The sequence below is a fragment of the Falco rusticolus genome, chromosome 2 (genome assembly GCF_015220075.1).
Source record: "Falco rusticolus isolate bFalRus1 chromosome 2, bFalRus1.pri, whole genome shotgun sequence".
Lineage (NCBI taxonomy): Eukaryota > Metazoa > Chordata > Aves > Falconiformes > Falconidae > Falco > Falco rusticolus.
This window is the reverse complement of record NC_051188.1, coordinates 8,760,788-9,049,145: the sequence shown is the minus strand read 5'-3', so window position 1 is coordinate 9,049,145 and position 288,358 is coordinate 8,760,788. Positions and strand designations below refer to the sequence as shown.

At 41.6% G+C, this 288,358-nt stretch overlaps 2 protein-coding genes and 3 long non-coding RNA genes across 5 annotated transcripts; 2 read left to right on the top strand and 3 right to left on the bottom strand.

Annotated features, from left to right (window-relative positions):
- Positions 1-62,645: 62,645 nt before the first annotated feature.
- On the bottom strand, positions 62,646-251,298 carry TMEM135 (transmembrane protein 135). The gene is made up of 15 exons (XM_037376696.1): positions 251,040-251,298; positions 236,443-236,570; positions 230,628-230,720; positions 210,852-210,885; positions 175,262-175,327; positions 130,400-130,446; positions 82,775-82,816; positions 81,125-81,271; positions 78,862-78,931; positions 72,957-73,124; positions 69,542-69,605; positions 68,770-68,846; positions 67,016-67,114; positions 65,710-65,777; positions 62,646-64,100 (listed from the first exon to the last, which is right to left on the bottom strand). Exons 1-15 carry the CDS (start codon positions 251,178-251,180, stop codon positions 63,968-63,970), a joined length of 1,377 nt encoding a protein of 458 aa, XP_037232593.1. The 5' UTR covers positions 251,181-251,298; the 3' UTR covers positions 62,646-63,967.
- Positions 251,299-253,702: 2,404 nt separating this feature from the next.
- LOC119143890 lies at positions 253,703-257,910 on the bottom strand. Its single transcript, XR_005102863.1, has 2 exons — positions 257,814-257,910; positions 253,703-257,695 (listed from the first exon to the last, which is right to left on the bottom strand). It is a non-coding gene; the product is annotated as an uncharacterized LOC119143890 (long non-coding RNA).
- Positions 257,911-261,363: 3,453 nt separating this feature from the next.
- LOC119143144 lies at positions 261,364-270,884 on the bottom strand. Its single transcript, XR_005102592.1, has 3 exons — positions 270,805-270,884; positions 264,141-264,247; positions 261,364-261,711 (listed from the first exon to the last, which is right to left on the bottom strand). It is a non-coding gene; the product is annotated as an uncharacterized LOC119143144 (long non-coding RNA).
- Positions 264,581-268,910, top strand: LOC119143145. The gene is made up of 2 exons (XR_005102593.1): positions 264,581-264,883; positions 266,330-268,910. It is a non-coding gene; the product is annotated as an uncharacterized LOC119143145 (long non-coding RNA).
- On the top strand, positions 269,580-273,144 carry FZD4 (frizzled class receptor 4). The gene is made up of 2 exons (XM_037377090.1): positions 269,580-269,827; positions 270,831-273,144. The coding sequence occupies exons 1-2, from the start codon at positions 269,696-269,698 to the stop codon at positions 272,157-272,159; spliced, it is 1,461 nt and encodes a 486-aa protein (XP_037232987.1). The 5' UTR covers positions 269,580-269,695; the 3' UTR covers positions 272,160-273,144.
- Positions 273,145-288,358: the final 15,214 nt, after the last annotated feature.

Below are 288,358 nucleotides of genomic sequence, written 5' to 3'. Positions count from 1 at the left end.
TTAGAGCATGCAACTCCAGAATGCCCAGAGGTTATAACTGTACAAAGTAAAAAACCGTGGAAAATAGATTTTTCAAATTAAAAAAAAATAATCAACAAACAATACATAACACTCCCTCCCCACTGTCTGTGCCCTCACAGGTGTGTGGCCTCCTCCTACACTTGGTTGCAGCCAGGTAAGTGACTCTGGCAGCAAACTCTGCACAGTCCCCTTTGGCACCAAGAAAAATCCTGTGATCAATTCTGTGTCCTGGTTGCTTACTCTTCATGGTTGGCCATGATCTCACTGCATCTATATGATCTCCATGCTGTTATCCTCTTCCCAGGCTCATTCCATGCCCTCTGGAACCTGTTCAAACTCAGTAGCTCCCTAAGGGATGACACAGTCACCCCTTCAAAGGGTTCCCCTTGGCCCAAACACCTAAAGGAAGATACACATTTTTGGCAGGATAGAAGAACAATCTGTTACGGACACGTGCCTATGTTTTACCTTTCCAAAACAGCAAGCAGGCATTCTTGCGCTATTTCATCTCCATCCACATCAGCACTACAAATAAGTTTCTGCAACTGACCCAGAAATCAGCTAACGTGGGATGGTTTGTGCAGGGATTTCAGCAAAGAACATGATTGCCCCACATTCCAAAATATTTCTTCAGCGTGCTGAAATTCCAAGTTCCTCATCTGACTGATTTTGTAAGTAAAGAAGGGCTGCACCACACTCCTGACACATCCTCGAAGCTGCCATGTGATGCTACCCCAGCCCTTGCCAAAGGCTTGTGTCCAGCCTCTCCCAGCTGCCCACAAAGCTATGGGCTGTGGTGACAGACAGCCCCAGCACTCCACTGAAGAGCAGAAGGGAAGAAATTCCTCCCGAGGACAATTTGCAGAAAGAACATGACTTAGTGCTCAAATGGCCCATTGGAGGATCTTTTCTCTCTCCATTGACTATATGAGGAGCCCAGGGAGATTAGCCTTCTGACTGAAATGCTGCATTTAGACACTTGAAGTACAGTAATAAAATTCCTAAAATTACTGAGCATATATAACTTCCTACATTTTGAACAGATAAGAGATGTAACTACATTCTGTTGCCTGTGATAAAAAGGTAGAGGGAGGCCCTAATCAGTCATCAAGTACATCCATTGCCAAAAATGGATTTTCATTTAATTGGCAAATTTTATTACATTTTCCAGTTGAGGTTTGAACAACCCATCTCTGCTCTTCCACTGATAAAGAAAGCAGTGCAGGCAGTGGCTCTGTCTCCGCTACAGATCACCAGGACAGTTTCTGGAACTGTATATACACACAGTCACAACAAAGTATTTGTATAGGTCTGTACAAGAAGCCACATTGTCCCAAGGCCCTTGGGGAAAGGCTTTAGGGAGGCCGAAGGGACAGACAGCTCCCAAATGCCCCCAGTACTTTCTTGGTTAGTGCAGTCATGAAGCACTGAACTCAGAGAGGAACATGAAAATCTCTTCAGGAAAAGGAGGCAATCGAGTCCTCCTACACCCAAATGAAAATTCTCACCTCTCAGTCAGATCAAACACCCTTCTTTTTTTCAGCTCTGGAAAAGGCTTCGGATGCCTGTGAAATCCCATCGCCGGTTTGCTGAACCACCTTGCTGCCCAGTGCAGCAGTGCCCAAAGCTTTCCGTGCCCCAGACTGGCAGCACTCTGGGCAACAGAGTGGGTTCAGCTCTTCAAACTAATTCCCACCTGACAGGAGTATAAGTCAAAGAGAAAAGGCTCTGGCAGCTCCCAGTCAAGTACAAACCCTCAAAGAATTTCGCTGCAGACTGAATTCTTCCTAGGTTTGCTAATAAAGGTGGTGAGTATCCTGTTGTCAGCAAAAGCAATGATTTTCAGCTACTCCAAATGGAAAAAAAGCATATATTTCTGCTCAGACACAAAAGTCTTTTAACGTGAGGATGGCTTGTTTTCAAATTCTTTTTTCTTCCCACCTTAACAGTAAAATTCCACAAGGACCTTACGACGATTGCGGTGTGTTTTGCAGCCACTCGAGTCATTGCGTAATTGTGAACAAAACAGCACATAGGTTTTTTTTCTTCATTTTCTTAATTTAAGTAGAGCAAGTGAGTCACAGAGACAAAAATACACGCTAAAATCCTAAAAAAAAGAAAAAAAAAAAAAGATAATTTTAGATATGACAGAAAACAAATGGATGACTCTGAGTGTTATATAACATGATCTTTTATATCCTCCTGTGCCCCAGATACAGGCAGGTACAGACCCGCACTATGACAAATCCCTCAACAACAGACTGAGTTAAAGAGGCTGCCACCCTCCATCCCAGGCACATGACCCACCCACGCCCCCCACAAAAAAAACCAAAACAAACCACATACAATGATGCTGGGGAATTCTAGTATATGCACAGGCTCTCAGTGGAACAAATAACTAGCAGGGGGGAGAAAACAGTAAATTCAATGAATACTTCGTTACCCATTTCAATTCTTTTATTCCCTAAGGGAGTTAGCAGAGCAAAAGCACTCCTACACTTTCTAATCCAGTCCTCAAATTTTATAACCGCTTTGAGATAAGAAAGGCAATTTGCAAGGAGTTCACGGTAACAAATTCTTTTCTCCCGATGACTTAATGCACTTGGCCAATGTACTTCTGGTGAAGCTGGGAAAGCTGTGTGGATTTATATGGCACAGGATCTACCTCCATGAGCTTCATATCTCCGAGTGGTCTCAGTCACCTGGAACCGCACCAGGCATTTGAAACAGCCACGTTACGGAACCGAAGCCCAGTAATTAGCACTAGAACAGGGGAAAAAATGGCCCAGCTTCCTTCTCCTTGCAGAAGTGAAGGAGTGGGAAGTAACTTCACCAAGACCTGTATTTCTGTCCTACGTGGGGACCTTTGATTCCCTGCAGACTCTTCTCTGTGCCAGCCCATGGCTGCTTTTGTCCTGGAAAGCTGCTCTAAGCATTTTGGCAACTCAAGGGAGCTAACAAGCACAAATTGCCAGCAGAATAACTGATGCTCTGCTGCTATATTCTGTGGTTACTCAAGAAGCAAGGTAACACATTCTGCAGCCATCAGCCACCCTCAGGGGATGGTAGTGTGCAGAGACTGATGCTGTGCCTCCCCTTCCCATCCCTGAGGGAACCACTGGAGAGATGAAAACGGCAGCTGTATCCTATCCCAGAGCAAAACAGATGTTCTCCACTCTTCTCCAACCAGTCCTTCTTCAGCCTGGGGGCTGCTCAGCAGGAGATGGTATTCATGGTTTTCTACATCAAATAAGCAGGAACCCCCAGATGCAACTGGTTCCTACCAGTGGGTCAGCTCCTACAAGAGTGAATCCAACACTCAAAAGGTTGGGCCAGAAGATGAAGTAGGGATGCCAGCTGGGTAGGAATAGGCCTCATTGGCAGAAGATGAGCAAGTTGGAACCAAGACATGTGGGAGCTGATTCATGGGCTTTTCCTAAAAAGATTTTGTGGGGAAAAAAATTGTGTTGTTGAGGAAGAGAAAGAAATAAGACTAACAGAAAGAAATGAGGGAAATGTGAGAAAGGTGCCCTACAAACATCCAAGGTATTGGGCAGGCTATCAAGAGTCTAGAGAAAAACACACAAGAGGTTTGGTGGGAGGGTGGGGACTCAAAGTCTCTGAGGACATCTGCAACCCTAGCTAAGCAGCTGGGACAGCCTTTTGAGACTGAGAGAGAAACAGTGATGCCAGGCCTTTCCTGGTCACCAAACAAGGAGAGAAGGAACTCAAACTACATTTTGGGCATCAAAACGAGTATGTGCAGGCTAGCTGTACCGCAGAGAAATGTCAGTGATACACCAAATGTTTGACCAGCATTATTCCACTTTAAAACAGAGCTCCATTCCCTAACTTTAGGTTTCATCAAGAGATGCCCTTTGATGGGGTATAGATGTTCCTTTTTCTTGGTTTTATTGCCTATTATTTTGCCTTATTTTAAATAAGAAGGAAACATAGGCAGTGAAAGTTTATGAACCCTCTAGGGGATGTCCTTGTCAGAACAGAATTTACTGCAAGCATTCTTAGTTTCCACAAGCCAGAAATACTTATTAGATCAGTATGGATGAGAGGGTTTTCAAATCTAACACCAGGGTATAAACATTTTGTCCATAAAAAAAGGCAAATTGGGTTTTTACTCTGGAGAGAAACATCCATAAATCAATCAGTGGATGGTGTAATGCAGAATGCAGGGTGAAGCAAAAGTCTCAAGAAACAGGAGAAATGAAGAGAATTATGTCAGAATATTGAAATATAGATGGTAATTGTGATTACAAAGTTTAAAATTCACTAAGTCATTCACCATCAGAAGTGGTGGGGGGCAAGATTTTAAGACTTACAAGAGGCCACTGGTTTTCATGAGAAGCAGCAGCTGTTTCAAATACCCAACTGTAACCAACTGGGAGAACAGAAAGTTCAGCATCACTCCTGGAGCTCTGCTTGCTTGATATTAATATGGAGTATAAACAAATGTCATAATAGGCTGTTTTTCTGCAAAATTCTATTATTCCTTATAATTTAAAAGCAAGTTAAATGGTATTTCTTTAAAGAAGTTTGTTTTGGGTTGACATTTAAACATAGGATTTATTATTTATGTGGTTCTTCAGACAGTTTGTCCTTTAGCTGTACTTGGGGGATATGGCTTCAAAAATCGAGTCATGGCTAAATAAGATTGCTGTGGAAAAGAAAGCGATAGCACAGGAGATAATTCAGGTATGTCTCTTCAAGGGCAACTCTTGGTCATGGTACAAGATTGAAAACAACATGACTTTGAAATATCAACAGCCAGGGGCTCCATCCCTTTCAGTACTGACCAGCTTTTACACCCACTACCACTGCCTTTAACTGGTACCAAGGATAGCAAGACAAGGCCCGTAAATTAGTATCTACCTATAATATATGAACATGTCAAGCCATAATTTAATACTTATCATGAGCCAGGAATTTTCTGTGAGTTTATTTCAAGGTGGATTTCAATTTTCTGTTTCAATCCTGTAAAAATGTATCACGCTTCCTCAGAAAAGCAAGCATAATGAATCTTGCCCAGTTTGGGTTTAGCTGGCAAAGCTACGGGATTTCATTTCCAGGCAGCCTCACACAAGACATTACAGCGAAGGCAGGGTTATATTGGAATCAGTGGAAATGCTGTTTGAACAAGGACTACGGCAGTAGGCTGTACATTGGCGTTTATGTTTTTAAAGATTCTCATTCCAAGAAGACAGGCTGATAGACACTGTGAGTACCAGCATTAGTTTTTCAGACCATTTTAAAACTAGTGAATTAGCTCAGGCCAATTAAACAATGTGCATAACTAGAATGCGTGATTGTCAGCAATGTTATCTCCATGCTCCATTACCTCCAGACTAGTGTGTGGTACCTTAAAAGAAAGGAATTGGAGATTTAGGTCAGTTAGGTCTTAAAAAAAAAAAAACACAAAAGGGCTCCGTACCTCCTCATAGCCTAGCTAATTCGCAACCCACTTTTTCCCAATCTATTGAAGTGCCAACTAAAATCACTTCTTCAGACCATGCTTTCCGTTCTTGAAGACAAAGTGCTGCTGATAGAAGTATCTATGAAGTATGGCTGGAGAAAGACAGGAAGGAAAGGCTTTGCAGAAATGGGCACGAGCACACATACATAGATACGATGAAGGCCAGGATGAGTAGCACCGCACACTTCTTTTACACACAGGCTACACATTTGTCCCACAGATTCCTCATTTCCCATGTCCTGGTTTTGGCTGGGATGGAGTTAACTTTCTTCTTGGTAGTTACTACAGTGCTGTGTTTTGGCTCTGGTGTGAGAGCAATGCTGACAGCACACTGATGGTTTCAGTTGTTGCTGGGTGATGTTTATACTAAGTCAAGGACTTTTCAGTTCCTTGGGCCCTGCCAGCCAGAGGGCTGGGGGGGGGCACGGGAAACTGGGAGGAGACATGGCCAGGACAGGTGACCCAAACTAGCCAAAGAGGTATTCCATACCATGGGACATCATGCTGAGTATATAAACTGGGAGGGTTGGCTGAGGGGGATCGTTGCTTGGGGACTGGCTGGGCATCAGTCAGTGGGTGATGCACAGTACAATTGCTCACCACTTGTTTTCCTTTCTCCCCTTTCCTTTGGATTTTATCCTTTTCCCCACCTTTCCATTATAATTGTTATTATTGTTGTTTTTACCTTTTTATTCTGTTTAAATTATTAAATTGTTTTTACCTCAACCCTCAAGTTTTACATTTGTTTCCAGTTCTCCTCTCCATCCCTCTGGGTTGAGGGGAGTAAGCGAGCAGCTGCGTGGTACTTGGTTGCTGGCCAGGGTTAAACCACGACACCTTTTAAAGGCTGTGATAGGATTTACATTAGGACATGGCTCACACGTGGTCATTTACTGCATTTCATTTGTGGATCATTAATAAGAACATATGGTATCTCTGCTGCTTGGAATTGAGCGCAACCTAAGAAAAGAAGGAACAATTCCACAAGATTTGTCTTCTGGTAACATGTTCACACAGTCTTAATCTTCATTTGCAGAAGTGGGATCAATGTTCAAAGAATCATGTGCTCCAAGAACGAATCCATTCCAAGACTTCATAATCTGCTCCGGTGTATTCCCAAAGGAGAAAAACTGGCTGAAAGATTATTCTTGCTGCTTTTCCCAAGGATTTAGGACCAATTGCTTACGAGTACCAAATCACTCAGCACTGTTGTACCTCTCTTGCTCTGCAAGGTATCTGTGGCTGGTCTCACTCTACCACGAAAGCCACACGTCGCTTTGTTCTGAGATCCACAGGGAACACTTAACATGGTCAAATAAAAGACAGTACATTTATAACGAATGCTGTTAGAAGGATATCACTTTGAAAAGCTGCAGACTGCTTTCATTCTCCAAAGGGGTAGCCGAGTGCCCTGCTCTCAGAGGCACTTGAAAACATGAATAAGGGGATCTGGTTTTCAGGCATCAGTGCTCATGTGCATTTTTATGAACGACCTTTGCAACTTCAGTGAGAGTTTTCCTTGCTGCTTTTTAGCGGTGTCACTGTCTGGCCTTTGGAAACTGAGCTTTACAGCAGGGACCAGAGCCCACTCAAGCTCTTTGCCCAGCCAAGAGGGCTACGTGAGCCAGTTGCTTTCTGCTGCTCCACATGGCACTGGGCATGTGGAGCACCCTTGTAGCTGTCTTCTATCCCCTTAGCCCCAACTGCTTACTCTGACTCCTGATGCTGGAGTTCCTAGGGCCTCACTCCAGTTCAACTGTTCAATAACCAAGATTTACTTTTTAACAGAAAACACCTGGCTTTGGCCTGGACCCACTGTCCCCTCCTGTCTTGTATGGTACCCTGACTGCCTGAACTTCAACCACTGGTCTTTCCCACACCACCAGCTTAAAAAAAGCATTAATTTTTCTGGCTTCTGGCCCTGGCTTGTCCTTCGTACAATACCTGGCTGCCATCCTTATCCCAGAGTCTAGCCTGGCATTAGCCACTGTGTGAGAATTCCCATGTCTCTGTTGCATTCCTAGTGGTCACAGCTACAGAAAGTCTTCCGTTTCCCCTGCTCTTACGGATTTTGTTTTCTTAAAACATGTCAAGGTACCATGCAAGCAAACTTTTAGGTATTGTAAGTATTAAGAATGAGAGCCCAGGCATGACTATTCTGACAGCTTTTCTGATTAGTGATAGCATTACATTCTTGCTCAATGATTCTTCTCATTCTACCACCAGCACTTTTCCTTTTGGCTGTCTTTAAAGACCAGGCAGACTGAGAAACAGCAGGTGCCAATGCTCCCTAAGCGCTCCCCAGCATGTGCTTCTGGGCCAACTTCAAGTTATCAACACTTCAACCAACCCATGAACGCAGCATTACCCTCAGTCCTCTTCCTTTGCGTGATTTACCAATAAGCAACATGTCCTTTCAAGTCAGTCTTTCCTCTGTTATAACATATTTTCTTATATTCACCATGTCTCTAAGCAAAGAGGGTAGGTCTCTTCTCACCCAGTTGTGTCTGCAAAGTAGATGTGTCATATACACTTTCTCCACATTCTGAAAAACAGATTCTTCCAAACCTTGTTATCTACCTAAGGATTAAACCTCTGGAACTTAAACTACACTCATGCCTATACTATAGTATCTAACACTATGAGGGATGAATATTGCCTTAAGCCCACCCCAAAAAAATAGTGAAGTAATGGCAGATACCTGACAGGCATTATAGAAAACCTCACTTTTGAAAATACAGAATGCCACCTCCACCAAGGTAACACTTGTAAGTTACTGGTCACTGTCTCAGGGCTTTCATGCTATCTGTTGCTAGAAATGTCTGGGGATCTTAATATGGTCCACATTTTCCACAACTAATATCCTGACATTCTCCTGTTGGTTGGGCGTAGGTGGCTTCATACTCAAGGTCTTTTTTTGATCCACTGCATAACTTCTCAGAAGTATTCTGAGAAGTCATATTTTCTTCATTTACTGGATACAGACTTCCATGGTATTTAGGCCAATTAATATGGCCTAGATTATGCATTAAATTAATAGCAACACATCTTATGAGTAGTTGAGACCACAGGTGCAATGAGTGCAGAGGGATTTTCCTATAAATGCCACAGCATAGATGCAGAGGGTGACATCAGGACACGATGTGAACTGGGGAGACAATACGCAGTTTCATGGATCTACTGGGTCTACTGTTAGCCATACAGGCAGGCCAATGGAACGTAGCCTTTCTTATCCAAGATAAAGAGAGCAGCCGTCATTAGTTTTAGAAAGCTGTATGATGCCTAAATACCTGCTATTTATTTATAAAAACAGAATTTTGTCTTCTAAGAGCAAGTGTCCACTTCCTTCTGGTGGTCAAGTGCATGAATGCACTTCTTTTGCAGCGTATTGGCAGTGTGATCAAAGACGCCAGAGAAAGTAAGGAAAGATGGGAAACAAGGCGATATAAACCACCCCTGGGGTATGGGGTTTGCCAGCCTACTATCTGTGAAAGCTGTCATCTGTGCAGAATGAGGGTAAAAGACAACAGACATTTATTTTGTGAACAGAGTATGAGTGCCTATCTATCAGAGAGTGGGATCAGAGACCAGGTGGGGGAGAACGTCTTTCACAAAATTTTCTGTTTACACTCTTAAATCCCCTGCTGAAAGTCTCTTCTGTCACCCTCTTCCTCTGTATTGAACATAATATGCATTCACTACAGGTATCCTACTTTGCCATTTTAAATTATTTCTTATCTTTAACTGTAGAAGGTTGATTCTATTAATCAGAACAAAGGAGAGTGTGACAGCTAGAAGGGGAACTAGGGAAAAGTTGGGAATATTTATTACAGCCATCTGGGGCTCAAGGTATCCCAGTCTTATTTAATATGTTGACATGTTGAACACTAAGCGATTTTTTTATCACCATCACTCAGCTCTGATATATAAATATAGGCATCTATTAATTATACCAGCAGATGAGATATATGAAAACGCCTACATTGCCTTCAGTTATGAGAAAATATATTATACTCATCAGGGCTGCCCCAAGAGCATCAGCGATTTGTCCTTGTGAAGACACGTTTGGCCCCCCAATTAAAATACTGAGCAAAAACCATCCAGCTTTCTCTTGAGACAGCTACTTCTGAGACAGCAAAAAATACCTTCCCTTAGCCTGAGGGTATAGAAAACAGAACAATTTAAGAGCTAGAACATTGTAATGGGAGTGGATTTTTACTGTTTATGAAGACATTTTCTGCACAGGAAACACAGATGCTATTTGGTATGCAGCAGTCAGAGCTGGGATTGTCCATTAAGAGGGAATGCCAAAATGATGTAGAGACAGCACAGCAGGAGGTACCCCCTTTCCAAGCCCAGGGGTCTGGTACACCAGGAATAGAAAGGGAGACATACTTGAATTACAACATGCTTCTGCGATGCCTAGCTACAACATAGTGCCCTGGAGCTGGCGGGGAATCAGGAGAACTTCCCTAAACTGTACCAGGGACCATAACCAACCTCAGGTGTGTGAGGGTGTCTTTGTTTTGGTTTTTTCTGACCTCCTGCTAGGTGCAGATTTGTCAGATTGGGGCCATGAGATGAGTCTTGCTCGTGGTCACATTCTCCAGATTGTCTGAATTAAAGGTTCTGCTTAATTACTGCTACAATAGCTAGGAAGTTAGACTAACGTAACAAGCTGAACCGTAACAACAGCTATCCGTAAATGCTTTCTACGTTGTCACAGTTACGATTTAATCTAATTGCATGATATTGGACTGCAGAGAGCTACCTGGCATATTCCTATGTGAAGCAGTCATACATAAGCCATTACTGCAGTTTACGTGATATATAGCAACTTTTTATGTAACAGTGGGTTAAGCATAAATCTGAGCCTGAAGAGCAGGTCAGGTCCCTTGGTGGTATAAATCAGTGCATGTCGACTGGCTTCACCTGAGCTTGGCCAGTTTCTGCTTGTATGCTCTCCTTTCTTTGAGGCCTCTTCTAAGGCTTCCTAGACTGAATTTCAGCTTAAAGTAGAACACAATTTCTTTTTGGAAAAAAGCCTTCAAAGTCCCTGAAAAAAAAACTGTGCAGTGAAAAGAAGCTCATCCATGTCTTACCGTTCCTGTGGTTAATATAGCCTTACTATTAATTTTTAATGCAATTTCTCATGAGTCAAAATTGAAATTCAGTTTCTGGATCTCCAGGTAGCATAATCTGCTAGGCTGGGAGTTGTCTGTTACCAAATTTTGTTCCCCAAGCAACTACTTTTCGTAGTATGGCATTCACAGTTTGTTCATACTCTGTCCTTAATGTGATTTTCAAAGTGATACAATGTGAAATGTAAAAGGATGGAATCTGTTTCTCAAACATTCACAAATAGATTTTGAGAGGGAATGCTTTCTGCAAGGCTCACAAACAGTCTGGGTATCAAATAAAAAAAAATATAAATCCATCAACAGGTGAGCTTAGTTGATCTATTCTGCTGTGTACTAAGGTTTTTTTCTGTAGCAAGTAAAACTTTTGAATTGGTGGTTCAACTTGAAATAGATTTTTCAAAGTTAAATGCTACCTGGCTTTACTGTCTTAATAACAGAAAAGCTGATAAGTAGCAATGACATTAATAATAAATATTCTCAAAAGTGAGATGCAGGAAGTGAGTGCAGAATGAGATACAGCTTGCTTCAATACACATATCTGTAGGAATCTAATCAAGATTGATCTTATCATATTTAAAGGCTGAAAGTGCCTCAGGTGGACTGGAGGCAGGAAAATGGCAAAAAGCTGATACTTCTTGTAATCCTGAGCAAGGGTAAGAGAATGAATCATTAAAGTACCATTGCTCAAGAAGGAACCAAAGAAAATATCAAAATAGCAATACAGAAGACTTGCTTGAAAAAGAAGAAAACTCTGCCTCCTAACTGTCCCTGAAGTCAGCATCATTTTGCATTCACTGTGAAATATTTAGATGCTGAAGAACTAAAAACTAAATTCTGATGGAGTGTATTGTTGACTCACTTGCTCCAAGAAATTCATCGTCATACTTTCCACACGTACCTGCCTACAACCAGGATAATGCTTGCTGCAGATATCATCTCTTTTTTTATCCATGTTTTGTATGGCCACAGAATAGGAGCCATGCCTGTGCCTCCCTGACTCTACAGCACAAGATATAGAACACCATGAGAATCCCTACGTGTGATTTATAGAAGTTCACTCAAATTTTAAGGAGAGGAATAAAGATGAAGATATTATCTTCTTGCACTACTAAAGATTCCCAGAAGTTAGAACAATAAATTTTACTCTATACACCTCTGAATCGGTTTTCCCCATTTGATCACTGAATATGGAAGGTTGTGTGACCCACGGTGATTTAGTGGCTTATCTTCAGAGTTTGGCTTCTGTAGAAATTACCCGTGTTCTGTTTTGCTAAGAACTCCGTTTGGCACCAGAATGCTTACTCAGGTTTCCGTGGTTCAGGCAGGCTGGCGACCAGAGCAGCAGCCCAATGCCGGTCAACAGCAGCCAGTTGAAGCAGGAGCCCCACAGCCAGATTTACCAAACCAGCTTTCTTTCTGCATGCTTCATGTTCTAATATGTCTTGTTACGTATTTGTTACATGGTCACAAACAATTTGTACATGGGTGGGTGGGTGTGCAGATGTATATACACACACGTTTTCTCCCTCCTCTCTCCCCTTTGGACACATACACCAGTTGCCATCCAGACCACGCAGATGCCTGACCAGTACATTCTTGCTGTTGGGGACTCCCTAGTGTATTCGTAGTTATGACGAAGTCCAGCTTGGTTCAGGTGAATTACAGGTTTCTTTCAGCTGCTGTCATCTCCTCTGTATTTGATGTATTCAGAATTATTTATCAGTCCCCACCCTAGGTTAGGTCTACCAAAACAGCTGACAGCATCTTTCACTAGTTATCACTCACAAATCTGCTGAACCAGACCCAGGCCTACCTCATTACCTGTGTTTTCAAGAAATAACATCTCATGCAGAATGCAAAGAACTAATCTCACAGCTGAAGGTGTTCAGCTTTCAGTCACCATTTGCTATGTTTGCAGGCAAATGCCTTTCCACCAACTCCCACATCACCTTTCACCTGCGAGAAAAGCTCCCCAGAAAAAAACCTGCATCCCAACTCAGAGATGGTTAGACATTTCGGACTCTGTGCTTGTCCAAGCCATGGTGCTACCTTGCTGCTACTTTGGTCCGCACCCAGCCTCTGGGCTTACAGTGAGCCTCAGAAAGGGGTCACAGCACCAGCTGGAGCCTCACAAAATGCAAGAAGGGGACACCCTCAAGCTCTGTTTGCAACTTCTTTCTATTGAACTTGGCTTTTTTGACCTATAATAATGAATAGCTCAAAGCAGATTCTAAGTAATGATACGTACCAACAACAATTTTGTTAAATCGTGTGGGACTTTGTCAGACTCAGGAAAATCTGCAGCATCTGGCAGCAGACTGAAATAAATAACTGCAACCAGGGAAATACTGTGAATTTACTATCCTGGAAAAGTTTACTGTCCTGGAAAATTGTTACTGTATGAAACAGATGCCAAGTTAATATTGTAATGAATTTTACGGCTTGGAACTGCAGTTAGCTAGTGCTTGTAGCCAAAGGACTATATCCTCAGATGGTGTAAAATAAGTGAATGTGGAGGAAAGCACAGACTTAGCAGGAACAGACTTCTAAACGTGGAACAACTGGCCTGAGACTAAGCTTGCTGTTGTAAACCTTCTCTTACAAAAATGGTCTCGGTGATTTTGTGAGATTGGGAACACAAGAAATGCATAACATCTAATGCATTTAGAGGAAGAGATGCATGAAGTCCTGAAGACAGGCATATGAAAACTAATAAAGCAGTCTAAGAAAATTTCTTAATAACGTAGGAGACAATTATTCCTTGTGGATGCATATCCCCAGCACATGGAACTATTGTACCTACATTTGGGACCACCTGAGCCCACTCAGAGAAACTTTTGTAGTTCTTACCTGCTTCTTGCAGAGGTGTTGAAGTAAAGAAGATAGCTGGAGTGTCGGGAGAAGGGCAGGCACAAAGATATTGCAGAGTGCCTGTACCTGAGTAGCACTGAGGTCCTGTCCTTTGCAGTCCTGTAGTCTTGTCTTCCAGTTGCAGGTCTTTCACCAAAGCCACTGTCACAGTGTTTTCTGCTGTTTTCACACTGTTATTCTCGTGGCAGCACACCTGCAAATCCTGATATTATTCTTATTGCTGATTTCTCACAGGAAGTAATTGCACCAGAGTAAGAATGACTCCTTCCTTCCCCCTGCCCTTTCCTATCCCTTCTTTTAGAGCTTTTATTTTCCCTCAGAGGAAAACCAAAAGCTAGCCAATAACATAGTAGATGTCAGTGATTTAAATCTCCAGTTAGAATTGTCCAATAATATATAAGATCAGTGTGAAACCCTTGTGCTCCATTCAGAGCAAATAGTGTTTTAAACAGAAGTATCCAGGAGGGAGTTTGAGCAGATGCAGGTGAAAGCTATATGGTTGCTATGGACAAGCATGGTGGAAAATTATCATTCTCATTAGCATCACCTGGGGAGGATCCCCAGAAGCAGATGCTAGCAGTGGAGATGCTGTTGCACCTCTTCATGCCAGCTATGGGTGAAATGTTTGCTTTCTCTCTCTTACTCTCTATTGTATTTTTCCCAAGGGTAATTTTTGAGTAGATATGTGCCATCAGCTACAGACTCAATGAATAAATCTTTAAGCATTTAAATCTGTCTCAGCACCTTCTGTTCAACAACGCTGTGTGGCCAATGTTACCTCTTGCCTAGGGCAGAGAAAACTACCTTCAGTTCCAGGCTTGAGGCTGACTTAGCGTGTAACTTTCTGCAAGTTATTTCAGCCTAGGTGCAGTCCCCCAGCAGTAGTGACGTGGCTGTAGTGGTTAAACTGGGAGTAACGTGCCTTCTCATCGACAGAGAAACTCATGGTGCAGCACAGCCACAGCCTGGGTGGACTTCAGTCTCCCTCCACAAACGTCTCTACCTCTGCACGTATAAACTCTCGCAATATACACACTGCCTTCTTCTGTAGCCATATCTAATACAGAGGCAATCTATGATAATTGCTTCCTCAGTTAATGCTTAAAGTAGCAGTGTGGAAGAGTCTGTGCTTTATTTCCCCTGTATCTCAGTTCCTCAGCTGTGAAGCACCCTGTGGTGTGGAGTCTTTGCCTCACCACGTAGGTGGACAGCTTTTTCCAGAGGCTTACATGCAATTATGGCACAAATTGCATCAATAAAGTCACTGATGACATGTCTGGACATTACAGCTATGTCTATACTTGTAAGTTAAGCAGTTACAAGGAAGACTCCCAAGCCAGGGAAATGAATTGTCTGCACTGTAAATTTGCACTATTAAATTATCCCAGTGCAGTCTGGGCCATGTCAGATGGCTTTGGCACTTTCCAAAATATTCTCTGGGAGAGCTCAGGAGTTAGCACAGGCTAGGGTCACAGCAGGCAGCTCACATGCAACCTCTGTTTTGGGGGTTCAGAGAGTTCAACGCTACATTTTTGGATAGCTCTGTAACAGCCAGTCTCACTGGTACTGGATGGAAAAAAAAAAAAAAAGACAGAGAATCAAGTGGCAATATGCAGTCTAATTAACTGTACTTATACAACACATTTAATTCCCAGAGATCCCATTCCCTGTTCCAAAGGGTAAGACTTTACTTTCAGAAAGATCAATAATGCATAAAAAGTCTTCCCGGTATTATTAGTTTGAAATGTCAAAGCTTTGCTGCTTACAGTGAGGTTTCAAAATCCATATTTAGTCTCTTTAGCAGATGTGGTTTGAGCTTGCATTGCTGTTAAACCAGCTGTAGCCCTCACACACTGAACTTTGGGAGAGCTCAGCACTTCTGAAAACCAGGCCATTTTAGTCAGCTCCTGAAAAATGGAGCTGGAAGAGGAAAAGACCAAGTCCCTTTGATTTTTTTAAGAGTCAGAATGAAGGAAACTCTTCTTCTAAGCAATGATGTAACTTGAAGGCAAACTCATCCCCTCTGTATTCAAAATGGGTGCTCATCCACTAAGGTTTATTATCATTTTGCATTGAAATATGAAAATGAAACGTTTCATTCTCATTACTGAAGGGATAAAGAACAAGTAGTGAAAAGAAGCAAAGATTTTGTGTAATTGATTCTTCCTGCTGGCTTTGAAATAATCTGAAATCACTTGAAGTGATACACTTGTGTGACTGCAATACCATGCAAGGCTGATTAAACAAATGATTAAATAAATATTCATCAAATAGAATCACAGAATCACAGAACTGTTTAAGTTGGAAAAGACCCTTAGGATCATCGAGCCCAACCATTAACCTAACACTGCCAAGCCCACCACTGAACCATGTCCTTAAGCACCACATCTACACGTCTTTCAAACACCTCTAGGGATGGGGGCTTAACCGCTTCCCTGGGCAGCCTGTTCCAATGCTTGACCACCCTTTTGGTGAAGAAAATTTTCCTAATATCCAATTTACACCTCCTCTGGTGCAACTGAGACTGTTTCCTTTTGTCCTGTCGCTTGTTACTTGGGAGAAGAGACCGACCCCCACCTCGCTACAGCCTCCTGTCAGGCAGCTGTAGAGAGTGAGACCAAATCATCGCAGACCCAACAGAAATTTTTGTAAATAAGCTTGAAAATTTACAAATTAACGTGCCTGCAAAGAAATAAAATGGATCAGTGAGAAAGTTCATTCTTTAAAGCAAACAGGGCTTTCACGATGCCAGAAAAGTCACACAACACTGAAGGGAAAAGCAGAGCAGAAGCTGTTCAAAGGCTGTACAGCAGGGCATGTTCTGGGGCAGCTGAAAACATCTGCATACACCAGTAATCATATAGGTAAATTACAGGCTGTGGACTTGAACTTGACTTGATTTTCCTGTTTTGCATTACATTTATTTACTCAGTCTGTATAGCATCATAACCATCTCTAGCTTCCTCTTCAACAACAATTCGCTGAAGTTATATTTAGAATAACTGACTACGCTTGTCCCATTCAGATTTCAGTTCCCGTAGCTAAGCACCAGAATGCATGCAATCTGTGAAAGGGACCAGCAAAGGAAATACAAATAAGTAACACCGGTTTTCTACTGTGTCTTCTTTAATATTCTCCAAGAGATTCTTTTATTCGTATTCACACAGACTAGTGCCTTTTCCTTCAAACAGCCTAACTGATTTTGAGGTACTTTGAAGGAAGGTCAAACTTTATACCACCTATGTAGGAGACCCTCGTGGGCATAGTGGAAGAGCGGAGCTTTCACAAGAGATGTGAAGGAGGAAGATGTTTAATGCAAGAAGCTTAGTGCCAGCTCTCATATGAAATGCGAAGAGCATTTTAATAAATTGTTTAGCAATAGCCTTCGCCCTTCTCTCATATCTATTAAAATGAGAATCCAGGCTCAATAAATATATCCAAAGGAGAATTAGAAGACATAAAGAAAACTGGTTTCTTTTTCTGAGAGGTTGCTGTGTAGGGGGTTTAAATCGTTAAATCCAGTAAAGATTTTTAGAAATATATATAAATTTATTGTAACTGTTTATTTTTTGTGAGCAAAGGATTTGATTCTGTGCAAGTTTCTATTGCAGCTGCTATTATAAAATCTCACTAATAGATATATTTTAACAACATTTCTTGCTTTGTTTTCGTGCCTTCCTGCTTCAGTATAAAGTTTTATAATAAACTGAATTTTATCTGTGATAATATTAGCATTGTAACTTGGTATCAGGGATGTTAAAGACTAGTAGATTGTGAAATGAGCCATGTTTTGTTAATGTTCAACCGAAATCCTAATGATGTCTTAAAAATTTTACTAATTCTCTGTTTTGTATTGGGCATCCTTGGTTTATGGGCTTGATCTTTGTGCTTTTACAGCAACCTGCAAGAATTATTCCATTGAACTAAATAATGTTGTAAAGCCCTGGGTGAATCTTTGCCTTTTTGAAACATCTTGCAGTAAGAATTGTTTCCCTCTGTTGTTCACTGACGTGTCAGAGTTATGCTGCTCCACAGTGGCAAATCAACAATAGTGCTTTCTTCTGGTTTACTTCATAGGGCTGAGCATTATCAAAGAAGGGCTGAGGGCAAAGAAAGCAAGGGTGGAGAACTGAACACGCTGCACCAGCACACCGACAGGAAAACGGAGGCCCTTGGTACAGACTTTTTTCCTTTTTTAATTTGATGCAACGGACATTGCTGGCAATTCTGCAGTGGCTGTGAGTAGGACTCTTCTGATCAACAGATGTGGCTATCGAACAATTAAAAGATGAGACCAGCCAAATAAAATATGCATTTGATCCCTGTAGCGTGTTTTTATTCTACAGTAGAAAAATGCTTTTTCTGCAGCGAATTTGCCCAGGCTCAGTTTCTCTTTAATTAGACATTTCTGCAGTTTTCCAGGGTCTTAGAGGTTTTCTTTGTTTTCTGTTTTAAAAGGTCTTTGTTATTCCCCGCAGCGTTCACAACTTGGTAACGTTCATCTGAGCTAGAACAAAAGTTTACAAAGTGGCTGCATAAAACGAGCCTGGGAAGTGCATGTTGCTGGACTTCATGGGAGTGGCAGGTGCCAGATGCTCCGCACTTTGTCATCACAGTGCCACCATCAGCTCGGCGTCCTGAACGTGTGCTCTGCAATCTGCTTCTAAGTTTCCTATAGCCTACTTCAAGTCCTCTCTTCTTACTCCCATAAAGATATGTAATAATTCTGCAGAAAGTAAAGCCCTAAGGATTCAAATATACTACTTTACCAAAAAGTAAGTTAGATAGTTTAGGCAAAGTGGTGATTTCATTTTAGCTAGAGAGAAGTTTCTTATAAGACAGCTGGAAAAGTTATGTGCTATTATTTTTCCATCTATAAAATCTAACTCTAAAAACTTCAGTTAGAGCAAAAACCCACAGAGCTCAGTGCCTTCTCTAACACAAAACCCAAACCTACTGAACAGAAGAAATTTTTGTGTGTGGTCCAGTTTTCATGTTCTAGATTATCATTTGTCCAGCCCTGCAACAGCCTTATCCAGCCACAGATGCAAAGGTAGAGGAACCAGAGGCAGTTTCTCTGCACTAACCTTCCAAAAGACTGAATTGCTAGAGATGGGAAAAGTATGAAGAGGAAGGGAATTACTCCTGTTGTTCTGGGACTAGTTGAGCAAATGGACTCTTGGCTACTACACTTGGCTACAAGGAGCGGTTACTGAGCCAGGCGGTTATTTCTAGGGAAGAGCACTGGCTTTGTTCAGTCACCTTCTGAAACAGTTAACTGGCAGATGCTCATATCCTAACAGCAGGGAGGCTTCCCTCCATGTTTTCATTGCTCTGCGCCAGCCCTGACTGCAGTATGTTCTGGAGAATGCCTCCAGCTCTGTGGTTCAGTGCTGAATGCAGCAGGATGAGTTGAAGGGCTTATTTGTAGAGAGTCCAGTACTGCACGTATGGGAGGGAAAGCCTCCTCACCACCCCTGGGTTCAAGAAACAACCATGACCTCTGAAGTGGCGATGATTGTTTCTCTCCACGCTGTGGGATGAAAGGCAGATGGTTCCTCACAATTCCCTCGTCATGAGCATCCTCCTACCTTGGATAGAAAAGTGTGGTAGGAACCTTCTTACTTCCCTCTTCTATGTGTCAGTATTCAAATGAAAAGCCAAAGAGCACTGCTTAAAAAGCACACCATGTCCATTCTGTGTTCTTGTTGTGCCAGGAAAGGATACACAGTCTGTCTCTACGGTGGTCTGATTTATTCAGTCCCCAAACCACCGTTTACATAAGGAGTCAACACTGTTTAGTGTAGGCTTCAGCCTTATTGACATTCATTGGTTCCACATCGGACTCAGTCGATCTCAAGATTTCAGAATTATCTGGAAGCTTCGGTGTCTTGCCAATAAGTAGTGCTCATGTGAAGCCAAGCAACAGCACGTTAATATTTACATTGACATATAGATTCATTCCACAAAGCATTTTTTTTTTCTGTTAGATCATATGACGCCCACTTGAGAATGGTGTATAGCATCCTCATGGGGAAACTCCTTGTCCTGTACTGGAGTAAAAGCTCCACAGGCGATTCCAAGCTGCAAATTGTCTTTGTGTCACTACAATAATTTAATTTTTTTTAAATCTCATTTCACCAGTGTATTTGACTTTTTTTTATCAGATATGAGGCAGACCTTTTATTCTAAAAACAAAGACCCCACCAGTGAAGCTTCTTGCAAAGCACAGATGCTATTCCCAGGCACTGTGTACTGTCCTTTGCATCGCAGAGTTACACTCCAGTATCCATCCATGAGCGGATGCTGAAACACTCTTATTTTCATTCTTCCAATACCCTTTAGTTTGCTTGTAACTCAGCCCTTGATGAAAAGTGATATAATGTCAGCAGGCAGTTTTGGCAACCATTAAGAACACCCAGGAGGAACAAAGCTTGTTGTTGAAGCTTTAATGAAACTGCACAAATCCGCAACAGCCTGAACGTAACCTATCTCCTGTATTTCATTTTATTCTCTTCAGCTATCAGACATAGGTCCTTCAATACGCAGGTGTAAATGAAGTGTTCAATCATCCAGGCAAGCCTCTTGTAAATCCCTGGTCTATTTAGTTTACCTGGTTGTATCTGCTGCTGGGATGAATAACTTGTATTTAACAAAAATTATTTATGTTTGGCTAAACTAGGCTTCCTGGCAAGGCAGTGGAAGATATATTAAGTGCTGGTTAACCTACCACTGCTGGGAGAAGTTTTCTCCCTCTGTTCCTTTGTTTTGTCACTTGAATTATCTTACTTCCAGTTATGATCCTTCCATTCTTCTTTTACCCCTGAAGAGCTTTTAGTGCCTCTTGTCTCCTTCCCGTGATAGCAGTTGCCCACTGTAACGAAGCCACCCTTCAGCCTTTCTTCTCAAACAGACTGGAAGTGTAATCCACTCACCCTGTGGTACTTCCCTCAGCTTTCGTGTCATTCCACAGAATTACAGGCTAGCTGAAGTGGGGAGGCATCTCTGGAGACCATCTAGTCCAACCCCCAGCTCAAAGCAGGATTACCTCGAGAGGGCTGCTCAGGACTGCGTCTAATCAGGTTTTGAATAAATCTCAAATTATAAATTAATGAATAGTTTGCACAGTTGTGTTGTTTATTTTTTTCTCCAGAAACTTTGAATGGTTCTACAGAGTTAACCTTCATGCTCCTCTTGAGGGGACAATCAGTTATGGGAGGGATGGTTTTGCTAGTGTTATTCTGACAAGAAAATACAGCATAAAAAATTCAGTATCATCAACACATCATGTGGTAATTACAGCACTTAAACACACACCCAGACAATGAAAAGCCAGGGATTTATTTTCCTTGTGTAAGAGAGAACCGCCACATATACTGTGTCTTGACTGGTGACAAATGATTTGATTAAAAAAACTGAAATATTGTATCAGCCAAGTCTGAGGGCACTGTGAAGGGCACATATAGAAGCATTGGGTACGTATATTTCTGTTTTCAGAGGGAAAATGACAAAATTATACTGCCTTTGAAATGGATATGAATTTCAAAGCTAAAACACAAACAGCAGATTTCTCATATTCAGAGGAGGGAAGGGGAAAAACCCACCTCTGTGAGACAAGAGGGAGTTTAAGGTAGGATCTACCTGAAGCCAACTAACCTTAGGTGTCTCAGAGTGAGATTTCTCATCATAGGTGGCCGTTTAGTCCACCTCTACTGTCACTGGAGAGAGACCGACTAGTTCAGAGGTAGCTTCTTTCCATTTGCCTTAGGCATCAGCTGAGTCAGGCTCTGCAGATTCCTGCCTTCCTTTTAATTGTCTAAAAACAGTCTAAAAGGACTAGTTCTGCACTGAACGTTAATTTAGACATACATTATACTGAGATTAACTGTACCCTCAGGTTACAAACCTGTAAAATGACTTTACAATGTTATGCCATGAAATGCCCATGGCACTGTGCTTGGCACAGATCAAAAATCATGACTCTTCATTCAAATCAGGGAAAAATGTGCCCCAAGATCAAGTGGCAGCAAGCTTCATGTTTATTCTTGAAGAGTTTTCTAAAGCTCAGCCACTTGTGTCACAGGAAAAAGAAAACTGTTAGAGCATCAGTTTCTTTTTCCATTGTCTTAATTTCAATTCCATTTGGCAAAAATTAGTTTATAAGATGATGAATTGCTAAGTTGGGATACTGGCTTTAAATCAGTCATTTTAGTTGTCTTCTGAACATTTTATGACTTTGAATTTTCTTTAACAACTACGGTGTTTATCAAGAGCTGGGAATTAAAGTCTGATCATTAATAGAACATTCATCCCAAATTTGGCACTTTTTTGCTAACGAGGAAGAGTGTACTAAGACATGTTCATGTAAGAAGTTATATGTAACTAAACCTGGTTCAGAATCTCAACAGTTTACATTTTGAACCACACTTTCTATGAAAATGAAGCCTAAATGGTCAGATTTCATATGTATATCCATCTTCCTCTCTGTGACACTCACTAATAACTTTTGAACCCTCTAATTTCAACCAAATCTGACAGAGATTCAAGCTCATTCTAGTCCTGCAGGTTTCACTACACCCATAAGAGATAAAGCTCCTATCAGTGCCCTCATTAAAGGAAAGGTGGCAGCAAGAATGCAAACCTCTGTAAAGACACTAGAAGTCTACGTAGGATAAAAATACCACAAGTGCTCCGAGCACAGAGAAATGGTTCATTTACATTCACGTCTTTCCAAGAAACAGAGAATCTAATCAATTCTGCTGCTCATGGAACAACTTGTTAGTGCATTAGAAAATAATTTCCTTCACATTGATATGGGACTATTCTTTTTTTTTTTTTTGTCTGTGATATATGATAACTTGAAAATGAAAAAATTAGAATTTAATTTTATATGCATAAAAGCAGTGTTTTCCATCTTGCTGTCTCAACTAGCTTGTACCCCATTATATTTGAGCACAGATCTGTGATTATCCAGGGAAAAGAGCATCTGCTGTCACAGAGGTATAATATATCCAGTATTATACCTCCACATATAAACACTGTGCCTCACTATGTGGAATTCATGTTCCATGAACAAAATAATTTACATTATTAAAGGCCAATTAAGAAGTGGGGAAGTTGCTAACTGACAGTATTTGATTTTGCATAAGCACAAAAATGATCCCAATTTTTTTTTTTTAATTCCTTCTAAAAATGCCTAAAATGTAGTATTGGTTGATTACCAGAATTTCTGAAGTTGCCTGGGTCATATATTCAGCATTCCAGTCAGAGGCTGCAATGGTAAAACAGTGCCAGTTGGAAGAGATCAGAGATCTGCTCTGACCCCCCACACTCAAAGCAAGCGCAGCATCCAAGCAGGGTCATATTGCTTCAGTCAGGTTTTGAAAACATCTAAGAACATCCCCACAAACTCGCTGGGACCAGGTGGAATTTCCCCTGCTCTGATGCCTCCCTCTTGCTCGCTGTCCTTGCAGTGTGCGCTGCTGCATTCAACTACGCCTTCTCCATCACCTCCCGCTAGGCAGCTGTAGACAGCAGTAAGGCTCCTGTCCCCCTCTCCTCTCCAGGCTGAACAAGTTGCCATCTGGAAGCCTCTCCTCAGCTGGCAAGTACACCAGCCCTGACTGTCTTGGGGGCCCTCTGCCTAACTTGCTCATTTATTGATGCCTGCCTTATGCTAGGGACCCAGAAGTGGAGACAGTCCTCCAGCTGCATCTCACAGTGCTGGGTTGGGAGGAAGATCCCCTGGATCTGCTGGCTCCACTGTTGCTGCCGCAGCCCCATGCATAGTTAGCCTTCATTACTGCTACCTCTGCTTCCAGAAAACTGGTCCAGTGAAGGATGATTAATATTTACCCACCCAGACTATCACACCCTAAGGCATTATAATACAGTAACGTTAACATCCAAGGGTGCAGTATTAGAACAACATTTTTTAGTCCACTATAGTCATATGAGCATTTGCTTTTTAAAGAAAAGGAAGAAATATGACAAACCACTGTTTGATTTATGCATTCATCCAAGCTCGCCATAATTACCTAGGAGACAAATAAATAAACAGAGCTTTCATACTTGGATGGTCTAGACTAGAAACCACAGACCTCACACCAAAGTGTGAGACAAGAGTCTCATAAATAACAGTAAAATGTGACTCTCTTAGGTTTTTTATATTGTATTTTAATCGGCTTTCAACAGCAACAAAAGTTTCCAACACAAAATAGAGTGGAATAAAAACTTGGGCCAACAAAAATTGATTAATACATTTTTATATAGAACCCAAATTCTATAGAATTCTATAGTAAGAATATTATAAAAACAAGAATATAGAATTTGAGATTAAAATTGATGAAATGCTTCCATTTCACCCTATTTTGCTATTTTGCTGCTGTTTCACAGTACTTGGACTGGAAACAATCTGGTGCAGTGGCTCCATGAGGTGGTAATTAAACACTGAGAAGCAAGATTTTTTTTTTTCCACCATGTGGGTATGGCACGCACTTTCTGACTGACCCTTCAAGTACCACAGCAAATGCTGAACATTTACCACCTGTTTAAATAAAAGCCAGAAATATTTAATTTCATCATCTTGCTTAGGTCTTGTTGCATGAAGTACCACTGCCATGTTATACTTAGCCCTGTTGAATGCAGGAGTCAAGATTTCAGTCTGAATGTCCAGGTAACTTTTCAAGCCACCCAAACAGCGGTTTTTCCTAAGGATGTACCCACGATTTAAAATCAGATGTCTAAACAGACTTTGCACATAAGATAGTATGTAGTATTTTGCTAATACTACCTATTGAGGCCAATAGATCAAAGGACAGCCAAGAAGTTGGTCTCACACATCAGACAAGCCCTTTCAGTCACCCCAGTCTAGTCAGAGAAAGCTTTCTGACCTATAGCAGTGTACTGAGTAGGACCAGAATTAACAGTAAAGGGGATGAGACAGCTTGCTCTAAGGTGAATCAGGGTCAAATTATTCGGGCTGAACTTGGGAAGAGCCTCTGGGGTTTGGCTGGGCTGGAGGCTGTGGGCATGCTTGAAAGTTTTTGCCAGATTGAGTGAAAGTGCTCAAATCCTGGGAAGATAAACACTTCCCACTCAAATTGCACCTATTTCTGATCTACACCTTGGTCACACTGTGCATTAACTGGCTGTCAAACTTCTGACGTCTGTCAGAGTCAAATCCTCTTCTCCCATGTTTTGGTACCACACCAAAAGTGACCTGAACTTCTCAATGTTTCAAGACAATCCCTCTTTGTCTTTCACACCATTTGCCACTGAAGCGTCAAAGTCACACCTTTAGGAGATATCCCCGGAGATTTCATGAGCAACCTGAGACACCCTTACGTAGCGCTAGAGTGAAAATTACCCTCTTCAGATTTTCTTTCAAACTTCATTACAATAGAAATCATGCGGGAAAAGAAGGTGAAACTGAATTAGACTTTTGCAGATGGTAAGAGATGAGCAGTGTTATGTTTTGAATCCTGTCAGTAGCTGCCTTGCTTTTCATTAGTTAAGTCTAAATTTGGTGGCCTCTAAATTTTAGAAAGGGATTTATTTGGTTTAACTTGGGCATAGGAGAAAGAACTAAGCCTGCATCTCAGGAGCAAGGACAGCTTTTGTTTTCCCCGCCTATTTGACAGCCATAGAAACCTCAGCTGCACACACTGTAGATGTGTTTCAGATCATTCTCTTTCTAACTACATCTCGGCAGGCTGCAGGCGAGTGCCGGGCAGTGCCGGGGGTGGGCAGGAGGCTGATGCCCTGTCCCAGGCGGAGCTGCCCCTGCACAACCCTGCTGCAGGCTCGATTCCTCCTGCTCACGACGCAGCAGCCTTTCAATTTATCCAATTCCGTATCAGCCTGGTGTTATTTTGCTGTTGAAACAACACTGCATGATCTTCATGAAACGTCTGGTTATGTGTGAGGGTGGGGTATGTTTTGCTATTCTGTCTATTCAAAGGAACAACAGAAATAACACAAAATTCAGTAGCCCTGCACTTTTGCTTTCCCAAGCCAAACAATGTTGTTCTCTTACTCGTAATACTATTTGTGGCTTCTCTTCACCCTGTCCTTTCTCCGAGCAACAGACAAGAGGGTGCCTGTATCCATTCTGCGGGCTGGAAAGCTGAGGAAAAGCTTTGCCTGAGACGAAACAGCAGAGACCTGGTTGGCACCAGAGGCAGCCCTGCTCTGCTCACCCCACCAGCCCTGCTTTGCCCCACTGTGTGCTACAGCTAAATTCTTACCCCTTTGGCTAAAACAACACACAAACAGTGCCCCAGCATCCAGTACCGAGTCCGCTTACGCTTTAATAAAAGAGCATATGTGGTTTTCTTTTTCTTTCTTTCTTTCTTTTAATCTTCATTTTGAATTTTTGAACCTTTAAAATACGTTGACAATACTCAAGAGCAGAGAGGTCCATGTGGTTGTGTGAATCCAAGAGCAAGAAGCACCATAACTCTGGTCCTTCAAGTTTGTGAGCAGCAGAGGTAAACATCAGGCAATGACGACATTAATCTCCGATATTAACGGGCAAACAATGAATCTGAGAGTGTGCAAGCTGTCCAAAAGATTTACATATGTACCTACATATAATTTGTTAATTTAAGGCCTCTAAAATGGATTTGGAAAGGATATTTTAGAAAGCATTTTCTCCACCAGCAATATTTACAGAGTGAAGCGTTGCAACATTTTCCTACAGCTTACAAATCGCTGTGCAGGGGGAATTTCAGTATCTGGCATCGGTTAGGAACGTGTAAAATACTTTGAGTAACAAAGCTGATCCCTGGATAGCTCATTTATTTAATAAGTAAAGACAAAGACTCTACTGAGCTCCTCCTGCTGTAGCACTGAGATGGCAGCCCCACTACTCAGCTATCCCGGCAACGCTTTTAACCCTTAGCCCCGAGGCTGGCATGCAGACCTTGAATTTTCTGCTCAGCTGGCTCTGTAATAGTTCAGCCATGCTGTGGAGCGTACTCCTCTGTATTGTGCCAGGTTATCTCAACGCCGGGCTTGTGCTCAGAGAACAATCTCATTAATAATATGTTCTATTATTCAGAAGCCACCCTTATATATCTTACCATTCATCGTGCCTTTCAGCAATTATAAAACAGCCCATCTGAAGATGCAGTAGTTGTTCTTGAAATGGAGGAGAATGTATAATACTGGCACACCTCACTCCAGAAGCGCAGAATTAAGTACTGAAGCTTGGTTATTAAACAGAAGAGTTTACTGGCCTGCTTTGGAAGCAATCCCATTTGTCTGAATTGCTGCACTTACCCATTAGCCACTCCAGCCCACCGCTGAGCAGTATGCCCTGGAAAATCAATTGCCCGGTCCTTACATGTTGTGTGCACCCCTGGTAGAAGGAACAGTTTTTAAAATTAGAGCAAAATCTCCCCCAGAATTGACTCGAATCCAGCAACAAAATTATATGCATGCTCAACTTTAAAATTACAAACTGTACTACAGCTACTTATTAATTACTTCTGCAGAGCTACCAGTAAGCCATGAATGTTTTGGTCTCTGGGTAATTTAGCTATGTAAGACACATCCATACTCTATTAAACAAATCAAGAAAGCATATTGGGAAAGCTGGTTGAGGGTATGAATAAACAGATGCCAGAGTCTGAACTGTTGCAACTTTACTGCTGAACAACTTGGAGGCGACCGCTGTTAGGCAGGCACTTATATCTTCCTAGCATGTTGCAAATATAAAATAAAATGAGTTAATTTATTTCAGGGAAGTCAAGTAACTCAGTTCCTCAGCAGTAAGCCGTGGGGCCACATGAACTCATTTTCTTGCTTGTCACATATAGGTACATGCTTTTAAACTGCAAATCTTTGAGAGTTATAAGAATATCACACTATCTCCAGGGAAAGAAAACAACAAAATATATTGAAAAATAAAACTCCAGGATATGCCATCAGTAATAGAGAATAAATAAAAAGACATTTGGGAATTAAAAAAAATAAATTAAAAAACCAACCCAAGCAACCCCAGAATGAAAAAAACAAAGACGAAATTTTGACCAAAATCACTAGGTAAGAAGGGAATTACTTTGTTTTGGTAGAAATTAGTACATGATGAAAGAGCTTCATGTTACTGAAGAACTGACTTAAAAAAAAAAAGAAGTGTTTTCTGGCTTTTCTCATCCCAGGAACAGAAGACTGACACTCCTGTCGCAAACGCTCTGGTGAGATTTCCTACGGAGGTGGGTGGAGAGGAGGTAAGGTAAACACTGTAAGGATGAAGTGTTGTCCCATAGTGCACAGCTGGACATTGCAAACTAAGGAAGGCTGACAAGCATTGGATCAGATAAACTATATCCCAGAGCTCTGCAGGACGCCACAAGGGACAACAGAAAGCCTTAGGAGGAGTCTTTTTGACATAATGTTTTGCGTGCATGGAGGAGGAGGAACTAAGTAATGGAGCCAAGGACATAATTCATTTGGATTATGTTAAATGCTCTCAGCAGAAGGTTGGAAAAGCAGCTACACACGGAGGGGGTGGAACAAGTGCCACGGTAAAGAGGTTCACCTTGAACTTACTTTTGTTTCTTAGCCCTGAGTGAGGCATTCATACCTTGAGTTTCCTGAGCAAAAACTGCCTCTGAAGTACAGGCTGCCTAGTTATAAATAAAACAGTTGCAATTACCAAAAGGACTGTCCCTGCTAAAGACACGCATTTCAGTTCTCTGGTCGGTAACACACAGATGGGCACCAAGCAGTCAGGGAAGCAGAAGCAGCACATCCATCACGGCAACAGTGACAAGCAGTTGCAACATCAAACTTCAAGTGCTGCTCTGTCTGGAAAGTTCCTAACCGAGAAAGAGTTTTGCAGAAGATCCTGAATTAGACCACCATGGCATGGTGGACTAGGCTGGAGGAAGAGACAAGCACCCGTTCTTTTGTCAGCCCCATCCATGCATCATCCACAGGTATTTTGGATTCTAAGACACAATGGGTGAAGAAAAACAGGGCTTTGACAAAAGAAGGCAATTTTTGGCAAGGTGGAAAAGATGCCAACACCTGTAAGGACATCATCGGGGTCTGTAATGATGTTAAGAGGCAGCCAAGCACTCCATGAGATGAGACTTAGATGTTTGGGGAATAATGCACCATTGATAACCCCAGTGTTCATACAGTCTTATATGGGACCTGTCTTCTGCAATCTACATGGGAAAAGTATGCTCTACACTTGGCATAAATCAAGGCCTCAGAGAATCTACTGCTCCAGTCTCCGTATGTCCTCTGGCTGCCCCCGGCATGACGCACAGCAAATCTGACAGAAAAACAATGACAAACGTTGATGACTTTGAGGATAAATACCCTGTGCCTCATGTGGACACTGTGAGAGTTCCCAAGCAATGCAACCCAGCCCAGACTGAGCTAATTATTTATTGGTCACCCATTGCTTTGTCTGGAATAATTTGGTGAGCAAAAAAGAGGACATTAGCTTAAAACACAGCAATGGGAGGGGGGGTTAATTTTCCATTTCTTCCCTATTTTTAGCTAGACGTGCATCTAGTTTATCTGAGTGATGTCCAAATCTCTTCTAAAGAAACTTGCTAAGTGCAGGCCACAAGCCGGGTTTCAGTACTGTCTGTAATCAGAATTCAAGCTGATTAAATGCATACTGAGGGGCAGCCAGCATGGAAATAGTCTTAATATCCTCAGTTTCAATTGAATTAAGAGTGCATAGACCTTACTTTATCAGAACAGATACTAATTTCTCCTGAGAAAACCTATATACATTATTTTTGTAAGGCTAAAGCTCTTTCTGGCTCTGCTATAAGAAGGTAAGTGAAAACAGTTGGACTGAAAGAAAAGAAAATATCTGCAGGATCTTGGAGAACTCTGGTGTTTATGCCTCTGAGCTCTCATCTTCTAACACATACATGTGCCTTGTCAATCACTCTTAGTGCACTGGATGCAAAACTTTACCAGATAAGGCCAGTTTTGCCCCAGTAGATTTTAAGTTTCAATACTTGAAATTTTCACAAAGGGTAAAACAAGAAACAAGCACTCTTAAGTGGCCTGCTTAATGGACATTCTGCCTGCTACTCTTAAAATCTAGCTATCTAGATTTTATCTATATAGATACTCTTAAAATCTAAACTGTCCTTAGAAGCTAGAAAAAGCGCTCAGCAGCCATCTACTCTGCTCAGGCCAGCAGCAGTGTAATCCCAGCTCCCTTCAAATATCATCTTTCATCTTGTTTATAAAGTCTGCCAAGTTCTTCAAAGAATTAATGTCTTACTCAGCTTTGCCCTGATTGCAAACAGATAGGGAAGAACATCAGCAGCAAGGAGGCCGTATCTGTTTGCATCAAATGATTTTGTGTGGGCACAGAATACCAAAAGGCTCCTTCACTCATCCGTGCAATCACTTAGGTCTGAAAGACAAACTCTGCCCATGCTGCAAAGGCAGAGAAGGTGAATTTTTTAGCAGTGACAGTCCCTGTTGACAGTTCCACTAGCATGATGCAGGAACAACATCCTTTGGTGAGTGCATTAAATAAATCTAAGTAGCTACCAGGAAGGCTAAAAAGATTGGCTACTTTGGGATACATATATTTATATATTTATATATATACACACACACAGACATACATATATATATATACATATATATAAACAGCATGTCATTTGGCTTTTGATTTCTTGAGGCAAAATTGTCAGGTAACCATCAACTGCCCTGAGCCACAGGAGAGTGAGTTACAGTAATAGATTGGTCTCTGTTAGGATAAAGCTCTTTTTAAACTCTATCTTACCAGACAGTGTGGCAGATTACTAGGGGACTCCTTATCTGTGAAATCTCCCTTCACACACAGCAGCCTGACAGAAACAGAAAAACGGAGTTTAGTAGGTTCATCCAACTTCTTCTGTCATTTTAGGCTGCATTTATCAAAAGGAACAGTGTTTCTGCCAAAGGTAATATTAACATAAGTTAGCATGCATTCCTGCAATTAAATCTCCCTGAGAAACATTGTGAAGAAACATCTTTCTTCAGTGGTTTTAACCCAAAAGCACAGCCATCTGAAAGCAAATCTGACTGGAAAAAAAGGTGACAAACCACTTGGTTTCCATTCTCCGAACAGGGAGAATAGCATTAAAATAATTATGAAACTGGTCCAGCCCAAGGGAATGGAAATGAAAAAAATTAAATACTTAATGATGGTACACTGAGGGGAGGGAGGGGTTTATATCTGCTGAAGGCCAGGACAGGTCACACATGGATGTGCAGGTGGAGGCTAAGGCTCACTCACAGACAGCCAACCTACGCCAGCTTCGCAGAGGATGTATTTTTTTATTTTGGAAGAAGGCAATTCAGACCCCATCTCCCAGCCAAGAAGGCTGTTTTCACTTGTATTAAAATCACATTATAAAAGAAAGCCCCAGCCAAAACTACATAACTCCCCTGGTGTTGTGTTACAACTGGATGAAGCCACCACTCAGCTTTACGTGGCTTCCACACAAAAATATAAATTATATTCAGGTTTAGCAATAGGAAGAAGAGCATATCCCCTGTTCAGGGTTAAAAGTGAATGAAAGCTGTGTGTCTATGGGCTTCCTCACAAAGCTATTCCACAGCTGTCACTGGTTTTATTTATAAAATATCTGTATTTATTTATAAATAGAACAAGTCAAATTAGTTGTAGAGTAATATCCATTACAAAAGTGTCCCCTCTGCATTTTACCACCAATTCATACTAATTGTTGTTCATAAAAATTGACTTTTCGTTTGACATTTTTTTGCCAATATCTTGTTTGAGCACTTGTACAGTAAAAGCCAGGACTCTTTCCAAACGGCCAATGGGATTATTCTTTTTTTAATGTGTCAGTAACTACAAAATCATAAAGTATTATCTCCACTCTGTGAGTGATAACTGAAACACAGAAGCTAAAGAATACTATGAACAGTTTTCTGAGGGGACTTGGATAAACATGGATGAATTGTTCATGCAAAAATCCACAAAACTTTCAAGATTTTAAACCTTTTCAAATATGCAAAGAAGCTTTCCCAGTATTCGCAAATAACAAATAATTTTATTAAGCCAATCTTGGCATTATTATTTGGAAAATATTAAGTCCTTCTTTCTACTATCAAATTAATCCTATATGCAAGAGTGTTTATCCCTTAAGTCTTAAAAAATATTGTACTATATCCTCTGACCATTATGGTATTATAAACAATGAAAAAGTTCTTTCAAAGTATTTATTAGACTCTTTCAAATTGTAAATGTAAATAAAGAAAATGAGGGAACAGGGGGATAAGGGCTTTTTAGCCAAAAATAGCAAGACAGCAAGAATAGCAAAATAGCAAGATATTCAGCAAGCTGACCTAGAAACCAAGCAACTACACTGCGTTCAAGTCGAATAACATAATCTACTACACACAGCTGAGGTTTGAGGTGGGGACTTCAGCACTGCCTTAGCCTTGCACTCACCCATCACTCTCTTTGAGCGACAAGAAAGCTGGAGAAAAATGCTCCTACTCAAAGGGGGCCAGCCAAAAGGCCAGATGGATGCCTCCAGATCTCACAATGTTTGCCAGAACAAGGATCTTCCTGCTCACTTCAGGTGGGATATCAGGCCCTGAGATCCCTTGGCCCCAGACCATCTGAGAAATGTATCACCATAAGGGAGGGAAACCAGTATTTACTGAGGATATATACAGACCTAAGTCAGAGCACAACCCATCCTGACAGACGGTGTTTTTCTTTCTTTACAAGAAATAGCTGTAAATTAGCCTCCAGGCGTAAAGACCAAAGGAGCTGCCCAAATGAAGCAATTGGGGAAGGACGTTAGAAGTGAGCCCAAAGCACCTCGGTCACTTGTGAATGGTGAGACAAGGAAAAGATCACTGTTGGGAAAAAAAAAAAGAAAAAGAGCAGAAGAGAGCAGTCCCTTCTGCTTACTGTAATAAAAAGGCTTGCAGAGCCATGATTTGATTTGATCTCTGTATAGCCACAGCTATTTAATAACCTAGGCTGCCACACCACAAATGCAACAGATGCAGAGTGGTGGAGCATTCACATCACACGGCTGATTAAATGCTCGAGGAATTAATAATGGCTGAGAACCAGCTGAAAGATCTACTGTAAACTTCCAGAGCAGCAATAGCTGTGAAAACGGCATTTGTGTATACATGCTCCCCATAAAACTATTTGATGGAAAAGTGAAGATGTTCCCATAGAGTTGTTTGATTTGGGGTATTTTATCCCCAAAAAAGATTCTCTGAGCTCTAAGCTCCAACACAAAAGCCAGATAACCTCAAAGGTCAGTGCAACAGGTCTGTGTTACAAACAGAAAAAGGAGCATTTCTTTTCTCTCTGGGTCATGTTCTATACGTAGCGTTGCCTGCAAAGTCTCCTGCAGGAGAAAACCCCACCATAGATCAGTCCTCATGAACACCAAGGAGAGTTGGTTCCTGGCAGGAACAGCTCCCCATCAGTAAAGCATTGTGGGGGCTCCCACGGTGACATGAAGGATCACCAAGCCAACAGAGCAGAGATGGCCATACAAGAGGCGAGCCACCCTGGAGGGTAAGTACACAGGTTAGAGCAGCAGGCAAGGGCCACAGCTGAGTCCCCTCAGGGTGAGGGAACAGCAAGGACCAAAGAGAAACTGGAGAAATCACAGTGTGAGGCAAGGGTTTAGCCACACAGGAAAACTAGAGCCTTTGTGGATGGAAGGGGGAAGCTGGGATCCACATAAGCCCAAGTGCCCAAGCCTAAAGGAAGAAAAGGATGTTCCTGACATCAGAAAGGAGAGCAGACCCTGAAAAGAATGTGATTGTATTTCTTTTGGTATTAATTAACCCAGTTTCTATGCAAACAGCAAACACCTTGCCAAAACAACCAAGAGCACCCTTGTTTCTTGGCAGTGCTCAGATTTCACAGGCAATATGGGAAGACTGAAGGAAAGCATCTCCCAGCAGTGGTTCTTTTCCAGGTTTTACACGATACAATGGTGTGTTATCACGAGTTAAAGGATCAGCCCATTTCCTCAGGACAGATAATATCTGTTCACCAACTACATCAAGAGCACCAAATATGAGGAAAGAGCCTGATGAGAGACCACCACCTCAAGTCAGACCCTGCCTGGGTGAAAAAGGACACCCACTGGTGGGTAGTACTTCTCACACATGTTAAGTGCACACAAAGGACACAGCAGAGCAGTTGTTCATAATGGCCTATGACTAATTATTTTTATTCACCAGCACATTTGGGACCATGACTCTTAAACAGTAAGTTCTCAAATGGTAACGAGACCCGAGTGTACTTACCACACCACTTACCTCTTATTAGAGCACACTACTAATGTGTCTGTGGGAAGATGAATATTAATTGAGGGGACGGAATAAAAGGTCATTCAAATGCCAACAAAAATGAAATTAATTGCATAAAGGCATAAAACAGTGCTGGATCAATCAAACACCAGCACACGAATAGAGACATGATAGGCAGGTCAGCTGCAGCGGGCATCTGCTCTTCAGGGAAAGTCTGGATCCAGAATTAAGCTCTTGCTCCCTGAGGTCCTCGACATCTGGATCCTCTCATTTGCACAATGCAATGGTATGGCCAGCCACACTGTGCTGCCTTGGCTTAAGAGATTACAGCCCCCAGCCTGTCCCTGGCTGCTTGCCCCCACCTTTCCCTCCCGCTACATCTGATGCCAGTTACTACCCTTCCACAGCCACTAGCAAAAATGGGCTCATGTCCAGGTTTAGCTATAACTTTTTAGTGCATTTTGTTCGTTCAGATCTTTAAAGAAGACATTTTGGCAGGCTGAGGCTAGGAAAAACTACACCAGCAGAACTCAGGAGGAGGTGAAGAAGACTGGTCACCAGGATGGTGGGCTAAGCCCTTTTACACCAGCTCAGCTACAGCCGGATGAGCTCCATGGATTGCACATGAGAACAGGAGCAATTCTTCAGAGAGTGACTTTGCAGCATCAACGAAGGGAGGTAACGCAACCATCTTTTTTCAAAGATTTGGGCTGAATTCTGTCCAACCAGGGACTTGGTTTCACCACTCTCTATTTCACAATCCAGAATGTCAGCACTGTGCTTGCTTCCATTTCTCCCACCGAAAGGAAAGCCCAGAGTTTTTGGGTTTTTGAGGGGACCTACAAGCAATGAGATAGCTGCCTTAGAAATCCAGGTGAAGAGGAAGGTTTAATATAAGAATACTGTAGATTCACGAGTTGTACTTGTGACATGGAGACTGAGCAGTACAGAAAGGGATCTCCTCTAGAACCATGAATGTCCTTCACTGCTCAAAATTACCCATAAAGGATCTCAGCCGGGAAGCACCATGCCAACGCCAGGACAGCGTGACAGTACTGTCAAAGCTGCTGCCGCTATACAGGATGGGGCAGTCCTTGAGCTACAGCTGAATGGCATTCAGGCACTCTTGGATTCCACTCCAGCACATGAGAAATAAATCCAGAAACAGAACTAGCTGAGAGCAGAATGCATACAGCATCAGAAATGACTGCGATCTACCATGCTGATCCTGTGGGAGAGGAAACTGTTTCTGTGCCACCCTGCTGGGAGGACAAGTATCACTCAGGAATCAGGACAAATGTGCTGGCAGAACCCAAGCAGAACCTGAAGCTGCTGCAATGCACCACCCGGCTGGCACTGCTGCTCTTCAGCCGTGGGGAGCTCAGCACCACACAGATTTCTGTGAGGACTTGCATATCATACAGCACACAGAGGGTCCTGCAAAGTCTCTTGTGTGGTTAAAGTGTCAAACCTGCTCCCCATTATAGCTCGCACTGCATGTGAAATACAGCTTGCAATTGGATTTGAAGAATGGTACCTTAAGTGCTGAAAATATTTACTACTCTTAATTTAATCACACACACACAAAAAAAAGCTGGCCCTGCTGACAATTGGTGATTTGGTCCAAAGCCCAAAATGTCAAAATGAAAATATCCCTCAGATCATCAGCGACTTTGGCTTTATCTGACGAACTAGAAACTCACTGCAGGAAAGATTAAAGATGTATCTCTGGGTTTGCAGGGCTTCATGACACCCAATAGAGCTTGCCAGCCATAACACTAGTGCTCTGCCATGGGCAATTCCCATTTCTCATCTTGTGTCATGCTCTCTGAGTATTCACGCACGCCTGTTTTCTTAACTGATCTTCACAGAAAGCAGATTTCAGTGCTGTATGCATGAAGGCAAGCTGCAAAAGCATGCGCCAATCCAAAACATAGCCCCATACAAACTACTATGAAGAAAATTAACTTTATCCCACACAAAACCAGCACAAAACTAAGTAAGAGTTATAGCATTTTTAGAACAATCTTTCCAGAAAGTGATTTGTGATGCGTTCATGGGAAGTGTCATTGCCTGCATTTTAAAGCCAGGAGGAAAATGACACTGAGATATCTGGGATCATGAGGGCTACTTGAAAGGCCCAGATTCCCTTTTTAAGAAATAGTGTGAAAAATTCCAACAACAATCCTGAAAACAAGGCTGCTAAGTTTGTCTTCTGTGTACCAAAGGCAATTCATTTGAAATAAGCGGCTTAAAAATGTAGTAGTGGCACTCTCTGCTTCCCTTGCTGGAGTTTCTACCCCTTGGAGAAGTCACAGCTTCAGTGTTTGGCTTAGCTGAGGGGTAAGATATTTCCTGGGGAGCAGATATTGAATAAATGACTGATGGTAGGAAGAAGGGGGAGAAGGCTGGGAGGTCTGCAGGTTTGTGCAAGGGCCCTGTTCCTCAAGTGGTAGCTGTGGGGTTTGCCCTGCACCTTCCCTTTGCTGCTCTTCAGTCGTACCAGGGGCCAGATAAGGTGTTTCTGTGCCCGTGCAGCAATGTGTCAGCTGCAGGAGAAAGAGCAACCTCTTAAAACATTAACAACAAGCTAATACAGCTATTACTTCTGAAAGCAAACAAAAAAAAAGCACCAAGCTTGTTACCGTTTAACAGCCTTATCCTAAAGTAAACTGGGGAAAAGGAAAATCTATCCATGGGCATGCACGAATTATTATTTTGCCTGATGTGCAGACATGAATCCCAAAGACATGGCCAGAGGAGAGCCCTGGACCCCTCATTTCTGCTCAAAGCACCCCAGTGGTTTCCGTATCCTTCTGTAAGAAAGTAATCAGTTATAGCAGTTAAGGGTAGCAGTGCAAGACCCTTGAAAAGATAGAATATCCCACAGGCAGAAAGGAATCCAAATTCGTCACATAAATGATTTACTGTGAATTTTTGGCTCATCTCTGCAACTCAGATTGAAATTCACCCCAACAGGCACCTTCCATATGTCTGAAATCATGTGACACTCATTCTTGCCAGTGCAATGAAATAATTGCTAACTTGCAGATTGACCAAATACTTTCCACAGTCACAAAGAACAGATGTTGCCCCATTCCCTCTGGCTATTAAAGATAGAAATAATCGGTCTTTGTGCTGATATATTGACTTCTATTGCCCCATGACCTCAACACTCTTTCATATCCCTACCGTCTCCTATGAAATAGGAACAATAATCCATTAACACAGTAAAACAGGCTGCACTGGCTAAAAATGCGTTAGGAGAGGGCAGGCAAACACAGGAAACTTTCCCTTGGCCAGTTCAAGTATGAGGGTCTGTTAATCCTTGCAGCATTCAGTTCTCCACCAGCAAGCTCAAGTCTGAATTAGGCTTTTAAAATAAAACAATTTAAAAAGTAGACTGTGTTTTACAGGGCTCAGCTTGACTAGAATTTTGTTTATTTTTTGGTTTATCTTCATCTTGTGAAAAACATACTGTAAATCACCATCTATCAAAGCCATTGTTCTACAACCATTGAATTGCTTTAAAGAGTTTGCTTTGTTTTAAACAAAACTAAATAATCTCACACAACTATGAGTTAGAATGCTGGCACAGATCATCATTTCTTTTGTTAAAATTTATTTCTGAAATTTTGAAACATGTATTTAAAAGATAATAGAATTGACCAAGAGAAAAATATTCCTTATTTAAAAAAAAAAAATAACTTTGATCAGTTCTATTTCATAAAAATTTCCAAAGATTGTTTTTTGCATTGCCCACGTAAACCTCCTCCCATCTGAGCAACGCCATCAAGGAAGCTTGGTCTGCCTCTGTAGGTCCCTCAGGGTAAACAAGGATGGCTTTCCCCTAACACCCGTGCAAGTTTCTAGCTGCAATCCACATGCTTATTTGTTTATGTTGCATGGATCTACAGTACATTAGGATGAGTCCCAGACCGCCTGCTGCTTCAAGCATCTAAAGACAAATAAATTTCCCATGTTTAACAGCAGTACTACTATCATGGCACAGCACTTCAATTTTCAGACATACTGTTTGGTAGGCCATCAAACCTTAAAATATTTCTTGTGTGAAATCACCCCAGCATAAGAAGTTTCAGTCTAAGTATCAGCAGCATAATAAAGACCTAAAGACAATTTCTCCTCTTACACACTCCAGCATGACTGAGTATTTATATACCAGCCTACAGCCACAAACACAGCTCTGGTCATAACCAGCTTTCCCAAAAATGAGTCTGCACACGCGTGCCACTTCTCCCCCTGAGCAGCAGCACACCAGTTTGGAAGCAGCCCTGCAGGGCACGGATCACTCTGCCCTGCCTAAAATAGTTACAGATGCTTATGAAATTGGAGACTTGAGCTATAGGCTCAACCCCAAGTGAGACCTGCAGAGAAGCTACTGTTCACAAAAGCACAGAATATTTGAGGTAGGAGGGGATTTCTGGAAGTGGTCTAGTCCAAGCCCCTGCTCAAAGCAGGGTCAGCAATACCAGATTTCCAAGGCTCGTGTACAGCTGGATTTTTAATACCTCCATGGACTTCACGCTGACTCTCACAACCCTTTTAACCCAGCAGTTCAGGCACTTTTCAGTCCACCTCCCTGTTTATTTACCTACTCTATACTTCATCAGTTTGCCTATGAAGATGTTCCAGAAGACTGTGTCAAAAGCCTTAAGGTCAAGATAAACAACATCCACTGGTCTCCCCTCATCCGCCAAGCTCATCATTTCATTGCAGAGGGCTTTTAGGGTTGGTCTGGCATAACTCCCCCTTCTTTAATCCATGCTGACTACTTCCAACCACCTTCTTAAATTTGAGATGTTTGGAAATGGTTTACAGGATTATTGCCTTCACTGCCTTCTCAAGGTGAGGCTGACCAGCTTGTAGTAGCCCTGATCCAACGCCTTGGCCATCTGGAGACAGGAGTGGCACTGGGTGAGAGAAATACCAAAAATTAAAGAGAGCAAGACTAGCCAAGGCATCATACCTGTTTTCCTCATCACCAAGGTTTGCTGCTGAGCTGTCTCATTACTGTAAAAATCGGAGCTGTCCCAGATAAGCAAGGTAAAGTTTATTCCTCCTCTTTGCCCTGCACTGGACAGTTAGACACAGCTGTGCATCGATGTCTGCTTAGGAAACACACAGCTCGCTCTGTTTGCTGATTGTCCTTCCAGGACATTGGGATGGTTAAAATCCCCCATGAAGGTCAGGACTTCTCCCAGCTGTCTGAGAAAGATCTCAACTACTTTTTCCTGATCAAGTGGTCTGTGGCAGACATCTGCAACAACAGCACCTTCTAATCCTGATCCAAGCTCTCAGTTTATGGCTTATCACCCATCCCAAGGCAGAGCTGCATGTGTTCCCCATGCTCTCTCACATAAAGGGCAACTCCCCCTCTTTGCCTTCCCAGTCTGTCCTTCCTAAAGAGCCGGTATCCAACCTTTAGAGCTCCCCAGTTGTGTGAACTACCCCACCGTGTCACCATGATCTGGAAGAGATCTTACCCCTGCAGGTGCACACAGACCTCTAATTCCTCCTGTTTTGTTCCCTGTGCTGCACGTGGTGGAGTGCCAGCACTTCAGACAGGTGTCCACTCATACTGATTTCCCAGAAAAGGCGTGAGAACTTTCCAACCTTAAAGGTCTTCATCAGGCTGGTGAAGACTCCAGTGTGTTGATTCCAATCAGTTTTACACTAGCTCCTCAGAACCCATGTCCCCATAGCAGTCAAGCTGATGTCAGGATGTGCATGGGAAGATGTTCCCCAAGACCTGGATCTGCCTAGAAGGAATACGCAATGAAGAGGATTTGTTCTCCTGCACTGACAACTTCATTAAGCCCTTGTCTCCCTCAATGTTCAGAACAGGTCTATGAATTTTTGCCATTTCCAAGGAAAAGTTTCATCTTGTGCCTTTAAAGCATTGCATCTTTCTGCACACTCCTGTTTTGCCAAGGTAGACGTGATCCTACTGAGGAATTTTACACTTCAGACACCCCAGAATCTCCCACTATTGACAAACAAGCAAACAAGCAAAATTATTTCCCCCCATTATATGCATGATGTATCAACATCCTCTTGTTTGTTTTTATCAGTATTTCAATCCCATTTACAAGAAATGGGCCCATCACACGGCCCTGATGGGATCCTTCAGAGTCACAACCTACCTGAAAAGTGTTGTTGAAAAAAAGGAGGTAAAATTTACTTCAGAAAAGGAATGCTCAGTGGGTTGTGGTGATTCACAGAAACTCACTAGCCACCTTGGGACAGAACCAGTCAGACTGTAAGCCACTCACAAAAGATAAGAAGCCATGAGGCTTGAATCTATTTATATTTTAGGAAATACTGTTGTTCAAGAGTAAATATCATATGTAAATAAAAGAAAGACTGCAAGCTGTACATTCCCAGCAGTAAAATGAAACCACAAAATGTAGCTTATCACTGGACTACTCCATGCATTTCAATAATGCTAAATCCCAGACTACAATGAACAGAGAACAAAAATCAGTGAAGAAATATCACACATTTCAATGATATTTTCATAGCTGATCATTCCTTTGAAACACAAAGATAAAAGCACAAGGCTTTACATGTATTTATACAATGCCACCTAGTGTCATATTGATCAACGTTTTCTCATCCAAAGATCACCCAATGTTTTTAAAAAAATCAGTGTCTGCTAGGATATTGTCACCAAAATGCTTTCCAGCTAATGAAAACCAGCAGTAAGATTATATGTTCAGAGTTCATTCATTACCTCCATTTTCCCCACACTGTTTTGTCAGAATGCATGTAGGAATGTGCCTATGAATGTAAAGAAGGCATTTCATTCTTATTGTTCTTAATTTGCAGCTATTTTATAAGCCACTTTCTGATGTCACACACCAAGAAATATGATTTGTATGGCACCCCTGTGTCTAGAACACCTTTGCGGTTATTGGAGAAAAGCAGGCACTTCTAGGGACCACGTCAACTCACCCTAAAACAGATATATAAGGCAGGACAGATGAATCACAGGTCCCAAATGCCTCTTTCTCTTTACTGACTCCCTCCACTACCCTGCAGTAGAGAAGCAGACAGTGTCTGCCCCCAGCATCAAGGTAAGCAAACCCTCGGGAAAGGGGGAAGAGTGGCAGCTAGGCACCAGGGTGAAAGCTCCTGCCCCACCTAAGGACTTGCAGATGCAAAATGGATTCACCACCATCAAGACCAAAGGGCAGTCAGATGTGACTACCAGCAAAAGTCCTGGTCCACGTAGCCTTAAATCATGTAAGACTACCAGGAAGAAACAGCAAGTCATTGTAACGGGTCGGGTCGCTCCCTGCTGGGGGCGGGGGGGGGCAGAGGCACTTGTCTGTCAGCCTGACCAAATGCCTGGAGAGGTCTGCAGCTTGCCACGGGCCAGGATCCAGGATGTCGTGGAGAGACTGCCAAAGCCTGTCTGGACCTCTGACTACTACCCCCTGCTGTTACTCCATGTGAGCATAAATGATACTGCCAGGGGAAATCTGGACAAAATCAAAAGTGACTACAGAGCTCTGGGGGCAGTTAGTCAAGGACATGGGGACCCAGACGGTGTTGTCCCCAGCCCTGCCGGCGAGGGGACAGGATGTGAGGAGAAGGGCACTAACAGGACAAGTCAGTAATTGGTTACAGAACTGGTGCTGGTGGCAGAGGCTTGGATTCTATAACCATGGGACCCTGTCTGCAGAATAGCTTCTGCTTGGAAGAGATGGGATCCACCTCACTAAGCAGGGTGAAGCTATTTTCACCAACAGGACGGTGGACCTCATAAGGAGGGCTTTAAACTAAGGATAGCAGGGGAAAGAGAACGTAACCAGCAGTCCTGTGAAGAAGTGATGGACAGAATCACTGTGCAAAGGGCACGGGGTGATGTGATGGAAAGGATCACAAAGTCAACAAAATGAGTCTTAAGCAGGATCACCTTTAGCATATAAGCAAGGAAGTACCTATAAAGCACCATTATGGACAAATCCCCCAAACCCTCTCCAGGAGCTCAGCGTGCTGGGGCACCTCTCTAAAGTGCCTGTATACTAATGCTACAGTATGGGGAATAAACATCAAGAGTTAGAGCTGTGGGGCTACAGTCTTGTTGGACTCACGGAGATATGGTAGGATGGCTCCTGTGCCTGGAGCATTGCAACGGAGAGATACAGGATCTTTAGGAAGGAGAGGAGGGGAAGACAAAGAGGAGAAGCTGCCATTTATGTGGGAGAGCAGCTGGATTGCATGGAGCTCTGCCTGGGAATGGATGAGGAGTCAACAAGGAACTTATGCTTTAGAGTTAAAGAGAGGACAGATAAAGATGACATTCTAGTGCATGGCTGCTATATGTCACCTGACCAGGAAGAACAAGTGGAAGAGGCCCTTTACAGACAGACAGGAGCAGCCTCACATTTGCAAGCCCTGATCCTCACAGGAGATTTCAACCACCACAATACATGTCGAAGGTGCAACGCTGCAGAACATAAGCAATCCAGGAGGTTCCTTGAGCGCACTGGTGATAACTGCCTTCTCCAAGTGACACAGGAGCCAAGGAAGAAAGGTTCTCTGCTACACCTTATACTCACCAAAAGGGCTCATTGGAGGTGTGAAGATCACAGGCAGCCTTGGCTGCAGTGATCATGAGGGCAGGGAGGAGGGTAAAAATCAAACTCACAACCCTAGACTTCAGGAGAGCATACTTTGGCCTCCTCAAATATCTGCTTGGAAATGTCCTGCGGAATAAGGCCCTGGAGGGAAAGGGTGCCTAAAAAGCTGATTAACATTCAAGGATCATATCCTTCAAGGTCAAGATTGTTCCATCCCAAGAAATATGAAGTCAGGTAAAAATGCCAGGAGTCTGCATGGTTGAAGGAGAAGGTCCTGGCCAAACTCCAAAAAAAAAAAAAAAAAAAAAAAAGGAAGCATACAGAGTGCAGATGCAAGAATAGGTAACCTGGGAGTAATACAGACATATTGTCCACCCAGGGATGAAGTTAGGAAAGCCAAAAGCCTAGCTGGAATTGAATCTGTCCAGGGATGCGAAAGACAACGAGAAGGGCTTCAGTAAGTACTTAGGAGACAAAAGCAAGAGTAGGGAAAATAGGGGGCTCATTGTTCACCAGGACGGCAATGTGCATTTGCAGCCCAGAAAGCCAGCTGTGTTCTGGGATGCATCAAAAGCAGCGTGACCAGCAGGTCAAGGGAGGGGATTGTCCCCCTCCACTCCGCTCTGGTGAGACCCCACCTGCAGTGCTGCATCCAGCTCTGGGCCCCCCAACAGGAGAAGGACATGGGCCTGTTGGAGCGAGTCCAGAGGAGGCTGTGAAGATGATCAGAGGCTGGAGCCCCTCTGCTGTGGAGACAGGCTGGGAGAGCTGGGGTTGTTCAGCCTGGAGCAGAGAAGGCTCCGGGGAGACCTTAGAGCAGCTGCCAGTGCCTAAAGGGGCCGACAAGGACGCTGGAGAGGGGCTTTCTACAAGGGCAGACAGTGACAGGACAACGGGGAATGGCTTTAAACTGAAAGAGGGGAGATTTAGATTAGCTATTAGGAGGAAATTCTTCCCCGTGAGGGTGACAAGACACTGGCCCAGGCTGCCCAGAGCAGCTGTGGGTGCCCCATCCCTGGCAGGGCTCAAGGCCAGGCTGGACGGGGCTGGGAGCAGCCTGGGCTGGTGGAAGGTCCCTGCCCATGGCAGGGGGTTGAGACTAGATGATCTTTAATGCCCCGTCCAACCCAAACCAGTCTATGATCTATCATTCTAAATGGAGGGCCTGGTTACACAGGACATAGAAAAGTCGGAAGTACTGAATGTCTTCTTTTCTTCAGCCTTTACTAGCAAGATTAGCATTCCTGAAGGTCTCAGACACTAAGGGGAAAGTCTGCGGCAAGGAAAGTGTACCCCTTGTGGAACAGGATCAAGTCAGGGAATACTTAAGCAATCTGGATGTACATAAGTCCATGGGCCCTGGTGGGGTGCACACACAAGTGCTGAGGGAGCTGGTAGACGTCATTGTGAAGCCACTCAATAATCATTGATCGTTCATGGCAACTGGGGGAAAAGCAAATATCACTCCTATTTTCAGGTAAACCAAGAGGGAGGAGCCAGGGAACTACAGGTCAGTCAGTCTCTGGGAAGGTGGTGGAGCAGACAATCCTGGAAACCATTTCCAGGCACATTAAGGACAAGAAAATCATCAGGAGTATGTAATGCTTGAAAAACTTGATAAACTTCTATGACAGAGTGACTGCCATGGCAGAGGAGCAGGGGATATGTGAATATTGTGTACCTGGACTTCAGGAAGGCTTTTGACACTGTCTCACGTAAGATCTTCATACAAGGGCCGGTAAGTATGGACTAGATGAACAGCCAGTGAAGTGGGTTGGAAACGGGCTGAACAGCCAGGCCACAAAAAGAAAAAATCACAGAAGAATGAGTGTGGTATGGGATTTCACTGTCTCATGCACTGCAAGAGGTGTCTTGCAGAACAAGTGCTATCTTGTCTCAAGATAATGCAGTCAAGAACACCAGTTCAACAAGGGGAAGTGCAAAGTCCTGCACCTGGGGAGGAACAACCACAGGCACCAGTGTACACTGGGGAACACGCAGCTGGAAAGCAGTTTCTCAGAAAGGGAGCAGGGTGTTCTGGTGGACACCAGGTTGAACATGAGCCAGAAACATTCCCTTGCTGCAAAGGTGTCTAATGGTCTCCCAGAGTGCATTAGACAAAGTGTTGCCAGCAAGTCAAGGCAGGTGATTCATCCCCTTTATTCAGCACTGGTGAGGTTACACCTAGAGTACCATGTCCAGTTCTGCGCTCCCCAGTACAAGAGAGATGTGGACATACTGAAGAGACTCCAAGGGCCACAAGGATGATGAAGGGACTGAAGCATCTTTCCTATGAGGAGAGGCTAAGAGAGCTGGGACTGTTCAGCCTGGAGAAGAGCAGGATCAGAGGGGGGAACTCATCAATGTCTATAAATACCTGAAGGGAGCGTGCAAAGATGATGGAGCCAGGCTCTTTCCAGTGGCGCCCAGTGCCAGGACCAGAGGCCATGGGCACAAACTGAAACACAGGAGGTGCTGCCTGAACATCAGGAAACACTTTTTTCCTGTGAGGGTAAGCAAGCACTGGCACAGCTTGCCTGGAGAGGTTGTGGAGTCTCCGTCCTCAGAGATACTTCAAAGCCATCTGACCATGGTCCTGGTCAACTGGCTTTAGGTGGCCCTGCTTGAGCAGAGTGGTTGGATGAGATGACCTTCAGAGGTCCTTTCCAATCTCTTTTTGTGATTCTGTAAAGGGAGCCTGCAATGCCTTGGTCAGACTTCCACACTGCAGCCCTCCAAAGTTAGGTGAGAGGAATCCGATTTTCTGTATATGAAAGAAAAATATTGGCAAAAAAAGTATTATATTTTGAACGGGGGGATAATAGATCTTCTTGCCAGCCAGCTCACTGTTTAGACCTCTGTACTTAATATTTTGGTACAGACTTGGAAGGAAAGGGTAATCAAGGTCAAGAGCTAAAGCTGTCTTATCTAAGGTACATAGTGTTCAATTAATTGGACATAGTTCAGGAGATAATGGGCTTCTTACATAAGTATAACGCAGAGTAACTATTCTGTCTCGTTTTAAGCAAATATCTGATACAGTGCTTCACGTCCTAAAATAAGGTCTCCTGAAAGAGGAATTATCAGGCTAACAAGAGGTTACTAGTGCTGTTTCTCAGTAGTCAATCTGGGCACTAAGTTTATTTAAACGCTTTCATTTTGCTCTTGCCCTATATCCCACTAAATCCAGGATTGCCATTGCTAGTAAAAGACCACAGGCTTTGTTCTATTTCTGCAAGGCCTCAGGACTTGCCAGGCTTCATTTAAACGTGTCTTGGCTTGCCTGAAGTTTTGCTTTAGCTTGTTCAGTTGTGACAGCAGTTTTTCTAGTCCCAGTGATAGCTATTGCCTGATTCTTTTATTTGCAATAAAATTGTGGTAAAACCGTAACTTTTTATATAGACAATACTTATTCTGTACAAAATGAAATATTTATGACCTCAGGATAATGATGTATTGTACAAGAAAACAAGGCTGGTATGATGGCAGAGGCCTTGAGAATGGGGATGTGGGTTGTGGTGTGGATTGGCAGAGGGTGATTGGAGAAGGGACACAAGTTGGCACTGGAGACCCCAAGGCTATAAACAACTCATAAATCGTCTGTTAAAGAAATGCACACCTGGAGCTAAGCAAAACAGGTTTAGAGGTAACAAGAAGACCACAGAAGTAGTCTTTTCACTTAAGTCTCATTGATAGCTGGAATCGTCATCTGCAACCTGGGCATTGATCTAGTAAAGCTGTTAAGCCTACGCTTAACTTGAAAGAGCACCAATGGAAATCAAAGCTTGAAGCAAACAGGATTTAAGCAGGAGTTTAAGAAGCTTGCTGAACTGAATGGGTTGTTTATATAAAAAAATTGCAGCTTTGTGAAGCTGGACAAAGTTTTCCAGTTTCCTCATGGTGAAGTAATATTCCAAATACAAGAAGAATTATATTCTCCAAATGTATGTATAGTTGTGAACACAAGCTTATAAATACTTTCTTATTTACTGGGAGAATTATCTGTCTTCACAGTTACACCATATGCTATATACCTACTTAAAATGTTACGGCCTCAATCTAAATGTTTGTGATTTACAAAAATCACATGCTTAAAACATATGCCAAGGACAAGCTAGCATCTTAGAGAAACTCAGTCTAAAACCAGCTTTTTTTCTGAGGATTTATTGATTTATATAGATTGGGGGGTTCTTCTTTTGAAAATGGGCTGTTCTCTCCCCCCAGCCTCTGAATCATGCTTTTGCACCAGGCACAGCCCCGGTGAAATGCTGCTAAAGGTAACATCTAGTGGGGTGAACTGCATTTAAATTAGGTTACAAAATGATTTCAGCAGCCCTGGTTTACTGAAAACTGAAGGGAAATGAGGCTGCAGATTTCGAAGCCTTCTCGTGAAGATAACCACCATCAACCCCTGTGCTCAGACAGAGAGTTCAGTGCAAAAAATCCTCAGCTGGCATGAACTAGTGCAACTAGGCAGGCAGAGTGCTCCCAGTTTCTACCTGCTGGTAGCTGGATCTGGAAGCCCTAATGTCCTGGAATGACAAATGAGACCTCAGGTCCATTAGGCCGTCTCATTGCTGGTTGTTTTAGCTGTAAATTCAGCCGTTACGGGATTGAAATGGCGGTGGGTGGAGAAGGAACTGGGCAAAATGACATCCTCTGGGGCTTCTTCCTGGCTGCTGAAGTACTGCCATTTCCCATGTGGGTGTAATTATGCAGTACTAACCTTTGAGCTGTTTCTGGTAATCCTCTACCAATATTAGAAGAAATTTCCATTTTGGGTACATCTCGGTCTTCTGGCATCCTGGATGATGCAGTTTCAATGCACCAGTCACCAGTGGCCTGGCAATGAACAGAAAACAGGAGAACTCATCTATTTCAGGCCAAGCAGTAAGAAGTGGATGATTTCTATATAGTCCGTATCAAAGACAGGTCATCTCTTCTTAACCGTGTTTGGCTTTGACTATACCATTGCTTGCACTGTAATTCCTCTCCCACCCTCAGAGGTGAGACATATCTATTTCTACCTGCATCTATCAGCTGCGTAAGGAGAATGAAGCACGGAAAAGTCTAACCAGAAGCAAACCAGAACATTTATTATCACTGGCAAAATCTCACAGCCATCAAATGACTGAATCTGGGCAGGGAGCTGGGCCAGACGACCTCCCACTAGTCCCTTCCAACCTACTTTACTCCATGATTTCCTGACAGCAGAACCTCCTTCTGTTGTACAATTGCATAATGAAAGATCATCTTTAATCAAAACCAACTCTCATTGTCTGATCCAAAACCCACATGCTTATATTAAAATAAACTACCCTTACGAATGAACAGTGTCCGACAGGACGTGATGGACGCTGACTGTCAGAGGAAACAAAAGACACATTGGAAAGCTTTACCCAGTGTCATAGAAGAGGCTGAAAGCAGAAATGGAAATAAACCACCATGCACAAGTCAGAATGAAGAAGGAAATGTGAGTTCTGAATCACTATATCAAGGGAAATTGAGGAACAAGATTACTGAGGAGGGAAGGTTTCCAGAAGCAGCATTCTGCACATGACAATTATTCCCTAACGTCGCCTTCCAGATGGGCCCAAAATCCCCATCTCCTCTGGAACAAGAGCTGTGTCCATGACCAGTGGCTCAAGACTTGGCCACACGTTACAGAAACTCACAGACAGTCCTGACTGTGGGGAAAACGACCCGACTGCTCACCAAGCCGTGAGGGGAGAAAGAAGCCCATGTTTTGCTCATTTGAAGATCCCTTTTCAGGAATTTGTCTTTCTTTAAACCAGGAGAGGTGGCCGGGGGACCACATCCACACTGGTAAACAGAGGAGGAGCCACGTGTGGTCCCAGGGGCTCCTCTTCCAGCAGCACAGACAGGGCCAGGAAGGCCAGACCGCCCCAGGGTTACCACCCTCTGGCCCCCACAGAGCTGCGTTTCCATAATATCCCAGAGCCCCAGCAGCCTCCTCAAAGACACTTGTCCCCAGCACTGCCCTGGGGAAGCCGTGTCCCTCCCAGCACCGAGGAGCAGGCTGGATTTTAAGTCAACACGCAGGATGAATGTTTCAAAGCTACTCAGGGCACTGGCAGGCCTGCGTCTCGTCTCCAAGGGCGCTACGCTGTGGGTGACCAGTGGCCCCTGTGTGGGCTTCCAGAGCAGAAGGTGACGGGCGGTGGGTGGTGTGTGGTGGGGTGACCCCGGCTGGGGGCCAGGTGCCCACCAAAGCTGCTCTGTCACTGCCCTCAGCCGGGCGAGGGGAACAAACAGTGAAAGGCTTGTCAGTTGAGGTAAGGCCAGGGGGCTCACTCACGTCACAAATCAGAGGAGGGCAGTAAGAAATAAAACCAAATCTTAAACCCCCCTCCCTCCTTCCCGGGCCCGGTTCTGCTCCCGGTCTCTCTCCCCTGCGCCCAGCCGGGCCGGGGCTGTCCCGGGGCCGCGGCCGGTGCCGCCCCCGCTGTCCCGGCCGCTGCTGCCCCGCCGGGGGAGGGTCCTCACCCCCTGCCCGGCCCCAGCGCGGGGCCCCCCGCGGGGCGCAGCCCCTCAGGCCCAGCCGGCTCCAGCCCCCCCGGGGGCACCGGCCCTGCCCGCAGCCCGGCCCCGGCCCGGGCTCCTCCCCGCGGGGCCACGGGCCCTGCCCGGAGCCGGCTCCAGCGCGGCCCCCGCGGGTCACAGCCCCCCGCGGGCACCCCCTGCCCCGGGCTGCGGGGGGGAGCTGCTCCCCCGCGGGCTCCGTGGGCTGAGGGGCACAGCCTGCCCCGCCGGGGGCTGCCCTGCCCTGCCCGGCCCTTCCCCGCGGGCTGCCGGGGAGCCTCTGCTGCGGCGCCCGGAGCCCCCCCGGCCTCCTCCGGCCCGGCCCGGCCCGGCCCTGCCCCGGGGGGCTGCGGGGCTGCTGCTCGCCCCTCCCGGCCCCCCTCGCTGCCGCCGCTGTTCCCCCCCGCGGGGGTTTTTCCCCTTCTCAGCCCCTTCTCCCCGCGGCGCTGCCCCCGCGGCTGCGGGGCTCGGCCTCGGCCAGCGGCGGGCCCGGCCTGGAGCCGGGGGGCAGCGGCTCTGCCGGCCGGGGGGAGCTGCCCGCGGCACCGGCACCCGCGCACGCAGACCCGCACATGACCTATCGTGAACGGTCTCTCTCTCGGGGATGCCAGGACTGTTAAGCAGCAGACCAGGGTGGGCCAAGCTTGGCAGCAGCATTGCCTGGGAGAAGCCCACCACGGGACAAGAGGGTACCTGCTGTCCTGCTTTTCCCACTGCCATAGTTTACCTGAGGTGACACCACCACCCCTTCAGTGTGCCACCTCCCCTGCCTTCCGTCTCCTCTCCCCAGGTCCCACCACCACCCAGGATGCAGAAATACAGCAGAAGCCAAGAAGGACAGGGAGAACGAAGAGCCAAGACCTCACATGGAGAGCTGTCAGGTCTCTTCCTGCATGATGTGAATACGTTTTACTGCTTGCCCAGGGACCTATAGTAAATATCTCATTTAACCTGAAGTTTTTAAAAATGTCATTGACCAAAAATGTTTCAATTTCCAGTTTTCTGATGAAAACTTCTGAAAAAAATGCAAAACATGGCTTTAAAAAAACTGTTTCAGCACACACACACAAAAAAAAGGACAGCAGAAGCCCTTTCAAAGAGCAAGAGGAGGCAGGACAGGTCAGGGAGCCTTGTGCAGTCCCCCATGGCCCTGTGACTCTGCAGGACTGCTGTCCCCAGTAGCCCGGGGGTGCTCTCCTCCCATGCCACCCATTACCTTCCCACCTGCTGCAGAGGAAGAACATCCATTCACATCAAGCTTTCCAGAGAGAAATACATCAAACACTTCAAAACAAAGCCAATGTGACAAACAGCAATGCCCATGCAGGAAAAAAAAAAAACGATCCATCAATTCCACAAGTCAAAGGTGTTCTGCTTTCTGGCAGGGCACAGCATTTCACAGGTGCTGCAAGGTGCAACTCAGGTTTCATCTTTTTCACCTGCATCCTAAGAAAGAAAGTGAGGGTGCTTGTAAGAGGCTGACTTGGACAAGTGGGCTCAGCTGCTCTGTGAGCCCACGTGCTCCCAGCCTGGGTTGCTGTAACCTGGTACTCTTCTCAGAATAGATGCTGCTGACAGCAACTGGCACAGAGTATCCCAGCTCACATTCCCACGGGAACCAGGAAATAATATCTTTCCAATTATTTCCAGACCATGTTGGCTTTTAATCTGGATATTCAGTGATTTAAAAAAAAAAAAAAAAAAAAAAAAGCTGCTCCTAAACGGGTTCGATTTGTCTCAGTGTCAGGGCTGCTGAACATTTGTCCAAATGGCACCTATATAAATGCAATTTACTTCTCCTGTCTCTCCCCTCCCTGTCACCAGTAAGCTTGCTCACTTCTGGCCTGTCTGGTCTTGCCCTCCAAACACAAAGAGCAAAGGGCTGCTCTACTTCTATTTAATTTCTGTCAGCTATTTCCACTTCCTTCTTCTTTTCCTTCCTCCTTTATGATATTATGAAGATTCTTATTATCATTTCCAATTATGTGTGATGGTTCAGGGTATTTCACTGGGCAGCTGCTTGAGCTGGGACACTAATTGCTCCATCAGTTTTATAAGAGGTCACCCTCAGTTTTTGCAGGAATCCATACAGGAAACCTTCCAGAGGTTTGGGGAGGGAGGTCTTGCCTTTTGCTCATTGTTTTTTTCCCTAATGTAAGCCCAGCTCTATGAAAGACATTCGCTCATTAGCCGCCTAATCATGAAGAAGGCAGAGGCAGCGTGGATTGCCAAAGACTCTTTCCAGTGACTTCTCCCACTTTAGCTTCTAGGTATACTCTGACTTTTGAGGGTTCAGATAGTTCTCCAAGACATGTACAATCTCTGATGCTCCTTGCAAAAGCTGCAAAAGGTCCTCCACCCCCTGCGTCATTATGACAGCACCCAGCTGTGTCCCCATTAGGCTCTGTGCACCCAGGGCCATACACCCGCAGCTGCTCAGCAAATCGGGTTACTTGGGCCAGCTGTGTCTGGTACCTGGAGGGATGGACCAGACCACAGCTGGGTCCTGCAAAGGGCCCAGCTTATGCAGAGGTGGGAGGTGGGAACCTCAGGCTTGGCAGGTAGTATCAGCAGGTCCGTGCTGGTGGGTCCGAGCCCATGCTTCCACCCTTTGTTGGAGCAGTCCCCAAGCAAGACATGGATGTGGCTTAGCACTCTGTTATGATGAAGTAAGAGGAGGTTTTCTTGTACCAAAACCTCAAAAATAAAGTGCAATGTAGCAGACCCAGACCCCAGAAATATTTCCTGGGTACTTTTGTTCTCATGTGAATTCCAGCTGGGATTCAGCCTGCAAAAGTAAAGACAACTCCTTTCCCTCCTCCCATGATGATGCTATATGCTATGCCCTTTGGCTCAGTGCATCCCTGCTGTGGGCAACCCAGGGCTTGCAGACCCACATGGTGGGGGCTCACCTCCATCTAGGGTGTTCAGGGACCCAAAACGTGGCACTCACTGCACAGAAAAGTACCCCAAGATCAAACCTGCCAGCACTCTCCAGCACCCTGGTACCTACCACGTGGGGAAACCATGCATGGGAGCCTCTATCCGTCTCTCCAACTGACAAACTGCATCTAGGCAAGTCATTTGAAAATGAACACAGACATCAAACTAGATCACTGCTTTTCTGGGTGTGTTATCAACAGCTGCAGATCATGAGGTTTTTATGGTCATCACAGAGTAAGCATGAAGGTTTCTAAAGAGATGGATGGGCTTTGGTTCTGGCTCCCTCTCTGGATGTAATCCAGCTCCTGTTGGAGTGAGATCTTTGCAGCTGCACTGGGGGAAGCTGCATCCAGAGCAAAACCTATGTCATACCTCTTTGCTCAGCTAAAGGCAACCCAAAAATCAGGAGGTAAAACTTTGGCCTCAGTGAATTCAAAGACTTTGATAGGGCAGGGTTTCATACAAAAAATCCTTACCAAAGATAGCTTGCAGAGAAGGCACAAGGAAGCATATATTGGTGTAAGAAAAGAGTTTGACCACCATTTCTTTGACAGAGATAATTTTTTTATTATAATTAATATTAACTTTTATTTTCCATGGTTCATTTTTAATAAAAGTTTGTATCTTTACCAGAAAAAGATTGGTATCAACACTCAACAGTACAGACTTTTATAAAGCATTGATGGGAGAGGAATACATACACACTTCATGTCTATTAAAAATGTGCTTCCTTTGTATTCTCCTTTGATTAAAAAAGAAAAGCAAATGTCCCTTCTCACTGTAGCATCACATTAAATGATATGAAGCAAAACTAAGCAAAGTCAAGAAAGTCCCAAACCTTTTGTACCCCACACTGTGGCCATCTGTATGTGTGTACGTGACTATGGGTGTATTTTTACATATGCCTCAGCCATCTCATGCTGTCAGGGCAATTAGGGATATGAAGGATTCCTTAGTGAGGAGTTTTGGAAACACGTTTGTTGACAGGGAGGTATTTCTCACCTTGGCATCTATGCATTCCATGCAGTAAAGAGTCTTCACCTTCTATGGGGGAAGCCCAAGCAGAAAGAAGGGCTGGATCGGAGTGTTTGTAACAATCACGTAAGTAATGGGCTGTGTGCTTGGAGAGTATGAGCAACTGAATCTGTAACAAGAAACTATTTTCTCCAGTTCCTTCAAGGAGAACAGATGCCAAACCCCATGGTATGTTGCAGGCGTGTTGCACGTTTGAAAGGTGACCTTCTCCCACAGTGTCTGGATGAGAGATGGGTGATTTCCCACAGAAAGGGGGGATCCCCTGACCTGCTCAAAAGACAATGCTGCATTCATGTGCTGACATACCCATCTCTCCTACAGGAGCAAAGCTGCTCGGGTCTGCTCACTGCCTTCCCCTTAATGCTGATCCACTTTTTCATGAATTATCTGAGAGTCTCGTGCACAAACTAAAATTAAACCTAAAGAGCAGCATTTCCTTTGCTTCATGTGTCCCCACGCAAGGAGGAACCCCAGCCAGTTGACAAGAGACATTAGAAATGCCAAATGCCTACAAGCAACTTGCAGTCAGAGCCCTTCCTCTCCTCTCGAGTCCCTGTCTCTGATGAGGCTGTGCAAGTTTTACTGCCTCCTGGTTTTGTTAGCACAAAATGTATTCTCTTCGCTGTGGAGTTTGACTTAGGCCCACCCAGCCCACCATCAGCTTTTTGGAAATCTTACAGATATGGCAGGAGGCGATGTTTTCCTTTATACAGTAGTGACCTGTTTTCCTCCTTCATTTCTTGAGCTTAAAGGCAAAAAAGGTATTTTTGTTTAAAGAAGAAGCAGTGAAAGGACACTGATGAGAGCAGAGAGGGCTGCTTGGAAGTCAAAATACTACCAGACCTAAGTGGTCAGCCATTGCAGTATGTCTTCTCAGCAGGCTGAAGTTCACCTCTGGAAAATGAAATTGGTCTTTCTGTGCTGCAGGAGGCACCTCTACCTTCGGTATCACCTCTAGGAAGGTCTTCTCTGGCTGAGGAGGGAGGGCAGAGATGCATCTCCTGCCCAGAACACCCGCCGCAGCAGCCCCTGTGGGTGACCCTACCTGGGACATGCTGGCTGCTATTCCCTGCAGCCTGTGTGCAGCAGGGACTGAGGTTAGCAGGGCTCCGTTAGCAAAATAAATGTAAGCCCCTGCACTTCCTAGTGGATTCGCAGTGATTTCCAGAGAGCGGACCAAGAGGTGACCGAGAGGAAATGGGCACATCCATCTTCGCTCCGCACGCATCCGGTTTCCTCCCCTGCTTTGTCCATGTAGTAAATTATGGAGGTTAAAGCTATAAAATGCATATCACCCTGTCTAATCCTGGCAACTTGACAAAGCGGCACTGCTCCCTCCTAGAACGATTGCCCACGAGAGAAACACATTGATGTTCGTTACTGGTTCAGGCAATTAATTTGCACCCATGCTAATGAATCTGAGAGCTCTTTGCAAGAATTCTCCCTCACTGCCAGCCTCTCAGCTGTCTGGGCCGAGTCCCTCGCAAGTCATTTCTCTGCGTATCTCCTCAGGCCAATAGGAAACTCCATGACTCACTTTCCTCCCTTGCAACAGCAATAAGCAATGGCTGGGAATCAGAAACTTCCTGTGAAAACAAAGGGACAAAGCCTTGCCTTGACAAGTCCCATCAGGACTTCACCTTCTAAATCACAACAAAATCTTTGCCGGTCTGCCAGCTAGGTTGCCATGCCTCTCTGCTGAGCCCCTCTCACTGCTTTCTGCTCTGCAGTGAGCACAGCCAGATGGGGGTGCGGGAAGCCCTGTCCCTCCCCATGCATGGATGCTGCATCCATACCCCTAAACTGAAGCGTGTCAGGGGATGTTGCTGGGCCAGGAGCGGGTGGGCTCTCAGTGCTGATTTGTTAGCAAACTCCTTGGCATTTGTTGGCCAGGACCAACCAGTACACAGCCTGCAGGTCCAGGGACACGTCCAGGCGTTTGCATGGGCCAGACATGCCAGACCTCGTTCCCTCTGGGCAGTTTTCTGGGTGCCTCGGAGGTTTGGCCTCAGCAAAGGGACCCCCACATCCCCGTGGGCATGTGGGAGGCAGGAGGCTGCTGGGCACTAGCACAGCTGAGGAAATCTGTGCAGGAGCAGTGGCAGCACAGGTGGTCCTCAGAGATCTTCACATCTGAAAACAGCACACAAATGGCAAGTTAGGCTGCAGCTGGGGTGGATATTGAGAATCAAGATTTGGGGCGGAAGCTCCAAAAATGGAGAATAAGTCATCTGGGAGTCTAGTCTATGTTCTCACCTATTGCAGGGGAGAGAGCGCAGGAGCGGAGGGACATCTTTCTTCTACATGACAGCATAAAGTGATTAAATTATCAAGTCTTGGGCAACGTTTCCCAACACAGCAAGCAAAAGGTCACTCTTTCCATATAGCATGGAAAACTCTTAAGGATCAAGAGCTCAAAACAAGATTTGGTCTGGGGATCTGAGCTGAGTTAAGGGCTGAAATTCTGGTGCCAACTCCCCTAGGCTCCCAGGAAAATTACTTTGCATTGCTACACACACTGTTTTATTTGGACTCATTCTCATCTCTGTGAGACTAGTCTCCTCCCACGACAATTTATTAAAGCAAAATAATATAAAAGTAATTCATGGAATAAAAAATTAATCCCATGCTGAGTGGTATTATGATTGCTGGAGCAAGCAGTAATTCCTGTCCAGCATCCCTGTCTATGTACAGATCAAAGCCAGCATTACGGTCAAACACATTTTCATCTAAGAACGGCAGCCCCGCTGCTGCTGTTCCCAGCTGAGCAAAAAGGTTGAGTTCACCCTGTTGGATCATCTTTGGATTTTACATGCCCTAGAGCAGGGATGCAGATAATCTCCAGCAGCTGTAGGTTACTGCAGGGTTGAAGAAGAACCCTGGGGGTGAAGAGGGACAGACAGGTGAGCAGAAACTGCATGTGGGGTGAGCACGACTTCAGCATATGGCTTCCTGTGCCGCAAATGCTGCTTTACAACCTCCTTCTGTTTCCTGGAGCTGCAAAGCAGCAAACATGAAGCCCAAGGTTGCGCTCACAAAGCAGCTGATCATCGGAGACTGCATGGAGCCAAGTTTCCAGGCAGGCCAACATGTGAAGAGCACTGTCAAACAGAAGGTTTTTCATCAGTGCAGCTTTGTTCTACATATTACAAATTGCTGGAGGCTCTTGGGCATGTCTGATGGCAGGGGTGAGTCTGGCCCAGTCCAGTTTGCTAGGACTGATCTAATTGGCCCAGTCCCTCGTTGACTCCTGTAGCTTCATGAGAAGAAAACTCCAAGACATCAGAGGAAGCCTGTGGTGGTGAGTGTCCTTGGGCTTCACAATCCAGAGATTTTTTTCTTGCATGCCACTGGTTTCCTGCCCTGATTTCAGCAGGCTATGAGTGGGCAGATGAAGGTGTTCTGCTGCTGGTCCCATCCAGAAAAAATAAGAATCATAGACTGGTTTGGGTTGGGAAGGGGCCTTAAAGATCATCCAATCCCACCCCCCTGCCATGGGCAGGGACCTTCCACCAGCCCAGGCTGCTCCCAGCCCCGTCCAGCCTGGCCTTGAGCCCTGCCAGGGATGGGGCACCCACAGCTGCTCTGGGCAGCCTGGGCCAGCGCCTCGCCGCCCTCACTTCACATGTGTGAACGTTGTGACTTTTGCTCCTTGTAAGCCTGCAAGCATGAAGTAGAACTACCAAGTCACATACCGGCTTTTTAACTTTCCCCGATATCCCCTGCATGAGCGACACTGCTTCGCTTTTAGGACCAGCAACAGAGACAGAACTTACGCTTCGCTGAAGGTTGTGGCTGTGGGACAGAGCCACGTGCCTACAGTGGGCTGATTTCCAGGGCACCCCCTTGCTGTCAGTGTGACCCTGCAGAGGATTCAGCTGAACCACTGTAGAAAGCCAACTGGATTTCTGCATCACCCCTGCTATGCTGGCTGGGAAATTAAAGCCATGTGTCTTCAAAGATGCAATCAAGCCAAAATTTGATAACCCATCGCAGAAGAACATTTGGGTTGGCAGACTCAACAGCAGCTGTGACAGAGTTTAATGGTCTCCTCCCAGACATGACCAAGCAAAGTCCCATTCCAAGCCACACTGGATATAGACTCACCTTGGCTGATAGTGGGGAAAAGTGCATTCGTAATAAATTTGGGGCTGCAGCCCAGAGGCCTAGATCAGCTCCACATAGAGGACCAGCGCACTCCATAGGAGACCTCCATCCAGGATGCCTGAGTTTCTTTTACCCCTGGGGAAATAATGTGCCCAACATGATGGTGGGGCTGACACAGAGCGCTGGGTAACAGAAACACATGGAGGGACTAGGTAGAGGTGCAGGGACAAGGATCAACCACCTTTTTGGAAGGCACTACTGGGGCTGCTGGAAATGCACCTGGTTTCCCTCTGTGACTCCATAAGCCAGGAGCACTGTGGGCATCAGCCAGGCCACCTTCTAGGAGTGGGGAAACATACCCACCTGGTGGATATCTCACCAAGTAGGTGAGAAACAGTAAATTTTACTGCTTGCTGACCATACCCTCCAGGGACAAGGGCTGGTACCTCTGGTGCCTGAGGAATTGTGGTGGGCTGATGGTGTCTCACCAGTCCTGCTGAGTGGGGCTGATGGCCAGGCTGTTCTGGGAGGTGAGTTGTGTCCAAGTGCCCGTTCCTTCTTATACAGTACCCAAAGCTCCTCTAGATGAACGATATGCAATGGTAATATGGTCTCAAATCCATGTGGCGGTGATGACAACGGGGTGAGAATTGCACCATGTGAGCCGCTGTCTTTTTTAAGCCTTTGGGTGTAGTTAGAGCTGATCTGTCACTTTTTCAACTCCTGTAAGGGGTCACAGGCAAGGAGTTATCCAGTTGAGTTATATGTTGTGGTGGGGAGGAGGGGGGACGACCACTTTTTTTTTTTTTCCTAATTGATTTTGAAACTGCTTAAACTTAAGCTTCATTTGGTACTGGCAGGTCTTACAGTGAGGGAGATGGTGGGCGCCTGCCCCACGTTGCTGTAGATGAGGCCAGACCCCGCCTCTGTACAGCCAGCCCAGAGTTGACCCATCCCATCAGGCTGCCGGCACCACCCAGAAGATGTCATGAGTGAACCAGGGTGTCACGTTCTGCCTTGATTTCAAATTGTTTACAGGATATTATTTTTTTGTGTCCAACGAGACATAAGAGCATCTTGTTGCAAGACAGTTTCAGACGTTATATCCACTTGAGAATATAATCAACAAATGACCTGGGCTAGACATGTCTGCATTGTTTGCGGTTTTTTTACAGCCAATTGACAATGAGCAAAACATCATTTCTGGGTTGCTCAGAAACTTTTTGACATTTGTATCAAAACGGTGCAAGCAGCAGTGTTGTAACACGGGACTCTCACACCAGTTCTGTTCACAGCCCAATCTGCCCCTTCTTGCAAGCTTTTACTGCCTGCGGTGGGAAAGCAGGCCTTCAATCTTTAAACTAATACAAAAACACAGAAAAAAGGTCTTGCTTTTGTCCCTGACCCTGTGTGATCTGGTCTTCTATCACCTTCAAGCAGCCCTGGGAACAGTCCAGTGAGCCCCTGCTCTGACAGCCACGGCAGTGTTTTTTATGTCTCCGTCGTGGCAGCTGAGGGGAAAAAACACTGATTGGATTCCACCAGCGTGAGAAGATTAATCGTCCGCCTGGATTTCCAACCAGCCTCTTCCACCCTGGGTAAAGCCTTGGTATTAATATTTAAAATTCTTCTGACCGCTCTCTGTTTTAATTAGCAAGCGGAAAACTCCTTGGCCTGTGCCAGGAAAAAAAATAAAGTCCTTAAGATCAAAGTGGGCTCTAATTCACATTTCTGCTTGCCACGTTCAAAGGCGTCTGTTGGTAAAACAAGTGGTGTATTTGATGGAGGCAGCAGGACATAATCCGTCAGCTGCAAAAGGTGAGTGCTTGTGTCCTGAGCGAAGCGATCCCATCTCAGCGTGGCTAAAGGCAAGGGAGAGCGCTGGGCAGTTCTGCCAGTACATCCACAATGGCAACTGTAGGCTCCCTATGGGACAAAAAATATCCTCACCTTAAATCTTACTGTACACGTATCTACAGGGTAAATAAAACATTCAGGATCTTCTACCAAATAAAAAGAAAACCCATGAAACAATAGCTCAAGGGGAAGCGTCAAATTCTTCTGCTGTATCCCCAAAGGAGTGGGAGAAAACATATTTGTTTTGTAAAAGGAGGTGACTTGTGAAAGTGAGACACCCCCAAACTGAGTCACCTGCAAGTACCCCCAGTGCTGGATTCATCTGGGCGCAGAACAAGGGTTGAACGAGGGAAATGCCACTCTCCTCGGGGAAGGACTCACTGCTTAGAAACACGGATCTGGAAATGGAAACCTCAGAGCTGTATTTAGGCGCAAAGCTATGGCCACCAAAATGACTCTGCCGGCCCCAACTACATTTTGCAACATACCACACTCTCCCTGGTCCTACGTTTCTTCTGCATCATGACGAGGATTCACAACCCTGATGCTGATGTAGAGACCTGGGCCCTGCCTCCACTCTGTGTTAAAAGTATTAATGGAAAAAAAAATCCTACACAAAGTGAATAGCCTGTTTAAGCATCACCGATTTTCTTGCCGTCTGTCTCTTTGTGCATTGTCAATCCACACCCACACCAGGACCACTTGTCCAGAAATATTTTCCTCTGGCACAGCTGGAAATGGAAGCATTTTCACACAAGCTGTCCTGAATTTTTAATTCGCCAAGCACAGGGCCGAGCTCAGACCACAGCAGACCTCTCTGCCTGGGATGTCAACAAGCAATCCGTACTGAACAAACGCAGAATCACAGTGACCTGGGCAAAAGGAAGGGAAACTCTCAAAGAAGAAGGGGAACAACTCAACGAGGTTTCTGAAAATTAGTTTTGAGTCTTACTAACAATTCTCAGAAACGTCCCATTTAAGATGGCTGGGGTAAAGGGTTCCAGGTCTGCTATGAGGTGTAGGAAGTTACTAGGAGAACAGGTTGTCCACATTATGGAAGGCATCTTGGTTCTCATTGTGGTTGAGAAGTGATGAGGAACATGGAGCTTCTTGATCAAACAACAGAAACCTGTTTTTTCTCAGAGCAGCCTTCCCTGGAGAGCTGTCACCTGCAGAAGGCAGAACTTCTGAGACTATCCTGGAGACCCAGGTGTGAGAGAATACAAGGAAGCTTTTAGCTTCAGCAGTGAAATCACTCCATCTATGCTGAAGCAGTTCTGATGTTTTACTCATCTTCCTCATGAACTGAGATAGCATCACATATAAAAACTAAAATTGTGTCATTGTAGGCACTCTTTGCTGTTATTGCTAGTTCTCTAAAAGATCAAAATTCCTATATGCTTTCACGCGCTCCCGGGTGGAAGCATCTACTACACATGAACCCAGCAAGTCTGCACTGATCTCAGCCTTGTGCTAGATTTAAAATGATTCTGTAACAAAACAAAACAGAACAAAACAAATCCTCTCCTTTAGTGGATCTCAGTGGTAGATGCCAACACCTTCATCATCACCTTCAACAAGGACTGGGAATGAGCGATGAAGGTCTGCAATGGGAGCAGTCTCACGTGGCCTTAAGCTCAGCCGAAAGATGGCAGGTAAAGGATATTAACCGGTTTCCATCAAAAAAGGTAAGAGAATGACTGCAACCTTCACTTTGGGATTTTGACATGTATCTTAGTCACGCCAGAATGTCTTGGCTTTGGAGGGGAAAACTCTAGATCTGGACTGCTGAGTTCTGCTGCTCCTGAAGCAGCTCTGCTGGCCAAAGGCCAAGGGTGGCAGCAAAAGCTGGGATGACAGGGGCACATCCCTGCCTGCCGGCTCCCTCGGCAGGAGCAGCACTCCCCTGGACGCCCAGGGAAGGTGCGGTCCTGGAGAAGAAGCAAAAGGAAGCACCCAAGGGCAGTAAACAGAGCTCATGAGACAGAGGGGTGGACAGGGGACACAGACGCTGGGATGGGTAGAGCTGAGAAAAGGATGAAGATCCAGGAGCAACTGGGGCGAAAGGCTGCTCTCTGACACAGGGAGCATGGGGGTCTGGGTGCAAGGTGGGGACTACAGCCACAAGGCGAGTGAGATGCCCAGTAAGGGCAGGGCGGTAAGAGTGACACGGATGGCAATGAACTCTCCAGAAGAGCCGTGCATGCAAACAGCCTCAAGGAATGGTGAAAAAATTGCCTGCCACAGGTGTATTTACTCCTGACTCCTGGAAGCCATGGATGAGGCAGCAGCACACCCTCCCGAGATGCCTGCAGGGAGCCACACAGTCTTACTGCGCAGCCTCCCTAAGGACACCCAAACCTCGACGAACGAACAGTGGTGTTTCAGGTTGACCCACCACTTCCTACCACCTCCTGTGCAAGTTCCCCCCTGGATTCCTCTTTGCAAAATCAACTTCTTTAGCAAAAAGTTTAACATCATTAGATACCCATCATATGATCAAACAAATAAAGAGCCGTGCCCCATCAGGTGGTGGGAAGTCATATGAGGCCCAACCATCTGGCCACATGGCAGGCAGGGCTGGAGGCGTGCAGCGTCTCACTGCCTTCGTAACAGGCTATGTGGCTTTCTCTGCTTAAAAAAGAAACATTAAATAACGTCAACCCATATTGCATAATTACAATTACCCATGGAAGTACAGAGCTGAAGTTATCGCTGAACTGTTTTGGCGTTACTTCTTCACTTACACTGAGTTAAGATGTTATTTTGCCACAAGGATGTACAATTTAAATGCTCTTTCATGTTCCTGGTGTTGCCCTACCACCACGTATTCCTTCACTTACGACTCCAGATGGCTTATTAACAGCAAAGACAAAATTCACTTTTTCAAGCAGCAACTTTTTATTACTGGGAAAAACATGAGGACTTTATTTATTTTTTTCTCTTACATATACTTGACATGAATAAAAATAATTTAAAGATTTTAAATTTCTTTTTATATTACATGAAAATAACTCGAAACAAGGACTGTGAATTTTAGAAGCAAGAAAACAGACAAAACTGTTGTTTAGCTGCTGAGATGTAGTACTTGGGTTTTTTTAACTAAAATAGAGAAACAATCACAATTGTCATTCCAGTGAAGAAAATTAATCATCTATAAAATATCTTTATGTTTGAGAATGGTATATAGTTACACTAAAAAGTATTCATAATATAATGCGTGAGTTCTAACATATTACCTAAAATATATAACTTCTCAGACTTTACAAGGTCAAATATTTTAGATCATATTCCAGTGGAAAAACACTACAAACCTATTACAACCCTTTTAAAGTTATTGTTGAATTAAATTTTATTTCCTTTTGAGGAATTTTAATATAGTATTTTAAACAATAAAATATTGCATACAAACTAGCCTCCAGCACTTTATTCACACTAACTTGGACTTGCTCTTTTAAAGGATGAAGCACCTTTAGTAACAATGATAAAGCATCACTGTTACAGCAGCTGATGAAGAAGCAGATTTTGGGCACAGATTGGTACAATTTCCATGACATTTCTGTAAATCTGATAAAAATTACTGTACATTCCGTAATAAGAAATTAAACTAATGGGAATTAAAATATGCTTAAGGCTGGGGTAGGATTACAAGTGTTACAAGACAAAGATTCTATTACTCCAATTCATATCATCTGACAAAGACTTCCAAAAAACCAGATTTTTTCTTTCTTTCTTTTTAATATACATGCAACCTACTCCTGTTTCCATTCCCTGGCTTACCTCATCGCTTTTCAGTTGAATAGTTCATATTTTCATTAAGTTCTAGGGTAACGGACACCATTCAGCATCACCTGAATGAATTCTAACAAAAAAGCATAAAAAGCAGTTAGCACGTCAAGGTCTCGCTTTAGAACACAAACCTTTAGCTACAGAAATACGCAGGGTAAAAACGAGATGGAATTTTCGTAGGTCGTTTGCCCTGAGTACCACATTACATTGGATCTAACTGTCTCAGTTGCGGCTGGCTGATGGACTGACAGAAAACCACTCTTCACCCGAGTACAAGGCAAAAATACTATTTATACGATCATCAAAACTGTTCTCTTGTACCAGTGTAACCTCAGGGGTCAGTTGTCTTTTAAAGAAATGCCTGAAATGCTGGCTGGCGTTGCAGCTTGACGAACAACCCAATGCCATCTAACACGAGAACGTCAAGCCCTTTAAAAAGAAACATTTAATTTCAGGATATTTGGGAGGGGGGTTTTTGTTTTGTTTTGTTTTGTACTGGGCTTTTTTATTTTTGTAACTGTCTGCTGTTTCCAGCACCATTTCAGAAGCTGGAATGTTTCATTCCTTCCTCTGCCGGTTTTGTCATTTTCCACTTGGCAGATGCTGACCACCACACCCTGCTGCTCCGCATAGCGCAGCAGTCATCGGTGCTGCCTTTTTGTTTTCCTTGTCCGTATTGTCAGTGGGATTTAAAGCCCTGGAATGTGATTTCTGAATTAATTGTGCATTTTCTTTTCCTGAGGAATGCCTTATTTTGCAACCATAGCTGTATAAAATAATGAGTGGGTGGTGGCTCTTTTGAGATAAATCAGCAACACAATTTAGAAAACCAAGAAGGTATTTTCACCCAACTGCAACAGATCAGGTAAAATTTTGGACCTAAACTAGGCCAATTGTCTTCCTTTCTGAATTAAGAGTTACTTCTAGTTTTATCAAGAATATTCTACTGGTACGAACTACAGAATTTTTGAAATTATGATGCATATTTATGTTTTACTTCTCTAAATATATTACTCATTTGTTTAATTCATTCAGGAATCTACCATACTGTCAACCAACTACAGCAATCCAGAAATATTTTCTGCTTATGGAAGGGGCTTCATCACTAAGCCACACCTTCCTACCAAGCTTCAGTATTTTTGATTGGTAAAAAGCATTTCTCATTGAAATAATACTGAAGTGGAGCCCAAGCCCTCCTCCATATATATGACTTTTCAGGACAAAACGCTGATCACATTCAATGCCAAGATATACTGTCGTTTTCAAGACCTCTCCAGCGGTAGCTCTGGTGGTACAACAGTGTATCTTGGGTCAAGCTTAGGTGTGAAATCCTTGAAGTTCTTAGATGCTTCAGTACCAAATACATCTAAAACTTTCCTGTTCATGAGAGCAAACCTGAAAAAGAAGAGACATGACAGTGTGAACAGGTTACTCATTCACTTCTGAAAAAATACAATTGTTGTTAAAAATATTTCATTTCATGAAAGACAACCCAAATTTTTCAAATACAGGCTTCAGCCTCCACTGTCCAGAGATGGTAAGTTTTTCATCTTGGGCAATAAAGATTTTTGAAAAAATACATCTGACATATCTCATTAATAACGCTTTGTGTAGATACACTTTATATAACACAACTTGTGAAACGGAGCAGAGTCCCCTTCTACTTTTTACTCCACCAGAAAGGTCAAACCAAAACATACTCTTGTTCTCCCTCGCCCCAGCAGAGCAAACTGGGCATGCCTGCCCAAGGCTAGGCAACCATTTTATTGGCGTTACAAGCTATTTCCATTTCTTTGCTCTTCAAAATTGTGCAGTGAAAGACCTACGAAATGTCAAAAGAAACCACCTTTATGGAGAGAGTGTCAAAACTACTATTACAGCGATTTGCTTCAGATAAAAGAAATGAGCAGAACAGAAATTCTTTCCCCTCCTCTCTTTTAGCTAAAGCAATTTTAGGATTAGCACAAGAGGGGAAAAAGCAGCCAAAATTGGACATCTGCACTGACATCATCCCCCGTATCATGTTTGCATGGCCTCAGGGGTTGCCTGCACACTGCCTCCAGTCATCCCAAGGAAAGCCTCCCACTACGACCAGCCATGTATTCGGTCACCTCCTGTCCAGCTAAGAGCGTATTGTGCCATGGGGAGTGTAGTTCAACATGCTCCAGGAACTGGCCTCTGATTTCACTTCTATTTTTATAGTCTGGAGAGCTCACTGTCACGACAAACGTTACCTTTTATTATCTCATTCATAAACTGATCTACATCGAGATTTGGATGCCTTGTTTCTGCCACATATTACATCAGTAGAGTAGCGTACACTTCACTAAATTGTATTTTTGTAAGTCAGTTACAGCAAAACTTGTTTTAAAAGGTAAGCATTTTAGATCCCCACAGCAAATAAGAGGAAAAATATCTGGCAAGATGTCACAGTGTAAATTTATGGTTATAATAAGTGAAAATTTTTCACTAGTTTTCCAAGAAAAAAATTCCTTTCTCAACTGAAATAGATGTTCTATACAAAACAAAATATAAAAAATTAAATATACAAAATAATTGAATCTTCAAACTATTCTTAGGAAATACCCTGACATTTCTAGTAATGCTTTTAAAAGTGTAGTAATACCGTGCTGCTGATCACGGTACATACTAAGTGATTTCTTCAACCTGTATAGTTGTTTACCCTGAAATCTGAAAGGATTCCACTCTCCAAGGGAACTAAAGATAAAAAAGGCTTCAAGTAAAACACTCATCTGCTAACTAGTCTTAACTAGATTTAAGTCATTGCTCCCATTATTAGACTAAACCTAGTAACGCTGCTTCAGCAGCAAAGAACTTCAAGGGGACTGAAAAAATTTGAAAAGCAGAGTAATTACTGGGGAAATTAGCCCCTATGTACTCCTATGGCTCTGCTGTTGACAGTGAATGACAGTAAATGACACAGAAAGCTGAATGTGATCGATGACGTGTTTAGACAAGCCGTAACATACCCCTGATTACATACCTGCCCTTTGTTAGTCTTAAAAGAAATTTCCAGTACGAAGGTCTCAGGTTCTGAACTTCCATGACAGCCTGCAAGGAGAGGATTCTGTCAGAGCCAGCTGATGGTGTCAGGCAAAAACCTCATCTGCTACATTACACTGACAAAACCAGTAAAAGGATGGTTATGGGGAAAAAAAAATATTTAATTGTTTTTAAATCAAGCAGCTGTGATCACCTGCCAATGTCCAGCACTATTAGCAGACAAACGGCTCACAGCTGAATTCAATGCTCTACACCACCAGCACCCACTGATATTCCCGGAAGACCATCTCCAAGGCAACTGAAGACTGCCAATTACAAAGAGGTGTAAATTGAAGGTGGCGATTACAAAAAAGCCTTTCCTCTTTTCTCACACGAACTTTATTTCTGTTAGCCTCCGACAATGGTCCTTGCCAATAGTATTTTGGAGATTGCAATGCCACAGACCTTCAGGCACATCCCAAGCACTAAAACATCAGTTCACTTTGATACTAGAATGACAGATATTCCCAAATATATGAGAGCAACAAGGAGGAGGAGTGGCACTGTCCTGTTAAGCGTGAGACAGCAGAAGACTCTTTTAGGGTCATTTTTTATTCTCTTTATTGAGGGGTACAAAAAGGACATCTAGCTATGGAGGTCCAGAAAACATTCAGCGGGATGTTTCAGCAGAAGATCTAGAAATGGGGAGATGTAGTAGCACAGCAGAGTAATTTGGGTACCACTGAGAAGGAGCTTTTCTAGCTGATGCAGCCAATAAAAAGACCGAGGGTGAAGGCATGTAATTGACTTGGGAAGTGCAGAAGATTATAACTGCAGCTTGTTTCAAATGTAAACCTGCAGGTTTTCTTCCTAATTTTTTCAGATTTTTTTCAAATAGGCAGCTTTAATTCAAGTTAGGTGAAAGTGAAAACTTCCAGTTGATTAGAAAACCCTATAAAGTATTATAATACATATTTTGTCTCCTTGAGAAACTATTCTTTCATATGCTTAAGAAAGTCCACACATTTATGCTCATCTTCTGTGTAAATGCATTTTAAGATCCTGTCCAAAGAATTCAATGCTTTGTATAATCTATTCAGCTATAAGCTTATGAGAAATTTGAGTCCTAGAAATGATCTTCCCACAGTGATACTCAAAAGCAAGATGCAGGAGCCCCAACTCACAGCAGTTTGCTGGAATCACTACATCACAGCATCTTTTCTGTATCACTGAACCCATGTGCTCCCCATTTCATTCGACTTTTGAATTAAAGAACTTCATGTTTTGTTAGAAGACAATATACTTACTGCCTGAAAGCATATCGATGTAGAAATGGCATAGATGATGCTGTCTGCATGAGGAAAATAGGGAACCTTCCCTGCTTCAATGCCTTTGAAGTAGATAGTCTATAAATATCGATAAAAAATGCTGAATGAAACAAAATAAAGTAGAAGTAGCTTTTTACCTTTTATTTAACCTTTTTTTAAAAAAAACATGCCAACATTACTAACCTATGCTCATACAGTTTTGTATATGTCCACAGATGTGACATTGATTGAGATAGTGTATAGAAGGTACCCACAATCAATAGAATAAGAGGCAGTTAATGCACAGAACAGGACCTAGCAACAGCTTGGGTGTTAAAAGGGTGGTATAGGTCTTAAAGATAAAAAAGGAAAGTTTGCTATGTTAAAGTCTTCATTTTTAAAAAGCAAAAGAACGGTGCAATATCTATTCCAACAAAGTGAATATTCACTGTTCTTAAACAGCTTGAAATCACATACTTTACTTTCTGAGAAAACATGTAAAGTTTATTTTCCTGAGCACAGCTTGACCTTCCAAAGCAGCACACGCCTCTCTGCTCAGTTATCCTTGGCTTGTGTAAGATGATAAAAGTAGTAAAGAAAAAAAGAGTGAGAGAGAAAGAAAGAAAGAACACACAGCACTTTCCTTATTTCACTGTAGCCACAATGTCTCAAACTCCAGAGAAAACCATCACCAATACAAGATAATATTGGTTTTTTACAACTGGTGTTCTGAAAGTCAATATGGGTAACTCAGATTTGCTTTCATAAAACCAACATGTGAACTACCTTCAGAGCTTAATCCAGGATTACAAAGAGCAAGAACACACAGAGTATATCTTCCCTTTTAATGTTTATTTTATGCTTGGGGGAAAAAAAAAAAAAAAAGGTTCCTTCTTTTAATATTATTTGAAATGAATTCTGCTCTGGTAATGGAGGTGGATAAATATCGCTAGGGAATGAGGCACTCCAGGTCTGCAGGAGAAAGCTTTGTGATTTGGGGACGATGCATAATAAGAGAACGGTCTCAGCTTATTCCAGTGGTGCTGCTGGGGAAATAACCATGACTAAGTCCGGATTTTATGGAAAAATCACAGTAAGAAATCAAAAGCTGGTTAGCAAAGTATAATCAACATAACCAAACTCTACAAACTTCCCCCCCTCCCCGGGCTCCTAATTTTAACAAGTTCATAGAAATAATTCAAGCCTGAAAAACAGTAATTAGAACGAAGTTCATTGCAAAGCTGGGAATTCAATCAATTCAAGTATACTGACAAACAACTCCAGCTACAGACTGAAGCTTAAGCTATTTTGAGTTATCTTAGACTGTTGAATGCCAAAATTGGGGAACAAAGGCAGGAAGTTAAGCTGTAGCTTTTGGCAATAAATTTGCAATTAAGGACTAGGTCTGATTTATGTTTCTGGCAGAACAGGCATTCTTGGAACTTTCAGATTTAAAAAATCTGTAAAAGCTACAAAGCAAAGGGCTATCAGGAGATTAAAAGAAATCATGGAGAATATACGTGGAGACCAGTGGGTAAAGGACTTATAAAATGAGTCACAGAAAAGAAAATAGGAAAGAAATGAGACCACAGAATGGCACTGCCTCCTGGCACGCACATACTGAAACATACCGCTGCCACACAACTTTGTATTATACTGGAATTGTCCGACAAAGCCTGTGAAGCTCACTTTCTTTTTCTGCCTTGAAAAAATAGATGAAATGAAGAACTCTTGTTATAAGGGTACTATCTTACCTCTACTAATTTGGACACCAGATACATCGAAATAGTAGTACTTTTGTAAAACATCATGGAAATTCCTGCTAGACACCCTGTAACAATTAGAAAACAGAAGTATTGTTAAGATTGTGATTTATTGTTGCTGTCGCAGTACGTCAGCTCAATGGACACCGCACAAGATTATGCTTGCTGCTGCTACAACAAAATTCAGAGACATTCCTGTGCTGCTCATCAAAATATGGTTTATGACACTAAAAAGAGTTTGGAAACCCTGAAACGATTCTGTAGTTCAGTGTTCAGGAGCACAGTATCGTTTCCTCTCTCATCCCACAAAAAAAGAAACCCTCTGAGGTTTCAGCACCTGATCGATACACAAACAAGCAGGGAAGGGCCTGCACCCTCCCCCAAATTTCATGGCAAGAGGGTCCTTCTTCGGATCCAGTGGAGCCATCCCTTTCAAATGTGTGTCACGTATGGAACAGTCAGTATTTGAACTTCACATCTCAACAGTTCAAAAATAAAGGACAAGTTTACATTTGTGCATACAATACTATACTGTCCTTGAAGCAGCCTGTAAAAAAACACCATTTGATTGAACGTGCCTTACAAATTTAATTGCAACTCTTTATTTGAAGCCACTTGTAATGCCACTGCAACTTTGACACAACCTTGATGTACACAGTCCTATTTTCATCACAGAAGCCTGAAAAGGGAATGGGAGGACAGACCAGAGAAATATTTGCAGAGTCCCAACAGAAGCAATATAAACTTCCTTTCACGGACTCACCAGCTACAAGTGCATGAAGTTCATCGTCGAGGTTTCGTACCCAACGCAGGAAGCAGCTAGTACCCTGCAAGTAAACAGAGAGCAGGATTAGCCCTGCTTACTTCTCTTTCACAATGCACAGACTGGAAAAACTGCTCTACATAAGCTAGTAACATAGCGCACAGTATAAATTCAGAGCCTAGTGACAATACCCATCACCCACAGCACCTGAAAAATTTCAGTGTTTTAATTCAGTTTACCGCTACCATTTCTTTCAAAATCAGAGAGCAAATGAATCTAATTTGAATAGCCATCTAAATCCAAAGCTCATCTTGAATCCACATCATCTTCATTTGTTGTAGTTGTCTAGACTTTTTTGCATGATAAAGTCTGTTTTCAACCACACACCAAACACCCTGAGATTTTTCCACACGTCCAATAAATTCTGGAACAAGCCTAACACATCCATCTAAAAAGTCAGAACTGCGTATGATTAAAAGACATGGTGAAACACATATAATAACCTGTTTGTTGACACAGACAATAATACACAGCTGTTCAGGCCAGAATGGATGTAAGTAATTGTGGCTTGGGCTGCATTAAAATACATTTCATTGGGATGACTACAGGTTATCAAATGATCCAGACTGTTCTACATCTGCCACATCCTCTGTCTTGCTTTTGCAACTCTTTTGGAAACCCAGGCTTTGTCTCCAAATTGTACCCCTGCTAAATTTCTGTTTGCTTCCAAATGGTTTGAGATCTGCTTATTAAGGCCCAATCTAGTGCTGATGGCACCGAGAGAATGTTATATAATTCAGTGGGACAGTCCACTGACGTCTACTTTGAGATATGTGTGCCAGCCTCTTAATCCATCTCATGTGTGCTTGTCATGGAATCAAAGCATGATTTATGTTGGAAGTGACCTCTGGAGATCATCTGGTCCAGCCTGGAGCAGGTCTAATTAGAGCAGATAGCTCAGGAACTTGTCCAGTTGAGTTTTAAGCATCTCCAAGGATGGAGAATACACAGCCTCACAGGGCAATCTCTTCCAGTATTTGGCTGCCCTCACATGAAAACATATTTCCTTGTATTTCTTTGGATTATAATGTATTTCAGCTTCTGTCTGTTCCCTTTCATCCTATCAGCACACCTCCAAGAGGTGTAGGTAGCAATACAAACTCCTCTGAGCCTTTTTTCTCCAGCTTAAAATGCAGTTCTCCCAGCTTCTCCTTGCACTTTGTCTAAGCCGGTCCTAAAATCATCTCGGTGAAACCCTCAGGTGAAACCACTATTGGAAAAGACATTCGAATTAAAAGAAGAAATGAAGTAATATCTGTGTCCAAAAAGGGACACAGTACCACAGATGTGATCTCACTAGCTATTTTACAGCGCACATTTTTAATAAATAAATGCCTTGCAAAGACATTGATACATTGCAATTATGGCAGTCAACTTCCCTTCTCGAATTTGTAAAGTAGTCTAAAAAATGGAAACCAGGCTACCACGGCCAGTTTATTTTCTGCAAAACTATGTTTGCTGACATTAACAGTAAGGACAACACAAAGTTTATTAGTACAGCTACTACAGTCCTACAATGGCATTTTGGACTGCTTTTAGGGACAAGATGCTTTTTAAAAGCAGTCCATAATGCAATTCCTTTGGGTTCAAAATGCATCAGCATTTAATTTTTTTTGGTTGCAGTCCAGTCTTCTGGAATGACTACAGTCTACACTGCCCTACACGCTTATTTCAAATTGGAAGGAAATTCTAACGCAATCCAAATCTGTGTAAGTTATGGAACACAAATAAGAACAGAAAGTAGAATCATAGAATCATAGAATCATTTAGGTTGGAAAATACCTTTAAGATAATCAAGTCCAACTGTAAATCTAACACTGCCAAGCCCACCACTAAACCATGTCCCTAAGCACCACATCTACACACCTTTTAAACACCTCCCGGGATGGGGGCTCAACCGCTTCCCTGGGCAGCCTGTTCCAATGCTTGACCACCCTTTCAGTGAAGAATTTTTTCCTACTATCCAATCTGAACCTCCCCTGGCACAACTTGAGGCTGTTTCCTCCTGTCCTATCGCTTGTTACTGGGAGAAGAGACTGACCCCCACCTGCCCACAGCCCCTGTCAGGCAGCTGTAGAGAGCGATAAGGTCCCCCCTGAGTCTTCTTCTCTCCAGGCTGAACCCCCCCAGTTCCCTGAACCGCTCCCCATCAGAGCTGTGCCCCAGCCCCTTCCCCAGCTCCGTTGCCCTCCTCTGGACACGCTCCAGCACCTCAGGGTCTGTCTTGCAGTGAGGGGCCCAAAACTGAACCCAGGATTCGAGGTGCGGCCTCACCAGTGCCCAGCACGTACTTAATAACTAAAGGTCAGAGGATGTCACCCTCACTGAACGCGTATCTATAGAACTAAATTATACTTTGCAGTTGGAGCTTTTAAAAGACATCAGAAATATTTCAGATTTTGCAATTAAATACCTTTTCTTTTAAAGGCTCTTTTCTTAAAAGTTTGAAGAAAAAATTATTTTTCAAATAAACTGATTAGTCCACTCGCACTTTGCCATCAAAAATTTTAAAACTCTGTAACCTTACAGATTCTTGTCTTCCAAACTGACTGCAAGTCGAGTGAAATGCTGTTTTGCTTACAAATAACACCTGTTTTTAAATTTTCAGAAAGTAATATTTACCTGAATAATGCAGAATTGTCTTAAATTTGCAGAGCAAGTAAAGTGGCAGTTGAAGAATGACACACATGATTAAGAATATGAAAGTGCAAAAGCCACTTCAGGACTGCACTATGCAATATATTCTTGCTCAGGGTGTGTACTTTGTCACATTCCCTTTTGGCATACATAAATATAATTTGATTAATTCCGCCAATGCTGTATGAATGTGTATCAGTTTGCAATCTATCATCTTATAATGGTGTAGAAGGGTAGATTTCCAAGTGGTAAGTGCAATGTCTCTTCAGCTGCACATGATATAAGTGCTGCAATCTCCTGCTATTTAGCGTCAAGTAAGAATTCCAGATATTCAAGCCAAAAAAATCTGTAAATGGCTTCTTTCTGGCAAGACTGCTGCTACTGCAGTCACTGCTTGTGTCTGCACTAAAATGTTTTTGTGTAACAGCAAGTCCTTTGGAAATCTGAATTTGCTTTCTCTGAAGTAGTTTCTACCTTCTGATCCTGATACCGTGCTGCAAAATTCATCAGATTTATTCAGAAATTATAGAAAAAAGACACAGAACGGAAGACTGTTTTTCTATTAACAATTTGATTACTGAAATACTATAGAATTTGTCAGTGACGTGCTGTAGCAAAAAGCATCAGTAATATTAAGGAGTTAGACTTTTTAGTTCTTTGTGATATTCTGAAAAATGAAATAAAAAGCCTGGCATTTGTAATTTCTGTATAAGCTTACTTTGTATATACTGACAAAAGATCCCAGAAAAGCTCCAAGCTGGAAATTTTCCTTGTTGTAGAAGAGCGAAAGTAGTCGAGATGGTTCTGTGAACAGATGCCGGAAGGTGGATGGAATCCGAAGGCAACACTGGATCAGGTAACCGATGCTAAACATCCTAATGAAGCCCTAGAGAAAAGAAAGAAAGATTCTGTGGTAAGAAACCACAAATTCAGAAAAAGGAAGAGCAAAAACATCCACAGAAGTATTATTTTTGACATCGAGCAGTTTAAAACCCACTCTGCAGACACTATGTAAAATGCATCCCCACCTTCAAACTCAAGACCGAGTTTTTTTTGCTGATTCCCCTGTAAAACAGCTATGGCAATAAAAACATAGACAATTGACTTTATTTTCTATGAATACCTGCATGGCCTCAAGGGACAAACTATTTCTCTTCTGCTACAGAATTCTGTCCTTTGAAATAATCCCGATGACTTCATTTCCAGGTTACTGACCAGCTTTTAACCACAAGGAAGTATACAGAAAAGTAACAGGGTGGAAAAAAAGAGCACTTCTACACTCAAATGTCTGGAGAAAGCACTAAAGGAGGAAAAAAATCCACAAAAACTAAGTATTAGAGGGTGTGAGAATTAGAAATTGACCCTGGTGGCTTGGCACGTGCTCACATACTTTCCCTCAACTAGACTGGAGGCTGAATGATGCCTGCAGTGAGAGAAAGGGTGAAACTGGAAGGGAGACTGCATGCAGGGCTACTGAGAAAGGATAACATGGGTTCCAACAAATTTTTCTTACTGCTCCACCTTGGAGCATATCATTATATATCATGTCACAAAACCACACTGACTTTCTCTTTCAAGATTTTTCTCCTGAGTTTCTTATAACCTCCTCCAAAGCTTCCTATCATTATTCTTACCCTGTGGCTGAAGTTCTCTGTAAACATCCTGAATAAAATCTGTCCATTTTTTTGTTGGAAGATGCTTATGTGAAAACTATCCTCACACTCGCCACTGGCAAGTAAGGCAGGACACCAATGCTCATGAATTCTGCCGTTAGATACTCAGGGACACCGAGACAATTCCCATTACAGGGACAACTGGCAGAGGGTTTGACTGAACAACCTTTGAAACTCAAAACATTTTTGCCTCCTACAGAACTGTATAATGCATCATAAAGCTCATAAAATTTTATTGTGGTTAAACATCCAGTAATAAACTCTTCCTGAAGCAATTACTCTCCCTGCTGCTCAAGATGTGGTTTATGAGAATCAAGTGGAAGAAAATATATTGTCTCATCTGATGATCCAGTAGCCATAAATGAAAAAATTCCACTTCTCTGTCTGCTATTGTAAATTGTATGTACTGAACAGCTAATGACCCAGTGCTTTCTGGTCGTGTAATGCAAATGCCTACTGCAAGGTATGTGAGGTAGGCAGAGACGTAAATGCACTGTGAATTTTGTGTAGTTAAAACAACATTAAGACGAGCATGTATTTGCACCTAAAATGAAGAAGGACCGTAGCGTGAAGTACATAGCCCTCCTCTTCCAAAATAATGAGGTGATTATGATACCAGGTACCATTAGATAAATATGAAGTCCTAAACCCAGCAGTCACGAACAAAGCCCAAAACAAGCGAACAAACAACAGTATGGTACATTTGACATTTTTACCCAGCTGTAAGAAACGCTACTCTGATGTGGCGAGGAACACTGCATTAGGAAGCACTTAAATTCCAACTGGAAACGCTCACATACACCCATAATTTTATTTCTATTAGTAGCCTACTTAGAAGTGCCGAACTGAAGGACTGAGGCTTTGTTTTGCTGTGCACCAAACAGCAATAAGCAGTGTACAAAATCTTCCTATTTAGCTCATTAGATGGAAAACCAGAATATCTCAAGTTGCAAGGGACCCAATAAGGATCCTCAGGTCCAACTCCCTGTTCCTCGCAGGGCTACCTAAAAAACCCTGAACCACAGGACTAAAAGCATTATCCAGACACTCCCTGAACTCTACAGGGGCACTTACGAAAGCCCATACAAATACAGTGTTCTCCACAAATGACTCTCCTAGACAGAAACATTTTGGAGTTTGGGATAGCTAATGCAATTTGCAGACATCTTTTGGAGAAATACTTGGCAATACACTGTGGGACCCCCAAGCTCTGCCTAAGGAATTTTAAGAGTTTAGGCTCAGCTTCACTCAGTTCCTGTTTTCTTTGTGCCTTTAGGAACCTTTTGGGAACCTTTGGTTCTTCCTTCATTTCCTCATTTCTGTGTTTCCAGGTGAATCCACATCACACATGTATGTGTTTTTCAGAGTCACAGAAAGTATTACATCTTAAAACAATGCACAATATTGTAACTTTTATCTTCCATAAAAAGATCTCAAGTAATAACGGAGGTAGAAAACAATAGGAGTACACTATAATAAATATAAGTGAGTGAAGAAATCCCTGCTAAGAACCATTTTTCCACAGAGATTTTGAGCTGGGACTCAGATCAGGCAGTAGTAGCAGCACAGTGAAACTACGTATCTGCAAAACTCATTGAATAAAGATTTTTTTTTTCCTTTTGAGAAACAGATAAAGTGAGTAATACAGTCAAGATACTGGCTACAACTCGAATTCAGGAAAGCATGTGTGTGCACGTAAATGGAATTCAGCAACATACCAAAATTCAGTCAACCTGCTGCAATATATTGGGGATTGGTTAAGATATTTAAAGTAAATTAGTTAAGATATTTAAAATTTGGTCTTGGTATACAGTAGCCTGTGTTCCTTCAGGAGACAGAACGCAGAAACTACAGCCACCAGGAAAAAAAAAATATCTCATATTCTTTTCGGTCATCCTAGTTATTAGCTAAGTCCTGAGGGTTATCTGGTGTCATCCACAGCATCAGCAGTAAAAATGGACAACTGAACTACTACTGCTGGCTGATGTCTCCTCATTGCACTCGAATGGAATCCAAAAGAGGAAAAATACTGTTTGACTGCTTCTGGTAGCTCTTTTCAGACATTTACAAACCCAAAGCATTGTAAGTATTTAAAATCTGAAGGGAAATCTATGAAATCAGCTGGTATGTCATCAGTCAATGTTACATATAAACTGTCATGGATTACGTCAACAAGCTTGCATTTGAATGTGAAGCAGGAGAAAAAGAGCATGCAGTAACAATTAAAGCACATATATGACAATGAGAAGGTGAGCTGTTCAAGAGTAAGTGAAAATATAGCACGAAGAGGAAATTTTGGCAATAAGCTGCTCATCAGATCATTACCAAATATGAAAGCTCCCTTACAGATATGGAATTAAAGAACATGCTCAAATCGTGCCACTTGACAGTTATTACTGACCAACTCCAGGAACAGCCACAGAGAGAACTAAAAATATTTTAAGAATTTCAGATCCTTAAAAATCCAAATACATAAAAATCAATTTTTCCACTCATGTTTTAATTTTTTAAAAAGGTCATAGAAAAAGCAGGAAATTCAAAGATCTGGCTACCACTTCAGTGACATTTCCCTGATTGCATTATTGTAGTCAAAACTAATTTATACTAAAATACTACACAAGACTGGTACAAGAATGAAGTACAGTTTAAATGCACAACTGGTTTCTCTAAAGAGAGAACCGCCTTATAATTTATTTTTTTTTAAAATTTATTTTCAGTCAGGTTGAGACTTAGTTCAGCTCCATTATCAGCTGGGTTTTCTTCTCCCCTCATCACCTTTCCAGGGTATATAAAATGTGAACAAAATGATGCTGAACAGAGAACCAAGGAGGACAAAGACTCCTGAGTATCTCCCCTTTCCTTTTTTTCCTCTCTGCTCTTCTAACCATTAACACATCTCCCCACTCACCTAAGAAAGGACAGAGAGAGTAGTGTGGGGCCGACCTGCTGTGATTTGAGGAATTCATAACCTGAATTTAGATTTGGGTCTCTCAACTACAGTAATTCAGCAAGACTACCACCTATTTCTCAGCCGCCCTTCTGTTTTAAAGGCATTTCTAGTTCATTATATTCCATAACGGTCAGATCACCTCTCTTTTTACCCCATGAATTCTCACACACACAATCGTTCTTCCAGCAGATGATGACAGTTTTCCATGGAGAAGAGGCACCAGTTCCATGATGAATCCTTAAACAGAAATCCTCACTTCTTGGCTCTAACTGCACTTGCAGAGTAGTAGCGTTATGAGGCTACTTACAGATTTGACTGCTGAGCATGCAGTACAGAATGCATAAGGATTTTGTGTGAGATTAATAAAAAGCTCAGAAAGCAAGTATGGACTAACAGTAGTTAAGAGCTAATGACTGTAAAATATGCCAGATGAAAGCACTTTATGTAGAAGCGCAGCAGACTGAAGTTACAGCGAGGCACTCATTAAAAAAAGATGCACACTAAGAGACACTGCTATCAGCAGAGATCTGGAAATGCAGCACGTCCACCCATAAAATCACTTCAAAGTAATAAAAAATCTTACATTCATTGCAGTCTTGGGCATTGATTCTGAAGGCTAGACACTGATACCTATGGGGAAAACAGAGTACTCCGCAAACGGAGGCACAGGGAATGTTTGCTCCCCAGAGGATGCTGACCAAACAGGAGCACACGGGAGATGGGAGACAAAGCAGGCCGGGAGGCACGGAACAGCGGGCGCACTGGGCAAGGCACTGAGCAAGCACAAAGCAAGAGGAAAGTCTGTGTGCACAAAGATTTTACGCCTGGAAGAAAAGAGCCCGTGAACGGAGCATTGAGTAGGCCGAGATAGCGGTGAGAGGTTGTAAAATTGCAATTTTAATCTGGGTTCTGTTAAATATGTGTCACACCTACAACAGAAAAGCGACATTATCTACCCTGACCTATTCGTGAATGCTCTAAATGCGTATTCTCATCGCAGTTCAGCAGAGCACTTGAGCACCATCTCAAATCCTATGAACTCCAGCACAACTTATATCCCTGTTACGCAGTGGTCCGCTAACATACTGCAGTGTAAAAAGAAGTGTTAACACAACACAAAATAGTGTTAATAAACACACATGAATAAACGTTTGCTAGATTTCTTCCGATGCTAAAGTTAGAGCGTAGCTTTTCTGAGATAACACTACCTGTATACATTTTAATTTTAAGAAGTTTTTTTTGAAAGTAAGATTTATTACAAGTATCTGAAGATACTTAAAACCATTTTTGCTGCTGCATGTATAAAGGCGGGTACGTTATTAAGTGACTGAGATCTTCTGGAGCCTTACCAGCTCCTAAAACAGGCATAGCAGGTGGTACCACCTGTGCCCACCCAACGCCAGCCAGAACAAATCTCTACACAGTACTCCTCTGAAAAAAAATAAAAATGCGCCGATCACATTAATAACGGAGAATTAATTATCCCACTGGACATAAACAGCTCTCTCTGGGTGCAGCAACTGTGACCAATCTCTCATTACCCTGAGCCCTTAAAATAAATGGAGGGAGGAGCGAGCCAGTGCCCAGCAGCAGCGTGCCAGACCCGCGCAGCTGCACGTGTGCCAGACCCGCGCCGCCTGCCAAAGCAGCGCATTCCAGGTGCTTTATTAATTCTGTGATTTGGGGTGGAGTCACAAGTGGGCTCAGCCGTGAAGTGCATCACATAGTTAAAACAAGTTCCTCGCTTGCTAGTCCATTTTTTCCCACACACTTGATGTTATTCATTCACTACAGCTAATCTGGAAGACCAGAGAACTTTAACCACCCCCACCCCTCACCCCGTTCTAAATTGAGAAAATCTGTTTTCAGGCTTGTCACATTTTCAATAGGAGAATGAGTAACAGGCTGCTTTCTCACTTCCTAAGTATATGCTTTTTCTGACTAAAGACTTTTACCCTTTCTTTGCCAGAGTTTGTCAATCTAACTTTTTCTGCACTTACTTTAATACAATATGAGATGCAATTATCTCCATAGTGTTTACAGCATCTATGCCTCGGGCCATGTTTGCACCTGCAAAAAGCACAATGAAACACGTATTAACTCATAGCTGTTTTCAGCGTCATCAACAGGAGACTTCATAAATATTTCTCGCCTAAAAATACATAAAGTGCTCTTTTTCCCACCATTCATTCTCCACACTCCCCACCAAAGGGCACCGTGAACTTTTATGACACCATAAAAGAACAATAAAAACTCAAAATACTTTAGTTGTACAGCAAGAAGTGTCTGCACACTTGTTTAGAACCGACCTCTTGCAGTGCTACACATTAAATACAAAATTAAAGAACAAATTTTCTGTTGTGGTCAAGAGGGAGAAGGGCTGTGACCCTCCCTGGTTCGCCTCTGCTCTGCTCGAAGGTTCTGGAAGGGTTTCTGACCAAGCAGCCATTATCTGTGTCCTTACATCTTTCACGCCGTTGTAAGGCACATTGGAGGGCAAGGAGGAACACAGAAACGCACAGAGATACCCTGTGAGAATTCTCTCAATTACAGGCCTTCCACTTCTGGGCTATATCTTCTACTGTGTAGATTTTTATGTAGCTCTTACTTCGGACTGAGAATTTGACCTTGAGCATTTAAAAAGTGACTGGCTTGGGATGGTGGGACGCGTGGATTGAACAGTTGTTAGCCCTGCGTTATGTAGAATTAAAAGACATAAAGTCAGACCAGGTCTGAACATTGTATTTTGCTACAGCCAAGTATTTAAGTTTTAATGCAAAATAAATTAGACAATTTATATACTGCTTCAAATATTTTGGAAGTTTTGAATCGTGTACTGTAAAGTCTAATGGCCATAAATCATCTGTGAGGTCAGTTTATGTAGCAAAAATTGTAATGAGAATGTGCTCAGGTTACAGGCATTTAGACTCAATTATACTGAAAAGAACCATATGGAAGAGAAACCTGTGAGAGCATTAGGGCTGGAAATGGAAAGTTTTCTGAATGTCTGAGTTGGGAGTTCCAAAACCTTAAAGAAAACACGCTCTTCTCCATGCACAGTCTCTTGATCCTTGTATTTAATGACCAGTGGAAGAGCTAGAAACTATCTCTAGCAAACTGAACAAGAGGGTTTTAAGACAAAACGGGTATAAGCAACTCAGCTAAAAGAATCTGCACGTGGCTGGAGCTGTCTTCTCCTTGTAGGTCTTTTGTTGTCTAATACAGTCATGCCTGGAAAACCACTGCTGACCTCTCTCACATTTTTCAACTAAAAGCTAGAGCAAATCACGGGAAGTCGCCATGGGATGTAGGTCACTTCACGTTTGTTCGTTGTCTGAACAAGTAAGATAAGCCGCTGCTTCGGGAAAACAATGCACTTGGAAGACTCGTTTCTCTGCTGCACGTCAACAGGTAAAGATCCGGTCATAAAACCACTCCCGGAGAGGTCAGTGGAAGTGGAGATTCATACGTGTGGTACGAACGAACAGACCTCTAGCCCATTTTTTATTCAGTTTCTCCTGTAAATGAATGACTCTTGTGGTACGCAACATGCCTGAAGCGGACATACCAAGCACAGCAGAAGTACATCATCTGAACATATTAGGCTGAAAAGCTATCTGATGTCATTTCTTTAAGCTCATGCTAAAGGAAAATAAATGGGATCCTGTAGAGCGGGAGGGAACCTATCTTACCTAACTTCAGACGTCTAGACTTGACCTCGTGCAAAACAGTTTTAGGCTCACTTTTTGCTTTGCAATTTCCTACTTCTGACAGCGGAGGCAGGCCATGTGCTACCAATCCTCTTCTCAGGCAGTTCTCCTTTATGCAATACAAAGATGTAGGTCCCAAAAAAAGATGATGTTACGGTCATTTACGGTGACCTACGTAAGGTCTGCTGCTGTGCAATTTCCCCTCAATATCACTGCTAGCACCATGAGAACCATGCCAGGAGCTGGTTTTGCTGAGAACTGCAGGAAAAGCAACCACCGCTCGGCCACTCAGAACTGACTGAATTTATCCTCCCTTTTTAGACAACTGTGTGTTGCAAGTCACAGCGATGACATAGAGGTCTTAAATTTTGCTTTCACTGGAGTTCATCATTTGTCACTGCTCACTACCCAGTAAAAATGAAATGCAAAACACTAAAACGCAAAATAAAAGTATCATTAAAAAATATCAAATACAATGTAACAAAGCATAAAAATGAGCTAAGTAAGAATGATTAATTTTTTTTTATTCTTCTTTTTGTCTCTTTTGACTCACACTTTGTCTATGAGCTTTTTTGTCAGAGCCAGTATGTTCATCGGCTGTGGTATTTTTTCACAATGCTTTATCTTTCTGTCTATTTTCGAAAATGCTGTTTCAGGTGAAAATGAGTGAGTAGGGATTTCTTCTTTCCCCACAATGAACCTGAAACAAAAGAAAAGAAGAAAGAACAAAGCAACAGTTACATAAATAACTTAAAGAAACACATAAAGTCCAGTGCAGGTCTGTAAGACAAGCTTGAAGTTACCCTCAGGTCTGCAAAAGAAAATATATCCTATACAGCTGCCAAACCCTGTATCTCTTTGAAAAGATCACTCCACCAACTTATATTTAAACTTCAGATAATGGTCACAATTGCTGCCAGGAATTTTTTAAAACTAGGAACAGAAACATTACTAGGGAAGTCCATCTCTCAGAGACAGGAGGAACACTAAATAAGAAAATAAAAAGGCATATGAAGTATCTCAATTATCTCCAGAAAAATGGGGTTGCATAAAGGATGGTAATTACTACAATGTTTTTATAAAATATCTGTTTTGTAAAATCTTCAAAATGTTTTCACTCCCACCATGAGCAACAACTTTGTTTTGCTTGGCTTCCTCTTCAGCCCTCTTTCTTCACCCAGAGTTGATATTGTCAATATATCAGTTCATCTTAGGTGTAGAATTACTGTGTATCAAGGGCAACGGAGGACACAATGGCAAGATGTTTCCTAACGCTCTGCACTATAATCCAAGTTCTGCTATACTGTGGCAGCCCTGCTGAGGGTGATGAAAGGTATAAAAACTTTTGCCATTCTATGATTTCAGAATGCACGCTGCCATAGGAGTGTTTCATGTCTATATTTGTGGACTATAGACCAGCTATTTAACTATTGGCACCTTGTATCAAATTCCATGGCTGTTTCATAGCTGTAAACTATAAAATATTTCCCACTACAACAGAAGGTCTGTCTTGCTTGATTTCAGCTCTTTTCTTCACCTGTGGGTTGATACTGTCCATGCCCTGGGCTGTCTGAGTGGTAGACAGGTAGCAGAATGTGTAGCGGAAAGATAAGAGTAACATCTCTTTGTACTTCTAAGACAAGACACAAAGATGAGAGAACTTTGCATAACTACAACAAATGAGTGAGTAACACCAGAGGGTCCCATCACAAAGTAAATTCTAGGAAAGCCTGGACCACGATGGCAGACACAAGGTTTAGTGGCGTGTCGAGGGACTCAAACGAATAGGCTACAAATCCATGCTCTATTCGGGTGCTGGTTACAGAACTACCGTTGTATTCATTAAACATTTTCTAAATGCAGCAAATAAACTCCAGGTCAAAACACAGCAGCCATTTGCTTCCAGGAGAGTATCAGGAATTGCAAATCCCAGTTTTAGAAAGGAAAAAGATTAACACTCCTTCAAAAACATGCAACCATATGTCCGCATTTCCTTTAATAACGGTCACAAATATGAAAAGATTCCTCTCTTGCAAGCACATTATGCATTCTTCAAAATATGCTGTATACCCCAAGAGCTGGGAAAGCTTTACAAAAGCATAATTTTCCTTGGGAATACTCTTTGCATGCAATGCAGCTGCTACTGCACACGATTCCTCAAAGTCTTCACTTAAAGCTACGTACTCACAGAAACATTACTTACTTTAGTGCAGAGTATGTAAATCCTTTCAAGCCATCTTTGCACCTGAAACATAAAAACAACAGATTTTTTTTCTGTAATGGGCTGCTTGCAAAATAAAGTGTTATAGATTCAAAATTACGTAGAAGGGCTGTGGATGAACACCAGCTCCTCACTACCAGAAACAGCCCATCTGTAACAACTCTGTGGCTATCCCCAGCTTCACAGTTGTCACCACGGCCTTGGGACATCTCAGAAACAAAGGGTACAGCGTCCAAATGCCAGTGCTTCTCTCTTTTATCCAAACCAAGAGTAGAGGAATTTTTAAAGGATGGTGACAGAACCACTGGGGTGACAATGGGAGATTCCATACGACAAAGAACTGTTGCTCATTATGAGTTTTACGAAACATAAATGTTACTGCAAGGAGAGAAAGGAGGGTTGGACCTCAATAAAAGACCCACCATCTTGTGAAGAACTGCAGGGAATAGTAATTCTGGCTCTGAGATAAATTGTTCTGCTTTGCACAGTGCTGATGTCTGCAGCTTGCTACTTTAAGACGGCTCTCAATCTGAAAGTCCAGTTTTTCAATTAGAAAAAAATAGAAAAAAAATCAATTAGAAAAAAAGAGCTGTTGTTCTGATTCTGAGCTTGATTACATATATCCGTCCTTACAGACTACAGGGTTCTTTGTGCGAATAACGATCACAGTAAAGAGTCCATAACTGGCTGTGAAAGATGCAGGCTACTGACTTTTTTTCTCCTGAGGATACAATGAAAGGAGCTAAAGTCTGCAGCTCCTACGGATTCTTCCTGGAAGACTTCTCAGTGTCATGTTGGTAGCAAAGCAAAGAGCGGATACTTGGGGTTTTTTTTTCCCTTTTCTTTTTATAGAATTGCATGGGGAATACATCATGGTAAAAAAAAAAGCATTCCTGACATAACCATACAGCGCAAACTAGTAACTTGTCAGCACCCTCGTTTCAAGAACACATCTAACTCTAAGACAGGATGGCCGTCTCAAAACCTTCACAAGTGGCAGTGGGGGAACACAACCCTTTGCCTCCTGCCTGCAGAGACCAAACTGTCCCTGGAAAGCCCGTGCCCAAGCCCTCCCAAGAGCACAGGACACCATCCTCCAGAAGGCACCATGAGCGGTCAGGTTGATGCTACCGATGGCTGGATAGACACGAACAGCAGGAAAAACACAACGAGATGAAACGATCAAGAAAATCTTGCTTTGTCCCAGCAGGCAAGCACCTGGTGCAGTGCCAGTAAGAGGTCACAGCATGAAATGCTCCTGCGAAACACTTCCCAAGGGTATGGCCTTCAACACACATATTTCCAAGGACCTGGTTTGGTCACCACGTGCACAGTGCTAAATAAATATTAGGCACAGTTATACACAGCACCAGAAAATTCAGCCTACGGAGTTTCTCTTTCAAAAAGGATTGCACCTAAAATATCAGTCATGTATAGACGAACTATAAGGGTTCAAGGTAAACACAAATAAAACTGCTGAATGTATCTTTAATTAATATAGAAATCTGTAACCAAAAATAGGTAAACATTTTACTTTTTATGATTCATTAGCTAAGGAATTCAGAAACTGAAAATTATCATAGCACTTTTTACAGAGAGATGGACTGAAACAATTGGTGAGTGATGGACTGAGAGCAACAACATTAGCTCTGCCCAGAGATCACCGCGAATCGCTGGCAGAACTACAAACAGAGCCCAAATGCACAGGGTTTACATATACCCGCTCTACCCACACCCCCATGGCCTGATATCACGAGTTTGATTTTAAACCTAGAATTGACTGTAAGTTAAATGCCCTTTGAGTTAAGGGCGTTCAAAACATTACATCTGCAAGCTGACAGCTCAAGAATAGGGCCCTAGTGTCTACTCCTCTTTCCCAGTAAATTAAAACCATACACAAACTGAAATGTAAACATGCATATAAACGTTTCTAGAATACTATTGAAACCAGAAAGTAATTACAGTATGAGCATAATGATGCTTTTGCCTTAATCATTCCAATGCAACTGCACTTCCAGTTGCAAGTGTTCAATTATTCCTTTATCGCACCAGCAGATGTCCCTACCCCACCAGCGCTCCAACTCACCCGGCCGATGCTATACCATTCATCCACTCCTCCTCGAAGAAATTGTCATTCAAATCCTTTCTTTGCTAGTATTGAAATCTCAGAGGACAACTGAATCACCGACAGACGAAACAGCCCTCCAAGCCCCTACTCATTACTCCAAGAAACCTGAAAAAGATTTCTATTGCCTATTCTAATTACATGATCAAAGTCAGTTCTATGAAATAAGTATTTGGTGTATTGGAATTTTATTAGTTATTCTTACTTTTCTTATTCTATTAATGTATATATATATATACACACCCGTATAGCTACAGAGCTACCGCTATGAATCCCCCTGCAAAATGCACTGAAGATAAATACATAGTTCAATATGGAAGTAATACTAAAGATAAAATTCCAATTTTTACCCCATTAACTTCCTAATTTTTCAAAATCATAAAACAGTATAAAAGCACAATTTAAGTTCTTAAATAGAATTTAACTCATGCTGCTTGCTGTCTAAAATGTCTTGTGTAAAGTCATTACGCAAAACTAATGGGCATGTAGAAATATTGTGTATTAAAGGTTTCAAAACCAGAAGTCCTAGAGACACAATACTTTCGATCACGAATAATTTACACCATAACTTTCCCTTCTCTGACACAGCAATTTCGCTCTTACAAAGGAAGCAGCAACCAACAACGAAACTGGCAATCTAATTTTTGGCTCTACATCATCAATTCAGTATATTAAAGGTTTCAGAATACTGGCCTAGAGATTGAAATTGCCTAGTGTATTCACTCACTACGTACACAACATTGAGAGCAACAAAAAAATCATTCACACTGACTCCAAACATTTTTGTGTGGAGAACCCACACTTCTTTTTGGCGGGGGACCACAAAACCCCATGCAGGGACAGTGCAGAGATGTCACTAACTCAGTGACTGCCCTCGATGGTGACCGCGGAGGTACAATGCTAGCTGCACATGGCACGTTTCATTAACACCTGGCTGCTAATAACTGAACTAAGACTAATGATTTGCTTCATACAGCCGCTAATTGGTAATAATAATGCCACCACTAATTGGTAATAATAACTTTTACTCAATGCTTCATTGCTCAAGGGGTGAAAAAATCTGCACTCTGCTGCTGACCCCTGCAAGCCATTCAAGCTGCAAACGAGTGCAGTAAAATGCATTACGAGCGCCTGGCACTGCAGATACCCCTGAGACGGGAAAAATCTCAGTAGCGTATTACTACTACTACATTTGTTTTTAGGGTATTATTCAACCTGGAAGGTCTAAGACAAACAGTGAGTTGTATGTCGTTAGAGGTACTCAATGTGGCTCACCTCTGCTACCATTCCCACCACCCTGAAACATCCCGGGGACCAAATCCCAAGCTGCAGGAGGGCGGCACCTTTTTTAACCCAGCGAGCAGGAATTTAAATAGTGCATAATCTGTTTATGTTTTCCCATCAGAAGGGAATTTGTCCTTGGTACAAAGCCCAATGGCACCAGTGACTCTGCCAGCTATCCCTGTTGGGCACCATGAACCTGATCCCACCACAGAAATGCTCTGCTCCGTTCCCCCTTAGTTTTGGCCAGAGCCACGATTGGAGCCAGAGGACCAGAAGAATTAAGGAGCCATAGCAATACATTTGGCTTCTCCAAATTCCCCTGCTGGGACAATTTTGGCACATGAGCAGATAGGGTCGATTTTAATCATGCGTATTTATAACATGTAACTTACAGCCACACACATTTATTTTTTTCATAAAGAAAACAGCAAAAGCGGAATAGAGCCAAGGCTTGATACTATGCTTCCAACAAGACACAAATTAACTAAGTATTTATGTTTGTGTATGTAAAGAAGTGCTGTACAGGAGTTTATACTACCCTCCCTCCATCCTGTGGGAAGGAGAAGTTCCCCCACTGAACTGAAAGGCTGGATGCCAACAATTACATTTTGGGGATTAGTATGTCTTGTCACAACTCTTCTAAAGATTTTCTCCATGACCAACTGCTATACCCTGCAGAAGAAGCCTTCTGAGGAAACAAGTCACTTTTCACCCACAGAACTGGTAAGCAGAAAGCTCACAGCAACAACATACGCCATGTTCAACAACGTCCCCATCTTGCTTATGTTATCCTTCGGGGTAAGAGTAAATGAGAAACTCCTATATGCAAAGCTCTCGTTGTGGCCATGAGGGAAGGAAAGCTGGGAGCACAGGACACGTGTTGGCATATTACTGCAGCACATCTGCCCGTAAAGACTGGCTGGGGGGGACCACATTTCCGAGTTAAGGTGTCTTGTTTTATAGAGAAGGGAGGACGACAGCGATGAAATGGGACTGCATCTGAACACGCCAGCTACCTCCCTTGCTATTAGGAATTAAAAACTATCTACACTCCTTTGTGAGCTGTGCTGATCTCCAGAGGATAACCCATTTTCTGTTTTCAGCTACTTAGAGAAGTTACTATCCTGTTTTTCTACCCTTCGTTCCTCGTCTTCTCCCCAATGTTAACAGTCAAGGGCAACAGGTGTCGTTTTTCTGAGACGCCTTCTGTATCCAGTTCTCTCCTTCCTTTTCCACCTCCCCTTTTGCTCCTCCTTCCTGCAAGTCGCACTCCTATTTTGTATTTCCCCCTCGCACCTGTCCTCTAAGTGTTATTCTCAAAAGCTCATTTCTTTTTCTTTTTTTTAAAATAATTAAATAAATCCAACAGTACCTTCTCCATACCTCTCCTGGTCTGACAGTTTCCACCATGCTAATCAAGTGGGTTGTGACTATGAGATGGAAAGTGCAGAATAAGCACCGCTGAAAAAACGGATTATAACGGAATTCGAGACTCAAGGACACACGCTTAATCATCCTGAACCAGACAAATGGAAGAATTAGTTCAAGCTGAGTTCTAAAGTGTTTTGAGACTGACTTGTTTTCGTGGTGACTGTAACGTAAAATCACATTTTGGAAATACTAGTTTTGCAAAAGGCTCTGGGACCCAAAAACAATTCCAAACCAGTAAGACCCTCCTCACTGATGTAATGATGTAGAAAAAAGGTACTTAAAAATGAAGTATTTTATATCTCTGGATGTAAATTAAAAGCTAACCCAGTCAAATTGGATAAGAGAAAGGAAACTGAAACCAAAGGCTGTTCAGAAATGTGTACCACTAGTATTTTTCCCAGAGGAAGAACAGACATTTTCAGTTGTAAGTGGAAAACCTGATTTCTAAAAATCATGATTGGCCATGCCATAAAATCTATTTTGTCATTACTTAGTTGTGGTGAACTTTCCAACTATGTGAACAGTATTTACATCATTCTCAGTGACTGAAGAAAAACGTGATTATTGTGCTAATCCTAATGCCCCCATCCATCCAGCTGTCAGTGGTTTATGATGAGGCTGCAGAAAGACATTTTTGTCCTCATTTAGATAAATCTATGGGAAACTGGATCCTAAAATTCTTTGTAGATAGGGTTATACAAGAGTCTTCTGACTTCAGGAACTACTCATGACTTGCATATCAGCTTAAAAAAAAATACTCTGCCTATATATTTTCCTATCAGAAATAAAGTGCATCAAATTAAAACTGCAGCACCCTACTTGGAAGCAGAGAGGCATTTAGGTGCAATTCCTTTGGATCAAACCCACTACTTGCAGTTGAGTAGCATCCAAACACAAAGGAGCCTCCTTTCTAGGTATACAGCTACAATAGGCAGAAGGGATCTAAACGCAGGAATTTCCTTCGTAGATGGTGTTGGGATTTAACCCGATGGGCAGCTAAACACCACGCAGCTGCTCGCTCACTGCCCCCCCTCCAGTGGGATGGGGGTGAGAATCAGGAGTTAAAAATAAGTCAAATCTGCGGGTTGAGATAAAGTTTAATAGGACAGAAAAGGAAAGGATAGTAGTAGTAGTGGTAGTAGCAGTAATAAAAAGAATTAGAACATACAAAACAAGTGATGCACAACGCAATTGCTCACCACCCACCGATGGATGCCCAGTCAGTCCCCGAGCAAAGTGGCCCCTGGCCAGCTTCCCCCCCCAGCTCTGTACGCTGAGCATGACGCCATACGGTATGGAACATCCCTTGGGTCAGGGGGGTCAGCTGTGCCGGCCGTGTCCCCTCCCCGCTCCTTGTGCCCCCCCAGCCCCCTTGCTGCTGGGGTGGGGTGAGGGGCAGCAAAGCCCTTGGCTCGGTGTCAGCGCTGCTCGGTGGTGATGAAAACAGCCCTGTGCTATCAATGTCGTTCTCGTCCTAGATCCAAAACACAGCACTGTACCAGCTAGTAAGAACATTAACTCCATCCCAGCTGAACCCATGACAGATGGCTTGGTAAACATGGAAGAGCTGAGATTTTTTTTGCCTTTTCTTTTGCAATTATAGCCATTTCAACTAATCACCTTTATCTGTATCTTATTAAAAACATTAAAATCTGCATATCTCACAAAGATAACCCCAAAATGATATCTGTATTTCAAACTAAGTTATGGTCTCCTGTATAGACACGCAATCATTTTTGTCCGTCCATCCATCCATCCATCCATCCATCCAGATGGAAACATATCTCTTGGAGACATCGAACAATCATATCAAGACACCTGGAAATGCTGAGCTCAAAACCAGTCTGTTCCATGCACCCGGTGCTGTTAACTTTAACATTTCCCCCAACATCAAACTTAAGCCCTTCCTTTGTGCTATATCTCCATATCCCAACTTTTCCCAGATGACCCAGGAGCAGGAATAACCACCTGCTTCCCTCTCTTCCTCTACTTTGCCAGGACTGGGATGGAAAAACAGATGGAAAACCTTTTCTTCCCTTCCTCTCACCGAGGGTCAGGAAGGAGGTCCCACCACGTTGGACCACACAACCCCAGGAGAACCAGCGATGGCTACAGGCAGATAACGTGTCAGCGCCGCACTTGGAGCTGTCTCCTCCAAGAATCAATAGGATCATGAGGCACAACTTGTGACTTGTGCAGAGGAAATGCAGAGGCAAAATTAAGGGAAGAAAAGATTTATACCCGGATTCTCACTCCTCTTAATTTCCCCTTTTCTGGATTAAACATTTATTTTCTATCTTTACTCAGAGGTCTTACTTATTCAACCCAGGACAATGAAAAAAATCATAAGGAGCAATTATAACCAATAAATCTAATCTTGTACCCCACGGACAAGACGCAGCTTTTGGAAGATGTGTCAGAAACCAGAATAAAAATAACTGAAGTCAGAAGAGTTGTAGCAGAAACTCTTACAAAAATTGTACTTCAAACTATTAAATGTGCAATGCAGCTGGGATCAAAATGCAATTGAAAGTCTCATTGCTTGTGTTCCAAATCAGATTGTTTAACTTTTGTGCATTTAAGTAAAAAGTGGCAGAATGTATCCATGACATTTCTTTCAGCTGTGCTTGAGGTATAAAACGATCTTTTGAAAAGGCTGCATTCTTAGAAATATTATGTACAGCCAATATAAAAATAAATGAACAAAGAGCAAGCAAGTAGGGACAACATCCAAGGAGAAGAGTAACAGACGCACAGTAGAGGATGTGCATTATTTTTTATAGACCTATATTGAATTGATAATTTACAACACTTGGAAAGAAAGGGTGAATGGAGATGACAAACAGTGTAGTCAACAGTGAACTATGGTCCCATTAAGCTTTCATGTAAATCCAGGGAATTACATTTTGGAAGAAAACTGCTGCAATTCTGGTGAGAATGTGACACTGCAATGGAAAAGAAAGCTGTTTATACTGAAGTTAAATTACAATACTGGATTCAGGGCTGTAAACCAAAGCTGTTCTCAATCAACACTCCACATCTGATTACTAATCAAGTTTTATGTGTTACTGCCAAATATGAAATCAGATTCCTGGTGATATTAATTATCCTGCTACTTACAACGCTCTCATTTCTTCAGAGATTAGCACTTCCTGAAATGTGCATTTTTGAGTAAGTGGAATTTCTCTTACAAGATCTTAAAAACAAAGAAAAAAATATTTTTTTCCTGTTTTAGCTGGATGTAGCCCTTCCATGTCTTTGTGTAACAACAACCCTGTGCTGTGGCCTCGGGAGCAGCAACTGAGTCACTCACGACAGCCACATTCCCTTCTCAAAACCCTTAATCAAAACCCCTGCCTCACACAGCTAATAGAAGAAATCAACAGCAATTAAAAGAGCTGACTAAACAAGGGAATTAAGGATCTTCCTGCTTAGTTCAATTGGGTTTGTTGAATTTTGGAAAGTGATGCCATTTTTTCTACTACCCAGTTTTAACCTTTTTCTTACGAGTGTTTTATCAAGAAACGGTAACCTTCTGCTACAGCAAAACCCAAACACTGTCTCCAGATCAGGCAGGGAACAAACATAGGAAATGGCCAAAAAAAAAAGAACCCTTGAAGGCATGAAGATGGGAAGGCAAATTGCCTCTAGGGGCACGAGGATAGCGAGAAATGTACCTTGACGCGTGCACAAACCCAGGACCACCCCTGCAGCCATGGTTGCGCTGATGCCATTTCATTGTTGTTAGAACAATGAGAATGGTCAGTCAGTCACCGAAGGGACACGCTGTTATGAGATTAAAAATAAAATGATCTTAAATTCATACTGGGTTTGGCTCAGGTAAAATAATGGTGGCGTCTGCAGCAATTCTATCTTACACGGAGACGTGTGCTGCATTTATTTACTGCCAAATTCTCCTCTGGCTTTTTCTGCTGCATCTCTGCAATTGGGGAGGGGGGGAGAAAAAAAAAAAAAAAAAAAGAAAAGAAAAAAAAGAAGCAACTAGCCTTGTTGGAACTGTTTTCTATATACATACTTCATGCTGTTTGCAGGTGATCCAAAATTTCCATGAGCTAAACCTCTCTCAGAGAGATTAAGCAATTAATTCAAGCATTCAAGACAAATGGACACAACATTTGCTTTCCCCAAATGATCCCATAGTTGGATTTGAAGCAGTCGTTTGGCTGTTTGCTTTGTTTCAATTTGGGGAAAATGTGGTTACAAGGAGACAAGCCATTTATATTTTTATATTACATTACCTGTATTACTGACATTTAATAAATTTGATATCTATAATCAGAATAAACTCCTAATGAAATGAAAAGCTATAAAAAGATTTTGAAGAAAGTCCCAATCATTCTGAATATGCCCAGGCTTATTCAGGCTACACAGTTAAGATGATCTATGCCTTTTAGATCAGTAAGCGATTATGTGTAATGCACTGGCTTGAAGTGATATTTTTGCTCTGCTACTCAAAAATACTCTTAATTGTGTATAATGCAGAACACATTGCTGAAATTGCCAAGACTGTTACAACAAGGTATTGAGCCATAGGACAGCATCAGCTGGTTACTACACTCAAGCTAAATGACCACATTGCAAAGTTTGTTGAAACTTAACAACTTTTATTTCTGGCTATATAATATTTCCTTGTGATGACTGCCGCATGCAGATTTACCTGCTTACCTGGAGTTTACACACAAGATCTCCAGCATGCTGCTGTCGTGTGGAGACCTGCCCCTGCGGTTCATGAGCATGTCACAGAAAGTCTTGAAAATACATTAAAATCTCAAAGCTGTGCTTGAAGAACCACAGAGTCAATCAAGTATTTGTGCAGAGCCTCAGAAAACACTATTTTGAGAACCAAATTTCAGTGCTACCACGGAAATTCACTCCTTAGTAACTCGCTTGGTGGCTTAAACTGTAGCAGGGGACCATATTTTACTCTAACATAGTTTTATTTTACATTACTACAGTGTTGTTCAAATTCTCCTCTGCAGTATTTGAAATAGAAAACTGCATCACTGTAAAAAAAAAAAAAAAAAGTTGGGAGACCGGTCATGAAACTTGGAGTGATATAACACAAAGCCCAAGCCTACAGGTCACAGTTAGAGCAGAGCAATGTCACTTCCACACCGGACTTCTGGTCCTTTCTTATCCTAATAATCACATAAATGTGGCTTCCAATTTTGATTTTTTACAACAAACAAAAACAAGACTCCATAGCAAGAATGTGTGCAATCACCTAGATAAAACACAAAATCTCCCTAAAAATATGAAGAAAAAAAATGTTTATTAAGTAAGATGGAATACTTTCCGCAATTAACTAATTTAACCAAGTGAAAGGACATGATATTTATGAAAAGAACCTTCCAAAAATTATTGCTGGGAAGTTAACTGCTGTTGATACAATTGTTTACGAGATCAATAAACCCTCTCACAATATGTAATTGCAAATATACTGGGGCATTTACAGCTGCTAGACAGAGACAGTACCAAAGCCCTGCCAATTCGTATCACTACAGCAAGAGTGCCACCCTGTCTGGACATCATCACAGTGTCCCAGGTCTTGGGTTGACTGATTTTCACCAAATTACCAACTTTCTTACCTAATTTTCACAGGTAACGTCTCCAAGATGCAAAGTACAAACATGTGAATTGAATCAAGGAAATCGGAAAAGTCCAATGGGTACACGTTGGCATCCCACAGTAGATAAAACACTTCTGGGGGAGGCATTGTGGTGGGTTTTTTTTGAGGCTGGAGTGTTGTTTCTTCCAACTTTTGAGACTGGAAACACTACTCAAAATTTCCATTATATTAAATCCATACAGAGAGCTCTGGACATTCGCCAATTCCTTTACACTCACACGTAAGAGAAAGAAAAAAAATCAGAATTAAGACCAAAGAAATATCAGCCCCATTTTCCAAGCTGTGGAAGTAAGGCATGTCACAGGGATATTACTATAAGCATTTTTTGTACTTCTCTTGTGAAGCACAGAAATTACACCAGGCAGCCAAGAGAAAGCACCCACTTCACAAACACAATATAGTGTGATGGTATCACTGAAAAAGAACAGAAAATGTCTGTTTTTTTCTTTTGTAACTACTTTCCTAACCCAGTCTATATATACAAGCTATATTGTGTTGTTCTTCAGTGCCATATACTGAATACATATGTAGTTACATGGTCCCCCATTTCTAGAATGCTTCATAAAAATATACAACTCCATAAAACTGGTGCATCTTTTCCTAAAACATATGATTAATCAAGTATTTAATGTCCACTGATCAGACTTCAGCACTGTGGTGATATTGCCAGTAATGTCTGATATTGGGAATGGGCTTTGGACTTTAAACTGTGCCTTGTTGCACCTCCACTCAATTTCTTTCAAAAGTCAAGAAAGTTTTAAATGCAAAATACTCCTCAAGAATTCACACAAAAGAAAAAAAAACCCCAAACAACAGAAAACATAACATGTAAAGACATTTAGGTAAGTTTTGGGTTGTGTCAACCCAGGTGTAAGTAACTCCCATAAAAATCAATATCCATAGAAATAATGCAATTTTACTCCCTGTCCTTGCAGGAGTTATCCAGAAGCATCCTGATGCTATCCTGATGCGACTTTGGGAGCTAAAGCCTGCTTTAGTAGGAATGAGATGGTGTAAGCAGAGAAAGCAAACCGCACTGTATTCGGAGCCTCTTTATGCCTTTGAAAAAAATGTATAGGGAATGATAAACGTTTAAAATAGCTCATGAATTAGATGAAGCTGAGTATTATTAATGCTAGTTTGGTTTGTGAGCTTTTAAAGAACCATTTCATCTCACCATTTCTCACCTATTTTAAACTTCTATTGCCGTCAACAAGCTGATACAGAAAACACGTGAGCCTACACTTGGGAGTCAGAACTTGTACGTTGAAAATGTAAACTTATTTGGCAGAGTTAATAAGTGACACTGACAAAAGTGAAACAAGCCATCCAGAAATACAGGCTGCCATTCTCAAAATGAAGACATGCCAGAAACTCTAAGGTACAGCCAAAGCTTGTTTTAGGTCTACAAGTCAAAGTTCAAATCCAAATCATTTGCATATGCAAACATATCACTAAAGTAGCGAGAAATAATGTCAGAAAACCCTTGATGACTCAGTTTTAGTCAGAAAACCTCTAATCTTCAACAGCTTCTACAATCTGTCAAGCACAGTCACCATCAAACTGCGTCCTTCTAGTCGCCACTGCTCCAGTTACAGGGTCCAAGAAATACATGAAGTTCCCAAGACATACAATAAAAAGCATAAATACGAGAATATTTTCTTTTCCTTCCATACTTTTTCTTGTCTTCTTGCAACGTATGAATGATAGGGTCAGTTTCTAGGGGAAGCTTCTACTGACAAAGACGGGGATCTTCTCTTAATCGTTACCAAGGAAAGCTGTCAGGTGTCCTACATGAGTATGGCACAGGGGTGTCTTGCTCCCAAACACATCCTTACTGCAGTCCCCCGAACCCCTGCTTCTGAAGGCAACTCTCTGAGGGTTCCTTCACATGACCAAAGCAGTCTCACATGGAGCTATTTACCCAGTGAGCTCAGAACACAAGCTGAAACACTCCTGTCCATGTCACCGTCACCCTACGCCCAGGTGAGCTGGTCCTACCAAGAAAAATAAAAATTAAACTGATCCTGAAAACTGGGCGAGCACCGCCTGGCAGTAACAAGCCAATGGCAATGAACTCTCGTGTCTCCATCAAAGAACTACCTCACCCAAAATTAACATGCCACTTGAAAATCACAGGAAGCTGGTCTTCTATAATAGATAAGGCCTAACCATTTCTATTTTGGGCAAAAAAAAGATACTATTCAGCATTACATTCACGATAAGCGTGGGTAACCAGCATAACTAATAGCATGCTTGTGATGTGTTCATATCTGCTTTTGTCAACTACTAAATATGTAGTGTAATCATCATCTTCCTGGCAGCAACTCATTTCATGTCTCAAGAAAGACAAAGTTACAGACTGATTACCAGCCACCAATGTGACTGCAGTAGTGCAAAAGCTAAACTAACTTTAGGATGCTTCAGAGAAGTTATTTTTAGTAAAGACCAAGTTAAACAATAAGTATCATACTGTCTGGGAAAGGAGGAATTAGACAAAACTGTAATTCAACTGGCTTCCTCAGGAGGAAGGTGCCTACTGTGAGAAACCATCGCACATAAACAGACATTGTAAGCACCTGGAGGACAATCATGAGGACAGCTCTAACAATCAACACACACTTATAAAACAAAACAAAACACAACACAACACAACTGTTGGGGTCTGCAGCTGGTCTGCAGACAAGTTAGTTGACTTCAAAGACTTAGCCGTGTACCTTTAGGACAGCCACAGATTGCCAGGTGTGTAAACAGGAGGTGAAGAACCTTAGAACCACGGGCACCTACAGCAACAGCAAACAGCCAGCAAGAAGAAGAACGCAAAAACCTATCAGGGTCTGACGCATGTACTGTCTAAGATAAATAAATAATTTGTATAAACAATAAAGGCCATTTTGTCCAAACCCAGCCACGCAGACAGTGTTTTTTTCAGTCTGCCTCGACCTGCGTCACCACACACAACAAACCCCTAAACCCTTTTAACACCGGTAGCATTTTGGGACTAGAGATGAAAAGCAGTATGTGTCATACACTACTGACTTGATTCAGGCTTTGGACCCTGAAGCACGTGACATTTTCTTTTAAAGACAATCAGGGAAGCACAATCTGATGGAAGGTATCTAGAAAAAATACCAAATTGGTTAGGGAAGAGTAGTGACAGAGTAGGTATCAATGGTTTCCTGGCAAACTGGAAGGATGTACTAAGTGGTACTCTACAAGGACCTCTCCTGGACGGCTGCTACTTGGTAATTCCAGCAGTGAGACAAGTGACAGTGCAAAAAGTGTATGCCTGTTTCATTTGCAGGTAACACCCAGCAGAAAAGGCCTACAAGTGGAGGAGACTGGCTCAGAAAAACTAGGACGCTACTCAACAATTGCATATGCATTATATAATATATGTAGAAAAAAATCAATTAAACACAGGAGAACAACTGTGGAGGGTCAAAAATCAAAAGCTGCTCTGAGATGTAGAAGAAAGGCTACAACCTGCAAAATACTGAATTGGTTCTCTTCCTTTATCAGGTTTATCAGCTGCAATAAATAGTCTTAGGCATCACACTTCAAGGTGATCTCATTTCAGGGGAAGTAGAACAGAGCAATGGGAATAATTGGTATGGGAAGTTTGAAATAACTGGTGTTCAGTCTAAAGAAGAGGAGAGAAGGGCAGAGGGAAACAAGCAAAGAAGGATCTGAGAGGATGTGATAAGTCTTTGCTACTTAAGTTTGTATGAAGGGAATAATCTGTTTTCTTCGTTGTCTGTGGAGAGAGGAAAAAGCAACAGACTGAAATTGCATTAGGATACATTCAGATTAGACACTCAAAAAATCTTGTGATAAAAGTGGCTAAGAACAGCAATAGTGATTAGGGATGTCATAGAACTCTCCACTACTGGAGATTTTAAAGAACTAGCCAGCCAGATATGTGACAGAAACGGAGGGAAAATTAGACCATCTGCCATGATTTCTTTAAGTACTTTTATGCTGTATTAAGAGATTGAAAAATGTAGGTAACACTTAACTGAAACGTTCTCACCTATTGAAAGCTTAAATCAACTACGGAATATTGTTAAGGAAAAGCGGGGATCCTCCAGAGCTCTTCTGAGGGTTTCTTTGTCCTACCAATGGAGCCATATCGCTGCGGTGAAAGAGGACCCAGAAGGGACCCTCACTACCCCCGTCAGCCCTGGTATTCTTCAGCTGAGAAAAGCCTTCAAGAAACACAAAAGAGCAAAAAAATAAGATTTTAACTTTGAATTCACCTGTTTCTTGTTAGAATTTGCTTTCACTTGTAACACTGAAGTCACAAATGCAACCATTTGTCCTCCTAGAATGAAATTCATGTTGTGCTCGTTTTAAATTCAGATAGCGAGCTCAGCGTACTTTGCTCTTCCCTGAAAACATGAAGCCAAACAAAAATGGTGGCAAACGAACGTTCATGAAGCTTCAACCCCAGCAGACTGGAGAACAGAAGGTGTTGGATTTGTTATCCAAAAGCAAAGGTCAGTTTTGGAGCTTAACCTCATGAAGAAAAACCACAGGTATTACTGTGTGCTTCTAAGTTATGGGCCAACAGAAGAGGCACAACCAGGTCAATAAATCCGTAAGGCCACAACAGACACCTGGAGAAGCGACACAACTGCCTTAGTTATGAAACACAACCGAAGGCCATCTGTAGAAGGGCCAGAAAACACATCTGCCACTACTTCTGTGTTTGATAAAGCTGTGCAGCCAGTAGGAATGAGCTGTTCTGCTCGCTTGTGCCAGGCACTTCTTCCAAAGCCAACATTTCGTAAGAAACAATGTCGACTATGACTGATAGACCAAGGAGTCTTGAGCATGAAGATGTGGGCTGTGCTTGTACCCATCCAGGTGGACCAGACCACCCTTTCTCTTCTTTTGCTGTGAGTTTTCTTGTAGGGGGTGCTTCAGGAGATGTTTTGTGTCTTGGTCTTGCTTCTGAGATGAGTTCCCTTTAGAAGGCTTTACTAAGCATAAATAAACAAACAGAATTTTCCAGTGGCATGTCCCTATGATTCCATTAGAAGATCCAAGATGTAGCAAACTAAAGGAAGAGTGTAACATGCGAAGGAAACTTTTGGCCCACTTGACCTGCTAATTTTACACCTTTTAACAGGAAAGGAGGAAAACCAGTGGACAAAGGATTTGCGCCATGAACTATTCCTTCAGCTCTGACAGCTTTCCAGCGAAAAAGTTCAGTTTACAGTAATAGCCAGAATGTTTGGACTGTTTTCTTCAGGGGATTATACTTCTCCATCTATTTCTCCCCAAGCCAGAACACATCTTTTTCCTAACTGCAGCTGATGCTGACTCACAGACTGCTCTGGATGCTGCAAAGCCATGAAAGCAGATTAGACAAGGCTGCTTAATTTTTATTTCACAGTAATTAGGTCGAGACGAATCCAAGTTCTAGTGGCGTGTTCCTGGCGGTTTTTTACCACTTTAATATATTCATCAATGTTATGTAAACAATTTTACAGACTTCATATAGCAGATGGTAATTCTTGGACTTACAGCATCTTCAAGTGTTTATAATAAAGTTATAAAATGTAATCCATGCACAAGCCAACTGCAGAAAAAAATATTACGGTTTCAAAGTTTCACTTCCAGTCCAACAAGTAATGACAGCAATAGCTTTAGGTTAGTATGCCAACCACAAGTTAAAATTACGCTTAAGTCAGGAAAATTATTATTAAATATGTGAACCAGGCAGTACACAGGCTGAATGACCATGCAGTTCCTACCAATTACTTACTGAAGTTTAATTTTATTCATTATTTTCCACTGGCTGCTGGCATACAACACTGTTTAAGAACAGTAGTATTATACACATTTCACCCAAAATATACCAACAGTTGAAGGCAAAAAAAGGCAAGTACTGGTAAAAGTGGAAGATACTAAAGTTTATGAAATTAGGTAACTGTATGAATGGACAGATCCACGGTAAATTTTAAATATATACTCAGAGAAGACAATTTTTTAAATAACTGAAACTCAACTCCTCCACGACAGGATTTGGGAAACCCACGGCATTTGTGGAAAGAGATGATTAGAACTGTAATCAACCAAGAGCTGACGTTTTCCAAAAAAAATGTGAAGAAGCCATGTTTTGAAACGATGTGTTTCAGTCTACAATACTGAGAAGAAGGAAAGGATTCATGGCAAGGATTAGGATGCTACAAATCATATGGAACATATGAATAGGAGTCTGTTTCCATGTATCAATAGGGGTTTAATTTCTGAATGAGAAGCTTAAGCAAGGGCACATTCTTTTGTAAAACATCCCACGGTTTCCTAGAATACACAGACTTGGTAACATCCTCAGTTCTAACTTTACTCAATAGGTTCTTATAAATCTGGGATGAGCATTTCATTTAATGCTTAAAAGAATAAAAGATTGGAACTGATTTTTCATGAGGATAATAAAAACAGAAATAAAGTTCACGATAGGTAGAAAATGGAATTCTCTCACTCTACAAAGAAATATTTACTGAGAAGAACTGGTTGTAACTTCTCAAAGTTTGCTACTCTGGCTGCTATCTGAAACCAGGATTTCTCATGGGAAAAAAAAAAAAATAAATCCTCAAACAGCTGGAACCTATCGTACAGATACAAAATAAATCACTTGCAAGCGAACTCCACACTCAAAAGCCCTAAGCAGTACTCTATACAAGCAACAAAACAAACAAAACCCAGAAGGAACATTAACAGCCCCGGTAACTGGTGTCTGCTAATTGCAGAGCACCAGGCCAGCTTCAATGGGACAGCAGAGACTGAATAGGATTGCCTGATAAATCTACTGCCCTCAATCACTCCACACAGTATTCTTGACCCTGGAGGTCACGACCTTTTGCTCCCAAGTCACTCGTGCAAAAGGGGATAAAGAGGTTTATCCCATCCTATTAAATCCCTGTAATTTTCTGTTACAGTTTCAAGCCATCTAGCATTATATAGGCAGTCATTTGGTGAATCACGCATGCCCCTTTCAAATGAAAATACAATAGACCAAACGGATGTAATTTAAAGACCTGTAAAGTAGGCCAAAACCTTGTAAGTTTAATTACTTTTATATTTAGCTGCTAAGAATTCTGTGTAGTAGACAAATAAGATATAACAGCCTCCAATTATGCTGAAACCAAAGAAATGTGTATTATTTCACAACAGAAGGACACGACAAATTTATCTAAAGCTGAAATCTACAATAAAGATGGGAAAAACACACAACTGACCAGCACTGGGTATGAAAAACAGGGTACCATCAGAGAGCAGCATAGGCATAAATATGAGTAGTCAGTTTTCATTCTCAAATTTCACATCACTAACAGTTTGCTGTCAAATATAATATTTCTTTTATGGTGTAATTTGGCTGAAATCTGCCAAATGCACTGTATAAAAGTGATTACTTCACCTTATGAATCACTTTTCATCAACATACTTTTAAATACAGCTGTGAAACTTTTGTTCTAGAGAAAAACAACAATTTTACACTGTTGATTTATCTGTGATGGAGTGAACAGTGGTGTCTGGGGATTTGGGATGTTTTCTTTTCTGTATTTGTTTAATTGATCAGTATTTTAAGTATAACTATTTCTTTTATACATTTCAAAATACATAAAAAATATGCGCATTTTTATCTTGCAGAAGAACATTACACCGCAATCGGTGATGAATGTGTTTCACGATGCGTTTGCAAAAAAATTGACCCATGGGATGCAGCCAAGTGAGGTTTGGAGGAACAAGTCCCACTTCCAGTCTGAAATATCTGAGTTCTGGAGTTCATTATGGAGTACATTTTAGCTGTATTTCTAATCCTACTCCTAATGGTGAGGACTAAACCCCCTAGAGACGTGTCCTCTCCAAGGCCCATGTCTTGCAGCCCAGGCAGAAGTATCTAAACTGACAGTTTGAAAGGGCAAAATAACCAATGACTGTTTTACTCATGCCAAATCCCACCAGAGTATTTCATTAATTCTTTCCCCATTTTCAGATTCATGCTCCATCCCTATGAGCCAGGAGAAAAATATGTGCAAGAATGTTTAGCATATAAGGAGCAGAGGAAAGTTCATGAAAAGCAATCTGCACTGTGAATAGCTTCAGTACTTTCTGAGCTGTTTCAGAAAAGGTTCCTATAGGGGTTTTTATCATGCTAATAATGTGGACATAGTTACACTATTTAAAAAGATCTTCTCGGGAAGACAATACTCTAAGATATTGTGTATTCCTATTCTCAGGGCAAATATTCCAGAGTTAAGAGGCTTCTTGACACAGGTGAGCGATGCTGATGTCCAGGAGACTCGTGAATCATGTAGGTACAACCTTGACAAAGCACACGTGTCTTGAAGCTTCAGAATATTTGTGTGGTCAAGCCAGAGAGGCTCCACGGCGCACTTCTCTGTGTTTTGATTTGGTCATACACGTTTTAGCTTTCTCTTGACCAAACTGTATCATTTTCTTTTCTCCAGAATATGCCCCAGATCTTCCTATGCCTTGCAAATGGGTAACATGGGCTGCAGAATGCCTTTCCGCATGTGGAAGGCACATCAAGACACAAGAGGCTCTGTGATGTCCGTGAGCAACCAAGAAGCCTGAGTAACCCTGCACCTATGCATTAAACCTTTTGGCTTTCCAGGATGGGTTTCTGCGCATTAGGAAACTGTGAGGAGATGCGTGCGTACACACTCCAGAGTTCCTGGTGTTTGGTATAATGAAGCTGTAGAAACAGATGATGGAGAAAAGACACCTTTGATCTTCTCTTCTCAGATCTAAATTGCACTCCTGGAGGATTCAGATTCCCTTATCGGACATTAAATGTTGCCCAGCCTGGTTTTTGAGGTTTGTACACAAGGTTTTTCTGTAGTCCCATCAATATGGAATTTGCATGGCTGCAAACGGTAACTTAACTGTAAAATTGACAATGAAATGATGTTCCAAATTAATTGAAATTAAGAATTAACAATATTCATCAACTTTTTGCTCTGATACTTCCAAGTGTGCCAAAAGTGTTGATACCAGGCATTTCCATGCAAATTAAAATCTTTTCCTTACATTTAAACACAACTGAATTATATTCTTCTAAAGAAGATCACACTTCATCACAGGAGACAGCAAAAAATAAGACTGCGCCCTGTTTTCCCTCCCCTGGGTCAACACAGGGGAGACTATTCTGCATCAGTAAACTCCTTTTATAGACCCCTGACTAGAAGCAGGGTTTAAGATGTAAAGATGACCTTAGGTGGACTTTCAGCATTAGGCTGAATTTCAATCACAGAAAGAACTTTTTTATTCATCCATGACATAAAAAAAAATAGTCTAGCATTTTCTGTATGTTTCAAATTCAGTTGAGTATTTTTTTTTATGAGAGGGTGGGTGAATTCTTGAATTCATTTGGCATCCTGGGTGAGCTGTATGTTTTCCGTGCTGTACAACTCTGATTTTGAGGATCTGCACGCAGATAGCATTTCCTTGCTATGCACCTAACTTGTCAGCACAACACAGTTCATCATGGTTAACTTCTCCTTTCCCTTCAAGTTTTCTGGTTTTGTTTTTGTGGTTGTTTTTTTAAATAAAGGAATTTTTCTTCTTTTTCTGTTAATAGTTCAAAAAAAGGTAAGCTCTATTGAAAAGAGTGCACATAAACAGGCCTTTTTAGAGACATGAAAAATACCAATACTCTTCAATGCCAGTTGCTATTGACCATACAACTTTTAAGGCATTCTGATCATCCACACTGAACTTCTCTAGCTACAGATAAACCGCAGGAGAGTAGCTGTTTAAAAAGTTAGGTTAAAAATGTTTCCGTTTTTTTTCATTAATAGTGAAGCCAACAAGTTCACCCAGGAGCAAACAAACCCGCCGAGCCTGATTTCCCAGCACTTTGCACAGCAAAGCGTACTGCATGAGTGCGACACCCTGGTGCGTGCTCTGGGGTCTGCAAAGGAGCGGGTTCACCCGGGAGCCTGGGATCACCGGCACGGCTGTCTTGTCTACACAGCTGCTCATTGTTATGAAAAAAGCAGAGTTTTCTGTATCTTTGGGACCTTTATGCTTTGGCAGATATGACCAAAACTGGCTGTCGGGTTCAAAGGTTCCTAGGAAGGAGACTGGCAGGGACACAAGGCAGTGCTGTTGCAAACATCTCTCCTGCTTTGGAAACCAGGCGAAGGTCAGGATTTCACCTGACAAATAGACATGAGGGTTTGCAGTTATCTCTCTGGACAGAAATTGTGTCTGCTAAAAGCTAACATGAAAAAGATACACTTAAGAACAACGAACTCTCCCTGAAGCTTTTATTTTTCACATTTCATCATCTGTTTCTGTGGGAAGTTTCTGTTAACATATGTTCACAATATGATTTTCAGAAGTTGCATATTAAATTCAATCCATTACATTTCCAAATGGAGACTCTCAATAAATCATTTTTTTACCCCCTTTTTTTTTTCCTCGGACTGCCTCATTTCATAGGCACAAAGCAGCTCAGTTTTAAATCCACACTGAATTTGAGAATCATGCTATTTGTTACTTAAAAACTCACTAAACGAGCAGTTTTAAAACTCACGTGAGACATTTTTCCTAACCATATACACCACAACTACAGCAATCTGTCATAACAAGGTGCCTCCTCTTTTGCAAAACGTTCAAGGAAACAACAGAAAATGATACAAACCGACATGAAACTGACATAGTTTGTTTGCCACAAATTTCATAAATCAAGGCTTTAATGAGTACGATAATTTGAGCTGTAAGTACCTCACAAAAACCCCCACACTCCATAATGCGCCTACACAAACGACTAGCTGGGGATGTGTGTATAAACTACATTATAAACTAAATATAATCTACATTATAAATTACTCCTCAGCCCTTAACCTTCTCAGTTTCCAGTGTTAATTGAAAAAGTGTAACATTACACCAGCTTGCCCATCAACATCTACCGGTATAAATTCATATATACCAGTATGTAGGCAGAATTATTCGCTTTACCGGCAAAAATTTACTTATTTCTCTGAGATGGTTCACAATTAAATTTCAGAAACTCTAACAGAACAGAAAATTTGCTGTTTGATGCTGTTCTGGTTTATATTGTTCAGAAAATTGTTTTTTCTCAAGGTTAGCTTAGCTGAGAAAGAGCACGTTAGTTACTGCAGCGTAAACCACGCAGCCCCAACCTGAAAGCAAATGTTATACACATTTTCTGTTTGAAGATATGTGCAGAATAAACTGGGAACCGAGGTGAAACAATAAAGCATTGATATTTGGGATTTCCACATTCTCCTCATCTTTAAATGAGGCTCCCAATATGAGGGAAACTGACCTTTTTTTTTCCTGTTGGTGTTTCTTAAAATTGAGGTTTTTTTAAAACTGAGACTATACTCTACCATCCGACACAGCATGCCAGGAAGGTGTGGAGTTTTACTGAACTTTGCCAAATTCCTTTACGCATCACAATCACCCATGGTACATATATACATACATACAGAGAGATATATATACACACACACATTTTTCTGGTCTTCTCCTCTAGTAGAGGCACCCATCCTCAGCGGTAGAATTTCTGCTAGATGCCATGCCTTTTACTGTGGCAACACAGAGACAGCTATTGCAGGATCATGCCCTTTTTTCTTCTTGAGTGATTAAATGTTAATTATCCCAAGAGTAAGTAAATCTAGTTCTCAGCAAGGAACACTACATTTCTGATACACAAATCTTCTGCTGTGACCTTATTCCAGAAACTCATCAGGCTTAGTTGCTGTGAAGTCTTTCACTAAGGAAGGTATGAAAAGAAAGGGAAATTAGAAGGTAGGCTTTCCTTTTCTGAGCATGTGGCATTCAGTTGGACTCAGGCAGGCAATTAAGACTTGGTTGAATCTATTTAGATTTAAGGGGAGACATAAAACACGACTTCAGATCTGGGTGGTCTGTGTAATGTCCAGAAATATACGAACTGGCTCACCTTCAAAATAGTATTTTTCTGATTTATTTTTCTCAACTAACAAATTATATCTACTTTCGCAAGAAAATCACAGCATAGTGTCTGGGAATACTGTTCCTCTATTTATACTGCTGGGTACATCACTGGTATCTGTGTGTCTCTTCAAAATAGTGGGACTACTTCAGCTGAATGAGCCAGTAAAAAGTTGAAAGGTGCTGGCTTTTTGTACAATTTTGTAAACAGATGAAACCCTTAATTTTGATCATGCCCTAAGAAAAGAAAAGAAAATTCATCAGTTCTCACTCTGTAAAATTAGCTATGTGTGAGGTGTAGATCACGTTTTTTCCCCCCAGAACTCTGATGAAGCCAAGAGAAACCTGACCAGGCAGAACAGAGCTGTAAAACTGAGTCCTGCCATAAATTGCTGGAGAAATCAATGTATCAAGCTACGACCTTCTGTAAGATATTTTCTGTGACAAAATCAGATTTTCAATAATACGAACATCTGTACAGTGCTTCAAACATCTTCGGACCACCTCAAGCTTAGTCAACACTTCATGAATTCCTACCTGTAGTATAAAATTATCATTCAATCGGATCTGATCTTGGTAACTCATACTACACCTCTGATTACATATCCCATAAATAGATTGTTTAGTTTGAATTTTTGATATTTTCTCATTCCCAGTTATATCCGATTTTCACACAGGAAACAATTGTTAAGTACTAAAAAGTTTTAAGACAGTATTTTATTTTCCTGCATTACTGATGTGAATATGAGGTATTTCAACAGTAAACATGCTAAATCCAGTATTTGAGTTGCTGAGACCAAAATCCACATTATGTCAGCTTTAACTTTGCAGTAAGCACCCATATGAAACCATTAAAGCACTGTGCCACCCAACACACACCACCCAAACATTATATTTAAAGAAACACTGTCACAGTCACCTGATTTGGGAGAAAAAAAAAATAATGGTGGAGGGATAGGGAGAGAATTAATCTAAAACCTGATTTCTTCTTCAAGTCTGACGTCAACATATTTACTACTTGTGCTGCATCTTTCCACCATCAAACGTTCATTAACAGGGTAGCTCACCCAGAAGTTTTCGAGCAGCTTTGAAGACCAAAAAAACTTGGATTGACATCAACAAGAACAGCACTTACTAACACACGAGATCTCTTAACAACGTAAACCCAGCAATGGTCCTGCCAGGCGCCCACCAGAGCACGCTGCCGGCAGAGCCCACGGCAGGAAGGTGCTGGCACAGGCAGGACTGCAGTGGAGCCCCACAGATGACTCCCTGGATGCCAGGACCTAAACTCACATCCCCACCACGGACAACGCTCCATTTTTTTCAGCACTGAAGAATTTCCCGACCCTGAAAGGAACAGGGCAGCCCAGCAGGAAGACTTCCACCCGGCTTCCTCTGTGTCTCCCCAAACGACAACAGCCAGACTGTCGGGGATGTTATTCATGTTTTCTCCTAATTGCTTCCAAGAGGAAAAGGGCAATTCCTTCTCTTCCATTCCCCCACTACAGGATTCACAACCCACACACCGTGAACTACTCAGGACCTGCTCCCTGTCACATTTTAACAGGTCCCGCATCAAACTGAAGCTCCCTTACAGTTTTGCAAGAGGAAAGGGTCACTCACGCCTCTCCTAAATTCACGACCAACCATACATCCAGCCGCAGGCAGAGCTGGGTACACGTCTAAAGACTGTTCCCATTTCTTGTAGCTACAGCAGACTGACAGGGCTCGGTTGGCACCTTCACAAGATGTGCTGCACCCTGCAAGTGCAGCAACTCTGCCGTCCTAAGGTCACTCCTTCGGTATCTTCCTTCAAGGAATGGGGCAACTGCCTGTTCATTAGCAGAAATGAAACCTGTAAGGACCTTATTTAAGAAAGTGGTAGTTTGACATGTTGTCCCCTTCCCCTTAACTACACAACGTACCAGTTTTCCATCTTACTGCAGATTCCTGTTCTTCCAGGGCTTTGCACAGGTGTGAGAATAAGAACCTGCCCCTGGGGACGGAGGCAGGTCGCGTACAGACCACCCACGGTGCAGACCTGGCTGCACAACCCCGTTTCGCGAGCATGGAGCAAGCGCTCAGCAGCAGTGGCCTCCCTGTGCCAAGCACAACCCAGAAGACCACCGCTCCATCACGGATCTTCCTGAAAGTACCTTCTAGCAGCGAGACTTTTTAACTCAAGGAAGGAATGAGACCTCCTGTGGAGGAGGAGGATGGAGGTGGGGGAGGCTAGTCACCCATGATTTGTACGCCACTGCCATGTCTCCAGCTGGGTTAAGCATTGCGTGACAGACTTGAAACCCTGATCAAGTCCTTGATTTACATCTTGGCACGCTTTACCAGCACTTCTCAGCAGGACTAGATGAATCATTGATCTGTTCCAGTACAATAATTTCTATGTATGTTCATAACCTTGGAAGAATCTATATAAAATTTCAACACACACTTAGTTTGCACAGTGCTCAGCTTTAAACGCTGAACTTTATTCAAGTCGGGCACTTACACTGTACGACTGCATATGATTGCCAGTTTAAAACAAAATTAATTTTGGAAAAAAAAAAAAAATCATCTCCTAGGTCTTAATTCAGGTCTTAATTTTTTTGTGAGATAAACAGTTCATACATTAACTGTATCAGATAATCTTACTCTTAAAAATCCTTGACCACAGAAAAGCTCGATTAAATTGCTGAATAAAATAAACGTAGCAAGAGAGACAGCCAGCCCTTGAGCATTTTTTCTAAATTCTGCCTCAAACAAGCTCACGCAGATCAGACACAAACAGAGAACTCCTCTACAAATGGAAGTAACAACTGCCAGCACTCGGAGAGCTGGAATAACTCTCTACCATTGCACAGTCAGGAGCTCACTGATGTAACCTTTAAAAAAAAAAGGAAATAAAATTTAAAAACTTACAATAAGCTAAAGAAACTCCCTGTTCTCCTGCACAAGAAAAAAAGCCCAGCCCGTGTCCTTCATGTATGGTAAAGAACGTCAGCATTTTGCAGATTTGGGATTAATGGAGTATCTCCTTAACGAGCTTTACAGACAGTTCTCGGAAGCTGCATCTTGCAAAGCCTTCAGACACCAGGAGCTCCAGGCTCCCACCACCCCAAAGTGGGTCCCTGACATCGTCTCCGCAGGTGGGTGCTGCAAGGCTGAGGATCGGAGGAGCTCAGCTTCCCACCTGCCACCTCTGGGAAGACAAGAGTTTACAGCCCTACCTACCTTCCCTTTACTTTTCCTCAAACAAAATTTTAGGCTGAATTTGATCTTCACAGCTTTATTCCACACCTTCACATTACCGTCTTGAGCAATTCTGGCCATTAGTAAAAATGAGAGACAATTATCTGGATATACAAAATATTTTACATGATTCAAAAGCATTTTTTTCTTCCTGTATGTATCTGAGAATGCCTGAGATTCTATAGGACGTTATTTTAAAAGTATTCATTATACGGTTATACAAAGGAAACAATGAATATTTTGCATTACTTAAGTCTTGCTCAAGCTGGGGGACGCCAATACAACCACCATTAACTATTGACTTACTTGATAGTGAAAGCTAAGCAATTTCTGTATGATTGTTAAATGTACATATCAGAAACCATGTGAGATTATATTAGACTAAAAAGCCAACTCCCAAGTATTATTTTTAATATAGCAGGTAAAATAATTGAGATAATACTCCATTTAAAATAGTTCTTGGGAACAATAAATTGAAAAAAGTGCTTACCTATTATGCCAACAAATTACAGCAACAAATACTTTAACTGAACAGAAAATTAAAATTAGTTCTTCTTTTTCCTCCCTTGCCCTTTTTTTATTGTTAGCATAATCAAGATCAAAAGCAAAAAGTTCTTAAAAAGTCAGGAAATGTCATTGTAGTACTACACCACCAAGTATTAAAAAAACCCACGGAATTTAATATTAATTCTTAAAAAAACCTAAATGAACCTTCAGTTCAATGCCTTTTGAAGTACCAACAATGCAATTTATTAAACTGTCTTTTCTTTCATCTACCTTTAAAGCTGCAATCCTTATACGGTACGAAATAAAACACATGGAAATTGCTATTTAAAAAAGGACATTTCGGTGCACATTTTAAAGTAACAGTACTCGACAGCTCTTAGGCGAAGAGGAGATTTCTGGAAAATTTTTGTCAGCCTAAAAATGCAGATAAGCTCTATCGATCTGCTGTGCTACCTGCTGGGCTAAGAAGCAAAAGATCTCACTACCAAATTACATTTGACATAAGACTAAAAAAGCAAAGCACAGGAGAAGGGATGCCAAGCAGAACAGAGAAGGCGTTAGCTTCCCCATATAAATGCTAAGTATACCGGGCAATCTTTTCCAGTTAAGGGGCGGGGGGGCAGCTATTACACCATGAGTAAGGCTACGAAGAGTCATTCTCCAAAATGTCACTCTACGTGGTGGTACAGTAAGAGTAAGAGGTATGTCCAAATACCATGCTGAGGTTTACTAGCAGTCTAATGGTATGTAATATGACAAGGAGTACTTGCACAAGTGAAAAAATATCCTGCATCATAGACAGCTTTAAAGTACTTTAAACCTGAATCAATTTTATCCGCCTGTTATATGGCAGCTTCTGAAATGCTGAAGAGGGGCGGGTTCTTTCCATAGTTCCCTGCCATGGCAAATAAAATAAAACGACATAAAGACCACAAACTGTAGCAGACCATCCCATCTGTGGTAAGGAAACCTCCAGAACTGATCTGATGGGAAGGTTAAGATAACTTGGGCAGGACTGAGGTTTAAATTTTTCCAGTTTCCTGACAAGGAAAGCCCTTCCAAACAGATGACTTCATCAGGAGTAATGTACAAAAGAGAACAGAAAAGACTGGAAAAAAACAAGACCTCGAACTTACATACCTGCAAATCTCATCCTGATGCTATGACAACTTAAAGGATCGTATCCTTCCTAATTCAGAGTCTTAAGTTGCTTCAAGTAAGAGGGCTTCTGTGTGTGCATATATATATACACACACACAGATACAATATATTTTTGCTCAAACTCAACGAACAGTTTGAGCTAAAGTTGTTCTTCAGGGGGAGGAAAAGAGAGATACCAAATAGAGGGTAAATAATACCAATGCACATTCTTAATACAATTAAGGGGAAGGTGGACAACCAAATTGCTCCTGGAACCCAAACGTAACATCATAACTTTGGTTGTTTTCCAAAGTCTTTAAATTAAATTAATATAGTAGTATAAATTAAATCCTTAAAATGCATTTGTAGATTTGACAGATGACTCTTCCAAAACCTGAACTGAAAAGGATTTCAAAGATCAGATGTTTTCACCTTCCAGCACATTACTTAATGAGACTGCATCAAAAGAAAATCGATTTTATATTGGTTTTTTTTTCCTTCCTGAGAAATGCCTTTCATTGAAATCCAAATAACTGCTTTTCAACAAGTGCAGGTGCATGCAAATGCCCGTATCAGTCACAGCGTTATCTACAATCCTGAGTACCGGCTGGCATGTTCAGCATACTTTTATTAATCGCTACTATGCCATTTGATTGCAAGGGCACTTTAAGAAGAGGGAAATGCATGAGATTATGCATAGTATGTGATTTTTAAAACTAGTATTTTATATTTTTGGATTAATATTAACTGCCTATGAATCAAATGCCTCTGAAATAAGGATGGGCTGAGAGAGTGAGAGTGAAAGTGCAGCAAAAAAATCACCAGAGTGCTTTGGCAAGTCACAATAGTAACTGCTGGCAACTCACTATATGCTTCCCAAAGACAGCCCAGAGAGTATACGCAGGCAGCAGACCCACTGTAAATGATCACGTCTTCAACTTCATCTTAAGAAACATGTCACGCAAGCGTTTCTTATAAACCCAAAGCGAAAAGCATGGATATTGGGCAAAAAACCTGAGTAATTTCTTCTGGCATTTTCCCTTTATATTTATCAGTTCTTAGAACAAACTCATGCACTTAGTAACACTAAACAATTCTGCTAACGGTCTAGAGAAGTCAATGGATTTACGGTAGGATGTGAAGCTATATTCTTTCTAACAATATTACTCATTAGACTAGTACTGCCTGGGGGGGTGTGTGCCTGACTTCAATCGAACGGCCACTGCCTTGTCACCAGCTCACAGCACACACAGCAGAGCGAAAGCTTTCACACTCTTATCAGAAGCCACAAATAACACTCCAAATATCTTACAAGATTTGAAAGTTTAGCTTTCAACACAAGGCTCACCCTTGGTTTGTACCCATGAGAAGAGGTGACTCGGCAAGAAATTATCAGTAACCGGTCAGTCTGCATCAGAGAGTGACAACAGACGATGAGTTAAATTCCAGTTTCATTAAGTCAGCTTTGGAAGGTGCCAAGTGCAGAAAACCTAATAGTGATTCCTTTTAGCTGGGTTTAAAATTTAACTCTTCAAAAGGACAGGGATGAATCAAGTAACTTTTTTTTTTTTTTGGCCTTGTTTTTCAAGCATTCCTTTACAAAATTAAAAGAATAAACTTGAAACAATATTCCAGAAACTTTTCCATTTATTTCTACCTTCTGGTTTCAATCATTTTATTAATTTAGTTTTTCCTTAAGTGCACCAGGCAATTAATTATCTATTTATTTAGTTCTTCATGCAGCAACAGAGAGAGAAAAGAAATTCTAAACCAGGAAATAATTGGAAAACCCTTAAGCTACTTGGTATTTCCATCGTACAACTGATGAGATTTCAAGATTGACGAGATTACAAACAGCCCTCTACAGCAGCTGCCAAACAAAGGTCTGGACTGCAATCATATGGCTTTTTTTCTTTCTTTCTACGGGAGACCTTGCATTCCTAGAATAAATGCATACAAGCATGTACTAGAGACCCAGTATACAATGGCTACCATACATGTTTATGTTGCATTAAATCACAAGGGTGTTCCAGTTACTCCTTAACACGTCATCTCCCTCTTATAACCCATCTTTGTTGCTTCAGTGACAAATTATTTATTCTGCTAGCAGTCCTTCCCCATAAATTCTGCCACTGAATATAATTTACTGTTCTCTGGCACGTAGGTGATGCACACAAAACATAACGTTTCTAATGGATTGTCTTTAAGGAGTAATGGTTCACTTCTTATTCCTGCAGGCATCAGAAATCTGTTTATTTAAAAAAAACAAAAACAACAAAAAACCAACTAATACAAATACCAAAATGTATATGTTAACTTGATGTCACCCATCTAGCCTCCACTTACAAACACTTGCCCATTTGAGTGGTCCTCCTGAGCTGAGACTCAACATGCAGCGTCAGAGGGAGAGGGTAATACTAATTTCACTTATATCACAACTTATATAGAGTAATCACATAAAATCACAGAAGGCAGGCACAGAAGAAATTTCATATAGTCTATTCTCCATCAAAACCAAGGACTGCAGCTCTACCATTCATATCTAACCTGGTCTTCCATGATGGACCACGGAATGACGGAATCTCCCTGTCTGTGAACAAACTATCCCACTCTTTAGCGAGTATTAATATTAGAAAGGCTCTCCAATAGATTTATTTTCAACCTGCACTGACCTTGCTCCAATTTTAGTCTATTATTTCTTTTACTTGGCACCCAAGAGAAAATTCATTATTCTTTTCCTCATTAGAGAAGTACTGCATACATGGAAAGAATATTATCAGTCTAGACAACTTCTAAACAAAACATGTCAAGTAATTTCGAGTTCCTTAAAGAATATGGTCTACAAATGTCAGATCACTCTCATTCTGTGCTGGGTTCTGCACAGTTTGTCCATGTATTGACTGAATTTTGTTACTCCACCTGATATTATCGACACTAACAAGAGGTCAATGGCAACTCCACATGCTTTGCATGCTGTACTCTTACTCATATACTGGATTACAATTGCATTTTTACATATCCCGATACTTTGACTCATGTTCAGGTTGTAATCTAACTCCCAAGCCCTGCTATGAAGAGCTGCGACCTAGGAAGAGGTTCCAGTTTCTCCACCTGTACAGTTAATTCTGTTTCCAAAGTGCAGAACCCGTCATCAAATCGTATCCTGTATTTTGGGCGTATTTCTCCAACGTGCCGAACAGTTTTGAATGACATATTTATTAAACCTGAAGTTAAAACCAGACATCTTGGAAGACTTAATGGGTCTCGTTGTTCAACGACTTCATTAATGACCTGGAGGATGACCTGGACTTGATACTAGATCTGTGGACGGAGCCAATTACCTCTGGACGATACTTCTACTCGGACAGTAAGCACAATATACAGTTTTTTTCAGCCAGTTTTAAGTAGGATTTTTTCCCCTACAGCATACTTTGAGGCCTTGCTTATGAGACCATCACATGAGAGTCTGTCTAAAGACTTACTGAGGATATATGATATCCTCTATTACTTCTGAATCAACGAAGCCTCTTATCTTCACAGAAGGAAGCCAGATTGACTTGACACAATTCATTCTTGACCCATAACTATGCATGCTGTTATTCAACTCCTTGTTTCTTCTAAGTGTTTTCAAAGAGTGTATTTGAGGAATCATCCCAGAATTTTGGGCATTTGCATGATCCTGGGATAAACAAGACTTCAACGTTTCATTGAAAAAGTTTAAATATGCTTATGTTCAAATTTGTACAGAAAAATAAATCTTCTGCGGCATCCTGGAAGAGCAGAAAATTACTATTTAAAATAACTAAGGTATTCTTCCTACTTTAAAAGCCACACATTTTAACTTAAATGAATTAATTCTTACTCTTTAGAGCAAAATCTCAACTATCAATATAACTGTTTCAACTTAATGTTTCTTCGGGATTTTCCTCACTTACTATTTACTTATACAATCCTCTTATTCATACCATAAGTGAAAATCAAGTTTCTTAAAAATTCACGGAAAATTTCCCATTAAATGTCTGAACCGTATTTTCACCTGATGATTAGACCCATGGTTTGATTTTAATGTTAGTAAAAGCAGAGTCAAGATTTTTAATTCCAGTTTGCTATTACGTTAATCAGACCTGGTTACTTTGGGGCAAGGATTATACAGGATGAAAATATAAGACTAGAAACCTTTCCTCAGTATGGTTTCTAGTCAATATATCAAACATATGAAAGAGAATAAAGAATGTCTCATTCTTCAGAATATTTGAAATGGCCCATAAAGTCTCAGTTTCACAGAAGAAGCTGTTTTTTTCACAGCAGTTTCTTTTTCTGTGAAATCGAGACTTCATGAAGCGAAGCATGTCTGTGAAAATAATCTATAACATAATTTATACTCTTGTAACCAAAAAAATGTATAAGCAGAAGGTAGAATGAAAAAGAATGATGTAATTCAATGTTAATAAAGTAGCAGACATTTGACAGGCTTCAAATTATGTCCAGGATGCACTGATTGATACCATTATCCGTTAGTGTTTTCCCTGACATTTTATCTTAGGGCCAAAAGCCAAAAGAAAGACCACAAGCATCTAACCACAAAGTAGCTCTTATTTTCCTATTCTAGTCAGCAATTAGCTCACAGGAACAGAATTCCAAGTATTTCCAATGCCTGCAGTTAAAAATATGCTTGTTTCTAAAATGAAACAGAAATGTCGTATGTTAAAAACCCTATTTGGGACTGTAGGCTTTAGACTACAAATATATATTCAAGTTACGCAGTAGTTTCCTGTAAAACATTTCATTTTGTGCAACCCTGATTTAAACAGAAAGACTTTGTTTTAAGGAAACATACCAAACCGTGTAGATTGCAATGTAATGTAATTGCCTTCTCCTTTTCATGAAATGGAGATTTTCTGCCCTGACTGCTATCAAATCAGAAACATGTGATGAGTGTGAGTTACTTCCCAGTTTGGGACTTGTATTTCATGACCACGATGGTGACTACAAGAACTACAGCTCAGTTTCTCCACGAAGGATTGCAGCAATCAAATAAACACAGGTAACATTTAAATGAGAAACAGGGATTTCTGAAATCTAATCCATTCTGTAAGACTTATGATTCATTTCTTGGTGTGACTCTTCTTTCCTAGATGCATTTGCTAAATAAACAGATTGTTCTTAAAACTTCCCTAACTGCTGCTCAAAGACATCTCTTCCTTCTTTCTATAACGGCAGGAGGATTTTGTTTTTCTAAATTAAGTAAGCAACTACACAAGCACACCCCTCAGTTCAGCAAAACTAGATTAGAGCAGCAGCAAAACCAGGAAAAAACGACAGGAAATAGCTGAGAAAAAGAAATTAAGGTGAGGACCTAAGAGAGTAAACAAAACAAGAGAAATAAAGAGCACAAAATGTGTTGATGACACCTTCCTTCAGGTGACAGAGGAGCCAACGAGGAGACGTGCCATGCTGGACCTTGGTCTCACCAACAAGGAGGGGCTGGTGGGGAATGTGAAGCTCAAGGGCAGCCTTGGCTGCAGTGACCATGAAATGCTGGAGTTCAAGATCCTTAGGGCAGCAAGGAGGGCGCACAGCAAGCTCACTGCCCTGGACTTCAGGAGAGCAGACTTTGGCCTCTTCAGGGATCTGTTTGGTGGAGGACCATGGGATAAAGCCCTGGAGGGAAGAGGGGCCCAAACAAGCTGGTTAATGTTCAAGGATCACCTCCTCCAAGCTCAGGAGCGATGTGTCCCAACAAAGAGGAGGTCAGACAAAAAGGCCAGGAGGCTGCGTGGATGAACAAGGAGCTCCTGGGCAAGCTCAGACACAAAAAGGAAGCCTGCAGAGGGTGCAGGCAAGGAGAGGTAGCCTGGGAGGGATACAGATAGGATGTCCAGGCAGCCAGGGATCAGGTTAGGAAAGCTAAAGGCCTGATAAAATTAAATCTGGCCAGGGACATTGAGGGCACCAAGAAAAGCTTCCATAAGTTCATCATTGATAAAAGGAAGACTAGGGAAAACGTGCCTTCTCCAGAAGGAAAGAGGAGATACTTAGTCACCTGGGGTACGGAGAAAGCTTAGGTACTGGACAACATTTTTGCCTCAGTCTTCACTTGCAAGTGCTCCAGACACGTTGCTCAAGTTGTAGAAGGCAAAGACAGGGGCTGGGAGGATGAAGAAACAGCTGTTGTAGAAGATCAAGTTCAAGACCATCTAAGGAACCTGAAGGTGCACAGGTCCATGGGCACTAATGAGGTGGACCTGTGGATCCTGAGGGAACTGGCGGACAAAGCGGCTAAGCCACTATCCATCATATCTGGGAAGCCGTGGCAGTCTGGGGAAGTTCCCACTGACTGGAAAAGGGGAAACATAACCCCCATTTTTAAAAAAAGGGAAATGAGGAAGACCCGGTGAACTACAGGCTCGTCAGTCTCACCTCTGTGCCTGGCAAGATCATGGAGCAGATCCTCCTGGAAACTTTGCCAAGGCACATGGAAAACAAGAAGGTGATTGGTGGCAACCAGCATGGCTTCACTAAGGGCAAATCATGCCTGACAAATCTGGTGGCCTTCTACAATGGGGTTACAGCGTTGGTAGATGAGGGAAGAGCAAGTGGTATTATCTACCTGGACTTGTGCAAAGCATCTGACACTGTCTCGTAGGACATTCTTGTCCCTAAAGTGGAGAGACATGGGTTTGACAGATGGACTGCTCGATGGATAAGGAATTGGATGGATGGTCACACTCAAAGAGTTACAGTCAACAGCTCAATGTCCAAGTGGAGACTAGTGACAGGTGGAGTTCTTCAGAGGTTGGTATTGGGACCAGCCCTGTTTAACATCAGCCACATGAACACTGTGATCGAGTGCACCCTCAGCAAGTTTGCTGATGACACCAGGCTGTGTGGTGTGGCTGACATGCTGGAGGGAAGGGATGCCATCCAGAGGGACCTTGACAGGCTTGAGATGTGGGCCTGAGTGAGCCTCATGGAGTTCAACAAGGCCAAGCGCAAGGTCCTGCATGTGGGTCAGGGCAATCCCAAGCACAGACACAGGCTGGGCAGGGAATGGATTGAGAGCAGCCCTGAGGAGAAGGACTTGGTGGCATTGGTTGACGGCAAGCTCAACATGACCCAGCAATGTGCACTCCAGCCCAGAAAGCCAGCCGTCCCCTGGGCTGCATCACCAGCAGCATGGCCAGCAGATGAAGGGAGGGGATTCTGCCCCTCTGCTCTGCTCTGGTGAGACCCCACCTGCAGAGCTGTGCTTAGCTCTGGTGCCACGAGCATAAGACAGACATGGACCTGTTGGATCGAGTTCAGAAGAGGGCCATGAAGATGATAAGGGGGCTGGAGCCCCTCTTTTATGAGGACAGGCTGGGAGAGTTGGGGTTGTTCAGCCTGGAGCAGAGAAGGCTCCGGGGAGACCTTAGAGCAGCTGCCAGTGCCTAAAGGGGCCGACAAGGACGCTGGAGAGGGGCTTTCTACAAGGGCAGGCAGTGACAGGACAAGGGGGAATGGCTTTAGACTGAAAGAGGGGAGATTTAGGTCAGATATTAGGAAGAAATTCTTCACTGTGCGGGTGGTGAGACACTGTCCCAGGCTGCCCAGAGCAGCTGTGGGTGCCCCATCCCTGGCAGGGCTCAAGGCCAGGCTGGACGGGGCTGGGAGCAGCCTGGGCTGGTGGAAGGTCCCTGCCCATGGCAGGGGGGTGGGACTGGATGACCTTTAAAATCCCATCCAACCCAAAGCATTCTTTGATTCCATGATTCTAAAAGCATTAAAACAACTTCACTTTCATCATAGTATAAAAGCAGATCTTTCAAATCCTAATTGACGTGTAAAGTTCCGCAGGAAAACACTGCATCAGGTAACAACGAAAAGTAAAAAAGAAACTTTTACAGTTGCACAGTCTGTTGTTCAGCTCCTTTTCTTTCCCCATTATTCTTCTGAAAATTGCTTAGAAAGAAGAGAGTATTAGGAAACTGAAATTCACGTTCCAACTCTTTCAAAAGGCCAAAATATATTAAAAGTATCCAATTCTACTGAAAAAGAATTCATCTGTTGAGTTAGTGTTTATTTGGTTTAAAACTATCTTGTTATACAACTGCTTCTACACTACTTCCCACCTTAATTCTCTGACAGCAAATCTGCACCCTGCTCCACTTTTTAAAGTTAAATTATGTCCTGTAACAGGAATGCAGGAGAGAGAGCCTTGTGATTTAAGAACTGGACTGGAACTCTGTGGCTCAAAGGCACACAAATTTTGTGTCTGACCTTCTACAGGCGACTTAAATCTTCTCCCTTAGTACTCCATCTGTAAAACGTAAAGTGCCTCAAATGTATGTGAAAGGGTAAGTCAAACAGCTGCCAGATTGTTACCATATAGGATACACACAGGAAAAATCTGACAGAAAAATATTTTTAAATAAGGAAGGAAAAAACCTAACTTTGTATAAAGTCTGCCCGTAAACTTACGCAAAATACACCTAACTTCTGAAATCCTCCAAAAATAAAATCCAATCCCTACACCCTGTGAATGGATGTTTTTAGCACCAGGATTAAAGCAGCCAGAAATTTTGTCTGCTCTACATTTCCACTCACAGACCTTGACACTTTAATGCCGGGATCAAAGACAGAAATCAAATCTGTGAAGCTCAATTGCTTTCTCATCATCTGACTTGAAGTTTCAGCCTTGTTCTGGCCAGGGCCTCGGGAACTGGGAGCCAGACGGCTTGATGGGCAGCATTGCCAGTGACCGCATCCCTGCGGAAGGCAGGCCAGGGTGGCTGGGACACCGAGGTCCCTGGCAGCCACAAGCAGCTTATTCTTAAAGCCTGAGAACAATAAGCTATTTCCCCTCTTTTATTTTGCATTAAGGATGACAGGAAGATGATAAAGAGCCAAAGCCCAGACACATCAATATACTCGCAGGACAAAAGCCCTTTGTGATTGACAGACGAAACCTAAAGAAGGGGAGGAGACCCTCGGTTTCTCCCTTTGGGGATGGCTCTGGACAGAGACGCCTGAAATTTTAGCCCTCAAAAGCTTCTCCTGTTACCACCAGATCACCTTGCAGGTAAACACCTCCCTGGTTCATTGAGTCACTGTTACGTATCTGAAAAAGAATCTCCACTGAAAAGTGATAATGGTGGAAAAATACTCCCTATTGTACAGCCATAATTCTTGTACCGCTTGTCTGTAGGCGACGCAATCCCTCTCTTGAGGAGGCTGTGCAACCGGATCCAACTACATGTAAAGCAATCTGTTAAAACGAAGACAAGATTTACTGTTGGAAAGAACAGGTTTAAATAAATTCCAGGAGCCTATGTACCATATGTCCAAAAGTAACCAAACATGGAAAAACAAATTTAATCTCTTCGTAGTTAGTGTTTTCTATAAAAGAGTAAACTTAATGATCTAGCAAATGCAGTGAAATATTGCAAGAACTGGTGTCCCATTTTAACTCCTAAAGAAACTAAGTATTTCCATAGATGATTTAGTTACATTTTTAATAGCAGATACACAGTACTAAACCCCCTATTTCAGTTGGTTTATAGCATGCAAATTGTCATGTGTAGCATGCAAAGTGGCAATGGAAAACATACAGTACTTTTATTGAGATGTATTCCTTTCTTCCCATATAGCCATAAAACCATTTACATTACTTAACCCATGGGAAACAAGGAAGCAAGCCACCTGAGTTCAGCGTAAAAGCGTTTTGGTTTCCCTCTAAAAGCAGTGAAGGCCAACAAAAGAGAAGTCACCCACTTTAAGAGTATCTTCTTGACTTCTGACATGTGTATTACTAAGGAACAGATGTATCAGCAGATTTCAATATCCAAAGCTGTGACCACAAAAAAAGCTAGGAGAGACAGGAATTAGAACAGCATTTTCTTCGCTCACTGACAGCCAGGAAAGCCTACGCTGCAGCCTTTCTGCCTACCGGAGGATAAAGAGCAGCATGATAACCAGGGAAAAATCAAAACCAGCCTGACTCCAGCCCACACAGTTAATATTCCTTGTTTGGACCTAATCTAAGTGTAGCTTATACCTTCAAAAATGGAGCTAGTTTGAAGACAAGAGTATAATACAACAACAAAATACTTGCCCACTCATTTCAATCCACTATCACCTTTTCAACTTGAAAGACAAAGTAAAAAATAGCATGAAGTGGGACTGGAAAACCTCCTTTAACAACAAAGGTGGTTCAAGGGATTTGAGGCAGTATCTATCTTTTTTTAAAAAAGCCAGAAGGACAATGATCACCTTTATTCTGGGCTATCATTTCAGCATAATAAAGGTTTAGGTAATGCTTGGGCATACAAAAACAGAGTTGAAGACACAGAGTGCTGCAAGAGGGTATAATGTTTCTCTATTAGATCAAGAGGCGGGGAAAAAAAGTGAAAAAAATGACCTGGTGACTTATAAATTGGCTACTTGGATGATACAATATGCTTTTAAGTAAGTACTCTCTTTGAAGAGCTTTAGCAAAACCAAAGACACAAAGCTGCGCTACAGCCCTTACAATGCAGCCACCCACGTTCTCCCACTCTTAGTTACAGCTGGTACGTGGCTGGTGGAAACCCTGTCCTGCTTGGCCTCGCACTCCTTCACTGCAGATACTGTCCCGTCTGCCCTCCTCATGTTTCTCTTTTCTCCTCCAGTCAAGTCACACAGCTGATAACAGGAGCAGGGGAAGGGGAAGCAGCCGGTTTTGGCACTGGGCACAGCCCAGCAGTAATCCTCAAGTGCATAGAGAGTCAAAGGAGCGAGCGGGATTCAAAGAAGACAACCTTTTGAAAGGCACCCGAGGGGAGCATCCCTTTCCCAGCTGCACCCAGTGCCCTGCCAGAGCCTCCTCCCAGCCCCTTCCCTCCCCTTGGCTCCCCCTGCCACTGCCAACAACCTACCATGACGTGGGGAAAGCGACACAAATCACACGTCTCTGCTGCTAACACCGCTGCTGCCATTGCAGGCTCTATCTCACCTTTCCTGTCCTCTCGCCTGCTTTTCAAAAGATACCGCGGAGCTGCTGGCCGGGACAGGACGATGCAGAGACGGCTCCGGCCACCGGCATGGCTCGGCACCAGGTAACGGCTGCTCTGATTTCTAAGAGATGCTTCTCTTCTCCTAAAACTTACTATCAAAAGGAGCGCTTGAGACACTGTGCAGATATTTACGCGTAGCCCATTGAACACCTCAACCTTATGACACAGACTCTCAGGTGTGGTTGTGTTCCCAGTGATCCATAGGGACGGGCACTCCGTAACCTCCACCTGGGGACAGGTATGGACCTCACGGCATCGCCTGGCGCCATGGCTGACAGAGAAATAACGAGCGCAAGGAACAAAGACCGCTGTGGCATGCATTTCCTTGGAAGAAACTAAACACAACAGGCATCGAGTAATTAACAACCATCATCAAAATGTCAAAAGTTTTCTCTTGGGATATTTTCAGGAATGTAGGCCAGTAACCCCATGTCCCTTAAGACTAAAGTCTGCTTTAGTAACATTTCAGTATTACAAACGTATATTCAGAAGGTAAACGCGAATATTAAATGTTACATTCTAATTCCTAAACTTACTAGGTCATTATCACATACTTTCTCAAGAAAATTTTAACAGCACCAGGAAAACCACGTAGCAAACTGAACATTATTTGACAGATGCCTAATATAAAGGAATACTTCAAGCACTATTACCAAATTGGCAAAAAAAATGACAGACATCAGGTGAGGTGCATGTAAAATTCAGTAACAAGTCAATGACAACATGGTGTGTATTTTTTGAAAGAGAAACAAACAGAAAATTTAAATTTTCTTCCCAGTTCGTAAGCTGCATCTCTAGAACACACCAGAAATATAAATGCTTTCTCTTTTTATTCTTGACAAGGATGTAAAGAGATCACGAAGTTTACTGTAGTCTTGTACTTTATATTACCATACTAATTAAAATAATTTTATTTAGAATTCAGAATGAGGTTTTCAAATATTTCACATAATTATTTCCATGTAGGAAAGCAGTTTCTTCTATGATGTCATTTTCCTGTAACTTCCATCTAAAGATTTTGGTAACAACCTAGAAAAATCAATCCTTAAATATATCCTTTATGTGTTCCCTTCCCTTTTTGCTCTTATTAGCAGGACACAAGGTAATTTTTATTTTCATATTAAAGCCAAAAGTAGTGAAATAGAAGTCTGTGAAATAGAAGGATAACACAAGCCATATATGCAGAGTAAGTCAGAAAAAAACATCTTTCAAGTTATCTCAGCATTTCATTCATTCTAAACACCAACTCTCAGAATAATTTTAATATGTTTTTTAGGTAACTTCAAGGAAAGACATTAGCCTAGATTTATTCCACCTAGGATTATGCAAGTAAATTTGGTGCACGATCACCTGTATCATCAGTTAGAGACAGGCAGTTCTGCAACATAAATTAATCCCACACAAGATGGGAATTGACTTCTTGATTTGCCCAGCTTTTCCTCATATTTCCTAATCAGAACTGATTTCTTTTAATTTTTACGAATGCCACATTGTCCCCTTCCTCCCGCATTACCCAAATGAACAGGTGAGAAACAGTGATTTGTACGTGCAAACATAAGAACAGAGATATAGAAAATGTGGGATTTGCTCATGGACAGCCTCCAGCAGCCACTGCAGATGACTGAATGAAGGTCTAAGAGCATCATCAGGAGAGGGTCCTGAACCCGCTAAAGATTCCCACCGTAATCCTGCTGGGCACTGCAAGCTTGCACGTTAACATACATTTTCTTTGTAAAAACTCTAAGTCTAAATGCTCTTCATACCTGCATGAAAATTGAATCATCTCAAAATCTTGCACTTTAAAAATAAGCCTAAGACGTACCTTTAACCCCACTGTATGGGTTTTGAGATAGAGGAGGGTACACAACTTTCGCTGAGGGGGATCGGTCTCCCTCTCCCGTGAACGCGGCAGAGCCAGGACCAGACCTCTGCCAAACCCAGCAGCCACTTCCCTTCAACCCAACCCCAAAACAATACCACATGGCGTTGCAAGTTTTAAAGAACAAAAAAAGAAAAACTGAAATGCAATGGAAGCCTGGTAACAAGAGTATGAGAGAGAAGAGAGAAAAAAAAAAAAAAAAAAAAAGTGCTTCATGAAAATAAAAAAAGTAAAAATACTCTTCCACCTTCTATTCCATTGGTATATAAACAGAAGATAATGTCACCTGTCTACCCATATTTGAATCTGAACCAAGCCTACGCGACTCCAAATGCGGTGCTCTGCCACAGCAGTGTCACCTCTGAGGTTATCTTCTCGCCCGCAACCCCCTCCTGCCATACTGTGCCCTACTTTTGCTCACACTAAATAAAAAAACCCTGTTATTTATTAGCACTTCATAGGAGACTGAATGTTTCCATCTATTCACCAGGTCATCCGAAATACCTCAGAAATCAAAAGTTTCATCACAGTTACCAAAACAATGCTTTGAACCACTAACTTTGAGATGCTTGTATAAGAACAATAAAAAAAAAAAAAACCCTATATAAGCACGGAGAGAAATTTTCATCTGCTTTTTGCTTCTGATTTATTACCTAGTAATTCAGCAGCAGAGGACTTCTAATGTACTTCTGTAATTCTATGGCAAATAAAAAAGATTTCAAAATAATCTTTGTAAGAAAGGGGAACATTATCGGATATCCATAGAACAGCAACTCTGGCTGTTGAGCTTGCTCATTCTACAGTAAAAAAAGACAGTAGCATTAAAAGGCAAAAGTATCTTTCGAGTAGTTGCTTCTGTACTAAAGGGAGCTTAGCTGATTAAATGAGACATGGTAGCACACATTTTTAAAAGAAAATAAAGGCACTTTGAAATATCATGTCGAAAATACTGAGTAAATTACAGGGTATGTGTTTTTCAGGGAAAGAGTAAATAGCCGTAATTTGGGAGGCTAGAGTTTCATTAATGAGATGGAATAAAGGGCTCTGCAAACAAAAGGACCTTTCTTAAAGGTTTTCAGTGACTTCACACAAGTTTCAATACTCCATCTTAATGGCACTGTATGACAGTGCATCTGCATTTCTTAGATGTTCATTATATTTTCCGTTATCCATTTTCAATCAATAGATAATACATAAACGACATTAAGAGATTCAAGAGCTTTCTGCTCTGAGCTCTGCAAACCCTGAGGTATGAAAAACACTATGTTTTGCTTTACGAAATCACAGCAATAACTTCTGATTGTCTGAAATTATTGTTTCAGAAAATAACATTTTAACATTTATCTCTGTAGAAGGCAGGCTCCATCCTCAACTTATGATCAATCAATCACCAGAAACATCCATCCTCCCATAATAGCTGGTTTCAGCTCGTACGTGGAGCGTTCCTTTCTAGGCTTCAGAGCAGATGAATTAACATACGCCTATTATAAACTGGTAGTATATAGTCTAAGGATTAACTACTATAGCAACCAGTACTGTAGTCTGCCAACACATACTCACCCAAATTGCTGGATTTTCTAAGTTTATGTGGAGAGGATTTATATGTAGGTGTTCATTTATTGTGCAGAGATTGCAAGTTTTCTATTATGTGGATTTCTTCAAATATGTATAAAAGCACAGCCACTGCCTCACCCTTCCAAAAAAACCCAGTGTAATATTCAAAATAAAACTGCTACTAAAATGACATTAATTCAATTGTATTTCACAAGTTTTTATTTTACACATTACAGGATTCCTCCTGCTCATTCATTTTATTCTATTCATTATTATATAATGGTATTCTGGACAGCCACTACCATGAACAACTGAAATAAGATGACATGAAACCATGGTACAATCATAAACTTTCCACCCATAACCTTCATTCCATGCAAACTGTAATTATTATTTAAAAAAAAAAAATAATAGAAGCATTAAAGGAAAATGTGCTTTTCTTACAAGACACTTTAAAAACAGTGCATGTAAAAACAAATCATACATGACATCATATGACATCACAAATGACTTTTTTTTTTTTTTCGAGTAAGCGATGAGTATTAAGTCCCAGTGGAGTTTAATGTCACCTGAAAATTAATTCCTAAAGCTATGGGAATATTCTCCTCTCCCCAGATGCAGTTCTGCATGTAAGTTTTTTAGGAAGAAATGGGTGGAAGGGGAAAGAATCATGTTTCAACTGTCATTACCTATACGCTTGCACTAAATACACATATGACAGACTGCACTATACAAGTTACTGTATACTGCAACTCTCCATCACTTCCAGTGATGCTGAGCAGAAGCATTTTGAGAAAAAAACAGAGATACAAGTTATGAGAAAAGTACCAGAAAAGGAGGATGAAAGAGAAGAAAGAAAACAAATACTACACTAAAATATGCTTCCTCTGTCTGTAAATATAACTTTGTTGCTTGTAAACCTATCATCTGCATTTCAGCTGCCTTTTTCTTAGTATGTTCTTCTATTTTTCTCATCCGCTGACATGATCTTATTTTTTCTGTCTTCAACCACTTTTTCCTTCCCTCTTCCCACTGTCTTCCTATATTGCTCTTCTGAATTTACCTTTCATTCTGACTCCTGACTTCTGGAGTAATTATTCCTGGTTCTCTTTAACATTTCAGTTCTGTAACCTCACTTCTTAACTCTTGAGATTTAGCACCTTCTTTTTCTTGCTGTCCCCTAGTAGATGCAATAACGTTTGAACAGTCCAACAGAATTTTGGGGAAACTCCAGTGATAAACTTGGTGAAGTTCCAACTATTGTGAAACGTCTGCCCTAGGGATGGGCCAGGAGGATCGGGGGTAGCAAGGCAACATGACATAAGGACAAAGCCTTCCAGGAGAGGGTAAAGGGCATTCATTTCACAGCTGGAGAAACCTTTTCTATATCAAATGATAGGAAGAATATCTGAATACTTCATTTTTTTAATAATAAACTGCCCAGATCTGTTACACAGGCTTCTGAGTCTTTCTGCTGCTTCGGAGGCAGAAATCAGACATGTAACGGTTGGCAGTCAGAGAGAAGCATCAGCAAATTATACCCACCTGGCCAAAGGACCACTACAGATTATTATTTTTTTAAAAAAAATAATTTCAGGTAGGCATTACAGTGAGATATTGAGAAAATTCATTATACTAGAAAAGTAGCTGTTCAAATAAATCGAGAAAAGCTTGTCTACACCTCCACAGACCAAGATTCATGTATCTGTTATAGCAGTACTTCCTAACTGTGGGTAGGAAAATGCCCACATCTGGGGAGAGGTATCATCATGTTACAACGATGTGCCACATTGATTTTGTTCTCTTTTCATGGATAACTACCAAGCACAGCACTTGCCTTCCTCGAAGCAACACTAAGGAAGCTCAGCTTCACGGCAACCTGAAAGATATCCCGAAAGTTGTGTAATGTATAGATGTACCTGAACTCTTCCATGAAGGAAAGAGTTCTGAATTCTCCCTATTAAGCAACTTTTCATCTCCTAGGTTCAGCAAAGATTGCCTTAAGCCATGCCGGTCACTTTAAAATGACAAAAGTCCCTGTGAACGCTGAAGAGCATCTCTGCTTTCCACCTTGCTCAGTCACCCAGCTACCAAGGGCTGAGCTGCAAAAACAGCGGCTAAGTTTAGTTAACCCTGAAGCTGCCAGGAATGCTAGTGCCGACCAGAGCTACTGACTGGGGTCAATCACCACTTTTAAGCTCAGAGAACCCACTCACCTCGGAGAAGACAATTTATATGAACCCAGAAAATACAGACTACTTCCCTTTTATTACCTGCGACATTTGACTTCCAAGCATCAGTCATATTTTGGTAGCACAGAGGTAGACTTACATTAAGTCTCTTCTTAGAAAAGTTTTAAGCTTCAAATTACACCATTCAGATATTGGGATCTTATCTTTCATGATGAAAGGGATTGCATATGCTCTTGGTGACCAGGACAGCTACTGCTCTCAGCACCTTTTTGGACATTTTGGTGCAGCAGGGAGGATAAAAAGCCACCCTGGGAACAGAGCTGTTTGCAGGCAAAGCAAAAGCAAATTTTCTGGTTTTCAGGTCAATAAATGCTTGTTACCAGTGAACAGTTTTATAGTCAATGGGAAGACATTCTATAAGCCAAACAGCTCTGACTTTGAATAAGGTGTTTTTTCTGAAAGTACTAATGTGATTTTGTCAGGCTGACCCGCTTATGGAACAGGCTGATGTGATTTTTGAGTCATTAAACAGAGGAAACGCAGGTTCACGGCTCTCCCAATTCCCTTCTGCTTTAGGTGATGAGAGACAGGCAGATTGCCTCCCCAGGACTCTGGATAGATCCACAGAGGATTCTTTCAACAGTGGTCCAGAATCTTCCTGAAGGGGATCAATGATTAATTCATATATAGGATCCGACAACGACCAGCACACAGTCCCATTCCAGATGAACTGGACAACAACTCTGAGGACGGGTCAAGTGACCCCTCTTCTCCCTGAGCAGCTGGTCTTTTCCTATTTTATTTCTAAGACTAGAAATTGTGGGAAAACCACTTTCATTTGGTGCAGTAGAAGACTCACATTTCTCCTTGTGCTAATTTTCAGAGATGCCCCTGCCTGCCTGGACCGCTGACGTGGTCCCTGTCTCTGCCTGCCCTCCTGTCCCCACTCCATACATTCTACAAGACATGGCGATTCCTACAGCACAGAGCTGTTGTCTCAATTTTTTTGCAGGTATATCTATCCAGTTGCATTCAACAAAGCACAGCAAAGTTCTCCTCCTCCAAAGACTTCCCTGACCGCTTTCTTTGACAGCTTATTACATTAAGTATTTCACAACGTGACAGCCACTGACGTGCACCAAAAAAGTGAAAGATGCTCAGGAAATCAAACAGTCCATTCCTTTCCCTAACCAGTAACACCCGAGTTATCCAAAATCTGTTCCTACAGATCTGAAAGGACAGACCATCTGTAGCCTTGCTGGGGAAACTTTTTGCCGTTTCCTTCTTAAGATTTCCTTCCTCGATATCTAAGTGAGTTCATCCCTGCTGCAATTTATTATTCTAAGAAGAAATGTCTTGCTCTGTTATCTCTTCTCCTTTTTATCACAGCCAGCAAGAACAGACTATTTATTCTCTTCCTCTTTTCAGCAGTCTTGCACATACTTGAAGACAGTCATTCCATCCCACTGTGGTTTTTTTTTTAATTAAGCAAACACGATCCTTTTAAATAAGCCATCTTTTCCAAACTCCAGATCATCTCTGAGGTTTCTCTGACCGTCCCGACATGTAACCTTCTCGACATGTAACAATCAAAAAGGACATAAAACTGCCCTGAGAACTTCTTCAACTTTAATAGCAACAAAAAGACAACTTTATATACCTCACGAGCCCTATGCAACCCGTTTCGGTGACGTTACTGACTTACAGGCAGCTGGCAGTGTGCAACAGCTACTGTTGGGTCTTTTTGCGCTGAACTGCTCCTTAACCATTTAATTCCTCATGGGTGTACGGATACCACCTTAACCTCATTACTAAACACCTTTACAGCTTCTCAGGTATCTCCAGCTCGTGTTTATCCCAGTCCCAAGTCTGCAGTTGCCACCCAGCAGTTTTACCTACACATGTAATTAGCACTTCCACTGTTATCTTTGTCATTATTTAAATATAAAAATACAGAAACGATGGAAGACCTCAGTAGGTGCCTGTCAACACAGTCAATACATCCTGTCCGACAGTCGGCTTCTGACAAGAACTGTGCCCACACACTGTCCAGGGGGTCCTGTGCGTACCCAGAGGTATTTTCACCCAGACCATCTACACTTGGTTTCTTTAGGAAAGTACTACACGAACCACTGTGAAGAAGTTCTAGACACAACACTGATTACAGTGGGAAAGGAAAAAAAAAAAAAAAAAGAAAAACTGGCCCATGCTAATGATTTTTGTTAAATCTACTGTTAAATCTACTTTCCCTTCCCATTTTTTTTTTTTTTGGTGTTTACAAACAGATTATTTTTCTTCCCCCTGAGAATTAAACTAAGGACCTATAACTACCTGATCCTCTATTTTAATTCCTCTGTTACACCACCAAAGATAAAGGAACTAAATGTTGCTGATGATTGCTTAAGAGGATTATCCATCAAGAGGGAGCCCATGCAACTGCCAGCGTTGCTGTGTCAGGGCAGGGAGGAATTCAACTACCTTCCTCCAAAATCATACAACATCTATAGCTCTGACCAGCGTTTTAGCACCGTGAGTTGGTTTAATCAGCATTCATACAGACACGTGTCTAATGTTCAACCTCTTAAGTCAAATTTTCTGAGGCTTTTATGCTATGACTCTGGGAAGCAGAAAAAATAAAGCAAGGAGAAGACTGTCAATGCAAGTGGTGGATGAAAGGAGGAATGCTTCTTCAAATCCTCTAAATTAACAGCTCCCCCGTATTCACCGACTCTTCTTGGCTAATATTGGTAAGTAATTTGTAAGTACTGGAATTATAAAAAAACAAGCTGCAGCTTCCAGAGTTTTGCAATTACCAGGGGATCATATGGCCTGAAGAACCCTAGATGGCTACATGCCACGAAATTCTAAGTCAAAGGGCTGTAGTCAAAGGTTACTTTAACAAGCAACTTTCCAGCTTGAGATACAATAAACAAAATTTGAGAGGTCTGGTATTTAAAAGGGAAACAAACACAAGGTAAATGACTTATTACACATATTTTGCAAACCAAGAGAGAAAAAAGTTATTAAAATGAGTCTCATCCAACCCCACTACTGTATGTTTTGAAAAAGGAATACAACTGATAACTTGTGAAAACATATGTGAAACTAGTTTACTCTAAAATTAAAAGAAGGTACTTGCACCTGCACACATGTCAAATATTTGATATTATTTAGGACTGTAAAAATCTCATTTTCCTGCTCTCCTCTATTTTCACCAGAAGAAAAGTGCTATCTTCCCTGACGTAAGCTATTTAAAAACATGTATGAAAAGCAGTATTTCAGCTGGTTTGATACTACGTAATGTTAGATCTCCAGGGTCTTAATTATGAGATGAGAGGATCTTAAGCAATCAGTATAAACTCTAGAAGATTTAAAGCATTTAACTCAGCATTTCCCTTTTTTAGCCCAGTTATGTTCACAGCACATTTTGTGTTTTTGATGCCACAAAAGCACTCTTACTCAATTCAGAAAGCTTGAGTCAAGAATACGAAAGTTTTCAGGTGAACACCAAAAATCAAGTAAGCTTTTAGAAATGCTGTTTAAAATAATCTTTTAAAATATAAATAGATATACTAGCAACATACCTGAAAAAGAACATGAACAGAGCAGCTGTGATGCAGAACAAAAGGACCTACAAAAAGGAGAAAGAGTGTTATTACATAAAACATCACACTACTGCTGGGTGTTCTGGATCATGAAGATTTTACAACTGTTACTATAAAAGTTACACTTTATTTATACTCTTGATGGGCCAGAATGAAAGCTTGTCTGAATCTACCAAAAAGGATTCCCTTGTTTCTAGTGGACTTTGAGCCATTCCTGTAGAAGTTAAGAAAGAAAAGAAAAAAAAAGAAAAGAAAAAAAAGAGAAATAAAAAAGAGAAAAAAAGAAAAAAGAAAATTAAAAAAGGAAAGAAAAAAAGAGAAATAAAGAGAAAAAAAAAATTAAAAAAGGAAAGAAAAAGAAGAGAAAAAAAGAAAAAAAAGGGAAAAAAAAAGGAAAGAAGTCCAAACCAAGGTAGTGGGACAACAGACACAGCAAATGACGCCCCTTAAAATAGTCTGGAATAAAATAATACAACTTAAAATAATTATGAAACAATAGGATGAAAACAACAAAGCAATAGAATGGAAATTTAAACATTATATTTTGCCTGTCTTTGCTTTTGTGATTTATTTAAATATCATATTGCTAGTTTCAGTTTAAAAGGCTGGACATTTAAGGTGTCTGTACAGACAGCTGCTTCTGCTTAACCGCTTTCCAGCAAGTCTGAGAGATGATTCTATTCCCAAGTGAGAGTATCCTTTCTAGCCGTGTATGTTACCGTTAAACTTCCTTGGAATAATCCCATGTTGCCCTAGGTTATCAGTGCGATCACGCATGAGCCAGTGAGCAAACTCAGCAGCTCTCCAGCACGGCGAGGGGAACGTCCTACTTCGTCCTCCCGTCCTCTCTGCTGGGGCTCGGTGCTCTTACCTCCTCCCTGCCACCCACACAGTGATTCACAAACGCCGAAGGAAACTCAAGGAGGAGAAAAAAAAAAGTAAATCAAAACTTGGGAAAGTGTTCTGCCAATCTGGTAGATAAGGAGATTGCTGGAAGGATGTAAAAGCCCCAGAGCAGGCAGAAAGGAAAGGGAAAGAGGAGGACCCCCGTGCCAGGAGCAGAGAAGGGCAGACAGGATGAGGCCATCCTCCCCGAGATATCAACAAGGCACTGCACCTTGGCTGTAGAACTGCTTTGCATACATTATTTCAGGAACAACTAAACCACGCTTTAAATTCATAACCTGCCTTAATCCACTCCCACCTTTGCCAGATACAGCTCAAGAGTGAGAAACAACTGTCTTGTTCTAGACATATGGGCCCATATTCACACCCATCATTCAGGAGGCAAAAATCTTACTGAAAAATTGCCAGTGTGTTAGAGGAACGCTTGCATGTATTTCCAAGGATTGAAAAAGTTTTGATCACTATAGGATGCAGATAGCTTAAGTGAAAAGAAACGGAAATGCTGGCAGCAGAGCGTATTTGAAGGTTATAAACACGCAGAACAGTAGGCTGCTGCGTGCTGATACAGATCAGAAAGTGTGATACAATTTCGAATACACAACACTTACAATGACTTTCAGAAAAAAAAAAAAAGTATCTTACAATGAGACTATTTCCCTTTTCTAAGTCCTCTGGCATGTGACTTAAAATTAGGTCACACAAGACATTATAACGTTTACTGTGTAAAACTACCCTATTTTTCTTTTCTTTTCCTCCACCAGTACTATTGTATTTTATTATTCTGCATCAAAAATGTGAACATCTGAAATCACTTTATATTAAATCACTGGGGTGAAGTGAGGACAATGATGTATTTCAGTTCAAACTAGCAGCAGAATAGACTTACATTTAAACCCAAGTTCTACTTAAAAAGAGCTGCCCCAACCCTCCAAAGTTCAAACCATATTTACTCATTCAAACAATAATCATCAATTCTCTGGAAGCCATTTCTGGGAGACAGAAGGGACAAGAAGCCTTGACAGCTCAGCAATGATATTGAGAAATAAGTGAGAAATGGCACAGAATTGGGTGGGGGGGTGGGAGGCATAAGGTTTATGCCTTTGCATATTAAAAACACTCGCTTCACTGAAGAGTTTTTCCTCTCTTTTTTTTTTCTTCTATTCCTTTTTTGTTTTAAAATCAGTTTGATAACAACTTAGTGAGTGTTTATACGCATCATTAAGATTCCCTCTGAGCTCCCTCTTCTCTAGGGTGAAGCACTCCAGTCCTCTCAGCCTCTCCTTGCACGAGATGCTCCAAGACCTTAATCATCTTCATGGCCCTTCAGTCCAGTATGTCCATGTCTGTCTCATACTGGAAAACCCAGAACTGGACACAACACTACAGATGCATCCCACCAGTGGTGAGCAGAGGGGAAGGATCACCCTGCTTGACCTGCTGCCAATGCTTCCTCTAACGCAGCCCAAGAGCCCAGCAGCCTCCTTTGCTGGCTCATGTTCAGCTCGGGATGCACCAGGACCCCCAAGCTCTTCTACGCAAAGCTGCTTTCCAGATGCTCCCAGCATATACTGGTGCCTGGGGTTATTCCTCCCCAGGGGCAGGACTGGACACTTCCCTTTGTTGAACCTCCTGAGGTTCCTGCTGGCCCATGTCTCCAGCCTGCTCAGGTCCCCCTGGACGGCAGCACAACCACCTGGTGCATCAACAAGCAACAGAACAAGTTTTGTATCATCTGCAGACCTGCTGAGGGGGCAGCCTCCTGTCTGCTCAGCCAAGCCATTAATGAAGATGTTACTGAGCCCAGTATGGACTCCTGGGTTACACCGCCAGGGACTGGCCTTCCTCTGGCCTCTGTGCTGCTAATCACAACCCTCCCAGCCTGCCAGTTCAGCCAGTTTTCAATCCACCTCACCATCCACCTATCATCAATTTGTCTATAATCTGTACTCTATTTGGAAAAATCTGGGCAACTTAAAATAAGACTTCGCTTAATCAACCTCTATAATTAGCAGATGTCTTCCAGAAGTTAAAAACAATCTTTGAAAAAAATATGATGTAGAAGACCTTGCCCAGGGGGAGAAGAGGGAACTGATACTGATTTTTGTAAATTAGAAGTTCAGGGAATATTAGACAACCAGTCCACATCTAATATCCACAACTAGACTAGAATAAATTATTTGAAACAGTCAGTTTATAAACATCTAGATAACAAGACAATAAGAAACAACCAACACAATAAACAAGTAAACGAAAACTACTGTCATTTTCTCCTTTGACAGATGTTTTAAGGAAAGGAGCAGGTGTAACTTCTCTGAACTTTACGCACCTTTGTAGCAGCTGCATGTGTTAATGAAGTGGGCACAGAGCTGCTCAAGGACACTACAGGAGAAAACTCTTAATAGTTAGCAGTTTATTATCAAACTAAAAGGCATTTTAACTGAGGCCACCAAAAAGGTTTTGCTTCCCTCTTCAATAATGATTTGAATGATGGAACAGAGATTATGTCACAAATTCACAAAATCCTTTAGAGGCCAGGTCTTCGTGCAAAGTGATTGAATTGCCCAAAGTCAACAAGATGAAATTCAACAAAAACAACTACGAAGCAGTTGGCAGGAGAAGTCACATACATAAAAACCACGACACAAAACAACTGCGTGGGCAGTACGAGAGTGTAAAAAATCCCACAGATCACAAATAAACAGGCACCAGCAATGCAATGCTGTGGAAAGTGTTGCAAAATATTACAGACTCTTTTGGAAGTGGAGGCGGTAAGACACAGCAGGTTATTACAGCAATGAGCTGGTGCTAGCAACACCCCAAAATGGCATTGGGCACTACTGTTACAGAAAAGGACAGAGAAAACAAGGCAGTCCAGAAGAGCACGATGGAAATAGGTGTGTGGCACGTGACTTGCTGGGAAACCGCTTAAATTCAAAATAGAGGTAGCTAGTGGCAAACATGACAACTGTTCCCATATAATTATCACATCCTGGCAAATCTGTCTCATTGAGTAGGGCAGGAGGAAGAGCTAAGTCTACAGCAAACACAACTTTAGGTTAGATATTAGGAAAAGCTCTCTCCACAGGGTAGAGATACACCAGAACAAGTTGCCTGTGAGCTGTAGAATCTCCTTTCACAGAGACGTTCAAGATCATTAGAGGCAAACAGCTCCTCAGAATGGTCTGGGCATGTTTGACACTGGCTCTACCAGCATTTACACGACTGAAGGACAGTAAGATGTGCAGCTAAACCCAAGAGTTTGATATGAAACGCACAACCCAACATGGAAAGCCCGTGACTGTCTTATCATAGCACCAAGAAACAGAAGTCAAATGGTCATCATGTTCCAAAATTAAGCTACTTTCAAAATAAGCCTCTTCTTCAGCTTTTCCCCTTCTATAGATTTTTTTTTTGTAGCATGCTCAGTACAATATGCAACACCTATTTTAGATATAAAAACAACTGTACTACAAAAAAGAAAAAAATACTAAGGCCTACAGAGATATAATTCTAAATAGTGAGCCATTTTAAGCCTCACAATCTAGCGAGCAATATGTATCATTTAGGATTTTTCCTGCACGGTCTGTCACTTTTTGATTTACGATAGAGGATCAACAAATTGTGCTTGGCAACATACAGACCATGAAACTTTGCAGCTGCAGAAACAGATACAAGCAGAAAACCTACATGTTTCTAATGAGCATGATACACCCTAAATATCTTAACATTTTTAAAGAGATGCACAAGTAAAAATGTCTATGCTGCAGGGCAGCTTAGCATATTTGCTGCGTATGGTGAGCACTGTAATTCATTTGATTACATTTTACTACCCTGTACTATACTAAACCTTAACAAAGAAAAGAAGAAAGCTGCTGACAAAACTTGAGGTGCTTTTTTCCAGATCTCTGTTGGCTGATAAAGCAAATATTTATTTTTTTTTTTTCCCCCAAGAAAGCTTAGCCCTCATATAAACAGCATCACGAAGCAACGTTCAACAGTTCCTGGTTCTGAGCAGAAAACAAAAAAGCTCTGGCTGAAAGCAGTTACCAGCAGCCCCAGTAACACCAGCAGCTGCTCATAAATGACTTGCCCTGGCAGCCAGATAGAAATCTGGGACCAGAGAAAGGAAAAGTAACACTAACAGAACTATTACACCTACTCGAGCCTCATGTCTTCAGACTTTTCATGCATATTACCTAATCCTAAGGTTATGTGTATTTTTCCTTAAGCATTTTCATTGCAGTCAAATTTCCTGGGGTAAAAAAAGTCTCTTGATGGGAGGCTGCTGGCTCTCCCATACAGCCAGAATAAAAAGCAGGACTGAAGTCTGTGACAAAGTAACACAGACCTTGTAATTAAAAGAAAAAGCACTGAAAATACACATAATCTATGTAAATGAAGACAGGCAAAGGGAAAAGGGCAGATCAGTGACAGCAGCTGGTAGAAGCATCTAGAGTGTGGGAGCTACAGTTCAACACTGAATAGTGTCAAACCCAGCTCACAGAAGACCTGAGGCTGCTTCAACCACTGGCACATCAACACTTGGCTTCAAGCGTACTCATGAAGCCTGAAAACCATCACCTTCTCAATCAGCTACTCTGCAATGTATGTGAGAGCTGTATCTACACTTGATGATTAAAAGAAACCACCAGGTACTTCTAGTTCCTGAAGGCTGTGTGCTACAGAAGGAAGAAATGCCAGCTAAAGTCTGGCTGAGGAAATTTTTATAGGTAAAAATTATGGAAAATTAAAAACCCAGCTAAAAGAAGTCCTTCCAGTAATTCTTCCTTCCAAAAGTTAAAAATAAGAGGCAGTAGACTTACTATTACACATTTTTAAACTGATCACTAATTAATATTTCTACAAGTATGGCCATAGTAATAAGGATTTAATAGTAATATGTGCTTTCTGAAAAGACTACTTTTTAATGCAGATTTTCAGTTTTACAAGCATTTTGTGATCTATATACATATAACTAGAGGCTTTGTATAGTGGTCACAAATCTTTACTCTTATAATATATGATCCAGAAAAAAAAGAACAATTTCACATATTTTTTTAATCCTTAAAACAAGCCATTTATCCACAGAAAAGCTCACTGCTGTTTCTGCTGATAGAGGTTATAACCATCCTCTCGCCTTTATATACCTAGTTGAATAGCCGTACAGTAGTTGTAATATCTTTTATTATCTTTTATCAGCTTATTTTACCAGGGATGAAGGAAGATGCTCCAACGGATTTTTGGGTACACGATCCATTCTTCAGATCTACCCCTACTTAGGACACGAGGAAGGATTTTTTGTGCCCAGAAGCTGTTCTGTTTTTTTTTCCACACATATTAATTGTTCCAATAAAAAAACCTAGCTTTAACCATAAATCCACAGAGCTACAGAAACAGCACTATAATTATAGATTGGTGCAATCATAGAAATTGTCAACTGTTGCTTGTGGCTCCTAGATTTTATTTCAAGACATGTTATTATTCCAATAAAAATGCTTCCTACAACTCTTATCACTAAGATTATCTCTTAAGCAAGCTCCCTTCTAATAAAAAAAATATAAATGGAAATAGACATGCAGATTAATGTACTGGCCTTGTACTCCACGATCAAGGAAATAAATGTGCTCTTTTCTACATGCACATTACATAATGCAACTTGTAGTGTCCTAATCAATGAACTGTCTTTATAAAATTGGTATGCTGTTCTTTTCCAATAATAAAATAGCTGGTTAAAAAGCATACAATTTCTATAATTTTCGAGTAGATAAAGGAGATGGAGATTACAGAAACTTTCCGAGTAATGAGACAAAGATACCAGAAGTCATATAAAAGATACCAGATACCAGAAGTCATATAAAAAGTAGTTATGTGAAAACAGGCGCCACATTTCATTATGTTTCAGCCCCTTAAAATCTGATCTGATGGTCACTCCTCCTAATATAAGTAATTTTCTATTACTATTTAATGCTCCAGAGAAGAAATTAGCATAGTAAATGATTAGCTGATGGCACTGGTCCCCATTAACTCTCACGGCAGTTCTTATGTGACAGCTGCCTCTTAAGGGCGAGTGGCAGGAGGAGGGGGCCAGGCTCTTTTCAGCGGTGCTCAGCGACAACAGGCACAAACTGCAATACAGGAGGTTCCATCTGAATACGAGGAAAAGCTTCTTTACCCTGAGGGTGGCGGAGCCCTGGCACAGGCTGCCCAGAGAGGCTGGGGAGTCTCCTGCTCCGGAGACATTCAGAACCCACCTGATGTGACTCTGCGCACCCTGCTCCAGGGGAACCTGCTTGAGCAGGGGGTGGGGCTAGGTGACCTCCAGACGTCCCTTCCATGATTCTTCACCTCAGGACCTCAGCCCTCAACCCACGAGCTGCTAATAATACCAGCTATACAGCCAGAGCTCACTGCTACAAACAGCACTTAACTCGGACGCAATGCAGAGTGCCCAGATTATATCAGTTTACTACCAGATTGTATCAGCAACGGGTCTGGCAAGCAGTCTTCCTGAGCATTGAAATAATTTCCATCTGTTCTCCAGAACTCCATCTCAGTCCTCTATTTACTCTCCCAAGTAAGTAAAAACCACCTGGGGAGGTTTTTATTGCATTCCCCACCACTTTTTCCCCACCTCTGAGACTGCCGGTCTTTTGGGGCTAGCCCAGCAGCTCCTCCTGAGCACAACACTAGCATAACTTCATCCGTACGTATTAGAAAGCTTGAGCAACCCAGAAGAGGCAGTTACAAGGAGCAATTCAATGCCCAGGATACACGACCTGCAATAAAACTAAAGCTGCCGGTATCTTCACACTTGTGGCTTACTCAAGAGAAGATGGGGAGGTGGCTGGAGTACCACTACAAGGGCATGGGTGAGTAAAAATGATTCTTTCATTTGGTAGGAAACACCAGTGATGGCTAGAACCTGCAGTTTGTCAAATTCAGACTAGTTAAGATGGCAACTTTTCCTCCAGCCAGCAAGATTAATTAATGAAATAGGATGGGGTTCTTTTGCGTACACTTGATGCACAATGTGGCGAGGTTCACTGGCCGGTGTTAACCAGTATCCAACCAGTATACGGTCTCCTGCGGCATCAGCAGGAGTGGATCACTATTCACAGATTTTGCTACTCATGAAAATAGTATTAGCAATCTATGTCTTTAAAACAAATGCCCTACATGTATCAAAACACGCCCTTGTAAACGCCTCAGCAAAACTTTCCGAATCCATTGCTTTTATTTAAAATTCAGTAGCTAATAAAACGCATACTTCAGGTCTGTCAGAGGGCTTTAGGAAGGCTGTAGTGAAACTATAGTGAGCGCTGGAGGGAAAATGCACCCCCAGACCCTGCAGCAGCTCCAGCACTACCGCGACCCTCCAGCTTTTGTGTCCCAGAGCCCCCCATCCCTCTCCCCGAGGCCAGAGCCGTCTCACAGACAGCACCTCCGAGGACCAAACACGCCCTCACACCGGGCCAGGGTGTTTTGAATGGCCGATCTCTGTGTTTAGCCACAAATTCTTTATACTTCAGTCCCCCATGGTGACAGAAGGAGCAAAGAGGGAATGCAAAGTGCTCTGAGTCTCCTCAAGCACATACAGGTCTGGAACGACCGCCAGCCTGAGCCCAAGATGTGACACGGATCTAACAAAACAGGCACCACGATCAAGAGTTACTGCCAGTACCTGCTGCGTACGACCATCTAAAGAGCAAGTCTGGCACCATCTGCCTACTCTGAAGCCATATACGTTACTCTGAAGCCACCACACATGACCTCTTCTTCATAATAATTAAAAATTTAATCTACTATTTTTTTAATTTCCATTTAAATAGTAATCTTTACGATCTCCCTTATTTTTCTATCAATAGCATCCTTCAGTTCCTAAGAACTCCAGTGAGTCGCAAAATTGAGTTACACAATTCTCAGTGTTGCCACTGCTTGTTAAAGAAGTCACACAGTTCCTGCGCAGAAACATCATTATTAAGGTTATTAAACCAAGATATATTTTATGTTGAAAATAGGTCAATTTGGTTTTGTTACAAAAGCATAATGGCTTATAGAAAATGGTGGTTGTCTTTCACCAAGCTCGAATTTCTAGTGATCCCAAAAGACATATACCAATTGAAAATCCTAAAACGGAACCGTCTCTCTCTGGTTATTTCCAGTTACGCAGTTTTGACTTCTGTAGTAAATCCTGTTAAATGAAAACTTTTGTAACACCTGATGTCCTTTTCTACTTGAAATCCACCGTACTGGGGAGAATTTCACACGCTATGGAAAGTATTGGCGAAAACTCATCATAATTTTGTCATCTGCATAAAGATTATATTTTTTAATTGAAATGAAGTAACTTTTGAAGCAATGCAACATTGCTGCTGCTTTAAAATTGACAGGTTTTATGAAAATGTAGAAAACAATTTGTCAGATCCTTACTGGGCACCGGGCCAATTTAGCTACACCTACACCACTTCAGCTCTTAGAGGCTCCTGATTTTTTTTCTGCCAGCAAGCCTCAAGCATTCTCTAGACTGATAAGATCAAAAAGAAACACTAGTATGTGTTATTAAACAACAGATTATATAGATTCATGTTAACTCACTGTTGTTTGATCATGATTAAATGATAACAATTGGCAAACGTAGAAGGTAACTGAGCCAAGATGGGGAGGACCTGCCAGTCTCAGGAGAGCATAAAAGAACGAAAGAGAAAATTAAACCCTTGGTTTTCTAGTTCACAAATTCCACATATATACACACACACACACACACACACGCACGTGTAAGTTAAGCATTTCAGAACTCTTCATTAATTTTCTCAAAAAACCCACTTGTCAAGTCTCTTCCCCTGTTTTTCGTCTTCTCTCAACCACAGCCAAACAAAGCTCCAACACACTGCAACAGAGCCACAAAAGAACCCTTCTTAAATCTCTTGGTGAAAGTCCACCACTTCCAAGGATGCGCAACACTTGAGAGAACGAAATACCAAAAAAGTCATCGTCAAATGAAACAGCAGTACCCTTACTATTGCGCCTTCCTAAAAGAGCAAAGAGCTATTTGACAGCACATCACGGAAGAGCTGGTCCAGGCTCCTTTCTCAAACTAACCAACCCTTTGACACACATCTTTGCAGGAGGCTCTGAGTTCAAGCAATGGGGATACACCTCCAATCCTATTCTACATCTTCTGGTACTCCCAGGTCTCCCAAGTCACATCCCAGGCTATCAAACATAAAACCTCAACTATCAGTTGTAAAAACATCACTCTCTTAGGCTGCCACACAGCTGCCTTCTCATTTCAAAGAGCATCTAACTAAGGGAAAAAAGCACGCGTGCACACAGGAATATACAGAGACATCAAATTATTTGGGAGAGTTGCTCCTTCCTGAATTAAAAAAATATATTAATCTGGCTAAGTAATAATTACAAAAGGAAGAAAAGAGCAGGAGGAAACTCAAAGCAATGAATTTATCACTCAAACAAGAAACTACCTTCCTGAAACAAAATATTCACAATGAATCACAACAAATATTCTAGAGATAATGACTAAAAAATTAGTATTTTATTTTTCTGTACTGTAACATGCATTTAAATTAAGCAATTGGGGTTTTTTTTCTGCTCAGATGAGCAGTCATCTGGTTGGGTAACACTACGGGCTCAATTGCTCAGTATAGAGACACAAAGAGTATTGCATGTGTAACCAACAGTTAAAGGGAATAAACAGAATTGAAAAACATGATGCTCCCTTAAAGACAGCTCACGTTTAAGTAGTTATCACTCAACAGCGGGACCAAAATGAAATGCCCCAAACTCAGCTGAAGTCAATGAGCATGCATGTCTCCAGTGACCACCAGGACACCACATGAAAAATCAAGGGGGAGGAAGGTGTAAGCGTTGTATTTATATTCTGAGGATAATTCCTAAATGTATCTTCTCCAACGTAAGCCTTTCATAGCAGCTTCTTTCCTTATTTTGCATTTACCAGAGTGAGGCTGAACAAACAAATAAAAGCTAGAGACTTGATGTTGCTGATGAGAAGGATGGTGCTCGGTGCTCCTGCAAGGCGTTTATGCCAGGAAGTGCCTCATCTGCTGATGGCGGCACAGGTGGCTGCGTGCCCTGCGCTGCCCTGCGCCACCAAGCGTCTTTCTAATGCCGCACCCCAGGACGCAGCATCGGCGCATTCAAACATTAAAAGACTGTCAAATGGGATGCTGTTGAAAGGTTGTACTTGGCTTCTGAGCAATAATGGAAAAACAAACAGCTTCAGTGATTACTCCCTACAAGAGAAGATTATTGCCATGAGACATGGTGAAGTCTTGGTTTACGCACCACAAGAAATGTGTTAAACACAACACCGCCGTATTTTTCATTCATTTCCCATTTCCTGACATATTCCAGCTTTAAGCATTGCAACCACTACTTTAATACTCACAGCTGGAGGCTTGGGGGCTTTTTTGTTTTCTAGATTTGCTTTGGTTTTGAAGGCCTCTTGAGAAAACCAGCACAGCCTCAGCAGGGTAAGTCTTGCCACCTTAGGCCTGTCTGGGTAGACATGAGCTCCAACACCTTTTGAAACCTTGATTTTCATTATTGAGGTTTAAGAGAATAAAGAACAGCCAATGAGCAGATTTTATAGTTCATTTCTAATTACCAGGGAATATCTGCAGTTACGTCAATGATATTTTTCCAATAGTCACAAAGAAAGTGTCAAAAAGAAAATTTCTCTACAAGTTTTTGAAAGTCGAGCATTTGACTAATGAGAGCTTCTCATATAAAAAAACCCAAGCAGATCGAAGAGAAAGCCCCTATCTTAAAAGGCTTCCTATTGACTCTGAGCTAGAAAGCCTGCATAGAGCTTTTCAAAACAAGAAATCTAGGATATTCTCCATAAAATAAACCCAAAACATTTATCAGTCAGTAAAAGCATATGTTCAGCTCTGTTTAAATACCCAAGTTGTCTCTCTGTCCGAGAACCAGGAGTAAAAGAGACACACAGCAAGGCAGGACAGAAGAACAACTCCACACCTTCCTGCTGTGAGAGCAATTAGACACGACGTGGAGTCACACGGTCACATGTAATTCTTCATGGTGCTCAGGCATTTGGAAAATGAAATTGTTCCATTTTCTCTGCCTGCCAGATACAAACAGTCTCTAACTCATACAAGGCTAATTGTGGTGAAGACTGGTGCAGGAACCTATGGCATTTCATCAAATTCCTCAGAAATTTCCTAATAAAACAAAACAACTCCTTCCCCTTCCCAACAACAGCTGTTCTGAAAGGGGGGGGGGGGGGGGGGGGGGGGGCGGGGGAGAAGCAAAAATTACGGGAGTCATGTTCTTGACCAAAACTTCACCAAAAATACTGTGTACAAAGAGAACATGTGCATTTAATGTTTTAATACGCAATATCCTTGAGAGGAATAGACTTCATGAGACTGAAAATTCATTTGTTTTTAGATATAATGTGTATATATATATATAAAATCTATCTGAGATATATATATTTATACTTATAGACAGATAGATATACGCATGCACTTTATACATAGAGATATAGATATAGATATAGATATAGATATAGATATAGATATAGATATAGATATAGATATAGATATAGATAGGACATGCCAGAAAGAGTCCAGCAAAGGACCATAAAGACAATCAAAGGCCTGGAGGAGAGGCTGAGATAACAGGGTTTGTTTAGTCCGGGGAAGAGAAGACTGGGGCGGGAGGCAGATTTTAGCAATATGTATATAAATACACTCCTAGCAGGGGGGAGGGAATTAAGAAGACTGAGCTAGACTCTTCACAGTGGCACCCAGTAAAAGGGAAGGAGGCAATGGGCAAAAGCAGAAACACATGAAAATTAAACCCTAGAAATAACTTTTTGGTTGTGAGAGTGGTCAAGGCACTGGAATGGGTTGCCTGGTGAAGCCTGGGCCACCCCTGGAGATCCACAAAACTCAACTGGACAAAGCCCTGAGTGACCTGCTCCACTCTGAGAAGGGAGGCTGGACTAGCTGGTCTCCAGCGGTGCCTTCCAACCTCAACTCCTCTGTGAGCTGGGGAAGGACCAGATCCCAGAATCACCCAGCAAACTGCATTTGCATACAGACTCTATATAGAACTATACTGAACTACACTACAAAAAGAAGCTTTTCCCCCCATGATTATTAAAAAGACCTATCTGTCTGCCTACTGATTTTTCTAAATCATTGATAAATTAATGCAAATCAGAAAAATGTCCAATTGGTTGGAACAAAGAACACCACAGAATATAACAAATGTGTATATATATATTATGCCCTTAATGCAATAACAAATGGCTTAGAATAGTGCCAAAGTAATAAAACTGCAATTTGATCAAGCAGTTGTTGGAGTAAAATTCAGAATGCAAAGAGCTTCCAAAAGCTGATTTGCACTCCTGAATAATAACTTGATGTTGCAACAACTTGCATTCATTACTGGTTTTATTGATGCAAATATTCCCAGTTAACTTCCAATGAGGAAAATATTTCAACGATTAACCCCCATAGGCTGTGTGCTCTGTGCCCATCTGTTAAAACGACTTTGACAAAAATAATGTAGATAACCTTAATTATAGATACATGAAAGAGTAATTTTGTGTTGGGTTGTTTTCGTTTGAGGCATTTTGGTATTTCTGTAGGGATTTAGCAACTATTTCACCTTTCCCAGCTTACACCTCTTTGAGCGTGCTGCAATTTTTCAGGGTATTCACAACTACAGAATGAAAGTAAGTGAACGTAATTAAAAGCGCAATGTTATCAAATAATCGAATGCAATCAACTGCTGGTCAACTCCCGAATCCAACTTCTAAGCGCCAGTGCTGAATTTTATTCCTGGTATTTTTTACCCCAGTTATTTAGTTGCGTTGCCTCATTTTTCCTTTTCCTTAGCATCCACTGTTTTCTTATTACTGTGATTTCAGCTGTAAACCTCCTGGACTTAAAAAGCCCAGTTTTGGACAAGTGCAGCTCTTCTCCAGTGTTGTCTTCATCACCCTCAAGTTATAAAAAGGTGTTCCCAATCCAACTTCAACCAGTGTAGATTTTTCATCGGGGAATAATATTCTCTCAAACACCTGCCCACAAACCAAAGCAGCCCTACAATTATTTTCCTCTTTCTGACCAGGAAAGGACAACACATTTATAACCATTAACTCTCAGCAATTAACAAATTCACACAGAATAAAACACTCTTACGCTTTTGAGTCTAATTTCCTACAGAAAATTAGAGTTTTGTCCAGAAAATTAGAGAAAATTGGAGAAATTTCCTAAAGAAATTAAAAGTTCTTTGTCATTCACCTACAGCTATAGAACTTATAGCCCGGTTTCAACCAAATCCAGGAAAGCTGGGTGGTGGAAAGAGACCAAAATTGGTGCCACCACCACCAGAAGAACTTTCTGACTGCACATGGAAGCCATCTCCTCCCTTCGGTCTGCTATTTCTCAATAAAATCACTGAAAATAGTTACAGTTAACATGTATGCTATACATGCAGCTTAGTCTTGAGGAAAAACCAAACCAAATAAAATTGCTTTATGTCAAACAACACCCTAAATAGCATGCAATGCTTCCGAATACACCACCAAACCTACACACACACTCTCAAACTCTGAATTGAGAAAAATACACTGTAGCATTTGTTCCACACGTAACTCCAACTTTATCTTAAATTACGCCAGGAATAGCTTTAAAACACATGATCTACAAAGAGTAAACTTTTCCACATTTCTTTAAATTCACCATGCTACATCAGAGTGACATACTTCTGAAATACCTGAAATGGGCCCATTTAATTCAATTTGGGTCCTCGAAAATGCTAAAATGCTACACAGGGCTTTCTTCTTGGTGTTTTAGCTATCCATTTACTTCAGATCTACCTATGAAATTATAGTAATTATATATTAGTTCCATTACATATATACAAATTATAATTTTCAGTTATTTTATATATATATATATATATATATGTGTATATATATATATCTCACTAATTCACACTACAGGGTCCAGCATCTTCACTGGCAACATATACAGGAGTTTTTCATTATACCACTGGACCATACTGAACCAACTGTAAAATCTGACACTTCAAATCTACATTTAAAGTCTCAGATTGTCTGAGATTGGGTCACTGCACCACTACTACGAGCAGCCGAGTTCTTCACAATGGCTATGCAGCATCGCTGGGCTGTGCTCTCAGTTCAGGCTGAAGCTTCACGAATTACTTTCAGACAACGGCAACTTACACAGTCACCGCTCCTCCGCGCCGGTGCCTCTTTTTACTGATTACTGCCATGTGTCTTCTGCTGGTAGAGACACACGGAAAAACAAACCATAGACCTGATCCACCTGAAAGTAACTATTTTTCCCTCCCCAGGACCGAAGGAGGGCAAGGGCAGGCAGCTGGGGTTCACGCCTGCCTACATCAGCGTAAACCACACCGAGATTAAATTATAGCCAGTTACACAGCAAACTCCTAACGATGCAGTCAATGCAACCAGCACCACCTGAACCTCCCATCTTTGTAACTGGTGAATAAAGGTGAAGCAGTGGTGAATTGTTCAAATTAAGACAGATTGACAAAACAGGATTAGAAATATACTTGTAGTTTTCATTTGCAATGTTACATTTCAAAAACACTAACTTCTCTACATATTAAATCCATATGTAAGCTGAAATTTAAATCTGGTTCCTTATCCTGCAAGAGCATTACAAATGCAGTAAATACTAAAATCACAATAAATTTTCTTAGTAGTCTATGCAGATGTCTCATATTAGGCTTCTGAACATAACCCCTAAGCTCATGTTACAGATATCATCCAAGATTTCATCTCCACCGTGAGAATTTCTGCTTGTCTCTTTTTCTTCCAGAGCTCATAATCACTGATGAATTACAAGGTTTGGTATTACCTTAGTATTGAGAAAGGAACTGCAAGAGATATTAACCTTTAAAAGTTTACAAGTGTTGAAATAATTCTGTTGCTGCAAAGCACATATATTAAAATAATATACCAAGCCCAGTATTCTGGGCAAGGCAGCATCACAAAAGCCACTGTATCCAATAACCACTCGTACTGGTGAAAATTATAAACAGCATCAGACCATGATAAAATTCTGATAAGCACTAAAAGCTAGTGAAGGGACTGGTTTAAAGAAGTAAAAAATAACTAACCTATTTTGATAATTCAGGAAAAAAAAAAAAGCAAGCAGGGTTTTCCCACTATTGCAACTGTTTCACTATTACTTCAAGTGGCATATTTGATAATTAGAATAAGGTAGACGGGCAAATTTTACAATGGCTAAAAAAAGTTTTTGCACGCTCAGACTTACTGTAATTTAGTTACAACAGCCAAACAGTCATTTTCCAGTCTCAGAAGGTTCCTGATCCATGTGCCCAAGCCCACAGTTGCCCTCTCTTTTCTGCGGGTGAGGCTGCGGGGCAGGAGGGCGCTCAGGCAGCCAACACTGCAGCCGGGAGAGAGATCCATTAAGGAATGGAACCAGGGGTTTCTTTTCTTCAAATTACGTACAACCAGCAGACACCTGCTACAAAATGTTTTTCACATCTATTAATATCCAGGGGTATTTTGGCATTTACTAATTGAAGAAAAAAAATATTTTAAGTTTAATATCATTATTTAAGTTGATGCATAAATCCTGGCACCTTGCATATGATGTCATTTAACAACAGTGTGCCTGTATCTCCTCTGCTCCCGTGGCAGAGTTTTCGCTAACGCTGTGAATACGGGCAGTTCCTTGCAAGAGCCCCCTTGAGAAGATGAGGAGGGCAAACAGCACGGCAAGCTAAAATGCCTCTCACGTTTCCCAGGATAGGATCTCCACCACGTGCAGCTGACACTAGCTGTCATCGTAAGAAACGGTTAACTCCTCAGGGTAACGAGGGCTCTGGAAAATTAACATTTTACAGGAGTGCGCTAGGAAAGCTAATAGAATCAGAATTGGTTGGCTGGCGGGGGGTGGAAGCAGCGTTTATGTCAGCTGTTGGATGAAGGGGTTCACGCCACGATGGAACTGCTTTTCAGCGAAGCTTCCCCACAAGGTGCAGACACTGCTGTGTCAGGGGATAAGGAAGGACCTAGCAAGCTGAAAAACGTCTCGCCACAGATGTCGACCTCCATCCCGCTGCCCACCTCCATCCCGCTGGCGGAGGTTTCTTCTTCAGCTGCACCTTGCGGCAGCCGAGCATCTCGCCCGAGCGCCCGGTCCCCACTCTGCCACGGCGAGCAGGCAGGGGGGCCACGCCACCACCACAGCCGTGCAACACAACCCAATCCATCCTGCTCCACAGAGCCCCTCATCTGGTCCCTGTAACCACCTCCTATGTGGAGGCTGGGCAGAAAGAGGAGATGCTGAGCAGAAGCTAAGAGAAGCACTACTTTAAACCCTTCCAGCCGGATTGACAGTGCCTTTCCCTACATTTTTATTCAGCTGTAAGATTCTTAGCCCTAATAAAGAGGAGCTCAAAACTGGTACAGGAATCAGTGGGAAAATAATGGTGGTTTACTGAATTACTTATTAATGAACTTCTTTTTAAGATTACACACCGAAGGCGCTCACACCAGGAAACACGCGTTCTACTTCCATTACAGAACTTTATTACAACTGGATTAGCACGAACTGCCGATATTGTATTACACTCCTCTTTCTCCCAGCAGTTTAAAATTGCCTTGTTTGTTGTATCGACAATCATTTAATTGTTAGAAGATCCATCACCTGCTTCTTAACACAAAAGTTACAGGTTCAGGAAAAAGCCTCGGTACTAGCAGGGAATACTGCACAGAAGCCAGACTAATTTTCATTTCTTCTGCTACCGTCACTCCTACCACAACACAGAAAAACCCCTAATATTAAAACAACAAAAATAATGTGAAACACGATGAATGTAAGATTATGCCTTTTGGTGTTTGTTTAAATATTCTCTTAAATGTTTACAAGCTGGTACAGATGTTTGCTCGTGCCTAGGGGCATTACTTTGTGGCTGGTACCACAGCAATGTCCCAGCACAGAATACGACATTTTTAAACTGGTACACAGCAAAACAACTAAAATCATCACACTGTCCTTAAATGTCACGTCACTGCACCTTTGTGGTTGCTCTGCACCTCCACCTCCCTCGCCCCTTCCCCGGGACAGTGGCACTGCTGCCTGTACCCCATGCCTCCCAGTATGGGAAGGGAGGGCTGCCGCAGGAGCCATCCCACCCCGCATAGGACATCTTTCACATCAAGCCGGCACAGTGGGATCCCATACAGTGGGATCAGACTGGTGAGAAAAAGTGAAGAAGGGGAACAGGGCAAGGGACAGAGATCATGGTCTACCTGGTCTACCAAATCTCCCTAGTCTGTGTCTGGAGAACTTCAGAAGCACGGTGATACTTGATGGTACTGTGATTTTTTTCAACTTTTTAAAATACGAGGACATGTAAAAACCTTTAAAAAAGCAAGGACAGATTCAAATAACATCCCTTACAACTATATACAAAACAACTCGAAGAGAGAACTGCGACCTTGTTAAACAGTTCACAAAAACTCTTTCAAAGCATACACCTAGCTATGAGCTGGTTAGCAAGTTTCAAAACAACTAATTTGCAAAGACTGTATTTATTTAGGAAAATTAACTATTACTGCGAAAATTAATGAAAAGCTGATTTTCTAAAATAGCTGTGTAATCCACTGAGGGAACTGCAGACAGCACCCACTTCCAAGAGTAGGGTGTTGCACCCAAAAATTTTTTACTGAGAACACGATAAAGTTATTACAGGGAGATTAGCGGCATTTATAACTGCCCATACAATCAATCATGGAGCTGCATTTAATGAGCTCTTGACATTACTGCAGTGCCTCAACGGTCAGTACAGTTGTTTCAAATCTCTGGACACATTTCAGGAAACTACCCAAAATTCCAAGTTTCTTCTAGCACTGCCTCAGAGACAGTTCCCAGATGCTTCAGAAAAATGATACTGTTATTTTATTATTATTATTATTATTATTATTATTGAGTATGGATCTGAATGTTATCATTTAAGTCCACCAGAACTGGACAAATTGTAGCCATGCACCTGAAATCTTAGCAAAATCAATATTTGTATCAGAAAGCAGTAACTGATGTTACTCCTTTTCTCCTAATGATCTCTTTTACATTTTAAGCAATCTCTTTTTCATGAAGTGGTTAAGTGTCCTATGCAAACTATTTTTTTTTGTGACCTACAGCTACCTTTCGAAGAAAGGAAAATTTCAGAAAAGAGAGGCATTTTTCTATTCTTTACAATAAAACGCACAGACCTATTATCAATTATTTTTTAAAGTAACACATATCATGGTAAGCAAGGCTGTATCTTGCAGAAGCACTAAGAATGAAGTGCATTATATTTCCACATCTATTTTCTGATTAGTAAAGTATCAGCAAGTTTTCCAAGAAACCAGAACTCTAAAAAATAGATAATGCACACACTTATTGATGGTATTGTGAACGCCTAACAGATTTCCTTGTAGGCACCTGATGTCCTCTCCTTCACTTGTCATTGTTATGGACTAAATTCGATTCTTACCACACCGGTGTTGAGTTTATAAGACAGTGCAGTCGGTCTAAGTGAAAAGTAAAGGTTCCCACCCGAACAAATTTTAAAATGTTAAAAAATTGGAGAGAGCAGAGCTTTTGGCAGTACCTTTGATGGACAGGATATACAAACTCGGGAAACACCATCCATAATGTCCATAGCACCGTCATGAACAGATGAGATCCCAGGGTCACACCCCACCGGCAGTGAGGGTCGTTTCCTGAAGACAGCCCTTTCGTGAGCTGGATGAAACCCCCTCCCCTTCACCAGGCTGAGATTATACCACAAACTTCATCCCTTTGTTCGCCCACTTAGACATCCCCACTGACGCTGTTCCATTTGTTTGGGATGCCAGCCTCTTAACTTTGGACACAGCAACCAAATTTATATACCTAATATAAATCTAATATATATATTTATTTTATACATATACACACACACATATATATACATATAAATATAATATAAATACCTACATAGAGTAGGTAGGACTACACTACCTCGGCGCTTTTCCACCGAGTCCAAACCGATGGCACATTTATCCAGATAAGCACTTTGAACCTGGTAAGGTGTTGGATAAATAATGGGATTTTATTATCAGGGATCAGAAAGCTGAGCTCCTGGCAGGTCACCGAGCTGGCCTGTATGAAAGGGAAGGTATCTGCACAGGGCTGGGCAATGGCAGACGGAGCAGAATCCTAAATTACCTTGAAAAACATCTGACCAAATCTACAAGAGCTTTGCCTTGTTGAGAAAACTAAGACAGAAGACTGTGCCTGCGCCCTTCTGGATCAGTAACTCTTAAGAAGATCTAAGAACAAGGCATGAAAAGTGAGACAGAGCACAAGTCCTGGCAGCCAGTGACCGAGCACAACTCTTGGCAGTCAGTGACCAAGTGGAGCAGCCTTCTTGCCACGTGGCTTGTCAAACTTTCAGCTCAATTAAAAGATGCATAAAAAAGATGCACACAGACCATCTCTCTGCACACATGCAAGGATTAGAAATTCAATGTAAAAATTGCAATTTTGACTTGAAAAACTCAACCACAGGACTCACTTTTGCAGAGACACCTGCTACTGAGGAAACACAAAACTGGACACCTTCAAATGTAATGAAGATGACCACTGCAAACCCAACATGAGTCTTAGCAAAAGGAACCATCAAATGTTTTTCATTATTTTATGCAAATAGCATTAAAAAAAAAACAAAAACAAAACACACACACAAAAAAAAAAACCCCAAAAAAACCAAGCATGATGAGGAATCTAGCTTATCTAACGTTAGCCAAGGAACTAAGGATTTACTGACAGGTCCCTTTAATTTAAGCTCTCTCTGCCCAGTAAGGAGAGACTCGCTACGTGCCCTCCCTGAGATGATAAAATAATTAGTCCAGGGGAGAAGACCTCTGAGCCGCTCAAGCTGAGCGAGAAGCTCACTCTTTCTCACGGCAGCACCTCTCTCACACACATCTTTCCCAGTCTAAACCACACAGTCATCAAGCACCGTACCGTTCAACTCACTAACTTCTCAAATGTTTGCAGAAAACTCTAAATCCAGTTACCAGCTTAATGTAAGGAAACTATACCACAAACAAGATGTTGAAACAAAATTTGGAGCTATTCCTAATTATTGCTTTTTGATCTGTATTTCAAACTTGATTTTCCTGCCAGAACCACAGCTAAAATTGAGTAGAAGTCCCAGGTCAGCGCCATCAGAGCAGGTAGTAGAACATGGCGTGAGTGCTGTAGCTTTCCTAATGTGCAAGTTCTAAATTTTGTTACAGCACATTTACAAACAATTACCCCACAAGAAGAACATATATCTGAAAAACGTCCTACTCCCCTAAAAAGTGAGAAAAAATAATTTTACAATGTAAATTTGTTAGTTTATGGAAAAATAAGCCTTTAAATTTTTATAACTTCCCTTATCATACGTATGATTTTTAACTAGAGGAAAAAACCACACATTATTTAAACACGTTCATTAATGAAACATCTGCATTTAGTACAGTTGATTACTCCTCTAAATGGTATCATCAATTACATTCTTCCTTGTAAAATTAATGCTCTAGATTTGAAACTTCAAAACCATCATACTTTCATAAGTGTTACAAGGTATTTTCTCCCCCCTAATATTGCACTCAAGTATCACCAGGGTCCACCTCACCTTAGCCAGCCTGGGGAGCCACAACACAAGCACCCACGTTTGCAAGACCTCTTTGGTTTCGTTGACAGCAAAGGATAAACAACTACTAGTCAAGTGCAGTAACTCCACAAAGACTTCGAGAGAAGGAGAAAAACCGAAGCAAAGCACCTCGAGAAATCTCCCAATACACTGAACTGTGTAAAATCACTTAACACGAACATCTTCAAATACAACACCAAAGAGCTCAACCAATTTCTTTATGCTTCCCAGAACACGTCTGCTGTCTTTTTGAACCGTCTCATTAAGTATTGCCCTGAAGCACAAAGACACTGAGCTTTATCTAGTGAAGATCACAGGGCTCTCTACACATCGCTCTTTCAATAAACATAATTTGATTCTGTACTTTTTGCACCTACAGCCCACAAATGGTGCAGAAGACCAAACGATTTGGCTATGTCCTAGCAGTTAAAGGCCTTTTTAATTACAGGACAGGCACTTTGAAAGCAGTACAGCAAAAGGTGAAATGCACCCATAAGTGAACAAGAAGTATTTGCTCCACTAAACTGACCAGTTTTCCAAACCGCCTGAGCAATTAAGCATTTCCCAAAGCGTGGTGTGTGAAGAGATGACCTGCCAAGTAACCAAGTAAAGCGGCGTTCAAAATGGGATTATACTGAGAAAATACTATTTCAACTTCAAAGATGACAAATGATTGCAATATAAATGAAACCAACCAAACATCCTTGGATACAGGGATGACCAGGTGAAAACACTTTTTCATCTCTCAGCTACTCCTAGACGGTCTCTGCCAAAACAGTACCAGGAATAAATTGTGGGGCCGATCCTCTACTCCCCCAAAATACATTACCTTGACATTAGTGGTACTCAACAGCACAAACGAGCTGTAAGAATATCTAACTGCAAAGCCACAATGCTAGAATCCTGTCTTTCCAACCACAAATTTAGCACTTTTATACCGTTAACACTGAAAACAAGAGCTGAACAAAATGTCCCAGCTCACTATGCTGTTGTATCAATGGGTTAACAAATTCAAGTCCAGAAAAAATTAAACTCAAGGTAAAGTTTATTTCCTGCAAATTACAGCGATGTAATTGAAATTAAACTGCTTCTAGTTTAAATCCTGTTATCATTGGAAACTCTTTTTAAAAAAAAGTCAGCAGTTTTGACATAATTATATTCCTGGCCTGTTTCCTCAACAGTCTCAGAAGACTTTCCTGTAAAACAGCTTAAGCGACATCCTACTCTATAAAATGGCAGAATGCGTAGTATCAGGGTATGCATCACATAGAGAAGATGTGATTTTTCTTTCCCAATAGGGCATGTAAGAATAAATCAATCATCCCAAAAAAGATCCCAGCAAATCTTAGAGAAAGCATCCTGAAACAAAAACTTCTCTCTGCTAACTTAATAACAGACATCTGAGATAACCTATAACGTTGCCTTTATTGCATCAAATTTCATTATTCCCTATTTATTTTCCACCAGCCAGTACGAGCTGCTCGTCAGTCAGAGCAGAAGCCTATAATCTTACAATTTAGAACAGGTTTATTAGAAAGCTGAAAAGGATGAGTGAGTTTTGTTCTTGCTGTTGTTTTTATTGTTGTTCCCGTACACCTTGCCTGCCTTATTACCTTCTAGCAGTGTTACAAGTATTATTAAATCAATTCTTAGCATCAGCTGGTGGAGACAGAAATCCGCTGAGCTTACAGTTGCCTGTGTCTATACATCATTTCCTACTTTGCAAAAGGTATTTCCAGCCTAGAGTCACCTCTTCTTCTTGGAACCCACAAGAAAATATTTGGTGTTCCCTCCATGGGCTCTCGCTAACTTTATTCCTTAGCTCGACCAGTTTCCTTTTCATACCGCCCAAGTTCAGGTGGTGGTTAAACAGAAACAGCTTCATTAACCCACACCCATCAAAAGCAGTGAAATAAAATACACGCACAACACAAAACCCAGAAAATCTGAGACAGAAGATCCTCAGACAGACTCCTTTTCCAGGAATAACTGAAACAAGGGAAACCAAAAGGAGGTTGGGAGCAGGACAATACTCAGGGATTCGAATCTGGACCTCAAGGCAGACCCAACTCCGTGCAGCACAGCATCCTCGCTGGCCGCTCGCAGATCACCGGCCTCTAAATTAAACACAGGAAACCCCCTGTGACCCCCCCCCATTTGTCATTATTCGCACTATTGTCACTATCTGCAAGGCATGGTTGACCTCACACGGACCTCAGTGTTCGTGGACCGCAGGGAATCATTACAAAAGTGAAAACAAGGGAGGCACGAGGAGAATGGAGCAGAACAGGCACAGCGCATGCCCCAGTACAGCTAAAATTCAGACGGACTGCTCAGGTTACTCGTATTCAAGCAAGTATAAACCAGTGTAAACCACAGACTGATAGTTTCAGCTATCAAATTACAGAAAAAAAATAATGCAGAAATATAATACTATTATACACGAACTTTTAATCCGGACAATACTTTAAGAGATTAATCATGTTGCAGATAGTGGGCTGAAAGTTTGAAAATAAATAATTTTGGTCAACAAAAATGAACTACTGTGCTCATCTAAGTCTCTTTAATAAACACCTTGCAAATAATACTTTATTTGTACAATCAAAATGATCCTATCACATAATGACAGGCAAAAAATTATTTGTATTAGCAGCATTAATATTTTTAACACTTCAGATTACTCACTTGGCATCAATTCCAGTCCCCTTTGAGAACAGAAGAAATATTGAAGGAAACTCAACACACTGTTAAGAGGAGCACCTAAGAGTTGGATACATTCTCTCTGGTGAAAAGATACTGTCAGTATATACACAAAGGGATTCATGCCAAGAGGAGCCATCAAGTAAGGGAAAAGCACCAGCCATAAACTTTCAAAGGGGGTTTAGAAAATTTCTTCCTTCCCAGCAGTGGGAATCACTCAGCTGCACTGAGGATGCATCCAATTTCTGCCGTGACAGTTCTACAGGGCTCGAGTATTTAAAAGAAAAACATCTAGTCTACTGTTAGATATTTGAAATGTAAACCAAGGGGAGAATAACATGCTATTCATACATGAACATTCAGTTCATACACTCGCGTCACAGGCGTCTTCTCCCATCACACTCGGTGTGCATCCACACGCTTCGTTAGAGGTTGCTGGGATTTTCTGAACATCACAACGTCACTTTGAGCAAACCGACACCTCCAGACCAATCACTGTCATTTTCCATTTCAACCGTAGTAATGACAAAGCTTTCACGTGGGAGACAGCCTGTTTCACGAGTCTGGAGCACCAGGTGGGTCCAGAACACACTCCAGCTTGTCCCCTTGCACAACCTACCACGTTTGCTGCGCTCACTGGCACTGCTTTGTTCCTGCATAATTCCGTTGCTTCTGTTACAGGGACAACACTTGGACAAAAGTCAGTTCACCATGAGACAAGTTCATAAAGACTAAGTAAAATATACCAACTATACTGATTCACAGAGTAGTCCATTTTGTCCTCCCATTAAAGGGTTTTTTCCACATTTATGCATCTGGGTATTTTTTTTTTTTATTGGAATATCACCACCTCACTCTTCCATGCCCTACCTCTCTATCGCTCACCGTAAAGCATATGCTATTGCAGAATTACACTATTCAACCGCTGGAAAAAGGGAAACTGATAATCATAATCTTTCCACATTCCTTCGGAAATAATGAGTAGAGCAGCGCACAAACAAGCTGTTTATCAGATGTTTATCACACAGAAGGAGGCTAATAACAGCACAGCCCTTGTAACAGGTAAAACACTGAAGGAGGCAACAGCAAAAGGTTGACAGGGAGGCAGAAAAGGGGTTCATTTCTTCTGGAAATTATAAAAAGGGTGGTTTCAGTAGGGTTTGGTCTTTGAATAAATTGGCTACTCCCTAGCCTGAGTGTGACATGAAAGATGCATTTCTTGCAGCAAAAGGGAAAAAGGAAATAACAATGAAGATATTGATGGAGACAATATGGAAAAGTTCAACATGTTGAGTTATTTTAAGTTAAGAAAAAATGCCAGGAATCCAGGAAAGAAAAAATATTACAAGAGGGAGGCAATTATAGTTTAATTTGTTAAAATGTTTCAGAGAATACAACTTTAAGGGGCAATACTGCACCCAGTAAAACTGATTTAAACCCTGTAAACTGAAGCCAGGATGATCACAGAGGAGTTTAAAAAATACCTGTTTGATCCAAAGAAAATGACTGAATGGCTTATTTAAAACTAAGTAAAATACAAGTTACCTGAGGAAGAATAATTTGCTAGTATAATTCACAAAAAATGAAACAAAGTGGCAAGAACAGTTTTACCATTGTCCCGTCATCACTGGAGTGGGTCAGTTCTGGGCTAGTCATCAGTCTACTCACTGATATTTAGGAATAATTAAACTTGTCAGGACAAGGAAGAGGAATAAATTAGTGCACCATTAAAAGTCTTTTTCAACCCTAATTACAACCTGCCTTGCTTTTGTCAAAAAAAAAAAACAAAAAAAACCCACCAAAAAAACCAAACGTGTTAGGGGTTTACTGTTGCTTCCTTTGTGTTAAAGTGCTTTAGTTTAAATTGCAAAAATAAGAAACTAAAGTGAGCCTGGTACAAAGTCTTTTACTTGGTATCCATGTACAAATATTGCAACATCAAAGCAATTCTCAGATTGCTTCCAGAACTTCTGGCAGTGGTTCATGTTATTTGAAGAACACCTACTTCACTACCAGGGCAATGAAATGCTTCTCCCAACACTGACCAATATCGGGGCGTATTACCCAGGGAGAAGCACATATAAAAATGTTGGTTTGGGGGGAAAAAAAAAATCACACACTGTTATTACCATTTGGCTCCTTAAAACAAAAACCAAACTCACAACACAGACATACCACAATAAAATAGAATGAGGGCTTGATACTAGCAGATTTAATGTAAGAAGCCTATATGAATCTGACCTAAGGTCCTGCAGAAGAATGAAGCTGGTTAATTAGCATTGATAACATACAGCTGTGGTTGGCTTCAGGGTGGTGGGTTGGCTGATGTAGACAAGGTGCAGCTGTGGCTGGTTCTGTTAAAATGTTGGGCAGCCAAGGAAGAGAGGAGGAAGAAGCAGAGAGAAGAGAGAGAGCGTGTGCCCTGGAAGAGGAGAGCCTAGGAGAAGGCAGCGGAGGGACTGGCATGAAGAGTGTGCTGGTATGTGATGGTAAAAGACCTTGTTGCAGCTTGATAGTTTGGAGGGTGCTGCGACAAGGTCCCTGTGCTTTTAAACAGAAATAAATTCAAACTACAAAATAGCCAAGATTAAGCAACTGAAAACCAGAAAAGAAATAAGTCAGAATTTAAATCTGTTATCTTCTGGTTAGTTTTGAAAATGTGTTTTCTAATGGAAAGCTTTGATATAAAAATCAGGAGCCTTCTTAGGTCTTTAATTTATAATAAAAATTGAATCTCTAGCAAATATTTTTCCTCCCAATTAAAATAAAAACAATTCATACTAGAAAGTTTTTGATCAAGAAAAAGCGTTTCACAATCAAGATCCTGAAAGGTTGTAACCTTGCCAATTCTACAGGAAAAAAAAAAAAAGGATAACTGGATACATAAAATTCTTCAGCATTTTCTCTTCCCCCAAATACAGCACCATTTTTATCTGCTTGTTAGGTCACCTGAACAGAAAGTACTTTAGAATCGTGGAAAACATGACAAATCAGGTCTTATCTTCAAAGGTGGTGGTGGCAAGACCCAAAGGAATTTCAAACTCCTCAGATACCAACAAAGAATTTAATTATGAAGTGATTTACTACAGTATTTTGGTACTATAATCTGCTTACGATACAGGAACAGGTCAAAGAAAAATCCAAGCAACTCTGGGTCATTCGTGTAGCTTCAAATGTTTGATATACGTATATTCAAAGGTTTAATATAATGCTAGGTAAGAATATCAGAAATAGAAACACAATTCTTTTTCTAAGAGGTCCTGAATAAAATTCCTTAAGGTGCCCCAAGGGAATTAAAAGAGACAAATCTGAACACTCATCCATACTGGGAAAACGCCTGAATTTCATGGGTACCCCAGTGATAAAACCAGCTTTGTCCAATTCCAGCTCTCCTAAACCCCCTTCTTAGGGGAACCTTCACATCCAGCACTGTGGCACCAGATACATCTTAACAGCAGACAACACAAATTATGCTGTAACTCAGAACCTTTCCCATGGTCTTCTCCTGATCCGAGGGTTAGATTAGGCCAGTCACCCTTCAACAGGCTGGCCCAGTCTGCCCAGTACTACTCCAGCAAGGCTTGCACTCTCTAACCACATCTCCACAAAGCTCCCACTTTGGGGAATAAAGCTATTGAAGCACAAACCTGGTGGGCTGTTTTTACTTATTATAAAGAAAGATTTTGTCTTGATAGCATCTTAAAAAAATATGTATTTAAAAAACCAATTGTTGAAATACTGGAGAAAACAAAACTGGGGAGGGGAGACGATATAAAACCATCAAGTTACAAGTCTGCCTGGCCACTTAACCCAGCAGGACTTCTTCACACCAAGGGGTACAATCTACATGTTCTTGCACAACCACTTTGAAGAACAAACAACATCCCAACGCAAAACTCCGACATGTCTTATTTTACAGCCCGCATATGGCCCGTAAGGACAGGGAAGGCAGTAACATGGCATCTTCTCTGAAGAGACCAGTGCTGGTACGGTGTGAGCGGAGAAGCACTCCGGCTAGGAAGATATTAAGACTTGTTAAACCTGTACCAAAGCAGGGATTTACCCTGTGTCAGGCACGCCCGGGGCTGGGACCCTCCCTGCCCTAGCAGCGTAGATGAGCACCCGCTCCGAACGTAGCCCGTGAGCACCGTCGGAGCACGCAGCAGAGAGAAGAGCACCATCACCGCGCTGTACAGTCACACCTAGTCGTGGCATCTTATATATTATGGGCATGTCCAGCAAACTGAGGAGGAAGCGGTGGGAACCGATCAACCCTGAACCCTTTTAATCCAGCTTCTCTAAAATTCTCCATCACTTTCAACTGCACAAACCACTCACTCTGCTTCAGACGTATAAGCACAGCATTTGAAATATTTAACAGCTGTCACTCCTCATTCCACTATCAGTAACATCACCTCAAATTGCAATTTTATTTGCATAAAAATGCCATGCAGTAAGTGACTGAGGGAGGAACCTCTTTTTAGCCAGTTGTCACTACGTCCATTGTTGAGCAGCGCTTTCATAGCTGTTGTATGAAAATCTTGTACTGGTATTTTAATATACGCTAGGGCAAAACTTATCCCAAAGTATTTATTAGAGTCAATAAAAATAAATATCTCTGTAGTGTATTTTAGGATAAATTACCATTTTTTTTCCCGCATTAACTGATTAACTGCCGTATAAACCATCTGTGCAATGTCAGCAAAGCACAAATAAATTATGTTTTATAGTACCATGTAGTTAATTCTCAAATGAGACTGCATCTAATACAGTTCCGCCAAGCTGATGTGCACAATTGACCATAACAGTGTATTTCTGTCTTTCGTGTACACGGTTCTATTACTTATAACAGTATTTCCCATATCACTGTCACGTTACAATAATCAAAATATTTAGTGAACCTCAGTGCTAAACTCTGTTTCTAGTAATTTCATATACTTGGACTAAAATAATTTATATTGGGATATTATGAAAAAAATACTAAATTTAAGGCATTTTCACAAGTACAGTTCACTGCTGAAAGGATATGCTTTGTAAAATAGGTAATTTAATGTCTCACACAGAAATTATTTCTTGATAACCACTGCACCTACCAGGCCACATTGTCTACCAGCTGATGCTTTTAAATGGCTCTCTTTAATTTGAGATGAAGTAAGAAAATTAACTTTAAGACCTTCAGTGGCAACCAAGAACACGGAAACAGGTATGGATCAATCTTTCCTTTACACATCACCACTACTATTCAAATAAAAAGTAAGTGAAGGACCTTTCCTTAAGTCTGATAAACAGTTCCAGGGTCAGATCTGATTAAAAATCTGAAAAAAGTTCTGAGTCTTAGCAACTGGAAAGACTTTTTTTTTTTTTTTCTTCTTTAAAAAAAGTTTTATTAAACGTATGTGCACACTTCCAAATGTCTGGAATTCCAAGCATTTTTCTCATGACTGGAACATTGTACCCACTCACGGTCTCTTGCACACAGTCCTTGCAAAGTAAAGCTGAATTCAAGGGCATGCAGATGACACATGGAAATTTTGTCTACATTTTTCTGCTGAATTTACACAAAGTCCGGTGAGCTGTAATGAATGCCATAGGACAGGAGCACACTGTGTAAAAAACACTGTTACTGAAAAAAACTATTTCCACATCAGCCTCTGTTCAGTTCCATTCTGCACAGACCGTAAAAAGACCCTGCTCAGAGCAAAGAAAAATTCAGAGAAGTAAACTAAAAATGAGTGTTGAACTGCTCTTACAAACAAGTTAACGGATTTAAAATCCAACACGTGCATGGGAGTTGGAGCACCTGCCTTAAAAAACTATAAAACCAGAAAGGAATTTTGTAAAGAACGCACTTCACCTCTACCTGTATTACAAACCCTTCAGTAAATAGCAAAGGAAGCAGCAATGCTCAGTAGAACAGCAGCCTTTTCCGCTAAGGAGTGAAGCTTAGCTTCAAACTTCAGTGAAACTCAAGCAGCAGGCAATGCAGCATGATTCATCTTGCATCCCAACGATATTATTAGTCACTAAATTTGTAGCATGAAGTTTACAGGGTGGCTTGAGCATTGCCTTCTCGCTGGATGGCTGCGAAGAATGGAGACTGCCGTGCCACTGGCACCCAGCGCCACTGGAACCAAAAACTGCAGGAGACCACCTGGGGTACAAGACCTGTGCTCTTTCACTGCAGGTAACCCCAGTCATTAATTAGTTTATGATAGGAATTAACTAGAGCTATTGCATGACCTATTGCAAAACAGCCAGTGCCATTTCCCCTTATAGCTGAAGAGATAAAAATTTTACTTTTCGCTTTTACTCGTATGACTCCAAATCAGTCACCCATCCCAGCCTCACATAGGGATGTTAATGCTACACTTTTTTCCAGCCTTTTTCCAAGTTTATTTAGGCAGCTAACTGTTCGGAGCAGGAATCACCCCTTATTAAGTTCATGTCGTTCCTGACACATGTTGCTAGTGCAACTGTAATTCAGGTCTCTGAGTGCATGTGTCTTTCATTACTTCGCCATGCGGTGGGTTTTGCAGAAGCTCTCGGTCCCCTTCCTGAAAGGAGGTGAACCAAGAATGCAGAGCGAAGAACACTTCGGTGAGGGGCACCGTCCTCACCTGCTTCAGAAATTTCAAAGCAGTTCAAAGTACAAATACATGACATAGAAAATGGGCATAGAAAGGGACAGACTGGTAATTTCCACTGACTGAGGGTGCTACAAGCCCATCTATGAAAAAAATATTGAAAGCCGTAATTATTGATTTAAGGAAAAACCTCAGCATCGTTTTTAAAATGTCTGTTTTCTACCCAAAAAAAACCCCTACTCTTAACTACAATGAGAAATACCCCAGACACACCAAGGATGGTAAATACAAGCCAGGGCTAAACATTCCAAGGACTGTAAACATACAGATAAGACAGTGCTTATTCCCATGAGTCTTTCAATGCTTGGATTTATTATCTTTTAAAAAATAAAATTAAAGTCTAGATTATGCTTAAATTATTATTTCCTGTCTAGCAAAAAGTTTAGGTCACTTAATTTGGTTAAATACTGTTGAAATCAAGCGGACCTACACATACACTTAAATTCCCTCCCTACTGAGTAAAGCACTAGAGCATGTGCTAAACGTACCTTTGGGAATCGGCACCTCACGCTGCACACTCTTGCAAATATTTAGGCACATGTTTAGTTTTGTTACCGTGAATATTTCCATTGATAAATGTGTCCATAGCTGTTGGCAGGAACAAGACGTTGAGCCCTACCGAGGAGGCAATTATGGTGAACAAATTACAACTGCAGAATTACTTCTCTTTGTAAATGGAATTCCCACAGAGACCTATGAAAGATTTATTTATATGAAGAGATACAAGTAAGGGAGTCAAAGCATTTAAGGTGAAAAATATACTACAAAAGTAAAGCAAACTCTTGTCACAGCTGACAGAGAAGTCAATTTTCTTCGCTCAACTTCCACTTTTTTTTTTTTTTCTGAACTCACTGTACTTCAGCCAGGTATAAAATCAATAAATCAAAACCACAATATCTGTACTTTTAGTTCTGCATAAGTAATGAACAGTTTTCGCTTCTACTGCAATCAGAACCCCCAGATAGGAAAATATAAGGCAATTGATGCCATATGTCTCTCTGTATTGTTATTCCAGATGTATTCCTTGGAGTCACAGAATTGAAGTTCCCGTTTCCTTCAAATAACACATTCCTATGAACTCAAATGAAGCAATTGAGCATAAAGCAGTTTATTAATATGATTAATTTATTTTGTAATATTCAGTTCCTGCACCGTTTCCTCCTACAACATGAGTACAAAATAGACAATTTACCTATGACATAATAAATTGCCAAGAAGCACAAATGCACTTAGCTTTAGCTTTTCACCTGAGAGTTCTCTGGCCAGAATGGTGACCTTACACTTACACAGGCATTTGAGAACTAATCTTTAAGTTTTAATTTCCACAGGCACTGAATAATTTGACCCATACAGCGAAGCAGTTGGGTTTGTCAGAACGACTGTTTTTAAGAAGCCGCAAAGTTTCATTATCTTTCTCTTTAGCCTCTACCAAAGAAAGAACGAACGAGGCAGAATTTTTGTGGGAATATTTGCTTAATTGAAGGTTAACGGTGCTAAGTACTGCTAACAGAACATCAGAAACGGGGAAGGGAGTTTCAGCAGTAGCTTTCCCACATTGCCCTGCCAACAACCTCAGCCTTCTTGGGCTATTTTCTCTAAGGGCTAGAAGTAATTAAGTTTCATTGCTAAATCAGTCTTGAGCCTGTCTTGAGCAGAAAAATCATTTATACTTAATTGCATGTGGTGATGCGGTGAGCAATCCATTAGGCAGACTGCAGATACCATTATATTTTTTGCAGCTCTGCAGGATACTTAGAAACGAAAGGTCATTGTTTTATCCAAGCAGTCACTTGTATAATACGTATTTCCTATGGAAAACAGTGCTACTTCAAAAAAGGTTCATTATTTGCGTTTGTGTTACATAGTAATGCTAAACACTACTTTGAGGGTTGTAGAGTTAAAAAACACAAGTTTCTGAAACTTAGAAACAACAAAACGGAGTATTCTACTATAATATGCATACAAATATTTAATAATTAATGTTAAAATTGTATCAATTATAGCACATTTAAAAACTAGTATATATAACAAGAAAAAAACTAAACCATCCACCATTTTTAATATAGGCAGATGCATGTATTACATATATTCATAGTCATACACACACATCTGAACACATGCACGTGTCCAGAGGAATGTTCTCCGTGACCTTAAGAAACTCTGCATACTGTTTGCTAATCAGAACCACATATTTTTCACCTGATTCCATCAACAAAGAATTAGTTTCCATAAAATTGTAACCGACAGGAACAGATTGGTTTCATGGTTCAGAGTGGGAGAATTGTTCCAACAGTTCAGGCATGCCAACATTCCTGCTGCTGGCAGACCTGGTCCTCACCCATCGTAACCATCTCACACTGCGAGACCAGTCAAGAAAAACAATGTGACTCTGAGAAGACAGTGCTATAATATTATGAAAAGATTACAGTAAATTATTACAAGAACCAATGCAGGCAGTTACTACAGAACCGTAACGATGTAAAGGTCAATTAATGCCCACCATTACTGATTCTCAAAGCACCCACAAGGCTCACACTTCAGCAGTGAGCAATGGGATTTGATGTGCTCCATCACGAAGACTTGCTTTCCATTTGCAGAGGTACCTGAATGTCTGAGGCTAGACTGTGCTCCTAAATGTGCTGTTGTCTACGTATAGGGTTGGCCTCCCAGAGCAAACTCACAAAAGTTCTTTAAAAGAAGGAAGAAGATCGAAGATTTTTAAGTATGAAATGACTTTGGATCACTGGAGGGTGGTACCAGACTCACGGTGTCCGTAAAAGCCAGCTGATCTCACCCAGTGAGCATCACGATCTGGCATACAATGGAGATGCTCTGGAGGCTCTCCTCTCCTGCCACCAAGTAACATTACACCAGAAATACTACACCCTGTTTTAGGCCACTGGTACCCAATTCTAGCAGTTAACCTCCCTGTAAGTTTGGAAAGAACAGCAGTATTTTCTCATATCACTCCTCAGCCTTTACAAGCTGGAACTGCTTACCCCAGGTACTGTCTTTTGATTTTTCTACAGCTTAAGAGCAGCTTATGTAAATTTAAAATTTTGAATTTTAAATAATATTATTCGAATATATGCCTAATAAAAATGTAATTATCCTAATTTTACACATACAGAAAAATACACTGCAAAGTTCAAAAATTTAGCTCTTTAAATGCAAACAGAATGCTTCGGAATGGAAGGGACCTCTGGAGGTCATCTGGTCCAACGCCCCTGGTCAAGCAGTGCCACCTCAAGCCAGCTGCCCAGGACCACGTCCAGATGGCTTTTCAGTCTCTCTGAGGATGGAGAATGGAGACTCCACAACCTCTTCAAGCAACCTGTCCCAGTGCTTGGTCACCTTCACAGGAAAAATATTGTTTCCTTACATTCGGACAGCACCTCCTGTGTTTCAGTTTGTGCCCATGGCCTCTGGTCCTGGCACCAGGCACCACTGAGAAGAGCCTGGCTCCATCACCTTTGTGCCCTCCCTGCAGGTAGGATCCCCCCTGAGCCTTCTCTTCTCCAGGCTGAACAGTCCCAGCTCTCAGGCTCTCTTCATAGGAGAGATGCTCTAGTCCCTTCCTCATCTTTATGGCCCTTTCTTGGACTCCCTCCAGGATGTCCACGTCTCTCTTTATACCGGGGAGCCCAGCACTGGACACAGCACTCACCAGTGCAGAGCAGAGGGGAAGGGTCACCTTTCTGTTGACCTGCTGGCGATGCTTTGTCTAATGCAACCCACGATTCCTTTACACACCTTTGCAGCAAGGACCCATTTCTGGCTCATGTCCAACCTGGTGTCCACCAGGACACCTGGCTCCTATTCTATCAAGCCACCTCCCAGCTTGGGTGTTCCCCAGTGTACACTGGTGCCCGGGGTTGTTCCTCCTCAGGTGCAACACTTCGCACTTCTCCTTGTTGAAGGTCATCAGGTTTCTGGCAGCCCCCTTTCTTCAGCCTCTCGAGATGGCAGCATGACCCTCTGGTCTACCAGCCACTCCTCCCAGTTTGGTGTCAGCAGGAAACTTGTGGAGGGTATGCTCTGCCCCAGCACCCAGACCAGTAATGAAGATGTTGAACCAGATGGCACCTAGTATTGACCCTGGGGTACACTGCTAGTTACTGACTTCCAACTCAGCGCTGTGCCACTGGTCACCACCCTCCGGGCCTGGATCTTCAGCCGCTTTGCAACGCACCTCGCTGTCTGCTCATCCAGCCTGTACTTTGACTGCTTCTCTACGAGGATTTTACAGGAGACAGCGGCAAAACAGCAGTATTAGTAACTACGACCTATTGCAGTCATTCTGTTCACATCTCTCCTTTTCTTAGTTTTCATCATTTCCACTTTGTATCAGTTCGCCAAGTACAATCCAAAATTGCTCATGAATAAGGAAATATAAACTATGACTTGTAGGATTTTCACCAAACTTTGAACATCAAACAAGAAACAGAAAGAGCTTTCTCACTGACTGTAGCGCATTCATCCTCTTTTCAGAAAATCAGAAATAAAATTACGTTTTGATTTATGCATTCTGTTTATATGCAGGGCAACTAAAAGTTATTAAAGATGACTTTTTGTTTTTGTTGTTCATGCATGATCGATGATTATTTTAAGAACTCTAACATATGGATAAGGAGCATAAAATAACTTGAATCAGGACAGCACAACAAATGAGAACATTGTTCTCCTAAAGGAAGGTTACCTTTTATTCGCTGGAAATCATTGAACGCAAGTAACATTTACACCAAAGTTAAGACATCCCTTTCTCAACAGGTCTCTTCATACATAATCATGAGCTCGCTGACATACACGTACTGTCACTGTAAAGCGTCAGAGAAAATGACAACTCATTCATACACTGGTGAGACTATTATTCCAAAACTTGAGTCAAACAAGTTGCCCAGAAATCAAAAATCAGTTATGTATGTTTAATTACATCTTCAGCACGTATTGAGCACTTGTAAATGCATACGGGAATATAAACCGATTCGTAGCTTTACCAGTTAAAATAGTTGTTTACTGTTGCCTATTTCTTCAACTACATGAACGCATTAACATAACATCAGCATGAACACCACCGAAGTGAGAAGCAGCCTTATTCAAGTACCAGCCTCCTGTCGTACCCACTCTGCCTTTCCTCACGTATACAAGGAAAATTCTCCCTACAGATGCTCTTTGCTCTGGCGGAGCAACGGAGTCGCCAGACCCTGTCCTTGGGAGCAGGTTTTAAGTATAAAGCAAGGTGACAGCTTCCTTCCAAGGCCATGACATACAAAACCACAATTAAAATAGTTATTAAACAAACGCTGTCCGGTTACAGAAAGAAATGCCTATATTTGAAATGACAACCACCACCTACATTTTTAATGAGAAAAAAATTAAGAACAATAATATCTTCAGAAAACAATCCCATATACTTCCCAGCACCATATCTCTTGACCACCTAAAGTCACATTAAACCAAAAACTAGATTGGAAAGTAAATGTCCTCACATTTAGTTTTGTTGCCATAATTTTATGTTGCCTGCATTTGCCATGCACTCACTGTTTGCTGAGGAAAAAGAGTAAGATATCTGGAATATATAGGCAAGGTATTACCAAAAAAAAAAGTCTTTAAAATAGGTAATCGCCTCCTGACTTTATTCCTTGTCAAAAATGTCTTGATGGAAGACAAGACAACTGACAAATACTTCTGTGCATAATTTGATTTACCTTTTAGCCCTGTGTTTCACTTCACAATGGGGAAGTTATGATTACTGCAAGATAAAAACATATCATCAGCCTGCATTTAAAAAAAAAATATAATAAAAATAATGCATAGCATGAAGCCAAATGCTTAAGTAGTAAATCCCATTTGCTCTAGTCTATGAAAAATAGACATACTATATATCCATACATTTAAAAGGAAAATACAAAGTATGAATCACCTAGATAACTTTCGAAACAGAACTGGAATCACACATTCTCTAGATTTCCAAATTCGTGTGTTAGCTTCCATCAGTGGCAACTCTCCATATGCTGGAACATGTAGCCACTACCGTATTTTCATATATTTCTACCTTAAATTCACACCAGACACAACTCAGCATATACATTTTTCCCATTTCCTATCAAATCAGTTCCATCACTTTGCTTTAAAATTATTTGGAGTAGGACAGTATTTTTTCAAGGCCCATGATGATTTTTGGTAAGAAACAGAATACCCTCAGGCAAATCGCTTATTAAAAGAGGAAAAAAATTCTTCAATATTCAACTAAGGTTTTGAGACAAATTTACTTCCCTCTTCATGACTGCCAATGAATTAAAAACCTACGAACTGCATAAAATGAATAATAACCTGGGCAAGTAACACCTTCCCACAACCAAATACATGGCACAACCATCACTCAGACACTCTGTACTGGAACATCTCAAAGGTAATCTGGTGGTTTTCCTCCTCGGGGTTCAACAGCATTCCCTCTCTCCTCCTCCCTCCCTCTCCAATCAAGCTTTAGTTTTCAGTGCGTTTAATCAGAAGAATTATTTACTTTGGACTTACTTCCAGATAATATAGATAAGGTATGCCAGTCTTCAGCAATTAAATTACCTTTCAACTGTTACCCATTGTGACCCGCCAGAAGGATTTTCCAGATGCCACTACTATTTTTAAGTACTTCTGACACATAGCCCCCAAACCGAAACCTTAAGGGAGACAACAAAACCGCTCTGTCCTTGTGGATACGTTCTCTCCATTTGCTGCTCCTTTGCAAGAAGTTATAAAAACCTCAATACTACTTCCAAAAAAGATTTTGCTAAAGAGAAAGCTGTACCTACATAAGCCAATAATTTACTGGGTTTTTAATTGATGTTTCAGAACACTGATCCAGGATACTTTTTTTTTCTTAAACACATCTCTTTCAAAAAAGCTAAAAAAATATCAAAGTACAGATTATTGTCCTGGGGATAGAGGACACCTCGCTGTAGATGAACAGGGACTCAGACCTGCCTGCAACTCCCTGCTTTTATTTTTGAAAGGTATTCATAAAACTAAGAGGGTAACGATCACAGAAATTAATATTGAAAGCTACTGGCACTTTGGATCTTACACCACATATTCAGAAAATATGGTCTAGTTAAATTAAATTGACGCTGTTTTGCAACATTCTAAATTAAAAAAAATACACATTTTTCTGTGTACTAGCAACACTTAACCGGGAGGAGAAAAAACCCCACAGAATAAGATCCAAGAGACTGACAATCCTAATTCAAAGGCAGAAAAGTCCCATGAATGTTATGACATGGCCTTACAAAAACTTAAGTTTTATTATTGTACCGAACCAGATTTCTTTAGTGATGTCAAACACCGTTTGCTGGGAAGCATTATCATTTCAGTAAGAACACACAAAGCTCATTTTGACCCAGAGTGCTGCCTTTTAAACATGACCTTGGCTACAGACAGAAGGCTTAGCAAGAGGAGAAGCCTTCAGGACCACAACTACAGCGTCTCTACTGCTGTAAGATTTATGTAAATCTGAGAAAACATCTTTCCTCACATATTAACATGACAGCAACAAAGTATTCCAGAAAAAAGCATGGAAACCAGAGATGATGGGGTAGTCTTCTGTGAGAGCAGAACTTTTGAACCCCGGATAATAAAGACATCTTTGTGATAGGAAGGCAGGAGGGCGAGGGGATCAGATGTCCACTATCCCACTGCCATTCAGCTTCTAATGTGCCTGTAAGTGATTAAGCCTGGTATGCCCCCAAGCTGAAATCACAGGAAACAGTGTGCCCAAAGCAATTTTATTTAAAAGAAAATTAATCTCAAGCGATTCTCAGAACTTTTCAGAACCTAAGATGTTACGGTTTACGAAGCGTTCCTGCATTTCATGTACTACAAATGAACCTGGCCAAAAATACAAGCAGAAACATCATCGTGACAAACCCCAAAATTTAAAAATCAAACTTAGAATCTGGTAATTTCTAGAATAAACCCCTTTATATGGAAAAGAGACCATAATTTAAATGAACACTCTGTTCCACGTCATCTTTACAGTACACAACTGACTGAGGTGTCCTAAGATTAAGATCTCGTTCAAATTGCTGTAACAGTAAGTAAAATTAGGAAGTCCCTTCTCATGAAAAAAAATATTACAGTTACTGATATTAATAAAAAAGGTTCTTGTCTACATGACTTCATTCCACAGCTGAGCTTCCAGGATGCTACACTGCACTCTGCTACGACATGGTGGATGGGGAAGAAAGGGCTTCCTAGAGCTAACAGTAATGTCAATTTAACATTGTCCCCTCTTTTCTTAGGTTGAAATTCTTTCCTAAAATGAACACAAGATAAAATTTCAGTTAAAAGTCTACAGATACACAGATACATATATATATATCTCCATGCATACATGTAGTTTAAAGAGACAAAATTGTTCTAGAAATGTAACTACAGTGACTACTGAATTGTGATCTACTATGTACCATTTAGTGCAATCCACAAATGCAAGAAATTAACGCTTTCACAGTATCTTAAGCTTTTAGCAACATTTTAAAATTTATTATTTAAAAGCACTATTCTAAGGTATACATACGTCCCCTCATATAACAAAGAGCTTACGGTTTTGATTTCTAAAGAATACTCTGTTGAATAAGAATTATCAAAACAAGTGTTTTATCACAAAAGCGTATGTTTTGCTCACTTGGGAATAACTGCATTGCTGTTACTAAGCTCCTTCCTACTCAGACCAAAACAAATTGATGTTATCTTGAGAGTTGTTCTTGATTTAAACCTTGAACCCAAGTTACACGGATGGCACTTGGACTATGTCATCTCACATCTGTTACAACTGCAAAGAGTAAAGCAGAGGACAAAGCCCATGGAACTAACAGAACTGCTGCACACAAAAGTATTTCCTATCACTGTTTCCACTGTTATGTGTTTACTTGTAAAAATATAAAAGAAATTGCATTTTAAAGACCCTTAGTAATCCCCTTGTTTAACTTTTAGCTAAAAATATAATGACAAGTGTATCATCAGTATTTACTATCAATACAAAAGTCACAGAAATTACTTTTTACAGATATCTGGGCTAAATTTATAAAGCTTTGCACTTCACCTTATTTACCTGACAGAAAACAGACGAATGAAAATGTAATTCTGAAATTTATTAAACTTGGCTTTAAATAAAAGCAAAGACATGCCTTCTTACAACAAAGTACACTTTCAAGCATGGGTACCTACTACCATAGCGATGCATATCATTACATGCATTACACCATAAGCAATTTTGGGCTGGGAAGTACAATAATTACTTATATTTTTGTATCTATTTATAATTCAAATGTGGTTGACAACAGTCATTTTATACCTAATATAAATCCAGATATTGTCCATGCAAACAATGTAACTGGTAATTCTCAAGGAACCAGGAGTCAGCACCAGCAAACCAACATAAACTCCAGTTGGAGGTTGGTCACTAACTTACCTGGAGACGAACTAAATAGGCTGAGAAGGAGAGACAGGACACACCGGCTGGCCTCTGCCTGCTTTTTATAGCATAATATTCACCAGAGCCTTAGACAGGTATCTCTTCAGGCACCCCAGCTAAACCCAACCGCCGCTATCAACTGAACCTCTCAGAAACTTAAGACACAGCCTGGAAATCCCTTGGTATACTTGTTGCCCATGGCATTTCATGAACCAAGGCTTTTGTATAACTGGGGGGGAAGGGGAAAAAAACACCAAATATCCCAAATTAAAGGCATTCCATTGTAATGCTACAGACTGAAGACTCCCATTTCCATCTTTGAAACCTCTTCAAAAAGTCTCAGCTGTTGCAGGCATTATAAAATTAACCCTATCAGTCTAAGCTCTTTCTTTGCTCCAACTCTCCTGTGAAAGTCCTTCTCTTCTGAAATTTTGTTTCCGTGTCTTTACGATCACAAGACACTACATGAAGATTTTGAAAGCTCCCCATATGCCTTAACATTTCAGACAGAAGGGAATGGTCCACGTGGCATGGCCCTTCACTTCTGAGGCAGCAATGTTTGGTTTTTTTTCCCCTGATAGACTTAATGAACCCAAACAATACACACCTGAATTCCTCCGCCTGGAACTCCCAGCATTTTTCATATGAAAAGAGATTATAACAGTTTACAAATTCATAGAGATGTTATAAGGAATGAGTTAACATCCACAGGGTTCATACACGGCTGGTATCAGTTCCAGCTCTCTGGGAATCATGCTCTACCATTGTGTCCCCGTTGTCCATGTCATCGTATTTTTTCCATTAAGGGTTCCACCCTCTCCGCTTATCCTCCTGCTCCATCTCTGGATGGGCTGTGTGCATTTGCTTCCCTCCTCTACAGGGACTGAGAACATCGGTGTCCTGATCAGGCCCCTCCTTGTTCAGGACGTCCACAAGACATACAAATCTTACGTGACCCACTGGTTTTGCTGTACCACTTGCTCAATGGGAATAAAACTGGTCACTTCCAATTAAGATTAGGGAAGTTTTCTTTCTGTGTACAGTCATCAAACTTCATCTCAGCCTGTTCCATCCTCCTACCACGCATCCAGTGACTTCTCGTAGCCACTGCTGCCAATCCTTATCACTCCTCCTCCTCCCTCTCCCCCAGGGGGTTGAGCGCACAGCAGCAGAAGCTCCAGGGGACGCAGAAACGGGAAGCATAAACAGCGAACCCCTGAAGATAGCAGCTCCGTCTGGAAGAGGCTGGACAGCACAAGGAACAGATGGCAGCAGATCTTACCCTGCTACATGAAGACCAGCAGCAGGAGAAACAGCTGGAGCATCTGTGTCTGCTGCCAACCCCAAACCTGGCAGCATTAATGAAACGCACCCTAAGGCTCCCGTGCGCGAGCACAGCAATAGAGCTGGTGCGATCACATCTGCTCGTACAATTTTTGGATCTTTTGGGAACTAGAAGCACTAACAGAAACAAATAAAGCCTACAAGGCTCTGCCTCACACTCCACCCCCAAAACAAAGCCACTGACAGAAATAACGAATTAACATGACAAACAACATACTGAATCCTGCATATTAATTATGCTTCTGGGTTTGATTACCTCCCATGGATGCTACTAGACTTCAATTCAGCCAAGAGCAAGAGAACCGCTGAGAAAATTCTTCAGGAACCTCTATGATCTATATCCCACAGTTAAATAATTTATTAGCACTATGTACCCAATTTTGATAACGACTTATGGCAGCACTGTTTTCTAAACTTCCAACAGTAACTTTACAAACCATATGCAAAAGTCAAAAAGCAGTACAACCTCATTTTTCAATTTCTTCAAGGATAATAAAGGAGAAATTTAAAAATTCTATATACATAATGGCTTGATGAGTTGCAGTGGATGAGGAAACGTTGGAAGGAGGAGAAAAGGCATTTCCCCTAGACATTCAATATTATAAACTATAAATCCACCTGGTGATGACAACTGGATTATAAGGGATAGTTTTTCATGCACCCTGTTTTGCCTGTATAGAAGATATGTTTGCACATTAATCTGTTCAGCAGTGCAGACAGAATATTGCCAGGGTTTATTTATTAATTTACAACAAACAAGTATGATTTTAGCTTCCAATATTGAACAGTTTTACTCCTCTTAAATGTTAAGTGGGGTTACATTTTTAAGTACTGCTATGAAAGCTGAACAGCACTTTTGCACATCTGGAGCGCTGCCTCCGTAGTTTGGAATTTCCAATAAACAAGTGGCTTTGCTTTGATTTTCACTGCCAAGTTCACACTTCTCAAACAGAATACAGTCAACTTTAGTTCATATTCAACTTTTTTTCTGGCTTCCTTTCTACTTACACACTGTGCAAACATTCAGCAATTTCTTGGAAGAGCTAAAAAAATGTTTAATATTACTCTTGATAATTGTATGTTTCTTCTGGAAAAATTAGTTTCATTTGATTAATATCATTCCTCATTTTCAGACTAAGTAAATTATAATTCCACAATGGAATTTAATGAAAATATTTTCCTTGAGTGAGAACACTTTTTCCCCTATGCATATTGCCTGATAAAAATATAAGAGGAAAAAAAAAAAGGTCTTTTTGTTTCTCCCACTGCCTTCATACACAAAAAAAACAACTCTGGGCAATTCTTAAATGTTTTACCTATAAATTATCTAGCTTAGCATTAACTGCATTTCCACTGAAGCCCAAGGAATACCTCGTACATGGTGTCACAGGACACAGTATGCCAATGTAATGTTCACCATCATCACACAGATGCACTTTCATCCAGTTCCTTTCTTGCTAACCATGGCTACATCATCTCACCACTTATTTTGCTGCTTCTCATCTGGCTCTCCCTAGCCCTTGAGGCAGTTTAATTGATAAAAGATCAGAGGGAATATCTGAAGAAAAAAATAAAACTTTTTCTACCACATCAGTGAGCTGAACTGGCTCAACACAAGATGGATCAGATACAGACATTGCAATATTCACAAGAGAGATCATTATGCCTGCAATCATCCCAGTATTTTGCATTGCATGGTACAATTAGTTACACATTTAAAAGAAAAAATCATTTGATTTTTCCATAATTCACACCATTCACTGAGTAACTACAAGGATGGAGATTCCACAAGTTCTCTGCAGCCTTGTCAATAAAACATAGAAAATTAAGCACCGTTCACTGAGAAAAACCAAACAGAATTTGGAAGGGTTACACATATTCCATAACTAAGACTTCTGGAAATTTCTTTTCTACAGAAGCGTGTAACGCATGAACATCAGTATGTTAAAAATATAAAGAATCTATTCAGAAACACTAAAGCTACCGACAATGGCAGGACAGGAAATCTCAGGTACATCTTCACACACTGATGCAAAGATACTAGTTTGTTTAAAGACAAATTAAGGCAGCTTCATCAGCAGAAGGAACATTTTACAGCACAGCCTGGATTCCCAGGCTAAGTCTATGTCTCGATTCCAGACTGAATGCTGTGCCTACTATGTGACCTTTTCAGAGTTACCTCAGAATTTGATCAAAATCAGATTACCATGAAAAACACATGGAGGTTTCTACAATTAAAACCCTATATATACCAGAGCATCCAGCTGTGGCAATGCCCAGATCAGTTCTTTCTTCCAGTGTCATGACTGACTGTAGTATTTTTTTTAAAATTAAATTCAACCTAAGCATAAATTGCACCACCTAATATTAGAGACATTTAATCATCAATGTTCAGAACAATGTTTACCTGATATAAAACCACACAAAGGAAGAAACAAACGTTCACCATCAACAGAAGCATGTATGAGCAACATGATATTCAAAATCTATTTATCCTCTATAGAATAATGCATGTCTTAATACTTCATATACTACCTGAAGTTACTATTTCTTGAAAAGAACAAAAGATGAAGTGACCTCTCTGCAGCTACTCAATAACAAAGATCAGCCTCATGAATTTCTCTGGATTCTACAATTTTTAACACAGACAATCCAGTGAAAAACTACCTGCCTAAAGGACGTACCTGTGAGTCACTTCTATTATAAGGCTACATTATGATTCAGGCAGAGAGAAAAATGGGAGTGTTTCCTGAAGGGTACTTAATCACCCACTGGGCAGGCCTTAAATTCTTGTTCTCCTTAAAAAAAAAAAACAAACAAAAAAACACACCACACAACTGTAATGTAGGTATGCAAGTTATATACAGTCCAGCCCTCTTCACTTACCTGCAGACAGTATTACTCTCAGGAATTTATAAAGCATCATATTAATAAAACATTATATCACATGTGAAAAAAAAAAAAAGGAAGAAAAAAGAAAAAAGATATATTTAGCCTTACTTCTCCATGTCTTAAAGGTGTAATAGCTCCTCTTGCTACTGCCATGCGGAACAATGTTTCTGTTGCCTGCATCAACAAACACACACACAAAGTGGTTAGTTAAGTACAGACAACCCCAGATCACCAGTGTCTGTTTCAACACTTTTTAAGGTATCAGCTACCTTTAGCACCATTTTACAAATGAATCATTTCAGTAAGTTATTTAGAACAGTCTGCACAGGTTAGGCAAAGGTTTACTGCAAGGTGAGAAGTCTATCAAGGACTCTGGTCTACAGCGTAAGTAACCCCCTAAACAGTGTGCAGTCCCTCCTGCGACACAAGACCCTTCATCCAGCTCAGAGCTGCTCAGCCACATAAGATGGTCTTCCACAGTTGTCAGGTAAAACTGGGATACTAATGGAAAAAATAGCTATATAGTATCTTACAACTCATGCAACCAATTTATTTTTAAAATTGCTGTTTAATATGACACACTTCAATTAACAAACAAGTCTCAAAAAGCAAGAGTATGATGCAACTCTCTTCCTAAAAGCACCCGAGCTGAACTTTTAATAATGGTGACATTAGAAAACACAACATTCTCATGTGCAAATGACAGGGAACACAACTTGGGGGAAATCTTTAATAAAGTTAATCTTTAGTTAGGTTGCATACCTTACCGTGTTAAGTTTTCCCATCCTTTCTTTAATCCAGTGGGACAATTAGCACATATTTCTGACATAAACATAGATTACTGACTCTTAATGCAGGCTACAGTACAAAAACATTCTGTTATCACTTTTCCTTCTACAAGCTGGTTGCCAAAAGCCATGACAAAATTCACTGGTTACGTAAAATCACAGATTGGCACATTAGTGCACACAAGAACAGATTTGTTTTAAAGCATTGTTTCCACAGCAAGTAGTGAAGCCAGCTTCAATTTCAACTGTAATGAAACGTGGTTTAAATATCTGGTTCTAATAAAATAAAAAAAAATAAAATCTAACTTCAAGGATCCATGTTAAAAAGTAATTAGCAGGCTGTTTCAAAAAATGTTTAGAAATTCAGAAATAAAAGTAGTTTGTACTAGCTGATTATCTTGCTAAATAGCGATTTAACAAACAAAAAAAAAGCAGCTCAGTACTAATGTGACTGCAAGACTGGCTGGGTTTATGGTACACTACCTTAAGACAGCTGTATCTCAACAAACTAATATCAAAGGCATCTCTTAAGATGAATTCCTCAGTCTTGCTAGACACAGATTAAGTGGGGTTCACTCTTTTCTAAATAACTGCCTGCAGGAAAGAACATTATAAAAGAGCTTCTAATTACTTTATGCTCCCCCCAGCCCCCAGCGAAGAACGCCGACTGCAAAATGCATCACTATGTTTACACCCATGACAGCCTAGGGCAATGCCCAGGCGCCGTTCTTTTCAAACCCTTCTTCTCTGAGAGATAAAGGGAACCTCATACAACCTTTTGTATTTCCCAAAATTGGTTTCTTTCACCAACATTTTTAGGGCTGTTTCAACCGAATTGAACACTCTGTCAATACAGCTAAGCTGCTTTTGTTTCTTTTGAAAACTACTGGCATGTGTGACTTTCTTTTCACATCTACTAGTAAAAGTTCTCCCCTAATACACTTGCACTCACACCGTTAATGCCAGATGTCAAAACCATTCAGCCACAAGGAAGAATCACAGCAGCAGCAGATCTAGCACCATACATGTCCTCTTATGGGCCACTCTTCATGCGCCCAGTATCACTCAGAAGATTAGCACTACAATCACAGCTGCCCACCCAGCCGGCATGGGGGGGGTGGGGGCACCTATAGCCATCCATGCACTGACAGTGACAAAGCTGGAGGAAGAGCTATCAGGTTTTTAGGTATGCAAAATCTGAGAGGATGCGTCAAGAAGTTCATCTTTCAAAAAAGTGGTCAGACTCCTGCGTACTGCTGGTGTGATGTTTAAGGCGAAGGAGGCAGGCAGCAGCAGAAAACCTTTCAAGTTTGTATCCTTTCTACAAAGAAAACGAAGTGTGAACAACATGCTGAGATTTAAGTAAGGCAACGTCTTATGTGGAAGAAGAACAAGACAAAATGGCTCAGACGTCTCTTTAACACCTTCACAAAACTGTAACATCACACAGACTAGTGATAAAAGTGATCAGGCTAGGAAAATCTGACCAGTCTTAAAATCTGCATTTCTCTGTAACACTTCTGGTTTGGACAAACTCCCACACTGCCTTTAATTTCCATCTTTACCCTTTTCTGCCCTGCAAATGCAGGTACAAACAGGGGCCACCAGGTTCTACTCAGGGCCCCTTGGAGCCAGTCACCCAGGGCTGGAGATGTTTCCAGCACCTCTAAGGGCAGAGGTCCCACAACCACTCTGATCAATCTGTTCCAGTATTAAAACAAACAAACAAACAAACAAACAAACAAACAAAAACACACACAACAAAAAAACAATTTACAGATGACCTGCAAATTCTCTGTGCTTTCCAAAGAAGCACAGCCCAATTCCCCAAATTCTCTTAAGCGGTGGAAATCCTTTATGCCAGCCAAGTGGAAGGCCATCCTTCCTTCTGCGGCTTCTAGCTGTGACAAGCCAAGCCACACTGAAATCCCCCAAAAACCACAGAGTCCTGCTGGCATTCAGGCTGTACAGGTTAGATACAGAGGAACAAGCACGTCGGTGGAGAAACTTAATATAAACGTACCAAAATACTCTATTTTTTTGAAATGTTAAAGACAAATTCCATCATACTTAATGCTCCATAAAGAATATGCTCCATAAAGAATAGGGGGGTGGGGAGTGGGGGGGTGGGAAGCTGCATGAATGAAGAAACCCACAACAGTAATGAAAAAAGGACAGTATGTTCACACACCTCCTAAACTTTCTGAAGTGCTGGGTGTGATAATAACTTGCTGATATTAAAAGGATCCCTATAAAAAAATCAAACCTACTTTGACTAAAAATCCAGTTTATTGAACACAGCTTGCCTGGTGTACTCTTGGATTTTAATTTTAAATTTACCAAGGTTATTAGGACAATAACAGCCAATATTCATGCTGCATAATATTCTCATGCAACTTGTTCCAATATTGATTAAGTCTAAATCCCTTGAACGCCAATGTCACAAATTTAAATATTTTTTTTAAAAAGTATTACGTATATTGAAATGGGATGTTTGCTTATTTAATTGGATTAAATCTGATAAAAACATGCAGAGTACTGCTCTGTCACAATTTTTCAACACAGGCTAGCTAATTTTTAAAAAAAACAACCACCTTTGACTTTTTCAGCAATAGATTTATATTAGAAAAGTTTAGCATACTTTTAAGCATCAGGTCAAAACTGCCCTTCTCCCCCCAGAACAGTTTTCACAGCTCTTTTGGTTCACAATTCCCAGTATCCTTGAATAAAGACACACAAAGTTACATGGCATTTAGAATAAGCTGAATTACCTGGTTGCAGTATCAGCCCTTTCAATCCTTCTAAACAACTTTAAAATAACTTCTAAAATCTGTGTATGTATTTATAGTAGATATTTTCCCACTGAATGCCAGATTTTTATATGCATTTATCACTTCCTAATTCAAAAAAACAGCATAAATTATGTCAATTTTTTAATACTGAAAATACCAAAATAATCTCTTATTTTATGCTAGGATGTGTAACTGTGACTATGAAATACAAAAGACTGGAAATATTTGTCATCACGTCAGGATAACCGATTAAAAAAGTAAAATTGTCCATTTAAGAAATAATAATAGCATCTCCAAAGAAACCACCAACTAGGACTTTAGATCATTTTCAACTGCTTCTGCCTCTGTTAGCATTTAATATTTCACTATAATCGGATTTTTATCAAGTTGTAAAAATGTAAGATTTATCTGCACTCAGTTCGCTGTGAATAAGCCTTAAGTAAGGATCATCACAGGCTTAGGCAATGCCTGCAGATACTTCTGTTTGGGGATGGGAGTCGGAAATCTGTAAGAAAGCAAATCATCAGCACGTGGTTTCAGTGATCTCAGTGTGAAATAAATGTGTTGCCAAGCTAAATCCCAAAATTGTTCTTCATTATACTGTGTTACATTGTATGTGAGGGGAAATGGCAGCCTGATGTATCTCACCACCCTGTACCGCTGTGCAAGCTCCGATGCCATCTCCAAAGACGACCAACTGCTCCCTCTCCAACCAAGCAGTCGCTTCTATTCAAATTGTGCGGTATTGATAGAAATTGTAGGAAAAATAGCAAAAAACCCAGCACCTTAGATTCCAGATGTTTTGAATTTTCTAGGTATTCACAAAAATAAAATGGGTTTATAATACTTTATCAAAATAGTTACTGGTTTACCAAAGTTAAAACTGTAAATGCGAGCAGTGGAGGGGACTGCTAATGCACATTGATTAATTTGGAAATGCATGCTTTTTAATCACCTGACAGATATTGGCATCTACTTCCAAAGGTGCATTTAAAAAAAAAAAATATTCTATTTAAAGAAATGTTCTGAAAGGCACAGATCTTTGGTAGTCATTCAGAGCAATTTACAGATTTAACTAAAATGAAAATGGTGCAAATTGTTATAAGAATTAAAATGGATGGAATAACACAAAAGGCTTTTTTTTTTATTCCTATTAAGTTTGCTGATCTTGGTTACAATAGCTGGCTGACAGTTCTGGCCTGTAAAAATTGTGCTTCTTCATGAAAAGCAAATTACATTTAAAAAGGTCCCTGACAGCCTGTCCAAAATCATCAGTAATATTTTTCAACTTGATTTCATGTTGCAAATTAACTATTGTTAATAGTCCTTATTAGCTACCCATCACACAGCTTTCGAAAACAAGCACGAGTGCTATCAAAGACAGATGTGGCGAGATTCAGAAATAATACCGAATAGGAAAATATACAAGAAGTTTCTGGAATATTTTTTTCCCTGATTTCTGTCCACAGAATTTCAAGTCTAAGGCAACCTTCTCCATCCAAACCTTACCCCAGATGTCAGATTTAACTTCACTGATGAGCTAATTTATTGTTACAGTTTTTGATTACATTACTGTAATACCAGTATACAATTTATTGCTATTGTATATATTTTATGAATTTAAAATATATTTTAAATATGTTAAAATACAACACTGAAGCTGAACAGATGCTTTTAAAGAGATGTATTTAAATTTGTATTTTCTGGAAAACCATTAAAAATATTTCATTCATTCAGTGTTACATCTGTGAACTCCATGTAACTCTGTCTTTCACTTTTTTTAAAGAAGTCTGAATGTCTCTGCCTTAATTACTGAATTACTATTTGAACCTTACTGGTGCAATGACTAGATCAGCATACACTTGACATCCGTGAGACACAAGTTCTTAACATTCACCCCGTTAGCAGAACAAATCACTACTTACCTTCTATAAAAGCAACTGTGAACTCTATAAAGACTAAACAATTTAAATCCAACAATAAGCATAATTGTCAGAGCTCAGGATAGCCACGCACCTGTTTTCTGAAACTTCTCTGATTTTTTTCCCCTTTTCAGCCTTCAGAATGTGAACACCCAGAGAAAATACTGCACCAAACACTCACCTTTGAATTCCATAATATCTGATCCCCCTTTCCTCCGGTTACTTATACAACATCTGTGCACCTTTATTAGAAGGATAATACAATTCCTAGTCTACAAATCACATTTTACTGCCTCCCCCAAATGAAAATAAAGATGCACATAGGTAATAGAAGGACACACATCTGCAATATTCCCAAGCCCCAGCAATTAGTGGCTTGCGGGCGTATTTCGTGGAAGCTCTGGATGCACAAGAGAAGGGCTAAATCTGCTCTTATTTATGGGGGAGGAGGCAAGAGCAGCTTGAAGATGAGAGGGTAGAAAGTAAATCAAGCACACGGATCACAGCCATGGATCTTAAACAGCAAAAGTACTAACTGTTCTGGGGTTTTGAAACTCAACCCTAATACAGCACAAACAAACCAGTATTAAAAGTAACAAGATTAATGGCACAGGCAGCTCTTTTTGAGCTACATCTTGCTCCTTCCTTAGAATATTTGCAGATTTGTCAAGTAAACGTAAGTGCAAATTTACACACAAATATTTGATCAGGTCAGTGTCATTTCTATTACACTAACAAATTTCCATTTGTTCACTGAACTAAATCTGCACTTTCAGGGTTAATAAACTCTTTTATGAATTAATTCACCTCTACCCTACTACCTAACTAAACTACCCTGATCTTCATAGCGCCCGAAAGATAACATATATCACAGTGCTGGACTTTGCATTTAGCCTTTGCTATGTCTGCATTGCAAGAACACCCCCTCGATGCAGACCAGCTCAGGAACCTCAGCCTCTCCCTAAAAGAGCTTTAAAACTTAAAGCTGCAGAACACACACTCAACAAATGAACCAAGCACAAAAATAATCAAACACTGTGGGCTGCCAAGAGGATGAAATAAAAGCATTACTCTTTATTTATCTTAATCTGAACCCAGTAGCCTGCAGTTGTGGTATTTGTAACTTTTGCCAAGATTATGATAATTTTGTTTCTTCAGACTTCTTCTCACCTGTTCTTCTCCCTCTCCTTCCTCCCACTCTCCTCCCAAAAAATGTTTGGCATCTTACACTGGGATTCGTGGTCCCAGCCTGTAACTGGCTTGCACCTTTTTCTAGTTTTCTCTGCACAAACCGTACAGCTCAACACTGCAATTAACTAAGTATCAGGAAGCCAGGGAAAAAAAAAAATCCGGCACTATAATGCTCATGAACTGAATTACCCACGAACCAGGCCAGCAGCCAGCATGGGAAACTGGAGAAAGAGGCCATTTAATCTCCTCTGCCTGGACAGAAATACCAAAGAAAGGAGGTCCAAGCGAGCCTGCCCGGCCACCAGCACTGAGCAGAGATTTCTGCATCTGAGAAACGAGCCACTGAAGCCACCCAAAACCCTCCTCCTTTCCAATCACGCAGCAGCAGGACAGAAAACAGCTGCAAGCCAGCCTGCAGAAAGACATGACAACTGTCAAAAATGGTTTTGATTAGTAATGCTGCCAGATAGAATAAAAGATAAGAGCTGAAAGACCACTCTGGCTAGCCCAGGAATATATGAGCATACTTGCATGTAGCCAGTGCTCCCCCAGGACTCGGGGGCACAGAACTCTACAGATCTCCAGCTCAAAAATGGTGAGAATGAGCACAGGCACCCAACCATTCATCCCACACCATCCCTGCAGTGGGAGGACTTCCCATCTCCCTCCATCCCATTTGGAACTGACACATGGGGGGGCATTGCTGCTGCCTGGCCCCGGGCCACCAGAACAGCCAGGCGGAGAAACAAGAGCTCTGCCCAAGCCTGATGCAGCCACCAAGTGTCAGGATAACAGGGCAACACTGCCCTGACCCACAGCTACACTGAACTCCAGCACGACACACAGAATTATAGACAGGTTCAGGTTGGACGGGACCTTAAAGACCATCCAGTCCCACCCCCCTGCCATGGGCAGGGACCTTCCACCAGCCCAGGCTGCTCCCAGCCCCGTCCAGCCTGGCCTTGAGCCCTGCCAGGGATGGGGCACCCACAGCTGCTCTGGGCAGCCTGGGCCAGCGCCTCGCCGCCCTCACAGTGAAGAATTTCTTCCTAATACCTACCCTCTATTAGTTTAAAACCATTGACCCTTTGTCCTGTCATCACAGACCCTGGTAAAAAGTCTGACCCCATCTTGCTCTTAAGCCCTCTTTAAGTACTGAAAGGCCACAGTAAGGTCTCCCCGGAGCCTTCTCTTCTCCAGGCTGAACAACCCCAGCTCTCCCAGCCTGTCTCCACAGCAGAGGGGCTCCAGCCTCTGATCATCTTCACAGCCTCTTCTGGACTCGCTCCAACAGGTCCATGTCCTTGTCATGCTGGGAGCCCCAAGAGTTGGATGCAGCACTGCAGGTGGGGTCTCACCAGAGCGGAGCAGAGGGGCAGAATCCCCTCCCTCGACCTGCTGGTCACACTTCTGTTGATGCAGCCCAGGGGACAGTTGGCTTTGTGGGCTGCAAGTGCACATTGCCAGGCCATGTCCAATTTTTCATCCACCAGTACCCCCAAGCCTTTCTCCAGAGGGCTGCTCTCCACCCCTTCACCCCTGAGTCTGTACTGATACCCACAGATCCTCAGTGGATCACTGGGACAACTGAGAGCAAAATCCAGAGACCCCCTGATCCCTCCCTGTTCTCAGGCAGAGACATAAACACTCAATGACACCAGCCAGTTATCCCAGCAGCCGTGGGTCTCACACCATAGATGTTCTTAAGTTTCACTATGACCGCCAAGCTGGTTTTACTTCAAGTCAAGCTTTACTTCACATCACCTAAGCATGCATTCTGGAATCCCAGGCTAATTTAAATACAGTCATTTACAAATTCCTTTATCATAGAATCATCTATGTTGGAAAAGGCCTTTGCGATCAGCAAGTCCAACCGTTACCTGCCTTCACTGACCAGAATTTCTGGTTAGCATGAGCTCTGAGGGAGTTCAGTTCAGTGCATTCCCTACAAGCTTTACACGATTTGTTCAATGTGTCACAGCCATGGTCCCTTTTCTTTAGGGGATTACCTCATCTTTTACGTTTCCCACTGGTAGCAATTCTAAGTAGCAGCTCTCAGTATTTGCAAATGGAACAAAAATTTCTTTGTCTCAACTGGTTTGTTTCCATGTATTGTAATTTACCCCCAGAGTTATGACTTAAACTAACACAGATCTAACCCAAAAAACATTTTCAAACTAGTCATTTATCATCACCACACTGTAAACAATAGGTATTACAGACTACATCTACTTTGAGCGAGACACTCTACTCACTTCCCAACCTTATTGTTTAAACATGTGTATGTCACACAATCTTTCCAAACTAATTAGAAACAGAACACATAGATTAACGCCATTTCATTTTTGGGACAGCTTATAAAAATGTCTCCCTCTTCTGTCTAGAAAAGTTTCACTGGTGTTGGATAACAGCTAAATTGTTTTCAACAAAGGATATGTGTATTCTGGAGATAAATAAAATCTCACCAATTCATTTTTGTTAGGTTATCTCATGCTGTTGTCCATAAAAAATAAATAAATAAATCAAATGCTGATTGTAAGTGACTAAAACCACTTAATACAAAATAATCAGCAAGAAATTTCAGGAAGTCACTTATTATATGGGGAATGGTAATTAACTACTAACATAATGTACTAAGCTGAATTATTTTTTATTATTCAACTTTTTTTTCTTTTAAGGCAAGCTAAACATTCCAGGGCTTAGAACAGTATTTTCAGAGCTGGGAGAAGCACTGGTCAACCTCTTCCCCTTCTTGAGAAAGCTGTTTATATTTTGCCCAAGAGTACCTAATAGAAATCTTCACTTACAGGCTGCATAATCCTCAACGGTTTTTCAAGTGAAGCTACTTCGGAGAAACCAATCAAGCAAGATTTCTGCTTCCCAAGCATCTCTCTTCAACATTGACAGGACAGCGGTACCTCCAGGGCCTGAGACCAGCCTTCCCTGCCAGCAGTGCCGGTCCCACAGCACAGCACACTTGTATAGTGTTAGCTCTTTTCAAGAAAGGCAGGAAGCTTTTATCACAAGACCAATCTCAGAAGGAAGCCACACTTCTCCTTCACATGCAATATCAGAAGGGCCACATCTATTCTGAACACTAAGACTGTTGACAGAAGCCGCAACGCGATTGTACTCCAGAAGCCTTGCTTTTTAATAACCCAGGCTTTGACGGAACACCTACCCACAATCACTAAAACCTTATGCAAACATAGAACACTGAAGTTCTAAGGTCTGTCAAATGCGCTCAACACAAAATTTATGAGAACTCACTACCTCTCATTTTGTGGCTAAAAAATTCTGAATTTGCAAAACCACTGGATTTACCCATGTATAGTAAATAAGTGTAAAACACTTCACTCCTGCGCCTCCGTCATGCCAGGAGCTGGGTGCTCCTCCCTCCTGCTCTTAAACGTTTTCCACGAAGGGAAGCTAACAGGACCGATCCTGCCAACCGATGAGTTACTGCAGCCAGCCCAGCAGCAGAACTGGGGGACAAACACCAAATGTCAAAGCAGAAGGAAGTACCTCTAGCAAGCTGAATTGGTAAAAGGCCTTTAAAAACCAAGGCATCAGCCAGACTCGGACTTAGACCCCCTGAGACTAAGTTGGCTACAATCCCCGTGTCCTCAGACACACTAGATGCAAAGAGGCTTTCAGCCAGGCCTTCTCATCAATACTGCAATCGCCAAAATTACCGTTTTGAATTGACTTCAACACTATGAAAAATCTTTGTCTGGTGTATCATGACCTGGTAAGCCAACTAGCTTTGTAATCCTAACAATAACTGGGCATGTTTTTATATAGGGAAAAAACTCTAACAAAGCATACTCTAACACAAGAAACATGAGACTTGAATTTCTACTATTGCTTATCAGTGGTCTCCCAGGATATTAGCCTTTCATCAGAATTTGGACGATCACGATGGACAATGGCAAAAGTGGGAAATAAAGCTATGTGGCAATCAACCCCAAGTCTGTCAAACCCCTTCTTCACTTTCTCTAAAACTTGGAAGGCCAATCACAAGAAAGAAGAACAACCACAATGAGATTATTGGTAAAAGTAGTAAAGTTCATACAAAAGAGCTGGATTCTAGCTTTTGTTCTTCTTATCCAACATCAGGCAAGACAACTGTAATACAAAGGATTTTTCTGTAAGTAGGCACACTATGATCTTCTCTCCCAAAAGTGGGAAATCAAGAGATCCTAAAAATCTACTCCTGATGGTACTGCCATGGCAATTCCTCCTCTACAAGAGGAGTAATACTTTTCACGTACCTCCCAAAGTCATAAATAATATTGAATCATTTATTTCCATTCATTGCCTTGAGAACATACAGACCACCTAAATTCCAATATCTAAAAAATATAAGCCGACAAATTCGAAAGGAGTAAGGGGCAAATGTCTCCACTTTCTAACACTGAATCACACTAAGTTATCAAACATTTCTCCAACACCATCAGAGTAAATAATTCCAGTCAACTATTCATTTCTAAAATGGTTACCATATTTGCCACTTTCAAGTTGACTGATGAGGATAAATTTTCAGTCTGTGAAGTATTTACAGACTGCAGCTGATGAGCACCAGAGAAAAGCCCATGGAAGAACTGATAACCTGTATTTAAAGGAAGTTTTGAACACACACCAATGGTCATGGTTAAAATAAAATGCCGAGCAGCTGCTAATCAAGAAGACATCTTCAATCATTTACCAGGAACACACAAGGTTCCCAAGGAAAAGACATTATGCGATTGCACAGTTGAAGACCATTTTATGCCCTTGCACAGACTGAATTTAAACAAGCACCTCATTAGTACAACAATTAATCTCTATAGGATTGATATCCTATGGATATTCTGTAAAAGTTTAAACTTTAATATAATGTAGAAAAAAAATGTGATGCACACTTTGGCATAAAAATCTCTCTGTCCCGTTTTTAAAATCATTCTTCCTACAAACAGAAATGAGCCATATGACTGTAACAGTATTTTGCACTCCAAATTTAATTCCTCTCATGACAACACAGACAATTTTATTATTAAGTATTGTTATTTCAAAGTGTGTCATTCTCAGTTATTATACTGCAAGATATGTAACCTCAAGGCTGAAGTATCACGTTAGGAACAAAAACATGACATCTGTAAAAATAATTATCCCTGAAGTTAGCTTTAGGAATCTAGAACTTAAATATCAACTACTTAAAATACATGAGAACTGTGTTAAGCACAGGTCTCCACCAGCATCACCTTTTAAAATAAGAACCTGAATTGAACTACAAATGTGGCCATTGAAGAAACATCTCACATTTCCTGTGACAATGATACCAAAGATTCCATTCTCTCCAGTAAGACAGTAAATCCAAAGAGTAAAATGCACTGACATTACAAAAAAAAAAAAAAAAAATACAACAAAAACAACCACCCCAAACCTGCTTAAGAAACAAACTTTCCGCACAACAAAGTCAACAGAAATCTTACAACGTACTGAACTAGAAATGTTATCCCAAAATTTTAAAAAAAAAATCTCATATATATTATACTAACCAAATCATTCTAGAACCAAATTCTTCTCTAGAATTAGTACTTTATTCATGATGAATTTGCTACACTGTCCAGTACACAATTCCTGTAGACAAGGACATTACCATTAAATTCTTATTTTAAAAAACCTTGGAAAACACTTACTTGGAAAACCTTGCATTCAAATTTTATGTCTGGAGCACAAGACCAGAACTAAATTGAATCGTTACAAGAATTAGCAGATGAATTTCTAATGGTATATTACTGTAGGTTTGTATATTCTGTCATAAGTCTGCTCTGTTCATAAAATGTCTTATTTATGAAAATGGGAAATTTGCATATCCCAATACACAGTATGTGACATTCCCACAGCACAAAGGCAAAGCAAGGCAGTTGTAAGCCTGCAGTTGAGTTTGCACATTTTTTAGGATAATACAGGAAGCATCACCAGTAAATCATCTGCTACTTTTACCAAATACAGAAACTGCAGCATGGTGCTACACTACTCCAAGTGATCATCAAACCATAAACTGGTTTGGGTTGGATGGGGCCTTAAAGACCACCCAGTCCCACCCCCCTGCCGTGGGCAGGGACCTTCCACCAGCCCAGGCTGCTCCCAGCCCCCTCCAGCCTGGCCTTGAGCCCTGCCAGGGATGGGGCACCCACAGCTGCTCTGGGCAGCCCGGGCCAGCGCCTCGCCGCCCTCACAGGGAAGAATTGCTTCCTATCTAACCTAAACCCATCCTCTTTCAGATTAAAGCTGGTCCCCTTTGTCCTGTCGCTACATGCCCTTGTAAGAAGTCCCTCTCCAGCTTTCTGGAAGGTCTGGATGTAGAGTTGTACCACAACTTTGGGAAAGTAGGGAAGGCAATGAGGAAATGGCTTAAACTTCAATTTAAATTTAAGCTCAAATTCTTGCTCCCCACCTCAGAGGCCAACAAACCACAGAATCCCTTCACCAGACTACTTTATTATTCACCCTACATTGACTGATTTTCCTTATGACAAACAGATAAGGAAGCTAAAAAAACTCCACAGACTTTAAGATTCACAACAAACACTTTTAACCAAGTACAGAATAACAACCAAGAGGCTTTTCGATGAGGAACAAAACATACAGTTACTCCTGGCAAGGCTTAAGGAACCAAATACATGTAGTAGGTCCATTATATAAAATGTGTTGGATTGCACGGATAGGCATGTTCATTTGAACATCTCGTACGTTAGCATGGCCAAATAATAGCTCATACCTCTTGGGAGGAAAAGTAGATACAGAAGTATATCCTCACAGAAGAAGGAACTGCGTAAGCAATGTAAGCAATAATAAAAACAATTTAGACACTGCGGCAGACAATCAACTGAGCCTAAAACATGCCGTGTTCCCCATCAAATGAGCAAATTAATCCTGATGAGTGCAGAAACACCAAATGGGCTCATAAATCAGGCTGTTTGATGCCTCATCTGGGCTCACATTTTAGAAAGCTTTCAAACCATGGCTGAAGAAATGCTGCATCTGTTTTGCAAACATGAAGAGTAGCTAACAACAGGTTAAACTACCACGTGTCAGGCCAGGTCTTCACTGCAAGCTTTCACCTCTCATCTATCAGAAGTTAAAAGTCTCAACTCTTCACTGACATTATGTACAGAAAAAATAACCCTGGTGCTGAAGCTGCTGAAACTGACGGGTTTCATTGGAATTTAAAGGAGTTGCACCATCAAAACATCAGAAAGATTGTTAGCGTGAATTGTCAGCAGTAAGATGCTCCTCAGATGCAGCTGTGTTACAGGCTTTGCACCAACACAAGTATCTGTATCAGCACATTTTCAAAGAGCAGTCAGCTCCCTCATGCCATAGGAAGAGGGATGGATGAATTACCATTTTACAAAAGCCTCCGGATAAAACAGCTTTAACTAGCAAGGTGTGGCTTTGTTGTTTCAAAAACAGGTCTTATCAAAGGAAGCAGCAGATGCTCATCCGTGTTAAGTCTTGGTTTAAAGGCCCAGTAGCTATTTAAAAAAATAAGCAATCAACCAGAAGTCTCCAAAAAAGGCTAATGGGAAAGGGTTTGTCATCAAGCTGGGAGAGGTCTGCCACCAAACCAGCCGTTAAATTATAATGGCTAGTACCAGCTGCAAGTAAATCCTATTCCAAAAATTGATCCAGAGCCCTGATAACTGAAAAAGACCCTTCGGCCCTTTCTCCCCCCCCCCCAGAAAAAGGAGGTGGCATTCTATGTTTTAATTTTTCAGACTCCTACCACAGAAGGTCTTTCTCAATCTCTTCCTATGCACAAGCTTTCACTTCCACTGTAGCATACTGCAGATGGGAGGCACAGCAACACACAACCATTAACAGCCAGACCCCGTTACAGCTTCCAAAATGCAAGTGCCACAGAAACTTGGAGAAGTGAATCGGGATTAGGCTTCAGAAGTTGCTGGAGACTCTGTGGCTGGCACCCACGGAGCCAGAAACGCAGAATGAATGGATCTCTCAGTGTTTTATAGTAATTAGGTACGTTTCTGAAACTGGTGCTTCAATTGCTTCGTCTGCACTAATTGAGCACAATGCAAAACACCGCTCAGAAATGCCAAACGGCAAATTTAACAGCCTTATAAAGGACCCAGGAACACAGATTCCTTCCCCTGCCCCTTCTTATTAAAGGTAAAAAAAAAAAAAAAAAAAAAAAAGGACTGGCCTAACTTGTCACTACACAAAACAGCATGCTGGAAAGTGTCCAAAATCGCTCTGTAAGTGTTGTTTTACTAGTCTGAGACTGTTAATAAATATATTGTAAACCAACTTATACTTGCTTGGGTGGATATAAAGAAACAATTGTATCACTGTTCTTACAAAGTTTACAGTTTACCCTAGTTCTTCACTTTTTTTTTTAACCTAGTTACACTGTTTCCTACACTAGTTTACCTTTGCAACTGACATTTATTTGGTCCATAAATTACCCTAATGCAGTTTAGTGCTCTTTCATAAATTTTACAAACACAACGTTTACAGAACATAGACTCGTATTAATTAAAGCCATTCCTACACAAATCTAACATTTCCTTTAACATTTTACTTACTGCTGATTCTGGAAGACACATAGACAAAGGCTTTCTCTTCCCTTTCATCAGGTGTGTTTTTAAAGTTCATACATACATACAAATGTGTATTTTTTATGTGTGTATTTTGTGTATCTTATTACAAGTGTACCGCAGGTGACAATGCACAATCTTTAATAGGAAAAGGACTGTTTTCCAAGGAGTTGGCATACCAAGATACAAATTAGATCCTTTCATTGTAAGAAACTTAATTCTTAGCAAATTCCAATTTTTACTTTACCATTGCAAGATTTTCAGTACTTGTTAGAAACAGCTTTATCTATTTCTAACTCTAGATGTTGAAAGTATTTCAAGAGTAAAGCTCGACACCTGTAATGAAAGCTCAGCAAATTTGAAAAAGTGCTTGTTTCTCACAGGAACAAAAAAAGTTTGAGGTATGTATTGATAGATAGGTACGGTAAATACGAAGGTAACTTCGGTTTTACATTTTCCTTAACTAGGTTTAGTTTTAAAAGGGAAAAATAAAAGCTATTGTTACACAATAGTGGCATATGAATAGTCAATATATTGAATAAGCATTGAATGAATACAGCAATGGCAGTACACAACAATACAGGAGGATAGATATGACACATATATATGGCAACGTATGTAACGTGCACTTAATATGCTATTTAGCTGTACTTCTGTCTGCTACACTTTCTACAGAAAATACATGGTACCAACCCACAGGAAGAACCTGGGGTGCTGCGCACCCTGCCCCTGGGCTCCCAGCACACGTAGCCCAAGGTGAGCAACATCAACCACCCCGTCATGAACCCAGACCCACGGTCTCACCGGACACCTGCATCCCCCCAACAACTCCGCCAGACCGCCCTGTGCGCGGCAGATACCTGCTGCGATACACGTGGAGGATGAAACTCCGGGCCCTGTGTTTCAGCCTGCCCTGGGCGCTCACAGGTCAGCACGGCCGCTGCCATCGCAGACTGCGAGAAACGCGGCTCACATGCACATGCAAACTCTGCACAGGCCTTTAACCCGACACGACATCTCTGTGAACAATTTAAGCTAACGCAGCAGCACTTAGGCCACAGTAAAACCTTAAGAGATATGATAAATAATTTAAGAGCAGCGCAGTCACCACCAGTGTTTGTTTTCTCAGTGGTCTTTATTAAACCAAATCACTAGGATTAAAGCTACTACAACAAAAACTGGAGACAGAAGTGAGTGGGTTGACAACTTTTCTGTTTGTTTAAGCCAGCCTTACTGAGGAGACTCAAGTTAAATATGACCAGAAATAAATTTGTCATAATACAATTTCAATTCTCAAATATCTGGAACCAATTAACTTTGGGAAAGTTTCAAAAGGGCCACCCAGCAATAAACACAAAATAATTTGTGTCTGCTGTCTTGTTTGTGATAATTTTTTTTATTGCTACCTCAGTTTCAGATGTCAGAGTAATGACTTCCACATTCCAATTAAAATGTCAATTGAATCCATATGGAAAAGATGCTCAAACCCATCAAAATCGAAAGACCTCCCTTATTTCTAACCTCTTACACAGTGAATTTTATCAAGCTTAACATTTTGACCATTCTTAATGTAAATTAGGAAAATTTTAATAGTATTACCAAAAGAATTAGTTATGTCATGGGAGGACATATCTATTACTTCAGGGAAACATTATCTATTTTAATGAAAAGTCTCTAGCACAAATACCATTTAACCCTCTGAATGATGTAACAGTCATACTTGCCCAGATGATTTCATTTCCTGTTATAATTATTTAGGAAGCACAAGTTATTATGATTAAATAATGTTCTACACTTTCAGATATTAACATCAAAGATTCCATATACAGCATATGTGTCTTCCCACTTAAAAGTATGCTGAGAAACTTGCCGAGATTCAAAAGCACTTTAAAAAGAAACCGTCTCCTCCTTTTTCCAGTGGCAAAGCCGTTGTCCTTTTCACCCTTCCAGTCTGAAAAGAGAAACACCTCTCCTGAAGACGCTTCTAACTAGATAACAGAAAATAAGCAGAGTTACAGGCAGAACTGCTCATGGTATTTACTGTTCTTTAAAATTGTCCACTATTTGTTTATATTTCTTTTAAAAAAAATTATGTCTGCCTACATTTTCTATGGCAATTAACCAGGCCAAGTGCTTTTAAACAAGTGAGGAGGGAAGAGATCTGCTTCGTCTGACAAGGAGGTAAAGCAAAATTACAGTATCAGTGTTACAAGGGTCTTACTGATCACATTGCTACAAAGCTCCCCATCTCCATCCACCGGAACAGGGACTTCCACATTCAGAGACACATAACCTCCATCAAAGACGGTACCTTCCACTATCTGTACACACTAACGAAGGATTTAGTAAAGTAAGCTACCTCCCTCCTAGGCATGCACCATCTCTGTGTAACTGGGTGCTAACAACACACACACGCTGCTTGTCCGGAGATTCCACTCCAAAGTACCAAATGCTGTGTGGCTTCCCTCAGTTTTCTCTTACTGCTTGCTACAAGATGCCTGGCAGTTTTACGTAGGGTAAAAAAGATTTAAGCGTAGAGAAAACCATGCTCATATGCATTCAATTAATTATTGCACAGACAGCTAGGATACTGAAATGCAAACACACAGTAACAGACTACACACCAAGATGCAGTGGAAAGCGGAGTGATGTGCTTCAGCAAGCTCTCCACCCAACCGCCTGGGGTCTGGCGGGTCAGCCAGCTAACTGCTGGAATCGTTTCTCAACTTACACAGCAAAATGCCTTCCTGCTGCTGAAGCTAAACTGGCCCAAGATACAAGACTCACCTCTCCAGACATTTGAACTCACGCTCCAAACCCAGGAGAAATACCTGTATTAAACCCAAGAGCACAAAAATGGCCACACCAAAAGAGATCCCCAGTCCACCTAGCTCAATTCTTTGTCTCTAACGACAGCAGCTGAAAATACCTTCCCTGCTATATATGTCAGCAAACTATGGGCAGAGCTGTGAGAACAAGATAGAGGACCTTGGCATTTGATTGCCCTAATGTATTTTTTCTGCTATGATTTCTCTTGTTGCCCACAAGAAAGTTTTCAGCATCCACAACGTCCTGTGTCAATGAGCTCCTCAGTGAGCTTTGTATGTCTGTGCATCAGTTTGTTTTGAACAGCTAACAATTTTCTTTGGCATCCCTTCATTCTTGTATTATAAACAGTTCATCACTATTCCCCCTTCTCCACACAAACAGAATTTCACATACTTATCTCCTACTCCTCCTTGGTCATCCTCCCACAGGCTAGTTTAGCTCCTCCACTTACACATGTTCTTCAACACCTTTGCATCTTTTTTTCCACAAGGTACCTTCTCTACTTCTATTACACTTTAAAGAGGACCAGAACTGCAGACAGTAGTAAACCTGTCAGCACACCCCTGGTTTATACAGTGGCATAATAATGATTTTTCTGTTTTATCCTCTATTCCTTTCCCAATCATCTTTAATATTAAATGGGGGTGGTGGAGGGGGGTGTGTGTGTGTATTTAATAGCTACAAAGTGTTGAACTGACATTTTCCTCCTAATTCCAGCTTCCTACCCCTCTGAGTAACGATTTATATTTCAACACTGTGTATATAAAAAAGGATTTTTTCCCCATGCGCATTGCATGAGTGCTACTTTGTCAACAGTATCATGACAGTCTTCTGCAAGTCTCCAAAACCACCTCTCATTTTGACAATTCTAGACAACTTATAACGAGTAAAACTTAAGTCTTCTCCGTTTGCTCTTTTTTTCCAGAGCATTCAAGACGACGACAATCAGTGCTCTTCCCCATTACCTAGTATTTTGCCATAATTGTGTGATCCTCATTTTTGCAGTGCCATCCTGAATTTCTGTGGCTGAATTTAAAGAACTAAAAATTGAGTTAGTGAACGTGATTCCATTAAAACTACCAATATGAAAAAAAGAAAAGGAAAAAAAAATAATCTGATTCTGTGCTTTTAAGTTCAGCACAAAGATGTGTAGACAATTTCTCTGTATTTGGTATTTGTTTTTTACCTGCAGGACAGGAATATTTATCAATTCTTCAATCAAGCAGTCTCAGTAGTCTCTTTGTGAACAATTATTCCCCTTTTTCTGACCAATCCATTTTTCCAGCTTTCTTCCAAAGATGTATCTTACAAGTCTTTTAGCTTTTCAGATTACTACATAAAAGGAAAATCTATCCATATCTAAAATTCCTGAATGCTGTTTTTTAAATAAAAACCTTTTGTTTTAGGGGAAAAAAAAGTTTGAGATAAGCACACAAACTCATCCTTTTTTCCTTATTCTCTCCTTCTGTTTCTTCACTATTCGTTTCTTCCTCAGCCATCGCATAACACATCAGAAAATCCATAAGCTTCCTTTTCTGCTCATTTTTGCTTCTTTATCACCTCCACCATTGCTTACCAATCCAATGACAAATGGGGGACAACTGCCAGCTTTGCTTGGTGACTATTTGTACAGAACAATGGTGTACCTTCACTACTTGCAGTCTTATTCACTACCAGCAGTGTCCACATCTCTGACTACCTTTGCACCAAGTTGCATCTTTCTGGGAGTCACAGGTGGCTTTACCCAATAAAGCTGCTATTTAAGACTTGAACATGGACCTCAAGGATCATCATATGTGCTTATCCAAACATTCATCAATATAACCTCAATAGCCAGTCTAAAAGTATTTCAGGAGACAACAAAAAAAAGGCATAGAGGCTGTCAGAGTAACTGTGTCGTAATGAGATAAATTTCCTTTCATTATTCATTTTACTAATCTAATAGATAGTAAGCAATCATTTAAAAATATTCCAAGAGCTCCCTACAGGGTTTTTGTCCTCAAAATTCAGTATCAGCACTATTATCAAGCCTGTGAAGTATTTTTCTCCAAATCACCTGTTCAAGCTCCCTGTAAACTCTTGCTCCATTTGCTCCCACCCATTTTAATTAAAAAGCAAGCAATATAAACAAACACTTTTCTTGGTCACCATGATGTTAACTCATTAGAAGTTTAACACAAATGGACTCTGCATCCTTGTTTTCATTTACAAAATAATAATAAATAAAAAAAAAAACACGGCATCTCTCTTAACAGGGAGACTTTCTGGTTTAGAAAAAAAAAAATCTCATTTTTCTAATGAACAGGTAAATATCAGTGAAATAACAGATCAATGAATTCTCTGCATTTAAAGTTACAACTCAAAATTTAAAGCAATGTTTTGAACACTGCTGGAAGATAAAAAGCATGCAACTGAATACAAAACAACGGTAACCACAAAACAGTGAAGAATTATTACATTTGCAAATATTTATCACAGTGGGTTGAAGCCAATGAATTAGACTTGGCAGGTTGAAGGGACTGAAAAGAACCATGCCTATACTACAGCCTCAAAAAAGATACATGGTCCCTATTTATTTATTAAATTTAGATACGCCCATAGTGTAGGACCCATATATACAGCTTGTTGACGATCCTGCATACAAGATGACCTCCAAATTGAAAAAATTACATCAAAATTCAAAAATTAACATTAACTACAGGTTTTCTTAGGGTATTGCCAAACACTAAACGACTTATTTTCTTTAATTTAGTTCCTAACAGTTTCTTTGATCTAATGATTTCAGTAAATCTCAAGCAACTCATCTACTTTTGCTGAAGGTCATGATACTCACAAACTGCTATGCTGGCCTTTCTTCTTAACCCAGTGGCTAAATTATTGGCAGCTACAAATTTCCTAATACTGCTCATGACACCCTTCTGTTTTCAGTTCACAGAGATTCTGGAAAACTTTCACTGGATAGGCTGAAGGTTTTCCACACCCCAGACCTGTGTTTGAGGTTTCCTTCCAACCCCCCCTTCCACATGAGTGGGCACTGGTTAACACAAATTGGTTTGTTTTAAGATGCTGCTCAAACTACAGACTGCAGTAACTCCATTCAGTAAAGCTCCAAAATAATCCTTCCAGTTTGACACACATTCTTTGAGTCTCCATACGGCACAATATACAACCTACACTACACACAGGCTAAAATTCAGGGAGAAAAACTACAGACTTTTGCCCATTACTAAGATTTCCTTAACAAATCAGTGAGAGGCCTTACTCCAAAATTCATCGAAATAGAAACATCATCTACTTCTAGCACATTCAGATTCATAAATGGAGTATAAGCAGGCAGTCATGCAATTTAATAAAAAACCTACACAGATTTTCTTCTGGGGAGGAGGGGAGGTATCCAAGAGCTCTGTTATTTATGACCATGGCAAAGTTCTCCAGCAAGGTTATTTACATCACTGAATTCCCATTACCTCTTGCTTTGCCTAAGGCCACTAACTTACTACGATTTGCAAGCATTAGCAAACAATGCCCATATTCAAGTCCAGTGTATCCGTTTCAACACAAAATAGCTGATATTGTACGCCAGAGTCGTGGCTCAGGACTCAAGGGGCCAGTTTGCACAGCTTAACATGCTCAGGAACCCGGTTCAGTTCCCAGTAGTCTTAATTAGGCTAAGAATAAAGAGACATGGTGAACATCAAGGTTTAAATGTAAAGCAAAAGGATTATTCCAGAAGTCATTTCTCAGACAGAAGAGAATTCCAGTGTGTTAAAAGAACTTTTGTCACCAAAGACAACGGCATATTCTTATAAGGGAAAATGGCCATAATTTGTAAAGCTCCTACTGGTTAATAAAAACATCCCTGAAGACAGAAAAAGGGAGAAAAATAGAGACAAAGACAGTATGTGCACATGTGGATGTGTATCAGGAAGCAAGGAAGGGGTTTTGTTCTTTTTAAACAAAAAAGTTCCCATACAACTATCTAAAATATTTTAAATTTTCAAATATTTGATAAATACAATTATTTATCAAGTATTTGTAAGCAGCTAGTGGGGCATGAGCTTACACATACACCGACTATACTTTCAATCCAACCGTACAAGCATTCTCTGAAAAATTTTGCCACGACTGATATTTAGAGACCTTTTAATCAAGACGGTGATCTGAAAAATCAACAAACATCATTTAAAATCAACAAACAAACATTTAAATGGAATGCTATAAACAGAATTTTGCCTCAGAAATTGTACCAGCAAACGTGAATGACAGACTGAAGCCACCAGTTACTGACACAAATGAGTCTATATAAACAAAAAGTGTAACTTTCAAAGACAAAGAGATTTGCAATTGAAAAAAAGTAAATCAGTAACACTTTAAAATACTCAAAGGTGAAAATTTATTTCTAGTTTGATTTTGGAGGAGCGTTAAACAAATTAATGACATTTTTAATGAAGTTATTTAACATTCATGGAAAGTCAATCTAACACAACTTACAGAAACCAAGGCTCACGTTTTTTGTAACCCAAGCTATGGTGGATAACCTTACCAAAATTCAGAAACATTGCATATGTGCCGGTTCATTGACAAAATATGTTGTGTCAACATAAACCAGGTATTAAAGTCAAGAAACATATGTTTTTAAATAGACAGCATTCAGCCCCGCTTCAGATCATTCTTCTTCCTAGAAATACCAAACACGGAATTTCCATTTCCAGACTTATTGTAACAAAGTCTGCAAAAATCTCCTGCAATCCTCAAGACCTGAGGAGAGCAGCAGCTATTGAAGCACTCCACTGCTGCCGAGCAGACAAAGATTACCAAACTATAAAGACACTCCTCAAAGAATCGCCACTCACATTACAAAAGCATTAAAGATTTGCATGGAAGTGACCGTATGAGATCAACCTCAAACTATGCAGCTCCTCCAAAATAATCCTATTTAACAGACTACTGTAGTAAGACACAATAACTGATGCGCTACTGAAATTTCCATAGTGTCTGATTTGCTAAACATTGCTCTGTTGTGTAGAAAGGGTAGAGAATATAGGGAAGATCTGAAAAGATCCTACTGTCATACTCGCCTCTAGATTTTTCCTGTAGAAGTGCTGTTAAAGGCAGTTTGTCTTCTGAAGGCAAAGACAGGACACTAATTGGAAAGTTTCACATGTGGACAGGGCTCAAATCACCATTAAAAACTGCCTTAGGAAAACCAGTCAGCTTTAGATGCAGCTAAAATAAATCTTATTCTGTCTTCAACTTTCCCCACATTTACTAAATGTAGTTTGATACTTCAAAATTACTTCCCTCTGCTTTACGAAAAATGATCATAATTCTACATTTTCTTAAACAATGTTCCCTCGTTAGAGCTCAGGTTCAAGAAAGGACTTTTTTTTTCCTTTCACTTTTCCAACACCAATATTGTTTTCAAGCTGACCTGTCTTCCATCCAGACTGACATTTACAAGCTGTGCTAAAAGTTGTCCTCCTCCACTTTTCTAACCTTATTAAAGCCATAAGGAGCATATCACAGAGACAAGATTTCAAATGAACCACCTCCCCCTGAATGCCAAACCAGTGACGGTTTACACAATTAAAAAACTTAAGTCTCACCACTGTTTAAAAATCTACGTATCCTGTACCAGCATCAGTAAAGAACTTAAAACAGCCACGTGTTAACATTTGCCAGTTATACAAGGTTACAGCTGTACAACAGCACATCCATTTTATCTGATTATAAACACAAGAAAAGATATTTGTTTACAATAAGACTTGTGAAATAATGTTTATACATAGCCACGAAAAATACTTTTTAACACAGGAAATACTTCTCCAAAATGTAGAAGTGAAAATATAAAACCAATTATTATTTCAGACTGTATGTGCAAAGGCATAGTTTTTGTTTTGCATCACAGAAACTGTGAAAAAGGAGAAGCTAGCTGTAGTATTTTCCAAAAAACTCACTTTTGTTCTGAAAAAGCTGTTTATAATTTTTAGACCAAACAGGTTTTGCTCCAGAACTTTACTGTGGAACTAGTATTTTAGCATCACAAACATACAACTGACTTTTATTTTGACAGCTTAGAGTTTAAAAAGGAACAAAATGACTTCTTGGCTGAAACTGCTGCTCTGTTTAATTATCATTATCCTATAAATGATGTCAGGAACAATATCAGACTATAACTGGCACTAACATAGTATGAGTGGATATAGGTTATTAAAAGCATGAAGGATTTAACTTAAACATTTGGAGCACAGAAAGTAATAATTAAATGCAACATATAATTAGAAGCAATGCATACTCATTCCACCAGCCAGTTCTATGGTAAAATTAACAACATGCAAAAAGAAAAAAAAAAAATTAAAAAGTCACAAATCAGCAGGTTGAATTTACACTTTGTAAACTGCATTCTTCTTAGAAATGATTCCATTCTGCACACTTTGAACACATAATTGAAGCTGCCTTCTTCCATAAAATGAAATCAGTATTCCAACACCAGGTTTTACAATACTTTATTGATCCCAGAAACCGTAAAGAAACAGCTTGACAACAACTATCATCAAAAGAGTAACTGGAAGACTTTAAGTAGCACTGCCAAAGCCTCAAAAAATAAAGACTCCAAAATTTTATACATTCAAATTTCCCAGTTTTGTTAAAAGGCAGTAGAGAGACATAGTTAAAGTGGATATTTACAGCTTTTAGCCAATGCACTCAGCAGTTCTGCTGATCTACCAACCTCTGTCTCTCGGACTACGCACAAATGCCTTTGCCCGTTTCCCTTTGTGCTCCAACAACAGCAAGCAGATTAATTTTTTTGTGTTCCTGGTACATCTGGTATCTGACAATAGGTCATTACAGATGTTCCCCAAAACTCCAAGAGTCTGCAGAGGACCCAGCTCAAGATGACCTTTCCTTCCCTTTTTACACCTCTGCTCACCATTTTATAAAGCAGATACATTCATAGCCCACTGCCTCAAACCCGGTCTTGTTAGGCACCACTCCCACGAGCAGTGGGACATCCACTCTGATTTCCAAGCTTCAGTGGAGGACGTCAGGGTTTGGGATGAGGGAAGGAGTGATGAGCCTGCAGCAGCATTTTACCCGCTTCACCGTACACCTGGGGCATTCCCCTCCTGCCAGCAGCACCTGGACCCTGAGCATTGTCCTGAAGCAGAGGTAAAGCGGCAAACAGCTGCAAATATTGCTGGAAGCTGAAAAAATCCCTCCCTTCAAAAAAAGTTACCAATTCTACACACATGTATTATCACATACAGAAGGAGAAAGCACTACTTTTGCTTAAGGTCCCACCTCAACTTCTTCAGCCCTTGGATTGCATTTTCCCACCACTTCTCCCAACACAGAACCGCTTCCCCTTCTTTCCAAACCTCACAAACTCAAACACATGAGAGGGCAACAAACTGCCAGGTAACATGGACTGCTGCTGAGAAGGGAGGATAATACCTGCACTTCTTGATGGTTTGAGGATGAAAATATGACTGCCTGATAACGTAAAGGTCTGAGAGAAGGCAAAAAGACTGCTTAAGATTGTCATGAAGTACAAAGGGCAGGAGACTCACTCTCCCAAGCTTCCCCCAGAAGACCTCTGAAATGCCTTCCTCCCACCAGGAAAACACTCAACTTTCTTAAAGCACTATGGGGATTTAACCTGCTGGGAAGCTTTGAATTCTCTCTTGACCCATCTTTTTGATCTATCAAATCACTGCCCACAGCAATTCTCACCATCAGAAATGCTATATGCACTAGAGATGGGTGTCTGCAAGCTCTTTAGAACCTGAGGTTAAACTTTACTTTCATCCTAATTACTATCAAAGAATTAACTCTAAGAGTCAAATAGCTTTCTTCAGCACTTAGTATATTTCTGATATAAAATTCTGCATAAACTACAAGCCTTAGGTGAAAGGTAAGCCTTAAAACTGATTTGCAATATTGACACTTTTTCTAATTCTAGAAAGTCAAATGGGTAGTTATTCACTATAAAAGATCATGTTAAAGGAGCATAAAGGTAAGTATTACATCGAGCTTCTAATCCAATGCACTGGAAAGTTCAAAAATGCAAAGCAGCTTTCTATAGAAAGCAAGAGACAAAGTATTAAGTGTTTTCTCTGACTCTTGCCAAATGTTCTGCTCTGAAGTGATGGATGAGGTTTCCTGAGGCTAAGATGCCAAAGACAATTAGCCATGTCAATCCACAAGAACGCCAGCTGCCAGGATCTAACTTTATTACTGTATTACTTAAAAGTGAAGACATCAGCAATGTTTAAGTTCACATGACTCCTAATTTTAAAACCTACCTTTAAAACCTACTTAGGGTGGGGGCAGTGACAATGACCTTAAGTTTCAACCTTTTACAGTCATCACACAGTGCCATGAATTATCTACAATTTGATTATGTAGTCTGTTAATCAAATTAGTCTACATTACACACTATTCAAAAGAAAGTTAAGACTTCAGCTTCTTTCCCTCCTCGTACGAGTTTTATGTAATGTTCATATTTAAAAGCAGCAATTTATTTCAATATTGCCTGTTTCAGTTGCCAAACTGCCTATCCCACAGAACATGATATGTATAAAGTATATAGCTTACCCATTTATGGAATCTAATTCTGAATTCCAAAATAAAATTTTTGGAAAGTGTCTTGAGCATTTGTCAACTAGAATAAAACACATCCAAGTCTTTGATTATTTGAAAACATCTGCATTTAATTTCTAAGCAAGGAGTTTGGAAATGTTAATCATACAATACACTTCCCTGTACAGTCACCACAATAAACTCAATGATTCCGTGAAACGGTAAAATTTTTCTTTTACTTAGGTATCTGTGGAATAGATCTGAACATTACTTTCAGGCATTAAAATGCACTCATTTCTTTTAAATAACTTCCATATTCCTCCAAACTACTCAGCAAAATTTACTGCTTTTCAGTAGTCTATGTTAACTTTATTAACATCTTAGTAAAAACCATTTTTGCTACTACCGCATTCCTTTCCTTAACCACTCCAGTACACAACCAGTTCATGGTATTAACTGCATTTCTTCTTGAACTGTTCTGTACCCTGGGGATGCAGAGAAAATGAGACAAAAGCACAAGTATGACAAGGTTAAGAACATTTACAAGTCTTTTGCAAAGAGAAAAAGAGCTTTCTTTTCCACACTCTTATTCAAAAGTGGGTTTAGTTACTTTTCATTATTTCTAAACTGGATTTTTTTCATTATTTCTGCAAACACATACATATACATACCTAGGTATTACAGCTAATTAGAACCATTAGAACAGCTTAGAATTAATAAAAGTTCTCAGTTATTATTCTGCCTGCCAGAGTGCAAACCAAAAGAAAAAGAGACCAGAATGAGTAAAGAGTATATTCTAGTTATGCAGATCTTTGTAAGCCTTCTTGTTTCATTATGATTTTTTCCTTCCTTTGAGATGTTTCTAAAAGACAAATTCATATTTTCAGGCTTTAATTTGCAAAATAATATCTAAGTGCCACTAATACCTGAAAATGTTGTATTCCATTACCATTTTATTAAAGATTGCCTATTAAAACTATATTAAAAAAACAAACCACATTTTCTCACTCAAGCACAGTGTCTTCCAAATCTAAACTAACACATGACTAGCTTTATTCTTTGAGATTTGCTTTTTAAAATTCAAGGGATAAAAATCCATCAATCATGGTCCTTTTTCCTGTGTTTCATAAGCCAGACTATATTTAAGTCCTTCATCATTCTGACAAAGTGCATTTGTGATGCCTGACTGTCCATGCTGTGACACCAGTCATATACCCGAAGTGTCATTCTGTGAACGAGGGGCTGGCTCTGCCTGGCTTTAAACCATAAGACGGATTAAATGATGTGAAGGCCATCGAACAAATGTCAGATGAGCTCCATCTACATACGTCTTCTATGAAATGGAAAACGTGTGAGATACTTGTTTTCTACTTCAGTTTTCCACTGAGACCCAGGCAGCGAAGAAGCAGAAGCTACAGAAGGGGCCCTCCACAATCCAGATGACAAAACAGCAGAAAAATACTGTTCTGCAACAGAAGGCAGGACTTCTCAAGGAACGTCAAGTGACCTGACAGAAAAAGAAGCAATCAACTCTTCACAAAATCCCAGGTTACAATGCGGGCCACAATAGTAGCAGAAATGCCACTATTAGAAGCAGGGATTCAGGATTCTCAGCTAAGCTTCAAACTTGAGATGTGTCATCCTAGGACTGGAGCCTCATGGAAAACACTACTGAGTTGATATGGATGTCTAAATTGGTATCAGAGAAGATTTGTTTCATGCGAGCACTAAAATTAAAGGATTAGCTTATGACAGAAGTTCAAAAATTATCAACTACAGCCAACGACAAGTCATATGACCTCTGGAAACCCCTTTCTACCTACATTAATTAATCACCTAAGGCAGTTTGTCCATGAGACAGCAGAAATTTTGCTTTGAGTACTTGAGACTTCTTTCTTGACGGTACTAAATTCTGTCCTTTTTGCTGTTCCCTTACCCAGGCAGTGATGACAGATGCTTCCCTAGGGGATCGGTGTATCACTTCAGAACACCATCCCCACATGAAGCTTTGTGCTCCACAAGGCAGGAATTACTTTACCATCCCGAGTTCCAGCTCAGTGTGGTTTTCTAAAAGAAAAGCCCAAGAGCTTCCCCATGAGCTTTCAAATGGGATTTTTCTTTTCCTCTGAGTCAACCAGGAGGTCAGAAATAGAGTATCATAGAATCATCCAGGTTGGTAAAGACCTTTAAGATCATCAAGTCCAACTGCTGACCTAACACTGCAAAGTCTGCCACTAAGCCATGTCCCCAAGCGCCACATCTGTAAGTTTTAAATACCTCCTGGGATGGGGAATCAACCGCTTCCCTGGGCAGCCTGTTCCAATGCTTGATCACCCTTTCGGTGAATAAATTTTTCCTAATAACCATTATAAACCTAATATCCTTGTGCTGTTCTAAATAACTTACAAAACCAAGAAAATAAGACTTACTATTCTAACATTTTTTACCTGCAAGAAGGAACTAAGCAATGGTTTTATTCAACTGACACACTGTCAGCTCAAAAGGTGGCAACACAAGGAATGAAAGGAGAATCTACCTTGGACACCATTAGAGAATAAATATACACGGTCCCCACCAGCTGCTTCTACAACCAAAGCCACTGTCACCCAAGAAGAAGGGTGCAGGTAACAGTGACAAAGCAAGAGATGGTGGCAGGACAGCTAGCATCCTGGAAGACAAGTGACTCAATCATTTACTTGATGCACTTTCAGTTATGGAAATTACTTCTGAAATGTTAGGAAACTAAAAATAATTCCAGGTATTCCAATCTCAGCTAATATGCTAAAAGAATACCTAAGCTCCCCCGTCCTGGCAGTCCTTGTATAATGTTAATACTAAGAATTACATGAAAGCACACAACAAAATTGTAATTATCTAAAAAGAAAAGGGAGGAGTGCTCAAAGCCATTTTACTAGTACCCAGCACTTCTAAAAACATTAAAATCTGTATTGGGTAAAAGTAAATCCATCCACCCTTCTTCATTCTGGATTGCCCTTATCTTTTGACTAAAATGCAACTGTACCCAAAGGAGAAGAAAAGGAGCTAGTCAGTGCCTTGTTTATAAAATGAGTTTAGTAAATTTAAACAGAAAGCAGCTTTTTCTGTTACCATAAACAAACCATGTAACAAAATATAATGGTTTTCCAAAACAAATGGCACATTAAATACCTATTTTACCACAGAATTATCAATGAGGTGATAATCCTGAACATTTTTTTTATTTTAAAGGATATTTCTGAATTGGTACACAGTTTTTCATAGCATGTAACAGCACTAGGTGATAAGTTTCTCAGTTACAAGTTATGTAATTGACAAATATTATTTCACAGTCAACAGTATATTACTCAAAAAAACCCAAAACCCTTCAACCTGCATCATTCATAGTATCCTCCGTCATTTAACGCAACTGGCACAAGGTATTTCCTGAAACATCCATAAAAACTCGGACATGTTGGCAATTTTGTATAGAAAGCATTTGATAAGCTGGTGAGAAATACCACTCATGAATACTCAGCATCAGATCACTTCCAGAGCACAAGTACCTTTCTTTACATTACCAGTTTGCCATTAGCAAAAACTTCAAAACTACAGGGTCAGCAAAAGCACAGCTCAGAAGTGTATTTTCTCTTGCCATAGCAAGTCTCACTCCTCCTTTCATCCCTCCACGCATCACCCCTACAAAGCATGGAACAATAACAACAAATTTAGTGTATATGGAAAGTGATACTGGAAGGCCCTTGGTCTCAAACATTTGAACCGTGTTTTATATTGTGCCGTATCTCTGTCAAGTTTGGTATACGCTTTGCTGTGCCACATATCTTACCTTAGGCTAATGGCTTTGATTTTTTTTTTAAATACTGCAAAGCATGAAGATTTAGTGATATTTGGAATCACTATGACTTCCATCCTGTAAAAAAAACCAAAAAAACAAAAAAACATACAAATATCTGGAGTTAAAGCTGACTGAGAAGCACTAGATACTCATTTCTCCATTAGATCCTAAGGGATTTCTTTTAAAGTCTGCACTTCAGCATTTTTGCATGCTCCCAGACCAAATATTTCAAGCTGTAAGAGCAAAATTTACATGTGGCCTTCACATGACTGGTTCGAATAAACACAGATACAGCTAAAATGAACCCAGATTTAGTCTATTTATGCAACTGAAAAATAATTCAACTGTAAAACTGCTTGGACTACTTCATAACGGTAAGAAACTTTGTGCTCAGCTGTATTACTTGTTCTCTATCATATACAGAAGCAGAGCATCACCCACCGGAATGCCTTTGATCAGCTTTTTCGGTTCAATATTTGTTTAATGTGAACAGTATTTCTTGGTAGCTTTACTTCTTAATTGGACTTGAAATACAAATGAAAAAAGTATTTCTGAAATAGCAGACATAGGGAAGGGAAGGAGTTAGTACATCTGAAAGGAATAGCAAAGTAGTAAGGAGGCTCTCAGCTTCATCAGCAGGCTGTTAAAGTGAACATGGTCACAGCAGATCTCTGAGGTTTTCCAAAAAACATCACAAGTTGGAATACACAGAATTTGGAAGGTCTTCCCTTACAGCACTCCTCTTACACTCTTGACTCTCCTCTCAGCATTTCTCCTCATTATCACCGATCTTTAACATATGATAACCTGGGAAGATGCACCCTTCCTGCCATACTTTGTTCTCATAGAACTGATGACAAGCATGGCTGTGTATTTCTTTAGAACAGTATCTCCTACCCTGTACATGAGGACCTCTGTACAATGCTTCATAAATGGCAGATGAACTGATGACTTAACATCAGCACAGTGATAAATAAAACATGGGATCTTCCTATTTCCGTGTAAACTTTATCCACATGCAGTTGCTGACAACAATTTCTCCAACTCCCATATCCAGAACTTCAACAACTCTGACTCTCTTACTGAGCTCTTGCTAAATCTCTCTTCATATTAACTGCAACAAAATTCATCCTTTCTTTTCCCTGCAAGCCCATCATCTTCTGCATCATCTCACTGTTTTAACTAGAATAGATCTACTTTTTCACATCTTTCTTCCACTTTTAAAATCTGTAACACTCCCACAAAACAATTCCCATGACATCAGCCCAGCTCCAGTCCCTTCATGTCTCTTGCCACACCAAATTCTCATTTCTCATCTTTCAATTGAGCTTCTCTGCCTCCTTTTGCTCCTACCTTTCTTGTTTTATTTTTCAAATTGATACCTGTCCACTCCCTAATGCTCACTCTTTGGCCAGGCCAGATTCCTACACCTTTTCCTCCCATCACACTCAAGAAGCAGTCCTCAATAGCATCACTCTGCCTTTTGCATCCGGCAGCCTCATCTTATGCTTGAACTTCACACCGTTTGATCTGTGACCCTCAAGAGCAACTTATTTTTGATTTCATATTAACAAGTACAACACCGTACTTTAGATGTCACAGTACAAAACAAAGAAAGCCTTTGACAGAGTGATGCACACTTCGAATTTGAAACATAGCATGTGAAGAAACTTGCACCTTTTTCTGAAGAAGGAGAACAAAATCATTTTGTAGTTCAGCATATGCATGGTTAACTGCCTCTTTGGTGACAACATATCAATATTCCTAGATTTTTGTTTCTCAAAAGTTTTATATCAAATTGGCCCTAGTCTAGATTAGTCTCTTCCTATCTTACATATTGAAGCCAGCCTTTGTTTTGTTTTCAACACAAAAAACTCTAACACAAAGACCTGGTTTCTTCAGCTTAAAAGCAACAACTGTTGAGCTGTCCACAATGAAGTATGCTTTAACTGTTTTGAAACATAAGAGCCATAGGTCTTACTCACAGACAGTCATTAGTATCATCTACTTTTCCAGATAAAAATAACTAGAAGGATTACATTTCACTTTCCACCTTTTGTTGGAATCCTGGGGTTCCTTTTGATCTCAAATTATCCATGAAGGATCACCTTTTATGTTCACTACCAATGCATCTCTTAAAATCCTAGAAATTTCTTGACTTTAACATGTGCAACCCAAAATAGAACTTGAAAGGCTTTGTGCTTCTGTGTGGTCTACAGCACTGACTACTGCTACTCTGTTCCAGGGTATTACAGAAACATCAGGTCTCAGATTGTAACTAATTAAAAATTTCCAAACCTACATGTTGAACAATGTTAGGGCTCAGGCATATTAGTTTACTTCTACAATCTCTGACTTCTAGCGAGAAGCTCAGAAGTTGATTTTAGACTCTGCATATCAAAATTAAAACCACAGATCCTTCAAACCTATACTTATTCCTAGTTCTTAAAAAAACCCAACAAATCAAAAGAAAATCCAAGCCCTGAAGTACATTGTTGTTTAGCTTCAACGTAGCAGTAAGCTAATCTAAGAAAGCATTTTTATTTGATTTTTCCACAGAGCACAAAAATGACATTATTTTTAATCTGCCATTTTATTGTGTAAGCAACAAGGAAATGCAACTGGGGAGTTCAGGTTCACATAAAGCTATAATCACCGACTTAGTTAAAATTAGCCAGGACAATTATTCACATGTTTCTAGTAGCTCCAGATTAAAAATCAATAAAAATGTCACCTTTAGAACAAGAGCCCTTACACCCATTGCCTTTCATGTTCTAATGCATTTCACTCACTGAACTGAGAAACAGCAGCCACGCATAAAAACTTTTAACATACCTTTCCCCTTTTCACTACGTAAATTCATCTCTGAGGACAAATTGTCACACACTACCAACAGGACAACAGAAATAAAATTTTCTAATTTAAAAGCCCTAATATGGCTATAAAAAATAATTGCAGCAACATTCATAATAATTGCTTATAAAAACCAATAAACTTAATTACAGTTACCTCCTGTCTGTCTAATTGGGCAAAGGCACACATGAAGAATCACACAAAAAGCCTCAATGATTTATTATTGCTCAGGCTGCAAAACAGTTTAGCAAAACGTGAAACAAAAAGGACTAAGGAATACATTTAGTTCAATTAATACTTTAATAGTTCCTGACACTACTTTTACAGAATGCAAGAAATGCAGTGTAATTTCACAATCTAGCTGCCATCACTACCAATTAAAATTTGCCAGCTTTCAGAATAGGGCACACTGCAATCTAAAGATGACAGAAATAAATGTTTTAAAGGCTTAGGAAATTTATAGATTAATCTTATCACAGCATATAAAGTTCCAAACCAAAGACAAACAGTAAAAATAAGGTAACGTTTACCGTGATTACATAACTTGTTAGCAAGGCAAGTATGCCATGGTGAAGGGCAGTTTACAAAGCAAATCCCAGTAGTCCTGAGTTCAACCAAAGACTTGTGACTAAAATAAACCATTATACTGGAGAGAATGTCCATTGCATCCAATGGCATCCATAAAATGTAACTGCATCGGTTGACTTTTCCTGTATAACACCGTCCAATGTCATGTGAACTGTGTGGCGTTGCAGATTAAGAGCAGTGAATGCGATAATAGCTTTCTCAGAATTGGGATACTCAGAGGTGCTGCTATTTAAGCACATCTATTTCACCTTCTCTTGAAAAGTCCATCCCAAAGAAATGATGGATGGCATGTCCAACTACTTACCGTCACCTTTACAACCTACATTTCCTGAACAAGTTTCTACACAGTTGCTCTTCTGAATTCAAGGAAAACTTTAAACCTTCCAAGGTTTAGATTTCTTTGCAGGAATCAAACCTTGTTTCCATGTGCTACTGGGAGTCTAAACATCTAATTAATTAAATCTCAGGAAAAGGATTTCCCATCTTTTCAAATTAGGTAAAAAAACTTTACAGAGAAAAGGAATACTAAACAACAGGGTATGAGCCATCCAAGTCAAGCACCTATAAAAGTTAAAATGGTACTTGACAATAATAAAGTTAATGGCAAAAATTAGTATCTTCTCTTCTGAAGCCTGTAAGCTCCACTCATGAGTCTGTCTAACCCGAGAAACAATTTCTGCCTAAAAGAATTTGTTAAATGCTAGAATTTGAGAGAGGACTCTGTAAGGGGTTCGGCAAACGCATATAGAGTTTCCAGGATATTTACCTCCTAGCAAACATATGATGTCACCTCCTTCCAAAAGCTCACACACACACACACACACCCTGCCCCTGATTCTTCAGAATGACATCAGTCATCAGCAATGACTTTACAAGGCTGGAAGAGTAAGTATCAATTTTATGATCCTAATCTGTACTACAATACATGGCCTTTGTCTCATCACTTTTAGTCATTAATCTTTTCATCACCATCAAAGAGTTCTACTCTCGCACAATTCTACTGAGGCTCCAGCAAATCATCGCAGTCTAGAACACAGCTCTTCAGCTTTTTCTTTTTCATGGTTTTGTAGTTTCTGTGACTCTTCATGCAACTCAAACTACACAAGAAACTTTAGATAATCCTTTTGGCACAATAAAATCACTCCTAAAGGACTATGATCAGGTTACAGAAGTATTATATATTTAGATAAAGTTAATGAACAAAGCGTCATTTAGATAAATTTACTACTTTTATTTATTTCAATGAGATCGTGAGGAACATGACACAATTGTAATTGATAGAAACTTGCGGTAAAAATGTTTGTACACACAATAGCTGATAGCAGTTTGAAAAAGAATTGATTGCGAAACTGAAGTATATGGTGTTGAATTAATTATCTGCAAAATAACAACAATTAAAAGTACCAGATGCCACTCCACCATGGAGGAGACATACAAAATTACCCATCGTCTTGGGATTATGATACAAAAATTCTGAGCATAGTACAATGAACTACGTTTCAGCCTCTGCTTTACAGCTACCTAAAAGATCTGTAGTCACAATTTGCTCTTAAGATAATTTTAGTTATCTAATAACACATAATCCTTACAGAAAGAAAAATCCTGGAACTATTAAAAAGGCAATGAATCTCAGCATCAATTTTAAACATGACACATTTGAACAAGACACATTTACAATGGATCTTACATATTCTTGAAATAAAGGACTACTTACTTGATTGGCCATGTAAATTGTGAGGAGACCTCTCCTACAAACAGAAATGATAAAATTAGTGAATGAATTAAACATTTTGTTGCACACTGAAGAAAATCACTTTAAGCATTATGAATATTTTATTATTTATTATTGACAGAGGATGAACCATTACCACCCTATAGAAAACTAAGTATGAAACCAAAAATAGCACCTTGATAGCACAGTATCCAAAGCGGTGAGGAATTACATGAACGAAGCTATATATAGCAACTGCACGAGTCCTGAAGCTGTCATGAAGGGGCAAGGCACCTTGAGTTACACAGCACTTATCACAAGATAAAAGCCTACACACAAGCTAGTAACCTAAGTATACAAACTGTGGCCAAAACCTAAGTTAAACTGTGAATTTACAGGAAAACACTCGCGTGTAAACTTCTGTTTTGTGACCAGTGCTATGTAACTCAAGGCGTCTTAGCCCTTCTGCTTACATTGTCATGAAAAGTGTTTTCTACTGAGACTGCTGATGTAGAAATCTTGGCTCAGGGCAGTATGCCCTCCCTTTTCAATGCCAACACTGTCCTAGCACAGCAGCCACCACCTTCTCTTCTAACCTTTATCTAATTTCTTTTTCCCCTTCTATGTTCGGACCTGTCCCTATCTCAGCCCATAGCTCACACTGCTATTTAGACAGTAAAAGTATAAACTTGAGCTCATGCTTCCACACTTTTGCTGATGCTACTGCAGCACAAGACTGAAACTGAACCCTTGACTATGCAGATGTGAGCTGCTCCAATAACAGACTGTATTAGATGTCACTGTGCTCCAGCTGAAAAAAAAAGTTATTTTCTGTACATCATTCACAAGTCACCATCAGCCTTGAGAAACCTTACCACTTTGCCTTCATTCATTCCTCCTCTTCTTCAAAGACTACCTTAGAGACTACCAAAGACTACCTTAGGCCAAAAGTTGGAAAATTCAGCTTCAGTGTTTCTTATTGGACTTATCAAGACATTCTTAATGTCTTGAGTTCACTGTTAGCCTTGTAGTATTTGGGATTTTTCTTATTGTCCCTACCACTGTTACACACAAAACTTGAACATAACACAGAAGGCACACATTCAACCATTAAAGTTTCTCGGTTCTATAACCGAGTTCATAACCTGAACTCCTATTTGTCTTTACATCATTCAAGATTTTTTCATATTGGTACTCCACATAAAACAGAAGGTCCCTCCCCAGGCTTGTATGTGCCATTTTCTCATGACAGTTTTCAGTTTCCAAGCATTGGTAGAGTGCTTAAGAGAGAAGTATGTTAACAGAACATATCTTGCTATCACTTCAATTGCAGAAATTCCTATCACATAGTTCCCAGGCTTCAATCACCTGAAAAAAGGTTTATTCAGTATTTTCTGACCCCCAAGTTTAGGTGTTTATAACTTTGCCAAGTTACACATCCAGATCAAGGTTTTTCACTGCAGATACCTAAGGTACAGGGTTATATTCCATTCCACTTAAAAGCTTTACTGTTTTCACATCACGTTGAATTTGCAGGAAGCAATGATGCACCATCTTGAGTTCCACAAGTTCCTCTCTACTCACAGGAAAGATTGAAATTTGGCTTAAGTTAAAAATTTTAACTAGCAAAATCAGTTTGGTTTAGGTTTGGATTTTTGTGCTTTTGTTTATTTTAAAGCAGAATTATGAATCTGTTCCTTCTCCACTCGGTGCTTGTCCAGAAACAAGACTCTAGCATGGAAATCTAAGAAAAGAAAAGCCTGAATCTAAAGACCTGGTTAGGATGAGGCACACAAGAAACAAAAAGACAACATACAGGGAATTATGTCTGTAAACAACAAAAAAAAAAGTAAAGCAGCCCCTACAACTTGTAATAAAGCATCAAAATACTGTATGATGTTTCTGACCAGAAAGGGGTGAAAATTCACTCATGCAATAGACAATTCACTTCTCAAGCTGGCCTGCAACAATCACCTAGTCTTTCCGCTGCTTAGCTCAGGTGGTAAAATATTGGTACCCTGACCCTCCTGATTACCAAACTGGCAGCCAACATAGTTCCGTGTACTGGAAATTGTATTTACTTTGTTCTTGTAGGGAAAAATGGATATGTCATGTTTCTTAATTATTATTTTTTTACCTCTACGATAATATTACAAGTTTACAGTAAATATTCAAACAAAATTTACCCATGAGAGTAAACCTGGTAACTCGATACACTATGAGTATTCTGGAAAATATCAGAACCTCAATAACATCCTGCAGCAACACACTTACCTGCAAGAAGCTACCACCAACTACCGAGTGACAGATGCAGCTTTAAGAGATAGCCTGTGTATTCACAATTTTATTATATATAATGTGCACAAATCAGCATGACTATTGTATGTGCACACAATCTACTAAATTGGATGCTCTCCTGCAGTCTTTATGTCACGCAGGCAGGGATGACATGCAGGCAGGGTCTTTCAGCCTCCCGCTGGAATTTATTTTATTTATTTATTAGGTACTAAAAAACTAAGAATTTTATCTAAATAAGCTTTAGCTTCAATTGAGGTCCCTTTTGGCTAAGTGTAAAATGCAACCCGATGACCACAAAGACAAAGAAAGGAAAAGGGGCTAGAGAAGAGGAAGGAAAGAAATCAGAAGCTGCAGCACAGCTTCAGCAAGACTGATGTGAGAAGTAGGTGGTCAGGAGGAGGGAAAATGTACAGACAACAAATCTGTGCAAGGAAGTAACTTCCGGAGCTGAAAACACAGAAAGTTGCTAGATGACTGAAAGTGCCTGTGGCAAGACCGTCTCTATCTGCCGCTATACAGGGCCCTGGCTAACTCCAGGCAGAAAGTTTTCTTCCTCCAAATTAATTCTGTGACTGTTTTAAAAATAAATAGTTCCACGTTTCGGAGGGCAGGGGGACACAACTCTTCCTGGCCCTGGGCAAATGTGATCCAGCAAGCCTAACTCAACCCTGCACTCAACTGTTAAAAAGCGGGTAGAAGTTCAGCAAATGTTGCACTATTTTGTAGCAAGGACAGCTGATGGAAAACAGGACAGAAAGATGGAGGCAGGCCAAGCAAAAGGGTCACTGGTACAACCCAAGGATTGTATTAAAACTGCAGCTGGTAAATAAGAGAAGAAAATAATTGGGAAATGGTATTACAAGAGCAGGAAAGAATTAAACAACAAAAATAATTAGTCAGCCATGTCTAACCACCTGCTTCGGGGAGGTTTAAAGATACTAATGAACAGCTAACGTTTCACACCCAAAGTCCACAAACCAGTGTTGAACATTAATCTCAGGAGCACCAGCATCAGCGGGTAGCTACGTCAGTGATGGTCCAGCAAGTTCACTATGGGAAAGCCCAAGCAGATGCACACAAACCTGCCCCTCCTCCACCACCATCTCTGTCTCAGGCCATTTTCTTCCAGAGGCCTCTCTCATCAAGATCTTCATTTTGGCTTCCCACTGCCTCTCTCTCACTTCTTCAACTGACAGCATCTTGCATATCCTGCTCTGTTTCTAATTACATATGCGACCTTTAATTCAGGAAGGAAAAACACAAGCCAGGGGCAAAATTCAAGAGCAGCAGAGCAAGGCTGAACTAGGGCAAGGACAAAAGTCAGCATCCAAGAGAGCTGCATCTGTGGGACAAGAGATGGGGTGGCATGTCCTGGTCTGGCCAGCCAGTCTGTTGTGTGAAACTAAAGAATCAAAGAAAAACTGATCTGAAAATGTCTTAACAAGATTGGCATCTTTTACCTGAAAAGGAGGATTGCACGAAAACAATCACTTTTATTAATTACCCTTTAATACAAGTACCAAAGAGCAGTAGTGCTTAATATACCTTCCATTCTGTTTCTCCCTTGTTTTTCTCCCCCAATTCACACTTACACATGATTGTAAGTGAGTTTTCTTGTATGCTTGTTAGAGAACTGAGCAGGCAATGTCTCAGAGTTCAGTTATTCAGCACAGGTCACATCATCCGTGGCTGAATAATTCCAATCTCGTGGAATCCACTTTTAATGTTTAAATAACAACAGACCACAAGCTTCCAGAAGATAATTCTCTTGTTCATTTATACCTTCCTCAAATAAAAGTTTCACTTGGTAAAAATCTGCTTTTCAGACAACTTGGTAAGACCAAATTCTAGCAGCAATGTCTCTTAAACTATGGCCTATAAACCTCAACAGAGAACCACATATTTTTATGATCGTGCTGCCCAGAGGAGAGTCTAAAATAACTGTGAAAAAAACCAAAAAGCTATAGGATAAAAATAGCAAGGAAGCCTTAGCAGTGTACTGGGCTGTATTACCAGAAGTGTAGGTAGGAGGTCAAGGGAAATGATTAATCCCCTTCACTTGGCACTCACTATACCACACAGAGCACTGAGCCCAGTTTTGGTCCCCGGTACAAAACAGGCATTGATCAACTGGCTGGAGAGATTTTGACTTGACCTGAGGAAACAACATTTTCTGCGTCAAGACAGCCAAGCATTGGAACACAGACCCAGAGGGGCTGTTAGACCTCTGTCCTCAAGAAGTTTGCAAGGCTGACCAGACAAATCCCTGCTCAAAGCAGGAAGCTGCAACCGGCTGCCTTCCCAAGGCTCACATGAACAAGTTTATCATTCTACAGGAAAAAAAAGGGTGGAATGCAACTTCAAAATATCATCAATAATCAACTTCAATTTTTTTTCCACAGGTTATAAAATCAGAAGAGATTACAGTGATAAATAATCTGGCTTCCTAACTAATACAAAACACAAACTTTACTGGATTAACCACTTCTTTAAAAAGAAGAAATTTGTTTTTAAGTATTCCCAACAAAATCACTGCAACCACTGGTAAGTTATTTTAATGATACTTACCTTTACAATTTATACCCTACTTTAGACAAGTATCTGTCCTGTCACTAAAACCAGTTACATCTTTACCTCCACTGTAATGCTACAAAGTCCAACCAAGTCACACACATACCATTTCTTAAACAAAAACTGAGTTCCTTCAGTTTTTCTGCAACATTCCCTAAGATTTTAATCATATTTATGGCTCTTTACTGAACTGTCCCAATTTTTCAGAACTCATCTTCAAGGATTTAAAATTAAAATAAAGTAAAAAACAGATTGAAGATTTCCTATTCTTTGTTTAAGCAATAGTATTTTAAAGTGAAAGAAATCATTAAGTGTCACTCTCAGACTCTGAATGCATCTACCTGTAAGCAGGGTATTTATATTTTCACGCAAGTGCTGTAAATTCTGGAAAACTTATTTGATTGAGGCCAAAGTCCAACTCCTGCTACATGAGTTAAAAATCCTATTCATGCCAACAGAAGTAATGACAACTGTCCAAACCTGCATGCCAACATACTGTTTGTGGAATAGTTTCCTAAAGAATGTTTTCTTGCTTAGCTGGACATGTTATAAAATTCGAAGAATAATCTTACCTTCACAAGTAGCATAAGCTTTTGCTTCATATAATAGCAAACCATACAAAATACTGATTTTTAGAATACAACCAAAATGTTTTTTCCTACGAAACTCACTGCCTGTTCTCTCTCCCTATTTACGGTTTTCCTTCAATATATTTATGGTTTTCTTAAATACAGAGTTGTTGCTAAGCTAAAAAAACCCAACAAAAGAAAACAAAAACAAAAAAAAAAAAAAAGAGAAACACACACACAAAAAAAACCCCACCAAATAACCTTGTCTGAAGGTGGGATGAAACTTTAGAACATACTTATGCTCACGGCAATTTTACCATAAATTAATTATTGCAACCTTAGCAGCATTTGAAGAAAATTTCCAACAGAAAGTAAACACCTCCTCTTTCTCTAAACAGCTATGGAAAGGAGGGTAGGTACCTGTCATTTTTAAGGTATTTCTCTCAATATTCATTCCTTCTTTTGAGTATTTCTTTCATATGTTTTGCCTTGCTCTGTCCATTTCCAATAGGCAGCATTCCACTCCTTGTGGTTTTCTCATCAATAACTTTTTTTGGCAATACTCAGTTTAAAGCATTGTTTTCTCTGTTGTCTTGTTTCAGCTAAACCACAAACCCTTCCAAGCAGACACCCTGAAATCTAATTTCATTGCAATTAATTAAACATATTTGAACTACTATATCTGCATTTTTTTTACTAGTCTTCTTGGTTTTATGATCACTTTTTTTTTTTCTTGCTCAAAACTGAAGGGGAAATAAGCAACCAAGTCAGAAATAACAGGAAATAACTACAGCAAGATGAATACCACTATGTACAAAATTCACATAAATTGACTAAACAGGCACGTCTTTCAGTGAGAATAGCCCTAGGTGTGAGCTGTAACAGGGAGCCAGTAAATTCACACCACAGGGCAAGGTACACACTGGGGCAAGTACACCACCCAGGCCCCATACCCTGCTACAGCTCTTGTAACCCAGCGTGCAGCAGCAGTTAGTAGTAGAGATGGCTAGAAGGAGCCTGAAGATGGATAAAGCAGTATATTAAAAATCTTTATGCATGTAATTAAAGAGAACATGTTCTCTGATTAAACACCCTCACTGGTAGGTTATGTTTCTCCACATATACAGTGAATTTAAACAGCTGGGGGGCAAAAAACCCACAAAAGAAAAATATCCAACTCACTGCTAAGACAAGAATAGCTTTAGCTAGCTTTGATGTAAACTAACTTCATCCCCAGTCCAAAACATCATGTTCCTACTATTTTCCAGAAGTTCTTAATGTTGTCAAACAAGCTTGACCTAAGAATAAATAGATACTAGAATGAAACAAGTCACTGACCATTTTTTGTGACCTATGTGACAAAATCTGAACTATGTGGCTTTAACATACTGAATTTATGAAAAAAATACATATTTTCCAAGTTTCCTACAAATTCAAGTTTGAATTTTATACAAATACCACTATTCATTGAGTCTGCTGCATATTCTGACAGTCATCACCTTATTTCAATGAATGATCCTTTTTTGGATGTTCTACAAAACTAAGAAATCACAAATAAAACTACTTTCAAAGGAAATCAGTGGATTCAAAGGTATATATGGGGTGGAATGTGAAAAAAGGTAAATGGCACATTAAGTTATGCTGCATTGACGTTATGGTAAATTTTGAGAACATTTGTCCTTTTAAAAAAAAGAAAGAAAGAAAGAAAGAGTTAACTCTGGCTTTAATTTCTGAACATAAACTAAGAAGCTAACATAATAGTTTGCAATGGCTCCCCAGACAGGATTTGTGGTCTGCAAAAACAGGAAGAATTCCTCCCCCCAGCTTCCCTCCCCCACACACACTGTAAAACACACCACTTTATAACCTGCAGAATTAAATCAAACACACAAATCACAGGTTTCCCCTGAAAAGAAAAAGGTCAGAATGAAGAGAGGGGTTTTTTTTCTGCTCTACAGCAGCTTGACACCACAAGCTAACCAACTATAGATCTGGAGTTGTGATTGCATCCCTGTAATAACACAAGTACTACAGATTATGTTTAGGGTATCGTTAATCTCTCACACCCACCAATTTCCTACTGACAGCTGGAGGCCAGCAGCGAAATCCTAGTGCAAAAGTTCACTTAAAATCAGCAGGAACAGATAAGCTTTCAAAATAATGCCAAAAACTATGAAAACAGACCTAAGCAGTAAGTTTTCAAGAAAGAAAATTATTATTTTTTGAGCTTAGTAAACACCAGTAGTAAATCTTTCACATGAAGACAATGTTCAGGCACATAACTTCATGTCAGAAATACACAGTTTAAGTACCCACAACCCACTGTCTTTTTTAAAGGAACTTTCTATTTCAGAATTTTAGGTTGTCTGAAGTAGGAAATGGACACCTTACACATTGGGGAAACTGAAGCTGTTCAAAACTGCAAATCAGTAATACTTGCTTTGAGCACATTACATGTTAAATAAAATGGTTTCTTGCAAATACTCAGAATTTGTTGTTCTTAAAAGGAAAGAAAATAAACTCAACAAGTTCTATGATTTGAACACATGCCAAAGAAAGGGTATGAGAAAACTGGAAAGGGAGAGAAGCCAAAAAGAGTAATACATTCCAGTTAAATTAGTACCAATAATTCTTAGAGTTTTCAGCTAGTGCAATACATGATAACATCTATAGTTTAATTTTTTTAACTGTATTATACTCTATTTTATACAGATTTTCTTTGAACATTCCCTCCCTTTTCCTCCTCTCCCAGCTTCTCTATGGAGTCTAAAGACCCAGAGTCAAAACAAAGGTTGACCTACGGGGGGACAAAAACCTCCCAATTAAAGTGTGATTTAACATCCTTGATTCCATGAAGAGATAAAAATCAAATTCCAAAAAGTTTATTAGTTTCAGAAAAAGATTGACTAATAGTAACAGAAGAAAAACAAATTAATCAAAACTCAGGAAAAGAAGAAATGCTGGATCTCCAGCGACTTACTGAATTCATATTCTTGGTACAGAAGGCCCATCTAGTGTTAAGTAAGGCCCAAATAATAGTCTTGGACAGCCGATAGTAACACAGAATTGTTTTTTTATCAGCTTAGTCAATCAAAAAGAAAACACTCAGTTCTTTTCTGGGCACCTTCTCAGTTGGGATACAACATGTGCTGCTTGGCTCTTCTGTCTGGAAGGTACGCACGTAGGGCATAAAAGCAAATACTCTCTTTTTGAGCAAAATTGCTTTGGGGATCCTTGGCAGCAGCAGGTCATTGCTTCTACATATTTTGTTGGCAATCACTACTGCTTCATAACAAAAAGAGAACATAACGAACAGAACTGTTGATAAAAATTAGGAAGGAGAGCAAGAAAGGACACAAATTTCAGAGTTGCGTAGGCATGCAACAGTCACTGGACACGTACTCAGTATATTTTGGGAGCGAGAAGGACAGGAAGAAGGAGAGAAAAAAGAAAATCTCATGTAAGACCACTACTCTAGCAGACAGCTTGGAGTTGTCCCACCACCACGGGAAATTCATCCTGCATTTGACCTGTTCTCCTCCACCTCTACCCTGCAAGCCCTTCTCAGGTTAAGAGCCATTCCCCCACACACTACCTGCACATCCCAAACCCAGCCCACACAACCTCAGTGAGAAGTGGCTCCAGAAGCTTCCAAGAAGCCCCTTGAAACAGCTGCCTTCCACTCCCCAAGCCATATTCTGTGCCCAGTTTGAGACAGTCCATTCCACAACACAAGTTTTTTGATAAGCTACTCAAATGATCAGGTTTTTCACCGATTTCAAGACTTAAGCAGTCTAACGCTCTTTTCTAGTCCGTCAAACTAGCAGCTATCGTTTTGTTAGCACGTTTAGAGCTAGTTTTCTCTTTAGACTCATAATGTTTTAATGACTACAGTTGTGATCCAATTACACTGTTTACAAAATGCCTGAAGCAATCTGCAAAAAAAAAAACAACCCCTAACACGACAAATCAATCCAACTCGATCAGGAGACTACTGCAGTTTTTCACACCGTGTGACTAACTTCTAAACGCCCTTGTACTCACAAACAGAGCAGCTATTCCAGCAGAAGTAGGGTATTGAGTCAGATGTGCCAAAATACAGCGCCATTGGCATTTTTTTCCCCTTTAGAACCCCAGTGACAGCATATTAAGTCATATTAAAAACAGGTTTCAAATCCAGTTAAGAACTATGAATTAGTCACGCAGAAGACTGATATTAACACTGTTAAGAGTGGGCCTACATCCGTAAGGGCCTGAAACACACAGGGTCCTGAGGAACAGAGGTATTGGAGGCAAACAGAAACCTTCTCTAGAAAGGTAGGCGAGCCATAAACTAAACATAAACTAAACGTTTGACTGAAAGCCATTTCAGCATATCCCTGTTGACTGAGAAGTGAATTTCTGGCAGGACATCAGTATTCGTTCGATGATGAACCGTGCCAGACACTACAGACAGACATTAACATGACTTTTCACCTACCAAAGACAGAAAGAAGCTGTTGCCAGGTCCAGTATGAATCTATAATTTTCTAACTTCAAGCTCAAAGATCCAAAATGCCAACAGTTGATACTAGAACATTTTTGCTAGTTCCTCAGTCCATTGCTCATGAGGAATGAATAACAGACATTGAAGAGGAGCTTAAAAGGAAAAAATCTATCATTAATGAAGCAAGATGGAGCACATACAAATTCCTTCAAGTAGACAAAATGACGTTGTACTACCAATCAGTCCAGACTTCTACAGTCTTTCAAGAAAATTGGAGCAGTCTGTTTAATGCTTGCCTTTTATGCAGCGGATCTGCTGTTACTGCTTTACAGACAGACCATCTTCAGGAGAAGGTTTTAACAGCATATGCTTATTTTACTAAAAAGTTTCAACCTATTTTACCAAAAAGTTTGGAGTGAAGATCGTCTGATTACAAGAAGCATTCTGCAATCCATAGGACTTATTAAAGGAAATAAAAATGTGTCATTTTCTGTCCTGGGATGTAGAGGGGGAGGGCAGGAAGGGGAAGCAAGATGTTTAACCACAGTACACTGCTGTAATCTTCAGCACAGAAAACCCTTGCATGGTTAAATATAGCAAATCATTACCATTCTAGGTTTCCACTTCCACGCTCTTCCTGCTGCAGGAGCTAACAACCACATTAATTCTTTGGGAGCAATGAGGCTACAGGAAAGAGTTACTTCAATTACAGAGAGTTTATAGGTGTGGCTCATATGGAAGCAAAGATTTCAGCTCCCCTCGTCTGTGCTATCTAAAAACAACATCCTACGAGCAGACCTGAGTATTTTTTGTAACATAAAAAAGCTATCTTAAAGACTTTCAGCCATTGCACCATTGTACCAGAGGCATCACAGGCAGGGATGTTACCTCGCCAGGTAAATGTCAAGCTTTTCACTGCCACATCAGCCAACGCTATAGCCAGCTCTCCTAGGCAGCATCCGAAGTTTATTCTATACTAGCAGAACATTTATTATTCCCCCTCTGGGAGCTGCATGTTACACGCAAGCATTCAGACACAGAAGATGTATTAAGTGTTCACTTAAGCCAAGGAAGTCCAAATGAGTGTCTCCTGGATGCTAGCGCGGAGCAGACAGAACACAGTAATTAATCCACTGTTTGTGTCATTTGAATCCAAGTCAGTCTTGCAAAACACTCCAATGTTCGGCAGCAGTCTGAATTTTGACATTTTATCTGCAGGCATTTCAAGGGAACTGCAAGTTTTCTAGGGTTTTTTTGTGGGGTTTTGGGGGTTAATGATGAAAAATAGAATACAAAATCATACTAATACTCAGATGATGAAGTCAGTTTTAGTTAGTATTCAGCCTACCAAACGAACATTTCAAAAACAGATTTGCCAAAAGCGGTCTTTGAATAACAAAAAAATATTAAATCAAGTTTCAATTATTCATGAAGCACTGCAGAAGAAGCTAGCTACACCATCACCTGGGATCTATCAGAGCTTGTAGCACTGCCCTTTGTCCACCCAGGCTGGCCCTATGTCAACTGATAGAGGTAGTCCAGAGCTTAACGAGTGCTGCCTGTGATGTCTTTACATTATTAGTCATGAAGTAACCTCATGGCTGGTGCTGTGCCTAAACTGGTAAATCCTCCTGAAACTCAGGGAACTGGAAACCATTGAGCAAATGCAGCCAGATAGTCCTGCTTGATCCAGGTCAGCCGCCCTGACTGTAACAACACTAAAAGAAAATAAACCCAGTCTGTACAGACCCACCCAGATGCCTGCAACATGTTCTCCAGCATCTTCAGAATCATAGGTACTTTTTTTTTATTTTACAAGTGATCTTCCAGTACTCTTACTCTGCCTGCCTGTATAATCCCAGAAGATGAATTGTTGACTATAAAGCCGTAGCTGCTCTCCTGCTCTTCCATCTTGTGCAAGACTTAAAAGAATCACACAAGCAAGCTGGATCAGCTCCAGGCTGAAAATGCCTGAAACTTGGTTGCTGCACCCTCCTGCAGACATGGCTACAGTTTCTCAGAAGCCCGATTAGTTTATAACCTGGGCTGACAGACTACAACTGCATGGGACTGGAATCACTCATCCCCAAGGATCCTTCTTGTTCTGTTCACAACTATAGGATTCATCTTGCCACTTTTGCCACCTGAAGCGGATGAAATCCAGTTTAAGAACAGTTATCTAGACTGCCTTTGTAACTAAGGCACATAATTGTAGTTCACTGAATTGATTGGGAAGAGATGACTGCTATGAAATAGTAACACGCATTGCAGATGGTTAGAAAAGTTGAAGTGTTGACTGCAACCACTTATTTTTAAAAGGTATGGAGAAGTACAAGGATTGTATCTGTCTCTTATGTGCATACACAGAACCATGAGGAGTAAAGGGCAGGGGGTGAAGGATAGACTGACTGTAGGAGTAATTAAGAGCACAGTATGGGAGAGATTTTTCTTGCATAAAGAACAAAATTATTTCCACTGTTCATTTAAATGCAGAATCTTTAACTCTACAGCTACTTTTACAAACAGAGCACATTGCTTACATCTTGCTAGTAACACTGCATCTTTTCCTAACCCACAAAGGACATGTTTTTCCCCTTTACACACGACTGCTGCACAATCCAGCTGCAACTTCACTGACAGCCTTCCCTTCCTTCATCCACTAGGTCTGGGTGACCTTATCATAGAAGGACATCAAATTAGTTAAACAGGACTTTCCCTTTGTGAACCCAGGCTGACTGTGCCTGATGACTCCATTGTTCTTTAAATGCCTTTCAAGAGTACAAAGTACAATCTTCTCAATAATTTTTCCAGGAACTGTGGTTAGTCTTATATGTCTGTAGTTTCCTGGGTCCTCCTTCAAATCCTTCTTGTAAATCAGAATAACACTGGCTAGCTTCCAGTTGCAGGGACCTCCCCAGATTCCCAAGATCTTTGGTAGATGACCAAGAGGGGTCCTGCCATAACATTTGCTAGCTCCTTCAGAACTCTGGGGTGAATCCCACCAGGCCCTATGGACTTAAGAATGTTCAGCTGATACAGTCCATGCTCCTCTGACTCTGGGAACTGGGCAGCCCAAGATCTGTCAGTGTTAATAAAGACCGAAGCAAAAAAAACCATTGAATGTCTCAGCTCTTCCTTCCTCCATATGTCAGGTGACCATCTTCAACAAGTATCAGTCCAATTGTTTTCCTGAGACATCCTCTTGCTATTGACATGCTTTAAAAAGCCCTTCTTGTTGTCAGAGACAACACTGGCCAGTTAAAACCCTGAGCTTTTGGCCTTTTGTGTCTTCTGCATATGCAAAGCACAGCTCTCTAACCTTCCTGCACAGCCTGGACTCACTTCCATGTCTTTTTTCCTCTTGAGCTCCACAAGGAGTTCCCCATTCAGCCAAGCTGGTCTTCTGCCTCCCTTGCTTGACTTATGACACAGTGGAACTGCCTGCTCCTTACCCACCACTTAAGATGGTTCTTAAAAACTGACTTCATTAACATTGATTTAAGTAAACACAGTTAAATCAACTTCAGGAACTTTTTCTAGAACTATAACAGTAAGTGGAAAAAAAGAAATTTCTTTGAAAATATCTGCAAAGTTGGTATTTTGTCACTCACTGTCAATGATACAACCTACAGAGGTTATCAGTCTCTCTAGTGTAAAATACCAGCCTATTGTGGTTTTTTTCCCCCCAAACTGGAGACTGAGTTTGTCAGGACAAACAGCATAATCCAAGTGATCCCATTTCTCAAAAAGATGAATTACTTGAAATCATTGATTAGAAATACTTCAGCTGTGCTGGCAAGAGCTCCCACTAAGATCCAAAATCAGCAAGAGATGCTACTTGCCATGAAAAACACTCCCAAGAGCTGCCCATACTGAGCTACCTGCCATTCACAATCTTCCCTCAATTACAGCATCTTCGAGATGGACTCCTGCACTCCCATGTAACCTTGAATAATCAGCATATTCTCTCTTTCTTATAAGTAAGAGCAACCTGGTCTAGTGGAAGGTGTCCCTGCCCATGGCAAGGGGGGACGGAACTAGATGATCTTTAAGGTCCGTTCCAATGCAAACCATTCTATGATACGGATCTATAACCACAGCAGTAGCAGCCCTCAAAGCACACAGCAAAACATGTTCAAATGCTTACATGCTGTTACTGTAAAAACACAGACCTCTCAAACATTGGGTCTCACCAAGGCAGTTGCTGAAGCGCAATGGATTTTAACATATTTCTGTTTAGAAACAGAAAGTGTTCCCATTAACTTCCACAGCTTGGCTCCATATTTCACAGTAATAATCACCCTAGAGGAATAAAACTCCCAATTTGTTTCCCTGCTAGCTGTCCTCACCAGATTACACCACAAAATACTCATGCTTGTGATCCAAATGTGAGGGGGTTTTCACTACAACACAAAAAAATATGCAAAAATATCATCCCTCCACGTAGCTTGCTCTCTCAATTTCTTACCTGTAGCAAGTAAGATAAATGTTTGCAAAAACACTTGCTGTATTAAAAGAGTTTGTTTTGAACACCACTCACCCATCCTGGTGATTTACAGTTTCCCTAAAATACAATGTCAAACCGAACTACTGTAAAACATTCTGAGAAAGGAAATTGTCACCTCAAGTCTAAATACACTATACTACTCTACAGAGATACAAACCAACAGATTTGTATTTGAATGGACAAACTTAAACACTTTATTTATTTACAGCATATACTTTTTACCATTACTGTGCTGCCATATTCTTCCTTTATAATGTATTTAGTCTAATGGTATTTATGGCAAGCAAATAAAACAGTTGCTGTGAGGGTTATCAGGAGAACATACACAGAGTGTAAAAATTCCACACTGCTCTTACACAAATGTTTCTGGCACTTTTCTAAGCATAGTAATACTTTTGTTTCCAAGAACACTAAATATATGTGTATATATATAGATGCTCTCTATAATGTGCACTGTTGCATTGTATCACTTTTTAAATGCACGTGCTTTAAATACTTCTGTAAGAGTTCAGTATAACGAATTTTTTTGATGAAAAACACACCAGTTTTCAACTAAAACCATATTACCAATAGTCGCCCAGAGCAAGATTTTACAACCAAATTATAAAAGCCCTAAATCTCAAGTTTTATAATACCATCAGTGACACAGTCTTAACTGTAGCAACGAGACAGGCGCCGCTATAATGTTAACAGCCAGAATGTAAACATTAATGCAGCCTAAGGGGGGAGTAGGGGGCAATCCCAGAAGGGTCCCTTCAGAACTGCCACAGAACTTTTAGGTGCCTGTAGTTAAACTTTCTTTGGCTTAATTACTTAAAAAGGGCAAGGGCGGGGGGGGGGGGGGGAGGAGTTAACCAAGCAGCAAGACAATTAATTTCATTAAAAATGGAATTGTGTCCCTTCTAAAGTTTTAGTTACAGTTCTGGAAAATCACTAATACATTATTTTTTGTGCAAGAGCCCAACAAACTGAAGTGTGCCGTTTAGCTATTAGCAAAACACAACTTAAATGGTTTTGAAACATCAGCACATGTACAAAACACCAAAGAGAACATCATTCTTTTCCCTGAGAGTAATCACAGAGGTCAAATACGCACTTTTCACTCACCTATCAGACTTCTTTGTCTTAGCAATCAGTAAGGTACAACCAATCTCATCAGATTTCCAGTAACAGGCTGGCTCAGCCAAACCTCAAATCACATTTCAACAGCTTTACTCCTAACAATTTTAAGAAGTAAATTCAGTTAGTTCCTTGCCTTCAGTCTTGATGCTCCTAGAAAAAGGCAGTACCACCTCTTACAGTCTAAGCCACATACCTCCTCCTCTACTATACGCTCGGTTCTTGTTTATAACATTTAATAGATGTTGAGAAAAATGACAGAAGACTGTAACTTTGAATTACAAATAGAAGCCACAAAACGCAAGCGATTTTCATTTTGCAGAATTACAAGTAAATACAATTGCTTCTCAACAACTATCTGAAACAACACTTATAGAAGTAAACAAGTAGTATACTGGTAAAACAACTCCATAGAAAGGTTAATAAAATGCATGTAATGATTTCCTGAGAAAGCTTAACAAAATTAATGTAACCGAGTCATATCCCTATTTTTGAGGAGACATTAACACAACTTTTAATGTTTAACACTACAAAACTAAATTCTGTGACAAAACAATTGCACATTTTTCTTTAATAGAAGATGTAAGAGGTGAAACTAAATTATATTCTTTAATACACTTGTGCAAGTGCACCTGTTAGAAGCTTACTTACTGTAATACAGCTATAGTTATTATGACAATATATGAAGAGTAATTAAAATGTTAAAGTCACAGCCAAATAATCAAAAGTATTTATAAATATGTACATTTTAATGAATTGTGTACATTTCTCCAGGAAAAGGAAATACTTTCCATACTTGCAAGAACATTTTCTTTGCACATGAAAACACGTAACACGCCAGTAACACCTACAGTATTTTTTGGTTCATTTCTCATTTTTCAACACCTCTGCCAGAGCCATAAACACAGCGAAATGCAGTAACATGGCAGGACTAACAGTAAACACAGTTGAAAAGATCTGAACTGTATGAGATAATGTACAGTAAAAATGAGCTGAAATTTAACTCTATGCCCTCTTAGCATTTCTCAGAGCATCACACATATACCAGCTATGCAGCTAACAGATGTCAGACTGTCATTTATAAACCTGCATTGGCCAGTAAGGATGCTTCCTCCTAATCCTAACAGACAACCCACACTGCTTGAGAGTCTCAGAAAAAGGCAAAAATTCTAAGTTACTCCTACCAGAGTAAGGGACTAAAAGCATAGAATATAAATTTGCACAGGAAAATGGCGATTAGGCATTTGTAATGTATCTACATTCAGTTATTATTTAAGAAATAATTCTTATCGAAAGATTACTTAATCATAACAATGTGAGCTTACCGGAAGAGAACTAGTCACAAAACATTTATATATACATATATAAAAGAGTTTACAAGTGGTTTTATTCCTTGGCCCTTTTCACAGATCCCAATAAACTGGTTTTCATAGACAGGATAACCCTATTTTATTATCACTAAATAGAATACACATGGACACACTAACATGCAATTTATGTCTTTATAGAACTGTAGCAGCGTAATATAATGCAGATTGCTTCCCCGAGTCTGACATTTCCGTGCAATGCCACCTCCCCTTCTCACTGCCAGTGCCATGCAAATTTGTAATCACATATTGCACAGATACAAACTGTAATCAAACTAGTTCTGTAACACTTTAGAAAACACACTCCTCCTCAGGATTGTAATGCACATAGGCAAGCTATCCATCTCTTTTTCCCACTGTTCTGTAAGAACTGTAAAACGTACAAAGCTAGCATACATGTACAGCAACAGCAACACTTGGAAGAAAATCTGATTTACAAGCCTGCTGTTCCCAAGTTCAGGACTGACAGGGATGCTGTGCAAGCAAATGCCAGTGAGGTACTTAAAATAGGGTATCGACTTGGGAAGAGATTAAGTGATTAAGTTTGATATTGCTGCCAGCTGCTAGCAGCAAATTGAAGGGCTAGAGATAAAAGTTTATGAACTCAAATCAGGACTTTTTCCCACCTCCCTGATTTTTCACTACAATTTGTTGTAAGCTACTCAGGAGAGGAGTCAAAATGCCACTGTCTCCATGTCAAACACTAGTTTCTTAAGAGAATAAGAGTCTGTTGGAATTTGATTTTGCCTGTAACAGAAGCTAACAAGCAAGAAGATGTGAAATCAAAGTTGTATTTCACCAAGTCTGTCAGCAGCAGTATTTCACACATCATACAAAGTTAGCTTCTGACAACACACCAAACAACTTCATATTTTAAAAATCTGAACTTTCAACTACCTTTTGATGCCATTTAACAATTTTCTTTTCATTAATATCAATGAACCTACATTTTCAGCTGCATGTGTTGCATTGCAATACCAATGTTGCCTTTTTACATTTTATCTGATGCAATATAATGTGATTTTTTTAGGCAAAATAGCTTCTGTGACATATTTTGTATTCTGAGAGAATGGAGACCGACCTTCCAGGAATTAAGTACTTCAGCATTGTTCACTACATACTACTACTTTTGTTATTTTCACACAACTTTATTTCATCTTTTCTTTCCTTCACATTTCAGATGCTAAATAGAAGCCCGTTAACATGTTAAAGCTTGCATACATTGCCACTAAGACTTAGAAATCATCATTTGACATAAAATGTGTTTGCCTACTCTTTCTGCTACACTTAACAAGCTTAGCTTTGCAAATTTTTCAAAACTGTTCCACTGTTACACAAACACCTTTCACAGGTTTGGGCTCACAAGCAGTTTCAATTCTTGACTCACAAATACTCTGAAAGCTACAAGAAACTCAAAGATGGGACAAGGAGCTTGACTCTTTCCCTTAATGTTTTCTAGAAATATTAGAAGTCTGACACACAAAATCCTCACATTGTAACAGGTCTGTAGGAAAAGTTAAGCTAGTGCTGTCACTGATCAAAGGAAGAAAATGTACTTGCTCTCACTGCAAAATGAAACTCTGATGCCAACAGGAGTGCTGGAGTCTAACTAGAGAGAGTCCCACCAAAATGTATCCATCCTTCCAGGAAGTAATCGCAGTAAGATGAAAAACAGTCAGCTAGAAAGGACTTTAAAAGGTAACTTACTTAGTAACTTTATTATGATACTTTTCTCTATAGCTAGATTAAATAAAGTGACTTAGAAGAGCTCCCACCTTTCCAAAACTTCTTACACATCCTCAGTTTTCAAAAACAATAGACAACACATTCTTTCAAAAGGACATAATTCTGACAATCTTGTCTGAAACTTGGCTTGGACTTTGCTTACTCCATGACTGAAGTTTAGGAATGGGGCCTGACATGAATGTCAGTCAACAACATGATGTATATGGATTTGAAATTATTTTGAAATGACTGCTTAAGGAAGTTTCATATATTCATAGTAACCAAAACTGCATTCATATCATCTCTAGGACTAAACTCCCCTCATCATCTTTTGAAGAGTAATCCCTTACATTACCCTATTATCACCTTCTCTACTTTGAATAAAACCTACTAACTAGCTAACTAAAGCATCTCAATCCATATTACAGTAATTAACCATTACAACTTCTGCTGTTGATAGAAGCTACTATTACAAGTTGAATTTCAGAGCATTCAAACCTCACAACCCAGGAATTCACCTGCCACCTTTCATGGCCACATTAAAAATGGCATCTTTCAGCTATCCTTAGATCACTTGGAGCTTTCTTCCCACCTCTTCATGATTTCATGACAAACTTTCCATTGACAGCTGAACTTCAGCACCTTTCCTTAAGTGAAAGCTTTTGTTTTCTGTATCATTATGCTACATCCAATCTGGATTAGTTCAGCTCTTCCAGCCACTTTTTCCCACAACATCCTATTACTCCTCTATCTTAATTAATTTCACGTTCTTAACTCAAGTCATCAGCAACTTTCATTAGCATGCTCCTTTTCTGTGACTAATCGCAAACATTATTTAAACTGTATTTTTAAAAACAAGAGAAAATGCAACCACAGCTTCATCAGGCAATCCTAAGCAACCCAATTACACATTAGACAAGAAAAACAAACCACAAACAAGAAAGTTAATGTTTGCAAAGTGTTTTCTCACTGCAGCTTTCTAGATTTAAATCTGGGGTTGCAAAAGACACTATTTCAAATGAACAATTTTCCAGCATTCCGAAACAAAACCACTGAATTATCAAATGTCAGTCACCAAATGACCAAACCAAGAAAAACTATTATATAAATCTGAACATGCGTAAACACAAACCATACCTGCTTTTCCTTTCGATGAGAATAGCCATATAAGAGGCAGGCAAAGCAGCACCAAAGCCAGGAGACCAAAAGTAGAACTTTCCAAGAATCTTCCTGAAAATGTAATTTGTACACGTTACATGCAAAGCAACCGAAACATTCATGTGCAATGAAAACTTTATTTTACTTTTATCATAAAATTACACACGCTTTATTAAGATTATATTTTTCCCTGTACATTAATCAACTTATAAATAAATACTAATCATTACGTTTTTACATTGGGTAGTTCTCAGAGGGGTTCCCAAAGTGCTTCATAAACATTACATACTTCATTAATGTATCCATTTCATTTAAAGGATATCTTTCCTTCAAAGAAAGCAGTGCTTTCAAAAGATTCAAGAAATGTATCTGAAAAGTTGCAGGTACTAATCACAGACAAATATTCCAAAAGAACTTATTATTGTTCCTCTCTCTGCTACTTGTCCAAATATATCTTCAGCAAGATGTGCCTTATGGAATGCAGGGATGCAATCAGGTGAGCCAGAAATCAAATCAAATTATTATAACATATGTCATGCTCCAAAGGAGATAGTCAACTGATGCTAAAAACAGTAAATCACACATTTGCAGTAAGCCAAGGAATCAATCTGTACATTACAACTGGAAGCAACACTGACAGCCCAGTTCTGCCAAGGTTTTTTTGCAACTAGATCTGGATTTCACTCAAATTGTCCACACAATTTCAACTATCAAAATTCCTCCAACAGTAAGAGTTGAAAAAAACCAAAATAGTTACACAAATGACAAAATCTAAGAAAATATTTCTATAAATCGGTCACTGTTACAGGAGGAATACCAAAATGCATGTCAGAATGTCACCAACCACATTTCTGTTCATGACACTTGCACCTTCAAACTAATTCAGATTGATCAAAGAAGCAAACAATAGTCAGGCAGCCATGAAATGTGGTAGCAGGATAGCAAACATACCTCAATTACATCAAGGCTGCTCAGCTGATAAGCACTATCAGTTCAGGAACACAGAGTGTTACAATGGAGTATACCCTTCCAAAAACATGGTGAACAAAATACAACAAACAAAATGGCAAACATCCAGGGTAGAAAAGGAAATTTTCTTCAATAAAATTTCATGTTGACAACACAGAAGAGAGAACAAAGATAATTAATCAATACTATCTGATAGGCCACTTTCATTCTTGCTGTGAAAGGCATGATGAGCCTCATTTCATACTTCTCCTGCAAAAATAACATTAGCAGTGAGCAATGCCAGCTTATGTTCATAAGTGAAAAGAGAGCCAGTGTATCAGCAGCAAGTGATGTAATGGCAATTACACACACTGTTCATTCCCACGGCTGCAAAAGGATAATTTCTCAGGATGACAATGCCAAATGCTGCAGGAGCTAAAGTTCATTACTAGGACTCTCTCGGAAAGCAATTACTGTATGAAGTTTCAGAGAAGCCATTTTAAAACTGTTAATAAGTATGAACACATCTTACCAGACACACCTGTTAAGTAACAGAACAAATGTCTTTTCTGTGGGAAAGAAACAGGAATTTGTTCTTTTGGCACAGTTTGGAATCCCTCTGAAAATGCTTACATGTTTGGATTGATAAGATTTCTGAAACAACAGTAACATATTTTACATAAAATCTAGCGGAAATTAGAATGTCCAATCAGTGAGTGAAACATTTAAACTTCCGCTAAAGCAAATGAAAACAAGTTTTTGTTATTATTTGCATGGTTATTTTCATGTGGTCTGCAGTCAGAAACTGGAATGAGCAAGTGAGCTCCTCCAGGTTATACATTTAATTCCTCAGTGTAAAAATGTATCCAAAACTCAAAGGCTAGTTGATACATAATGTTGAATCTAATTAAGCAAACTAATGTAAAATTGTACATGGACAAACTTAATTACTCTAGCTGCCAGACTAAAGGAACGAGGTCTTCATCAGGTTTTGCATTTAATAAAACTGAAAACCTAAAAATCACACCTTTCATTTAACAGATGTAATGCTTGTCAACCCTGGAGCCTAGCACTTCATCTGCAGCCCAGACAGATGCAGTCTTCTGCATCTCACCAGTGGAAGAGATTACAACCCCCAGCTGGCCTGTCACACATCCGTAACAGAGATCATCACCCCCGCTGCCCTGCCAACAGAGCAGCCTGGACATAGTCCCTAATCCACTTCAAGAAGCAAAAAGGAGGAGGGGGGGAAGTCAGCCAAGTTAGCTTGGTAATCCCTCCTAGAATGAGAACATCTATCCACAGCCTGAATCATTGTTGATGTGGGATTTAGAGGGTTTTGAAATTTCGCCCACCTATGAAATGGTGAGAATATTAAACAATGTCTGAACTTATTTTAATCGCACTTTCTTGCCTAAAGTTTTACATCCTTCAAAATATTTGCAGCAGTTTCAATTTTGGTGATTTTCCCCTAGCTGAAAGGAAACAAACACAAGAGCATCAAAAAGACCTATTACCACAAGCCAGACTTCTCACCGACAATTACGTTTCATATCTAGGTGTTTTAATTGTTACCAGATGACTAAGACCTATTTTCAGTATGCAGCGACTGAAGATTTGCTGGGACTTTGGTAAAGATATGAAAAGATGAAGTGGTTGCTTTATCCAGGACAGCTTATATGACTGCTAACACATCTCCTTGGCACTACAAAAGAAGGAAAGGGGCACCTCAAAACAGGATTTGTGCAGGTAAATATGAGTTAACACATCCAGCTACAGACCTTTTAATCTTTTGCTTTGGCCTAGAACTCCAGAAGGGTAAAATCAGTCAACTGCATGGGGCTTGCTGGACAACTTCGCTTCTGAATCACTGCTGCTCCCACTATAATATACCTTCCAACTGAAAAGATACAATAACTGTAGATTTGTATAACAGGATGCATGCTATTACATCCAATCTCTCATCACTATCTAGAATCAGATCTAGAGCATCTAGGTCTCCACAGTCTCAGACAATCTCTTTGGATGGTTGCAAATCAAGTTCAGAAATACTCAGGCCACAGTTATGCAGAACACCATAGAGGTACTGGTATTTCTTTGATAGATTAAAACATACAATACCAAATGGCATTCTGGGCTGGAAAATGATACGTAATTACTTTTGCTCTCAGGGGCTACTGAAAGAAATACAGTGTATTACACAGCAATACATTCAAGGAATCATACAAGTTCAAACAACACGTTAAAGGAAAAAAAAACAAATATAAAAAACCCACACAAATTGGTTTAAAAAAAAAAAAAATGAAGTCTCACATTTCCATCTTCCATCACCCACCCAACAGCAGATGAGAGAAGCAAGCTTATACAGCTCCAGCTGCAAGACAATGTTGATGTTAAGTACATTCCAAGTGAAGCACTTGTCAACATTATAATCCTAGAAGCTCTTAAAAAAAAAAAAGCATACAGTACTCAACTTGTAAAGACATCGTATATTTATACGGCTTTCTGTCTTGTTCACATTTGTTCTCCAAATAACACTTACTTGGCTTCTTGACCATATTCAAGTATGAACTGACTTGTTCAAAGAACCTATCCTTGACGACTCTCAAACACCTTCCTGATTAAAAGCAGCTAGTTTAAAGCCCATCCTTATGTAAGGATAGGACTGCTTTTTTTCCTTCTGATGCATTACTTTGCACTTTTCTCTATCCAGTTTCTTAAGTGACTGTAATCAACAGATCTTTCTAAAATTGATGGCAGGCAGTTTCAGAATCCTGTAACCAAAACAGTCTCAATCAATCTCTCACACTACTCTTTATCCCTCATCCAGGTTCTTTAGGTGTATCCAAAACACTGGCAACTTCTTCCTATCATGAAGACTGATTATTTATCCCTTGTTTTATTTCATATATATTAACTATTTGCTAATCATTTACTAATTCCTAAAGGAAAGAGGATCTTTCTTTGCAAAGAGCCCCAGCAAGCAATCATTTCAAAGTCATTTGGGAATTCATGAATACTGCGCCAACCCAATCATCAAGATACAAATTTATCCTTCAAAGGACACTAGCAAATTTGAAAAGTACGATTTTGCTGATAATAATGTTATCTGTTGTTCTCTGAAATGTCATTTTATAACTTTTACACATCCTACTCAATTGCTAAGGGTCTGAATTCTATTCCAGTCAGAAAAGCTGCAGAATACTCCTTATAGCTGGACGCACATACACTTCAAAGGGCATAATGAATACATAAGGCTGCCTAAACTCTTTCTTCTGTTGCCTCTAGTAGTGATTTGAGTTTACCAGGTCCAATTAGCACTCTAGCCAAAAGGCTCACATTTTTTATTTGCAAGTTCTGCAACTGCAGGTGGTGGGCAGTCCGCAGAGACCCTACCAGCAGAAATTCTGCTGCAGGTGACAGCTCTTTGTAACAGAAAAAGCACGTACATCTCCCAGGATGTTGGTTGCTTACTCTGCTGCACAGCTGTAAGAACAGCACGGTAAGCATTTACATGTATCCCTTGTCATGTTAAATGGTTAGAATCGTCCCTGGCACAGCTTTGGTCTGGATCAACCCAAACAATGCTTCAGGAGGACTTGGAGGGTGCAAGGGCTAGGTACCATTTCCATTACCCAGTGTGCATCTGGCCACGCTGGTTTGGAGGTCAAAACAGGTTTAGACAGCTATGCTCCACATAGGTGAACGTGATGCCATACCTACTGGCTTCAGAATAAGACACTAATCTCTTACCTGCTCCATTTACGAGCACAGACATAGCCACAGGTCTGCTAGGTGGCTAATAACCTCTGTTACAAAACAGCTGAAAACAATAAAACTTAAAACCACAACAGCTTAATTTAGGGAGTAATATCTAACTACAGCACTGAAGTAAGGCACTGCAGATGTACAGGCAAGTACCTGGCAGGATAAGGAAGGCCACTGTATAGCTCAGAGTAGTAAAGATAAATCAATATTAATACAACTCAGATTGCTAGAAAAACTCAATATTCTTTAGAGCTCATTACTGGAAGATTCACTTTGAACTTTGCAAATGATTTATTTAAAAAGGGTTCCATGGCTCCTCAGCCAGATCCTCCTCTTCTTAGCCTCCGCCCTCAGCTCTGAAGCAAAGTTCAGAAGCCTCTAAGCAGATCTAGAAGCAGGATGTAATGGGTTGATTAAATTTTGGAGGGACTGTTGAGTGCACTGACAGATAACTTTCAAAAATTCACAGCTATTGTATGCTTTATGTGTCTATGCATTTAGACCTAGGACATCATGATATTCATAAACAGGGAAGTTTAATTTTTAACTATCCTGATAATTACTTGAAATATACACTGGAAACAGATCAAAATACAGAAATACCACTTATACACATTTTTCAGAGCAAGACTGTATCTTACAGAAACACAGAAGTTGTGCTGGGAATTACTTCATTTATGACCACAAATAAGGAAAGCACAAACTTGGATGGTTGGATAAAGTTTAGGATTATTAAAAATCACCACAGCTCCTGCATCAGGAAAGCAGAAACTAACATGACATTATATCAATTCTTTCTAGGAGAGGAAGATTAGGCTTTCTCAGTTCCCCTCCAGAGCATATTTGAACACTATATGTTGAACAAGTAAAACAGAGAAGAGGAAGCAAAATTAATACATTGACTCATTATACAAGTGGTAAGACCAGAAATCAAGATGACGGCACAGCTGTCACTTTTGTTATTCCTACCCATTACAAACAAGCCTATTAAGAAAAAAAGGCAAATTATTATATAAATTGAAAAGTTACATAAAAATAGCTTTCCTGTTTCATTTCATTTTTAGCACAGTATACCAACCTTAGAATGCAAAAGCAAGCAATATACAAGGTTCCATTTGCTGTCAGAAAGGAAGTTGATTGCAAGATCTCAGGTAGCAGTTTGTGCAAATAATAGTCAAGTTTTCGTTTCCTGAGAATAGCTGCTATCTGAGGGAGAAGGAAAGAAAAAAAAAAAAAAAAAGGGGAGAACAAACTTTAATTCATTCAGTTAGGCTCTTTTTTTGCATATTGTAAAAAAAAAAAAAAAAAGGAAAATGAGACATGCCCATTTAAGTAGTAAATCAAAGCCTCTTAAATTTGCTGGGTTTATGAACAATACCACAAAGGTTTCCTTTGAACTTGTTCCAGCTGTTGCAATATTTATACCAGGAAATACATCAAGCAATCCGAAATGGGAAGTACAAGATGAATTCTATTACCTTGTTACCATTGGCCATAATAGTCAGAAACATTGTCTGCCAGGTATCAGAACTTCTAAGACGTGATAAATTTACACTGAGTTTTGTCTTCCAGGCAATCGGACTGTCACATAATTAAGGCCAGAATATCACTAAAGTAATCCAAACACAGGCCTTACACAGTGTCTATGAAGTGATGACATATATCTAAAGGTCTTCTACTCCAATTAACCAACTGCAAGTCCTCCAAAAAATGTTCACCATGTGCTGGAAAAACACCACATTCCTGACAAGTGTTATAGAAATGGTATGTTATCTCTAAAAAACTGCCTATAGTAAAAAACAGGCTGGATCTAAAAAATAAATGGGTTTTTTGGTCAGTTTAATGTATGTCCCACATTTTATAAAGAAGAGTTACTTAATGACTCAAGCACTGGAAGTCTTCAGACTCTCTTTTAGTTCACAGAAATTCTGCAACTATCTAATGGGAAGGCATAGAGAACCAGGCTCTTCTCAGAGGTGTGCAGGGGTACAACAAGAGGCAACAGAAAAGTTCAAGTATGAGAAACTCTGGTTATACCTAAGGAAGAAAATTTTTCTCTTGAACATGGCTGAATATTGGAGCAGGTTGCCCAAAGTGACTGTGGACTCTCCCATCACTGGAGATCCTCGAAACTCAACTAGAAAAGGCCCAAAGCAACCTCATCCAACTGACCCTGCTTTGAGCAGAAGGCTGGGACCACACAGCCTCCTGAGGTCCTCCAGTCTGCATGCTCCTATGGCTCCATGAAATTATACTTTTGGGTGCACCATGAGACAGATTTTATTGGGGTGTTGTGGGTTTTTTTCTTTTTTAATAGCATAAATCTGCACTGATCTCTCAGGGAGTCTCAAAACTGGCAGGCATTTTCAGTCAATGCTTAGAATTAGTTAAGTTCCAAACAGAGCGGGCTTCATACTGCTGGTGCTGATGAGAACAACGAAAGACGTCCTGTCGAATCAGTATTGGCAACACGTCTCAAAGTTTCAGTTCCTCAATTTAAAAACAAGGGAGAGGGAGCTGTTCTTCTGAAACAACGTCCACTCATACTGAATAGCAAGTAGATATTTTGGATTCAGAGATGGGCCAAGGACTCTGCTAAAACCACATGAAAGTTCTGCCAAAAAGTGTTTTTTAAAATGAAGCTTGAACTAAGGATTAAGGAGAAATACATGCATGAACAGACTTCTGAAAACAAACTTACACATTACTTAATCAAGTGTCAAGACTGCTTAAACTGTAATGGATTAGGCAATAATGCAATTCAGATAATCTTTCTGTTGAAGCAAAGTCTGAATGTAGTCTAAATGCCAGATCACTAGTTGCTACCTCCTTTGCTATTCTAGCCTGTTGTACAAAGGCCATGAGAATTTGGAACAAAATTATATTTTTTCCTTTCAAGAACACAGACCTTATACCTGAAGTGTGAAGCTTTACTTCCTCAGACCAAAGTGTCAGAAGTGCAACAGGCGAAGACTGGTACCTAATAAATTAATATCATATCGAAGTCAAAATTTTATTTCTATAGCTTCTCCAACAAGTTTCAGGCCAATATAAATTTCTGCTTTCCCTTCTCTTTACTATTCTACCCTCAAGTAAAAAAACAGAAAGGAACCAGGAATAATGACACACAAACCAGTCCAAAGAAGCCCTGCACATGGTAACTGAAAAAGCTATATGTGTAAGGGCAATGGAGCTTGATGCATGCCCACCAAAAAAATCCCCAACCAAAATCAAATAATGCTTACCATTTTCAAAGCGCTTTATAGACGTCAACTAAGCTAAATATTGCGTACAGCTGAAAACTGTCAAGAGCAGACTCTGGAGGAGGCTCTACCCCTCTCCTCCGCCACCAATGGTGTGATTACATGGAAAAAATACCAGAGATGCTTCTGGACACCACCTTGCTCTCCCTTTCAGTTTCACACACTTCAGAAAAGTACCATTAAAGTTGAGGCTGGCAAGACAGAAAGATTATGCTATCTGCCAGCAGTTCATGGTTCCTGCTGGGATACAATTCACTCAGGTGAGCTGGGAGGACACTGTGATGAAGGCCAAATTCTTACAGTAAACGCACTTGCTCAAGGATTACCAGTAGACATCAGTAACAGATAGCAGCATGGAAAGAGAAGGCATCAGGACATCCGGTAAATACTTCCTTGGCAACTGTTAACCTCCATGAAGATACCAACAGATGTAGCAGAAGGTCTGTAAGTTACCCGAGACTCCCTGTAGAGTCTGACAGACAGAAACGAACATTTCATTGACATTATGGTCTCAGCTCTCCAGCTACAAAAGGAGTATATGAATCCTAGGCATGATATTTAGGCACCTCAGGGTGGTCTGTATCAGGACCTTAGTGTTGATAGCTGTAAAAGTTAGTTTGAGGTGTTATCCGCTACAGAATGAAGGACTGCAATTCTAATGCAGCTCAATGATCAGTTGACTACCACATATCCAGGAATGGCCAAAACCAGCTCCACACCTCCCATTACTTTTACCATCCTTCTCCATGGTTTCTTAGTTTCACTCTTCTCTTTTTGAGATGGAGTGACTGGAATTTTACAAAACAAAATTCTTCGGTGCTAACAGATTATTGTCAGTTTTCAGCTTTAGTAAGATAGTAAGGCACATCTGCAACACAAGTGAAACGCTGCTGTGTGAAGTAACACCACAAGTGTTTGCTGCTGTAGGAAACCCAGACACAAGGCTGCCTCACCTCAACCTCAGGCTGCGCCTGCTCCCTCACCTCACCCCCTAACCCAGTGGTTTAGCCATAATCCAGGGAACAGAAGCAACACGCTCTTCACACCCACTCTAAGGCCATGATTTCACAGGAGAGAAAAGCATAATCCGCTTCCAGCGCTGCCTCTCCCTCTACTTCATTTCTGAAGCCATGATGCTTCTCCTGCTTATTACCCTTTATGAGAAGGAGACAACTGTCCAAAAAATGTCTGGAACCAGGGAGAGGAGATTCCATCAAATGTCAGTGGATTAAGACACAGCTTTCACTTACTCATGACTTCTTCTGGCAAACCACAGCAATGCAGCCTTACCTATCTCAGGATGAAGAATGCTCCAGCATCTCCTCTGACGAACAGCGGCTTAGCAACACACCAGACGTGCTGCAACTTCCTGGACTTCCATAGAACACTGAGTCACTCTTAAAATCTCTTTTTCAAGGCACTCAACAACCTGGCCTTTGGATATTTAAAAAGACTACACAACCCTCTGGGAAAAAGACTGTCATTAAGAACTCCACCCTTCTAGGGAACTTACATTTAACTAAGACAACCCTTCCCTGGTACAGCATCACCTTTCCTTTAAAAAAAATAAAAATATCAATAAGACTGTGGAAGAGCTCCCCAGATACTAAGAGCAATTGCTGACTGCACCACCTTCCATTCCAGATAGAAGGCACATGGCTTTCACTTCTCATTTACATAGATATTGTATGTCATCCACGTTAAAAAATGACAAAAACTATAAAATCAAAACATCAACTTGTAATCATGTCTCTCTAGGAAATAAAAGACTTAATGTTAACTGATAACCATCATAACTCCAATATACCATAAAAACTCTATCACGCAAGCCCATATGCTCGTGACGGACATTTAAAGTAACAATTAGATAATGGCACTTTCTCAAGCAGATTTTCTTTCCGCAGATAAGGAATATCCAGGTTTGAAATACTTTGGTAACGTTAAAGATTTATTTATTCATCAAGAAAAATTCCAACCCTATCCAGAATTAAGCATTTGAGTCAGGATACAGTATGAGCACTCCTTGTAAGTTAATTCACAAGAATTCCAAGATACCTAGAAAGTAATAAAGAAAACCTACATTTCAAAAACTAACATTGACATTTTCCTCTCACCACAATTTGAGTTTTCTTACACTGTGACATTTTATGCACAAAAAAAGAAGGTTTAAGCAGTAGTACAGTCCACAGATACAGTCTTTATTTGGCCTATGCAAGCATTAAACAGACGTCAGTACTCATTATTCACAGTCCATACCAACAGCTGAGCTGTTTGCCTCTAACAGCCCTTGCAGCCCTTCCTGCAACATAACCCCACTTTCTCCTCTCTCAAAACCAGCAGAGCTTAAGCCACCAGAGCCCTAGAAATAGGACGGAGTCCAGCTTTGCCAACATTTCTTACATTCTCATCTTCTGATACAGTCAACCAGTAAATCCTGTCTTTCTCAATCCCCCATAAGAAGTATTCTCCTAGATGCCCAAACACTCAACAACTAAGAGCAAAAGCGAATTTATAGCAAATCATGCACTGCCACAGGGCAGATGGCCCTAACATTTCCATAATGGTTTTAGAACTTTCTAATTTCCTTCTATCTACATCCTCATGTTCTAGCTCTTGATCTCCCTTCAGTCCAACACAGGCTGCAGAAAATAGATACAGTGCAGAAGAAGAAACAAATGAATCACAGTTAGAGGAATGGAAAAGATCGATGGGGGAAAAAAGGACAAGGCAAAAAGAATCCAAAATATCTCATCATTAAAAGCAAACAGCAGAGCTAGAAAAAAACACAACATTTCAGGGAAAAAGCTGGAAAGAACAGGTTTAATTCTAAAAAAAAAAAAAAAACCACCACCCGATATGTTAAAATATTAACAAAGTACACATAGAATTTTCAAGCCTTCAAACAACATAACACAGGATTAAAGAATGTTTTAATGTTTTAAGTGCCTTTTGCTACTTTTCCAGTAATATGCAAATCTGTAACACAAAATTCCAAGCCTACGAGATTAGACTTCTGTTATTTATGACAGCCAAGTAACACACCTGTCACTGTATGCTGAAATTTTAAGAAATTAAAAAATCTCATAGCAACAAGTCTAAAGAATTAGTAGTGCACGTGCAGATAGCTTAAGAAAATTATATTTATTGTTGTATTTGGTTCATCTGCGCATAAATTGTACTCACAACAAAAACCCAGAAGAGACTATTAAATAAACTACGTAGTCTGTGTATCACTGGATGTTATAAGAGTAAGCATATGTGGATCTGGATGAAATTTAGACAGATCACAAACCACTGCAGTCCTCAGACAACAGAACTTCTGCATGCTACAGTCAGAAAAGACAAATACATTACTCTTTAACAGCACCTCCAAGTGAGAAACTGATTTGATGAAATATACCCTGATTGTGTGACATCTGTACCCTACACAAACACAAAAGGAAGTGGGGGGATTAAACATCTGCCAGCCTGACTTTCAGAGAAAATATTTCCGGTCCCAAATACAACTTAGTTTGGTACTAAGATGTGGTCAGGTAAAGTGTTTTAAGTAAGGTAAGTCAAGCACGGGGGGGGGGGGGGGGGGGGGGGCAAAAAAGAGTTTCTTTCCACACCTGAGGAATGATCTAACACTGCCTAGTGTTCCATTACTATCCACATAAAAACTGAAAACAGACAGACTATGACTTAAAATTTTTAAGAAAAATAACTTTTTTCCTCACTTCTGCATACAACTGTTTAAAACTTGAAACCCCAAACTCAATTATGATTTAATGCAGGCCTGACAACTTTAGCAGGCTTTTGAAGAGAACTCCACACCCTCGTTACTTACAAACAAAGGGAACGAACAGCCAGACTAATACATGGCATACTACAGCAAAAGACATAACTACAAATTTGTCCTCCAAAAACCTTGAACACACAAGCACCATAATGATTCCCTAAACAGCTGATTATCTTTTATGCACCTAGCCCAGACTGGAAGATTTCTCCTTCTCCTGTTCATCAACATAATGTAAACCGACCACAGATTTACTCTCAGATGGTAACCACCCCATCTCCCTTACAATTTAAAACAAACTCTGATTTAACTCTCACTAAAACACTTCAGTCATTATCATCTTAAAATAGATACAAAATGTTCATATATATGAATATCTCTCTCATTTATTCTGAAAAAAAGAAGCTCTAAAATGGTTTTTCCACCTACACTAAATATGAGAGACAGGCTACTACATCTCTAAGACTGTTTTCACGTGAACAGAGATGAGGGTAGGAGGAAACATGGGGTTTAGACTTTTAACTAAATAACCACATGGAGAGGAGTCGGACAGAGGAGCTCACCTCTCAAATCAAATGCAAACACTCTTAAAGTAATACCCTAGTCACTCTAAGAATAAGCATTGTTCATGATTTGAACCCTAAGGCCTACTGTATTTTATGTCTGAAGTATTAAAAAAAAAGCCTACTCGGTAAAAATAAAGAACTAGACAGAAAAAAAGTATTTTCTAGCATTAACTACAGAACTCACACAACCGCATTTTGACTCTCCAACATGAAAATGTAATTACAAAAAATCAGTCCACTAGATTCAGCATACCACCAGTTTTGTGGAAAGTACACTGCTTAAGTTCTTTCTTTTTTAATTTTATCTTCATATACAAATTTTAAGCCCTGTAGAACTAAGAAATCATAATTAATTTATTCTGTCTTAACCATGGAACAAATATATGCATTTCCAACACCATCCTTAAAACAGAGCTACATAGTGTAGTGCAAGACTTGAGCCAGACTTTCAAAGTGTTCCAGCAGAAAAGGAACACAAGATTCAACAACGAGCTTTCCCATGATCAGAGGCACTGGTCAGGCCTGATTAGTTTAACAATGTCACACCCACAAGTAATCAACACCCAACTGCAGTAACCTAAGCTTCACCTCCAGTATCCTCAGCCTCCACCTACGTCCCTGAACTACCGATCCCACAGGAGCCATCGCCCACAAAGAGTGGTTTGACCTAATGAACGTGCTAATTTGCTGACCAGTGTACACAGTCCAACAGGCTACATGGCAGGCTACAAAAACCAAAGGCCTTGCATCAACTCTGCCATCATGTGTACATCATTGCTCCTCTCCCACGTCCACCAAACCACCACTTCCGAAGTTTCTAAAAAGTTTAAGTCTTTAAGAACACTATCTCCCCCCACCAAATGTTAGCCAACACATACAGCACTGATTGACGGAAAAGGGGAAAAAAAGCACTATCGCGTCTCTCTCATTCCTCCACAATAACCAACTAAAGTTAAGCTTATCATAACGAACTTTTATTTTAAAAAAAGAAAAAAGCTATAGAAATACTCTGACACCTAGCCAAATCTCCAGGAAGGCAAAGTTCAGTGACATTTATAAAAGTGACTATCTGGCACATTTAGCCACCTTTAAAATGCAAATTTAGAGACAATGAACAATGCTGTGTGGATAGTTTATAGAATACATATGCCGGGAGTCATTAAAAAGCCAAGGAAAATTTTAGAACTTAAGGCAAGTGTGCATGCTAAAAGCAAAGCAATTCTCAGTATTTAAACCAGTTAAGAAAATACCTCAGATTACTCAAGTAGCAGGCAGGACTACAGATGGATGTCAGATTTCTTTCATAATTATTTATATTTATCATTTTGTATGAATTTTATTACAGTATTCCTATGCTTTATTAAAACTATTTTTAAGTACTCTGGAGTAACTTTATCTCAAAATGTCCTCAGGTAACACTTGGGTTTTACAAGGCACTGTTCAAATCAGCAGTTTGTTCCTCATGCCTCCTCTTAAACAGTCAGATTTGTTGTTTCTCAATTAGCTGGTCCCTCCCTGATTTCATGGATTATAAAACCTGGCTTCCAGATTTTTCTTCATTTCATAAGTCAGTTCCTGCAAAACCCTGAGGAAGAGCATGTGCCTCCTGCTTTCTGACTTCGTCCATCCCTTGTGAGATGTTATACGAGGACCACCATCAGGGGGGTTGGATTGTTTTGATTTGTTTTTTTTTAAATTTTCCGTATCATCCACTCAACTGAAAAAAAGATACGAACAGTACTCGTGCACTCTTTGAATGACATCTAATTACCTTCAAACCTGGCATTGCTCTCATGCCATGATGATGTATCTCCACCACTTGTTTCCCTTGCACTTAAATGAGTAGAAGGCTATTTTTCATTCCCCAAAAATGTCTAACTCGGTATAAGTTTCAACAATTTTCCTCCTACCCTGAAATTCTTGCACTCTGCTATACATCTGTATCAACTTAAGAGATTTACATGTTCCTGACAAACAGTCCCTTTAATACTTTTTGCTAATTGGCAGTACTTGCAGTGTCTTTACCAAGATCTTTGCTCAGGCAGTCAAGGCTGGGGCTTTCCTTGCTTTCCACCATTACCGTGATACAGGCTCCAGGTTACTCCCTGCATCTCTGAGCATAAATTCTTCAACCCACCTCAATACATTAACCTATTCTTCTAAAATTCTCAGTATCTCAGCAAAAGAGTATTTTTGTTTATTTTCAAATTATAGAATAATTTTACTGGTCTGGCCCAAAAGCCACCTGAACAGGGCAGAATGATCACAGCCTCGAAGGAAGATGCCACAGCCAGGGTCTTACTTAAGTAACATTTAAGTTAATTTTAGTCATACTAAACCCAGCTTCCAGAAGAATCTAAAGGCAAGAACCTGACCTACACATCATTAATAACACAGCACAGAGATACGGGACACTACACGGTACTAAAATGATCGGATATCCCAACACAAGCAACCACATACCACCATCACAGCAACTCCAGGTCCCGGGTCCTGTCAGAAAGGAGTTTCTTGACAGGCTACCCGAGATCCAAGCTGGCATACAGAAGCTTATTCAAGGGTAATACTAACATCCTTCTTAGTGTGCCCACCCTACTTCCACATACACAATGCTTGACAGCGCAAACAATAAACATATTTTAATATACCCAGCAATGCTGGATGATTTTAGAATACAATCTGGCCAGTACAGCTTTCCCACACACCTCAGAAGGATGATACACGATGACTATGTCTACCTGGTAGATAAGACAGGATCTGGTTTAGTGTTAGGTGGCTCCCTAGCTTTGCTCAGGAACAAACCACTCTCCTTAAAACAAACCACACGTGAAATGAGCCTGAAGCAGCAGCAACATGGCCAGCATGCACCATCCATCCTTGGGGCTAATCTCCAGCCCTAGCCTACAGCAATGTGCGTAGAGCCAAGAAAGTGATGCAACACGCACACTTTGTTCTACCTCACTTCGATCCTTGGGGATTCTGTCTTCCATCAAACAGTTTTCAGAGTTATTCATTAGTGCAATTATTAGGTTTGTTTTTACCTCTAGTCAGGTGGTGGTTTATCTGTGAGGAGACCTGCCAGCTGCCATGTGCATGACTGCCTGGCCCATGCTGTCCTAGTACCACTGTCCCTCCCACATTCACACAGGAACAAAGAACACCTTGTACTTGTGCAATTGCTGACAGCATTTGCATCTTTAACAATATCATATGCAATGCTGTGCTAAGGAGCTCACAAAATAAATAATGCAGATCGAGGGAGGGAAAGAATACAGATACTCAGCAGTCAAAGAGCGACTAGGAAGGCAACAGCACTGGAATCGTAAGTAGGAAAAAAAAACTTTTGACGCAGAAAGAGAAAGAAGCCATTGGCATCTATGAACCTGAAGGCTATTAGAAGCACATATGTGCTTCTATATATATATGTTATATATATGTTCTATATATATGGCACAAGTATGAAAAATACTACAAATGAGACCAAAACGAGTATGAAATGAGTATGAAGAGAGCATCAAAAGTGAGACCGAAATTAGTATGAAAAGGGTATGAAAAGAAATTAAGTGAAAGAAATCGGTAGCATACAGCAAGCCCTGAGGACCAATAAAAAACGTAATGGAACAGCAGGCTCCAGTTACACCTGTTCTGCTAAATAATTGCCTGAACCATCGCCCAGTCCAGAGGACAGGCGGAACAGAGCTGCCGGCATCCGCACTGCTTTAGGCCTGGTGCTCTATGCCAGCGGGTCTGTCTGGAAGAGAGGTGTGTGGCGACAGAGCCAGGAGTAAACGAACAGTCAGTGTGAACTACGAAGGGGCCAGTACTCAGGCTGTTGCCTGGCTGTGTTGTTCAGCAGCAGAGGCACACTGGGTGAGGAAGGGCAGCAGATGTAGAGTGTGAAGGAGCCAGTGCTGGGAAGGAAGGGCAGGAGAGATGTTGGTGGGGAAGGGAAGGCCTGTGTTTGACAGGGGAAGGCCAGGACAGAAGTTAGGTTGGAGAAGGGGAAGAGGGAGCCCAGCTTAAATTAAGTGAAGAAAACAGATGATCAGAATAGGAGAAAGAAAAAGTGAATGACGCAAATTACTTTTGTCATCCCATAGGCAAAAAGTTAGAAAAATTAGCGTAACTGCAAAGTAGCAAACAGATGATTTTTACCTTATTTAGATTAACAGGAAATGTTACCACCAGATCCAATTATCTCTAATATACCACAAAGATTTCATACTAATAAATAAGCATACCTACTGCAAGATGTACCATCATCAAAAAAGTGCCTAAAACCTACAGACCCTCAGGAAACAGAGGACTTTGCTCTAACGCAAGTGATGAATGGCAGATTTCCCATGTGAAATCAACAGAAATCCCAGGAAACAGAAGCTGAAACAATTCAAATCCAATATTCTAGCCTCTCATTTCCCTTTCCCCAGCTTTACACAATTCCCCTGTTAAATCATTAACTTCTCCCCACCTCTGTGAATCTCAAGAAGTCTGAATTCTTCAACTTGGGAAAAACAAGATTATGTCTTCACATTTTCCTTAGCTCTGACTACTCAAAAAGAAAAAAAATTTCTAGATAGAACAAAATACAAATAACGAAGGCCTTTTTCAGTAAAGTTTTCTTAAGATATCAAGGCAGGCATTTATTTTAAGCATAATAATTATAAGGTTTATTTGGGAGATTGTTTGGGGTTTCTTTTGGGAGTATGGGTGTTAAGCAATTTTTAACCTTTTTTTTTTTTTTTTTTTTTTTTTTTTTGTATGAGTGGGTCTCAGAAGACTTATGCATTGGGACACTTGGTTTGTGAAATACAAGCAATCTTAATTATGAAATAGGCATTCCTGTCAGCCACTTTGTATGGGGAGGGGCAAGTCAACTTAGATATAAACCCTACTCTTGCTAAAGCAATCAGTTTGTCCTACAGCAAAAATAAGACAATGAAAGTATGATATCTGAAAATTGCATTGTTTCCAACTAAAAAAAATACTCAGTCATTTTTAAAAAAAAAAAAAAAGTACTGCATTACTTCAAAGCAAAGACTCTTTACAGCCATTTACTGAAAACCAGTATTTCGCTCATCAAATACTAGCATCAATTAATTTGGCTCCATCAGTCTCCAACTGATTGATGAGCAGCAAAACCTTTAAGAGATGTGGCGTGTAGCTGTTAAAATGAGTGTGGGCTCTGGATTAAAACTGTCCCTAACCATGATCTCTCCTAGAATGACCTCTGGCAATTTATTCACATCTACTCATTCTCATTCATTTCCACACAAGCTTTTGTGAAAAGAAACTCTTTCATCTACTTTCCTTCGTTATTACCTTGTGGCAACAGGAGGAACAAACAAGCAGAAGCCATTTTACAGGCTTGACATAGAAAAACTACGTGCAATTTTTTTGTCGTTGAGCTCTACAAAGGACAGGAATTAAGCAGTACCAGGAACATTCTACACATACACTGATATAACTATAAAGATAAAACAACTTAAGTTCATCCCCTTACATGAATCTCAGACTACAGAAAAGGACTGAACATTTGTGCTGTCCAACAGCGATATTCCATTTAAAAATTTAAGCTTAAAGTCTGGCAATGAATGAATTTAGCGATGCCTCTCCTAATTCAGGAGTGTTCCTTCCCTCCCAAGCTACTGAATGTGCAAGGCTCCTGCTTCCTCCTCTGCAGTCCCCACTGCACTCTTTCACTCTTTACCTTAAGTGGGCTCTGGTGCTCATCAAACCCTGCTCAATAAATCAATAAAATTCATTAATGTAGTTGAAAATTACCCCAGCTAAAAATAGGGTAGTAACATCTTCTGGGTTAACAGGTGAATCAAACCTGCTCAAGGAGAGATGAGGTCCAAGACCCCACAAAGAAAGGAGTATAGTTATATGCCTGGGAGCAAAGTCAGGCAAATGCTACCGCCTTCTTTAAGTAGCAGCAAGATTTTAGAGCAGCTCAGCTTTAGATTACTCTGGTAAGTCAGGTTAAACACTGTCAATAAAAACCCAAGAAAAATAAAAAAATGTAAAGAAAGCTGAGTAAAAACTGATGCAGATTTTTTGTGGTACAGCATGACACTGGTTGAGAAGGTTCCCACCCCACCTTGGATTTGTGACAAGATATAACTGTTTATGGGGCCAAAGTGCAAAAAAGATGAGGAAAACTTTTTGGATTTTTAAGTTTGTTTCTATGGGGCCACAGTGTAAAACAGATCAGGAAAATATATTGGATTTTTAGGGTTTTTTCTCTTTTGCTTTCTCCCTATCCTGTGACTGCAGAACTGAGTGAACCATAATGTAGCTATGAGCAGGAACCTCTTTACCAGGCTAGGCTGCTGCTAGAGAACTTTGATTTAATTACAGAGCTGTTTAAGCTGCTTTATCTTTAGCCAGACCTGACACATCACCGCTACACCTCTTATGGCTCATTTGAGTCCCATTCTCTGCTGGCACAAGTATTCATGCACCCACAGAGCAAACTGGATCAAAAAGCAAACACAAAGAAAAATAATGACTGGGGGGAATGTTCTTCTCTGTATGGGTTTCCTGACCCAAGCTCACTGTATGCTGACATGAACAGCTGCCACTTCTGTTTGTGTCAGTTCAGAGTGAAAGTGCTCACTGTCAGACACGATGACTCCTCAGGTCCACACTACTACCAGTTATTAACTTTTTTTTTTTATCATGTAATTAGATGGCATCACAATTTTCACTCAAGGCACACTTCAACAGGAGCTTAAACTAATTGTGTCGGGACTGCTGCAGTCCCACTCCTTCCCTTCTCTTCATTACATGCTCAATAATTTTGTTGTACCAGCACTGGTATAGAACTGAAACTACAGACTTCCTTTCTGTAAGAAAACTACAGTTTTTCTTTCTTTAAGACTTAGTTCGGAGCCACCTTGGTAGCCAGCTCACCACTCAATCCTCCAAGCACCACTACAGGAGAAACACAGAGGTGGAAGCAGAAGGAAGTGCTCACCTGCAGCGATTCCAGCCTAGAACAGCTTGCAGGGTATGTTTACACAGATGGATGCAAACAGATCCTGACTCCTCTACCTACACCCTAATTTACTGGAAGCAAGCCAGCTGCAACTGAGGTGATATAACCAAGTCTAACTGTACACTCAAGCAAAGATACCTCACCTGTAGGATACTTGCTGAATACTTAAGATTTATTTAGCTTTAATGTATTTTTTTCCCCTTGCTTCATTATACAATGGAATCTCCTTCACATAAGGCACTTATTACCAGGATGCCTCCAACAGCAATACATGCATGCAGTACACTTGCTATCGCGAAGACACTATGCTAGCCTCCCAGGCAAACACCAAGTGGTTTTATTCAGGTGTCATAGGTACTGGAAAATGGCAAAAAAAGGACATTCAGGTTGTGCCCATGCCCTCCTACCCACCAGCTTCATCCCTGTCACAGCTTATTATGCCATCAGACTCCACCATCCCCCATGCCCTCCATCTCCCCTCCCAGGCCCAGCCTGAACACACTCCCCCTCTCCTGTGCCTCCCTCCCAAAGCACCAGGTTCTCCCCGACCACAACCCTTACACCCTCCACCCCCCAAACCAAGCTGCCCACACCACCAGCTCTCCTCCCCAGCACCAGACTCCCCCCAAAACATCCTGGCTGCCTTCCGCCCCCCTCACCCCAGGGTCAGGCCACCCCTTCACATCTCTCCTGCTCCCTCCTCTGCCCTCAACCCAGACCAGCCTCCCACTCTCGATATGCCTTCTACCCTTACCCCCCACCCCCACTCCAGGCCACACTCCCCCTCCCCCGGCTCTGATATCCCACGTGCCCTCCCCAAACATCCTAATGCCCTTCCCCCTCACCTCAGGCCTGGTTCCCCGCCATCCCTCGTACCCTTCCCTTCCACCCCAGGTCCCGCCCGCCCTGGTATCCCCCATGGTCTTCCACTCAAAAACAAGGCCAGCCTCCCCCTTCTCCGATGCCCCTTGTGCCCCTCCCTCAGGCCAGCCGTGCCCACACGCTCCTCACGCCCTCGCCCCCGCGGGCCAGCCCCTGCCCTCACGCCCCCCGGCCCCGCGGACCCACCAGGTAGAGGGTGCCGTAGATGCGGAGGGACTCGGCCAGCGCCCCCTGCGTGACGTGCAGGACGGCCCAGGAGCAGCGCGGGTGCCAGGTGTGCCCGATCTCGTAGCAGCTGTGGGGGATGGACTTGCTCAGCGCCGCCATCTTTGCCGCGCGCGGGGAGGGGGCGCGCGCGCCCGCCGCGTCACCGCCGAAGCAGGAGAAAGGTCGCGCGGGGCGCTGGCGGCGGCGGCGGGGTTACTCGCGGGCATCCGCTCCCCCTCCCCCCCCGCCTCCCCCCCCCCGCCTCGCGGCTCGCGTGAGGACCGTAGCCAATCCGCGGCCGCCGGGGGGCGGGGAGCGGCCGGGGGCGGGGTGGCGCGAGCCTCCGCGCGGGGCGCGTGGCGCACGTGGGCTGGGGGCGGCGCGCGGTGCCGTTCGCGTCCCGCGTGTCCCGGCCGCCTGGCCTGTCCCCACGCCCCGCCGCTCCGGGCAGCGCCGCGCTCCTGCCGCCGCCCCCCCGCCGCGGCCCTCCTCCCGCCGCGGGGCTTGCCCGGTGCGCCCCTGCCCGGTGCTCCGGCGCCCCTGCCCGGTGCGCCCCTGCCCGGTGCTCCGGCGCCCCTGCCCGGTGCGCCCCTGCCCGGTGCTCCGGTGCCCCTGCCCGGTGCGCCCTTGCCCGGTGCGTCCCTGCTCGGCGTGCCCTTGCCCGGTGCTCCGGTGCCCCTGCCCGACGTGCCCCTGCCCGGCGTGCCCTCGCCTGGTGCTCCGGTGCCCCTGCCCGGTGCGCCGCTGCCCGGTGCTCCGGTGCCCGTGCCCGACGGGGCGCCGCGGGTAGCGCACGTAGGGAGAGGCTGCCCGGAGCGCCCTCCGTCACCCCGGGGTGGGAGCGGCGGGGGGGCCGGCGCCTCAAGCCTGGGTACCCCCGGCCCGGTCGCGGGCTGCGGGCGGGCTCCGCAGCGACCGATGTAGCCAAGGAAGGGCCGGGGGGGGGGGGGGGGATAGCGAGAGCGGGCCCAGGGAGAGGAGAAGCTTGAAAGAGGCCGATTCTGTTTTGGAAAGAAGGGGAGTGGGATATGGGGGGGGGCGTATGGGAGAAGGAGAGGGGTGGGATATGAGGGAAGGGGGAGTGGATGGGGGGGGATATGGAGGGGGTTTACAGAACCCTGATGGCAGTGACCAATGACACGGTTATGGGGCAGATGCCAAACTGGCATCTGGTTCCAGCTTGAAATTGGGATTATTTTGAGACTGAACGGGCCGGGCGTGTCGGGACCTGGGGATTTTACTTCGGCCTTTCGTAACTCGCCGGCCTGCAAACGTCGGTCCCGCGGAGCCAGGGCGCCCCGGGCTCGCTGTGCGCGGTCAGGTCCGGAGGGGTTATTTCAAGCCCTAGGTGGGACATACGTCCCGAGGCAAACAGGAGGATCAGCAAGCCAACCTGAGGCAAACCCGGACTTGGAACAGATCCACAGCGAGAAAATTCCTTCCCCTTACAGCCTGCCTCCAAATTCCCCCGCTGCCGAGCCCGCAGTTTCCCTCACTGATCAGACCCGAGACCAGTCCCTGCTGCTCCCAACGAGATAGAGCAAATCCCTCATTAATTTTGCAAACAGCGTTACGGGGGGGGGGAGGGGGGGGGTGTCCCCCGAGGAGCCTGCGGCGGGTGGAAGGGCACGCTTGCGTGACAGATTGAGCAGCCCATGATGGGTAAATTGGGCGCTTAGCAAAGCCGCCGAGACGCTACTTGCAGGCTCCCGGCAAATCTGCAGGAGGAGAATTTTTTTGGCCCAAACAGTTCAATTATATTCCTTCAGTCAAGCGTGCTTGAGCGACCAGCCCTCTGCTAGGTAGAACTCTTGTCCAGGACGCTCTGGGTTTCAGAGCTAGTGGAAGACACTGGAGGGAGCTTTTAAATCCAGCCCGGGGGGCTGGGGCTGCGTGCCTGGCTGGGGGGGCAGTGCTGCCGTGTGCTGACCCCCCTCGGGAAGCGGCACTGGCCGGATAACCTGCCGCAGCGCTGTCTGGACTTTGGCTTGCACCCAGTGCCTTGCTTGCTGGTTTTATATTACTCTGTTAAAGAACTGCTTGTGGGTAGAAAAGGCAGTTATTGCCTAAGATACGGATTTTGGCTCTCTCGCTTGCATGTTTTGGCTTTGATGCTACTCTGGGCTTAAGGCTTGCTTGCTGCCTTGTATTTGTGGGCAGGGAGCATGTACAGGATTAATAATTGCACAAGCTAATAATTTCACAAGCTAATAATTTCACTTCTGATACACGGTTTTGCAGACGGTCCTAATTTTGGAGGACCTGCCCTCCTCAAGTTAGGGAAAATGGGTAAAGAAGGACCCAACGGGATCCCTCCCTCATTTGTGCTGTAGCCCTGATCTGGCTGAATAGCTGCCCGCTCGGAACTGGAGGCTTTGGCACCTCTCCTGTCGGGTCAGCTGAGGAAGACTCTGATGATGCACTAATAAAGAAGGCAGCACAGCCCTGACCTTGCTCAGGGCCCTTTTCCATGGGGTTGCAGTACCGTATTCTGGGAAGAAGTAGGGGTAAAGCAGCCTGGGAGTACTGCTGACAGCCCAAGTGGCATTGGTGGTCAGCACAGGCTACTCTGTCCTGGGAGAAACTTACCCTTGATTGGAACTGGGACAAAATAATCTTGCAAAAGGATGGACTCACATGAATTAAAAAAGCATCGAGGACCTTTATTTTTGCCCCCTGTAAGTACCTGGGGGTTTTGGGAGCACTCCTTGCCACATGAGCAAGGCTGCGTACTAGGAGTAGCAGGCTGTGTCTATAACATTACTTAAACAGCAGTGATGAATCCTGTGGTATAAAGCCAGGTAACGTGGCACACGCTGTTCAGGACTTGCCTTTCAATATTTAGGTGCCTCGGAGGCAGTTACTCAGAGTAGTCCCAAAAACAAAGCCGGGGAGTGAGCTAATTGCTAAGCAGCACAAATGGTGGGGAAGTTGAGAGTGCTCAGCTTACTCCGTGGTCCTTATGGATGTAGCAGTATCAGTGTGTCTGCATAAAAATTTAGGCTGCTGAAAATGTTGGATAGACATGAGCCTCGTTAGACTAAGACAGCTACGATATCCCAGCCTCCATGCCTTGTGCCACAGAAGGGAGCAATGTGGCAGCGTCTCACTGTATTTAGACTCTGCTCCAGTTGCTCACGTACCCATTTGCAGGTGGGTTAACAAAATGCAGCTTTCAGCACATGTCCAGGGCCAGACTGAGTCTTTACAAGGGACCTGAACTGATGGACAGCACTGCAATCCTCCAGTTCACCTATACCTATGATAACTGGTTACATTAGGGAACCAGAGGGCTTGGGTAGCAGTTGCTGAATGAAGTAGTGCCTGTCTTTCCAGGTTCTGGTGGGCCTCAGTCTGAGAACATTTTCCACTGAGATCTTCAGCATCTGCTAAATCTAGGATCTGCAAGTAGGTCACGTGTCTCATCTCAGCCCATGAGAGTAGTGGGAGGTATGAAGATTTTCTCTCGCCTTTGCAGTGGCAGGTATCGGTGTTAGGAGGTGATCTAGCTGGGAAGAATCCAAGGCAGAGCGTTTCACGTATTAGAACAAAACCAGGCAGACAAAAAGAAACTGAGGAAAAAAGCCAAATGGGCAACTTCACATTGCAGGAGGCTTTGCCTTTCAATTGCATTGGGATCGGAAGATCTTCCTTCTAAACATTTTTAAGTATCAGAACAATCTGGAAACATTTTAACTTGGAAGAAACATCATGCTTTGCCCTCTCGATTCCCTCATGCTGCTTTCCAATTTGTGTGCTGGTTTTTGCCATGTAGTTGTTTTCTCCCTTGGGACAGGTGATCCAGCCTTCCCCTTCTACTCATGCAGTTTTTGGTGCCTGAACTTCACGTCTGGAAGTAGCTTCTGCTATCCGATAAGAACTGCTCATTCCAGCAGAAGGATTTTTTTGCATTCACTTATATTTCCTTCTTTCTCCATTCTTCCACTCTCATTGTTTTTGTCCTTCAGTTTGTTCTCCTGCCATCTGCGCAATTGTCTTATGCCTCAATCATAAAGTTTATGAAATCCAGACTGAAAAATATTCTGCTGCTAAAAAAGCTAGGGATTAGATTCATCCTTCTGCTCAGGTCAGTGGAGGCAATGCGTACACGCAGACATCTGCTTCCTTCGGTAAACCGCATAGGAACTTGGAGATGTTGCTCCAGTCTCCATTTCTTCTCAAAATCTGGGACAAATGGTAGGTACAGTACATAATCTTGTATATCACTAATGCATGAAATGGCTGTATTGAATGGGAACAAATGACCATTAACTGAGCTGCGTTGACTTTCCTCCAAGGAGAGAAGGACCCTTTAAGAACTACTTTTTACCCTTGTCTCCCAAACTACTTACACTTTGAAACATAACCCATTTTGCATTATTTGTAGAGGGATTCTCTTCTGGCTTACATTCATGAATGTTACTTTTCCATTTCTTAGCAGGGAATAATCTCAAAATACCCTTGTGTTTGCTGATATTTCAAGGTAAAGGACTTGTCTGGAAGTTTTCCCATTTTCCAGATGTAATTGTTTCCAAAATAAATATGGGATGGGCTGTGGGATAATACCCTGCGAACATTTTAATACGCACAATAATATCCTCCAGTTTATACAAATCTGTATATTTTTCTCCAGGGAAAGATGTTGCAGTCTTTCTTACAGAGGTACCAAGGATTACATCAAGATAGCAAATTCGTAATGGTCACCACGCTGATTCTGCAGGCCAAGCCAAGAGATGACATGCTGAGCCATATTCATGCCACTGGCGTCAGTAGAATTGTACTTGAGCTGTATTTAGCCCATGGTGCTGCTGTTCCTGGAGACAGTGATTTCTTCTTTCTAAATCAGGTGACGGAATTGGTCTTTAAAGGCTAAATTAAGCCACTGGGTTTGCTAGAAAAGCAGTGAGAGGCAGTGCACGCGGACACTACAAGAGCAGCCAGAACAGTAACTGTGACCCTGCTGCTTCTCTGCTTCTTTCTTGCTTTCCAGGAAAGCGCTTTCTGTAGTGCTGGGAAGAATGCAAAATCACATTTTGCATCATCTGGGGACCCCAGTGTACTCCTGGGCTTAAAACTCCCTCACCCAGACAATAAAGGCTACTTCCCTACCTTCATTAGACTGGAGCTGCTACAGCCCCACCTTTACACCACCCAGGAGGAATAAAATCTTTTCTGGTGGGAAAGCTGTGTGCTACCAAAAGGTGGGTCTGCCCATGCTCTACAGTCACAGCGTCCTTCCTCTGCCATACTCCTGTCTCGAGGTATATCAAATGCAGCGGTCAGGAAAGACCTGTCCCATAGAGCTCCCGTGTCCTTCATTTCTGCCTACCAGGTGAGGGCAGCAGCCTTCAAACGTGGAGGTGATGGCCACCATGGGTTCCCTTGCCTAGGTATGGGAAGGACGGGGGCTGGCTGGGCTCTGCGGCAGTTAGTGGTGCCTCCACTCCTCAAGAGGTCCAAGAAGTGCAGTAGAGCTCTGGACCGCTATTGTCTATGCCACCTGTTTGCTAATTCACGCTCTGGCTCTTTTGGGGGCATTTTGAATGAGATCTGAGATGAATATGCGATAGAAGGATCTGGCCGTAAGTGGGGTTGCCACCAGGCAGCCGTTACCCACAGGAGCAGCAGTCGGTGGTTGGCTGCTCTTCAGCATCGATGCAAAGAATCTTTCAGAAAATAGGAAAGAAAAAGGAGGCAGGAATGAATGATGAGATCCTCAAATAAAAAAATTTTGTTTGCCCCTCCTCTTCACCCATTTCCATGTTATTTGAAGTCATTACTACCACATTATTTATGCTTCAAACACAAACATTCTTTCGAAGTCATGAATAGTTTCATGAACTTAAGACTTAGAAGGAGCCATTTTTCTCGGTTTGAAGTTCCTACCATACTTAAAGTTTCTGTAATAAAACTGTCAGTCCATCAAGTCGGGCTGCTAAGGCCACAGATCGAAATGCAGTTGTTCTAAAACAACCAAGCACTCAGCAGCTACTTTGAAAAGTAACGGTAGTTTCTAGGACCTCAGGACTTTTGAAAAGGCTTTCAATGTCAGCCTGAATTTTTCCAGAGGAATAATGAACAGTAAATTTCAGCGACTTAGTTTTCAAACGCTCATGCTGAAATAGCCTCAGGATGCTGATCACTCCTGCTGCCAGCACTTGGATGTCGCAGCAGTAGAATTCAGCAGGCTAAGTAGCAGCTGCTGGATCGCTGTGTTTTGCAGGTTTTTTCAAGCAGGCTGGCAGTGGTTTGAGGTTATCCTGCGGTGCTGCATTGATAAACTACATTGTCCTCAGCAGGGCTATGGATAGCCAAAGCTGTGAGGAAGGTGAATGGCTTGGAGGATGCTCTTTGAGGCAAGTTGCTCCCTTTGCCTTTATTTTCAGCTGCAAGGTGTCTTGAAAGTGCTTCAAATTGCAAATGAAAGAAACAAGGCACCCATGATTCCTTAGCTTTTGAAATGCTGGGTTTAGGCAGGCAGATGTAGCTTTAGGCATCCTCGTTTGGACCACCTGTCAAAGATGAAGGCAGTATCAAAATCAGTGGTGGACTTGACGGGACTGCGAAGATACAGACAGTAACGGAGCAGACAGTAACGGAGCAGACTGCTTTTGGTTTCTCTCTGCTGGATGGAGCTTTGAATGCACGTGGAAAAGAATCAAGGGAAGAAGTTGAAGCGAGCTAGTTAAAACTCTCAAAAGAACCATTTTTAAACACAGAAGCATTCAGAGAACAAAACCTCCTTTTCAGTACCTCTGGCTCATTCCTAGGGGCTGTTTCTTTTCTGCTACATCAGTTGAGAAAGTCACTAAGGCGTAACAACATTGCAGTGTCCCTAGCAAAAAAAAAAAAAAAAAAAAAAAAAAAAAAAAGAAGCTTGAGAAAACTCTGAATAGCACAGAAAGCAAGAACAAATGTTTTATATATGTGGTATTGTTAAAACTCCCAAGCGGCATAAATATAATAAACAATAGTGAAGAATGGGATATTTCTGTTTGTTTCCCCACACTCGAGATGACCTAACCTACCTCAGGCATGGTTCCACTTTGGGACTTGTGAGTTATTTGATCAGTCCAAACTTGTGAAAATAAACACTATTATTTCACTGTTCTACACTGTGCATTCTTTTGTTCTCCGTCAATCGACTGAGAACTAGCAAATGAAAGTAAATTGTAATAAAACACAAATCAAAATAAAAACTGCCGATAAACCAAAAACAACACATGGGAAAAAAAATTTAATAAACACAGAAATAATGAAATGGTATACTCATCACTAGGCAGGGCTCTGTGTGCTCCAGATTACTTTGTCAGCATTTTATGGGTGAGTTCTGAACTCATTTACAGACATCTCCTGCGGAGATTTCCCTCATGCTACCTCTGGCACAGCTGAGAGAAAAATGTAGCATCTCAAGGTCAGTATTTTCAGAGAACCCTGTGGGAGTTAGACGTTCAGATCCCATTGGATTTCAGTATAGGTTGGACACCTAACTTTGCAGCTCCCCAAAAAATCCCCGCCTTAAAGTAATAGCTTATTTCTTTAGCCTTGGCAATATTATCTTCCAGAGAATAGCTTCCAGTGTTTTGTCTAGTTGTAAGCAGATGTTGTGGAGTTATCTTGGTGTCTGAGTACCCAGCTAGAAGAGATGAACTTGAGTGTAAATTCTTTATTAGGAATAGGCGTGATCTTTGGGCCCTAAGCCCAAATCCCCATCCATGCCTCTGCGTAGCAGCAACATCTCAGCAGCATGTGTCGCAGACCATTTAATGTTTGTCCAGCTTTGTGCACCTCATGCATGAAGAATTACTGTTGTTTATAACATGATAGGGCTTTCAGCGCTCCCTGGGAGGGGTCATTTTGCAGGCTGATATATGTCACTCTCAGAAGGTTTCTCCTGATATTTTGGTGGTGGTTTTTAACATTGGAAGATTTTGAAGACGGAGAGCGGAAAACTTACTGCATTGGCTGGAGCTCGGTATGCATGTGCGTATGCCTGTGCATGGAGATGAGGTAACTGCTCAGACATGGTATCATTTTACATTCCCCTCCCACACCAGGAAAGCACCTTCCTTTTACATCCTATTTATAGAAAATAAAAGAATTTTGCTTCTTTTTTTTTTTTTTTTTCTTTTGGAGAAGGCATGTAAAGGTAATGTTTTACACAGATCTCTTTGGTCAAAAGCCCGAAGGGAACTTACACAGCCCTGGCGGGGATAGTATGGTGCCCCAAAAATGAGGCGCTAAGGGTGGTTAATGACCTGATGTCCATGGATGTGCAATTTATGTCTCAATGCCACGAAGCAGCATTAACCCAAATGACGTATTTCAAATAAGTTCCCTCATACCGAAACTTTAGTAAACTTGACATGGGAAATCACAAAGTGCGCAAGAAGTTATATCTCTTCCCAGCACTCCCACCCCCACTGAACTGCATCCATTTGTTTAAGGAGATTTTATGTAAAAGCAGTGCAGCAAAGCATATTTTCAGGTGACGAAGCAACATTTTAAGTTAACTGAATAGCCCAGGTTGAAAGACTATACAGCTTTTACCACTGTGTGGAGGAGCTATAATTATTGAGGACACCAAAAAAGAGATGTACAAGTTTGCAGTACGGCTTAGCAGCAGCTCGTTATCTTAAAATAAATGTCATTTAACATCCAGCATCTCAGTTTGTTTTAGCTGAAGAAAATAAACCCCAGAGCCATCTTTTACCAGTACCACTTTCTAGAAGGGCTATTTAAAATCCTCTTTTCCTATGTGTCTACGTAACAAATGATCTCTGGAAATGCTGGCTTTTTTCTTACTGAAATTGGTAAGATGAACTTCTGACCCAGTTCATCCTTTCATAATTCAGATGCTGGCGTGGCATGGTGTTACAGTTTCATATGCCAGTCTTACAATAAAGGTGTTAAAATTATCCTCTAGTCAGGCTGAAATCAAGAATATTTATTCCACAGTCATACACTTTGCCCAAGGGTTCCTGCATAAATTCGTCCTTAACTTCCACCCTCTTATGTTAGTTCCTCTTAACTTTACCCAACTGCTTGGAGCAGCTAAAGAATGAGATAGACATCCTAAGCTCTTTTGACAGTTGAGGGAGAGTGGAGCATCTCCAGTGCAGCCACATTAGGTCTGATCTGGACTCTTGAGTAGCCTCTCTCTGCCTTGACTATGTGGTGTTCAATGGCAGACTCACGTAGCAATGGCAAAACCTACCAAAAACCTCACCCTTGGCTGCACAACTCCTACATCACAGGATGGTCAGGGCTGGAAGGGACGTCTGGAGGTCACCTAGCCCCACCCCCTGCTCAAGCAGGTTCTCCTGGGGCAGGGTGCGCAGAGTCACATCAGGTGGGTTCTGAATGTCTCCGGAGCAGGAGACTCCCCAGCCTCTCTGGGCAGCCTGTGCCAGGGCTCCGCCACCCTCAGGGTAAAGAAGCTTTTCCTCATATTCAGATGGAACCTCCTGTATTGCAGTTTGTGCCCGTTGTCGCTGAGCACCGCTGAAAAGAGCCTGGCCCCCTCCTCCTGCCACTCGCCCTTAAGGTATTTGTAGACATTGATAAGAATGCATAGAAAGGAGAGGCAGGGTTTGGGACAGCATGGAGAGCATCAATGGCCTTTTCATTGGTTGTCCTCCATTGCAGTGGTCTTGATCTGGTGGTGAAGTGCACTCTTGAGAGCTTTTCCTGCAAGCTTAAAATGAGGAGGGGTCAGTCTAGGTCTCAGCCTCAGGCACGGGCTGCACTGGAAGAGAAGACACAGTGCCCTTTGTCTGCGTCAGGAGCCTGACTCCCCACTGCTTTGCACCTTGTGGGCAGAGCAAAGGGGCTTGTGTGCTGATCTCCTTTCCAATTGTTTTCTTCTTCTATCTGGAGTGATCTTATGTCATATACTGAGTAATAGTCTTACGTTTCAATGCAGCGCTATGCCCAGCTGTGGCCTGAAATTTTTGTATTCGGAAAAGAATTGGCTTTAGTTTTGCCCGGGGAATATTCAAGTTAAATGGTGTTTTTCATATGTTTTTTATGCACATTTTTAGAAGTTTTCTTTTTATATTTTTCATAGTTCCCCAAGGATGCGTGTATACTGTCAACAGTAATGAATGACATGAACTTTTACCGTAAGGAACTGAAATATCATGGTAATCTAGTTTTCATGGTAATTTGGCCCCATGGAAGTCTCTCTGAGGAATAAAAATGCCTGAGAAAAACAGAATTCACATAAGCTCTCGCAATTTTCTATGTTCATCTATATGTCTATGGGGAACTAGAGAAATTGTCAGTCTCCAAATATAAATTATACTGCTCAAGAATGAAAGATCAGTACATACTCAAATGCTTGATCCAGCAATAATAAAAATAAAATTCTGCATTTGTTCCATTGATAACAAAACCTCAGTACAGTGCTAAAATACCGTGAGGATCAGCTTGGTAGGAAAGAATAAGGGTGCGGTTCCTTGACAGTTGAAGCCAATCTAAGCTGATCTGTTTTCTTTCGTGGCCACACCACCCCTCCTTGTCATCACATGGCTATTTGTTTTATTTTGTCAGCTTTCTAACAATTAGTACCCGGACCTACCCTGCCAGGGAGTTAGAGGAAGAGCATATGTCCACATAGGGTAAGGTGGGTTGCAGTCCACATCGTCACCTGTACGCATGTAAGGAACAAAATGTAAAGGTGAAATGGCAGCAAAGCCTTCTGGACAAGAGTGAATGACATTATCTATGCTCAGACTAATTTTGTAAGTCCTTTAGTCTGTGGAACAGTAATCCATATGATTAATTTGCCAACTTGGATAGAAATTAAGAAACCTGTTTGCCAAAGACTTGCCAAACCAGTCCTTCTCACTGTCTGGTATGAAGTCTATGTGTTTATCTTCATATGAGTGTAGCGTTGTTTTAACTGTATAGGAAGTGGTAAAGAAAAAGCAAAACTACGAATGTCATGTACAGCTGGTCTAGGGAAGAGTGGCTTTGTGTGAGAAAAGGGAACAAACTATACTGGAAGAGGGAGTAGAGTAAAACAGATATCATTTGCAATTACATCCATGCTATATGTGTAAATCTATTAGCAAAAACTCATCTCCTTCGATGAAATAATTATACCAGCTCCCAAATGGAGTGTGTCTTGTGATCATGTAAAGAGAAAATAACAGTTAATAAGTCAAAAAAAAAAAAAAAAAATCAGAAAAATTGCAGAGGAGACTGGAATTTGGAAATAATTAGCACTCAGGGACTATTTTAAATGGCCCGTAAAGCGAAGAATAGTGCCACTGCAAACTGGGCAGGCCAGCTGGAACTGGGAGAGTCAAGTATTGCTGCCTATTTAAACTCCTCTGCGATTCTGTAACAACCTGAAGGCTGTTGTGCGTATAACTTAAAGCCACTTGACCGGCACGTGAGGCGGCTCCTCATGCGACTCGTGCCAACAGCCCCTATCAGCAAGGGGACAGGTTTCCCAGTCCCCCTTTGTGCATTCACAGGCGCCACAAAAGCGGTGTGAATGCCGCGAACTTCACCTCCTGGCAGATGCCGACTCTCCTTCCCAGGAGAATGACCCACCGCCTGCCCAACACCATACAAAGAAGGTTCTTTTCCAGCCGTGCCCTGCAAGTCAATACTGGCTGATACGTAATTAAACACAGCGTATCAGCTCACACAGGCTTTCTAATGGGGGACAATAGTACATTTTAAGATTTGTGGCCAGATTCATCAGCACGCTTGACAGCTCTGCGCTGCTCCAATGACACAGATCAACCTCAGCCCTGCAATAACTGATTGATTAAACCAGCCCGTCGCGGTGCTGCTGGAGAAGTGCAAACCAGGCAAAGTGTATCGGCAATTCCACCTTCTTAGCTCTTTATTTTGAGGGATTTATATCTCAGCTTATCTTAATTTCCGAAGCTAAAAAACCTAACCGATTTAATTAATTAATTAATTCCCGTGCTTTTAAACTTGGTGTGTACTTCTTTGGCAATAAATCAATTATTTAAAATGTTTTAAAGCTGCGTATTTACTTCTGGGGTAATCCGTTTGAGGAGAAAGCACTGTAGGATGCTTTCAAAAAAATCTATCCCCTGTGTCCATGAGCAGGTTTGTGTGATGTGGGCGACAGCTGGGTGTGAGGACCGGGACTGGGTGCAACCTGTGAAAGAGTGAGGAGCAGTAGTTTAACTCAGCATGCCATGCAAGGCAGAAAGAGTCCTTCTTAAATCATGCCCAGCAAAATTTGCTGTATAGAACAAGCAAAAGGCCACCAAAAGCCAAGAACAAAGTCGCTTATGGAAAGCAAATATACGGGAAACAACCTCCGATGCTGCCATAGAGTTAAAGCAAAACAGGACGCTGAAAGATTTAGTGGGAAGATGACTCTGCAAAAAGGAAACTAAGCCGTATTTATAAAGCAAGACTCGTGACCTCTCAGAGAAAAAGAGCTCAGCCTGTCATTTTCTACCACGGTTAAATCACGCCCTGTGAACGATCAGTCTATTATTTCCAAAACTTTCAGGCTAATTCACTATTGCGAAATGAAATTTCTTCAAACGAGACAAAAAGTGCATTCCTCCTTCAGGATTGCACTCTGCATATGCCAAATCTGAAGTTATAAAACCAAGCTGTTTTGGAGTTATCTGAGCATTAAAAAAAAAGGGCCTTTGAATAATTTTCTGAGGAGAAAACTGCTCATAATTTTCCAGAAAAAAAAATATAAATCCCTTGGGCTAAGGTCAAGTGTGGGAAATTTCAAGCCACAATGCGAATCGCTGAGCTTTATAGAAGCTATGAGTAGCAGTTCAAACTGAAAGTAATTTTGGGAGACAGAAGCACTGACTCCAAAGTTCAGGCTGAATTTTGCCTCTGCTGTGGGTCTGATTTTCAAAACAGTCTAATAGTTTTCCCAAAAGGAATAGATTTTCTTGCACTTGGGCATGCTGGGTCTCTGCAGCAGAGCTTTCCCGAAAAGTCTGGCAAAATCAGGCAAGGGAAGAGGGCTGGTTGTTTTGGATGGGTTTGTGTTTTAGTACAGTTTATAAATATAGCTACACTCTGAAAAAACCCTTGTGCACGTTTTTGTCTCACCGGATCCTGACAGTGACTTTGCCTTGCAACTTCTTGTCTGTTCTGCTCATCTGGCTGGAGAGGTATATCAATCTCCGAATTATCTGAGGAAAGGGGCTTTGGGAGAGCTGTTAAAAAAAAGAATTAAAGTTATTCTGGAGCCTAGAAAGAGAAACACCTCTGTGAAAAAAATACTGACAAGTAGATGAAGCCCTCAGTGCCCCATGGAACATTGTGCGTGATACATCTGTGCATGCCGGATTCCTAACCCACACACATAATCAGAAAAATCTTGTGTTGTCAAACATTTTGATGCTATCTAAATGCAAAGGATTTCTCAAAATGGTGCATATATTGAGTAGCACTGAAATTTCCTGTTTACAGTGCTGTAAAACCAAATTCTGAGGTCTCTGTGCAGACCAAAATATTGACTTTCAGGGGTCATGGAGCAACTATTGACCTGTGTTGGCATGCAAGGAATTACACACGTGAATCCAGATATGGGATCTATGTGTCACAGCTTAGCTGCACCAAAGTACATTGAAGGAAGTTACCGGCGTGTCTGGATGGAAGCAGAGACTGGCAGCATGTCAGGGGTCTTGCCCCATGGACACCACTGCTGGTACCTCCTGGGTCTCCCTTTGCCAAGCAAGCTGGCTCACAGGGAGAACCAGAGGTAGAAACCTAAACAAAGCATCCTGAGAGCATCAGCATCAAATCCCATGGGATCAGGCCCAGATGGATGCTGCAATGCACCATGGCAGGTACATTTGCACATACTATATACTTTATTCTAAGGTCTGGGACACATCCTGCCCCACTGAGATCAATGTTGATTGATTCAACATCAGTGTCACTCTGTGTGCTACCTTGTGCACTGGTATTATATATGAAGTTTCTATGTATAAAGGACTCACATATATATGTATTTGTATATGTGTGTATATATTCATAAATGCACGTGCAGCTCACTGCACTAGTGGTTTTTTTTCCCTGAGTCAGGTAGAGCCATGTTCACTTGAAGTGTCACGACAAAACAACCTTTTTCTTTTCTGAACTTTTCTTACTGCACAGTTGAAATGCTGATTAGAATGGTTCAATAAAGCAGGATAAATGCAAACCTGGGAACAGACATATTTCCTGCTTTAAAAGTGTCAGCCTCACAAACTACAGAAGTAAGTAGGGGAGAGAATTTCTATCAAGCATGTGAGTAGCAATTAGGAATCCATTTGAAATAGATTACTAGATGCTTGAAAAGCCATCACTAAATAAAGTGATCTGTCTTGATTAAAAAAATCAGTTCACTTTATAGATGGAAAAATTAAAGAAAAAATCTTTAATAAAATTCTAAAAATTATGAAGTTAATTACGTTCAAGCATAAATGTCAAACAGTAGAAAGGAGACATTGATCTGAAGGAATATAAATCCAAAAGGAACGACAAAAGTGTGATAAAATAAGCAAAACCCAAAAACAAATGGACAGACGGTCAAAGACAACAGTGTTTTATGTAAACTGAGACCAAGAGGAAGTCACTAATGGTGCTAGTCCGTTACTGGATGGAAGTTGTGGAATTCTCACTAAACAAAACAGATGTCAGAAGTGTCCAACAGATATTTTTGTGGTACACTGGAAAATATATAGGAGTTGCATGATAGAGCTAACTAATAGTAATTAATACATTCTACCATTTCAGTGTCCCAAAACAGCTCTACAAGTTACATGTTTTAAACACCCTGCATGTTTAGATAACTTGTGTCCTAGATCTTCAAAAGAACTCTCTGGGATATCAATCTCCTCCATCACCGAGTCCCAGGAGACTGGCAGGAAGGCAGGGACTGCTCTCCTCCAGCGTTAGACACCTCTTGGTGAGCTTTCACCTCTGGGCTAGGTTCCCTCTACAGTCACTTGAGAGGCAGAGGCATTTTTAGAGTGAAATTCATCTGACCAAAACCTGACATCTACATTTGGTTAAAATAATCACATCCTACTGCGTTGTCTGCTTTTAAAAAAAATCAACAGGTCGCCCAAGGCATCTTAGATCTGCCCACCAGGCATCAGTCCTGCCTCTCAGTGTGATGCTGTGAGGTAGATCGTGTTCTTGGAGGTCTGAGCAGGGTGATCTTGTGTAGGACTGGAGGGTATTTTACCTGCACGTTCGACACAAGTGTCACTCCTACTGGAAAGCTGAGCCATGTTCTAATACTACAGTTCAGGCAAACGCTGATGCATTGAAAATGTTCAAAGAAGAGTTCTGAACCTTCTCAGATATGCTGCAAGATGATGGAAGACTCTGAGAGATGCTGGTAAGCATTTTTTTTTTTTTTTTAGGGTAAAAATATGCCCATAACTTAAATAGTTATGAACATCCCCCCCTACAAATTTAAAGGGGAAATAGTAATAACAAGATGATAATAAATTAAAGTAGCGTTTTATATTAATGTAATTCCTACTACGTGAGTTGCCTTCTGCAAGTGCCTCCCTATCCTAGCCGACTCTAGCAGGTCCTGGGGTGCGCAGGCTACTAATTCAGACATATCCATTAAGACTTAATGGACATATACATTAAGTAAAAGGATGGTTTGGGCGGCAAGTGCTTTCCAAAGAGCAGGGTCAGATCTTTCTCCTTAAAAATCCAAAGTATGATTAAAGAATTGGAAAAGACGCCTTACAGTAAGAAACTCAGGAAGTTCAATCTATTTTGCTTACTACAGAAGGGTCAAAGGGTGACTTAATCACAGCCTGACATTACCTACGGGGATAATCTCAGCAATGACTTCTCAACCTGGCCAGCAAAGAGAGAACAAAAGTCAGTGGCTGGAAGCTGAAGATAACTCAGACTAGAAACCAAATGTAATTATTGGCGGCCACAATAAATACTTATTATCAGGGTGGCTGCTTATCCTTTAACAAAAGCAACCTCAAAATCAGATTTATTACAAAAAAATAAAATGCTGTCAGTCAGGCAATAACCTAGGAAGGAACACGGCTTGTGCATCTCACACTGCCCAGTCATCTAAGAAACTATAAACCCACTATCTGGGAGGGTTCTCACTTCGATCTGTTTAAAGAAACTATAATGTACTTGCTTATCATGGTGACATTCAACCACTGTTAATATATGCATAAGGTTCAAAGCTGGGTAATTACCATTTTTTTCAACTCTGACCTCTCATATGATTTGCCACCGCCTTTCCCAGTGTTCCTGTTTTGAAAACCAATTCCCGTTATCTAAAAGACTTTCCAAAGCAAACACAGCAGTGTAGCACTTTCTAATATTTATTTTGTGTTCTCAAAGAAAAGGCAATCGTGGGAGGGTTTTTTGGGGGGGTGGGGAAGTTCTTCTTCTGAAAAAGTACTTGTATCCATGCTACGCTGTAGCTGCAAAATGTCCCCCTGCCCCTTTACGGACTCTGGGGACCAGGTCCATGGGCAGAGGGTTTTGCTGCACAACTTCTGAACATGCAGGAGGTGAATTTTTTCATGGGAATAGGGCAAAGGCCATATGCCGGTAGCAGCAAACTCTGCTTCGGTGCCTAACTGCAGCAGGAGACTGCAAAGGAAAAGGTTTTTTATATACTAAGACAAAGATGTATTGTTTTTAAGGTTATGCTATGATCCTCCCTCTGGTCTTCTTCCCTACCTAATTCGTACCAAAAAAACAAACCCTGAAAACTTCTCCCGTGGAGAGTCTCTGCCTCCTGCTTTCAGGTGTTTGCCTGTACCGAGAGCACCCATCACCCATTCTCCGCGCTTGTCGGATGTAGGTGGGAAACTCGAGGGGTCTGGGAGCAGCCTGGCAGACGTGTGCAGCACACCGTGTGCATTCACAGCGTTATCGCCCGCCCAGATTAGCAGCTGAGCGCCGCTGGTTACAGACGGCAGTGCTTGTGAGTAAACACGGGCCTTGCAAGATACAGTTGAGCTGCTGACTCCATCGGAGACTCCTTGCCTGACCTTGGGACTGTAGCACTGTCTGCCTCTGCGTTTAAAAAGTTAAATGCGTTTAAAAATATTACTTGTCTGCTTCACCGGGATTTGGTGAGGTTAGCGGCAGGATTTATTTGAGCTAGCTGTAAAGTGTTACGGTGATGAGAGCTATGTAAACATCTATGCTCATGAAACCTCAATTCAAGCATGAGCCATCACGCTAGGGGAAAGCCGACGTAGAGCCCGTCGGTCCCTACAGCATCGGGGGACAGCTCACACACGCGCTGCCCGCATTGCAGAGGTGACAAAAACCCGATGGAGCCATGGAGGGGGAACCTGCAGTGACTGAGCACAGAGCCCTTCACAGCGGGGGTCTCGCTGTCCTTTACGATCCCATGCCTGGCAAAGAGCCGTAGGGAAGAGCTGCCTTAGCCTGTTCGCCTTCGCCTCAGCGCCCCGATGCCGCCGGGGGCTGTCGGGGAGAAGGGAGGGCCGCGGAGCAGGACGGAGCGGGAGCCGCTGGCGGTGGGCATGCTCGGGGGGCACACGCACATGCCACAAGCCATGCACACACACAGTAAGAGGTCACCAACCCGGGGCTTGACAAACATTTTCGAAGGGCTTTACAAACAGTTCATTAATAGATGACATATTTGTGCTAAAGGCGCAACCAGCCCAACCAGATTTTATTACAGGTGTAAATAATACCAAGAGAACTTGAACGCTTAATCCCTCCTTCCCGCTGACACGTTAAAGATCTGCTTAATCACCCAGCCCCCCCCAATTCACGAATGTTGCGTCCACATTTATTTTAGGGAGATTTACATGAATGCCAGGGGTACCTAGCTGTGCCCTCCGGATTTCTTGGCCCCAGTGAAAACTCGAACAACGCTTAGAGCCCAGAAGTAGCATCAGGGGGCTGGGGGGAGGGGGGGGGGAGCACCCAAACAGCCCTAACCCAGTAAGGGGGGAGCTGGGCACCCCCAGTTGAGCAGAGACAGGCCAGAAGTGAGGGCAGGGCTTGGGGGGCTCAGCCCAGCCTGTCCTTGGGAGCTGGACTGGGGGAAGCCCCGGAGCCAGCTGGGGGGGGGGGGGGGGGGGATGGTGGGGACAGTGACCATGGAGGGAAGGGGGTGGTGGCGTGGGGGGCACGGACTGGGCTCCCCGGCGTGTCTCTGGGGGACGCGGCGGGGGGCTGCAGGTAGGGCGGCCCCAGGGAGGAGAACCGGAGGGTGCAGGGGGGACGGCGCGTCGCGGGGCGGGGGGCGGGCCGGGGCTGCCCGGGGAGCGGGGGGACCCCCGGCGGGGCGGGCTCCCCGGGGCGGGGGCGGCGAGGCGGGGAGGGCGCGGGGAGGTGCCGGCCCTCCCCTGGGCAGTTTCTCGGCGAAGCTGTTTAATAGCGGAGCCGCCCCCGGCCCCTCCCCGTTGGAGCCGGCCCGTGCGGCACGGCGCGGCCGGGGCCGGGGCCGGGGCCGAGGCCGGGGCCGGGGCCGGGGCAGGTGGGCCGCTGCTCGGGCCATGGCGGGGGGCGGCGGGGGGGCGGCCGGCCGTGCCCGGCTGCTGGCCGTGCTGCTGGCGGGGCTGCTCGGCGGGGCGCGGGGCTTCGGCGACGAGGAGGAGCGGCGTTGCGACGCCATCCGCATCGCCATGTGCCAGAACCTGGGCTACAATGTCACCAAGATGCCCAACCTGGTGGGACACGAGCTGCAGGCGGACGCGGAGCTGCAGCTCACCACCTTCACCCCCCTCATCCAGTACGGCTGCTCCAGCCAGCTCCAGGTGGGTCGGGGCCCCCGTCGTGCGGGGACGGGCGGGGGGCTGCCATCCCCCATCCCCATCCCCTCGTCCCCATCCCCTGGGCTCAGCCCCGCGACGCGGCTCCCCGCGGGGGGCGGTGCGGGGGGCTGCGGGGCAGGCGGTGGCCCGGCTGCCCGCTCCGGTTGCCCGGTCCTGGCCGGGAGCTGCCCGCCGGTTCTGCTGCGCCCCTGGGGAGGGAGAGAGCGGCGGGGCCGCTGCCGGCAGCTGCCGCCTGCCCCGGGCCGCCCGCGGGTCGCACCGCGGGGGCTTCTCTCCCCGGCAGGGTCCCTGCGCTCCCCACCGCCTCCCCACGAAGCCGTGGGCTCCGTCAGGCACCAACCCCAGCTCCTTTCCTGGGGTGGAGGTCCCGAGCCGGCGCCCCAGCCCTCCTGCCTCACCGCCTCGCAGAGCTGCGATTATTCGAACCCCAGAAAACGAGGTTTTTATGAACGTTGTAACTAGGTGCGTGACCTTACGGTAAAAGCAAAAGGCATTCCTCTAGGAGGATGGCACACCAAAGTGATTCGATACGTGCCTTTTCTTCCGTGTGTTTGCGAGCTGTAATATCCAGGCAGTGCCTAGAACAAATATATCTATTTGTTGAAACCGCTTTCATTGGTTGGTTGGTTGGGTTTTTTTTTTTTCTTTCCTAAATTGCACCCTTGAGGTTTAGAGCTGCCTAAATCCCACTCGCGTTATTGAAACTGATGGGATAAATTTACATGGAGCTGATCAAGGGAGTAAAATGTTCAGGCTTTGGCTTCGGACCACATTTGAACTGAAAGAAGACAACATTGTTAGTGATTCCCCCCCCCCCCCCCCTTTGTTTTTATTGTTCTTGGTTTATTTGTTTTATGCTGCTTCCTGTTTTTTAAGGCAAAAGACCAACTATTACTGCTAAAAAGGCAAAAGAAGAAAACTTGTTGTATATCGACCTGTTTAATTTTCCCCTAACTCACTTGTGATTTCTGTTCCTCTCTTCCAGTTCTTCCTTTGTTCCGTCTATGTCCCGATGTGCACAGAGAAGATTAACATCCCCATCGGTCCCTGCGGTGGCATGTGCCTCTCTGTCAAAAGACGATGCGAACCCGTTTTAAAAGAATTCGGCTTTGCCTGGCCAGACAGTCTAAACTGCAGCAAGTTCCCACCCCAGAATGATCACAACCACATGTGCATGGAGGGCCCAGGAGACGAAGAGGTTCCCCTTCATAGCAAGACCTCCTTGCAGCCGGGAGAAGAGTGCCACAGCATGGGATCTAACTCGGATCAGTACATCTGGGTGAAGAGGAGCTTGACCTGTGTCCTGAAATGCGGCTACGACGCTGGTCTCTACAGCAGGTCAACTAAGGAGTTCACGGATATCTGGATGGCCGTGTGGGCCAGTCTGTGCTTCATCTCGACTGCCTTCACAGTCCTGACCTTCCTGATTGATTCATCCAGATTTTCCTACCCGGAGCGCCCAATCATATTTTTGAGCATGTGCTACAATATTTATAGCATTGCTTATATTGTGAGGCTAACTGTGGGCCGGGAAAGGATATCCTGTGATTTTGAAGAGGCAGCAGAACCTGTTCTTATCCAAGAAGGTCTTAAGAACACAGGATGTGCTATAATTTTCTTGCTGATGTATTTTTTCGGGATGGCTAGCTCCATCTGGTGGGTTATTCTGACACTGACGTGGTTTCTGGCCGCAGGACTCAAGTGGGGCCACGAAGCCATAGAGATGCACAGCTCTTATTTCCATATCGCAGCCTGGGCTATCCCCGCGGTGAAGACCATCGTCATTTTGATTATGAGACTAGTAGATGCAGATGAGCTCACCGGTCTGTGCTACGTCGGGAACCAGAACCTAGATGCGCTGACGGGCTTTGTCGTCGCTCCGCTTTTTACCTACCTGGTCATCGGGACTTTATTCATTGCAGCGGGACTCGTGGCCTTATTTAAAATCAGGTCTAATCTCCAGAAAGATGGAACTAAAACTGACAAACTGGAAAGGCTGATGGTCAAAATCGGTGTCTTTTCAGTGCTGTACACCGTCCCAGCAACGTGTGTCATTGCCTGTTATTTCTACGAAATCTCCAACTGGGCCGTTTTCCGCTATTCGGCAGATGATTCCAATATGGCAGTGGAGATGCTTAAAATCTTCATGTCCCTCCTAGTGGGTATTACATCAGGTATGTGGATCTGGTCAGCCAAAACTCTGCACACGTGGCAGAGGTGCTCAAACAGACTGGTGAACTCAGGGAAAGTGAAACGGGAGAAGAGAGCAGATGGTTGGGTGAAACCTGGGAAAGGGAACGAGACCGTGGTATGAGAAAAGGACGACACCCCAATGATCTGACTGCTGTCCCATGAAGGACTGATCGTGTGTAAGCGTTGCCGTGTAAATGTTGGGAGTAGAGTAGGGAGATGGTTACACAACCTGTCTCCAGGGGACGGGGAAAAAAAAAAGCCTTAAAGAATAAACAGCAAAAAGATCATGCTGCAGATACAATAGCCATAAACCGTGCTGCCCAAAATAAGAAAGCCCTGGGAGGCTTTAAAAGCTGTGAAATATCCAAACATGTTATCTTCCTTTTTTTTGTTGTTGTTGTTTTTTTAAAAGCAGGATGCAATATACTGAGGTCTTTAGAAGCTGAGGGACTGTAGCCCACAGCTGTGGGATGTTGTTTCTTTTCATCATCTTATAGCTGATGGAGGAAAGGTGGTCCGGGGCCAAATTCTGGGCTGACTTAAGCACCCAGGATGTCAGTGAGATGTCTTCTTTCCGAGTTCAGCATCGTGAAGGAAGAGCTTGCCGAGGGTTGTGTCTTTATGCCCTGGGGATTTCTGTTTCTCCCACATGCTGCACAAGTCAGCCAAGGATCAGGTCCTCCAACAAATACCAAGTGGACTGAGAGTTACCCATGATGAACAGGATTTAGTGAGGTATTAGTAAGGATGATTCTTTAAGTCATCTGATGGTCTAATAATAATTTCAAAACATTCTTTTTACCATCTGTAACCTGGTCTGAATTGAGAGTTGACTCTGCCTTGCAGGCATTTGGGCCTGCCTGGGTCCCTTCCCACCTGAATTATTCTGTGGTTCTGTCAGTATTTCTGATTTTTTAAAAGCTTTACCCAAGGCCGTTGTTGGAAGTAGAGGAATCAGTGGGAGCTGGGAGACTGTGTATGGTCTTCTGCATCGATTGTCGTTGTCTGTCTGCCTCCATTCCTGTCCCTTCAGGTGCTCCTACTATTTCCAGCAGACTACTTTACTCTGCTGCATTTAATAGCTTTAAATAAAGTCTTACATTTTAGTGTTCCTTCCTCCAGGAAAGAGAAAAATGAGTTGAGGGTCTCTTCAAACAATGCCAGTTTTCTCTAAGTAAACTTATCTAGCTCTCCCTGGAGACCCATTGCGTGAAGCAATTAAGTCTTAATATATTTCATTCAGTGCGATGGTATCTCTGCAGACGCCAGTCTGGGGAGAAGCGAAATGTTAAGTTCCTTGGCAACCTCATGTTCACACAGATCGGTTGTATAATTATGTGTGTCAGTTACAATTAAGAGAACATTCTCAGCCCATGACATCGCAGTACAGCTGACTGCCTCACAACGATGCTCCAGTTGCTCACTGACAGCTATGGAGTTTTTTTAAACGTATATTCACATGTAGGATGTGAGCAGGCATTCAGTTCTCAGGAACGACAAGAGACACTTTCCAATTTTTTTAAAGGGATCCCAAGAGAAGAGATCCAGCTTGTTGGTGAATAATGTTGTTTCACAGCAACTGTTGAGTTATCGTATTCTTTTGATTTGAGGAGGCGTTGGCTTGTGCTAGTGGGGAGCTTGGGCCTTGTGTCGGGGGCTTGTTTGGCTAATAAGAAAGGTGACACAAACAGCAGTATCCCAGAAGCACTTAAGAGAACACTGTTCTGATGCTCTACCCCTTTGAAGGAACTTTGGTTTTATCTGTGTGCCCTAAACTTTTGCTTCCTTTATTTGCGTGGAACCTGGTCAGCTGTGGAGCATACCCCCGGTGCCCCGACTCGCACGACCTTTGAGGGCAGCTGAGAACAGGCACTGCTTTTTTGCAGTCCCTGCTTTTCAAGCAGGTGCCCCATGTGCTTCCCAAACCACAATTCATTCCAACTCTGGCTAATCTGAGCACTAATCTGTCCCAGAAGCGTGTATTGTTTCAATGTCAATGTTGAAACATGTGATAGAGCACATTAAAAAAAACACAAACAAAACAAAATACCAAAAAACAGCAAACCCCAAACAAACCCTAATTGCAGTCTTTGTGGTTGGGCTGCCTCTCCAGCAGAACAAGTGACAACTTGACACATTCTGCTCAAGACACACAAGCATTGTCTTGGCCAATGCTGCATACCAGCCAAACCTTTTCAGCCCCTCCATCAAGTCTCTCACTATTAGTGTTGTGTTTGGATCTGGTTATTCCTCTGTGGACAAGGAGTTCTGCAAGTGGGATATCTTCAGATGGCTGAGCTGCTCCATGGTGCGATCTTTCTCCTGGCGTGGCGAGGGATGTAAAGGCAGCAGCTACACGCTGACTTTCAAGGGGTGAGGATGCAGTATGAGCCTTTTCTTGTAAGCTAGTATTGGGCTGTGCCAAGCTGTCACATTCACTGGAGTGTCCTTCACTCTGAAACGGTTTGGATACTCCCCTGGCCCATATGACCTGTGTTTGTCCAGACTGATTCAAGAAACAGCATTTTTAATCATGTTACGTATACAGAAGTGAATATTAAGTAGACCTTGTTATCAGTTCCCTGTATCTCCGCCTGTGACCTCGTGGACTGTGGCAGAGGGATGTCCCCGCTGATTTGAGACACTGGAAGTGAGGTGGATGAGGGTTGCACTGTGGGGCCCTGTGAGGGACCTGGGGGGATATTCCATTGAAGACTGATGGACTCAAAATACTATGAGGAGGATGTGGGCTGGGGAGAGACAACAGCTGCTGTTCCTGAAGGAACATCTTTCCCGAGCAGCTGGGGGGACACTGCTAACCCAAAGCAAAAGTAGCTGTTGCAGCGATGAAACTGTTCCATAAATGTCTTCCTCCATGTACATTTACCTTGCTCTGCTTTGGGGTTGTATGAGTGAGAAGTCATAGCAGATAACCTAAAACCCAGCAGTTGCGAAGAGTGGGTATCTGCAGCTTGTATGTTCTGTCGTTTTAACTTTTTTATGAATTTAAAGCCAAAAAATGTGTGACTAATCCTGTCTCGGAAGTGCAGTTGCTGTGGTTATACAACTAGAAACTTTACAGCAGTTACCTTCCTTGCACGGTCCCTGTTACCATCTGCCTCCCCCAGTGTGTGCTCTTCTCACTGCAGGTTTCAGAAGCATCTGCCGGGGGGGGTACAAGCTTAGCTCTTATGTTAAACAGACAAGTTAGCTCCTTTTTCTGAATTTTAAGGAAATAGACACTGATTATTTTGAGGTGTACAGAAAATATATCTACTTCAATGTATGTACTGTAAATTTCTAATTTATCACTGTAAAAAAAAAAAAACCCAACCAACTTTGCTATTTAATTTTTGTATCAAAATAAAATTTTAACCTCTGTGGATAAGTATTCCCGGCAGCCCTCACGTTTTTGGCGACTTTGTTTCTTAAATTGGCTTCATCATTGTTGGAAGTGCTTTTTTTCCCTGAAGGAAGAAGGACTGAAATGCTCACACCGTGGCGAAGGGGTGCTCCGAACGGGTTAATCCAGCAGGGTATAGATCTAAATATCAGTTGGGAGAAATGACAGAACAAAACATCACTGGGCAACAGTCGAAGGACGTGCATGCTTCAGGGCTTACATGCAGGGTGGACAGAAATCCTTTCAAAGACGGCGCACGGGTCCCGGGCGCTGGCTGGGGATGCAGCTGGAGCTTTGGGCTTGTCCAAACACGTCCCCAAAAGAGAACAGGAGCGCAAGATAGAAGCGCAGCCATCCCCTGCTGTAGCACTGCTGTGATGTGGCTCCGGGGGCGAGCAGAGCCTCCTGTAAGGCTCCTTTTTTATTTCACATGTTCCGGAATACGTGCACCCAACCATGCACCGAGCGTTCAGATCCGGGGTGTATGGTGGAGGAGGGCAGCATCGCCACCCGCCTGTTGAGTAGATGGGAACCACTAACAGCACTGGGAAGGGGAAAATTCTGCTTGTAGTAACGTGCTTGAAATTAGTTCAGTCCTAGGGGTAATTTCAGCCCTTTGGAGAACAGATCCAATTGATTGTGTACATTTTCTTGCCGTGCTTTTTTTTAATTATTATTTATTTTTTAAATTAAGTTTCTTAATACTCTGCTGATTTTTAATTCCTTTTTGTCATTTCAGTTCGCAGTTGGGATGTGCGGTGGCAGTGAGGAGTTCATTTTTTTTGTGTACATGCCTCACTAGTTTCTCTGACACTGGTAGTACAGTTTGTGATAGTAGTCATCATCTGAAGCCGCTTAATCATCTCCATCATGAAGCGTTCTGTGTGCGGGATTACTTAATTAGCATAATGTTATTCTAATAAGAAACTAAATCAGACTAGAGTGGATAATAGTGAGGGTGTGCTATAAGGAAGGCAGTAGGAATTATCACCTATGTATCCGTAGCTAATCAAGTTTTGAAGAGCAGCATCTAAAACTGGCAATTACAGTGATTTGCTCATGCCTTTGGCAGCTCTTCGCTGTAATGTTGCTCAGGTTGGTGATTAATGAGATATCTGAAACTTATAATTAGGAGTCTTTAATATAGCTACGGTTAAATGTAACAAACATAAAAGAGCTGCTGGGGGGGGGAGCAGGATCTCCCTGTTGTCACTGGGGCTGTTTGCGCTACCAGAGAACCTCAGGCATAGCAATGGAGATGGTGTTGGCTACTCTGGGTCTCTCTGATGGCCACTTGCCCTTACACACCCTCCACATCAGGCATCTCAGAGCATCAGCTGTGAAGTGGCAGTGGATTGCTGGAGTGGCTTTGGATGGGGGATAACCTCCCCGAGCCACTGGGATGACAAATCAGCCCAGGTTTCCCTATGGAGGAATGTATGTATTTTGTATACAAAACACACGAAAAAGAATAGCTTTTATGAGGACTTTTTTGTGGTTGTTTTGCTGTTTAGGCTTAGGGGGTTTTGCTTGCTTGCTTGGTTTTGTCTTGTGGGGTTTTTTTTAAACTGTCTTTAAAGAGAACAAATGTTAAGGAGTCTGTAGCAAAGGAGACCAGAGTTCTGCTGCCAGAAATCGGGAGCATCCTAAGCTCCAGTCATGCAAAAATGTGGTATCATGATATCCTGGCTTTGGTGGTGGACTTTCCACCACACCCTGTCCGTCCTCAGCCGCTCATTCCCATAACTGCACCGCATTTCAGCTCCTCCTTCATTTTGCCAGTACAACTATTTGCAGCACTGTGCTGCAGAGCAGAGCAGCAAAAAGATCCAAGTTAAAAATAACCATCAGAGTTTTTGCTTTGTTTTATGCTGGAGGTTTATTTTTAACTTGGATCATGTCAGTGATCTGGTTTATGCAGCAGCCCCACCAAGAGCTGTACTGGCACAGCGAAGCTGCATGAACTGCCAGGGGAGCAGGGGTCTGGCTTACGTTGCCCTGGCTCCCACAAGAACCATCCTGCGGAGCTGCTCCCCAAGCCCTCTTAACACCAACATCCCCATGAGGCCAGAGCTGCATCTACCTGCAGGGATGCAGGAACAGGCAAGAGACAAGCAGCAACTACCTGACCACTTCCAGCTTCCCCAGCCTTAGCTAAAATGGCAAAGCCGTCAGTAGGGCTGTTGGTAACTCCCTAAGTGTGACGCCTCAACTGGGATGATGAGTCCAGCTTTGAGCAGCTCACCTGTAGGTGAAAGCCCTACTGCACAGCCCCATAGCAGCTGTGTTGCTGATGCTCCGTAGTGCCCTTTTGGGCACGCTTGGGCTAATTGGCTCATAATATATGCCAGGAGTTTGCAGCCTCAGCCTGGGATGGCTCATCCAGACTGCCAAATATTAGCACAATTTGAGTACAAATTAGAGCGTCGCTTCATGCTTGCAAAGCCAATGCTGGTACAACAGTGATGAGGCAGAGCACGGTCCAGGCTGGAGCTGTGTCGTGCCATCCTCCTGCTGCACCTCGCCAAGAAGAATGGACAAGAGGATGGGTGCAGGTCAGGCAGCTCCCAGCTGATGCTGAGCTGGTACGGTAGATCTCGTATCACTAGGATTTCCTGCAGCTGCAAAACAATTTCTGGCTAGAGGTCCTGCGCATCCTGGCAGACTCCAGCTGTTGTAACAGCTTTGTGTTGTTAACAACCAGATGTTTTGTTTTATGCTGTGGGAACAGCTTACCAACAGTCACCCTGGGGCTGTAAGAGCACAAAGGTGGCTTAGAGGGTAGCAGCAGCAAACAAGGACTCACATGCTAAGGTATCGCTGAGAAGCTGTTCTGTTTTCCTAGTTTTTGGGGGTGCAGGGTCCTCCCGTGTGCCAGATGTTGGGTACAACACCAGAGGAAACAGGTTATACTCCAAACACAAACATTATCGCACTGCAAAGTTTACTGTTATTTCTAACTTTTAATTTTGTTGCTGTGATTCCTTGCCAGAAGTAAAAGTGCTGATTAATTAGATCCACTTCAGAGGGCCCAGGGAAGGCAGACAACTTTAATTTTGTCCATTTTTAAATCATCGGTTTAAAACATTAAAAAAAAAATTAATTACCCATGGCTTGTCGATACACTGGTGAGATAAATATCTGAATTTTATATTTCCATCAGCATTTAGCTAGTTTCCTGCCTGGTTCTCTCATTTCCTGAGCTTACCCTGAGGAAGGGAAAAACATCCTTCCTGCAAAATAGATGCAAATCATTTGACGATCTGCTTCTACAATATTAAGGTTCAAAACATTATTATGCGGGGAAACAGCCTAACATGAAATGTTTCAATGGACAAAGGGAAGTATTTTCTTCCGAAGCAGCTCTCACTCAAGGGCTCGGGCAGCAAGGCAGGCACCGAGCCTTCCCGGGGGCGCTCCCGGCCGTGCGTGCCTCTCGCTGTGCAGCGAGGAGTGGCTGCCATCTAGCGGCGGCCGCTCGCCAGCCCCAGCCCCTCGCCGCCGCCGCCAGCCCCGCTCCGCATGCCCGGCCGGCCCCTTCCCGGCGGGGTGCAAGGGGCGCGTTTGCTTTCCGGGGTGCAAGGGGCTCGTTTGCTTTCCGGGGTGCAAGGGGCGCGTTTGCTTTCCGGGGTGCAAGGGGCGCGTTTGCTTTCCGTGGCGCTGCGGGGCTGGGGTGCAAAGCGGGGAGCTGCCGCCGGCTCCCCAGCGCTGCCCCAGCCCACGCCACCTCGCTCCGGGGAGGGCTGGGGGCTCTTCGGTGAGACCGGCGCTGCCTCATAGCCTCATGGAACGGTTTGGGTTTGGGGTGGAAGGGACCTTTGGAGGTCATCTAGTCCACCCGCCCTGCAATGAGCAGAGACATCAACGAGACCAGGCTGCTCAGAGCCCCGTCCAGCCTGACCTTGGATGTTCCCAGGGATGGGGCATCTACCACCTCTCTGGGCAGCCTGTGCCAGTGTTTCCCCACCCTGGCTTTCTTCCTGGCTCCTGATGTTGAACCCATTACATGAGTGTTCAGAGGCAATGGTCCACAGCAACAGGAGGATTGTCCATCTGCCCCCTCCCTCCAGACTCCAAACCCAGTATATGGAAAGGTGAGGGCAAAGCAGGGCACATAGCTGCTGGTGGTGAAGGCTTTGCTCAGCAGCACATTTACCAGTGCTGGGCCATGCACAGTGGTTTGTACCAAGTGCCTCAGCTGAGGAAATCACAAGCTCACCCTCTGCTTGATATAAATCGCTCCTTCTTGCTCAGCCCTGGGCTCGGGGCTGGTGTGGCTACAGCAGGTTGCTAGCATTGCTCACAAAGAGAAGGAAAAAAAAAAAAAAAAAAGACCTGATAGCATGGCAAAAGGGCCACAGAGGCATCTGCCCCCTGCTGTGGCAAGGGAAGCTGCTGGTAGCCAAAGCCAGCAGCACACATACTCCAAAAAGGTCATTTGAAAGACTTAACACAATCTCTTCCTTGACCTCACACTAGTTACATTTAAAAGAAAAAAGACTAGGAAAGCACAGCAGAAAGGAAAGCCTCCAGCCCGAGATAATAGCTTTTCTTCTTTCTGCTGCTATTTGACAGCAGTGGGAAAAAGCTGGCAAGCCTCAGGCAGAAAACAAAATCATTTGCAGAGTCATGCACAAGAGAACCACAATAAAACCCTAGCATCTTTTTGAAAGGTAGGGGGTGCAGGAGAGGCCTGGAAATGGGGAAGAGAAGTTCTCAGAGGAGGAGGGAATATCATATAATGCTGCAAAAGTCAGCTACAGAGGCCCCAATGTCTGAAAGTTATGACAAACAACAATACCATTCCACTCACAAAACAATCATGTTTCTACAGCTGTGGCCTGAGCGGAGCCAAAAGAAGTGAGAAGCCATCCCTGCTTCCCTGGAGAACGGTTTTATAACCGAAGTAGGGAAAGGGGCAGGTCTCATCCTGAAACACCAGTAATTCATTTTGTCAGCATCAGCAAAGCCAGCCCCCAGTTTGCCTTGGGATCATCCGGGTTTCCCTTCTGCAAGCTTGTGAGGTCCCTCCTTCTCCAAAATGCCCAAGAACAGTGTCTGCATCTGCTGGAGCCCTGCCAGCTTCAGGATGCACCAGGACACTGCACAGGGCTGCGTCCATTCCTGCCCCTTTCCTCGGGATATCAGGCGCTTTTTCTTTTTTTGGCTGTGAAGAGTGAAGTCTGAGAGACATGGCCACCAGCCCAGTCCTCCTCGCTTGTGTGGCCTTTCCAGTAGCTGTGCTCTGCAGCCCCACGACTCCGTCCTGCAGCCTGGGCTCCCGTCAGGAGTCAGGATTTTGCAGTTCTCTTCCCAAATCTGCTACCGAGCTGTTGTCTTGTGTCACAGAGGGGATGGCCTGGTTGTGGCGGACTAAGGAAAAGCAGGATCCAAGAGCTGCCACGGCTGTTGGGACATGAGTGGGGATAGAATGAGAGGAAGCAGCCTGAAGTTGCACCAGGGAAATTTTAGACTGCATATTAGGAAAAATTTCTTCACCAAAAGGATTATCAAGCATCGAAACTGGCTGCCCAGGGAAGCAGTTGAACCGCCACCCCTGGAGGTATTTAAAAGACATATAGATGTGGCACCTTGGGACATGGTTTAGTGGTGGGCTTGGCAGTGCTATGTTAACGGTTGGATTTGATGACCTTAAGGATGTTTCCCAACCTAAATGATTCTATGATACTACTACGGTACCGGGCCATGCAGAGGAAGGCAGCGTATGGGTGGGTGTGCGTGGAGTGCCCAGCACCACGACACCTCCCAACTCTGCTAAAGCAACTGAAGCAGAAGAGGCACAAGTTGTTGAATGCTCAGCTTTGAAAGCCTTTCCCTACAGCCCCAGAAGAACCCAGCTAACCTCCTAGTGACAGACGAAAGACCAAGAGGTTTGAGGATCTGTTAGCCTAAAGAGACACAAAGAGTGGGGCGAGCAGGAGAAAAATCTCCATGTGAATTTTAAAAAAATCTAAAAAAAACCCACCCTGGCACTTCACATCCCATTCCCCGCTGCACTTGTTGGCTCATCACCACTCATTTAAGGAAGGAAAGAGATTTCTTCCACAAGGAGAGGGGGAGAGTCTGCCTTATTAAAAAAAAAAGACTGCAAAGCCCTTTCTCCATCTAACTTCTATAGCTCTTCTACAAATATACACACAAATTTGACGTGGTTTTTTTTTTTAGCTAACACAGACATGCACATAGATGGCCTTTAGAAATTCCTATCTCAGAACCACATTCTTAATGAAGACAAAGCTCAGATTAAATAATCTACCTCCCGTTAGAGCGGAAATGATTGCTGAACCCGAGAGTAGGCGGCCAGTGTTTACGGACCTCAGGGTGCATCTCTTTCTGAAAACCACCCCACGTTCTTAATTTCTAGGAAGCACTAAAGCAGGTAGATGCAGGGCTGCCACGTCCCGACTGCTGAAGGAGATGGAACTGCTGGGCTGTGTGGTGATAGGAATGGCATGGAGCAGCTGGGATACAAGGCTGCCTTTCCTGGCCAGCCAGGGCTCTTGGGGCAGGCTTTGGAGGAGCACAGATGTGACCACCGAACCCAGGGTCTCCTGACTCGCATCATGTTCTTGTGCTGATGTGCTGATTCCCCTGGATGCAGAAGAAAAACCAAAAACCTCTCTAATAACAGAGGTTGGAAAAAACCCAGGACTTGAGCCCCATAAAGCAGAGGAAGGAGGAAGGAAGACACCAGAGGGATACAAACTCGAAGAACGTGGAACAAGAGCTCCAAGGTGCACCTGAGCACAGGCAGGTGTCTGTCCCCGGGCCAGCCGTGACTGCTCAGCACTCCCAGGGGGCTGTGGCACACCACACTTCAGTGGCGCAGAGTGTTTACACTAACCTGGGCACCGCTGCCCAGAGCAGACGAGGCAGCACCCAGCTCTTGGCAGAGCTGAAGGGTCAGCAGCTGCCAGCAGAGACAAAAACAGAGCGAAAGATTTTTCCATAAATGCAGCAAAGTGCATGTCTGCCCACAGCTGATCATAGAATCATAGAATCCTTTAGGTTGGAAAAGACCCTTAAGATCATTAAGTCCAGCTGTAAACCTAACAGCCTTTAGCCTTTTTTAATTTATGGCTTAATATGCTCTAATCATGCCCTCACATTAACAGAAACACTTCAAGCTGGCATTTGAACAGGGCCAAGCTAACATTTCAGCTCAATCTGGTATCGGCTTGGAGATACTTGCCAGCTTCAAGCCACTATCTCAGATTCCTGTTTGATACTTTAAATCACCTAACACCCGCTGAAGGTGAGGGAAAGTGGTTTTGGCTGTGACTAGAATGTAATATGTTATATCCACGAAGACAATAGCCATTTGTCTGGCAAATAAACAGAAAAGAATAATTGCTATCCATCTTGGCTGAGTTCAATAACCACTGACTCAGCCGTAAGTAACCATGAGAATGGGTCCACTCAGGTCGCTGTATAAATTAAATTCCCTGAGGGCTGGGCTTGATCCTGGGAGCTTCACCTGCTATTCAGCAGGGCACTGTGAATCCAAATTTCTATAGTTATCACTTATGATGGAAAAGGAAGAATTCATTTTGGTGTGCATTTCACAAAGAAAATAGAGATTAGAAAGAAAGACAACCTTTTAAAGATGTACCAAACTCTCAGGAACAAGGAGTGATGGAGAAAGGATTGGAAGGCGCAGTTCCACGGCCCGCGTGTGTGGCTAAACCATGCAAATCCTATTTCTTCTTGAAATGGGAGCACACGAGGACAGAAATATTAATTTCTGTCATTTCACTAAAAAGCTGCGTCTTTTAAGTTCTTCTGCATAATGGGAGTATAACTTTAGTTATACTTCACTGAACAACTGTAATGTATCAACATGGAAAAAAATGGATTTATCTTCAAAAAGATTAATTTTGACTCGATCCAAAGTATTTCAACCTGGTTTTTGTGGGAATACATAGCATTTGATTGATTACTCCCAAAATATTGACTCTGGTCTGGAGTGTTTGCTCAGTGACCAGCCTCAGAGCACTCTGAAATCATGGGGGTGTTGTTTACTTGCTTGATGGATGCCAGACTGGTGAGCAGGAGGAAGGCTTCAATAAATCATTTCTGACGTTAACCTTGCAGAAACAAATTCCCATGAGTATTTGTGTTAGTTCTGCTGCCAGTGCTTGTGCAAACACTGCAGGACAGAATTCACACCGCTATCTTTCTGTGACTAGTTTTGCAAACAGAAGTTCCTCATCGGCATTTCCAGGCAAAGTCAACGGGACAGGCAGGGATGAAGGAAAATCACTTTGTTTATTCAAACAACTGTTTGTGTGTCATTAGCAAATACTCATGAAACTTTCATAACAGATTCTGGGGTTGATAAAAAAAGAAAAGAAAGCATGCATTGGGTGAAACAATGAAATATTTTTATTTGTGTAAATAAGCAGAATGTTCCAAACGTCCAGCATCTGGCACCTGTAGTTTTTGTATGCGCTATTTTTAGCGTATCTGTTATTTAGCATAGTGATTATGTGATTAAGATGGTATAGGTCAGATCTTGATCTAGCATGAGAAATAGTTGCACACGGAAACCTCTGTTTCTGAGGACAGATGCAGTAAGCTGGTAAGTAGCAAGTACAGGGTACATATGTATACACATATATATTTGTATTTTTAGTATGAATGTTCTCCTAATAATAACCTTGTGTAGAATTGCCATAATCTCTTAAAAAACCAGGAAAACTCCTAACTGCAAAAGCTCTAGTGGAACATCGCAAGCACAGGGACCCACTTGCATTTGTACTATGGGGAACTATGGCTGCTTGGCTGAGAAACACTGCCTGAAGTCTGCCAGCATGTAGGGATGTCATGACCCCACCACAAAGGACTGGCTGAGACCTGAAACCCCACTGATGTCCCACCAATTTCAGAGTTGGGCTCTTAATTGCCGTCTGTTTTGAAACAGAAAGCCTTTTCTAAGTGAGCCCTAAAAACTGGGGTTTAGGTCTTGAGGACCAGCTAAGTGCTTCTCAGACTCAGGATGAGACTTTGGATGTTCTAGAGACCCTACATGGACCTCAACCACTTTTCCATTCTCCACTACTTCTGTCAAGAACAAGCAGGATAGTCTTGCTCCTGCCACTAAATTAAGGAGGAGGCTCCAACCTCCTTTGGGGAGCAGGACGTTGGTCCAGTTCTCTGTTTAGAGAAGGCTGTGGGTTAGACTCTGCTGGTGCGGGGTGTGAGTGGGCTGCTCAGTCCCCCTCAGAGGGGATCTCCAGGGGACCGAGGGTATTCCTGCTGTAGCTGTAGCGCTCTGTCCACACTCCCACAAGATCCTGCTGGGCACACCTAGGATTTCTGCCTGCTGGGCCACCTACCCACGGGTGGAGAGAGGTGTCCCAAGGCATCAAAAGCCAAAAGAAAAGTTTTCCAGCCTGGATTGTCCAGCTGCTGTACCCTACATGGCTAAATAACACCAGTCTACCTAATCTGGGATGGATGTTTCCACCAAATACATCTCAAAGCCAGGGAAAGCTTTAGTTCTCTAGAACCCACAATGTCACTGCCTTTGAGCAAGAGGTGGAAAACATCTCCGGCCTCAGCAAAGCTCTCACCAGGCTGCCACAAACACTCATTAATAAAACACCACACCTTCCTGACTGCTCCTGCAAGTTTTGACATGTTAAGCCCCTTGGCAAGGGGTTGGTTCAATGACTCCAGGGGTCCTTTTTCCACAAAGATAGATAAAAATTGTGCTTTTGACAAATTAACAGGAAAAATTCCCTGGTGTTTTTTAGCAGGTGGTTCTTCTCACATCACCAGACTCAAAGTCCTTTGGAAATGTGTTATTTTTACTTGGCAGAAAGGTGAAAAGAACGACTGAAACGTGAGAAACCAGCATGTGGGCTTGACAGACCACACTGCCTACTAACCCACCATCACTCATCATCCAGGCAGTTGCAGTGAGAGGGAAAGGAGTGTGGGTTAGGTTGGGGTTTTTTTCCTCCTCCTGGGAACACTGGTCTGGAGAAAACAACCCCTCTGAGTCTGCACTCACCATCCAGCAGTGGAGCCATGGCAGCTCCATGCCACCAACCAGCACTGGACCCTCTCCAGTATGTCCCACCTGCAGTGGAAGAGAGTCCAGTGAAGCGCCATGAAGATGATGCAAGAAACTGGAGCATCTCTCCTATAAGGAAAGATTGAGAGAGCTGGGACCTTTCAGCCTGCAGGAGAACAGGCTCATGGGGGATCTCATCAATGTCTATAAATACCTGAAGGGAGAGTGCAGAGAAGATGGAGCCAGGCTCTTTCCAGTGGCGCCCAGTGCCAGGACCAGAGGCCGTGGGCACAAGCTGAAACACGGGAGGTGCTGCCTGAACATCAGGAAACGCTTGTTTTTCCTGTGAGGGCGAGCAAGCACTGGCACAGCTTGCCTGCAGGTGCTTGCACTCCTTATCCTTGGAGATATTCAAAACCCAGCTGGACATGGTCCTGGGCAGTCAGCTTGAGGTGGCACTGCTTGAGCAGGGAGGCTGGATGAGATGACCTCCAGAGGCCCCTTCCAACCTGAACCATTCTGTGGGTCTGTGACTCCGGCCAAAGACAAGCCTGCAGCTCTGACAGTGGCAAAAATCTTCCACTTACATCCTGGAAACTGAATTTCCTGGTGATGAACACAGGACCTTTTCCCTATGGCCAAGTCAATCTTCCTTCCATCCTGCTGACAGGGAGCATGCTCAAAAATTCAAAGTGCAATAGCTGCATAGTCAAGAGGAGCTTCTCCTTTCTGAGCAGCCCCTTTCCTTTGGTGGCCACAGACTGGTGCGTTCCAATGTGTAAGCTCCACCATGCCCGCAAGAGCAAGTCTAGGGAACAAGTCTGCTATCAGCAGCAGTCTGCATCACGTCTCGAAAACTTGTGGGGAACTGCAAACTGAAAAAAGGTTAAAGCCTGTGTTTGAGTTAGCATTCTTCATGATCCTTTTCTCCTTACATTAATCCAGGAATGAGGAATAATGAACAAATTCTGCTGCCAGTTTAGCTATGCATAGCAATGTTGTCCTACAGGCAGGCACACAGCAACCTTATCCCAGCCCTTCTACAAAGGGAATCAAGAAGTGCATTTCTCCAAGTCCTAGAGTGCTCACACTTTTATTAAATGCTGTAAATGTTCAGTTTGATGGATTGTGCAGAAAGCTTTTCTGCTGAAACAAATGAAGAGGTTGCCCCTCAAGAGTGAAGGGACAGCTTTATCTTGTCACACACAGGCACAGGCTTGACCGCTTGGAAGGAGGAAAGAATTTGTCAAAATAAAGCAAGAATGACTGGAATTTCACCTGGTTTCAGGGTATGCAAGTGGACTCTGCAAGCAGAGAGGGGCTGCACAGAGCTGCCACCCTGTCTGCCTCTTCCTTCTGTATTCCCAGCTTGATGGCATTCAGCTCCAGCCACCCTTTGGGTCCTGGTTCTCTTGGCACTTTTGAAATGAGAAAGGCGATTTACACTGCTTTAGAATGGAAAATATTTGGATGTAAGTTCTGGCATGGAAAGAGCACTTTTAAGTCTTTAAAATGATCACAAAGCTTGTAAGAGACACTTCTATTCCTTCTGACAACTAAAAGAATATTTGTAAAGGTATTTGTAGAATAAAGACCTCTGGCATGTCTTGCTTCAGAGTAGATTTGGAACTATTTTCTCCTGGTTTATGTCTAAGGGCTCAGCACGTTGCAGATTTGTGTTGCTAATATACTGCTCAACGCCCACAGAAGCTCACTTGGTTACTGGTCAGTCAAAGGCAAAAGTGTGCTCAACTCTAAAACCCGCATCCACTTCACTGACTTAACTGGGACCAGCTGATCGGCGAGCTGACATGTATTTGTCTACTTGTTCTGTTCCAGCAGCACAAATGCACCCACTGCTTGGCTCTGGGCAGAAACAGCTTTGATAAGGGGTCTGTCATGTAAACTGCACGTGGCATACTTTGGCAAACTGCCATGTTCACAACTGACTCATTTTATTTGCATTTTGCTCTCAGCGGTGTGAATTATGCCTCAGCCAGTTCTTTCATTTGCTGGCATTTTCACAATGCTCCTATGAAAGTTTGTACCCAAGCAAGCTGTTCTTTTTTTCTATTGCCCTCACGCTTTTCAGCTGTGTTACTTCACACAGTTTCTGGTTCTTTCAGGAGAAGGTTCTGATGTACCTCCTTAGCAGGGCCATCCTACACAGAGAGCCATAAGGAGATGATTTAATTTTATTCAGGGCAATCTGGGACATAAAGACTTCCGTAGTCCTTCCCAGCTGGGGTCTCCATAGGTATCAGTCCCTTCTGAAACTGGAGGCTTACATCTTGCTCTTTGCTACTGAGGGTCTGCCAGGCTTGCTCATCTCCTGCCAACACATGACTATCAACTTTTATACTGGTCCAAAACTTGCCACCCCCAGCCCTCTTCTTATGCCTACTCAGGCCTTGCAAATCATTCACCACATTAACTCAGTTTCTACCGTATATTTACAAAGGTTTGTGACCTTTAACTACAGTCAATCATACCCCATGGTGTAATTTGTCTCTTACCCCCGCAGCACCTCCATCACACCACCACTGCCTGTAAATGATTTACCGACTGTATCCCTTGGGGCACACACAGCTCACCCACAGTCCTGCTTGGCTTTAGACTTCCCAGATCTTCTGGTGCTTCATTCAGATCTCCTTGCCCTCTGGTACATCAGCACTTGCTCATCATATTCAGTACAGCAGGTAATTAGCTGTGTTAGAAAGGCTTTGGGCATGAACTGTGGTATGTACAAGTGCAAAGAGGGCAGTGGCTCATGTGGATGGAGGAGTGTAGATCACTGGCATGGAGTTCTGGGAGTGTGCCCTATTTCAACACACACTCACACATATATATGTTTATATATGTGTGTGTGGTCACG

Excerpts from the sequence above, each read along its gene's own strand:
- FZD4 (XM_037377090.1), top strand. The coding sequence starts at position 269,696 with ATGTGCCAGAACCTGGGCTACAATGTCACCAAGATGCCCAACCTGGTG. Across the intron at positions 269,828-270,830 it reads GCTGCTCCAGCCAGCTCCAG|TTCTTCCTTTGTTCCGTCTA; the intron begins GTGGGTCGGGGC and ends CCTCTCTTCCAG.
- TMEM135 (XM_037376696.1), bottom strand. The coding sequence starts at position 251,180 with ATGGCGGCGCTGAGCAAGTCCATCCCCCACAGCTGCTACGAGATCGGG. Across the intron at positions 81,272-82,774 it reads TTTACATACTCTGCACTAAA|GTTCATTGTGGGGAAAGAAG; the intron begins GTAAGTAATGTT and ends CTTTTGTTTCAG. Across the intron at positions 65,778-67,015 it reads CATCGATATGCTTTCAGGCA|GCTGTCATGGAAGTTCAGAA; the intron begins GTAAGTATATTG and ends CTCTCCTTGCAG.